General features: G+C 37.4%; 6 protein-coding genes, 2 long non-coding RNA genes and 2 other non-coding genes across 13 annotated transcripts; 5 read left to right on the forward strand and 5 right to left on the reverse strand.

The window, feature by feature from the left end:
- The first annotated feature begins 16,681 nt into the window (after window positions 1–16,681).
- LOC132155158 (CDK5 and ABL1 enzyme substrate 1-like) lies at window positions 16,682–48,173 on the forward strand. 2 transcript variants are annotated; one of them, XM_059564013.1, is made up of 10 exons: window positions 16,682–17,355; window positions 28,076–28,147; window positions 29,012–29,104; window positions 30,329–30,406; window positions 40,519–40,624; window positions 40,801–40,954; window positions 41,272–41,375; window positions 43,136–43,242; window positions 43,876–44,083; window positions 45,906–48,173. In XM_059564013.1, the coding sequence occupies exons 1-10, from the start codon at window positions 16,814–16,816 to the stop codon at window positions 46,044–46,046; spliced, it is 1,605 nt and encodes a 534-aa protein (XP_059419996.1). In that variant the 5' UTR covers window positions 16,682–16,813; the 3' UTR covers window positions 46,047–48,173. The 2 variants fall into 2 exon arrangements, with proteins under 2 accessions (XP_059419996.1, XP_059419997.1); XM_059564014.1 differs by lacking the exon at window positions 30,329–30,406.
- On the reverse strand, window positions 41,510–41,629 carry LOC132155453 (U6atac minor spliceosomal RNA). The gene has a single exon (XR_009437247.1). It is a non-coding gene; the product is annotated as a U6atac minor spliceosomal RNA (small nuclear RNA).
- On the forward strand, window positions 41,745–41,864 carry LOC132155452 (U6atac minor spliceosomal RNA). Its single transcript, XR_009437246.1, has one exon. It is a non-coding gene; the product is annotated as a U6atac minor spliceosomal RNA (small nuclear RNA).
- Window positions 48,174–75,349: 27,176 nt separating the features above from the next.
- LOC132155160 (epidermal growth factor receptor-like) lies at window positions 75,350–136,625 on the reverse strand. The gene is made up of 28 exons (XM_059564015.1): window positions 136,325–136,625; window positions 103,663–103,814; window positions 103,273–103,459; window positions 102,910–103,041; window positions 102,743–102,811; window positions 101,605–101,723; window positions 101,072–101,213; window positions 100,412–100,528; window positions 99,268–99,394; window positions 98,995–99,068; window positions 98,779–98,869; window positions 98,479–98,675; window positions 97,690–97,822; window positions 97,039–97,129; window positions 96,670–96,827; window positions 96,492–96,533; window positions 95,426–95,567; window positions 94,907–95,029; window positions 94,484–94,582; window positions 87,832–88,017; window positions 86,417–86,572; window positions 86,001–86,076; window positions 85,604–85,750; window positions 84,667–84,764; window positions 82,546–82,710; window positions 80,933–80,974; window positions 76,914–77,007; window positions 75,350–76,067 (listed from the first exon to the last, which is right to left on the reverse strand). The coding sequence occupies exons 1-28, from the start codon at window positions 136,401–136,403 to the stop codon at window positions 75,706–75,708; spliced, it is 3,600 nt and encodes a 1,199-aa protein (XP_059419998.1). The 5' UTR covers window positions 136,404–136,625; the 3' UTR covers window positions 75,350–75,705.
- A 15,241-nt stretch (window positions 136,626–151,866) lies between these two features.
- On the forward strand, window positions 151,867–184,000 carry LOC132155163 (matrix metalloproteinase-16-like). Of its 2 annotated transcripts, none has more exons than XM_059564019.1 (10): window positions 151,867–152,253; window positions 163,611–163,759; window positions 165,527–165,646; window positions 168,812–169,131; window positions 178,365–178,526; window positions 179,666–179,883; window positions 179,963–180,101; window positions 180,887–181,037; window positions 181,148–181,263; window positions 182,753–184,000. In XM_059564019.1, exons 1-10 carry the CDS (start codon window positions 152,134–152,136, stop codon window positions 183,115–183,117), a joined length of 1,860 nt encoding a protein of 619 aa, XP_059420002.1. In that variant the 5' UTR covers window positions 151,867–152,133; the 3' UTR covers window positions 183,118–184,000. The 2 variants fall into 2 exon arrangements, with proteins under 2 accessions (XP_059420002.1, XP_059420003.1); XM_059564020.1 differs by having other exon boundaries at window positions 168,812–169,116.
- A 659-nt stretch (window positions 184,001–184,659) lies between these two features.
- On the forward strand, window positions 184,660–186,167 carry LOC132154279 (uncharacterized). Its single transcript, XR_009437140.1, has 2 exons — window positions 184,660–185,133; window positions 185,552–186,167. It is a non-coding gene; the product is annotated as an uncharacterized LOC132154279 (long non-coding RNA).
- A 9,347-nt stretch (window positions 186,168–195,514) lies between these two features.
- LOC132154280 (uncharacterized) lies at window positions 195,515–196,307 on the reverse strand. Its single transcript, XR_009437141.1, has 3 exons — window positions 196,182–196,307; window positions 195,755–195,843; window positions 195,515–195,674 (listed from the first exon to the last, which is right to left on the reverse strand). It is a non-coding gene; the product is annotated as an uncharacterized LOC132154280 (long non-coding RNA).
- A 6,696-nt stretch (window positions 196,308–203,003) lies between these two features.
- LOC132154281 (phosphotriesterase-related protein-like) lies at window positions 203,004–206,883 on the forward strand. Its single transcript, XM_059562839.1, has 5 exons — window positions 203,004–203,106; window positions 204,396–204,839; window positions 205,529–205,794; window positions 206,040–206,180; window positions 206,387–206,883. The coding sequence occupies exons 2-5, from the start codon at window positions 204,408–204,410 to the stop codon at window positions 206,595–206,597; spliced, it is 1,050 nt and encodes a 349-aa protein (XP_059418822.1). The 5' UTR covers window positions 203,004–203,106; window positions 204,396–204,407; the 3' UTR covers window positions 206,598–206,883.
- Window positions 206,884–207,968: 1,085 nt separating this feature from the next.
- On the reverse strand, window positions 207,969–210,317 carry LOC132155164 (complement C1q-like protein 3). The gene is made up of 2 exons (XM_059564021.1): window positions 209,351–210,317; window positions 207,969–208,714 (listed from the first exon to the last, which is right to left on the reverse strand). Exons 1-2 carry the CDS (start codon window positions 209,915–209,917, stop codon window positions 208,535–208,537), a joined length of 747 nt encoding a protein of 248 aa, XP_059420004.1. The 5' UTR covers window positions 209,918–210,317; the 3' UTR covers window positions 207,969–208,534.
- Window positions 210,318–233,076: 22,759 nt separating this feature from the next.
- On the reverse strand, window positions 233,077–254,485 carry LOC132155166 (alanine aminotransferase 2-like). 2 transcript variants are annotated; one of them, XM_059564023.1, is made up of 12 exons: window positions 254,353–254,485; window positions 253,736–253,925; window positions 244,995–245,084; window positions 242,856–242,964; window positions 241,900–242,033; window positions 241,346–241,589; window positions 240,857–240,936; window positions 240,550–240,686; window positions 240,257–240,431; window positions 239,101–239,256; window positions 238,908–239,020; window positions 233,077–233,443 (listed from the first exon to the last, which is right to left on the reverse strand). In XM_059564023.1, exons 2-12 carry the CDS (start codon window positions 253,874–253,876, stop codon window positions 233,344–233,346), a joined length of 1,479 nt encoding a protein of 492 aa, XP_059420006.1. In that variant the 5' UTR covers window positions 253,877–253,925; window positions 254,353–254,485; the 3' UTR covers window positions 233,077–233,343. The 2 variants fall into 2 exon arrangements, with proteins under 2 accessions (XP_059420006.1, XP_059420005.1); XM_059564022.1 differs by having other exon boundaries at window positions 254,320–254,462.
- Between the last annotated feature and the right edge of the window lie 11,647 nt (window positions 254,486–266,132).

Here is a 266,132-nt window from a genome sequence, read left to right on the forward strand (position 1 = left end):
CTTAGTGTATCACTTAGTTTGTGTTGCCATGTTATCAGCTATCTTGTTTATTTAGCAGTATTTCATGAGTCAATGAAGGTCTCTTTGATTTAACTGTTAAAAAGTTTCATCTTCGGAGCATAGCATGCTGAAATAATACCTCCTGAATTAGGGTTCTTTCCATATCCATTCCGTTTTCTCCCTTCCCACGGAAGCTAATACATCTCACATGTCACCTGTTGCTGACCTTTTACCTGTAGTTGCCCTCTAACTCTCATTCATCTAACAAGACTGTGTGTGTACAGCAGAGGTCACATTCACAGACACACACACCCTCACACCTTTCTGTGTGAAGTAGTGTGGCATACAATAGTCTATTTACCTGTGTTGTCTGAGACTTAAGGGATTAAACATTAAAGTTCAGCAAGTGTGAGGTAAACACATTCAGGCTGTATTTGAACACTTCCAAGCTGCAGATATTAGTGTCAATACTGGCCTTTTTCAGCCTGCCATAGAATGTTTGCCCTTTTCTAAGAAATGGGTGAAGTGGGAGGTTAGACAGACTCACTATAATGTTTTCAGTAATGTCAGGAGCAGGGCACCAGAGTAGGTGGAAAAAAATGAGAATAGTGCTAATTTTATTCAAGTGAGTTGCTTTGAGATGGTGTCATCATCATATAGATTGGTATGGTTGGGTTAATATTTACGGAGCCCTGCAGTTGACATGCAAGAAAAAATAAATACATTATGTGCAATGTACTAAAACGTGCACACGATTACTATTGCGTTCCCTCGATTTATAAATTGTGCGAATGATTTATTAATTCGTTTCCTCATTGTACTAAATTGTGCACACGATTACTATTGCGTTCCCTCGATTTGCTAAATCGTGCGCACGATTTAACAAATCGAGGGAACGAATTAGTAAATCGTGCGCACAATTTATAAATCGAGGGAACGCAATAGTAATCGTGTGCACGTTTTAGTACATTGAGGGAACGAATTAGTAAATCGTGCACACAATTTAGCCTAATATTTTTTCCTGCATATCATGTGCGGGGCTCCGTAAATATTACTCTAAAACTATGAAAATACTTTCAAAAGGGACAACCTTTTAATAGGATTTTCTCTAGGCACATATTTGATGTGTAATCTGTTGTTATTTATCTTGTGCAAAAAATATCTATTTATGTTTTGCATTGATGCTAATACTAATAACCGATCTTAACAGAAACTACTGATCATTTAAAAGTGTTTATTATGTAATATTAAAACTATTTAGTATAATGTAAGAAATTACAGTGTCTTGATCTAAAATGTGATTCCACTTGATTTGATCTCATTAGAATAACCGCATCAACCCAAAGTGCTTGATTTCTCATTTTGGCGTTTTAAACCTTTGCTTCACCATGTATGTGCATTACAATTTTGGCATGTTGACTATATGCATAACATGTCCTTATAGGAAAAATAGCCAGGAATGCTTCTCTGAACAGGCTTGGGAAAGGAGGCACACATCTTGATTTTAATTTTTCTCTTAATAATAGCCTCTAGTATTATAAAGTCAGTTTTGTTCCAAAGGATTTTGTTTCAAAATGTCCATGTTGGGTTTTACGAATTGAGTTTCTGGTGTGCTACTAATGTAGTGTACACTTCAACAGAACACCCTCACAGGAGCTTTGCAATTCATTATCAAAATTGGAGATGAAACATGAGTTTGCTCAGATGCTGAAAAATCTATTTTTAAAAGCACCCATTTGTCACAGCGGTAATTATAAAAAATAAAGCAGTTGTGTCACATTGAAGTAGAAAAAAACTAATTCAAAATATATGTATCCTCACAGAGCCTACTACTGTCTGTTTCTTCTAAAGCATAAGTCTGGTACAAATCTATCAGGGGAGCTCTATAAATTGTTTATTCTGGTCCATGTTGCATCTGACCTTGGCGTAGTAATTAGTAGCATTTGTGAGAGACACAGGTTTGAGTCTGGTCTGCATCTTGTTTTCATGCATCCCCTTGCTTCTTGATTTCCTGAGATATTTTTATTGTCTCCATAAAATAAAGAGTGGCAGAAGGGCAAAAATAAAAGGTGTATTAATAAAAGCAATTATTTAGGAATGGAAGTAAATTTTCCAAGCAGTGACTGAGGTACTTTTGAATTTTGGAATATGCATTGTACAGAGGGCAAATAATGATAAGGTCTTGCTGTAGCCTCTACACTTGTACAAACATACAGATATAGGGCAAACATATATAGATTTTTACAGATTTGATATCTGCACTGAGGGCAGATTACAAGATGCAGAGTTCTTGCTCACTCAAATATATTTTCGCTGCCTGTTTCAGGAAGGTAGCACGGGATAAATGAATGTGTTGATGGTGTTAAACAATGGTAGGTTTACTTTTGGGGACTCTAAACACTTTAGAGTTGTGTATCATTTGTCAGTAGCACGGGGAATTTTCTGCAGCAACACCAGGACCATGAGGTGGGGGGACTAAACGGGTGCAAAATATAATTTGTCTAAACATATCACATTCACTAGTTTTCATGGTTAAATAATTAGCAGAGAGGAGAGGAGAAAGTAAAAAAAAAAAATATATATATATATATATATATATGTGTGTGTGTGTGTGATGTGCAGCCTGTGATGGAGGACAGGGTCCAGATCCAGCTTGGCTTTGAGACCCTCCCTCCTCCCGCCTCCCAGGGCAACAGTAAGTGTGGATTTTGGATGCTGGAGGAATTATTAGTAGTGAGGTAAGCTGCTGTTATGCATCTATTGTGTTGCTATTGGCTAGAATTTTCTGAACATGCTTCTTCAATGGCTCCACAGTTTTTAGTATCACATTAACATCATAAGATCCTGTGTTTTTGGGTTCGTCACGTACTAGGAACATGTTTTGATAAGTTGAGTTAAAGGCTAACCAAGCCAAATTTTTATCAAATTATAACAAATGTTTTTCCAAATGACACCAGCGTGAAAAATGACAGGAAGGAATGGACAAGTAAATAGTGAGGTAGTGGTTTTTACTGTGCATGACTAATGTGCATATAAGAGTAAATCAACCATTAGAACCTCTTTATTTTCGATTCAATGTGAGTTTCCAGATAAGTCTGACAACTGCAGAAAGTAAAAATGTTCCAAAATCATAACAAAGATGACTAACAAATAAAATTCTTGAAAAGTCATGTGGAAAAAAAAGTCAAAAGCAAAAAACAAAAATACAATTCAGGAAATTAGTCCAACTTGTTCCTCCCTTGTTCCATGTAGTAACGGTAAGTAGCTACAAGTAATTGTTTCAAATGATAAATAAATACGATAAAATATGATAAATATTACACCAGAAATGTATACAAATTCAAACGAAAAAACCGTAGGCCTACATGAAAAGTTCAGGAAAAAGCAAAGCAACTCCACACTTATACAACTTATATATAGTTAAACCAAAATGATTTAATATTGAATAACTTATGTTTAAGAACAAATTTGAGATTTTGTTTTTTTTGCTCATGTTTTTTACCCACAGATGAATAAACTATGTACATTATGGCCAACCCATCACACCAAGAAATGCTCACAGACTGAAAGCTTGTACTAAACACCCAAAGTCAAGAATAAACTGTGTATTATAGCAAATCTATTATAGCAAGGTTTGACACATTCCTAACTCAACACCATTGGGTTACTAGCATATACCATGTAATATTAAAATAGGTACCCCTTAGTTTCAATACTTTTAGTATAAATAATTAGCAATTTTCAAGGTTATTATCTCTTTATTCCATAAATGTTGCAGATTATTCCCTTATACCAACACGAAGGTACTGTTTAGGTAAATTATCATTACGAAAAGGTACTCTGTAAATTTGTTTTACGTACACTGTAAATTGCGTGCGGTAATCTAAAGCATTATCCGAAGTGTTAATGGCAATGATAACTGTGCATTATCATTTCAGTGTTGCTTTAGAAATGTTGTTGGACTTGTGCACAGGTCTTAAAATTACTACTCACACACCAGTACTGTGAGTGCACACAGTACAACATAAAACCTGTCACATTGCCAAATGGAGATTTGTTCTGTTTTGACTTCTTTCCTTATTTTCGTCATTTAATTTCAGGTTGTTAATTTTCCACATTTTTCAAAATACTCTGCAAACGTTAGGGACAAATCAATAACTTCCCCCCAAAAATAGTTCAGCTCACATACAACATTAGAAAATAAAATATTACTAGACTCCTTTGTCTTGTTATCACTTGTTCAATAGTATTTTATTCTAGGTGGTCAAAAGAGCACATGAAATACAGCCACCTCTGATAAAGCTACTATATTAGTCCCACTGTTTTCTTGGAATGTACTTTTTTTTTTTGGCTTCAAGGTGAACTCCCTTTGGTGTTAAATCCCTTTTGAAAGGCAAGGTAAGAAACAGTCCAGTCAGTAGAGCTCCACTGCATTGTTACTAATCAGGCTACAGTGCTTTAAATAAAGATCTAACTGCTGAAAGCCCAATTTAGTTCACTTCAAAGTGTTTTCAGTACTTCCTGTTGGCATTTCAAGTTGTGCCAGTGCTTTCATCTTGTCCTGTGTCCCAACTGGTCTCAGTTCATTGACAGTGTCAGGAAGTCATCGGGAACGCCTGCAACATCATGGACAGTGTGACTCTGCCAATATCTTAGTAGGCTGGGAAGACGATCCAAAGACCCTAAAATCTCTTATAATACCCCAAAATTCCAACCCACTATCATGATACAGTGATTCTGTGTTTTCGTACGATATGATTAATACAAAAAACATGTGATTTTTAGAAAAAAATATACATGTAGGCCCAACTCTAATGGTGCAAACATTGTACATTTAATGCTTCTGTGAATTTTTCACAGGTAAAATGCTGTAATTTCAGTTGGAATCCATGCAACTGGGAGTTTCTCATTGAGGAGAAAGATTTCCCCGTGCATATTTTGCAGCAGTTCAAAGTTCGTCATGCACATTCACTAAAGTGAAAGCTGTTCAATTTAAAATTTACTTCTATATGAGCTGTGCTTCACGAAATAGACAATGGACTTTTTTTGTGCACAAAATGGACTAATGTGACTGCAAATAAAATTAAAACATTTTTTTAAGCGCAAATAGATATTTATTTTATTTTATTTTATATACACCAGCACAAAATGAAAAAAAAAATAGATAAATATAGAAAATACTAGTAAATAAATACATTTTCAGTTTTCAAGTGGAAACCCCCTTTCCCAGGTTATGGTTTTGGATGTAAAAAAAAAAAAAACTGTCTCTGTGTACTGTTGTATTGTTGCAGCTTTGAAGAAAGCGCACATTTGAAATGTTACGATTTTGCTTCTCTTTCCAGCCACGTCTCAAAACTCAACTGCAAGCATAAGCTTTCTTATGTAACTCTAAGCTACAGCCATGAGAAACTGCTGATGGAGTGTTTTCGAAAGCACTCCGGCGTCGCTGTCACACGTCTCCATCCATTAGTCCGGCAGGGAGAGGGGAAATGATGCAGGCCATCATTGTGTGTCGGCAGAGCCTGACAGAGATTGTGGGGTCGGAGGAGGTGTTAGGGAGCCTTGCGGTGCTGCCGTAGAGGAAAGCGCCGGCTCCAGAGGGCTTCCCTCCTCCCCGCGGGGCCACGATAGGCTGGATGGCAGGAGGACTGGTTAGAGGATGAGGCCGCAGCTGTGGGGGAGGGTAATGGCTGTGCCGGGCTCCCTTCTGCCCTCTTGCTGACAGGATCTGGTCAGTGTCCTGCTGCTGAGGGTCACGGCCCAGCTTACGAACACAAACTTATCTTCCGTACATCTGCCAGGCCGCCTGCGCAGTCAGTCAGTCTCCACGGCAGGCTGCGCTCTCTTTCCTGCAGGGGGAGGTTGGGTGATACTATGGTTGAGGAGAGTGACAGAGAGAGGGAGAGGGCCAGCGGGAAGGGGGACAGATTGGGAAACCAAGTGATCTAGACCCTGCCAAATGGAAAACACGAGCTGCCTCCAGGGTAACAGGCCCACTTCTGAATTTCGACAAACAAAAATAACTCCGGCGACTGGATACATCCATTCCTCAAGCGGCGTCAGCCAGAATTCTCAGAAGCTGAGCAAATTCGTTCTGGAACCTGGACTGTCTTTGAGGACTGCTAATTTGCTCTACTGTTACAAGCAAGGAAGAAACTTAATAATACTGTTTTGCCTCAGTTATTTATCATTCCTCTCTCCACAGATGGAGATGACCTTTGAGTGACCAATGGTGAAGCTCAACCCTGGCCCTTTCGGTGACTTATTTCATCATGTAAATGGGCGTCTGATTCAATTCTCATGACCTAATGCATTGTAGAATGCCTTGGAACTGAAGTTAATGTTTTTTTCTTTCTTTCTCTTTCTATTTTTTTTTTCATTCTACTCCCACCCTTTTCCTCAGCAGAGCAAGGAAATGCTGGCTGCGTCTGCCCAAGAGAAAATGACAACTTCATTAGAAGAGCTTGGATAGAGCAGAGAGTGGGAAAACAAATGATTGTAAGCGGTGTTGATGGAGTGCAGTGAGGCTAACTCAGAGCAGTTGTACCTGCCAAAACCTTGTCTGCCTAACCTTAACCCAGACGAGAGAATCAGGAGATGATGTATGGCTGAGAGCATGCTATCTGATGACAGGAGCACTGTGAAAGGCGTGATTCGGGTCTCTTCTTTTTTTATTAGGAAGCAGTTTTGGTTCAGATTATTGGTTTTTGTGGTGAACCTTTGACACATGACATGGTGCTCATTGTTTTTGTCCTATGTCTTGTGAAAGAAATATGCCTCTGCTGTGAAGAGCATGTTTTTAATTTCTAAAAGAATTTTTATTTTAAATTTTTTTTTATTAAGATTTGAAAAACTTTTGTCCACCAAAGTTTTGCAATATGCACAAAAATCCAGAAAAAAATCAATAAAACAGGTAAATATATCACACAGAGGACTCCTGCAGACCCTTAAAACAATGTGTCAAGGTCTCTTAAAATAATTCATAATGTTCGTTAAAAGATAGATCTTTCTTTGTTCCACATTATAAGAACAAATATTGTATTCCCTTTTACTTGTTGGTGATACCATCAGATTATGAAAAACTGACATTTCTTTATATTTATAGAGAGAGAGAGAGAGAGAGAGAGAGAGAGAGAGAGAGAGAGAGAGAGTGAGGGCATGCGTTATGAATTACATTTTTAAAAGATTGTTCCTTAAATAACATCAGCTTTCTTCTTCTTCTTTCCTTCTTACTTTTTTTCTTTCTACATGCCACAATCTAGAGATGCCCCAAAACTTGAGTTGAGCTTAGTTGTGATATATGAAAATGCAAAGTTGTGACCAATTATAAATTATCCAGTGGACGATTTTATTTCATAATTATTAATTGCCAATAATAAAGAGTTACAAGTGTTTCTTAAATCATCACCTTTTTATGTTATGTGTGCTCACTGAATGGGATAAGTTAATGTCAGAGGTGAATAATGATTTGTTAGAGCAAAATCCCCCCCCCCCCCCCCCCCCCCCAAAAGAAAGAATTATGCTGGTACAACCAGGAAACACTGAAAAAAAAATTTAAATGGGAAACCTTTCATAAAAGTGTAAAATGGCAAACCTCTTCTTTGGAAGCAATTTTTCAGTCTTTGCAACTAGGGGTGTGTTATCAGAATTTATAATGAATATGAATTAGATTACATTCAATTCCACCCCCCCCCCCCCCCCCCCCAAAATACAAGAACTTGTAAACTGAAAAAAAGTAGCAACAGGCGAGTCTTACCTTAAGAACTAGTTCTACATCATTTAACCCTCAAGTTGTTTCAGAGATTAATTGAATTTAAACGTTATCACATTCAAAACATTTTCAGGTTACCTGCCCTTATCGTTAATCTTTTCTGTGGTTGAAAATGGATTATTGTCCATTAATCCGTTGGAATTTTTGTTGCATTTTAATTTTTTACTCCTATTCCCCATTAGGCTTGCTCTTGTACTTTTAACATTATTGTCTAATTCTACAAAATTACACTTCTTTTTTTCACATTTTATAATATGATCATTTTATGATATATGACACTGATCAAACATTTGGAGGTTGATTAGTCTGGATTTCAGTCTATGGGGCTCAGGAATGCCACAGACACGGTAGAAAAGGTCATTTGTTTCATGTTTCATGATGTGAAATACAAGTTGGATAAGGCAGAGGATCAAACTATGTCAAAAAAGACCACTAACCACAAACCGCCCTGCATTTCCTAAAGCCCCTCTGACAAGACACTGTAGGCCGAGCCATAAAACCTAGCCCATCACTCACTGCTCATCCACTGTGCCCTATTAAAACATCTGCTCTCTGTTGTTTTGACTTCAGTAGGTCTCACTAGAATGTCTAAGCATGTCTAAAGTTTAACTGTTAGTCTGTGCGCTCTAGACTGCTAAAAATCTTTATGATGCACCATATGATCAGATGTCAGATGATGAGGATGATGCACTGCACGTGATGCTGAAAATGTTTGAATATTTTTCCTCCATGTAATGTAAACTGCTACATTTTATGATGTTCCAGAGAAACAGCCACAATGAAAGGTACTTTTACAATAACATAAAAAAAGTCAGATTTCATGAACAAATTTCATGTTGTTTGCTCTCTACATCAGTGTGTTTTATGAATTCTTGTGGCTGTAAATACGGCTTTATTTAATATGGGGAAGCTAAAATAAAACGTCAGACCACTTCAAAATGTATGTGTAATTATAACCTATAACTCACAATTTGGATGGGTTAAATGCAGAGCACGAATTCTGAGTATGGGTCACCATACTTGACTGTATGTCACTTTCACTTAAAATTCAATTAACACATATAAAGACTTGAGTGCATCTCTTAAGCAAAGTATTTTTAATTTAAGTAAAATGTATAAAGAGGGCATAAACTAAAACTGCAACACTTCCTACAAGACATTTTGTAAGTTTTAAGTAATTGCTGAACTTGTATGAATTCGTACTCTGTTCATAGTCCACTCATTTCATCTGCTTAGGTTAGTTTTTTTAGCAGGGGGGGGGGGGGTAACATTATACCTACATATTGTTGGTTTTTTAATAAAATTCATAAGAAATGGTAAACTCGCATTATATTATGAATTCCTGTAAGGGAAAGGACAAGGTACAACTGATACTATAATGATGACAAAGTAGATGATTAAGTGGTTTGGCATAATCTTTTAATATTTCTGTAAAAAAATGTTCACTAGTCATGCATGTGACTAACAAAGTTATGTAAAATTACTGAAACCAGCATGCAAGAAATAAAGCCATAGGGGGTACGAAGTTACCAGTCAAGGTAACATTAGTTCAGGTTGTAAAATGTCATGAGGTGCAAATGTAATGATATTTATAAATTAATAATTAATTTGTTAAAAACTTTCAATTATATTTAATAATAATAATAATAATAATAATAATTAAATACTGATTAAAATGTGTACACTCAGTGTGTAAGTAAAATATGTTGTTACCATTTACCTGATGGTTACACCACATTATATTTTTACTGATGTTGTATTTAAACATTTCTTGAACCTTTGAACGAATATTAGTCTGTTTCACTCTTATTCTGAGGTCACCGTAGCCACCAGATCCAGTCTGTATCCAGATCAGAGGGTCACTGCAGTCACCCGTATCCAGTCTGTATCCAGATCAGATGGTGGATCAGCACCTAGAAAGGACCTCTACATCTCTGAAAGACAGCGGAGACCAGGACAACTAGAGCCCCAGATACAGATCCCCTGTAAAGACCTTGTCTCAGAGGAGCCCCAGGACAAGACCACAGGAAACAGATGATTCTTCTGCACAGTCTGACTTTGCTGCAGCCTGGAATTGAACTACTGGTTTCGTCTGGTCAGAGGAGAACTGGCCCCCCAACTGAGCCTGGTTTCTCCCAAGGTTTTTTTTCTCCATTCTGTCACCGATGGAGTTTCGGTTCCTTGCCGCTGTCGCCTCTGGCTTGCTTAGCTGGGGTCACTTCATCTACAGCGATATCGTTGACTTGATTGCAAATGAATGCACAGATACTATTTAAACTGAACAGAGATGACATAACTGAATCCAATGATGAACTGCCTTTAACTATCATTTTGCATTATTGACACACTGTTTTCCTAATGAATGTTGTTCAGTTGCTTTGATGCAATGTTTTTTGTTTAAAGCGCTATATAAATAAAGGTGACTTGACTTGACTTGACGTTATATAATAGAGGATTGTTGCTAAGAAAAGGCTTTATTGTAAGGCAATGTTACAGTGTAATAAATACATACATGTTCTTATATGGTTAGGGTGAGCTGCATGTACTGTAATTATGCATAATTTTTATAATTTATCATTTATAATTATTATAGTAACTACATGTGTAACTAAGTGTTACCTAGAAAGGTAATAGCAAAGATACAATTTATTCCTATTGCATAAGCATGACAAATTATCATTCAAAGTTTGAAATGATTCTTATGATAATGATCTCAAATCAGTGTAAAATGACAGGCAAAGAATATGTTAAGATCAAACAGCTTTCAACACAGACTGGAATGAAAAAATCATTGATCATTGACAGCTTGTACTTCAGGGAAAAAGGTAATTGCGGCATAAAAGTCAATAAGTTGCATTACATGGATTTCTATGGAGCACATATTTTCAGACACTAAACCAATATATTTGACACAGTTCTTTGAACACACACAGTACAGTCATCCCTATGGCTGTGGAATGCACAGGTCTTTTTCCTGTCTACATGCTGACTCACAATATATTCCTTCCTCTTGTGTTTTTGCTCACTCACTTGTGTGGGCTTTTCCTCGCAGTTATAGGTTGCTGTTACAGTAAACTTAGAGTCTATATACTGACCTTCCCAATGAACCAGCTGCTACTCTTTTCACCTCAGACTTCCCTCATTAATCCTACACCATGTTTCCTCTCAGCCAACCAAATGTGGCTCCATCCGTGGCCCTTCATTGTTTCATCCAGTGTCCCCATCCTGCAATGCTTCATTTTACCTGAAATCAAAATAATCTCAGAGGCTGGGTTGTACACTTTTACCTAAGAAGGGGTTTCTATCAAATGAGAGGTGATTTTGTTGTCTGTATGTGTTCACGTGTCAAGTAAATGGGTGCTGTGTGTTGTTTTCTTGACCGCAAAGTGAAAGCGGATGCTTTATTACAGGTGTGATATTACAGGTGCTTCTAAATAAATTACAACGTCGAGGGAAAAGTTCATTTATTTCAGTAATTCAACTCAAATTGTGAAACTCGTGTATTAAATAAATTCAGTGCACAGACTGAAGTAGTTTAAGTCTTTGGTTCTTTTAATTGTGTTGATTTTGGCTCACATTTAACAAAAACCCACCAATTCACTATCTCAACCAAAAAATATATGGTCTTTTAGTGTTATAGACAATATGAAAAATTTATGAGAGTATTAATTTTAATTTGGCAGTTTGTTACCTTTTTTTTACCTTACCTTTTTTTTTATCAGGCGATTCATTGGAAGAGGAATGCAGACACTTAATTGGTCACTTAAGACAAGGGTTGTCACATTTTTTTTATAGGCCAGAGATGCCCAAATATGAGTAAGGCAAATTATTCCCTTTATGAAGATCTCATTTATAGGCTACTGTGAAAATTTAATATTATATATCTATTTAGTTAAATCTGGTTTTGTATTATTTATAGCAGTGTTGTGTTGTTTATCCCAGACGAGCCCCCAATTTATGTTACTTCCCTGACCTAGAGCAGGGAACGTAACACTTTACACTTGTTTCCTTGTTTTTGTCTAAACATTTCCACAGACCCCTTAGGACTCGCTTGCAGCCACAGTTTTATTAGCTCCCATGATGGTCAGGATGCTGCCTAAGAAGAAAGCTGCCTACATAGGCAATAGTCAACAAGGCACCTCACTAGGTTTTGGAAAATAGCTCATGTGTGCCTTCTTTCCGCTTGCTTATTCTCTTCAAATTAATACAAATTTTGTTTTCTTTTGAGTTGAACAGTAAAGTATGTTTTCACAGGCCAGCTTTCCTCCATGCAAGAGAAGAGAAAACAAATACAGATTCAATCCGTTTTCAAAAGTGCTATCCCATTATGCTGAATTTTTTTAATGTTGTAGTTGTGCGCAAGAGTGATAGTGTGATTAATATGGACAGCTTTATGAAGTGCCTCAGTTACCACCATTTCAAGAGGTCCTGGCCTCATGTAACACATGATCATTAGATTAATATCTTCCAACATGTAGACATTAAGTATTGTTTTAATTTTGTTCTGATAAATGATAAATATTTTATATAACAAATATATTATTATGGAATTTAATTCCAGAAGTTTTTTGTTTTCAGATTTCACAAGCTGTTTGCTGTCACACAAACTATTTTTATTATTTTGTTATAAGATAATAATGATTTTTACCCAATTTTAAAATCAAATAAAAATACTAATGCTGAATTAAAATATATTTGTAGTAAAATATGAACTTTTGGGAGAAACTGGTCAGTTAGAGTTTTTTAAATGATCTGATAATCTCATTTTCAAGGAATTCAGACTCATGCCAGGAATATGTCAGACTAAAACATGTTGTGTATGTTTTTGAGGAGCTTATATTGGAGGGAGGGCTTAAATGTTTCCCTAAACGTTTGACAATCACATTGCAATGGCAATGGCAATATCACTAACATGATGCTATAACTGCTGCTTGAGCTGTGTGTATGGTGAACAGTGAATTTGGTTCCATAAAATGTGTCCACGATTAAGTAAGAAAGGCAAAATCTTTTAAAGGGGCCATGACCTTTTATTATTATTATTTATATTATTATTATGCAAGTAGGGTAAGGTAAGTAGATCAAATTATATGTAATTTCATGATAATATTTTCACACATTGTCATGCTGGTCTGTATGATTCCTCCATGATTTAAATTCTTTATTATTTGAATTATAATCATTTAAGCCTGATTTATAGAATATTAGGAAGGAAAAATCTAATTTTTGGTTGAAACAGTTTATTGAAGACAATATATAACAAAACAAATATGATACGAGTATCATATTTGATACCGTTATAGCTTAGTATGATATACAAGAATGGACCTAATGCTCAGGGAGGAAAACACACCTGACCTAATATATAGTGTACAAGAGGTTTTTCAGCTAATTTTTTTTTCAGCAATTTAGGACTTAGAAATCATGTAATAAATATGATACAGTAGGTGTAATGAGTGGGGTGATTGGAGATGAGCGACACCTGCTCGACCCACCGGTCTCGAGTCCCACGGAGGAGATGGAGGGATATAAAACTGGAGCGACGACAGTGAAGGACGAGAGAGGACCAGGCCTGGGTTTTAGTTGTGTTCGGTTTTTATTTGTGCGCGTCAGTCGTCCGTGAGGGGCTGACGCGCTGTTTTGTCTTTATTTTGTCATTAAAGTTTCTATTTTTATTGTCTGCCGGTTCCTGCCTCCTTCTTCCCAGATGATTATGAAGTTTGTACATTGTTACAGTAGGCTTTACAGAGTAAAAGTCATTGTATAAATGAATTGCATTTTCATGTGTAGAATGGTTCACATCACTGACCCATTTATACTAAAAGACACATTTCAATTCTATCAATATTTTTTTTTCCAGTATTGGTATACACTCTACTCATCTCAGCCCAAAATGTGTCTTCAGCTGAAGTGCACTAATAAAAATCTCTCCAGTTTGAGGGCCAGGCCTGACCTGCACTGTTGGCCCCCATGAGCCTTTGTTTGGCAGATGCCTCTGCTTCTCCTTTCATCCTTCCTTGAGATAAATCCCTTGATGGACCTTCTCAGCTCTGGTTGAAAGTGCAGCGCAGACGCCATACATCACAGTGGAGCTGGTCCGTTTGATGTGGGGCTGCTGTGGCCCACGGGTGGGCAGGAGATGGACTTCCTCACAGTTCCCCCTTGAAACTTGCTCATCAATCCTGTGATCTGACCGCAGATCTCCCTCTGCCCAGCCACCTCTGCCCTCTTGACCACAGAGAAGCAACAACAAGAACGCTCAGCGTCAGACTGTGTGACGTTAGGGCAGAAGCAGCTATCCATCACTCCGATTAGGCTCCTGAAAGTATATAAATCACCACTTAAATTGGTATCTGATTAAAAACAACATACATATATTTCTCATAATACTGGCTGATATCATGTGGCTCCTAATTTTCTTAGTCACTCCCAAAACAAATGTATTTATGAAAATAAACTTTAGTCACATTACATGAGTCACATTTTACTCCCTGAACTCAACTGATAAGAACAGACATAGTTTGGATAAATCACTTTCACTTTCAAATCCACAAGATTCAAGATATATTCCAGCTTCATATTCTCAACCATCTCCTGTCAGAAAACCATCAGCAATATTTGTATTCTTTTTCCTCCAATCAGCGTGAAGCAGTTGCCACACCATGTGCATCATGACTCACAATGAGGTGCCAAAATCACTTGAGGGGGAGGAAACCCCACACAAACACAGGAAGTGCTGCATTTCACACACAGGGACAGAGAGTCTGAGGTCTGTGCTCTGCTCCGCTGGCCGAGACTTACATTAGTGTTGCTTGTGACAGCGTAGCTTCAAAAACCGCTGTGCAAAGTTATTATTTTGGTGCATTACGAGACTGAGGAAGTAATAAAACATCACAGAATGTCCAGCCAATTGAGGATCTGTCAAATTAGGAGTGGAAATTGAAACTATGTCTTGTTTATTGGTGTTTAATGTTAATGTTTGACTTTGTCTGTCCAACACAATAGTCTTTCCAACTTTTTTTGTCCCCTGAAAACTATGGCTGATATACAAAGATTCTGGTCAGAAAGAGTGAGAAAGAGAGAGAAAAGAAAAGCATTACTAAACGGCTTCCGTAGTGAAGGAATTGCTCTCGTATTTCTTTTCTTGAGTATCTGTCATTACCATAACGTGGTTAACTCAGCATGTTAGAATAATGTCATTGACCTGAGTGCTTCTGACCGAGGAAGGTTATCAGTGGGGAAGAATTCTGAGCAGATGACAGCAAAGGGACCACCCACTGTTACTGGAGCATGGATGTTGTAGTCCACATTCACAAGAATCTCCTTGATTTAGTTGGCCAAATCAGTGGAAAATATTATTAATGTCAATATCATATATATATATAATGTGAAAATAAAAGTGTATATTTTAGGTGCTATCATTTATATATTGTTTTTTTCTCTCTACCGTTTTAAATCAGCTTTTGCCCTTACTTAAGCTGTCGTGCATTATGACAAATTAATTTTTTAAAGTACAAATATTTCATGCAGTACGTTGATGAGAGTAACTATCCGACCATGTAACTAACGTTAGCTGTGCACATGACAGTCTTCCCAATTTGCATCACTCTTTTCACCTCATTTCTTTAATAAACGCCTCCTGTGAGATAGAAAACTGATTGCGAAAGAATTCCAGAGTATCTGTTACAAACGACAAATGAACTTGAATCTCGACTATTTCACCACTGGTTTATATCATCTCCCTTATTCATTTCATCACGGGAATCTGTCTCACTCACGGGCGTAGATTTGGTTTTGAACATTGGGGGGGTTGAAGTTTGGGTATGCCTCCTGATATTGTGATCATGGTATAAATATGGGGGGGGGGGGTTGTAATGCTTAGATTTAAATATTGGGGGGGGGGGGGTTATCTCCCCCCATCCCCCTCACAAACTTCGCCCCTGGTCTCACTCGTAGTATTTAGGGGGGCGGGGGGGGTCACACACATGTACATTTAGGCTACACTCTGTCGCCCTCTAGTGAACATCTCGAAGAAACCATTCTTTAATCGCCACATAACTTCCAGACATATGCACATACCTTTATTAACCACTAGATGGCGTTACGACTTTAAAAATTACTGCAATCACACGTTTGTGAGTCTTTAAACACACACACACACACACACACACACACAAACAGACAGTCTTTTGTGCAACTAGGAAGTCAGTGAACGTTTGTTAATGTCATAAATTGTGCCATCAAGTGGAGTTTTGTCATTTCAGATTAGGTACTTAAGTTGGGTTGAAGTGGAATCCATTAACACTCATACAGTGTTTTTATACTCATGTCACGTTCAGTGACTACACAATCCATCTTAAAGCTGCAATCCGTAACTTTCGGGCCTTTTTTTAATAAAGATAGCCTATTACTAGTATATTTATTTATTGGTATTTGGCTATATTATTTAACCAAGTAAAATTCGTACATATTAAACGTTTAAAAGTCTTAAGAAGTTTATTTTTAAATGTTTGAAGACACAATAACGACATCTAAAAGGAAATCAATATCTCGTGCTAACTTGTAGGCTACTGTTCGTACCTAAACATTTTAATGTCCTGTCCATGTAGCCCGAAGGGCGGAACAAAAACGAAGGCAGAGGGTAAAAACACGCAGGCTGTGTTACAAACCGTAGCGAGCCGCCTAACGTAGACAGCATTTTAGCATCGAGGGCGTGCTCAGAACCCGACGTTCAGCTAAAAGAAATATACCACTCTTAGAAATGCTGCCTAGAATTTTGAACTCAATTCCAAAAGCGCAAAACATGCTGTCTAGTTAGGCGACTCACTAAGTTTTGGAACACGGCCCCATTCTCATGACTGCCCAATTGGTCAGACTGCTGCCACAATACTGCACACACGTGACCCAGCTTTTCTGTACACACACAGTGAAACACAGCAGCCACTTAAAAGCCAACGCCATGGCTCTTTGACCAGCAATTTCACCCCACATCCAAACATCACTATGAACCCTCTCCGTTGACAAACACGCACTATCCCACGCGTAATGGCGAGCGCGCTGCAGTTGAAGCCCTCCAGTCTGGAGCACACACGGAAGCGCGTAATAGATCCACGACGGAGACAAGCTGCACTCTCATTCCTCAGCAACATCTCTCTGGACGGACGACCCGTGCAGGATGACGGGGAGAATCAGACCGAGGATGAGGATAGCCCTAGGACTAGACAGAGCCTGGTTTCTGCAGTGGGCCAGCAGGCATTTGCCGCAGCAGCGAGCCAGGCTCTCGGCAGTGCCCGAGCTGCTGGTTTACTGGTAGGGATCACGGGTCCCAGCGCGGCGGCCGCTGCTGCTGCTGTTGCTCCTCCTCCAGCTTGCGGAGCGGATGCGGAGGAGGATGTGTGCGGCTCTGAGGTGCTCCAGTCCGTGTTCAGCTCCCCCTTTTCAGCAGTGCCACCGGCTACGAGAGGGAGACTTCAGACGTACACTCAGGGAGTCCTGCCTGTGTCCTACACCAGGCAGTCCAGCCAGAACTACTGCGGTCTAGATGGAGGGCAGATAGCCAACTCTGCCCTGGAACTGCAGAGATCCAGGTAACTGTATGCACTGAGATGAGGGTGATTTTTAGAGGATGTTTGAAATCACTTGCCAAGTTCACTTACATGATAGCAGAGTAACCACAATAAACAAGTACTGTCTTTCTTTAAAATAAATGCAATTTGGATTGATATTTACTTGTATATTTAATAGAATTACCTTAATGTATTTTGTGGTATAAGTGTTTTTGTATTACACACAATTCTTTAATAATGTTAAATTATAATTTAAAGTAGTAATACACCAACAAAGTAGTACTAACGTTTGCATTTACACTGTAAAATTAATACTCTAATGTAAAGACACTTATGGCAATTTTTAAACTTAATAAATCCAGATAGAGTACACAGGTCCCACTTTATATTAGGTGTCTTTATGGACTTATAGGTCAGTTTTTTGGATTAATTTTTTGATACAGTATACTGTTTGTGTTCATGATGCATCGCAATTATAGAAGCTGTGAAGTGAGGGATTACCTAGACTTTATTGAAATGGGGGATTATCTGACATTGAACTAATGGCCCCATTAGACACAATAAACACTATCCCTGAAAAAAAAATACTAATCAATAAACTCCATTCAGACTTTTCTACAGTACATCATTCATTAATATCCTAAGTGACCTGCATTCTGAGAATACTGCCGATGACAGTTTGCATGGGTGAATTTCTCAGTTCATCTAATGTTTGTGCTAACCAAACATTTTAACTAGAATTTAAACATCTTAACATTTAATGTCAGACAACTTTATTTAATCACTAATGGTTTTGATTAATCCCGTTCCTCTTTGGCAGCATTTAAAGGAATATTTTCTCATATTCAGAACTGTTAAGATGTAAAAAATCTACTAATATGGCCCTTAAAACTTCAATGCATATTCATCTTCTAAGTGTGCCCTCTGAAGGAAAACACACAGCAGCCAGTATCTCTGAAGTACCAGGATAATATGTTTAGCATGGTCATAGTGACAACTGTGTCATATCAGAGATGAGCAGGTGGCAACACTGAAGTGTCTGCCAGGCACATTAGTTTCAATTCCATCCAACATAACCATAACATTTCAATCTCAGCAAAACAACCATAGCACTGGTGTCTGTTGCTCTAACTGTTGCTTTAGATGCATGCAAAGCACAACCAAATCTGCAGTCATGAATGTTCGGGTTACAGTATCTTTTGCTTTTTCTTTCTAGAATGCATCACACACACACATATCTTATGCACCTGTTTTGTGTGCTTTAATGTGAACATATAAACATGCTGTAATATGAGACAGACACCGTGCATGCAAGTTGAGTGTCCTTTGTTCAGTTACTTTGTTTTGGAGCCAGAGAGACAGCAGGGAATATTTTTGTGAATATAGATACTGTGCAGTATTGCACTTTGGTGCACTTTTGTGCAATGTTTTCTTTTGTGTTTGTAAATGAAAGAGTGAATCAAAAATGGACCTACAACATATTACAGAAAAATTATATTATGCACAACTGTTTTCTCATGACAGTCATTGTTTTTCATTGTGGTACTAACAGGCACTGGACTAAAACAAATTCTTGCTTCATTTCACAGTAATTCTTGTGTCTCCTGTTGGTTTATTTGTGCAAGGTACTAAGGTACTAAGAGATGGGTCAAAAAGGAAAAAAATACACCTTTTCATTTAACTTTGAGATGATTTGCCATGTGTCAGTAAGCCATATTTTTTTGTGATGACAACTGTATTGTTGCTGATTTTGATAAATCACACACTGTGTTCTTAAAGGCAAAGTGTGTCATTTTTGAGCTACCAAAAAAGAATGGTAAAAATAATGATTGTTTTTAAACAGGTTTTCCAAAATTCTCCCGTTGTTTACCATTGGTTGATCTAAATGGGTTGTCCCACCGCCATACTCACTTCATTACTTGAGTGTGTTTACACAGGAATCAACCTACATATAGCTGAAATCCACTGTAAAAAAAATAATAATAATTTTTAAAGGGGTCATGAACTGCCCTTTTTTGTTATAATTATTTGGCACTGTTCTTTGTCCAGTGATGTTGGTGCAGTCATTGATGATCATCTGTGGAGGTGGGATTTAGCAACACATCATTAAAGGGTTAGTTCACCCAAAAATGAAAATTCTGTCATTAATTACTCTCCCTCATGTCTGTTCCAAGCCCATAAGACCTCCATTCATCTTCAGAACACAAATTAAGTAGAGTTGGGCTCCAGACTGTAGCTGAATATATATACTAGTGTCTGTGAATATTAAACTGCAAAATACTATTTAAATATTACTCCTGCAAATTCTACATGTCTGTGGGTTATGGGCGCAGATGCGCGGGAGCTCGCTGTTTTGTAGTCCCTGCCGTGTGTCACTATATGAGGACACGAACGCATAAATCGTCACTTCATGAGAATTTACCGTTTCATTTGAGAAAACTGTCATATCATAAACACAGACACTCAAAGATCTTCATGGCAACTCATCAAAATAAATGTTCGGTTTAACATGAGTAAGTTGACAATAGATTAAGCTAATGTTGTAGCCTACAGTAGATTTAGCTATGTCTCTATGTAGTAATAATAATACGTCTCTATTAATAATAATAATTATGCCTAGACGGTTGCTTGTTTTTTACTTGTTTTGTTGTAAAGAGATTATCTGATTAATATATAATTTTTTATATTCCTAGACTTATTTGTTGCAGTTTTTTATACAGTTATATTGTAAAACTAAAATACCTTTTTTAGTTTGCGGTGTGAGATTTTTGGCTGTGAATTAATGAATAACGGATCAACTACGACAGCCTACATCGCACATCCTGCAATGTGACTATCGTGGATTCGTACATCGCGATATTGATGCTTAAACGACACATCGTGCAGCCCTAGTCAGAGGGCTCTCAGATTCCATTAAAATTATCTTAATTTGTGTTCCAAAGTTAATCGAAGGTCTTATGGGTTTGGAACACATGTGGGTGGGTAATTAATGATAGAATTAAAATTTTTGGGTGAACTATCCCTTTAAGTGGCACATTCCACAACCTGTCATTTTTGGCAGATTGGCTTCAATATAAGCTGTTTTTAGACTAACGAGAAAGTTTTGAGTTCTGACACTTACAAGTACAATGATTTCTTATATGGAATTTAGGTTTCTTAGTTCATGACCCCTTTAATAGACAAAAATGAAATGCTAAAATGCTATGTTCCTTTATATGTGATGATAAACTGTAATTAATAGGTCATTTTACAGTGAAGTAAATGTACAGTTTTTTAATGAAAAAAGTCATCTTAAAATTTACAGTGGAAAACATTTACATTTGGCAGAAAATCCTGAAGTAACGGTTTATTGTCTTTATCAGTTAATTAAATTAGGTTTTTATGTTGCAACTTATGTTGTTAAATCAATGTTTATTGTATTCATTAAGTGTCATATGTATTACCATGATGGTGGTTTTGTATTTTTGTACATGACCCTGTGCAACTTATATTATTTACCTCAATTTGTGGAAAAGCTAATTGTGATGAGCTTTGATTATACATTGTAACTGTAAATTCAATCTGTGAAAGCTAAAATGTTGCTAACTTATTTTTAAAGTTGAAGTTCTGGCAAGTACAGCTGCCATTTTTTCCCATCAATTTCATAGATTTTTTTTTTAATAGTCAAGAAAGTATTTTAACATTACATATTTGAGCTTTAAACAGTGTACTTGTACTAAATGGGCAGTTGATAAAAACAAAAAAGGCAGGATGCCCAGTTTCTGCCCTGACTTCCTTACCCCCTTCTTCCTCCGCTCCCTGCATTCTTCCACTTCCTCTCCCAGACCCTCCTCATGCATGGTCTGCCACTTTCCACCAGGAAGACCAAAACCTTTAGATGCTCTGCCAAGAGCAGCCTGTGAAGGGAGATTTTGCATAGTAGTTCTGTCTTTCATGTGCTGACATTTACGCAAACACACCCTATATGATCCTGTTCTTCAGGGCCTTTTGTTAAGCTACAGTCTGAATCAATTGGGTGGCCCAGACAAAAGCTTTATTGCAGCACTGTCAGGTCTAACTATGTGAAGAGTGTAGTGTTTTATAATTCCTTAATTCTAATGGGAGCCTTTACATCTGTGCAAATAGCCTGTTTCTTTCTAGTGTTGGCTTTAATCTTACCTCACAATTGCCTCAGAGACAACTAAGTAGAGGTTTATAAAAATTGCATCGGTTTAGCTGTAATCTATTATATAATGCTGCATTCCATATTAATGTGGAAAAAAGTAACTGTAACACACTATGTTATGTAAAATAAGTGTTAAATAGTTTTCATTATGGGGATTAGTGTTCAATAGCCTTTGGTTTCGAATGTGGACCTAATTGACTTTTAATTAGTTTGATCCCAAGTAGTGTAACTGTGTTACAGAGCACATTATGTTACAAGGCTTGGAGAAATGGTTTAAGTCATTATTCAAAATCAACAGGCATTATTTTAAACTTTGACAGCAAAATGGCACCAAATAATATAATAAAAGCACATGGCATATTTTTTTAATTATTTAAAAGATTACTTTAAAGTAGGGCATAACTAATCGTGTTCATATTATTTTTTGGTCCTGTTCATTAAGAAAGTGAAAGTGAATTGACATACAGCCAAGTATGGTGACCCATACTCGGAATTCGTGCACTGCCATTTAACCCATCCAAAGTGCACCCACACAGCAGTGAAAACACACACACCGTGAACGCACACCCGGAGCAGTGGGCAGCCATTTATGCTGCGGCGCCCGGGGAGCAGTTGTGGGTTCAGTGCCTTGCTCAAGGGCACCTCAGTCATGGTATTGAAGGTGGAGAGACCACTGTACATTCACTCCCCCCACCTACAATTCCTGCAGGCCCAAGATTCAAACTCGCAACCTTTGGATTACAAGTCCAAATCTCTTAGACCACGAAGTAAATTGTAGAACTACTATTGCAAAAGTTACTGTTAAAGTAGGCAACTAATAGTCAGAAAGACACTGTCAATTCATTTTAAAGTACATGAATGGGACAGAGTAGGGCTGGGCGATATGACTGTTTCACTGTTTCAACATTCAAAAGCTTATATATGCGAACACTTGACTGAGCTCTCTTTCTCACATTCTTACACATTCGAATGGACAAATACACACAGAAATATATCAAAATATCTTATAAATACAATATGTTATGTCTTAAGTGAACGTAAAGAGTTGAGAAAGAAAACAAGGGTGTATTGAATCCGTGCATTGACAGCAACCGCTGTCAACCAACAGTCATTGTAATGTTAATCAAGAACAAAATAAATGAAAATCACTCAATGTTCTTGACTGAAACACTTTTTTAACCTCAGTTTACATGTTATTTGCCTGTTGTTAAGCGCTGTCTTCTGTAATGGCAATGTGCATTTGTCTATGTGATTATTTTGGAGATGCGTTCCAATATAATTTATCCATATTTAGGGTATAGGCCATTTCTTAACAGAAAGTTAAACAGAAAAAAGACAAAAAGTAGCACTGCATGCGTTTCTGAATATTTATTGAACCAGATTGTATAATGATGAAAATCCACAAGCTTGACAGGTATAATTAAAAGACGCAAATTCCTTCAGCGCACATTTCTGTTTAATGTTTATACAGATTTTTTAAAACCGTGTTATACAATAGAATTTTGTTTAATTAAACTGTGATATAGCACTATAAATTCTTAATTCATTGCAACAAAACTATAAAGTTTTTTTGCCAACGGATGAAGACTTAAGCATCGAATCTTGCCCTTGCACGCGTTCAGAGTTTTAGCAGCCCAACACTGAATATTACAGTATATTGTGGACATTGTATTTTGATTAATAAAATAAAAATTATAAAAATGAAATTTAAATGACCATGCTCCTAAATAAATAAATAAAGCAGTTATTTTTATTCAAGTTTTTGCTCAAAATTAGTTTTTAATCCCTGCATGATTTTAGTCATGGGCCTATAAAATAAATATCAAATACGTTATAGCTTGACTACAAGTTTAAAAACAACGCTGCAATTGTTATAATTAAAGAAATTAAACTTACCATCATGAAATGTGTCTAATTTTCTGTCTACACAGGAGATAATGCCAAAAAGAAAGACAAACATCTGAAAATATGCGTATTTTATTTAATACATTATTATATGACATCAACATGCATTTATCATTATTACAATCACCGCCAGAATGTACAACTTCACCATGTTGAACTAAAAATTGGGTTTTATTATTTTCCCTCAACAGTTCTGAAATTCATTTCAAGCACAAATTTGATAAGAACCAAGGAGAAATTATTAGCAACACCAAAACAACAGCAAAGTGAATGTTTTCTGTTAATTTAAGCACAAAATAAGAAAAGTAAAAAAAACTTTCTGGCAATAATTAAGACCAAACTGAACATGGTGTGTATTTATGGTACATGTCGGCAATGTTGTCTCGGTGGGGGCGGGACGTGGTGGAGATGGGGCTTAGGTAGACATATTATCGGATATCACAATATTTTTAAAGGCGATTATCGATACAATATTTTTGACCTATCGCCCAGCCCTAGGACAGAAAGAAAAAGCAAGAACCGTGAACATTATTTATATGATGTACATTGTCCTAGATATCCTTTTCCCACATATTGTGATATGATTTTTAAGTTTTGCACCTTATTTATTCTTAACTAAACATTGACATTTCCTCCAGACTCATTATTGGATATGTTCCATAACCATTGAAACAAGCCATGTTTTGGATAGACCATATGCTTTTCCTTTTTATTGTGTGGTTAGCTGCTATTGCTGAGAGATTACACTGATATTTTATCTATTCAAGTGAAACAAATTAAGCCAGGAGAAGGTTTTAAACCAAACCTTAAAACCTGGTTTGGATGTGGCAGGAATTGCAACCAGCAAATTCTTGCCAAGATGTGATTTAAAAAAAAAAGGCTGCTGTGGCTTGTTGTTCTATTTTTATCCTGAGAGTTTTCAGGAACAAAGGACTTTTAGGGGATTAGATCCCACCGGTTACTTAAAACAATGAAAGGTGGTATTTTAAGGATTGAGAATGGCAGGCAGATGTGGCAGGAATAGAGTATGGCATGTATGAGGATACAGTGGAAAATGGCATAATGTGAGATTTAGCTGCTCTTACGATTCAAGTTCATAAACTAGTAACCCTCTCATGTTTAGAAAGCTGCTCTATGCATGGTAAGGGCCCAATGCAAGAACTTCTTGGCTTTTACTATTAGTGGATGACTCTTGTAATTCCTGCTGTAGATAAACTGAGAATTAAGTCTTTGCTATAGCCTTGTACATTGAAAAGCCTTTCATAAACATTAGACGTGTTGTGTATTGATGTTTTGACTGAGGTAATTTAATTTGGTCTGGTCATGACCAGTGTTTTGTTACCATTCCAGTAGTTTAAACCGCAATCACCCAGAACACACAGTTTTTCATTCACTTCTGTTAGATCAAAGTATCAGACAGCTTTTGAAATTGAGATGTCCTTAAAAGAATTTAAAAGGGGTCATGAATTTCTGATGTTTTTGAAATTCCTCCCTGTAAGAGTAAAATTCAACAAAGTAGTTTTGTGATGTTTTTGTAATGGAAAAACACAAAGAGCAGAAAAACATGCAAAGTACTTAGATAAGTAGCTTAACTTGTTGATTATTTACTGACTTGACACTAGTTGAACTGAAAAGGAAAACTAGTTTTGTCCAAAATGATGTACTAGACACTGTGCACTAACCAATAACAACATGTAAATATACAACATGTACTCTGTTGTACTGTATGTATGAGTATATACATTTTACTAGTATCAGTAGTGTAATATTAAAATTTATGTTTTGGTTACACTGAAGCATTTGCCATTTTCCATTTTAGAAGAAAATGACATTTAAAATGCACCTCATAGCTGCTGCTATCTTTAATACATTTATCTTCCATTTCGTCAGGGAAGATGTGACTTTGAGCTTTCATAGCTTGAAGCATCACATTCTAGTATTAACATAGAGTATGTTTTGGGCCATGCAATGCATCCCTTTAACCTGCACTATATGGAAATTTGTCTTTTTTAGTGCCAATTATTCAGTTTATCTACATAAACTATATGCAGTTTGAAAGCAGAAAAACCTTGAGATTCAGGGCCCTATAATACACCCGGCGCAATGCGACGCAAGGCGCAGCGCAAGTGTGTTTGCTAGTTTTAGTCCAGCGCTGTTCGCATTTTCCCGTCCAGCGCCACGTCGTTTAATTAGCAAATGCATTTGCGCTCATTTGTGTGCCCATGGGCGTGCTGGTCAAAAAAAGAGGTGTGTTCTGGCGCAATGATATTTTAAGGAGCTGAAAATAGACTGCACCATAGACCAACTCAAACCTGGTCTAAAGTGTGGCGCAATGTTTTTTCTTTGTTATATAAAGAGCGTGTTAGTATAGGCAGGTCCGCAACGCACATACATGCTGCTTATTAAACACAGGGACGCACAGCAGCACACAAACATGCCAAATATTACAAATTAAAGGACTGCAATGCATAAGAATTTTTTGTAAGCTAATTAAATATATATATATATATATATATATATATATATATATATATATATATATATATATATATATATATGCCTTTATGTCATAATGGATAGTCATCACATGTATCAGAATTACGCTATCTATTTGCTCGCACACGAACAGCTCCGTTTCATCTCGGAGACTCGTTCTTTCTTTGTGCTTGCCAAATTCCGCCGTGTAAATAGCAAATTCATCATGGCACGAGCGCAACTGGCTCTTAAAGGGAATGGAAGATGGCACGTTACGCCCAAAAAACACCCATTACTCATAGAATAGGGACAACCCATTTAGACCATGCGCCTGGGCGCACCAACCGTTTTTCCGTCGTTAAAATAGCAAAAGTTTATTTGGACACGCCCTCAGTTTACCTGCGCTGTGCGCTTTACACTTTGCGTTTAGATCGTTAAAATAGGGCCCTATATCTCTGAAATCCATTTTCCAATCAATAAATTAACCCTACAGTGGAAAAATACTTTGAAAAAGTAAAAGAAGCAGATTTTTGGCCAAGAGATAAACCTTCTAGAAAGTTTTCAGTGCAAGGATCCAGTAAGTGAATACATTCAGGCAGTCAGTTTATAACAGCACTAATGCAAAGAAAACCTGGTCGATTACATCAGAGATGGCGGAGAGAATAGTGACTCAAGTCCAGATTTCAGTAAATTATTCATTTCGGTGTGTATTTGGCTTTAAAGCTCAACCTCCCTCATTTTCTGTATTTATTTCGGCGCAGCCCAAGCTGTTTCTGATTCTGCTGTGTGAAATGCGATCTGAACGGCAGCTCAAATCACCCAACTGATGCATGAGCATATTATACGCAAACTACATCACTTGTATAAAGAAAACCAGGGTCGCGCTAGTGGTAGTATTTGTTTTGATGGATTATGATTGTAATCAAAGTTAAGACAATGACACAAGAGTTGTACATTAGGCATGCATGAGTCTGTTATTATTGATGTATGAACAAACCACTTAACCACTATCACTTAAGATTTGGCAGTATGCTGTATTTTTGTGACTTGACTGCACGGACACTATTGGATGAGAACTGAACTCCGCTTCATGATGACACCATCCAGTTTTATCCAGAGCTGCTTTATAGATTACTTAAACTCATTCCATAATTGATGGACAAAATTACTGAATTGAACTGAATTAATAATTAACTTATCACTGTAAAACTGTTTTGAAACAACCTGTATTGTATATAGCGCTATATAAATAATAGTTACTTGACTTAAATGGAAAGAAGAATGAGCTTGAATGAACACTACAGACAGTGTATATTTGCAGTGGTCACACTCTTATCTGGTGTCTGTTATTGGTCTGATTTCAGAGCTTATTTGGCAGGAACACAAGCATTCAGGTCTTTGTAACAAGGCCATGCTTGACCTGCTTTTCAGTGCTGCTCTCTGCTCTTTAAAAGCATATATGAAGAACTTGAGCTTAGGGTGTGTGAACGTAGAGGAAGAAAATCTTATGATAATGTCTTGAAATGGAAACAAGTGTTACTTAATGAGGCTTTTTCTCAATCTTCCTGGTGTTTGGTACCTTATCAGAAATCTAATAGATGTTCATCCTTACCTCAGTTTGTGTGAAGGAATGTGTTATGTGAAAGTGTATCTGATATCTGTATTGGAGCCGTGACTTGTTTCTGGAACATTCTGTGTGTGATATAATAGTACATCAGGAAAATAACAAAGTCAAACACTTGTGCTGCAACAGGTTTGGTATTAATGTGAAACTTTAACCTGAATTTAAAATAATTATTTAAAGCTCACAATGTTGTGCGCTAATTCAAGCTTTGTTTGGTAATGTACTAAATCATAAGTTGCTTACATGTTTGACACAATTGATGGTGTGCGAAATGCTGCAGTTGCTATTTTTGTACATAAGCCTATTGTGTGGTAAAAAAAAAAAAAAAACTAGTGAACTGATTAATTGAGTAAGTGTGCTGGTCATGGCACATGTAAGATTGACATTCAGACTGACATTCTGGTTTGAGTCTTGGTTGCAACATTCCCATTTCTCATTCCCTTACAAGTAGCTAAATTTGCACACATTTATGGTCTTCGAGGAATAAAACAAATTCGAATTTACTAAAAGTTTACGACTGTAATTTTAATAAATGGAGCACCACAACATCTTACCTTATTGTTCATTTGCAGGCGAAGACTAATATCCCAGCGTTCCTCACTGGAGACTCTGGAGGATATTGAGGAGAACGCCCCTCTACGCAGGTATTACCAGTAGGACCATAATTGTTCTCTGCAGAAACTTTTCAATGGCCAGAGGCGTTACTTCGTACATGGGTGATTCTGACAGATTGTGATAAATGATTGCTTGGGTAGCCCATCTAATTGTTCATTCAGATAACATTGTGTAAACTTTTTTACTTTAAAAGTGATTTATTAAAAGTAGGGATCCACGATGAATATCAGCCGATATTTAAAGTGCATCTTTACAGAATTGCCGGTTCTGTAATCAGCTGTAAATCTCTACATGTGTGATTTCATTTGGAGTAGCATTTACTACTAGCCGTTGTTCACTAACAAGCTGCGCCAAGCCACGATCATATTTTGCAATGTACTGCTGATTACAGAACCGCCTTAAGTGACAAGATAAGCATTAAATATCGGCCGACATTTATTGTGCATCCCTAATTATAAGTAATTTTAGTGCTGTTCGGTATGATTTCGCACGTATTTTATGTTTAAAATTTTTTTATTTACTCTTTAACAAGACTGGTCTCTTCAGACATATTCTGGTTTACTAGAAGTACTTGAAGTTTGTTACACTAGGATAAAGACTAGGATTTTTTTAAGAGAGTAGAACAACCGCAAGTGTAAGAAAACACATTAAGTCAGAAGTCAAGTTAAATTAATTTTTGATAGCACTTTTCACAATACACATTGTTTCAAAACAGCTTTACAGCTTAACATTTTTTACAGTGAAATGTATAGAATGTCTTAGTTTCTTCATGCTTTCTAGTCATATAGTTTTACATTTAGCAGATATTCACAATATAGTGTGTATATGTTGGCAATAGAATATCAGTATTGTTTTTTAAACGAACAGTGTTGACTCTGCTTTGTTTCATTTAGATGCCGAACTTTATCTGGTTCACCCCGACCAAAGAGTTTCAAGAAGGTCCACTTCATCAAAAACCTAAGACAACATGATATGCGCAATGGAAGGTATGCTCACATCTACCCAACAGCCCACACACAGAAATCCTGTAGAGAACAGCACCCACACGTCAAGTGTTTCTGCAAAAGACTCCCCCTGAATTTATTCCAGTAGTTCTGCTGAATTTATTATAGATTTTCCTGCTTTTCAGGTATTTATTTTTTAAATGAATAAATGAATGAATGAATGAATGAATTAATTAATTAATTAATGTATTTATTTATAACTTTTGAAATTCAATTTGCAAAATGATTTCCCTTTTTGATGGAATCTTTCCAGTATAAATGTGAATATTGCAACCACCATATTTCTTCCAGTTCTATAAGGTCATTACATTTGAATAAGTCATACATTTTCTTTTCATTTCTTTTTAAAAACATGGCCAGTTGAGGTTGTAGAAACTGGAAAAGGCCAATATGTTTTTGTTACTTTCATGCAGATGTTCATCAGTGTGTGTTTGGGATAGTTTTATACCTAAATGACCCTCTAGTCTTTTAAATTGATAGTAGGAGACAGAGCAGACACTCTCTGAAACCAAAAACATATTTGAGGCATGTTATTAGTGTTTTTTTTATTATTAATATTATTTTTATATTTATGTATATGTATATATATAATTGATTATAGATTGCTAGCCAGATGCTGTCTTTTATCTGAATGGTAATGAGTGTGTTGGAAAACAAGAGGTTGTGACCAGAATTGTTTTTCCTTTAGGCTTTTGAGAAAATCCATAAAATACACACATTTGCAGTCTTCCAGTGAAATCGCTGACCTTTGTTTTGTAAAGCTAACTGCAGTGTTTGATGTGCCAGAAAGGAGGAAAACGTTTTTTTGGGGGTCTGTACTTTGATCCAACATTTTGTTTATTTTGTGCTTTAGATCATTTATTAGCGGTCCATGAACTTCTGAAGAAAATAGGACTTGAAAAGCCTTGGCAGAATATTTCATTTTTAAATCCTTTGTTTGTAAACATGGTTGCTTCTCAGTGGTCTCAGTCAGGTTTGAATTTACTTCAAAGATTGTTTTTACAGGCAATTTGCCTTTCTTTTTTGATTTCTGCTTCTATTCTTTCAGATACATTCCCACATTATATTTATATATATATTTATGACATAGGCCTACTATTTCATATCAGTTATTTACTGTGTATCTCTTCATCTTTGCCTGTGGTCCTGACCTCTATATTGACAGAGTTCACTTCAATTAGTTTATGTATCATTTTGTCTTTATAGGATAGTCCTTATCAGTGGCAGAAGATCCTTCTATAGTGTTTTTTCTGTCCTGCCCTATCGAGATTGTAGCCAAACAGGGTATGTATTCTTCAGCATGTAAATGTTCTCTTCATCATCCTCATTTTTATCCCATCACTTTTCCCATCCTCCCATTTCTTTCTATTATAATATTTTTCCTGGCCATAAGGAATAGGAATGGGTCCAAAAATACACATTTAGTGTCCTAAAGTAATTTCATTTTATTTTTTTAAATCTATTATTTGGATGTTTTATCAAAGAGTCCTTGATTATTCACTAGTTTTTAGACCCTGTGCACAGATCATTTGTAAAAAAATTTGTATCATGCATAGCTGTCCAGATTTTTCTGCTAATTGTAATTTCAATTCACTAAGACTGACCAACAAGCTTGAGCATGCTTTATATAGACCTCACACTTGACTGTACAGTTTTTTTTGTTTAGTTTTTTTTAGAACAGGCTTTTTTATTATCCTGGATCTGCAGCTGTACAGCTATTTTTTTAATATATATTTAAGTCAAGTCAAGTCACCTTTATTTATATAGCGCTTTAAACAAAATACATTGCGTCAAAGCAACTGAACAACATTCATTAGGAAAACAGTGTGTCAATAATGCAAAATGACAGTTAAAGGCAGTTCATCATTGAATTCAGTGATGTCATCTCTGTTCAGTTAAATAGTGTCTGTGCATTTATTTGCAATCAAGTCAACGATATCGCTGTAGATGAAGTGACCCCAACTAAGCAAGCCAGAGGCGACAGCGGCAAGGAACCGAAACTCCATCGGTGACAGAATGGAGAAAAAAACCTTGGGAGAAACCAGGCTCAGTTGGGGGGCCAGTTCTCCTCTGACCAGACGAAACAAGTAGTTCAATTCCAGGCTGCAGCAAAGTCAGACTGTGCAGAAGAATCATCTGTTTCCTGTGGTCTTGTCCTGGTGCTCCTCCGAGACAAGGTCTTTACAGGGGATTTGTATCTGGGGCTCTAGTTGTCCTGGTCTCCGCTGTCTTTCAGGGCAGTAGAGGTCCTTTCTAGGTGCTAATCCACCATCTGGTCTGGATATGTACTGGATCCGGGTGACTGCAGTGACCCTCTGATCTGGATACAGACTGGATCTGGTGGCTACGGTGACCTCGGAATAAGAGAGAAACAGACAAATATTAGCGTAGAAGCCATTCTTCTAATGATGTAGCAAGTACATATGGTGTTATGGGAAGTATTCCCGGTTTCCGGTTTACCTAATTAAAGCAGCCTAAAAATCCTTTAACGGATTTGGATATTAAAAGCATATTAGTATGTTATGTGTAAGCCAGGTTAAAGAGATGGGTCTTTAATCTAGATTTAAACTGCAAGAGTGTGTCTGCCTCCCGAACAATGTTAGGTAGGTTATTCCAGAGTTTAGGCGCCAAATAGGAAAAGGATCTGCCGCCCGCAGTTGATTTTGATATTCTAGGTATTATCAAATTGCCTGAGTTTTGAGAACGTAGCGGGCGTAGAGGATTATAATGTAAAAGAAGCTCATTCAAATACTGAGGTGCTAAATTATTCAGGGCTTTATAAGTAATAAGCAATATTTTAAAATCTATACAATGTTTGATAGGGAGCCAGTGCAGTGTTGACAGGACCGGGCTAATATGGTCATACTTCCTGCTGCTGCATTTTGGACTAGCTGTAGTTTTTTTACTAAGCGTGCAGAACAACCACCCAATAAAGCATTACAATAATCTAACCTTGAGGTCATAAATGCATGGATTAACATTTCTGCATTTGACATTGAGAGCATAGGCCGTAATTTAGATATATTTTTGAGATGGAAAAATGCAGTTTTACAAATGCTAGAAACGTGGCTTTCTAAGGAAAGATTGCGATCAAATAGCACACCTAGGTTCCTAACTGATGACGAAGAATTGACAGAACAAGTCTTAGACAGTGTCCTAGGTTATTACAAGCAGAGTTTTTAGGTCCTATAATTAACACCTGTTTTTTCAGAATTTAGCAGTAAGAAATTACTCGTCATCCAGTTTTTTATATCGACTATGCATTCCATTAGTTTTTCAAATTGGTGTGTTTCACCGGGCCGTGAAGAAATATAGAGCTGAGTATCATCAGCATAACAGTAAAAGCTAACACCATGTTCCCTGATGAGATCTCCCAAGGGTAACATATAAAGCGTGAAGAGTAGCGGCCCTAGTACTGAGCCTTGAGGTACTCCATACTGCACTTGTGATCGATATGATACATCTTCATTCACTACTACGAACTGATGTCGGTCATATAAGTACGATTTAAACCATGCTAATGCACTTCCATTAATGCCAACAAAGTGTTCAAGTCTATGCAAAAGAACGTTGTGGTCAACTGTGTCAAACACAGCACTAAGATCCAATAAAACTAATAGAGAGATACACCCACGATCAGATGATAAGAGCAGATCATTTGTAACTCTAAGGAGAGCAGTCTCAGTACTATGATACGGTCTAAATCCTGACTGGAAATCCTCACATATACCATTTTTCTCTAAGAAGGAATATAATTGTGAGGATACCACCTTTTCTAGTATCTTGGACAGAAAAGGGAGATTCGAGATTGGTCTATAATTAACTAGTTCTTTGGGGTCAAGTTGTGGTTTTTTGATGAGAGGCTTAATAACAGCCAGTTTGAAGGTTTTGGGGACATATCCTAATGACAATGAGGAATTTATAATAGTCAGAAGAGGATCTATGACTCCTGGAAGCACCTCTTTTAGGAGCTTAGATGGTATAGGGTCTAACATACATGTTGTTGGTTTAGATGATTTAACAAGTTTATACAATTCTTCCTCTCCTATAGTAGAGAATGAGTGGAACTATTCCTCAGGGGGTCTATAGTGCACTGTCTGATGCGATACTGTAGCTGACGGCTGAATGGTTGCAATTTTATCTCTAATAGTATCGATTTTAGAAGTAAAGTAGTTCATAAAGTCATTACTGCTGTAGTGTTGGGAAATGTCAACACTTGTTGAGGCTTTATTTTTCGTTAATTTAGCCACTGTATTGAATAAATACCTGGGGTTATGTTTGTTTTCTTCTAAAAGAGAAGAAAAGTAATCGGATCTAGCAGTTTTTAATGCTTTTCTGTAGGATAGGTTACTTTCCCGCCAAGCAATACGAAATACCTCTAGTTTTGTTTTCCTCCAGCTGCGCTACATTTTTCGGGCTGCTCTCTTTAGGGTGCGAGTATGCTCATTGTTCCATGTTGTCAAACTGTTTTCCTTAACCTTCCTTAAGCGTAAAGCAGCAACTATATTTAAAGTGCTAGAAAAGAGAGAGTCCATAGTTTTTGTTACATCATCAAGTTGTTCTGAGGTTTTGGATATGCTAAGGAATTTGGATACATCAGGAAGATAACTTAAAAAGCAGTCTTTTGTGGTAGAAGTGGTGGTTCTTCCATACTTGTAACAAGAAGTAGAATTTACAATTTTGGCTGTATGAAGTTTGCACAAACTAAATAATGATCTGAGATCACTTGGCTGCATAATTTCAACACTATCAACATCAATTCCATGTGACAGTATTAAATCTAGAGTATGATTTCGACAATGAGTAGGTCCTGAAACGTGTTGTCTAACCCCAATAGAGTTCAGAATGTCTATAAATGCTGATCCCAATGCATCTTTTTCATTACCAACATGGATATTAAAATCACCAACTATTAAAACTTTATCTGCAGCCAGAACTAACTCGGATGTAAAATCACCAAACTCTTTAATAAAGTCTGTATGGTGCCCTGGTGGCCTGTATACAGTAGCCAGTACAAACATAACAGGGGATGTATCATTAACATTTGTTTCTCTGGATAATGTTATATGAAGCACCATTACTTCAAATGAGTTATACTTGAAGCCTGCCCTCTGAGAAATCCTGAAAACGTTGTTATAAATTGAAGCAACACCTCCCCTTTGCCTTTTAGACGCGGCTCATGTTTATAACAGTAATCTTGGGGGGTGGACTCATTTAAAATAATGTAATCATCAGGTTTTAGCCAGGTTTTAGTCAAACAGAGCACATCTATATTATGATCAGGGATCATATTATTTACAAAAAGTGTTTTCGTAGAAAGGGATCTGATATTCATAAGCCAAGCTTTTTCATTTGTTTATCCATATTGCATCTGTTTTTTATTTGTTGAACCTCAATTAAATTGTTAATCTTAACTTGGTTTGGACGTTTTTTGTATTTTCTAGTTCAGGGAACAGACACAGTCTCTATAGTGTGATATCTAGGTGAAGAAGTCTCTATGTGCTGAGAATTAGCTGACCTCTGTGACGTGAGGCAGCTAGCAGATGGTCGGTTTAGCCAGTCTGTCTGCTTCCTGACCTGGGCCCCAGTTAGTCAAGTTAGTCAACCCCAGGAGGGATGAAGACCATCTCTTTTCAACAGGTCAGTTCTGCCCCAAAAGCTCGTCCAATTGTCTATGAAACCTATGTTATTCTGTGGGCACCACTTAGACATCCAGCCATTGAGTGATGACAATCTGCTATGCATCTCGTCACCACAGTAAGCAGGCAGGGGACCAGAGCATATTACAGTGTCTGACATCGTGCTTGCAAGTTCACACACCTCTTTAATGTTATTTTTAGTGATCTCCGACTGGCGAAGTCGAACATCATTAGCGCCGGCATGAATAACAATCTTACTGTATTTAGGTTTAGCATTAGCCAGCACTTTTAAATTTGCCAAGATGTCAGGCGCTCTGGCTCCCTGTAAACATTTGACTATGGTGGCTGGTGTCTCTATATTCACGTTCCGTACAATAGAATCACCAATAACTAGAGCACTTTCATCAGGTTTCTCAGTGGGTGCATCACTGAGTGGGGAGAACCTGTTTAATGTTTTGATCGGAACAGAAGAGCGGTGTTTTGACCCACGACTACGCTGCCTCACTGTCACCCAGTTGCCCTGCTGCAGGGGCTCTGTTTCCGGAACCGAACAATGTACAGGAATCCCTGAGCTAGACGCATCTAAAGCGGTATCTAGAGCCCTAACATTCTTACTGTCCTCAATTAAAGTTTGGATGCGTGTCTCTAATTCTGAAATCTTCTCTCTCAGCCTAACTATTTCCCTGCATTTATCACATGTGAATCCCTCATCTGCGACAGAGATAGATAAACTGTACATGTGGCAAGAGGTGCAAATAACAATAGCAGGAGAAGCCATTACTCACTGTGCTTGATGAAATATTCTTACGCAGGGCTGCCAACTTTTGAGTTCAGCTTAGAGTGAGATTCTGGGGGCGTGGCTTTGTTATGGGGGAGGGGCTTATGGAGGGGCGTGCCTTGGTATGGAAAAAAATACAAACACAAAATCCTTGCATTACCAGAAGTGTGGACGGTTGATACAAGCGTTCTTTTCTTGCCTGTCCCTGACACTTTAGATAACATCCTATAACAGAAAATTCAAATTTATCCATACTGACACCACCAAATATCAAATATCATGATTGATGAGTTGTGATTGATTTAAATAAAATCATTTTAATATGGGATGTCGTTGACTTGACATTCTTTTCTTATAAAACAATAATTAACATTTACTACATTAGGGCTGTCAAAATGGCTGAAAAACTAAATTCGAATAATTGTATATTATCAAAATTCTAATTATATTCGAATTTAAAATGCATAATTTCAGTTAGGGTAAAGAGAAGCTTTTTGCTTCTATCCTGATGCCACAAGAGGGCGCATCGAGCAAAATATTACTAATGCACGTTTAATAAATGCATTAGAATACATGACTATTAAGTGAATAATATTTAAAAAAATGTTTATAAACCAATTATAATTAAGTTGCTTAAACAACTATAAACAAAACAGCATCATGTATACATGCATAGTTTAATACAGAGCGCGAAAAGCCAATCACAGAGTCCATTTTACATTTAAAAACATGAGATGCAGTGGGATGGAAAAAACCCACCATAAATTTCTCGAGATAAGTTTTTTAAAAGTTCATTTTAATTTTACATGGCTTTCTAAACATCCGGCTCTCTTGTGAGAGATGCGAGTGTGCGAAATGCATTCTATGTGAACAGCTTGATTTAGGTTTTGATGTAAACAACGTCTTCTCCACATTGTTGTTCTTTTTTTCCGCAATATCTTGAAAGAACGTCGCTGCAGCACTGCATCTAGTGGCTTTAACTGGAAAGGCTAAAAATGAAAATTATAATGCAATGAAACTTACATTGTCATCGCATCTCGAGCTGCACTGATAAAGGCCAAAATATACTTGGGCCGTCCGCATCCACGCTGCAATATGTCATTTTCATCATCAAGAGGGCTCGCGGACAGCTGCACCCCCCGCCCGCGTGCAGGCAATTTATGAGACGTACAACAGTGCATGCACGAGGTGAATGATGAGACAGAAGTGGTACTGCGTGTCGAGCTCATCCGCCTTTGGAAAGCTTGGAATGTGAAGTATACCCAGGCAGGGCCTTAAAGCAGCCTCCTTAATGCACACCTAAAAATGTGGATTTTTATTTTAAATTTGACGAATATTCGAAAATCTCTTCTTTTTTTTTTTTGATAGCCCTAACGTACTAGGCATGTCCAGATACTGTTTTTATGATAAAGTTATGTAAAATAACTGCTCAGTGCTGCTGCAACAAACAACTCTGCTAATTCTAACTTAATTCTATATAAACTACAGTATGTAACCACATAGGCCTATTAGTTACTAGCCTAAACTGGACGGAGACAAGAAGAACCCTGTAACTCACTGACGTGCCAGCGTTCACAATTCACACGGTTCAGATGGGAGGGAGAACGGCTGACTACACAGTTTATGGGAATAAATTGTGTATTTCCCTCACAATTGTCACAAAAAAAAATAACTAAACTGTCTGTCTGGTCTCTCAGCGAGTTGCTTTGCGAGATCATGCGGCGCAATTTTTTTTCTCACTGCTGCACGAGTCTGCGTGAGAATATGGGGGTGTGGCGTGAGAGCGTGAGAATTGGGTCAGTTGCGTGAGTCTCACGCTGAATGCGTGAGAGTTGGCAGCTATGATTACTGTGGTTGTTTGATGAACTTGTGAAAAACTGGAGCAAGAGAGAGGAGAGGAGAAAAGAAAACAATGATAGGTTCCAATGAAAACGCTAATGACAAACTAACGAGTGCTAACACTTTGCAGGTGTACTGCACTCATGGATATAAAATAAAAGTGAACGATCAAAATTAATCTAATAAGATTGATCGATAATATCAGAAATATGGTTTGAATTAAGTTATATTTTATCAATTTAAAAAACAGAGAGTGATAGTAAGATAAAGATTCTAGAGAAAAAATAAATAAATAAAAACAGCTACACGGAGCTACGATTAGCAACAGAAGGCCAACAGAAAGTAGAGAAAACACTGACCCACAGCGACACCCACAGTCAGGGAGTGGGAATGACACTTTGTTTAACAAACCTTTCATCTAACTTCTAATGGGACATTTTTCTTACCTGTGCATTGGATTTGCCTGCTTTCCCATTGTTTAAGGCTGAAGCTTGCAATTTATTTCTGTAATATATAAAATGGGTTCTCCTGTCACAGTTTAATATGCAGAGACAGCTGTAAATAAGCATTTTGTAGGTCTGTAGTGAGAGCTACAATTGTATGTTTGTTTAAATATATTGGAGAACCACAGCTCAGCTAATGGTGTAAATTTAAGACAGAAACTTGTTAGAAAACAGCTACTTCCATTTAATGATTCCAATTTAGCTTTAAAGTTTAAAATTGAGGCCTACTTAAATTTATGTTTACGGAGCATATGAGTGGAACTGCTTGGGTCGTTGGCTTGTTTTTAATGATAGTAACTTGAGGGAATCTGAATCATTGGATTTGTTACTATCTGGGATTTGGCTCCATGGGGGAAGGTGTAGACCTTGAGTCCCGCTGTATCTGCATCCATATACTTTTATTAATAATGAATTACTGCAGAATGTTTTCTTTTCATAATTCTATTCACTACAAAAAAGATTTTTAATATTAATGCTTTAACAGAAACAGCATGCAAATAATTTGTGATACAAATTGTGATTAACTGGACAAAGGGCATTCCATTCAAACGTCCTTTTTATGGCTACACTTGCATTTATTGAGGTTCTTTGGAAAGTTGATAAAATCCTTGTAGAGAAAAAAGCCTCTCTGTATTATGGTATATGGATCAATTCAATGGAGTCCAAAAGTTTTAGATCCCAAGTGAAAATGCATTAGTTTGCATTATTCTAATTAAATATGAATGTCTTCCTTACAAAGTGTATCGCTGGCATGACGATTTTTAAGTTGCATATTTTTAGTCCATATTTTGTTTCATATTTATACTTTTTGATTAGAATGTAGGCAGATTTGCTTAATTGATTGATTAAATTTGACCTTGAAATGCTGAATGCTTCTTTGTTTTCAATGGGGTCTCCAACATTTGGACCCCCTTTATATATGGTATTATATAACTGAGGCTGCTTAGTTATGCATTCAGTATGATGAATAGCCCATGGCAATATTCAGCATGATTTATTCCATTGATGTTTTGGCTTGGCTGATTGGAAGTAAAGTGCACAGAATTGACAGAACAATCTAAGTGGGGTTGTCCTGGATACAGTGCCAATTTTATGGACATGTTCTGCTTGCATCAGCACCACCAGTGGCCGAGGAGTGTTAGATGCATGTGTATTCCAGATTTAGTGCTAAAAAACTAAAACAAACACAAGTTTTATGTCAGCAGACTGAAGGAATGAGTCTGGTTAACTGATAATTAGCTATGGGACAGCAGAGAATGTGTCTCATCCACAATGGACCTAGGAGTTGCCATGGACTCCTCCTGAAAAAGGGCACCTGTTCTTGTTAGTTCTTGCCTAATGCTTTTCCATTCACCAAGCTGTTTGAAAGGCTCCTGCACTTATTACCTACAACTACTGTCTATCCTCAGGGGATCTGAGATTATTGATGCATCACTAAACATCTCACGAATACTCTGTGCTAATGTGAAGTTCTGTCTGTTACCTACTAAGAAGACTCTGCTTCTAAGTCTGCACATGAATATGTTAGCTATGCTTTTTATTATTATTATTTTTGAGGTTTAAAAGGTTCCAAATTAAAATGGCCACTGTGCCTGGCAAGTTGGTCTTTCACGTCAGTGTTTAATTTTGTGTTTTGTTTCTCCTCTGTAGTGATCCTTTATGCATTGACAAAATGTCAACATTATTTACAGATGCTCTAGATAATATTGTTTGTACTTCTGCTTCATATCATCACATATCATCAAATAATCCTTAAATCCTCTAGAATACTGCAAACAAATCATGATGATAGTAGAATTACTTTAGATAAATAAGTTGCAGCAACGAGCAAAACTTGTTGAATGACTAAAACACTTTTTTTTTAACATAACTGTGACTTCTGGGTGCTATTAACAGCTTTATAGACACTTGTTTGTTTTTTGAGGCCCTTGTTTTTGACCTATGTGAAGATAACAGGCTAAATAGTGTTAAATAATAAAGTTCCTTAAATAATAAAGTAACCAGGGTTCTTTTAGTACAGTGTTATTGAATTTTTAAATAATTTTTGTTAATATTTTAAATTAGATTTTATTTTCTGATTTCATTTTAATTGTAAAGTTTTCGTAATTTTAATAATAATAATCCACATGTCATGAATGGAACATAATGGTTTGAAATTTAACACAGCTGTAATGCAATCTTAAAAACAGCATCTTAACTTACCTAAAAGATTTCCCTAAATTCTTTATTTGATTACTCCTGGACCCTGGAAATAACCTATATATGCTATATTAGCCATCCATCCATTCACCTTGAGTCTTAGGGCATGAGACAATAATATTGCAATTAATTTTTTAACTCATTTCTTTGTTGTTGTACCAGTTTGATTTTATGATGCACTTAATTAAATTATAATTTTAGTGTATAAACACTGTTGTGTATAGGATTTGGTTTAAAAACAACACCAATAACACCAATTTTCTTCCTCTTTAAACCAAACATTTAAAATGTTACATGCAATTTTGAATGCTTCTAAAGCTGAATTAAAAATAATATAGCCAAGCGGTGAGCACAGCTGGTTATTGTGGCATGAAGCATGTTTGCCACTGCAGACTGCTGTCTATGGAGGGGCTCTGAGATGTTCCCTTGCCCCAGCAGGGATGTGAAGGCAGAAAGCGGACGTCAACGACACCCCTCGGGTGGCGTGAGTGCCAAGGAGATGGTGATCGGCCTGGAGGGTGTTGAACTGGGTGCTGATGGCAAGGTGAGAATACAAATAATTTATTTTTAGTGTTGTTAATTACAGATATTTAACTTTTTTATTACAATGTCTGTACAATCTCTGTTTTCACCTTCTTTTCTCTTGCATGTACATGCATTTTATGACCATCTTTAACCTTGATGAGTATTTGACCACAGTTTCTGTAAATCTCCTCATAGACAGTGTCATACACACAGTTCCTGTATCCAACCAATGTCCTGGGTCGTCGAAACACCATCGACTCCACGTCATCTTTCTCTCAGTCTCGCAATGCAAGCCACCGCAGCCTCAGCCTGGCACGTGCCAACAGTAACCAGAGTAGCCTTGATACCGGTGTGTGTGCCAATAGCTTGTCATGGCTCTTTCATTTTCCCTCAATCTCCCTAATATGTCCCGACAAGGGGCCGTTTGTTTGGTTTTAATGAGCATTTTGGTAAGACCTCTGTTTAATAATGTGCTATTTTTTAAGCTGCCTTGAGCAAGGTCATAAACTTCTTGATACAAAATGCTTATCATACAATTGTTACATAATGTTGTTCTAAATGTAGAACTACATATTTATTAAGTAGTGTATTTGTTTTGAGTACTACGTGATATCAGGACATAAAAATCTGTTTATTTGTCCTCTCTCGCCCTCTCTTTTCTCATAGGGAATGAAGTGGGAGATTTTAGGGAGTATGACCCAAATCTTTTGGATGACCCGCAATGGCCATGTGGAAAGCACAAAAGAGTGCTTATCTTTCCTTCATACATGGTGAGTTATCACGTAGCACAATGCCAGTCTTGACTGATTCACAGGTGAATTGTTTCAAATCTGTATGTATTTAGTGGCAAATAGCTATTTTTATAGCTTAGGACAAGGGTTTTCTAAAGTTGCAATTAAATATGATAATATAAATATGATGATCCCCAAATATGATGATTCCCTATTTAGTGTGTTGAAGGTCACTAGGACCTCCTCCATCCTTGTCAAGGGGAGTGCTAACCTTCTCTCCTTTCATACAACACATACAACTTTCATATATATATATATATATATATATATATATATATATATATATATATATATACACACACATATATATATATATATATGTTTGTGTGTGTGTGTGTGTGTGTGTGTGTGTTGTATGAAAGGAGAGAAGGTTAGCACTCCCCTTGACAAGGATGGAAGAGGTCCTAGTGACCTTCAACACACTAAATATATATATATATATATATATATATATATATATATATATATATATATATATATATATATATATATATATATATATATATATATATATATATATATATATATATTGTATTTATAGATTAAAAAATATTTTTATTTTACTTCTTCATTTCAGATTTTTCTAATCAGGATACATGACAAATAGAAACAAATGTTAATATAAATTAAGAGTATAGAAATGTTAGATGAATATAGATAACATAGCTGAGAAAAGATGGTCTTTTAATGTGAATTTGGTGTAAATAGTACGTTTATTTTGGGATGGCTGACTTTTGATCGCGGCATTCTGTATCTTAACAGATCTGAGTACAGTTTGAGACAGGTGAGATCTTATCTGAAACTAATATTTTTCTCAAGAGAAAAACATTTGAGAAGAAAGAGACTAAGAAATAATTGAGATATAAAGTTACTTTATGAGATTTTTATTTTCTGTGGAGTTCGTTTTAAAAAAAGACAGGTCATGTTACTTATCACTCAGTGATTTGACTTTAATTGTTCACTGTTTCAGGCACATTTACAGGGTGAACTTAGTCCCTAGATGTCAGTTAATTAGTAACGAACATTGTGTAGCAGCAATACCAGACTTGTGACCTTGAAAAATGCTTGTCTTGCTTCCAAACACTGGAAGAAACACTATGCCTTTGTATATCTTCATCATTTATTATTTATTTGTTATCTATTCTCTCTTTTTTGTTTATGGCAACTGTAATTACTGTATTACTGTAATTTCAAATAGCAGCTAGTTTCTGAAAGTGATTTTACATGCTTACAAAACAGAACACTATGTTAATTTCTTATTCAGCTTTGTTTTTGTTTTTACATTGTGTAGTAGACAGGGATTTGAACTCAAAAACTCAGACGGTTCAGGAGACAGCCTTCCTCTTCCTTCTGTTGGTTATTTAATGCTTGTAACAATCGCTATTGTATTTTTTGAAGGAAAGTTACCAGCAAGAATGTATAAAGGAATTGCCTTGCAGTTCCCATGCACATTATTTCTGGATAAAAGAACAAGGCCCCGAACATTTGTATCATTATCTCATACAGTATATGCACGCAACAGTGAACATTCATAATTTCTATTCCATGATTGTTTTTGAAAAATTGGAAGTTATGATTATTATAAGAATTAAAGTGTAACTTTAGAAGCATGATTGAGCATGGAAATCTGCAAACCGTTCCCAGAACAAAATACATTTCCCATGCTTTGTAACCCTTGAAAACTGTGATATGTGTGTACTCATATGTATGTCTCAATTAATATTTACTCTTTATTCCAGACCACAGTCATCGAGTATGTCAAACCCTCTGATCTCAAGAAAGGCATGAATGAGACTTTTAAGGAGAAGTTTCCTCATATTCGTCTAACACTGAGCAAGATCAGAAGGTAAGGATGTTGGTATCTGGTACTTCTTATGTTGGTTTTATGTTGGTAAAGCAGTCTACATGCTAACATTTAATGCCAAGTATTAAAATTTGGCAGTGATGTACACAAAACCCGTGCATCACAACAGCAGGTTTTTTTTTTTTTAATCTAGATAATATTATTGTGACATATTGTTTTGAGATGGCTGTTGTGAAGAGCCATTTATTGAGAAACATGTTTTTTACACAAACTAATTTTATATAATTTTTTTTCATGACAATATTATATCTGGAAATGCAAAAAAATAAAAAAAAGTTAGGAAGTTAATATTATATATATATAATATTTATAGTCATCAATAAAATATTTATCCTTTTTTTAATGTGTGAATAAACCTGTCAAATAATGTCTTTATTGTACTACAATATCTGAAACAACCAAATGTTATTTCCTGACATTCAATCAGGATTTAATCCTTAACACAGGTCGTAATAATTTTCAGAGTTAAGATTGGTTGTAATTTGGAATCAAACCAAACCAATGGCAAAGTTTTTCACATACTGCAAGTGTGAAGACCAAGAGTTGTTGCCAGAAAAACAAAGCAGGTTGTGGTTTTATAAACCAGCTCTGGATTTCTTATGTAATGTGTTCTAGCCTGAAGAGAGAGATCCGTAAACTAGCTCAAGAGGAGTGCGGCTATGAGGAGTCCACGGTAGCCATGGCCTTCGTTTACTTTGAGAAGCTGGTGCTCCAGGGTAAACTCAACAAACAGAACCGCAAACTCTGCGCGGGTGCCTGCGTCCTCCTCGCGGCCAAGATCGGAGGAGACCTAAAGAAACATGAAGTCAAGCATCTGATTGATGTGAGATTATCTTTGCACACTGACACACTCCTTGCTTGAAGATCCCAAATTGTGGGCTTGCAACCACAGCTACTAAATAGATGTTATTTACTCAACTGTCTCTGAATAACAAACGTAGCTAAAATGACACATCTGGGAATGAAAATAGACAAGAGGTGTGTTTCCATTACCCTTCAAATTGCGTGAATTGAAATTGCGAATTGAAAATACACCTGAAGGAAATGCGTAAATTTAGCAAAAACACCTATATATCGCTCGTTTGAGGTGGTTTTTCATGCAATGTAAAAAAGGAATAATTCTCAAAATTGCAATGGAAACGTTTTTTCCGCATTGACAGGTCACGCGTACGTAAAAAGTCATATCATCATTCCTTAGTGTACTATAACCTCCAAGAAACACTTCAACACTTCACTTGAAACCCGCAGTGACGGATTGATTGACAGCTGCTGTCAGAGTCGCTAAAATGGAGAGTGACTGTAGTGACGCATGTAGCTTTGCAACAGAGCGTTCATTTGAAGTAGAGGACTTTTCTCCCCCACCTTCACCTGAAGTGGAGGATGTCGAGGTGTCTGTGGACACAGGGCCTGAGCCATATTAATTCGAGCCGCTGGCTCAAACTGCAGTCTTAACTCCCACATCGTGATCGGCACTGCATCGCTTTTCAGCGCGTGGAGAAGCCCATTTCCACCTCCATTGCGTTGGAGAAGCAATCCCGCATAAAATGCAGTTTGCACACTCCAGCTCTAGGTGGGAACTCGCGGTCTTCCAGGCCAAGTGAATGCAACCACTTGTGCCTAATTTTCAAGTCTGCTGGAAAACTATGCAGTCAAGCAGTGCTGTTGCAACCAGCAGCACTACACCTACGTACCATCCTGACCACTGTAAATAAATCTACGCTAACTTGAAGCTATCCGAACTGATGCAATACTATGCTACTAATTAACTATGCTTCTAACAATACTAACGTTACAATAACAACTATGCTAATTAACTACATAAGCTACACAAAATAATCTAAATAACTATATAAATGCTATGCTAAATAGATGCTAAAATACTCTATCCTGATCGTTTTCAATACTCACAATTCCAACTCCTGACTCACTGCAGTGATTTTGACATAACAAGATGGTTTTATACTGCCAAGGGCGTGGTAGCTCGTACCGAGGGCGTGGTGAGCTGGAAACTGCTTACTTCACGTATCACCGCAAACATCCAATAGCAAAAATCAACTGCAGTTGCCACCGTTCAACTTAAAGAGGGCAGCACTCAGATGTTTTTACACCATATATTGTAGAATTAAAACACTTTATACTCAAATGTCAAAAAAGTTACTCGAATCAATGAACAGCACTAATAAGGCTTTATTACAGATCATTAACTAAAAAAAGTTGGTTTAGGGTTTAATTACTCTTTAATGCTTGTGTTACCAGTCGCACCACAGCACGTCCCAGAAGCTGCTCTCCGTGCTGCTTCTTTCAAGATACACGCATACGCCTCCTTCGATTAAATATAATAACTAGTGTAGCCAAAATCCCAACAAAATCAGTTATCATGACTTATTGTGAGAGGAAAAGATTATGTTTCAGTCGCATAACATCAGTTAATGGAAACACCATCATTTCGCAATACTTTTTTGTCGACATTTATAAAATATTGCTAAAAACATTTGTGCAAATTTGTAATGTGAACGCGCCTAATGTAACAAATATTAGCATTCTTTAAATCTCATTACTCTGTATTTTTTAGATGTGTCTGCAATGTGTAATAATTTCCTTCGATTGCTGTTATATAAGAAGAACTCTGATCTCTTTCCTTTTAGAAACTGGAGGAGAGGTTTAGGGTGAACCGTCGAGAGCTGATCGCCTTTGAGTTCCCTGTTCTGGTGGCTCTAGAGTTCAACCTACATCTCCCAGAGCATGAAGTCATGCCCCATTATAGACGCCTTCTGCAAAACTCCTAGCGACAGCCCCCATCAGGGGAGACGTCCTTCTCTTCCTGATCTTCTCACCCCAGAAACCCTCTATGCACATCGCCAACGTCCACTATCATCTCCAGATATTGGAATGAAGACACTATTTCACTGTTCTCCTTTCAGCCAAAGTGATACCTCTATATTGAACGTTTGTTTCAACTGTAAGAAGCTACATTCTAAAGGGAATACCTTTTCCTTGACTGATGATTTCTCAGTTTACTGAGGACGTTTTAAACCGTTTATTTGTTCTCCTACTTCCAGGGTGTAAGTGTTAATGCTCAAGTGTTAAAAGGAATAGTGAAAATTCTGTCATCATTTGCTGATCCCCATTTTATTCTAAACTATTATGCTGATATTTTTTCCATGAAACACAAAAGGAAAACATTTGAACAACCTTCATGCTTGCTCTTTTACGTACATTGACAGTTCATATTGATGATTATCAAGCTCCAAAAACAAACCATAAGATTACAAAATTGGTCCTATCAACTTGCTCTACATTAGAAGACTTCTGAAGCCATATAATAACTTTTTGCAGGATAATACTATTATTTCAAAGGGATGGTTTACCAAAAAGGAAAATCATTCCAAACCTGTATGACTTTCTGTCTTCTGCAGAACACAACAGAAGATTTTGTCCATACATTGAAAGCCAGTGGGGTCCAAGAAATTATATTTTTCTTTCAGTATTAACTTTTGTGTTCCAAAGAGAAAGGAAATTCATCCAGGTTTGAAATGACAAGAGGGTCAGTGGATGATCCCCTTAATCATTATTTACAGAAAATTTCCTTCACCAAAAAATTGAATTATTCATGGTGTTCCATGAAAAAAAAAAGAACAGTATGGATGTCGTAACAACGTTGAGTGAAATGAGTCGAGGGTGAGCAAATCATGACATAAAGTTTATTGTTTGACTTATTACAAAAACTGGCCATTTCTTTTGAGTTTGGACTGTTTCATTTTGCATTCTTTCCAGAGGTTACAGTATTCCTGTATTTTTCCATTCTTCTTCACATCTTCCTTAATTCCAAAGTTCTGCCAAATTTCTCTGCACTCGATCACTCTCGGTTGAAAGCATTAAAAAATAGTCAAATGCTCCTGAACACTCGCAAGTATGTGACTGTTTCTCGATGACATTCTCTTTATGTACTACAAGTGCACTTTTCAGGTCTCATGTATGGCAGACCTTTATGGCATCTGCAGAAGCTGTAGTTGGAGGGGTTTTCATCTCATTTCCCATTTCATTTCATTGTATTTCAGTAGTCAGCAGTCCCTTTGTTAGTGTAAGCAAAAATATGATGCGGACCGTAACAGCGACATCTCTAGTGGGACTTTTATACACATTTTATTGTACATCAATGTACCCCTGTAAAATTATTATTTTTTTTTTTTACCTTATCTTTCTGTGTTGACTTTGACAGTGGTGTGGCTTGCTGCACTCATGGTTACTGTGTTCGTGCTCTATGTTAGAGTGGATTCTGAGCACATTTGTAGTGCTACACTGTATGAAGCAACATCAGGTCATACCGCTGATAATCAACAGCATATACTTAACTAGGCTCAAAAATCTGTATGACTTATATGCTAAGGTGTTGACTAATGCATGTACACCAAAGCAGTGTTAAACTTTTGAACGTTTCAAATGTAAACGCTTCTTTTGGAAAATGTTTGATTTGAAATGTTCCATTTCTTCTGAACCAGATATTTTCTATCACCATTGGTGGTATAGAATTGTGTGTAAGCTGAATTTTCTCTCACAGCACACAGACTGTGTTACTACATTCATAATCCAGTTTTTAAATCTGTAAAGTGTATATCGTTCACTATGCACTACTCGGTTCCATAAATAAGTTAGAGATTTATGCAAAAAAGAATCAGTTGAGAAGTATCTAATAGCAGAATGAGTTAAACACTTTTAGAAGAGTAATGGCAAACCTGCATTTAACCATTAAATTCTAAAATGAATAATGAATGTAAAGAGATTGGCCTTGTGAAATGCACTTTAGGTTTTGTTAGCAAGTGACTGGGATGCCCAGATGAAACATTTGTACAATGCAGATACATTTGTGTAAATATGCTGCTTTGCTTGTTCAATAAAAAGCTAAATTTAGAAAATGTTTGCCTTCAGATATTTGATTTTATATAAGGTCTGAAGAATTATTCAGTGTAATTAATAACCTTCTTATTTGCTCAGTTAGTCATTTTAAATATTTAAACCTGCTTAATTATGAGAAATTTTAGAGTACATGTCTGTAGCCTTTAAATTATTATTATCATTATTATTATTTTGTAATTCTGAGATTTCATTTAAAAAGTTTTTGTCCTCAACAAATAGGTAAATTTACTGTGAGCTTTTTTTTGGTTTGTAACATTGTGAATGCATTTTTGCTTCTGCATTTTATGTTTATATGATATATGTGTGTAATTGAATTCTTTGGTTGTAATCACAAGATAATTTAAAGAAATTATGTAATTTATTTTTAGAATATGTCTTAATTAAAAATAGTGTGTGAACAATAATGTGTTGTATTGTAAAATACAGACCTTAAACCATATATATATATAATAGAAGTTATATATATATATATATATATAAGAAGTTTGCCCATAACACCCCTCTTGGTGATTTTACCATTCAGACACCCTCAGCTATCTCACATCCTTTAGATGTGCTCGCTCCCCCACAACTTACAGAGAACACTCAAGCCTCTGTTTACAGCACTCTGTAGTCCATTATCTTACTGTTTATCTTGATACACTGTCAAACAGTCAATACCACAACCTCTTACCCACCAGCTCCTCTTGTTCCTTCTTACCAGGGACCACAAACCTCATTGTATTTTTATGACATTTACACATTTATTGGGCAGTTGCTTTTGACCAAATGGCTCATTTGGAACAACATAATCAGTTTGTCAGGTACATGTTTTTACCAGATGTGCAGTCACAACAGGTGTTTTCTTTAGTATGACTTGAAAGCCTACTTTACTTAATAAAGCTAGTTTTTACACTTTTGATACTTGCCAAATCTTAATTTTGGTCCCTGCTTCTAACTTCATAAGTATGTTCTACTATTTCAGCAAAGTTTTTAACCTCAATATCTGCAGATAACTTAACATCTACCCTGAACTCCACTTCCTCAATACAACTTCTCAAAGCCGAAGCTGTAGTTTTCAGACACTCTCTGTGTACACTGAGCAAGACACTGTACAGTGCAGTAGAAGAAACCTGTTGGATTCTGCTCATTCATGCTCCACAAAGTAAGGAGATTCAGTCAACTGACCCTGTTTACAAGCTCCATTCCCTCTTGATGTGTATGTGCCACATTCCCTTAATGCCTCAAAACAACTTGTGTTTGACCACTGCAAATTCTCAATCGCTCTGACTGCCAGAATCAACTTCAAGACAATGGCAATGGCATTAGTACTTTCAATCCTGTTGAGGTCAAATAGTACACTCAAGCCAATAAATGTACTCGGTTATTCTGAATCAACATGCCACTCTCTCCCATCTGTCCACATGACTTTTATCTATGCTATAATTAGAGCACAGATGACTCACCAGTTATATATTTCACACTCAAACTAAAATCTTAAAACACTGTACACAAGTATGCGACATCAGTCATGAAGGCTTGGCCAGTGCATTGCAAGTGTGTGGTTTTGTTACATATGTTGTTGTGTTAGTGTTGCAGTAACAAACTCCAGCATTCGATGGAAAGATAAAACTGCCGTCAGAAGTCAAAGCTATAGTGTCAGGTAACTAAATGCCTTTCGAAAATTTAACTTGCTCAGCAATATTCTCCTGAATCTTGCCATGGGGGTAGTTGTCCTAAAAAACTGACTGCATTATAAGATGCATGCACACTAGTGGATTCTTTATTTGAGGATTCTTCAAGTTTACTCAGCTAGATGGTCTGCATGGACATTAACAGACTATGATGATGCCAAAAATTGTCAGGCACACCATGCGTGAGAGGCCTACACTTTTGTATATTAACATGCACTGTTCTAAATGAGCAACAGCATGTTTTGCGAAGTTGAGCTACAATCATCTGCCTAGGTCAGGGGTGTCCAATCTTGGTCCTGGAGGGACAGAGTTTATGTCCTGCAGAGTTTAGCTCTAACTAGCCACAACATACTTGCCTGGAAGCTTCTAGTAATCCCGGAGACCTTGATAAGCTGGTTCAGGTGTGTTGATTTAAGACTGGAGCAAAACTCTGCAGAATAGTGTCAAGTCAACTCAAGTCACCTTTATTTCTATTGCACTTTTAACAATATAGATTGTAACAAAGCAACTGAACAGCATTAAAATAGTAGAAAATAGTGAATTAAATTATGTCATCATCCAGCTCAGTTCAGTTTAAATAGTTTCTGTGCAATCAAGTCAACAAAATCGCTAGTAATTAAGTGTTCCCAACTAAGCACGAAGAGGTGACACTGGCAAGGAACCAAAACTCCATTGGTGACAGAATGGAGAAAAACCTTGGGAGAAACCAGGCGCAGTTGGGGGGTCAGTTCTCCTCTGGCCAGATGAAATCAGCAGTTCAATTCCAGGCTGCAGCAAAGTCAGATTGTGCAGAAGAATCATCTGTTTCCTGTGGTCTTGTCCCGTTGGCCGTCTAGAAGACAAGGTCTTGACTGTGGATCTGTCTCTGGGGCTCATCTAGTTGTCCTGGTCTCTGCTGACATTCAGGGTTGTAGAGGTCCTTTCTAGGTACTGATCCACCATCTGATCTGGATACAGACTGGATCTGGTGGCTACGGTGACCTCGGAATAAGAGAGAAACAGACTAATATTAGAGTAGATGCCATTCTTCTTATGATGTAGCAAGTACATTGTGTGTTATGGGAAGTGTTCCCAGTTCCGGTTTTCCTAATTAATGCATCCTAAAAATCCTTCAATGGATTTGAATATTAGAAATGTTTTTCCTATATATATATAGGAAAGCTGTCAGCAGACATTTAGTGCTGATGAAATCAGCCCATTACACTAAACAATGCTGTGTTTGCCCACCTGTCAAATAACAGACTTATTCTCTACAATATATGTCAACATCAGCTGGTCACTCGTGGTAAACAGACGTTAGGATCAAAGATTCTTATCTATTCTTTTGTGTGTATATATATAGGTCCTTCTCAAAAAATTAGCATATTGTGATAAAGTTCATTATTTTCCATAATGTAATGATAAAAATTAAACTTTCATATATTTTAGATTCATTGCACACCAACTGAAATATTTCAGATCTTTTATTGTTTTAATACTGATAATTTTGGCATACAGCTCATGAAAACCCAAAATTCCTATCTCAAAAAATTAGCATATAATGAAAAGGTTCTCTAAACGAGCTATTAACCTAATCATCTGAATCAACTAATTAACTCTAAACACCTGCAAAAGATTCCTGAGGCTTTTAAAAACTCCCAGCCTGGTTCATTACTCAAAACCGCAATCATGGGTAAGACTGCCGACCTGACTGCTGTCCAGAAGGCCATCATTGACACCCTCAAGCCAGAGGGTAAGACACAGAAAGAAATTTCTGAACGAACAGGCTGTTCCCAGAGTGCTGTATCAAGGCACCTCAGTGGGAAGTCTGTGGGAAGGAAAAAGTGTGGCAAAAAACGCTGCACAACGAGAAGAGGTGACCGGACCCTGAGGAAGATTGTGGAGAAGGACCGATTCCAGACCTTGGGGGACCTGCGGAAGCAGTGGACTGAGTCTGGAGTAGAAACATCCAGACAGTGTTGTTCATGAACGCGTTCATATTTTCGCCAAACGCTGAACTGAACGAATCACTTTTCATACAATGAACGTGAACGAGAGCGGCGCTCACTCTGGCAGGAATGAACAGCACGCGCAGTTCACGTTCACGCTCATTTGAAAAGTCAGGTTTTACCAGGGCTTAATTTGAGCCGGAACATGTTCCGTCACCTCCGACATTGGATCCGGCACCTCATGTGTCACTAAAATTAATTGCCTAAATGAAAAAAAAATTACTGTTTGTTTAGTGTTCAATGTTTGTGACACATGACTTGCGCGCTTGTTGTACTAGTTGAGATTGCTGTTAGCCTCGATCGTTTCACGCAGGGGAAAAATGTCAAAAAGACAGGAAAGTTTGCTTAACTTTTTCAAATACGCTGGACAGTCAGATCCCAAACAAGCAAAAATCGTTTTGCTGATCAAAAAGGAGACCACGGTGGACACAGTAGCCTAGTATCGATATCTCGTTATTTCGACATAATAAGGGGACATTCTAATCTGCATTAAGCCACATTAAGCGTTCTTATAATGGTTTTCTATGGGAGGAAAATGCTTAACCGTTCATATTATGGGCTCATCTGATTTTTTGTACATAGCACAGCCTATTTGTTAGGATTTTAGTATCATAATGATTAGGCTAATAAATGCACGCACAATTATCCGTGAACTTGATTTGAACAAATGCCTTTCTGTGTGCAAAATTCAGAATTAAATTAATGTGCAGAAATTTGTACAAACAGAGAGTAGGCTATGTAGGCATACTATACTGTTGTAGCCATTAAAAAAAGCGAACGTGAACTAGTTCGTTTTTAGATATGTGAACTTAGTTCATTTTTAAAAAAAAATGAACTATGAACATGAACTAGTTCATTATCATCTGTGTGAACTGAACTTTGAGCTAGTTCTTTTTAAGTATGAACTGGCACAACACTGCATCCAGAGCCACCGTGCACAGGCGTGTGCAGGAAATGGGCTACAGAGAAGCAGCACTGGACTGTTGCTCAGTGGTCCAAAGTACTTTTTTCGGATGAAAGCAAATTTTGTATGTCATTCAGAAATCAAGGTGCCAGAGTCTGGAGGAAGACTGGGGAGAAGGAAATGCAAAATGCCTGAAGTCCAGTGTCAAGTACCCACAGTCAGTGATGGTTTGGGGTGCCATGTTAGCTGCTGGTGTTGGTCCACTGTGTTTTATCAAGGGCAGGGTCAATGCAGCTAGTTATCAGGAGATTTTGGAGCACTTCATGCTTCCATCTGCTAAAAAGCTTTATGGAGATGAAGATTTCGTTTTTCAGCACGACCTGGCACCTGCTCACAGTGCCAAAACCACTGGTAAATGGTTTACTGACCATGGTATTACTGTGCTCAATTGGCCTGCCAACTCTCCTGACCTGAACCCCATAGAGAATCTGTGGGATATTGTGAAGAGAAAGTTGAGAGACGCAAGACCCAACACTCTGGATGAGCTTAAGGCCGCTATCGAAGCATCCTGGGCCTCCATAACACCTCAGCAGTGCCACAGGCTGATTGCCTCCATGCCACACCGCATTGAAGCAGTAATTTCTGCAAAAGGATTCCCGACCAAGTATTGAGTGCATAACTGAACATAATCATTTGAAGGTTGACTTTCTTTGTATTAAAAACACTTTTCTTTTATTGTTTGGATGAAATATGCTAATTTTTTGAGATAGGATTTTTGGGTTTTCATGAGCTGTATGCCAAAATCATCAGTATTAAAACAATAAAAGACCTGAAATATTTCAGTTGGTGTGCAATGAATCTAAAATATATGAAAGTTTAATTTTTATCATTACATTATGGAAAATAATATGCTAATTTTTTTAGAAGGACCTGTATATATATATATATATACAACCCGAATTCCGGAAAAGTTGGGACGTTTTTTAAATTTTAATAAAATGAAAACTAAAGGAATTTCAAATCACATGAGCCAATATTTTATTCACAATAGAACATAGATAACGTAGCAAATGTTTAAACTGAGAAATTTTACACTTTTATCCACTTAATTAGCTCATTTAAAATTTAATGCCTGCTACAGGTCTCAAAAAAGTTGGCATGGGGGCAACAAATGGCTAAAAAAGCAAGCAGTTTTGAAAAGATTCAGCTGGGAGAACATCTAGTGATTAATTAAGTTAATTGATATCAGGTCTGTAACATGATTAGCTATAAAAGCTTTGTCTTAGAGAAGCAGAGTCTCTCAGAAGTAAAGATGGGCAGAGGCTCTCCAATCTGTGAAAGATGTGCATAACATCATCAAAAGATTCAGAGAAACTGGAGAAATCTCTGTGCGTAAGGGACAAGGCCGGAGACCTTTATTGGATGCCCGTGGTCTTCGGGCTCTCAGACGACACTGCATCACTCATCGGCATGATTGTGTCAATGACATTACTAAATGGGCCCAGGAATACTTTCAGAAACCACTGTCGGTAAACACAATCCGCCGTGCCATCAGCAGATGCCAACTAAAGCTCTATCATGCAAAAAGGAAGCCATATGTGAACATGGTCCAGAAGCGCCGTCGTGTCCTGTGGGCCAAGGCTCATTTAAAATGGACTATTTCAAAGTGGAATAGTGTTTTATGGTCAGACGAGTCCAAATTTGACATTCTTGTTGGAAATCACGGACGCCGTGTCCTCCGGGCTAAAGAGGAGGGAGACCTTCCAGCATGTTATCAGCGTTCAGTTCAAAAGCCAGCATCTCTGATGGTATGGGGGTGCATAAATGCATACGGTATGGGCAGCTTGCATGTTTTGGAAGGCTCTGTGAATGCTGAAAGGTATATAAAGGTTTTAGAGCAACATATGCTTCCCTCCAAACAACGTCTATTTCAGGGAAGGCCTTGTTTATTTCAGCAGGAGAATGCAAAACCACATACTGCAGCTATAACAACAGCATGGCTTCGTCGTAGAAGAGTCCGGGTGCTAACCTGGCCTGCCTGCAGTGCAGATCTTTCACCTATAGAGAACATTTGGCGCATCATTAAACGAAAAATACGTCAAAGACGACCACGAACTCTTCAGCAGCTGGAAATCTATATAAGGCAAGAATGGGACCAAATTCCAACAGCAAAACTCCAGCAACTCATAGCCTCAATGCCCAGACGTCTTCGAACTGTTTTGAAAAGAAAAGGAGATGCTACACCATGGTAAACATGCCCCGTCCCAACTATTTTGAGACCTGTAGCAGAAATCAAAATTGAAATGAGCTCATTTTGTGCATAAAATTGTAAACTTTCTCAGTTTAAACATTTGCTATGTTATCTATGTTCTATTGTGAATAAAATATTGGCTCATGTGATTTGAAAGTCTTTTAGTTTTCATTTTATTAAAATTTTAAAAACGTCCCAACTTTTCCGGAATTCGGGTTGTATATATATGGGGAAACCGTGGCCTAATGGTTAGAGTCGGACTCGCAATCGAAGGGTTGTGAGTTCGAGTCTCGGGCTGGCAGGAATTGTGGGTGGGGGGAGTGCATGTACAGTGCTCTCTCCACCCTCAATACCACGACTTAGGTGCCCTTGAGCAAGGCATCGAACCCCCAACTGCTCCCCGGGCGCCGCAGCATAAATGGCTGCCCACTGCTCCGGGTGTGTGTTCCCAATGTGTGTGTGTGTGTTCACTGCTCTGTGTGTGTGCACTTCGGATGGGTTAAATGCAGAGCATGAATTGTGAGTATGGGTCACCATACTTGGCTGAATGTCACGTCACTTTCATATATATATATATATATATATGTGTGTGTAAATATACTGTGTGTGTGTGTGTGTGTGTGTGTGTCTGTCAGAATTTGAAGCAAAATACAGTTCTTAGTCAAATGGGTTTAAATATCAAATCACTAATAGTTTATAATAAGAACTTTAGAGCAGCAGCCAAAACATCAGATGAGCTCTGGAAATGTTCCCATAGCTCTGATGCAATCAAGAGAAGGGGTTTCAAGCAGGGAATGAATTCTGACACAGTTCCAAAGTAAACAAGGCCCCAGTCTCATGCAGCGATAAAAACAAGCACTCGGGCCTAACTGCGGACACGGCGTATGTAGCTTAGCCCTCCCCATTCACCAACTAATTCCCCCTTCATCCCGCAATAAAAGCCCTTTCCTGATTTGAAATTCCTAAATCTTTCCTGGACACGCATTGGTCACCCTCATTGTGGAGAAATATGTGTAATTCGTCAAAGTATGCATGCGTCCGTTCGCTTCCTTTTCAAATGGTTGGAATTTTGGCTGAGGTGGCAATTTATCTTTTTCCTCTGGCTGCATTGACTCAGTTTTACCCTCTTGGTTCCGCTCCATGTGCCTTTATAAGGCAGTTTGTAAACAAGGAAGTGCTTGAAAGCATTTTTAATAGGCCTAATTGAATGTGGCCTTGTGACGTTTGGCCAGAGGTGGCTCTAAATGAAACGACACACATTTGCTTCCCGGGATAGCACTGCAGATCGGCGGACGAATCTGATCCCGGCATCCTGGACTTGAGATGGCTATCTTATTGGCTATCCAGTTCCTTTCACTCCACTTGTGGCCTGTTCTTCTATCAAATGACCCCAGTAACTGTGAGCCAGTGACGCAAAAAAGAAGACACTGAATTCCAGACGCTTATTTATTAATGGCGCTGTGAAATCTTTTGGGCCCCACATCACAGGTGCCTATTTCTGGTCCATTTTATTTAGAAGGAAAAGGTACTTGAATATGTTTGTCATTTGGTTTTGAATTACTGCTAAAAAAAAAAAAAAGATTAGGAAAAATGGGAGGAATATTAAAATATTAAAAATATTAAAAAGTTAGCTAATTGTGGTGCCAAATTGGGTTATTTCTTAAGATGATGGGTGTGATTGGTGAACATTGCCAGTGCAAGTGAACATTTATATAATCAGCTTACGCAGAGGTGAAGTTTATGACTGTGTGTTGCCCTTTAACCCCTAATGAACCACCAATACAAATAACAACGTTCAGAGTGACACAGAAAGTCCCTTGCCCCTTTAGTGGCTCTTCAATGTATAAATATAGAAAAAGAAAAGAAGAATCTGTTCATTGTTCTTACATTCATGGCATAATTCCAGGCATTTTTGGAAAGCATACAAGAATGAATAAAGGCGAAAAAGACGAGCTGGCTTGAAACTGCAAGGTTCAAAATTTGCCATGGCCAGAAAGTGGGAGGCAGAAGTAAGACTCCTACATCCTTCGGAACAAAACGTAGCACTTTTGTCATGTGAACTGATTTTGTTGTCTTGTAGAAATGTTATTTTATACAGAGCAAAACACCTCCTGCTGTTGGCTAGCTGGGGTCTCAAAAGGGACAGTTTAAATGCTTACATAAAAAATGAGAACTCTGTCTTTACTGCAAGCCTAAACCAGAGGAAATCAATATTTCATTGTCTCTCCATCACATGGGGCAAGATAGAAACATATTAATAAATCATGACTTGGGCAGCTAGTATGACAACAACTCTTTGGAGACAGTCAGCTCAGGTCAGACACTGCCGTAGCTTTTGTAGTGTAGGATGTCTAGTATGACTTTATCAGTATTATCATGTTTGTGTTTTAACATAAATCTTTTTTTTCAAAGCCCTTTGATGCTCTTGACTGTGTGCACAACAAATGATCATCTCAAATGTTAAGACACATTTACTTTTTAATAAAAGAATGCAGAATGGTTGCAATATAATTCGTAATCACAGATCTGAGATAAGGATGCATGTAGAGATCAGGGTTGCCAGGTTTTCACAACAAAACCCTCCCAATTTCTACTCCAAACTATCCCAATCACGCTTTGAGGGGGATTCCCCGGTAAAAATCGCACTCTTGCTGGGTAAAATACACGATTGTGATGGAATTCCCCTGGAAAAATTCGCATTTTTGGGGGCAAATCACGTTATTGGGGTGGTTTAAACCTTGGCAACACTGAGAGACGCTGCTAAAAAAAATTCTCAGTTTGGTAGTTCAGATGAAAGAGTATGTGGCGTCGCCGTTCGGTTAAAATAAAAACAGCAATTTGCAGTCGTTTAGCTAAACGGCCCTAATCCGTTTCCCATTCATTCTCAATGGTAGTGCTAAACCACTACGGATGCAATATACTTTCAGCCGCTAGCGCTCTCGTGGCGCTCTTCCGTGTTTCGGCACCCCGGGAAGTTTGAATTCGCACTTTCGCAGAAGAAGAAAACACACAACAGCGATCGTCTCCGTTGTTAAATTCAACTCATTCTCAAGCGTCTATCAAAGGTAAGATACTTTACGTGACATCAGTTGACGTTTTGTTACCGTTAATGATGAAATCACATTGGTAAACTTTGTTCTTTTCTAAACTGTTTACTATAGTTCAGCCTAGTCTGATTTGTTTGCAAATTATGAATGAACATAGCCGTTATTTACGTTTCTGTGTACTGTTTGTCGTCATTAACACGTCATCTGTTGATTACAAGCTGAATTATGAATGAAGTAAACATTATTTTCACTTTTCTAATGAGATTACATGTATTCCACAGTTCCAAAATGTTTTCTGACCATGGTTTTACTATAGTAACCATAATTTAGCCATGGTATTTTAGTAGAATCACAACAATAAATTTACTATTGTTGTTATTGCATTGGCATTATATTTACAGTACAGTCATGAAACTTTAAATGAATACCAGTCTGCCAAGAACAGCAAGATTACTATAGTTTTACAATAGTAACATCATGATTTACACACACACACACACACACACACACACACATATATATATATATATATATATATATGTGTATGTATTCATGTATTATGTGTATGTATGTGTGTGAGTGTGTTTGTGTCTGTAATATAGTTATAATTATTCCTTTTTTATATATTGCTATATTGTTGTTCTTGTAGAGAGTTTGTTCACTCATTGTGCCTTGCTGTCATCTTTTCCTGGGACCCAAGCAGATCCTCAGTCAGAGACAGGTGAATATTTAACACATTAACAACACACCACTCACAAGAGTTCCTGCAGGTTTTAAAGTATTAAAATGTCTTAATTTACCCTTAAACAAATTAATGCCTTAAGAAAGTTTTAAAGGAATGAATCACTTCCTCTGTGTCTTGTTTTCCAGTGCAAATATCTTTCAATCAAGATATGTTTATTTATGATGCAAAATTGCAAATGTAAAATGAAGTCTTGAAAAATGTAATACAAATTAAATAAGTTTACACTTAAAACAATAACAAATATTTGTTGATGAGTTATTAAAACTTCTCTTTGAATTAAGGTGACTTTTTTGCCAAATGGCAGATATTACTTCTTGTTTTAATCACAAAATTCTTTCAAACAAGTCTTTGTATTTCATGTAATTTTGTATCTCCAGTAAATGTATCTTTATTTAATAATATTTATGCATTTTCACTGGAAAACAAGACAAAAATACTGAGGAAGAACAGCATTTTTTGCAGCATGATCTTAACGTACAGTAAAATATAAAATATTGTAGTGTCTGGGAGCAGAGGCTTTAAGTGCGTTTCTGTCAAATTCATTTAATTATGAATATCCAGAAATTTCCATTTACAGAACATATTTGTGTATTTCCTCATTTGTTCCTAAAATTTGATTTGGTTGTTTTTAAAAAGGTCTTAACTTCACCTTCATAAACCTGCAGAAACTCGGTTTCCTTACACATTAAACTCAATATTCAGCTTGTTGTAGACACCACTGGTTCTCTGTCTGTGCCCTCGCTGTCCTCATCTCATGGGTCTCAAGTGGAGCCTCAATCTGAAGGTTCATGGTGCAAAAACACTGAGCCTATCGACAACTTACTTAATAAACACCACAGGAAGACATCCAAACAGCACGCTCCATCTGATCACAAAACTACACATCACAGTATGTCAAGCACCTGGCCAAACTGCTGAACACCAGTTCTTCATTAAACACAACTGCAGAGAAGCAAACCCCAGAATGTCATTTCAAGACTTTATGGAAATGGAGCACTTTACAGTGAACTCGAGGACACAAAGAAACGGGACTGCAAAAACACGAAAGGCCTGAAGATGAACATGTTGTTCACTTGTGCAGATTTTGTGAAATGGAACTGAAGAAGGATCCAAACAGTCCTCACGTACACACATGCTTTCCTGAAATATGGTCAGTGCCCTGCTAAAGTCTTCTCTATTTACCTTTGGCAGACTCTGCAGGGCGCACATAGTGATGACATCATAAACTTTGATTGGCTGAGGCAGTAGTTGTCCCAGGGTCATCAAAAAAAAATATTGGTCTCAGGACAACGAGGACTTGGCAAAATCTGGATGTGCATTTAGCAACATCAGGGCATTGGGAAAGAGATGACCTGGAAAGAGTCTAAAGAGTCTGCATTTTGCAAGAAAAAACACGCAGAAAATGTGATATTTGCTGCTTAGCAATATTTAACTCATGTATACACTGTATATTTAAATTTTTCAGTGTGAGATTGTAACATCTATATATATTGTCAGAATTCTACTTTTATTTCTATTTTATCACTTTGGCATGATCTTAAAAAGTGCTTAAAGCATTTAATAAAAACAACTGAAAATTACAAATTGCTTCGTATTCCACTTCGCAGGACTAATATTTTACAGTGTCTATGGTTTTGAAAACACTTACTTGATCATTTATCTTAAGTGTGACTTAAATTATTCCATCAATCAATTTTCATTCAGTACTTGAATATTACTCAGTTAAATTTAATTTACTCTAATTTACATTTCAAAAGCCATTTAATATAACCATTCGTGTTTTTAATATAATCATGTAATGTATACTATCATTATTTTACTGTATTTATTTTAATACTAATCATTTATTCATAATCCTTTGCTTTGTAATCCAAAAAGGCAAGACATAAATTTCAAAAACTTTGCAGCTGTAATGTGTTGTTAAATGTTATAAATTTGTTTTATTAAAAAGCATATAGCTGAGTGAAATAATGGTTTGGACCTGCGTGAGTGGGATTCGAACCCCCGTCCAAATAAAGGCATGAAAAAATCTGATCTGGCTGTGACGTAATTTCCGCTCTTTTGCTAGCTGCTGCAGTCTGATTGGCTGTCAGTGCATGACAACTATTCACAGCTGGCCCCCGTGGGAGGTGATTGCAAAATATTGCTGATAAATTATTGTCTGACAATGATAATATTTAGGCAATTATGTCATTTGTGCTTTCTATTCTATGTTTACAATCAAAACTAGCGATGCTAACTGGTCAAACGGGTTTGCAAAAAGGTCTAAAATGATGGTTCAGTTTGATTCATAAGCATTCTAAGCGTCTACATTGGAAAATCATAGCATACCTACAGTCCACATCAATCCCAACTTATCTTTGTAAAAAATAACCATTTATTTATATGCAAACACATTTTTGCCTCAGACACACGTTGATTCAACAGTTTACCCCCACCACATTTATGAGGTACAGAAACATTTTTAGCAACCTTTCTGAAGCTACATCATGTTAGTAAAGAAAATAAGCAGGCACCTCCTGAGGAATGTGAGTTTAAACTGAACTGCAGTGCAAAGGTGCTTTGGTTAATTAAACCTAAAATTAGCGTAGTAGTTCAACTCCCCACATATAGGCTATATTAGTGCTCCCTTTCTTAGCATGTCAATGCTAATTAATGCAGCACAGCACATTTGTACCCCATTTTCCCAACTTAGTTAATTAGCTGACTAAAGTGGTTTTACTGTCTGAAAACCAGATAGTAGCTAACTGTAAACTGATGTGTGTAATGTCATTCTTGTCATAGCATCACAATAAATCAAGAGTTTGTCCATGGCTTATTATTGACAGTTCTTTCATTATTTGTAAAGTTCTTAAATGAAACACGCTTTCCAAAAAAAAAAGAATTTCACACAAATAAATATAAAGGATTAGTGACACATTTCTTACATTATTTCTCATCTTTTGTCTTGGTTGGTTTATCAGTGACTTCTGCGTTGCATGTGGTTTTAACATGTTTTTGATGTTTTCACACATTTGAGGAAATTACTGTCATCTTTTCCACTCTCCTTACTATATCATTTCAATCCAGCTGTAAAAAATCTAGAAATATCATTGCCTATAATGCCTTTATTGTTTTTATATACAGTACTGAATCCATATTTTATATACTGTACCTACTAAAATGTATTCAACTGACACCGTTTAAGATAAAGGTATCAAACCAATTGTACAAATTTATAAATATTATTCCTTATAATGCACACAGCTTGGTTTTTCATATTTATAGGCAATTATAGGCAATAATATTTATAGATTTTAACAGTTGGTTACCTTGATCTTAAACGGTGTCTGAGTTTAATTAATTTCAGTGGATAAACATGAACAATATGGATTCAGTATACAAAAACAATTAAGGCAAAATCTGAAAAACTGAACCTTGTACATTATAGGGAATAATATTCTGAATATTTTACGGTTGGTTTGATACCTCTAGATCAAATAGTTTAATTTACATGGGTACAGTATATAAAACATAATGAAAAATATGGTTTCAGTACTGTATAAAAACAATGAGTGCATAGTCTGAAAAACAACAAGCCTTGTGCATTATAAGGAATAATATTTATAGATTTTTACAGTTGGTTTGATACCTTTATCTTAAATGGTGTCAGAGTTTAATAAATTTTAGTGGGTGCAGTATATAAAACATATGAAAAATAAAAACAATGAAGGGATAATCTGAAAAACCGAGCCTTGTTCAATAACAGGGATGTTTTTTCAGAACATTTTAGTATTGGGTTTATATTATAATATCACGTAGTTAAATTGTTCAATTAATTGAAATGTAAATTTTTTTACTGAATGAGAAGCTCTTGTTTAATGTAGCGGTGACATCTAGAGGTTGAATCTGAGAACTGCACCTAATATGTCGACACTCGACATGATTTACTGGCGTGATTGACTATATTAATATTCGTGAGCCATGCCTGTTCCTTTGAACACATCGTGTTTTGAAACTTTGTGATTTTTATTAGACAAATTCATGGTCCATGCAGCAATTTTTTTCCCTTACTTATAAAGTAAAAGAAATGTCTTTGAAATTACTCCATAACATTTATGATGCCAAAACATTTCTGAAGAAAATAATTGGATCTGGTTTTGACACAAAATGTTCATAATTAGCCATGACACTCTTCTTTATTTGTTTTTCATGTAATTTTACTTATCAGCTCTGGAAGAATTTGAGTTTATCTCAAATAATATCTCACAAGACTTTTCAATGAATCCCAAATGTACTATTTTTGGATATATATATATATATATATATATATATATATATATATATATATATATATATATTAAGAGGATCCCAATGCCTGTTTTGTAATAAGTAAATTTTCATCTTAATTCTTCTTATGATTATGTATTCATGTTTGTTTGATGTAATGTTTCAATTGTAAACTTGTTTTTGTAGTATTTTTACAAGAGGTAAAAAAGTATTTACTTATTTCAGTTTCACTTAACAATAAAGCTCTCAGAACATGTAAGATTTTCACGGCCTACATAATTTTCTACTGTATTTAATGATTAATCTTTAAACCTGCCCTCTTCTTTCTTTTTTCCTTTACTGTATATTGTGCCACTATTGGTTGTTCATGTTTTGTTTCTTTCTCTTTATTTCTATTATTTGTAATTATTGTGTTCTAATTTTGTTGTAATATAGTGTAAACTGAAGGTTCAAACAAAGCATTAAATAATAATAAAAAGTATTAGGCAAATTAAGTTCAAGCACAGTCCACAATTAAAATTGAAACTTTAATAATTTAATTAAACTATTATCTAATGTTATATTACTTTTGCTGCTGTTGTTGTAGTTTTAATTACCATGATAAATTATGTTTTCTGAAGTTACTATTGATTTTTTTCCCCTATTTGTACAAGGGCACCTCTTTGGTGATTAACTTGTTTCCTGTAAATCCTTCCCAGCTAACAGGGAATGTTCTCAAAACTTTAGATAATGTTCTGGAAAGGTTCTCCCAAAGTGAACGAGTCATTATCTGGCTCGGCTCTATCTTCAGTTCTCTCTTCACTGCAGTTCAGTCAGTGTACTGTTTAAATGAATTACTCCGGGATATTGTTTTGTTTGAACTCAGAGGGAGTGTCAGCCACATTAAAAAAAGTTGACAGCTTAAGTCATTTGTGGATTAATGTGTATTGGAGACGGGAACCGTTTAAAACGATTCAGTTCGATTTGGTGAACTGGTTCAAAAAGATCCGGTTACATCTAATGATTCGTTCGCGAACCGGACATCACAAACTGCTTTGTTTTGAACTCTCTCACAACAGACACGGAAGAGAAGACAATGATGAATAAAGTCGTAGGTTTTGCTATTTTTGGACCAAAATGTATTTTCGATGCTTCAAAATATTCTAACTGACCCTCTGGTGTCACATGGACTACTTTGATGATGTTTTTCTTACCTTTCTGGACATGGACAGTATACCGTACACACAGTTTCAATGGAGGGACTGAGAGCTCTCAGACTAAATCTAAAATATCTTAAACTGTGTTCCGAAGATAAATTGAGGTCTTACAGGTTTGGAACGACATGAGGGTGAGTTATTAATGACATAATTTTTATTTTTGGGTCCCTTTAAATGGGACTGTTAGCAGAGCATTTTTTGGTAGGAAGATGCCCGGAAGCAAAAGGGGCACCTGCTGAACACATCAGCAATTTTTCTTGTCTTCAGGATCCGTCTGTTTGAAGTATGTGTGAGAGACCAAGGCAGGTGAGCGGTGTAGAAAGTGTGTGCCTCATGCCTGAGGACTATCTATGCGTCATGTGTCTTGGTAAGGGGCTTGTGCATTTAGTGATTGAGGGCTCTGAATGCACTCATTGTGAGTGTTTCAAGTGAGAAAGCTCAGTTTGCATTTACCCCTCTTCTCGAGAGATGAATGACAAGTGTCTGCGTCTTGCAGTTTAGGTCCCACTGCTGGCGAGCAAAACTGCCAGTCCCACTGCTGGAGTGGACTCCCTCCCCAGGCTTCTGGGTATTTTTAAGTGGGCGATCCCTCTGAATGCTAGAATGCTCCCCCCTTTTCAGGGCTTTAAGTAAACAGCATCTGCTCAGAGTGTAGCTGTCTGTGGATGCTTATGCTCCAGCTCAAGCTTGCTTTGCGGTCTAATATAGCGATCTGAGGGCAGCCATGTTCTAGGCTGGGTTCTATAACTAGGTTGGGCTCCCCCTTGGCACAAGCTCTCTCAAGTAAGCGTTGATGTCTTGTCTAAGAATATGCTATTCAAGGATAGCTTTGTTCCAGCTCGGAGACTGCTCCCCTTTTGGGGTTTTTAAGTAGTGTTCTCCTTGAGCACATTGCCTAGACTGTGCTGTCTCCCCTTCTGGGTCTTAAGTAGATGGCCCATTCCATGGTCTGGGCAAACGTCAGCCTTATCTGAGGAAACTGCTATTTTAGGATAGCTGTGTCACCAGCCCTCTAGTGTTATGGCCACTGCTTACATCAGGCTTTGATCTTGGATTTATAATGTTTATTGTTTGCACTTTAGCGAATCACCCTCCTGTGAGCTCCTGGTCGATAACACAATGCTTCACTAACCTACTGTGGGATTGACACTGACTGGGGCCCTGAGGATAACTATGTGCTAGCTGTTCCCTTTTCTTCGATCTGAGGATAGCTCAGTGATTGTTCCCCTGCTTTGGGGAGAAATGTAATTTTATTAATAAGATTCGGGAGGAGCGCGTCAGATACTTAGCCTAATCAACACAGGTGGACCATAATCAAGTAATCAATCCCATAGTATAAATATCGCTGACTTACCTCTATCCATTGACGGTTTATCAGCATGATGGTTCGCTTCGTTCCTCACCTTACCACAGACCCAATTTTCGCACCAACGAAGAGAGCTACACAGGGGATTTATAAGACCTGCTGCTTTTGCCGGACCCGAGATCATTTCTACCCAGCCAAACACGGCCGTTGAGCAGCATTAAGCGTCATCGTGACAGCTGCTCTCCTCGCCAAGCCACACGTCGTGGCCAATAGACCGTGCAAGCTCCGAGCTCGCCATGCTCGACACAACAATCGTGCCGCCCGAGACCGAGCCCTCCCCGAGCGCTGGATTGCAGCAGAAAGAACCCAACCAGCACGGGTCGAACCCCAGTTCTCACCGCGGCTCAGCCTTTCACCCCGGTGTACCGGCCGAGTGGCAGTTTGAGGCCGCTTCCTCTAGCGGCGCAGACCGCGCGACGTTAACCAATACATTTTCAGGCGAAGACGCTAAAAACAGGTTCTTCTTTTTCTTCATTGGATTTTTACGGCAGTTGGCATCCAAAGTGTTGCATCTAAAAGCAGGTTCGCGGCAAAAGTTTGTTAAACGACGTCATGACGCAGTTCCGTCTTCTTCTGCTAGTGTTTTATGGCGGTTTTGGCAAACCAGCGTAAAGGTGCATTACCACCACCTGCTGATCTGGAGTGTTGATTGCGCATAGACTTGGACTACAGATACAAACGTTCCGTCGGACGAAGGTGCCACTTAACCACGAAGCAAAGGCATTACATTCGCCTTACCGCGCACGTTTAAACCTCACGGAAATGATACAGACATAAGTTCCATGAAGGAGAAAAAAAAAAAAAAAAAGCTCGTAAGTCTCTGGATAAAAGAGTCTCTGCTAAATGCTTAATTTAATTTTAAATTTTAATTTCTATGCAAGTTTTCTGGTAGGACCAAATCATTTAGGGACCTATTTCACCATTCACAGGTGTGATCACTCAAAATTCATCTAAAACGTATCCGCTATAGTGTTTCAACGCAGGATAGCAAGTGTGAGTAAAATAACTGTCGCCTTTTAAAGTCCACATGAGATCAAAAATGACTATATTTACTTTGTTTGCCTAAATTGATCGTTTTGTGCTGAACAATTCATCCATGCGAGCCAATCCACACACAAAAAAAAAAAATTCTGCCTTCATAATCTTTAATCAAAATCTGAAAATGCCCCCCCCCCCCTGCATTGGAGGACCTTCACTGATGATGTAGGCTTGAGGAATTTGGTGTCTGCTTAATCCATAACCACGCCCCTCAAACTGACACTGACAGGCTGCCTGTGTGTAGCGAGCATTGACAGCGTGTGAAAGGAGAGATGGCAAGGAGGTGCATTTTTGTAAATAATCCTCGGTGTGTTCCTGTTCTCATCTTCCTTTTCCTGCTGAAACTAAATTGTGGTGATTCAGGTGGCGAGTAATCCTCAACAACCGATTGTAAACTTGCATTTAGATCTGCCTCTATTTTTCGAATTAAACACCTACTTATCTAGATCCAATCAGGTGCTAGTTGGAAAATAAGCCACGCCCACTACTTTCCTCATTTATTATTCCGTTTCTCTCGGAAATACGTCACAACACTGGAGAAAAGTCGTTTGCAACTTCCGTTTCACGGGGACTTTAAGGACCGTAATACGAAAAAACTGGCAAATAAACATCTTTAGAAACCACTTGGAAGCGAATAGCACATAACTGCCATTAACCCATTTGCTTGCAAGCATCGCCAACCGCCCCAGTTTATTATCGTTCATTTTCACAGCACGTTAAACATCACTCCCTTACTTGATCTGGATAAACCCGGCATCAATTGAAAGCCAATTGACCAATATTTCGATAAAACATAATTTCAGTGACAGTTATTAAGTAATTATGTCAGGAAAAAGATTCCTATTCCTGAACGGTAAACGTCGAAGTGTTAGCTCGTGGACAAATGTTGATCATGGATCTAGTCAGAAAGAATCATGAGCAGAAACATCTTTATTTTGGGTATGTAATTTCTGTCTCCATGTCAAAAATGGGGGGTGACTGGTAAGGGGTTAATGTTATTGCTGTAATCATGTCTTTCGGTACAACGTCTTACAAGACTAAACATGCTTCATCGTTTCCAAAAGCCTCTGTTTCCACAGTCCATACTACAACGTGAAAACAGCGTTCCAAACGTATCCGCTCGGGAAACAGTCTAAAGAGCCCGGAGGCCAAACGAGAGGAAAGATGCTTTTCCAACAGGAACCTAATAATGTGGACAAGGCTTGAGGAATTGTCAAATCAGGCAACCAATTGCTGAGCTGGTGACACAGTAGGCTACCCATTCATTTTTAGCTTGCCCCATCAAATGTTACTAACCTTTTTTTTTACTCTTCCCACAGCCAACATCTACAGCAGCCGAAGCAAGTAGCCTTGCACGTACCTCCTCACTGCCGCAGCAGTGTCTGCTCCCGCAGGGGCCTTTCCTATACCTCCTCACTGCCGCAGCAGTTACTGCTCCCGCAGGAGCCTTACCTGTACCTCATCACTGCCGCAGCAGCGTCTGCTCCCGCAGGAGCCTTTCCCGTATCTCCCCACTGCCGCAGCAGTGTCTGCTCCCGCAGGAGCCTTTCCTATACCTCCTCACTGCCGCAGCAGTGTCTGCTCCCGCAGGAGCCTTTCCCGTATCTCTCCACTGCCGCAGCAGTGTCTGCTCCCGCAGGAGCCTTTCCTATACCTCCTCACTGCCGCAGCAGTGTCTGCTCCCGCAGGAGCCTTTCCCGTATCTCCCCACTGCCGCAGCAGTGTCTGCTCCCGCAGGAGCCTTACCTGTACCTCATCACTGCCGCAGCAGCGTCTGCTCCCGCAGGAGCCTTTCCCGTATCTCCCCACTGCCGCAGCAGTGTCTGCTCCCGCAGGAGCCTTTCCTATACCTCCTCACTGCCGCAGCAGTGCCTGCTCCCGCAGGAGCTTTTCCCGTATCTCTCCACTGCCGCAGCAGTGTCTGCTCCCGCAGGAGCCTTTCCTATACCTCCTCACTGCCGCAGCAGTGTCTGCTCCCGCAGAAGCCTTCCCTATACCTCCCCACTGCCGCAGCAGCGTCTGCTCCCGCAGGAGCCTTTCCCGTATCTCCCCACTGCCGCAGCAGTGTCTGCTCCCGCAGGAGCCTTTCCTATACCTCCTCACTGCTGCAGCAGTGTCTGCTCCCGCAGGAGCCTTTCCTGTACCTCCCCACTGCCGCAGTAGTGTCTGCTCCCGCAGGAGCCTTTCCAGTACCTCCTCACTGCCGCAGCAGTGTCTGCTCCCGCAGGAGCCTTTCCTATACCTCCTCACTGCCGCAGCAGTGTCTGCTCCCGCAGGAGCCTTTCCTATACCTCCCCACTGCCGCAGCAGTGTCTGCTCCCGCAGGAGCCTTTCCTATACCTCCTCACTGCCGCAGCAGTATCTGCTCCTGCAGGAGCCTTTCCCGTATCTCCCCACTGCCACAGCAGCGTCTGTTCACACGCAAAAAAAATAAAAATAAAAATAAAAAAGTAATAATAATAATTTCCGCTTCTAGGTATGCCAGGCATCCTAGGTTGCGGTGACAGCATCATGTATCGACAATAGCCAAGACGATATTAGGCCCATTCTCCAATCAACGTTTTTTTTTTTTTAAATTATTATTTTTTTTAATTATAATTATCAGGCGGCCTACCATAATTCGGCTATCAAACCGCTCCGTTATCCCATCTCAGCACTGCACTTCACGCTCGCCCGTGCTCTCAAAGGATGACGTGAGCCTGCAGGTGGCAAAGAAGTCTCCATCCACAAATAGACATGCATCGTTTGCAGATATAAGGTATTCCATCGTACTTTACCAGGTAAATCCGATACGTGCCACATTTTAAAGGAGCTCTCACTAACGGAGTTTAATGCCACAGTTACATTAGAATGCATCTCATTCTGGTCTCAGGGGCGGCGTGTCGGTCCCATCATGAGGCATGTGGTCCAGAGCGCGTATGACCAAGGCATCATTTCAACCGAACTCACTCCAAAAATATGAACTTACCGGTTTTTGAATACCTTATATTTAAGGCATTTGTTTACGTCCATATTAGGGTTAAATCGTTGGACTTTAAATGGAATCTACTATAGTTTAAAAAAAAAAAAAAAAACTTATGAAAAATAATTTCACTGGACAAGCGAGATGACAATAGTGCCGACTACATGAACTAGCAGTTTTAAATATAGTATTTTATATTTAATGCCAGTTTATTAGTACGTCCAAAAAATATATATATTTTTTTCGATTATTGGTGATTCCATAGGCTTTTTCGTGCATCTGCATGGTTAAAATTGCAAATAGTAAGCTCAGACAAGTATAAAGAATCTTTCTCTTACTCCACCCATGCACGATTACATCGTCGATATGTACCATCGATCTCATGTGCTGACAATATGACAATACGACAACGACCACATTGCTGATACACGGCACCTATTTGGGGTACACTGGCACAGGAAATCCTATTTATTTTTGCACGCTTAATTTCGAATACAATGACTGCAACAAGATTTTTCGGACTCATTATCGGAAGCAGCTTATTGGATTTGCTAAACAATTATTCAAGTAAGCCTCACAGCGTCTACCCTCGTAGACAACCAAATCCTCCTCAGTATCGAACTCCCTGTCAGGCGCTGCAAGAGTGCTCCCGGTTGAGCCAACCTTTGCCTTCTTCGTTCAACTATCAGCAAAGCTTACTCGTATGACATCGTGAGTATTAAACTCCTGTCAGACGCTTTCCCGCTTAAGCAATCTTGGACTTTCCATCCGACCACCAGCGAAGCTTACCCGATTAAAAAGCTAGATTAAAAAAAAAAGAAAAAAAAAAAAAAAAACAAAAAAAAAAACACCGGATGCCGGCCATAGCCTCCTGGCCAGATAACCTTACCTTTTCGATCCTATGACCAGCGAGGCTTCTCTCTTTGATGACAGGAGCTCGAGCTCCCATCGGATGCCGACGAGAGCCTCCCGGCCAGACAACCTCACCTTTTCCATTCTGCGGCCAACAAGGCTTACCCGTTCGTTGCCTGGAGCTCACACTCCCTTCGGACGTAGGTAAAAGCCCCTGGCTACCTGTTTTGACATTCTGTCTTACGTACGGAGAGGTTTACCCATCCAATGCACGGAGTCAGGGCTCCCATTGAATGTAGGTGAGAGCTTCCCGGCTAGACAACCTTACCTTTTCGTCCTTTGGCCAGCGAGGCTTAACCGTTCGATTCCGGGAGCTAAGCTCCTGTCAGCCGAAGGTAAGAGCCTCCCGGCCGGACAACCTTTTCCGTCCTTCAGCCAGAGAGGTTTACCCGTTCGATTCCTGGAGCTAAGCTCCTATCGGACGTCGGTCAGAGCCTCCTGGCTAGACAACCTGACCTTTTCCATCCTTGGCCAGCGAGGCTCACCCGTTCGATGAGAGTGCTCCCATCGGACTCTGGCGAGAGCCTCCTGGCCAGCCAATCACGACCATTCCGCGTGGTCTAGGTTACAAAACCTACAAGCAAGCCGTTCAATGCCGCAGGCACCAAACACACAAATAAACCCTCCCTCCTTCCTACGGTCGCCAAGGCTTACCCTTCTCTTGCCGTGAGTATCAAACTCCCATAAGACGCTGACGACAGCCTAACGACCACACAAACTTACCTTTTCCATCCTACGGCCTGCGAGGCTCACCCAGTTGTTTTTGGGGAACAGGAAGTCCCCGTTGGATGCGGACAAATGCCTCCTGGCCACCTATCGTTACCTTTTCTGTCACACATCCGGAGAGGCTTACCAGTTCGATGCGTGTGCTCCCTTCGGACGCCGGCGAGAGCCTCCCGGTTAGACAACCTTACCTTTTCCTTTTCTATGGTCAGCGAGGCTTACCCGTTCGATGCGCGTGCTCCCTTCGGACGCTGGCGAGAGCCTCCTGGACAGACTTGCTTTACGTTTCCACTCTACGGTCGACGAGGCTTACCCGTTCGATGCGTGTGCTCCCTTCGGACGTCGGTAACAGTCTCTCGGCCACGCAACTTCCCTTTCCATTTGACGGTAGGCGAGGCTTAACCGTCCGACGCTACGAGTCTCGTCCTCTCGCCAAATCCTGCAAAAAAAAAAATAAATAAAAAAAATAATAATAATAACTCAGCTACCCTCAGCTACCCTCACATCTTTTAACCCCGCCTGGCGAGGCTTACCCATTCGATGTTCTGAGTCTAATGCCCCATCGGATGCTGCGAGAGACCTCCCAGTCGGGTTTTCCTTTCCACTCTCCCCGTCCGGCGAGGCTTACCCGTCTGATGCGTGCGCTCCCTTCAGACGTCTGGCGAGAGTTCTCCCGGGCGGGCCTATGCTTGCCGGCCGCAAGTGAGTCTCAATCCATCTAATGCCGTGAGTCGGGATCTCCCATCAGATGTCGCCAGAGTCCTCCTTGTCGGCCAGCCCAAAGCTTTTTATCTGCCAAACCGAGAGGACCCAGACGTCCGTCATTCTGAGTCTCAATCTCCTGTCGGAGGCTTCATGGGCCCTCTCGGTCAGCACTAGGCCCTTCACCCACTGAATAGCAGGGGCTATCAGCCAGTAGGGCCCGTACGCCGACACCGTGACCTATTCCGGTCGAGGCAACTCGGGTCCTCCCGGTCGGGCACCACAACCACGCTGCTCCTCCTCATCGGCCGGAAGGGCTCACCGTTCCAACGCCAAAAAGCTCCAGTTGAGCATCGGCTCGAGCCCTACCGACCGGGCGCCAACAACCACGTAGTTCACTAGCTGCAGCCGGTAGGGCCTACTCTCCCAACGCCCAAGTCGCTCCCTCCGGAGTACGTAGGCCCTTCCAACCTGCCAACGAGACGACTTCTCAGAAACCAAATCAGCCCCCGCCAGTACTCTATGCTTTTGGGGGGGCATTCTCTAAACTGGCGGCTGTCCTTCTGTATATTTGCTTTTTGGGGGGTACTCTAGGTTCGGGCCATTCCCGAGCTCGGAGCCCTTCCCCGGACAGCACGCCAAATACGCATTCCATACCTCAGCTAATTATATGTAAGCGTGAACTATTGAAATGTAATTTTATTAATAAGATTCGTGAGGAGCGCGTCAGATACTTAGCCTAATCAACACAGGTGGACCATAATCAAGTAATCAATCCCATAGTATAAATATCGCTGACTTACCTCTATCCATTGACGGTTTATCAGCATCCCTCCTCCACCCCATCTCCTCACTTCAAGTTCACTTTATAAATAGACGGGGAAGGGGGGGGTACTCTAGGTTCGGGCCATTCCCGAGCTCGGAGCCCTTCCCCGGACAGCACGCCAAATACGCGTTCCATACCTCAGCTAATTATATGTAAGCGTGAACTATTGAAGTGGTCTTCTTGAGCCCTTACCTAGACAGTGCTGTCTCCCCTCCTTGGGTTGTAAGTAGACAGCTCACTCTCTGTAGTCTGGTAAGTCTCAGTCGGCCCCCATTTTGGTAGCCCCTTCCTAGGTACAAAGCTATCTGAGGATATCTATGTGCTAGCTCAGTGACTGCTTCACTTCTTAGGGTCTTTAAGTAGCCGTCTCCTAGAACCCTTGCCTAGACAGTGCTATCTCCCCTGGTAGGGTTGTGAATAGATAGCCCATTCTCTGTGGTCTGGGCAGCTTTGTGGGAAGGGCTTACCTGGGTATCTGAGCTAGCTGTGTATTGTTCATTCTAAAATGATCTACAAGTCTTCATTAGACCGTTAGGATATAGCTGTCTGAGGATTGCTGTGTTCTAGCTCAGCAGGTACTCTCCTTAATTTAAATAGTGATCTCTTTGAGCTCCCCCAGAGGCTTTATAGTTTAGCCTCTTCAGTGGTCTTGTGTATCCAGGCTAGTATTACTCATATAGCATAGCTATCTGAGGATAGGTGTGTTCTTAACTTGGGTCAGATGTTACCCTTTATCTGAATTGGGTTCCCCGATTCTGCCAGGTTAGTGAGCGGCCCGAGGTGTCAGTGGCTTGGCCCTTTTCTGAGGAAAAACCTCTGATTAGGTAGCAGGTAAAACACAACTGATGTTATCACACACAATTAACAAGTACAGACCAACTCTCATAAAAACAAGACTTTATTGAATTTACTTAACAAAAGACAAGAAAGGACATTGTCACCCTATTCTGAGGGCAAATGCAAATTTTCAAAGGAATGATCAAAGCAAGAAGGATAGTGAATTTAAGATATTCAACCACATTACTTTGTTTTATGTAACATAGCCATCATAGAGATCAAGCAAGTGAGATATGTGTCAGATTCATTGAGTTACCATTACAAAATACAAGAAAGGTACAGGAGGGTGAAGACACATGGACAAACAAACAGACATGAAATATATCAGTGACCCCATATTTGGTTTTTATGACAATGGATAAAATACTCTGTTAGATACAATAATGCAAATACCAGCCATATATTACAGTTCTGTACAAGTACCAGTCATATGTTGGCCTTTGGAAGAAGCTGAGTCTATCCATACACAGTTCATTGTCACAGCCCTGTCCAAAACAGCCAACATTTCCAGCAAAAACATAGCAGTTAAATCTTGAATTTAACTCAAATTTTACTTTCATTCACAGCAGAGAGGAATTAAACAACCTCTGAGTTCAGTTTACAGTGTGGACCCAAAAAGAATTTGGATGCTTGAGCCACTATTAAAGTCTATAAATGGCTTTGCATTAGCCTATAATATCAAAACCAAGGGCACATTTTAGTCCAGTTTATTAGGTTTTTCAAAATAGGAAGTAGTCATACACTACTGTTCAAATGTTTGGGGTATGTAAAATATTTGTTTCCAATGTTTTCGAAAGAAATCTTTTATGCTCACCAAAGTCTACATTTATTTGATCAAAAATACAGTAATTGTGTAAAATATTGTTATAATTTCAAATAACTATTTTCTATTTTACCGTATTTTAAAATGTAATTTATTTCTGATGACGGTTTTATCAGCCATCACTCCAGTCATCAGTGTCACATGATCCTTCAGAAATCATACTAATATTCTGATTTGGAGATTTAAAAAACATTCGAATTATTTCTTATTAATGTTGAGAACAGTTTTTGCTGCTTAATATTTTTTTTTGTGGGACAGATTATTTTTAGAATTTGTTAATGAAAATTCAAACTAATGTTGATTTGAAATGTACTTTTTTTGTAAGATGCTACAGTCTAACTGTCACTTCTGATCAGTTTACTAGTTGCTGAATAAAAATATGAATTTCAAAAAAATATATATTAGAAGTCTGTTTGTAGTGTTATTCAAAATGAAGACAAACTGTGGAACATGTTCATGTATTAATATGATGAACTACACTGTTTTTGTTGGGAGATGTCACTTAGCTTAATATTTTGTAATGCAATGGAATTCGCACATTTTTATATGCGACTTCAGTGTTCAAATACTTTTTGGTGCAACTGTATCTTTAAAACTAAGTTTTAAGGTTACAGACACTATTGAGCACAGTGCAATTGTGTAATCTTTTGCTCATTTAAAACATTATTAATGGGATAGCTCATCAAAAAATATACTCACCCACATGTCGTTCCAAACCTGTATTAGTTTCTTTCTTATGTTGAACATAAAATAAGATATTTTGAAGAATGCTGCTAATCAAACAGCTGATGGTCCCCACTGACTTCCATAGTATTTCCATAGTATTCAGCAACAGTTTGGTTCTTCAAAATTCTTCAAAATATATTCTTTTGTGTTCAACATAAGAAAGAAACTTATACAGGTTCGGAAAGAAACTTATACAGGTTCGGAAAGACATGATGATGAGTAAATGATGACAACATTTTAATTTTGGGGTGAACTATTCCTTTAACCTGACTGCAATCAGATCTCTTAAAAAACTTTACATGCATGTTGACGAGCTTGTTTCATGATGTGCCATTTCAGCACACCAGCATATTTCTACTGGCATTGACGTGGGATTACTATCCTGTTGTCATTCATAGTCATTTGGAGAGAGCCACAGTTGTCATTGACGGCAGGCATACCTGTCTGACAACTTGGCAAAATGTTTGCTATGAATAGATGTCCTTCCATCTTTTACCAACTGTAAAGTGGCTCATTTGAACAGTTGCTTTTCTCTGTAATGTGCTAGTGCACTTCCAGCCCCATGTATTCTGCGTTTTCTGCAGCCGGCAAGTGGCCATTGGTGTGTGTTTTGAGCTCCAGGGGGCAGAAGTCCTGCTGGTAGTCTGGGTTGTCCATGCTGTTCTGGGGGTTGAAGGCCTGAACGCTGAAGAACGGTTGACTGGAGAGAAGCTGCGTGTGGGACGTGTTCAGATACTCAGGTAGGGCGCCAGCAGCAGCAGTGGGGCTCTTAAAGCAGTTCAGGTATTCTTCCTCCGTTTCGTCCAGCGCAGATGAATTGTGCGGAAGTTTGCGAGGGGGTCCAGGGTGTTGGTATATTGGGTTGGTCATGCTGGACATCAGTGATTCATTCTGGTTGATGTATTCTGAGAAAGAGGACAATATGGGGTTAAAAAAACAATTTATTCCATCAATTATTTTAATTAGCAGTTCGTTAAGATGTACTAACTCTACATATAAAAAAAAATCCCCTGAGGATGTTAACATCTATTTCAGTTAATGCCACCTAAAATCATTTAATTTCCCTCACGACATTCCAAACCTATGCAGGCCCTTTAGGGACGTACGTAGTATTAAAAAAGAATGAGATAGAAGGTCTCTTGCAAAACCTTAACGATCCCAAGAACATTTGTGTGTGCATGCAAAAGTTTTACAGGTGCCTGAAAACTTTCTGTCTGCTTGAGAAAGATTTGTGATTGGCTGAGAAACTTTGAGTTTGCATGCAAAACCTTTGCATCCCCCCCCAAGAAATATTGTGTTTCCCCTCCCATCTCATATATATATATATATATACATGTATGTGTGTGTATATATATATATATATGTATGTGTGTGTATATATATATATATGTATGTGTGTGTATATATATATATATATATGTATGTGTGTGTATATATATATATATATATATATATATATATATATATATAAATTTTATTTTATTTTTTTTCATCACCATATTCTTTTAGGGGCTCCAGACGACCCTATATGACTTCATTATATATTTTGAAAAACTTAACCTTTTCACAATGGGCAAGATTTTCATATTCTGAGATTTGTGTTTTTAGTGAAAACTTAAATTACAATTACAGGCTGTTCCTAATTAAAAAACATATAGCCTACAAGTAGTGTGCACTTGCTAGCCTGTCATCCCTGATGATTTAGTTTTATGTAAAAAAAAAAGCAGTGTAAAAATGTGTACTATTCCAACCTGGAATGGGCTGGAAGTCTCCCTCGTGGGAGCGTTCTGTCGGGTCTGGGATGTAACGCAGAACCAAGCTGTTCTCCCTTCCTGGGAAACCATTCTGACAAGAATGAAAAACATATTAAAGCAAGCGTCATCATGGTTAAACTGGTTAAATTAACAATAGGTGACTGTCTAGAAGATTATAAAAGCACAGCTGGGTACAGCTGCATAACAAGTAGAACTTTGTCTTACATTTCATATTTATATTGTAGGTGTTTTTCTTCAACTATGCAAACTTTTATTAACCAGGGGTTTTCATCCAAAATATGAAAATACATTGTCAGGGTTCGGGTAGTGAATGATGCAGAGAGAACCAGACTGCAAACACAAGGACAATAAATAGGGATCTAATGAGGAGGGTAACGAGGGAACACATGTGGGGAAAATTACATCAATAATTAGGTAACAAGATGGGTGGGGTCAAGACAATTGACAAGAGCACATGGCACATCGGAACTAAGACAAAAGCCATGTGCTCACACAAAACAAAAACACATGGCCAGCAAACCAATCGCAAGCCATGTGCTTGAATTAGACAAAAACACGCATAAACACAAACACGCAACAACTCATAAGCTGCGTGTTCACACAAGACAACACACAGCCAGCCAAAACTAAGCTGCGTGTAACAGCACAAGACAAAATAGAACAAGAAAGCACTGTAACGGATATGCAGTTCATCGATTCATGGGTTCTGAACTAATGAATCACAGTTCGTTGAATCTAAAACAATGCAAAACCAAAGCTTGTAGATTTTGAATTCAGGCTTATGAACCCAACTTTTTCTAAGCTAAATGCCTGGCCTGGCGCCAGCCTGGCTGGATTTAAATTATTTACGACACTGGACGAAACATTCCAAAGTCTCGTGAGCAGCCTCAAAGGAGAAACGAAACACCCACATTCCTAAACACACACACACACAAACTTTTCTTTACGCTCTTTATGTAAGTCCTTAATAATATGTATTTTGAATATGTTTGTGCGTTGCATAAAATGGTTAATCCTTGTTATGCGAGGATTATAAATTGCTGATTTGTAAATGGGAAATGTTTCTCCTAATTTTAATGTTCTCAAATAGAATCATGTGTTGTAACCCTACCCCCTTAGCAGGTCGTCAAACTTTATGACCAAACAAACAGGACAGGAAAAAGCCAGCTCACTGGCACCTTTTCTCAATGTCTCTTTTTGGTGCATTAGATGTTTTCCATAATCAAAAATTGGAGTATCTACAATTTTATCGTGTGTTAATCTTTAAATGTGTGTAATTCTGCATATGAATGTAACGTTGTGTTTCTATCAGTTATACATGTAATTTTTGGTATCTTTGGAATTGTCATGTTGTGACCCAACTATCCACCTATGAAAGGTGTGTAAAATGTATTAATCTGGAATTCCGAACTTGCTAGAATATCACTGCTGAAATCTGATAAGCCAGAACTTATTAGAGTGGGTTTTTCCCCAGAGACAAAGGAACATTTTCCCACTTCAGATCGCGGACGTTCATTGGACGTTCATAAGGACTGACCCAAGTTCCTCTCTCTCTTACATACTCTTGGCTCTTACGCTCTTCTTGTCTCCTCTTGTCCCTGTCTGGTCCCTCTCAGCACGGCGGCTGAGAGAACAGCCGTTCCCATGGCTCCTTCGGGAGCTTTCATCTCCGTTGTTTTCGTTTATTTTCATTACTAAGTTTATTCACCTATTAGCCTCTCCACACGAGGAAGACGAATTCTGAAACATTGCTTTGTTGAACCTTTTAAATATACCGCGCGATTCCGCAGCAGCACTGAAAGACACGAGAGAACACGCCTAGCTACAAAGGACCAGCTCACACGCACGCTTGTCTGGCGAGTCACAAAGAGACACATGCAAGTATCATTTTCTATGGAGATTTAAATGCTGCTTAAAGTTTGTCTGTGATTTGATTCGTTGTTGTCTTTCAAGGGTTACTGTCTGTGAGTTTGCATAACTGAGCTTATTCTGTAATCACGCTAAAATCTCTCATCCTCTCTCACTCATTCTCTCTCTCTCTCTCTTTCTCTCTCTCTCCTTCATTTGGATTCTGTTATGTCTTGTACAAAGTTTACTGTCTGTATTGTCGTACGCGTATTTACTCTGTGTGATTTGTAGTTTGATGTATTAGTTCAATTATTAAAGACCAATATATATTCATGATTGCCTCTGCGCTCACATTACGAGTCAATGAAATGTCTGATCTTTAGCTACAAGCTTTTACTTTTAGTAACGAAATTTCATAATGATAGGATAATGTTTTCATGGCCAGAGAATATTTTTCTTTGAATTATAAGAAGTGATAACTTTATTGAAAATTGATAAGTTAATCTTACGGCCGTTTGCTGGACAAACCATTGTTTGATTTGCGGTAATTTACAGTAAGAGATATCACTATTATTGATATGAAGAATGGAATATTGACATATTAATGAGTAAATTACAGTGCCTTGTAATGAGTTATTGATATATGCAATTGAGCTATTTTTCATCTTCAATAATTTCAATGTAACTGTCATATGAGATATATATATTAATCATATTCCTGATTAATTATTCAAATTCCCAATATATCATTTGAGTTAATTATTATGTACAACCCAGTGTGGCTACAGCACGCAGCCGATAACTCGAGCTGCGTGCAACAATACAAGACAACACTTGAGGATCGCACGCTACCACAACAAGACAGAACATGGAGCGTGAGTGTCCAGTCCCCGACACAAAACCGAAACTCAGCAAGACATGAGTGCCAGGATCCGAACACCATGCTCAAACATGAAACAGGACACGCAGACAAGAGCGCACGGCTCGAGCAGTCTCAAAGTCACGCGCTCACATGAAAACAATAACATAAGGAGAGTGTCAGGACTCTGTCACAAAACCATGAATAAGACTGAAGTGACAGAACCCTGACATACATAATAGAAAATATTATTATATAATTATTTATTTAATATTACTAACATAGTTAAATACTATTTAACTTTTTATTAAAAGAAACAATAAATACATGATGACTTTTTAAATTGGTGTTGATGGTTTTTCTTCATTTAATTCTGTTTTGAATTATGGAGTACATCAGGGCTCCATTTTTGGACCCTGTTCCTTTCTCATTTTTATGAAGCATGGGGTGTCCTTTCATTTTAATGTTGGAGACACTCAAACTTATTTGCCCTTGAAGCACAATAAAAAAGGCTTAAGGTCCTTTGGCAGTGTGTCTGTCTGATATCAAGTTTTCTTAATAAGAGCAAAGCAGATGTTATTGTGTTTGGGCCTTCAACTACTTCAGGTATCTCTGATTGTGACTTGGGAGATTTGGTCTCTTATACGTAAAACCTTCTGTGGAAAACTTGGGTGTTACTATTCTATACTTAGTTAAATCACTTCCCCTGCCCAATTAAAATGAAGTTAATCTAATATAAAATGTATTCAAGTGGTTCAAAATGCTGCTGCCAGATTTCTGAAATTTTATCATATCTCCCCTATATTATGCTCTCTGAAGTGGCTGCCATTCCATTACAGAACTTAAAATGGTACTTTTTGTGTTTAAAGCTCTGACCGGATCAGTACCTACCTGTCTCTCTGACCTTTTGAATGGAAATATATCTATTAGATCTCTGAGGTGATCTTGAGCAAAGATTTTTGATGGTCCCGAGATTCAGACTAAAGTAGTGGCATGAATTGTTGTTTCCATTGCTGGGCCAAAACTGTGGAATAGTCTTCTGGTTTCCCCCAGATTAGTTTAATCTGAATTTACTTATAAACCCAAATTTTTAAATGCTCCTACAGTCTAAGGTGAATAACTTATTAGTGTTTTGTTGTCTCCTCCCTTTATTGCATTGCAGTCTATAATATAATATTTTTGATGTTTATTTTAGTATGGTTTGTACAGAACAGTAGTCAACTCTTGTTGTTTTATTGTGCTCTTTAAATAAAAATGAAATTCATTTGATTTGATATGAGTAACTTACCCCGTTTCTGCTATGACAGTTCCCAATGCTACTGTTGAGACTCTGAAACAAAACATAGTAACCATGTTTATTATTAAATCTTTAAAAACAAGTATATATTTGTAACGTAAAGCAAATACTGTTCTGAAATAAGCTATCTTTCAATAGTTTTTTAATAAATAGTGCAAATGGGTGTTGAAAGATGATGACTGAGGACTGGATATATCTTTGAATTCAACACCACATGCACAAAACAGGCCCGTACCTGTTTCGAGGAGAACAGAACCCAGCCTTATTGAGGCTACTGGACCATTACAAAACGCGTTCATAAAACACAAGGAACTAGGGGGAAAACACAAGCTAAATAAGCTACCATCTGCCAGAGAAACTACAGCCTTAAATGGCTATGCCTCAATGGCTGTGTTATATAAGACTCCGTCTGAGCTCAAGGTCTTCGTTCTGCCAAAAAAAATGTAACAAGTGTTGCCCGTGAAAGCAATCAGACTTGAAAGGCTGAAGGAGCTTTGCACGCACATAGCGACAGGCTTGAGGCCAGGAAACACTCAGAATGCGGAGGCCTGGCCAGTCGTCTTGGACAGACATGCTTTGCTTTTCTGCTGCGGAACGGTCATTAATCAGGAGGCAGCTGGGAGGAAGCGGGGCAGAAGTCGCAGAGACAGAAGGACAGCGGAACAGAAAGTGGGTGAAGAAGGCCAGGCAAGAAGAAGACGAAAATCAGGCCAGGTACATACGCCTCTGCAATATAAACTTTCTGTCCTTTTGAGCGAAAGCACACAACACTGTCATCAGATTTGATATCACATCCAGTCACTGTTTAGCTGGGACAGATGTTTTAAGACAGGCTGTCCATAGGGCTATTGCATTCATTTAGTATATAATTTAGTACAGAATATAGAACTCTAAATTTTATTTTTGCTCGCCTACTTTGATCTACACTCATTCATACAGTATCACATTATACAGTATCGTTATAGGCTAATATTAAAGATTTCTTCACTTATCGGCATTGTGTAATATTGGATGTATATTGGCCGATATTCATGTATGCCCTTAAATCTAAAATGGAAAACTGTTTCAAACTGAAACTTAATATTATTTTTTTTTATATTGTAATTAAGATGCTGTGATGCCTACATTAACTTAAAATGTTAACTATTGAGTTTATATTTATTTATAATTTTTTAGTTTTTTTACTTTGAATTTATTTAAACAAAATAGTATACATTTTAATATTGGTAATTTAAGTAGCAAGGCTGCATTTACATGATCAAAAAACAATAAAAATAGTAATGTGACATTTTTAATAACTGGTTCCTATTTTAAAAATTTTTGAAAAGTAAATAAGTCTTCAGCGTCAGATGATCAAGAAACATTTCTTATTATCAGTGTTGAAAACATTGTGCTTCTCAATATTTTTTGTTGTATATTTTCATTTTTTTTTCAGGATTTTTTATAAATAGAAAGTTCAAAAGAACAGCATGTTATATTTGAAATAAGTTTTTGTAACAATGTAAAATACTTTACTGTCACTTGTTTAAAGCTGGCTTTCCCTGCTGAAAAAAAAGAAGAAAAAAAAACCTTTTAATGCAAACAAAAGTGTGTGTGTGTATTACCAGAGAGTGCAGCAGCTGCGTGCGGGAGATGCTGGGGCTGCTGAAGAAGCTGTGATTGGGCACTAAATACTCATCTGCATCCACAGCTTCATCCAGCTCTCCGCTCATCAGACTGCGGTAGAACTTGGAGTCAGAAGGACTGGGTAAATGCATCCGATCATCACCCTGTTTAACAGGAAAACATTATTACATTTATTCATTTAGCAGACGCTTTTATCCAAAGCGACTTACAAATGAGAACAGTGGAATCAATCAAAAACAGCAAAAAGAGCAATGATATATAAGTGCTATAACAAGTCTCAGTTAGCTTAACACAGTACACATAGCAAGGGCTTTTAAATAATATAATAAATAAAAAGAAAACAGATAGAATAGAAAAAGAATAGAGCAAGCTAGTGTTAGAGGTCTATATATATATATATATACATACACACACACACACACACACATAATTGCATAATAAATGAAAATAAAATAGAATACAAAAAGATTAGAAAGGTAGTTACATTTTTTTTAAAGAATAGAAATAGAATTAGTATAGTGAGTGTTAAAGTTAGAGGGTCAAATAAGGATGGAAGAGATGTGTTTTAAGCCGATTCTTGTAGATGGCTAAGGACTCAGCTGCTCGGATTGAGTTGGGGAGGTCATTCCACCAGGAGGGAACATTTAATTTAAAAGTCAGTAAAAGTGACTTTGTGCTTCTTTGGGATGGCCCAATCAAGCGATGTTCACTTGCAGAACGCAAGCTTCTAGAGGGCACATAAGTCTGAAGTAACAAATTTAGGTAAATGGGTGCAGAGCCAGTGGTAGTTTTGTAGGCAAACATCAATGCCTTGAATTTTATGCGAGCATCTATTGGAAGCCAGTGCAAATTGATAAACGGAGGTGTGACGTGTATTCTTTTTGGTTCATTAAAAATTAATCTTGCTGCCACGTTCTGGATTAATTGTAAAGGTTTGATAGAATTGGCTGGAAGACCTGCCAAGAGAGCATTGCAATAGTCCAGCCTGGACAGAACAAGAGCTTGAACAAGGAGTTGTGCAGCATGTTCTGAAAAAAAGGGCCTGATCTTCTTGATGTTGAATAAAGCAAATCTGCAGGATCTGACAGTTTTAGCAATGTGGTCTGAGAAAGTCAGCTGATCATCAATCATAACTCCAAGGCTTCTAGCTGTTTTTGAAGGAGTTATGGTTGATGTGCCTAACTTGATGGTGAAATTGTGATGAAACGATGGGTTTGCTGGAATCACAAGCAGTTCTGTCTTGGCAAGGTTGAGTTGAAGGTGATGGTCCATCATCCAGCAAGAAATGTCTATTAGACAAGCTGAGATGAGGGTAGCTACCGTCGGATCATCAGGATGGAATGAGAGGTAGAGTTGGGTGTCGTCAGCATAGCAGTGGTATGAAAAGCCATGTTTCTGAATAACAGAACCTAATGATGCCATGTAGACAGAGAAGAGAAGTGGTCCAAGTACTGAGCCCTGAGGCACCCCAGTAGTTAGATGTTGTGACTTGGACATCTCACCTCTCCAAGATACTTGGAAGGACCTATCTGATAGGTAAGACTCAAACCATTGAAGTGTGGTTCCTGAGATGCCCTTTGCCAGTAGGGTTGATAGGAGGATCTGGTGGTTAACCAGTGGTGTCAAAAGCAGCGGACAGATCAAGCAGGATAAGTACTGAAGATTTGTATTCAGCCCTTGCCAGTCTAAGTGCTTCAACAACTGAGACCCAGGCAGTCTCAGTTGAATGTCCACTTCTGAAGCCAGATTGGTCAAGGAGGTTGTTCTCTGTGAGAAATGCAGAAACTTTGTTGAACACAGCTCGTTCAAGTGTTTTTGCAGTGAAAGGAAGAAGGAAAACTGGTCTGTAGTTCTCTAAAAGAGATGGGTTGAGGGTGGGTTTCTTAAGTAGTGGAGTTATACAAGCCTGTCTAAATGATAAGGAAAAAAAACACCAGTGTGGAGGGATGTGTTAATGCTGGCAAGTAGTAGGATGATTAGAAAGGATGAGTTTGGAGACTTCTGCCTCAGAGAGTGAAGAGAAATAAATTGATCACATTTATCAGTGATCAGACGTGAGCAATGCTCCAATGAAGAAATCTGATTTGTGATTCTCTTACCTGAATGACGAGATAGCGGGATGGGTCACGTGCCATTTTAGTAAACTCAGCGATGAGCTCCCTGAAGCGAGGCCTGCTCTCTGCATCAATCATCCAACCTGGATGATAAAGGAGATGATGAAAAACTTTACATTTAAGAATTCTAAATGTATCATCTCTAAACTACTCTAATGTTGCTTTTTTTTCAGATGCAATTAAATTAGCGATGCACAATATATCAGTATCATATTGGATATTGGTCAATATTTTTTATATGGACTTTTTAATTTATAGGTATCATTTGATATAGGATATTGGCCGATATTGGATATTTGAGTAAATCCTTGAAAATACTAATAATTTAAAGTAACCTCGGAATTAATTTTTATTTTTGATTTCACACACTATAGTGTTGCTATGCCTAAAATTTCTTTCAGGAATTAAAATTATAGTTGTAGCGTTTCATTTTGAATTTAATTAAACAAAATAATTTGAAGAATCTGCCATTTGAAGTTAGTCAACTATAACTTGACAATCTTATTGATTTAATAATATGAAATAACAACAACAACAACAACAATAATAATAATAATAATCATCAGTATTGAATGATCTATACATCCCTAAAAAAAGAAGAAGTCATCACTACTACAGCTATATAAAGAATGATGAGTTACTAAGCAGTTAAAAAATGCTTTTTCTTGCTATGGTCATATCTTATCTTTCAGAGGGAAGTAATTCTATCACTGGTTCCACCTCATAACAATTGTTTTATGGACAATATGTATAAAACACACAAAGCCATTGCTTTTCCATATAGATGGGATACCTTTACTGGAAAAATAGATTTAACAATTGTATGGCACATTAATGGGTTTCATTTGTGAAAACCATTTATTAAACTGGAAGAAAGAACTATATATGTCTACTTCACAATACAGCAATGAATTACACTTACATTTGACCATTATCATGTACACATCAATGGTGCAGATAGGAGGCTGTGGAAGCCTCTCTCCTTTCTCTAGAACTTCGGCAATTTCACGTGCAGGAATTCCATCATAGGGCTTTGTTCCAAATGTCATCAGTTCCCAGACTGTCACACCTAGTAGCATATCATTCAGTGAAGAACTGATAAATTCATTCAATACTGAGAAAGCTATTAAAGTCAACATGAATCAAAATCAAACCTATCCACTTCCTACAATTTCAAAGAAAACTTTTTTTTCTTAATGAGTTTTCTTTTGTACTCTGAAGTGTACTAAAGTTAAATGGACCAAAACTTTTTAATGTTAACTTTAATGTCTGAAAAAAGCAATGGCAAATATTTCTGATATTATCAAACTGTTAGTCACCATAACTCCAGACATCACTCTGGTGGGTGTATGTCCTTTGCAGGATGGATTCCAGTGCCATCCATTTTATTGGCACCTGTTGAAGGATACAGACAGACATAGAAACATGCAATCTCTATTTCAAATGTTATAATTGAAAGTGAACACATTGGATGCTTTCTAAAGATGAACATCTGATTGTTAGTAGTTCTAGTCTTATACTGTTGAGACACTAATGAGGCCACATTCATCACTTCATTAGTGTTTATGACAGTTTACGGTAAAGCACTAAGGCATTATAAACAGTATGAATTTCTGTAATTACGTGTATTGTGAAAAGCGCTATACAAATAAATTGGTCTTGACAAGAAATGAAATGAAAAAATGCTCAAATTCTGCAATTGATATCCACTTTCTCACAAAAAGAAATACCAGACCTTTCCGCCCTCTGCGTGATATTCCTTCTCATCAGCATTCAACAGCTTGGCCAGGCCAAAATCAGTGATCTTTACATGTTGAGGGGTCTTCACCAGCACATTACGAGCAGCCAAGTCTCTGTGCACAAGATGGCGCTCTTCTAGGTAACTCATTCCCTAATAAAAGTCAGAGAAATTCAAAAGATTTGTTGACATGAGCTAATATGATGATGTGCTCCTTCAAGCTGGAATGAAAATTCAATGGTAACAAAATCAAATTTTTTAATGTGGCCTTCATGTCTGCATATCATCCCAAAAGCTTCTAAATGTTTAATGATAAACATATATATATATATATATATATATATATATATATATATATATATATATATATATAAAAATCACAGAAGTGAATTAATTCCTATTATTATTAGATTTTTATGGAACTTTTCTGAACAATTCTGATTGCAAACTGACTAATCATGACAATGAAGTGACTACAGAAAACGTAAATGGGCTCTAAGAAGTGCCCGGATAAAACTGGGGTGGCCCGTCAATTAAAATTAATCAAATTAATTGTTGATAATTGTTATAAATAATATTATATAAAAAAACATTAATTGTACTGAAAATTTTAAATTGACATCTCAAAAACAAAAAAAAAACCTGTTTATCATCAAATCAAATGTCATTCAGTGACTGATCGAGTAAAATAAGTGTAAATAGGCTCTAAGAAGTCCATAGATTAGGGAAAACATTAAATGGATCATTAGGGGATAGTTGGAAACACAACAGTTACATAAATTACTGTGCAAACTGATGCTATTCAAAAAAGTCAGGCAGTATTTGAGAACATGAAAGTATATTTGATCAAGGTTTCCTCGAAATGTTAAATCATCATATCAATCATATCACTACATTTTCTAGTCATACTCTGATCAAAAAAGAAATGTTATTCCATCAGCAGTGAGGACCAAAGAGGCCTGTCTCCTAAAATAATCTTCACAGCTACTGATTTGCACTTCAGAAATGAGAAATGAGTAAAAAAATAATATTTCTGAGTTATGAGTGATATTACCTATTTTAAGTTTTATATCACCAGCAATAAACCTGGATAGGCACATCAGTTCATTCTAAATCTAAAACTATATTCGTATATCTTCTAGTTTTACTTTAAACATTATGTATTAAACTGCATTTTCAGCCTTTCAAACAGGACAAATTGAGAAATGGGAGAAAATACTGTGGTGTAAATTAAACTAGAGAAGCATATCAATTAATAATGAATCAAATGAATTGTTAATAATTGTAATTCATAATTTTATTTAAAATAATACATTTAAATACTAAAATAAATGTTAAAAAGGAAACAAATTAAATTGACATCTCAAGACATGTTCATCATCAAATGAAATGACTCATGACAATCCGTTTACCTTAGCAATCTGCACACACCAGTTGAGCAGGGGTTGAGAGCCAATGCTCTCCTTATTTTCTCTGACGTAGTCCAGCAAACAGCCATAGGGCATCAACTGGGTGATAAGCTGGACGGTGGAGGTCAAGCAGATGCCAAGCAGACGACACACGTGAGGATGCTCAATGCTCGCCATCACATAGGCCTCCTGTAGATACAAACAAATGAGCTCAGCACAAATGCTACATATACAGTATATACTATACAGTCACTGTATATAGTCCCTACAGACTTAAAACTAACAAATGAGGTGCCTAGAGCGCATTACAAATATTTACAGAGATGGAGGCCTGGCGTTCTGAAGAAAAAGTAAACTTAGCAGGAACACAATAATTAAACCCCTGGTCAATAATCCAGAGCCAATACCAACAACCCCCTTTCAATTCTTTTATTTTCTTTTTTATGTTCAAAGGACTGTGCAGATCTGTTAGATTTCAGTTTCTGCAGACTCAGAAGGTTATACTGTTCTGGGCGAGTTATCTTCAAAGTGACCTCGAGAAGCAGCCTGCGCAGCCACATCCTGAAAATCAAACAGAATACTTGAGGAAATGACATTCTTTAGAAAGAGTTAGAAAGATCTTGTTTGCTGTTGCAGTGATGGAACGCATGCAGAAAGCAGGAAGTTTTCTGTTCTACATCAACTCCACACAACATCCAGCGGGAACTGGTCAGGTTACCCTTTAACTCGAGGTTATGTAGTAAAGAATTTACTGGAAAATAAGGCCTTTTCTGCACAGTCATCATCATCATCTTAAGATGCGTCTTAAAGGCAAAGGGGGAGGTGTTGCTTCAATTTATAACAAGGTTTTCAGGATTTCTCAGAGGGCAGGCTTCAAGTATAAGTCGTTTGAAGTAATGGTGCTTCATATAACATTATCCAGAGAAACAAATGTTAATGATAAATCCCCTGTTATTTTTGTTCTGGCTACTGTATACAGGCCACCAGGGCACCATACAGACTTTATTAAAGAGTTTGGTGATTTTACATCCGAGTTAGTTCTGGCTGCAGATAAAGTTTTAATAGTTATTAATAGTTTAATAGTTGTTGATAATGAAAAAGATGCATTGGGATCAGCATTTATAGACATTCTGAACTCTATTGGGGTTAGACAACACGTTTCAGGACCTACTCATTGTCGAAATCATACTCTAGATTTAATACTGTCACATGGAATTAATGTTGATAGTGTTGAAATTATGCAGCCAAGTGATGATATCTCAGATCATTATTTAGTTTTGTGCAAACTTCATATAGCCAAAATTGTAAATTCTACTTCTTGTTACAAGTATGGAAGAACCATCACTTCTACCACAAAAGACTGCTTTTTAAGTTATCTTCCTGATGTATCCAAATTCCTTAGCATATCCAAAACCTCAGAACAACTTGATGATGTAACAGAAACTATGGACTCTCTCTTTTCTAGCACTTTAAATACAGTTGCTCCTCTACGCTTAAGGAAGGTTAAGGAAAACAGTTTGACACCATGGTATAATGAGCATACTCGCACCCTAAAGAGAGCAGCCCGAAAAATGGAGCGCAGCTGGAGGAAAATAAAATAGAGGTATTTCGTATTGGCGGGAAAGTAACCTATCATACAGAAAAGCATTAAAAACTGCTAGATCCGATTACTTTTCTTCTCTTTTAGAAGACAACAAACATAACCCCAGGTATTTATTCAATACAGTGGCTAAATTAACGAAAAATAAAGCCTCAACAAGTGTTGACATTTCCCAACACCAAAGCAGTAATGACTTTATGAACTACTTTACTTCTAAAATCGATACTATTAGAGATAAAATTGCAACCATTCAGCCGTCAGCTACAGTATCGCATCAGACAGTGCACTATAGACCCCCTGAGGAACATTTCCACTCATTCTCTACTATAGGAGAGGAAGAATTGTATAAACTTGTTAAATCATCTAAACCAACAACATGAATGTTAGACCCTATACCATCTAAGCTCCTAAAAGAGGTGCTTCCTGAAGTCATAGATCCTCTTCTGACTATTATTAATTCCTTATTGTCATTAGGATATGTCCCCAAAACCTTCAAACTGGCTGTTATTAAGCCTCTCATCAAAAAACCACAACTTGACCCCAAAGAACTAGTTAATTAGACCAATCTCAAATCTCCTTTTTCTGTCCAAGATACTAGAAAAGGTGGTATCCTCACAATTATATTCCTTCTTAGAGAAAAATGGTATATGTGAGGATTTCCAGTCAGGACTTAGACCGTATCATAGTACTGAGACTGCTCTCCTTAGAGTTACAAATGATCTACTCTTATCATCTGATCGTGGGTGTATTTCTCTATTAGTTTTATTGGATCTTAGTGCTGCGTTTGACACAATTGACCACAACATTCTTTTGCATAGACTTGAACACCTTGTTGGCATTAATGGAAGTGCATTAGCATGGTTTAAATCGTACTTATATGACCGCCATCAGTTCGTAGCAGTGAATGAAGATATATCATATCAAATCACAAGTGCAGTATGGAGTACCTCAAGGCTCAGTACTAGGGCCGCTACTCTTCACGCTTTATATGTTACCCTTGGGAGATATCATCAGGAAACATGGTGTTAGCTTTCACTGTTTAAATGTCTAAATTTCTTCATGACCCGGTGAAACACACCAATTTGAAAAACTAATGGAATGCATAGTCGATATAAAAAACTGGATGACGAGTAATTTCTTACTGCTAAATTCTGAAAAAACAGAGGTGTTAATTATAGGACCTAAAAACTTTGCTTGTAATAACGTAGAACACTGTCTTAGACTTGATGGTTGCTCTGTCAATTCTTCGTCATCAGTTAGGAACCTAGGTGTGCTATTTGATCGCATTCTTTCCTTAGAAAGCCATGTTTCTAGCATTTGTAAAACTGCATTTTTCCATCTCAAAAATATATCTAAATTACGGCCTATTCTCTCAATGTCAAATGCAGAAATGTTAATCCATGCATTTATGACCTCAAGGTTAGATTATTGTAATGCTTTATTGGGTGGTTGCTCTGCACGCTTAGTAAACAAACTACAGCTAGTCCAAAATGCAGCAGCAAGAGTTCTTACTAGAACCAGGAAGTATGACCATATTAGCCCAGTCCTGTCAACACTGCACTGGCTCCCTATCAAACATCGTATAGATTTTAAAATATTGCTTATTACTTATAAAGCCCTGAATGAATTAGCACCTCAGTATTTGAATGAGCTCCTTTTACATCATAATCCTCTACGTCTGCTACGTTCTCAAAACTCAGGCAATTTGATAATACCTAGAATATCAAAATCAACTGCGGGCGGCAGATCCTTTTCCTATTTGGCGCCTAAACTCTGGAATAATCTACCTAACATTGTTTGGGAGGCAGACACACTCTTGCAGTTTAAATCTAGATTAAAGACCCATCTCTTTAACCTGGCTTACACATAACATACTAATATGCTTTTAATATCCAAATCCGTTAAAGGATTTTTAGGCTGCATTAGTTAGGTAAACCGGAACCGGGAACACTTCACATAACACCCTATGTACTTGCTACATCATTAGAAGAATGGCATCTACGCTAATATTTGTCTGTTTCTCTCTTATTCCGAGGTCACCGTAATAACCAGATCCAGTCTGTATCCAGATCAGAGGGTCACTGCAGTCACCCGGATCCAGTACGTATCCAGACCAGATGGTGGATCAGCACCTAGAAAGGACCTCTACTGCCCTGAAAGACAGCGGAGACCAGGACAACTAGAGCCCCAGATACAGATCCCCTGTAAAGACCTTGTCTCAGAGGACCACCAGGACAAGACCACAGGAAACAGATGATTCTTCTGCACAATCTGACTTTGCTGCAGCCTGGAATTGAACTACTGGTTTCGTCTGGTCAGAGGAGAACTGGCCCCCCAACTGAGCCTGGTTTCTCCCAAGGTTTTTTTCTCCATTCTCTCACCGATGGAGTTTCGGTTCCTTGCCGCTGTCGCCTCTGGCTTGCTTAGTTGGGGTCACTTCATCTACAGCGATATCGTTGACTTGATTGCAAATAAATGCACAGACACTATTTAACTGAACAGAGATGACATCACTGAATTCAATGATGAACTGCCTTTAACTATCATTTTGCATTATTGACACACTGTTTTCCCAATGAATGTTGTTCAGTTGCTTTGACGCAATGTATTTTGTTTAAAGCGCTATATAAATACAACCCGAATTCCGGAAAAGTTGGGACGTTTTTTAAATTTTAATAAAATGAAAACTAAAGGAATTTCAAATCACATGAGCCAATATTTTATTCACAATAGAACATAGATAACGTAGCAAATGTTTAAACTGAGAAATTTTACACTTTTATCCACTTAATTAGCTCATTTAAAATTTAATGCCTGCTACAGGTCTCAAAAAAGTTGGCACGGGGGCAACAAAAAGCAAGCAGTTTTGAAAAGATTCAGCTGGGAGAACATCTAGTGATTAATTAAGTTAATTGATATCAGGTCTGTAACATGATTAGCTATAAAAGCTTTGTCTTAGAGAAGCAGAGTCTCTCAGAAGTAAAGATGGGCAGAGGCTCTCCAATCTGTGAAAGACTGCGTAAAAAAATTGTGGAAAACTTTAAAAACAATGTTCCTCAACGTCAAATTGCAAAGGCTTTGCAAATCTCATCAACTACAGTGCATAACATCATCAAAAGATTCAGAGAAACTGGAGAAATCTCTGTGCATAAGGGACAAGGCCGGAGACCTTTATTGGATGCCCGTGGTCTTCGGGCTCTCAGACGACACTGCATCACTCATCGGAATGATTGTGTCAATGACATTACTAAATGGGCCCAGGAATACTTTCAGAAACCACTGTCGGTAAACACAATCCGCCGTGCCATCAGCAGATGCCAACTAAAGCTCTATCATGCAAAAAGGAAGCCATATGTGAACATGGTCCAGAAGCGCCGTCGTGTCCTGTGGGCCAAGGCTCATTTAAAATGGACTATTTCAAAGTGGAATAGTGTTTTATGGTCAGACGAGTCCAAATTTGACATTCTTGTTGGAAATCACGGACGCCGTGTCCTCCGGGCTAAAGAGGAGGGAGACCTTCCAGCATGTTATCAGCGTTCAGTTCAAAAGCCAGCATCTCTGATAGTATGGGGGTGCATAAGTGCATACGGTATGGGCAGCTTGCATGTTTTGGAAGGCTCTGTGAATGCTGAAAGGTATATAAAGGTTTTAGAGCAACATATGCTTCACTCCAAACAACGTCTATTTCAGGGAAGGCCTTGTTTATTTCAGCAGGACAATGCAAAACCACATACTGCAGCTATAACAACAGCATGGCTTCGTCGTAGAAGAGTCCGGGTGCTAACCTGGCCTGCCTGCAGTCCAGATCTTTCACCTATAGAGAACATTTGGCGCATCATTAAACGAAAAATACGTCAAAGACGACCACGAACTCTTCAGCAGCTGTAAATCTATATAAGGCAAGAATGGGACCAAATTCCAACAGCAAAACTCCAGCAACTCATAGCCTCAATGCCCAGACGTCTTCAAACTGTTTTGAAAAGAAAAGGAGATGCTACACCATGGTAAACATGCCCCGTCCCAACTATTTTGAGACCTGTAGCAGAAATCAAAATTGAAATGAGCTCATTTTGTGCATAAAGTTGTAAACTTTCTCAGTTTAAACATTTGCTATGTTATCTATGTTCTATTGTGAATAAAATATTGGCTCATGTGATTTGAAAGTCTTTTAGTTTTCATTTTATTAAAATTTTAAAAACGTCCCAACTTTTCCGGAATTCAGGTTGTAAAGGTGACTTAACTAGAATGACGAAATGTTGATTTTACTGTCTGTGTTTACTGAAATAATTGACATGTTAACTGGATCACACAGATACAGCACAGATGCATGAATAATCAAATTATAGGCAAAGAATGCAGAGAAAAGTGCTTGATTTTGGTGAAATACAAAGCCAACTTTCTAATTTTGTTTTTGATTGAGTCAAGATTATAGTGCCCCAAAAAGTATTTGGAAATTTAAGCCACACTTCTATGGATCCCCGCACATGACATGCAGGAAAAAATATTAGGCTAAATTGTGTGAGCGATTTACTAATTCGTTCCCTAAATGTACTAAAACGTGCACACGATTACTATTGCGTTCCCTCGATTTACTATTGCGTTCCCTCGATTTACTATTGTGTTCCCTCGATTTACTATTTCATTCACTCGATTTATAAATTGTGCGCATGATTTCCTAATTCGTTTGCTCAATTTGCTAAATCGTACTCACGATTTAGCAAATTGAGGGAACGCAATTGTAAATCGAGGGAATGCAATAGTAATCGTCTGCATGTTTTAGTACATTGAGGGAACGAATTAGTAAATCGTGCGCACAATTTATTTATTTTTTCTTGCATGTCATATGCGGGGCTCCGTAAACTTCACTGCATTAGATGCAAAATATCTAACCAAGTGGCATCTGCAAACAACTTGTCACTTGTTAAACCCTTTTTTAATTGTCTATGCAGCATTTTCAGCAGTAAACTGAAAACAAGATCTTGAATCACAATCTAAATAGTGACTAAGGTCAAATGTGACAGGACGAAAAACTGAGATTCAGACTCTAATACTCACATCCAAGATCTCGTTGTTTGCTTTGGGAGACGTGGCTTCTCGTAAGACCTTAATGGCGACAGGGATCTTCACATTCTCTCCCTCTGGAACCCACAAGCCCTGCAGGAATAGACACATAACTGTCTTAATATTTCATGTCGCAAACAAAGCAACACCCAGTGTTTTGTAACCGATGAGGTTTCACAGCTGAAATCATCCTGACATAAAAAGATAATATTTATGTCTACAGATCTAGAGAAAAGGGAAATGAAAGAAGAAAAGTACGTAGCAACAAGTATTTAAACAAGCAACCTTAAAGCGACAGTTCACCCAAAAATCATTTACTCACCGTTAAGTTGCTCCAAACCTGTATGAAGGGTGAGTAAATGATAACAGAATGTTCTTTTTTTGAGTGAACTATCCCTTTAAAGGGAGGTCAGTCACCTTATACACAGTGCCGAAAGCTCCGGACCCAAGCACTTTGATCTTCTTGAACTCCGTCTCTTTGAGGATGCGCAGCAAGGCCTGGTTGGGGGCTTCGCCGCTGGGGGTCAGAGGCTCCACTAGCTTTAGAGACAGATAGAGTCAGGAAAGCTCCCCTCCACACACAAACACACATCCTGTCTGGATGACATTTATATGTATTCATGGAAGCTATTGCCACAATGACTGATTTCCATCAGCATTCATAATATTTAATGTTGACACTACAACAGTAAGCAGGCTTCACTGAATTGATCTTACATGGTTTCACCAAGCTCTGCAGCTCTCTTCCAGCAAATGTAATTATTTGCGTGAGTAGATTACATTCAAAGTCAAAGCAAAGATGTTTGTCACATGCTGCAAGCAATCTAGAGCAATGCAAATATTCACTTTGCTTTTGGTGTGTACACACCATAAGCGTTTGGTTGTTTAACAATAGATCCTCAAAATATTCAGAATACGGTTGTCTTGAGATCTTACCTCTCTTTCTTGCAGGAGTCTTCGTAGGGTTCTCTTCTTTTTGATGTGCTGTCTGCGCAGTAGAACAGCAACTCCTAGACTCAGGATAACAAAAGCCAGCAGACTTCCAACCACACCAGCGGCAATCATGGGCAAACCTGAACTACAGGAACATTACCGGGTTAAACTTTTTACATGTAGTGGAAGACAGTCCTCTCTCGACCGCAGATGTCACTAAATCTCAAAACTGATTGAGTAGTTGTGCTCTAATTAATGTTGAATTCATCTGAACATCAACATTTGTGAGAATTATTCCTTTCGAACTGCTTTGAGTTTAATTTATTTTTATTTATTAATTTTTTTAGGGTAAAAGATTGAAACCCTAAATTAAGAATACGTTAAACCCTAGGCATAAGAGTTGGAGGTTCTCAGTGGCATGTTGATGTTTTTATTGTTTAATTTAACAATTTACTCATGAATTATTAAAAATATATAGATTTATTATAATTCATGGATTTAATATTTAATTATTCCATGAATTACATGTAATTATATATATATATATATATATATATGTGTGTGTATATATACATTTATAATTTTGGTAATTTAAGAAATATTTAACAAACATACTATATTAAATATTACTAAATAGATTTTATTACTAAAGACAGACTGTCAAATGATGGATGGATGGATTTTGCATACTCAAAATAAAAAAACAGATGACAGCTCAGATAAATAAGCATTTTCTGCAGAGCTTTTTTCATCCCACTTTTCATGATTTTCAATTTCCTGATCATGAAAACTAAATTAGTTTTCTATTTCTTACAATTCAGCAAAAAGGCACACTGCTCTTAAGAATGATATCTTCCTTTATTTCTCACCATATGCATCATTTTCATTTATGCAAATGATTAAGGCTTGTGCATTTGGTATCATTTTCTAAAAATATGTTCTAATTCACAGCCTCTTTATTACTTTTTTTTTTTCCAAGGAAACTACGGTGATTTATGAGGATGAAAATTTTTAGTGATTCTTGGGATATTCTGGAAAAGTAATGTATACAACAAGATTCGCTTCTTACACTTTGAAATCTTTGCAGTCGTTCAGATCAGGCCCAGTACATCTGCAAACAAAACACCAAATTATTAAATCACAATTAGTGCACGCTGCAATCCCTGATGAACCTGGTCAAATTGCACAAATGACCGTTTCATGTCATCACATTCAAATAAAAGCATCACATACGACGCCTCTCTCACCCCTGGGTGCAGTTCTCATGACAGGGCTGGCACACTCGCATGCTGTCAGCGTATTTCCAAATGAGTATGTCTTTCTCTCCAGGTATGCCTTGCGGGCAGCGTGGTACACAGTGTGGCCCATCTTTGTAGTTTGCACAAAATGTACATTTGTTGGGTCCCTGGACAAAAGCTGGTGATTAGATGCAAAAAGCAACTTTTCTACAGTCTTCAAGTGATGTGAATTTAATGATGTGTCTCCAGGACACAACTGGGACAGTAAACATTGGCTTGAGAGACTGGTGTGCTGCCATCAGCTTTTTTTAAATTAAGAATAAACACTGTTTACTGACAGCAGAACATGTGGTACTGTAGGACTGGTTTGATACTTACAGGGCCAGTGCAGGTCAGGTTTTCATTCATAAGCAGACATTCAGGGTCGCATTCGACACACGTTTTATTGACCTCATATTCACGTGGCTCCCTGTATGGACAGAAATCCATTCTGGTCAATATCAACATCATTGTAAAAACCAATGGTAATACTTTAGTTTAGGGACCAGTTTTCACAATTAAGTAGTTGCTTATTAGCATGCATATTACTAACATATTGGCTGTTTATTAGTATTTATAAAGCACATACTAATGCCTTACTCTACATGACCATGATCCCACCTAAACCTAACAACTACCTTACTTATAATTAATATGCAGCAATTAGGAGTTTATTGAAGCAAAAGTCAGTTAATAGTTAAATAGTGAGAATTGATCCCTAAATTGATCCCTTGAGTCCCACCCCAAAAAAAAAATCACCAAAATTACAGCTAAAGGAGCAAATTCACTTCATCGTTGTGCCACTTTTACAGACATTTGCATACACTGTATCTGTATGTATTTTTTATTTTTTTTTACCTGCATTAAATGTGTTTTACATTTAAGATAAGGATTTAAATGTTTGCAATCAGAGACATGGCAAACTGTATAGCCGTTATTTTGAGTTTAAACATGGATAAATTGAGAAGGCATAACAGAGCTCTCACTCACCCTGCCAGCAGGTTGCAGGAAGCTACACAGTGTTTTTTACGGGTGTAATGCTTACAAGTGAAGCACATAGTGGGACCAGGACCCCAGCAGCCATCATTTGTGCACATCTCATCACATGTGCTGTTCTGAATCGCTGTAACACAGACATTCAGATAAGATTTCAACACAAAAGATAGAACATGTCTTTTAAATCAAGCTTGAGTCAAATGTCTGTAAAAGCAAAAATGTGAAACATTCCATTACAAATGGATGCTTGTATTTGAAGGAATACTGAAGGAATTCTGGGACTATTTACACATGCAACAAACCCATTATTTATGTTATTAATGTTATTTATAAGTTACACTTTAGTATAGGGTCCAGTGGACACTAATAACTAGTTGCTTATTAGCATGTCTATTATTAACATATTGGCTTTTTATTAGTGCTTATAAAGTACATATAATGCATGACATCTATAATCCTACCCAATACCCTAAACTTAACAACTACCTTATAAACTATTAATAAGCTGCAAATAAGAAGTTAATTGAGGCAAAAGTTATAGTTAATGGTTAGTTAATAGTAAGAATTGGACCCTAAAATAAAGTGTGACCGAGCTGTGTTTAGAAAAGGACTGTGTGAAAAATTCTCCTTTTGTGCTTTACAGAAAAAAGAAAAAAAAACGCCACATACAGTGCAGGTTTGGAATGACACAAGGGTTATAATGTTGTAGGTGAGTAACCTATAACAGAACTCTCATTTTTGGGTGAACTAAATTGAAATTTTTTGACAGGTGTTATTCATTACCACAGGTGACAGCATTAGCATTTGATGACATTTTGACAGTCTGGTGTTCAGATCTGAAGAGTCGTCTCCAGTGGTCAGGGCTGGTGTAGCAGAGATGCTCATTCTGACGGATGGCCACATCACCGTCACTGATCTCCCTCAGAGAACGCAGGCCTAAATGTGTGATTACAGTATTGGTAACGGCAAAGCTGAATGTTCTGCGGGAGCAAGAATGAAATGATTCATTTAGGAGCAGCAATATGTCAGAATTTTCTGAGATTGCTGACATATTTGAGATTGCAGTATTTTTTATTAACTTACTGCTTTTTTGTACGTCCACGGATGACCTCAAGGTTTTCGAAGGCACTGAGGGATGGCATGTCTGTCGGCCACTGCTGAATCACCAGGTAGCCTTTGAGTTGGGAGAGGAATGAGATCTTCAGGAAGGTTTACGAACACTGAGGGGCCAAAGTTCCCCTACATGACACATCATTTCAATCATTACAAAGGTCCAATATTAAACCACTGCATTCTCACCAGTGATTTCTTTTACAGTTTTAAATACATTGAGCTTGGCCGGGTCCAGTCCTGGAGTATTAGTATGCGGGTCACTGTAAATAATAATAATAATAATAATAATAAAAAGGATATCAAAGAGATTTTATTTTTGGCTCAATCACACAAATATAAATAATTTAAAAATATATAATATTATATAACAGTATAATTGTCTTTAAGCAACATGGAATGGTACTAATTAATGTGTAATCGTTTCTTGGTTATTCAGAGAATGTGAAACATCCTTCTCACCCCTTAAATGTTGTGGTGAGAATTGCAACATCTCCGCTGATTTTTGTGCAGTTCTCAAAGGAATCGATGTTGCTGGCATTGATTGACAGGACATTGGCCAGAGGCCCCATTTCCAGCCCATTGCAAACTAGAGGGATGGTAGCAAGCATATTAAATATCAACTGCTTCTTGGTTAGGTAAAGAATTAGCCGTGAAGGCAATAATAAATTCAAAACTTATGCTACCAGTAATACGTTTAGACACACTTGACCAATCTTTAGTGCAAACCTTAAATGGCATTACTTTTGTTAACACTAAATTAAAACTAAAATGTGTGTTTCTCAACTATCCTGAAAAGGCAGACATAAAATAAACCACACATTTTTTATATTAAAAATTATTTTCAGTAATATTATATATATATATATATGACCGTGGACCAAAAAAACAGTCATAAGGGTCAATTGAAAGTTTTGCAAATGAAGTCCTTAGCAATGCATATTACTAATGATAATACACTATATATATATATATATATATATATATATATATATATATATACACACACAGTAGGAAATCTACAAAATATCTTCATGGAACATGATCTTTACTTAATATGCTAATGATTTTTGGCATAAAAGAAAAATCAATCATTTTGACACATTCAATGTATTTTTGGCTATTGTTACAAATATACACGTGCTACTTATGGTTTTGTGGTCCAGGGTCACAGATATATATACACAGTAGTCAACATTTGAAGTGGATCAAAACCTTTGATCAAAGCTGTCCTAAAACATTCTTTTTAGGATAACTTAGTCCTTAGGACAACTTTGTCAAACTTTTTTGATCCACTTCAAATGCTGACTACTGTATATATATATATATATATATATATATATATATATATATATGTTGGCTACATAGTTATAAAAGCTTTAAAAGTAATTTATATTTGCAGTTTTGTAGTAGGACAGATCACTACTAGACAATAATAAATTACAGTTTATGGCTTTTTTAAAAATACATTTTACATACGGTTTAAATGTGTGTTTTTTAATAAATCCAATTAAAATATAGTACAGCAAATAAAACAAGACTTGTTTGTTGAACTACGAAAAAAAAGGAATAATCTGTGTGTTTTTTTTTAAGGAAAAGATCGTACCTTTTGGACAAAGGCCATCACACTTCTTACATTTCCGAACTCCACCCTCATCCACCTCATAGGTGCCAGGGCTGCATGTTCTTACACATGCCCCATGGTCTGTCACGACATAGTTGTCTGAGTAAAAAAGAAAAAACACATTATACAAGCAGTCACTCCAGACAGAATCATTAACCACAACCAACCAAAGCAACACAACAGAAACTGATTAATGCATCAAATCATTCTGTCATGGTTATCCTGTTTTCCGAGATGTTTTTCAGAAACCAAAGTTGAGCAACAGTTGAAGACTGTAATGGAACTGGATTGTGTCATGAAAGTATTGTCAACAGAAGATATTTTGAAGGATGCTGGTAACCAAATTGCTGCTGGTAGCTATTGACTTCCATAGAATGAAAAAAAAAAAACACCATGGAAGTCAATGGGTAACAGCAACTGTTTGGTTATAAACATTCTTTAAAATACCTTTATTTTGTGTTCAACAGAAAATTAGAAGAAAAGTTTGGAACAACATGACGGTGAGTAAATGATGACAAAACTTTCATTTTGAGATGAACTACCCTTCTAACAGCTTGGATTCACATAAAAGATGTAATTAGAATCTGGTTGTGTGTTCAAGTTGGAAGACAAGATGAGGAATCACATCTTGACTGGCCTTACGTGGGCATATCTTGATGCACGTTGCCCCAAAGCTGTACTTCCCATTAGGGTTGGGAGCGAGCTGGTGGGTGTTGGGGTCGTAGAGCATGAGCCGTGGACATGCGTCTTTACATGTCCCCTCATCCTGGAAGTCCTTACAGGCCTGCAGAACACACAAACAACATTTCCCATGAGCGCACCAGTCTGAAAGTACTTTCATTGCCCTTGAGGTTACTTTTACTGCACTTCATTGGTAATGAATGTTTCACTATAATACTGCAGACAAGCCTTGTACTGTTATTTAATCAAAATACTGTAAATAAGTGCTATAGTTTTTAACACATTCAAGCTGCTGTGAATTTCTCACATTTTGAGTCGTCCTGTTGTCATTATTCATCCTGAACTAGTTGAGTTCATAATCATCTCTAAACGCTACTTCTATAATCACAGATGACTTAAACTGCATTTAAGCTTACCATTTATAGCATTCAGTCTGTATTGAAAGATGAATGAGCAAACAAGTGAATGGTTATATGTATACGTGCGGTTCTCACCAAGCAGTCGGTTGGTCTGGGTCCAGTGCAGCCAGCAGCACAATGTTCATTACAGCAGTCAATGGGTTTGGGTCCCTTACACCTCCCTGAACACTGCTCCGCACAGATCACCTTAGTCACTAGATACAGAGCCAGAAGAAACTTCACAGATCCTAAAAGTACTATCTGTGTTCACTTGAGCACAGCAACAACAATTCAATATTCTTCTGAAGAGTTTTCAAATCATTTCTCCAGGGGTCAAGTAGTGTTTTTATAACAGTTGTGAAATATAAGCCAAGGATCAAATAAACAAACTTCTCATAATGCAGAAATCCAAAATTGTTACTCCAGTTCATTTTGCAGAGGGACTATGCTTTACTATCTCAAGGTTAGAATTGTGGAAAAAAGATGAATAAATAAAAACCACAAAACACCCCAGATAACCTAAGTTTATGATAACTTAGGGTTACATATTAGAATGGATCAAAAATTTTAAGTGTAAATGCCACAAATCGTTTTCAGTCACTAAATATTAAAAGTTATAAAAGACTCTTTCTTATTTTTCGTATATTTCAAAGGTTTCTATATAGTACACTACCATTCAAAATTGTAGGTGTTAAAGAAAAAAAAGATCTAAGTATTTATAAAGATTTCTATCTTAAATAAATGTTATTCTTTTGTAATTTCTATTCATCAAAGAATCCTGAAAAAAGTATCATGCTTTTCACAAAAATATTTAGCAGAATTTTTTAACTTTGATGATAATAAAAAATGTGGTCACACTTTATTTTAGGGTCCAATTCACACTATTAACTAACCATTAACTATAACTTTTGCCTCAATTAACTCCTTATTTGATGCTTACTTATAGTTTATAAGGTAGTTGTTAAGTTTAAGGAATTGGGTAGGATTATGGATGTCATGCATCATATGTACTTCATAAGCACTAATAAACAGCCAATATAATATGTTTATAATAGACATGCTAATAAGCAACTAATTATCAGTGTGAATTGGACCCTATACTAAAGTGTTACCAAAAATGTTTCTTAAAGCCTCTTGAACAGCAGTGTACTGTATACAGTACTAATTCAGTAAAAATTTAAAGGTTTAAAAAAAAAAAAATGCTTAATCACTTGAGTAGTTTAAAACGACTTACTTTTTTGGCAGTTTTGGGGGCCAGGGCCCCAACAGGAACCATTGTAACAGCTTGGATCACACTTCTCACCTGTTGGGAGGTAAAGTAGAACATTTTTATTCAAAATGCAAAATGAATTAGAACCATTTAATATATATGTATTGAAAACAGACTCCTGAGGGACATACATTGTCTTGCTAAGCTTTCTGGCTCTGTGATGTCAGGCTGACTCTTCTTGTTCAGAATATCAGTCCACTGGATGGTCTCCACATTACATAAATGATTGTTATTGGCGAATTTTATTCCACCCTTCAGTATTTCTAGGAATGGAAAACAACAATGCTTTCACATATGACAAACCTCACATTTGAAATACATGTACAGCTCTATTAATATTTAATAAGAGCTGGGCATATGAATTCATTAATTTAATTCCCTTTACAAAACAAATATGCAAAACACACGAATGCAGGACAGTTAGGAGCTTTTGTTATTCCCATTCAGCCGGAAAAACAAACACACACAAAGAACAGTTTTATATAACCACATACCAGTTAAGCTAGTCAGTGGTAACTGGTTCACGCCTTGTCCGATGCTGTTGTTGGAGTTCAGGAGGACAGCCAAAGCATATTTGTCTTCATAAAGAGAGTGGCCGCGGATGATACGCAGGTTCTCAAGGGGGATACTGGGGGCTGAGTTGATCCCAATGAGAACATAGCCGCCAACTTCTTGGATGCTCTAAAAATCAGGAGCAACAACACAAAATACCATTAAACACAAACCTCATTACACCTACGACACTATAAAGATATAAAGAGTTTTTAACATATAGTTATGATTTTAAACATCTGTCATAAAATACAAACTATACACAAGTGTACACCAAGGTAAGTGAAACAGCATTGATCATAGTGTTTGTAAATGGATATACAGTATCATACCCGGAGAAACGACAAGTCATGCTTTTCTGTCATATATGTGATTTCCAGGTTTTCCAGAACCACGGTGCAGTTGCTGTACATTTTTACCAGAATCTGATAATGGTCATCCACTGATCCCAGAAGAGCCAGTTTGTTGTTCGCTCCCTGACACACTTAAACACAGAGAGAAAGAATGCACAATTCAATCCATCTGAGGCCTTTGTGGTGAAAGGTACACAAATGGGCAAACCGACAGAAGAAAATGTGTTATTTGGTTGTAATTAAGTTTAGCCATTAAACCTGCCAACGTACATTTAGACATACTTTTTCATTACAATTAAATATTTTTTATTCATTCAATAATAAAGACTTATGAAAAAGAATACTTTTATTCAAGGATGCATTGAATTAAAGGTGACAGTAATGACTTTATGTTACAAAAGATCAAATAAATGTGTTTTGTACTTTCTGTTCATCAAAGAATCCTTAAATTCTTAAAAAGATAGAATATCCTTATGAAAAAAATTATAAGGCAACCTCATAAAAAAATCCAAATCATGCCTTCCACAAAAATATTAAGCAGCACAAGCATTTTCAGCATTGATAATAATAAGAAATCACAAGCACAAAATCAGCATATTAGCATGATTTCTGAATGATCATCTGACACTTGGAGTAATAACTGCTGGAAACACAGATTTGCCATAACAGAAATTAATTACTTATTCCACTTATTTTAAATTGTAATAATATGTCACAATATATTTTACTGTATTTTGACCAAATAAATGCACATAAGAGAGTTTATCAAAATAATAAATGAAAAATAATAAAACATTACTGTGCATTAGTAATTAATCAAAGCATTATACACAGTTTAGCAACAATTACAGTCTTGAGCCTTCTAGTATATTTTACATTTGTGGAATTTTAGCCCATTTTGCAATGCAAATTAGACTGAGAGAGATTGTAGACTGCAATTGCCAAGTCAAACCACAGGTTTTCACTTGAACTGAGATCATTAAATACAAACACAAAACTAAAATGATTATAATAAATCAAACCAGGCTGTTAGTAGGAGTCTTTTGCAGCTAATGAACCAGCCTCTGAGCGGCAACGGAAAGACTCTGCGCTGGGCCAAAATAAACAGTGCTCGTGGAAGAGAATGGTCGGAGCACTGGCTCTTTCTCATACTCATTTGGGAAAAAAACTACATTTATTCAGTCTGCCCATAGGCTATTGCTGCAGAGACCATTCTAAACTGAAATAGAATTAAAACATCTAAAACTGTGAGGTCTCATTGAAAAGTGAAAGAACTGGTCATCATCAACAGCTCCTATTTTGCACCACCAGATATCCCCAATTAGACAACCAGCAGTTTCCACTATCCAATGTATCGACTGTAAAATTGTGAATAATTACATTATTGTGTAAGAGAAGACAGACCCAGTTATTTCACAAGTGACTTCCTAAGACATCACTTGATTATCAGCAGAAGGTTGATGGGAATTCCCACTGATTTGAAAGAAATTAGCATTGGAAAAAGGGGACAGACCTAACCTCAGTACAAATACAAATCAATGAATCAACAATTATGTGTTCAGGGGTCATGGTGGTCTCGGTCTGGCATTTCAACTAAAGCTTTTTTTGATTTGTGATTTTTAGACTCACATTGATTTTGAGACAATGAGACCAGGTCTTGAATAATGGCGCTTTATTGTCACACAAGTACATTAAGTGTCTCTCTATGAACAATGAATTGATGAACTGTACAACACAATTACAGAATTCACTCCTCCAAGTCTTCTTAGGAAAACTCACAGAACTGTAGCTTTGATGAGTTGTTGACATGGAGTAGGGGCAATACTGGCTGTCGTGAGGTTGTTGGGTCACATTCTTTAACGTGTCTGGTCTTGAAGGAAATGCTTATGCTTGTAAACAACTGAGCAACAGAAGTCTCAAAAAGGTGCTTACAAGTTTGTTGATTCACTGAGAATCACTGGGGTCCGAATTTGAATAGTATGGACAAAATAGAAAGTTTTCAAAATATCTACTTCTGTGCTCCACAAAAAAGAAAAGAAAAAAATCTGCCATTTTAGTGCATTTGGTTTGCTGCTTTGAAAAAATTTTTTTAGAAAAGATTATTATTATTTTAGACAATAAAGTTTATCTCTTGTGTGATATGCAGTACCAACAAATTGCAAATACCAACATATTCTCACTCCCAAATTGTCACATATGAGTGCTTAGACAGGACTCCTTACTAATGGGTTTCCTTTAAGCATAATTTTTCAACATGCAGGGTACAGCATTACTTTTATTGAGAAACTTCTGGGGTCAATACAAAGATGCAAAAGGCATGGGAAATTTATCATCATTGAATTATATATGAGGGTTTAATAGTATCATTATGAAAAATCTAATGTAAAACAATCCAAGTGTTCTGAGGGCAAATTATTAATTTGTGTGAGAAAAAACCCCCAAAAGTGCTCATCGTCTCCAGCCATTTTAGAAGGACATTAAAAACTTGCAGCTTGGAGAAGCCTTACATCTGGATTGATTGTGAAATATCATTGCATCTCGTGTGATTTTGACTGATTGTGTTATGCGAATGTTCAGATTTATCTTTGAATGAGACATGACTGCGTTAATGGAGTGGGAACAGTTTTGGCAAGGAAGTTTGATGAAGGGTTTCCTCTGAAGGGCTTACACTTGAAAACTCCTGTCACAGCCTTGAAATAAAATATCATATGTAAACTTAATTTTAGGTCTTAGATACTGTGGAAATGATTTTCCAGAGGGAGTTTTGATATATAATCTCATTTGTTCCCAACAGTTAGAGCAACTTGGCAAACGTCATAAGTAGTTCTGAAGAACAGAAGAGTGCTTCTGTTATCAGGAACAGCTTAAGAGGAAGAACTGATGATGAGAAAACAGGTTCCCTGTGTTCTGCTGGGTGGGTTTCACAGCCTAGATTCAAGCCATCAGACCACCGCCTACACACAGGAAAAGATAAATTCATAAACAGAGCCTTAATGGCGTAATTTGTGACGGCCGATATGGAGTTACTAATTTCCTGCGTCTGTCACTGGCAGAATTAGGACAGGTTGCATAAAACATATGACGTCCTGAGACAGTAGGATGTTTTCCATTCATACAGATGATATTGAAGCATGTGATGAAGAAATCATGGCCAGAGGTAAGTTACACCACTTTATTCGTTAAAGCTTGAGTTGGCTCACTTCCTTTTAGCAATGCTTCTGGCCCAGTGTCATGATGGCAAAGATAAGGTGTGGCTTTACCTAGGCTGGCTCAACTTCATTAAGTATACTGTTCTTTTCCAGATATGACGTAACTGAGAGTGTTACTTCTTGCCGCTGGCTGTAGGTGTGCTGAAGGCTCTTCATAATGTGCGTTCCCATGCACTCACACTACAGGTTTAACACAAAGTACCTGAGTCATGTAAAACTTGTTGCAATAAAGGGAAGAAAAATGGATTTACTGTCCGTTCACGCATTTTAAATGATCTTTCTTGATAAGGGTGTGAGCATATTTGGATTCTTTAGCATGTTATTACAAAAGTCTTCAGAAAAAGGCTTGAAAAAAAGGTTTGGGTGGTTACCATGACCAGCTAGTTCCTGCTGTGAGATTCTATCCTTCTTCATTCTTAACATGGGTGTAGACCCCCCCCCCCCCTTTAATAAAAGGTAAATTAGCACTTTTTTCAGGCAAGTTTGTTCACATAGAGGTTTTCAAGGGTCAGTGTGAATAGATCTAAATTTTAATTAAAAGAGACAAGATAGTCTATGCATGATCTGATGTTTTATTTGAATCCAAAATGACATGCCAGGAAATCCCTAATATGGGCAAAGGAGCTGAATAAAAAGCAGAAATGTTTGACTGATGAAACGTGAAAACAATAAACACACATTTGCTACAATGTATGTTTTATGTGTGTTTTTCAAAGTAATCTCCAGGTAATAAATAAAAAAAGTATATGAATAATGCAGTGCTACTTGAGATAGCATTTATTACAGTATAGGAATTATAAAATATATGTTATGCCCTATTCTGTGATAAAAATTGAACAATGTGTTTGTAGTATATAAACCAATCATACTCTCCCCTACCATAGCAACATGTGTTTATCATAGCACTAAATAATGGCCACCCATAAAAATAATACTACTTTCGAAAGAAATTTGAAGTAGACATATAATAATTAATGTTTTTCTAATTAAAGTTCACTATAGTATTTTATAATAGGATTTTAAATATCAAATTTCAAAGCCATCATAACTGAACCGAAAACTTTGTTAATTAAAAAAACCAAGGTATTGAACCGTGGGCTATTGTTCCATCCCTAAAGGCAATGCCACTGCTCTTAAAAATAAAAGTTCAGAAAAGGACTTTTAGTGAACAGTTCAAAAAGAATAATTATTTTAAAGAGTTTTCCTCCAATAACTGATATTAAACGATGTGTGTTATTGAGATATTTAGTTTTAGCTAATCAAAAGCGCTATTTCTTAACCAGTTAACACTATACTAGACTAGCAGGCTAAGCCGTTAGCTTGCTAAAGCTAATTGAAAACACAAAGAAAGACAATTGTTAATTTGTCTATTTCAGCTATCCAGATTAATTAATATAATGTAATTTAAAAGTTATTAACTTCTTTTTTCTTTTAAACTGAAGGGCAATTCAGTAGTTTTTTTTTTTTGTGTTATTTTTTTAGCTGAAATTAGTGAGATATAGATATATATACCAGTGGTTCCCAGACACGTTCCACTGCGCATTGGCAAAGGATTTGGTTCAGAACTACAAACATGAATAAAAAGCTTTAAAAAAAAACATTGTGGATGCGTGCGGTTAAGTAGAGAGTTTAAGATAAAGGGTTTGAGTTACTAATAATCAACATTTAACCTGGTAAAATAATATTTATTTAATCTTATCTGTTATATTTAATCTACAGTTATGTAAACTTTTATAAACTTCCCATTTGGTCGTTAACTTTTAAATGCGTCCTTATGCAGAAAATATGAGCAGGGTTGTCTGCATGAAGACCCGCGGCTTGCAGATCAACGTGCTACTTCTTTTCCTCTCCGATATGGTAGGAAGTTAAATTAAATGAAATGTGGATGATATAACTGTGACAAGATGATTGCAGGCCAGTTTACAGTGACAGGGTGCATGTAACTATGCGACAGAGAGGACCATTAAAGTCGTAACTGTAAGATGATATAGTATGTCCCAAAGCTTGTCCACTCTTGTGCGTACTTTTTCTTCACCAATAAAGTACATACCTTAAGGGCGTAGTATAATTAGGCACATTGGGACCAGCATAGATTGGTTGTACACTCGAAATCAGAGAGGATTGTGGGTAAAAAGAAGTGAATGCTTGTAGGGAATGAATTTGTTTACTCATAATTCGGACAGCACTACAAAATGGCCGACACCCAATACAGTACATTATATAGGGCATAGGGAGCAGATTCGGACACAGCTTTGGAGTCTCTACTAATGAGCTGATGATCTGAATCAGTTGTGTTTGATTAAAGAGATTTCAAAATACCCCCCCCCCCCCCCACCAAAAAAAATCCATCCAATCCGTTAAAGGATTTTTAGGCTGCGTTAATGAGGTAAACCGGAACCGTGAACACTTTCTATAGCACTTGAATGTACTTGCTACATCATTAGAAGAATGGCATCTACGCTAATATTAGTCTGTTTCTCTCTTATTCCGAGGTCACCATAGCCACCAGATCCAGTCTGTATCCAGATCAGAGGGTCACTGCAGTCACCCGGATCCAGTATGTATCCAGATCAGATGGTGGATCAGCAGCTAGAAAGGACCTCTACTGCCCTGAAAGACAGCGGAGACCAGGACAACTAGAGCCCCAGATACAGATCCCCTGTAAAGACCTTGTCTCAGATTACCACCAGGACAAGACCTTAGGAAACCGATGATTCTTCTGCACAATCTGACTTTGCTTGAATTGAACTGCTGGTTTCGTCTGGTCAGAGGAGAACTGGCCCCCCAACTGAGCCTGGTTTCTCCCAAGGTTTTTTTCTCCATTCTGTCACCGATGTCACCTCTGGCTTGCTTAGTTGGGGTCACTTCATCTACAGCGATATCACTGACTTGATTGCAAATAAATGCACAGACACTATTTAAACTGAACAGAGATGACATCACTGAATTCAATGATGAATTGCCTTTAACTGTCATTTTGCATTATTGACACACTGTTTTCTTAATGAATGTTGTTCAGTTGCTTTGACGCAATGCATTTTGTTTAAAGCGCTATATAAATAAAGGTGACTTGACTTGACTACTGATCCTACCATTGTCTCCATTGGAAAAACAAGATAATAAGTGTGTAACATTTTCGCTTCTCGCATAACTAAACAACACTTTGCTACTAGCATATGAGCCAGTAACCTACAGTACGAGCCAGATAAATATTTCAGACATTTAGCGAAACATCACAGGTCACGTCATTTCAGCATCTCGAAACACACCAAGGGGTGTCCCACACTATACATAATTCAAACACTTTTTTTATAGAAAATACGCCATTCCTGTCTCTTTACAAAAGTTAGTTACTGTAAATTTATCTCCACTTTGGCTGAAAGGCTTTTCTCGAAGACTGATAGAACAAAAGAGAGCATTTTTTTTTTCAGTTACACAATATTTGAAGGTTTATATAAAGTAATTGTGATGTCTCTGAATTATCCATCTTGGATTTAGAGCTCAAGGCTTTAGGTTTACGGAGCAGTTTAAACCCCTCAGGACCACTATCAGTTTTAATGAGGAAAATAAAGCTTTTCCTCATGTTTTCCTGTGCGTTAAGCCCGTACTTCCCTCTCCTGGTAGGACTGAATTGTTTGCAGCACAGCAGAGGAGGTGTATTCCGCTACATATGGTGCAATGTAAACAAAGATAGCATCACAACACAATGAGGGATTCTCAGGGTGTGTATGACAATAATGTATTCTGGGTCTTTGAAGCCTAAGTCTGAGATTCCAACTGGGATTGGTTCCAATGAGTGGGATAAAGACTCCAAACTGTGGAGATGTGGGGGTGTTCCAGATCAGGGACTTGAGGAGCACACAGGAAGAAGATGGAACAAACAGAGACACACATCTACACAAAAACACCAACACTATACCATTTGAAAAAGTGGATGGCAATAAAACAGAGAAAAAAAAGCCCTTCTGACATTTCAGGAAGTTCCTTGTATGGGGTCAGTCATTGCGTTACTTCAAACCCAGATGCTATAGTGGCCTCTTGGGAGGGCTGAGGGAGCTAGAAAGGATGGATTTGAGAGAAATGGGAAGGAAGACATGTGTTTGAACCAAGCCAGATGCAAAACACCCACAGAAAAGCCATGTATTTTATTTAACAGAATGCACTTTAAATGCATTAATGGCTTTACTAGCAGAAAGTGATATGGTGTTGACTTTATTACACCCACTGTAAAGCTTCTTCCTCTGTTGCGCATGAGTATGTAGGCTTCAGTGAGGAGTAGCAATAATACTAGTTTAACATTTCCAGTTGCATAACACTTGCACAGGGTTTTGACAATAGCACAGATTTTCCATTCAACAAACTACTTTTTCTAAGTGTGAGAAAGTGCTGAAAGGCTGTTTGTCATGGCATTTAATTTTTGGTTACGACTGACGTGATTTTGGAGAGATGTAATCATTGACCAAAATAGTGATGTTTCATTAGTGTATCTTGCCGATGGCATGTTATGACTGTTTTCATTACAGCCACCATTTTAATGTTTACATTTTCAACAATGAACTGGAGTGGAAACACTGTTATATCATGAAGAAGTTAAAGTACATAATGTGCCAATTAAATGTTTGTTCACAAATCAGTTATTATTTTAGTGTTCATAATTACATAACTCTGATTAACTTTATGATTTTTGGCTAAATAAAAACTTTAATTTCCGTTTCAGTGTTTGTTAAAAGAAAATCAGTAACAATTTAGTTTAGGGACCAATTAACACAATTAACCAGTTGCGTATTAGCATGCATATTACTAGCATAATGGCTGTTTATTAGTACTCAAAAAGCACATATTAAATGGCTTATACTGCATGACCATAATTTATATCCTACCAAATTCCTAAACTTAACAACTACTTTACAAACTATTATTAAGCAGCAAATTAGGGGTTTATTGAGTCAAAATTTGTAGTTAATAGTTAATAATGAGAATTAGTCTCCAAACTAAAGTGTGACCAAAAATTTATTTTGGTGCATCACTCCTAAAAATATAACCCATTATCCTAAACTTGTCTTTCATTTTCCCTTTCATATTCACTGTTGGAAAGTCCTATTCAACCCGATCTCAGAAGAAAACATTTGTGTTTTACAAAATTGGAATTTACTATGATTTGAAAACACACAATTTGAAAAATTAAGTATGCATGGACCTGAACACTTAAACCTAACCTACTGTGGGGCATGAGCAGGCTGTACAAAAACATACAAATGAGACTATGGGCCCTATTTTAACTATCTAAACGCAAAGTGTAAAGCGCATGGTGCAGGTGCACTCAGGGCGTGTCCAAATCCACTTTTGCTATTTTAATGATGGCAAAACGGTCCGTACGCTGGGGTGCTTTTTTGGAATGGGTTGTCCCTATTCCCTATTAATTAGTAAATGGTGTAACGTTCAATAAACCAACCAGAGTGTCATCTCCCATTCCCTTTAAGAGCGAGTACGCTCGCGCCAGGGCGGATCGCTATTTATATGGCGGAATTTATTGGCGGAAAAGTGAAGAAACCAATTTGCTCGTGCGCGAAGTTAACTGTAAACCTTTTGTTTTTAATATTTGGCATCTCTGTGGGATGAGCATCCCTGTGTGTATTAAGCAAAGTCAACTCACACTGTGGACCTGGCCAGAAGTGCATTTTCTACCAACGCGCTCTTTAAATAACAAAAAAATATTGCGCCATTGACTTTAGACTGTAGACCAGCTTTGAGTTGGTCTATGGCGCAGTCTATTTTCAGCTCCTTAAAATAGCAATGCGCCTGAACACACCTTGTTTTTAGACCAGCACGCCCATGGGCGCACAAATGGGCGCAAATGCATTTGCTAATTAAACGACGTGGCGCTGGACGGGAAAATGCGAAAGGCACCGGACTGAAACTAGCAAACACACTTGCACTGCGCTTTGCGTCGCATTGCGCCGGTGTATGATAGAGCACTATGAATTACCGTATTTTTGGACTATAAGTCGCACCTGAGTATAAGTCGCATCAGCCCAAAAATACGTCATGATGAGGAAAAAAACATATACAAGTCGCACTGGACTATAAGTCGCATTTATTTAGAACCAAGAACCAAGAGAAAACATTACCGTCTACAGCCGCGAGAGGGCGCTCTTTGCTGCTCAGTGTAGACTACAGGAGCACTGAGCAGCATAGAGCGCCCTCTCGTGGCTGTAGATGGTAATGTTTTCTCTTAGTTCATTTCTCTTGGTTCATGTCAAATTAATGTTGATATATAAGTCGCACCTGACTATAAGTCGCAGGACCAGCCGAACTATGAAAAAAAGTGCAACTTATAGTCTGGAAAATACGGTAAAAGAAATTGCAAAACATAATTTTGAGTGTTTAATGTAAATTTATCTGTTTAAGTCACTCAAATTGTTCTTTAATTAAATAATCAGACCGTTCTCATCCCAAGGCGTCATGTACTGACCCTTTTGACATTTCGTCAACATCCTACGCACATGGCACCCTCTAGCGTCAATATTAGAAGCAGATAAAAATGGGCCAGAAGGCGCCTCCTAGCGGTCTAACCCTAACCCTAACCCTAACCTTAACCCATAATCTGTTTCTCATATTGACGCTAGAGGGTGCCATATGCGTAGGATGTTGACGAAATGTCAAGAGGCTCAGTATATGACGCCTTGGGATGAGAATGCGTTACAATAACCCATGTGGCTTTGTGCCAGAGACATTCTCATTTCTGATTTAAATTATTAATTGAAATATTAGCCCATTAACTAGCTTTAATGTAGTTATTTTAGTGAAGCTAACTACTTATTTTCTTCAAAAAATAAGCTTAAAGTGAAGTTAATTATAAGTAGCTTTAAGCTTGGAAAGCTATAGTTTCAATGTAGCTTCACTGAAGTTTCTTCATGTTTTAAGTAGCTTTTCTGCATTGGACAACCTGATGGACACTTTACTTAGATAATGTTTTTTCTTTTTTTTTTTTTGAAAAAAGTTTAATAGAGAGAATGTCATTCATCTTACAAAGCATCACACTTATTTTCTTCAAAAACTCTGGAGAGACAAATAAGGACCTAAACTGAGGCAAATGTTTATCTCTCTTGGAAAGCACTCCTAACAACTCAGTGTACATCTCCAGTTACACTTTGCAAATCTTTGACTTTGTTTATCCTGAGGCCCAGGGTTGGAATGCTAGAGAAAAGGACCTTTTGAGCACCTAGTCTTAACATTAGCTAAACATTAGCACGCTAGCATTTCACATTTTACTTTGTGGACTGATCAAGTTGCGATGAGATCACGTCTGCAGGATTTCATGCAACTATGTCATTACTAACTTGGTGGCTTTTGGGCTTTGACACACACAAAAAAACGAAACCTAATATTTATGTCTTTATGTTTAATACTAAAAAATATATGTTAATAAGTTTTAAAATTTCATAATGCTCAATGCCCTAAGTTCTATTATTTACAAAAACAATTTAAACAATATAACATGCCATGGACAAATAAACACCCCATTAGAGGAACCGAAAATGCACCAAACTGTCAGAATGACTCTGAAAATCTACAAAGCTGGTGAACATTCATCTTCTGCTGAACGTGTGAACAAAACTTGCCCATTCATGATACTCAGATGCCTTACCCATTGAGTTGCTAATGTGATCACTGGTGTGCCTACATAATCATAGACTTTATTCATCATTTTAGAAGAAACAGAGGGAGCCTAGAGGTGATGCGTTTCACTAGTTATCTTCTTTCTGTCCTCAGATTGATTTCTGACATTTTCTGTGATATATTCTTCTCCAAAAGTAAACAATGTGTCTGTTTATTGTAACAAAGAAGCACTGTTATCATTAGCGTTAATATTATGCACAACCTTATTTGTTGCTGTATATATGGCTGGTTATGAGTTGAGTTCTATCGTAATCCAGCCAGTAGTTATTTCCTAATGGCATATGAAACTTAACAGTAGTGTTGGCAGGGCCATAATTATGCCATCAAGCCTGTCATAACAACCCTATACCATCAGATGACTAGACAAAGTTGAGAAGGACATTATATTTTAATACAGCAAGCAGCTAGCCAGTGAGGTCAGCATGTGTTTGACTTCAAAGTGAACTTCCAGGAAATGTGTCATGTCAGTTAAGTGAAGAAAACTAATTTATGCGGTTGAGTAAAACTCCTTGGCTAGTTTTTGTCCTTATTTCTTGAGGGTGCAGTAATGCTCGATAATGAATGTGCTAAAACTTAATCTTAGATGTTCAAATATTATTCCAACTATAAACCAGAAATATACTCAATGCAAGTACCGTATTTTCCGGACTATAAGTCACACTTTTTTTCATAGTTTGGCTGGTCCTGCGACTTATAGTCAGGTGTGACTTATTTATCAAAATTAATTTGACATGAACCGAGAGAAATGAACCAAGAGAAAACATTACCGTCTACAGCCACCAGAGGGCGCTCTATGCTGCCAGAGATGCTGCTCAGTGCTCCTGTAGCCTACACTGAGCAGTATATAGCGCCCTCCCGCGGCTGTAGACGGTAATGTTTTCTCTTGGTTCTTGGTTCTAAATAAATGCGACTTATAGTCCAGTGCGACTTATATATGTTTTTTTCCTCGTCATGACGTATTTTTGGACTGATGCGACTTATACTCAGGTGTGACTTATAGTCCGAAAAATACGGTACAAAAAATAAGTTGAGCACTTAATTTGCAGTTCTTGTGTTATTGTGGTGGTAACAAACTAAGTGTTAACCAAGGGTTGAGTTATCTTCAAATATCTATGCCACTGAACCAAATGTGCTATTATTCAAGTAACTAAATGTAAACAAGTCAACAGTAACTAACTTTAAGTAACTTTCTTAGCAATATTCTTATCAAACTGTTGCTCCGGCTTGATAGAAATTGAAAAACAACTGCAGAAACATTGAAAATGAAACACATACTGAACATTTTCCAAATGCAATGTGAAATTGTATATATATTTTTTTTGTGGTCTAATTATCTCAACACAAAGTCATGAGGATCTGCATGGGTCTTCTAATATATACCTTTTAAATGTTAGGGATTTGTAAGATTGATTAATGGTTTTGAAAAAAGCCGCATTTATTTGATTAAATTATAGTTAAAAACAAATATTGTGAAATATAATATAATAACAATTTTACAAAAAAATAGTACATAGAAAGAGAGAGGGGGGGGGGGTATAGAAAAGAACCACCCCCTTTAAAATAATCCCATTTTGTTGCTTTGCAGCCTGAAATGAAGACTGTATTTAATCACTGCAACTTACAACATCCAAATGAAAGAACAAGTACCAGTATGTCAGAAAAATTTTTATAAAATAAAAACATATTCACTGAGTTCGAAAAAGGATCACACCTTGTGGCAGTATTTTGTTGAACCACCCTTTGCTTTAATTATAGCCTTAAGGGACAGATTTATTAAACAGGGCAAATTAGCGTGAGAGCGCAATTCCAAAAAAATGCTAATGGGAGTGAAAATTTCTGTGGTTGATTTACTGACAATGCACAAATTAAAGAACACAGACAAAGCCAGATTAGTTCCTAAATGACCAACACAAGCTTGCAAGAGCAGTGCAAATTAGCGTCTGCTTTAAGAAATGCTTTTTGAACTGCATGAGGCCTTTCTTAAGGAGTGTCTTTTTTTTTCTTGCAACCCTCCCATACAAGTCACATTTGTGGAGAATTTGTGATATTTTTGTTGCAAGCACACAATGACTACTCTTTGTCTAAACTCTTGCAGCTGGTTCAGATTTGCTCTCGGCATCTTGGTCGCTTCTCTGACCAGTTTCCTCCTGGCTCTTTCATCCAGTTTGGTGTGACATCGTGATCCAAGGAGGGTCTGTGTTGTACCAAATACCTTCCACTTCTTATTAATAGATTCACTGTGCTTCTAGGTATTGTTTTTATTTATTTATTTTTATTTTTTGCATCCATCTCCTGACTTGTGCTTGTCCACAACTTTATCCTGGAGATCTTCTGACAGTGCCTTGCCTCCCAAAGTTGATTGTTTTCAGACATGTTGGTGTTCACTTGAATGTTATAAGTCGCACCGAGTAAATAAATCTGGATAAAACAAAACCTTTCAGGTCTTCATTGCCCAATGCAAAGCAACAAAATGTGTTAATTTTAAAAGTGGGGAGATTATTTTCTATTCCCGCTTTATGTGTGTGTGTGAGAACTGTTTTCTATTTTAATATATTTGAACATGTAACATTACTACAGTCTTCACTGCCATGTGATCTTTCAGACATTTTGGATAATTTGGTTGCAGATTTGGTGCTCAAGAAACATTTCTTATTAATTAAATATCAATGTTGAAAACAGTTAATTAACAGTTAACAGCTTCATATTTTTGTGGAATCTGTGAAACAAGATTATTTAAGTTTAATGAATAGAAAGTTCTAAAGAACACAATTTCTTTTAAATAGAATGCTTTTGTCTAATACTACATTATTCTTACTGCCTTACTGTAACTTTTGATCAAATTAATGCATCCTTGCTGAATAGAAGTATTAATTGTAAAGAAATAAAATAATGTGTGTGCACATTAATGCGCGCTCACACACATACACACACACACACACACACACACACACACACACACATATATATATATATATATATATATATATATATATATATATATATATATATATTAATTTTAATTCAGAAATTAAAAACATGTTCATCACAAAAGAAATGTTTTATTGTGTGAATTGCATTGTTACGTATTTTTCATTCTATTAAATTAAATCAAAACATTTTGTTATGCCAGTTACATCCTGTAAACTTAAGAAAAAAACCACTTAATATAAAATTGAATCCTGACATAAACTATTGTGTCAGCTTTAGGCATTCAGCAACTTACACACACACACATCCCTTTTATAATTACAACAGGAAAGGTTGGTTTTAAGAGAGTTGTGAAAATGAGTGTGCAACATGGGCAAAACTGTGGTCACATTCCCATTTTCCACTAGCCCTACTCTGCAATACAAGGGTCTAATGCACCATTTCCTGGATAACCCACACATTTCACACATCATTCCAACCGGAAAGAGGCAGCTGCATTTCGGGAATCCCCTGTTGCCCTGAACATTCCAAAAATTTTCTTTTTCCACAAACTACAGAGCAGCACACAATGAATCTCAGAGGTTAACACAGCTAACCACCAACTTCAGATGTTTCTTTAGGGCGCAAATACGAAACAACACGCTTTTCAAGAGTATTTGTGAACACCAATATGTATTTGTATGAATATATTCATTCCTCTGCTCTAACAACCTATATTTTGTTTCATTATAACAGTAAGGCATACAGAAAGAGTGGTGATGTTTTTGATTATGTATGTGAGTGATTGTGAGGACGAAGCTATGATTTAAAGAATGAGTGCGTTGGAGCACAGGGATGAGCTTCCTGTGTGCTGCTCCCAATCTTTATTCATCATTTACTATTAAAACATTCTGCGTTTCACATTATGGCACACATGGTTTTGTTCATGCAGATGAAGAATGACTTCTTTCCAGAGACTGACGCATAAGATGAACTAGTCGCACTAACTGTAAAGATTCCTGAGGTATGCACTGTTTCACAACAGCAAAAAGCGTCTTGGTTGTATTTTTGACAAGATTTCACTAGAACTGTGACCAATCAGTATTTTACTCTGAAATCCAAAGGGGTTTAGATGACACATTAAGGAGTCACATTTAAAATGCAGATTATGTGCCAAAATCCAAAAAAAAGCATGACAAATCTAAGGAAATATATACGGAAATCAGTCAAAATATTAATGACTACTACTTTATCATTTCACATATTTTGGCTGATAATGAAATCTTCTTTTAGTACTGAATCTCATCTAGAGTTCACAAGTGCCTTCACAACAGTCATCTTTTCCATAGAAAACAAATCATGTGCCAAGGCAATACTCTCAAAACAATGGCACTATTTGTTTAAAACTACAATCACATCCTCAAGCCAGTTGTTTTAAGCCCACCCTCTCACTCTAAACAAAAAGGGGTTGAGCGACCTGCCCCATATCACTTTGAAACGGCTGGGCTATGGAGCAATGCAACATGAGATGATGTGTGAGCAATCCAATATGGCCAAAATCTTTCTGGTTTGAAGAGCGTTCCTCTGTGTAATCTAATCTAAGACTACGCGCAATAACTGATGATGAATATTATATGAGATCAATGCTGTAAGGTTTAATGGATTTTGATTTGTAAGTTCCAATGCCTCGTGGTACCTTCAGAAAAAGGCACAGGAAATCTCTTTCCAGAACATTTTTGTTCACTGTTCCTTGCTGGTGGAATGATTTTCCCAACCCTATCCGGAATGCCTGACTATATTCCAGAAACAATATAAATATATAAAAAAACTAATTTCTTCTGTCAGCACTTAACTGCATCCGGCTGAGAAAAAGTCTTTCTCTATGATTTCTTAATCCCTCCTTGTTCTAGCTTGTATTATTTTAAACAATGTCTGAAATTTTGTATTAATAGCACTTCATTTCCTCTTTATGATTAATTGCCTATTTTTGTATTGCTCATTTGTTAGTCACTTTGGACAAAAATATCTGGTGAATAAGTGAATAAATGTAAATATAAGGTGGTTATCAAACGAACGTTCCGGTTTCAGTAGATATTCAGCATCTGTGATATGTTAAAATATTTATCTGTAATAATACAATAAAATATAATAATACAACATTTGTACGTGAGTCATAAATAAAGACTTTCAAATTTCAGAAATTCCACATCAATGCTTTTAAACTATATCTTTTTTTTTCTTTTTCTTTTTTGTGGACCAATATTTATTATATTTATGGCTGAATATCCAATCACAAATAAGAACTGATTTGATTTCTTGATGAGTGATGAGTTCAGATAACTTTCTGCTGAAATCAACAGTGAGCAACAGATGCTGTTCGATGAATTCAAAGCATTCCTCTTCTGGTTACTTTAAAAAGTCTCCAAAATATCATTCACACTTGAAAGAGAAAACAAACTGTTTTTATTAGTTTATTATTTCTCTAAATATAATTAATCTCTAATTGAATTTCTAAGTCACTTGCAACATAAAATCAATTGAATAATTTCTTGTTTATTTAAATTGATGGTTTTCAGCACCACAAGCAAAGAATGCTCACGTGTCATAACCGGATTACATCAGTGAAGAGATCAGAACAGATGTTGGATCGGCTGCATACGCAGTAATATTTCCTGTGAAGAATGCTCCAAGTTTCCACTTCAGTTACAAAATCTCAGTCACCAAAATCCAGCAGTGCATTGGGACCCTTCTTTCTCTCCAGAGCACTGACGCAGACATGTGCCCAACATATGCTAAAAGACTAGGCTGGATGGTTTGTTTTCAGATGTGTCAGGTGTAAAACCAGATGATAAAGCACCTTGCAGGTTTACATCAAAGAACATGAATCTACTTTGCATCCATACACAGCTGGAGGACACATGGCAAATCCACAGGTAACAAGAAATTGAATTTATGACTAAACCACATTTACTACAAGCTAGAAGATTTGGGAACAAAGGGTCATTTTATGAAGGTTCTGACTGCTCTGTGAAGGTTATATGCAAAATGCATTATCTTAAAATAAAAATAAAATAAACATCATAAGGGCTATAGCCTTGCCTGAATTTTGTAAATAACAAAATAGTATAACACAAACCTGTATGGAGTTCATACAGTTTAGAATAGAATAGAATAGAATAGAATAGAATAGAATAGAATAGAATAATTGTCACTAGTGGTCTCAGACTTTGAACCTTGCTGTATTTTGGTCAGATGGCTTTAAAATCCTAATACAGCTCAGTGTTCTGCTGGTGTTGTAAGGGGCCTTGGAATATGTTCCTCTGCTGCCTCAAATTCCTCTCATAGCTTTGGCTAGCTACTACGAAAACAGCCTCTCTCGCATACATGACCTCTTGACCCATTAACCATTATGAGTCCTATAATCCGGGAGTTACAAGCATATGATTAGATTTGCCAGTGAATAAAAATTGCTATAAAACTAAAACAAGCTCTTCAAATGAAAGACTGAGTTATTCCTTTTGAGAATTAGTCTGATGAGAGAAATGAAATGCATAAAACATTGTCCCTGAACCAGGCAGGAAGTTAATCTGTGCCCGGACCCATTCTAAGTTTATCTCTAAGGAGATTTTATCAGTGTTCTGAAAGAGCCTTTACACTTATCATTAAAATGATATAGATGGATTGCTTTGGTCTGAGGCGTACAACATCCCTCTGAGCTGTTCTGATGTCTTCACTTTCTTAGCACTGGAATTAGCCCTGAGCAGCTACAGTAGACTGGATTCATTCAATTAAAGTGAATCGAAATTACAGTATGAAGCATCACTAGCTTATGACTAAACTGCTCCACTTGTGACGATCTGCTCTAAAACCTAGTGAGCAGCCTATCTAGCCTATCTTCCAAAAGGTAGACAATACTGGAAGTTATCATGTTTTTGTCACTGTATGTTAGCATTAGCTGTCACAGCCACTAAAATCGCCTCAAATCACCAGCTGTCACTGACAATAAATGATGCTTTATTACCACATTCAAGCATCACATGTACATTTTGTGGAGAACAAATTCTCTAATTGAGTGAAATTTTGTGAAATTTGATTATAAATAAATACATTTCATATTCTAAAGTATTGATAAAAATAGATTCACTGGACTATTTTTATCCAGTATAACTGTTATGCTTATTAAAGTATCACATTTTTAGTTTTACAACATGCTTATGACAAAGTATTAGAATCCATTCTAATTTAGGCCTAAAAAAAAAAAAAGTTTGGTTCCGGTTGGTTGTCAGTTGAGGTCATTGGTCGGTAGGGATTTATTTATTTATTTATTTATTTTTTTCTCCAGTGGCAGTTTTACACACAAACACACACACGTGCGCTGATTTTAAATGTGTGTACCGGTACTTTTACGACAGTGATTCTGTATTCCCGTTTAAAGTCTGTTGTTGCCATAGACACGCAAAACGCACACACACACACAAAAAGCCTTAGCGGGAGTTTGACAGGCGATCTCATAGTAGATTAACATGGAGGATTTGAACTTGAAAAACGGAGTGTACAGACATCTTTTTGTAGTCAAACAACATTCTTTATGATGTTCATTTATGTGGTTTATTTGATTTTGATGCTATAAATTAACTAGAAGCAAGAGACGATCAGTTAGTTTTAACTGATGATCTAACTTACAGCGATCTGTTAGACACATTCAAGAGCCACAAAACGGTATTTATTGTTTACATTTCTTTAAAAAATGACCACATTTGAAAGGTGAAATAACCAAATGAGACTTTGTTTCATATTAAAAGTAAGCTGGTAATGTTAATGTCCTGTCTGTCAGCATGTTGTCAGTGCCCTCTCTGTTCCGCGATATATTGTTGACTCCCCCCCCCCCCCCCCCCCCCCCCGTTTCTCTTAATGTTACGATTTCCAAACCTTAAGTTATAGCTCACTTTAGGAATTGACAGTTAAAGGGTTTTGATGCAATACTTAATGGTTTTTAATGGATTACTTAAGTGTAAAACAGCATTTAAAGGAAATTGTAATTTAATTAACGATGTGTGAAAGACCGTTCTTCCCCAGTCTCATAAAATAAATTTGGGTCGCACATAAATTGACAGGGTCGGTCGGAAACCGGAACCAAACAAATTTTTTTTTTAGGCCTTATAACCTTGAACTTAACTGAAGTGTGCACAAACTGTTAGCTTAGCAAAAAGCTAACATTAAACATTATTGGAATCAACTTTGAGCCATATCTTCTGTACAATTAGCATAAGGAGAGTTTATGTGCTTTTGCCACCTCTAAAGATTGCTCCAAATTAGTCACTCAAAGGGTTTCATTTCTGTTAAACTGATCCCTTAGAAGGCAGGTGTCTATATAGGGAACAGACAGCATGACAGTTTGGAACAGAGCTTAAGTTTGAGAGACATTGTTCTTACAATTCATTAGCTTCCTGCATTATTTCACAGCTTAATTCAACTTAATTTTTCACATATGGAGTAGATATGTCTTATGAGGAAATGTAGTAAAACTCCTCACCAACAGAATTGCACCTTAGGGCCTGTCAGTTTTGAGAAACAGTCTGTGTGTCAACCTACCGTACAATACAATGTTCTAATACACAATCCTCTCAACACTTAGCAAATACCTCTTTCTTTTTGTGAAATTTCACTAAATGTAACTTCTATTATGGTTACTGGAGTGTTGCTTTAGTTAGGAAATCAACTTTCAAGAAAAAGGCTTAATACCTTTTCAGGTCTGTTAACAGGTTCTGTCTTGTTGGTTAGCACACCTGCAGTTTACCAGCATCCGAATTAGACTATGGAATATCAAGGAGGATTTTTTTTTTTTTTTTTTTTTTTTAAATCTAAGTACTATAAAGGCCTAGTTTATTGTCATAAAGAAACTACACAAGAAGACCTGATCATTCATACATCATTGAAAATACCGGGCCTATTATACTTCTGAAATGAGAACAGGATGTTTTTCTTGGCAGCTTGCCACTATTCAACTGTTAACCTGCATTATTCTGAACACTCAAATATTTGCCTCATTGTGAGCCACCTGACTTTTCTAAAGGCAAATTATAAAATAACAAGGAATAGCAGCCAATAGAGGTGGTCAGGAAATTAAACATCATGCCAAACAGGAAAAACTCTACTCTCTAGTCCGCTTTCACAGCTTCATTGTGTTTATAAGTTCACTCTTGAAAACTATTATGACTTAAACTTCAGGGAATTTTATTTAAAAAATTTTCACAATGATCGAAAGAGCTGTTGGTGATGCTAAAGTCACGTGACCATGAGGAATTTCGTATATATAGCCTACGTTCAAGCTTTTTACTTCTTCTCGAGAATATATTTTTATGGTCAAAGAGCGTTTTTGTTTTTAGTTTTTTTTTTTTTTTTTAATAATCCAAAAGGCCAATAGAAATGTCCAGAGTTTTATTCAAAGAAACCAAGGTGATGGTAACTTAAATGTTGGCCTACAACAAAACAAAACAAAACCACATTCATAATCGCAGATGATATAATCGTCCGTGATAATGACAGCTGTATGGGTATCTTCATAAATGCTGCTCCATCTGAGAGCACGTGAAAATACCACATATAATAACATGTTTGTACTCCAAACTCACTTCAGTCGAGTGTTTGAAATAAATCCTTCTTTGAGATGATGTGGCTTCTACAACAGGATAATTAAGGAACACAATATTTCATTGTATTCTTAGTAGTGATAATGGCTATGTTGACTAGCATTTCATTATAGATATACTTTATTATGATGAAAATTAAAATAATAATAATAATAATAACTCAGATAAACCATATATTGCTGCAGTCGTGTGTTTATTAGTCAAGCTTAAATCACTGAAAGCAGTTAAATCTTCTGTTTATTCAGCTGCACTGATTTCTTCTTCGGGGCATATTTGGATTTTCAGCGCGAGAGCGACCTTTGGCCTTTGGATGGATATTTACTGCTAATCACAGAACTGTGCTTTACTGAAAGATATGCATGACAATCACAAATTCTGCCTAATCGTGATTTATTGCCTTTGCGATTTAATTTCGTTTAACTTTGCAGACCTAAATGAAATTACCTCAGTTAAATCAACTGATGATAAAGAATTGCACAAACTCACATATTTTCATCCGAACATGACGTTTGTTATCGTAATCACTGTATATGTCTCTGTAAGACTCAGAAAATCCACAGAATGATTCAGCTTCCTGCTGAAGGAGGCCTCAGCAACACAGGTGACTTACTCTGACTCTGTGCATGACTCTTATTGCTTAACTCATGGTTTGTTAATTTAGTGGATTATTGTGTTTTAAAGAGGTTAGTGAGACAGGACAATAATCTTCCTGTCCCGCATTATTTACTGTAAAAGATAGTAATATTGTAAGCAAAATCATGTGTATACAAAGCATTATGCTTTCAATAATGTCAGTAAATCCTGTTTCAAAGTCGACGCTAAATCATCAAATAAAGGTTCTTTTGTGTTACATACACTTGTCCCCATGGAAACGACAATGTACTCAGACTTGTTCCTGGCCTCAATGGTGAGGGCAAATGTTTCTCTTTCAGCACTTTTCTTTATCCGAGTACATTTTCGGATGCCAAAACCACGTCTTCACGATTCAGGGGAAGTCTTTCTACATCTTAAGAAGGAAATGTATTCGTTTGCCACTTTAAAGAATTTGAACACACAAGATTCTAATTTTTTCAGCCCTGAAGTGGTACTTCACAAGAATCTCATCTAATGTAATGGTTATTGGTTATATAATTACATTTGCAGGCACTAATGTTTCCCCACACACTATGGCACATATTGCCTCAGAAGTCATTAGGAAGAGTTGCTGTTCTGCTTTCAGGATTTTGCCCAAATTAACCAAATAAATACCTAAAGGAGTAAAAGTGAGACGTCTGGAATAAGATCCAATTTGCAAATCAACAGGCCTTGTAGGCGAGACATGCAGTCTCGCTTTGGCACTACCATAACACAACTCTAGACCAAACAAAGACAGTCTGACTAAAACCACTTGTCCTCGTGATATAAAAGAAATCAGAAGATAAGGTTTGCACATACCAAGGCTAACAATTAAGCTATCACAATGTAAGGCGAACATGTCCAAGTGTAAGGTGGAGATGGTCCAACATGACAGATCCTGATAAACACTTCGGGCCCTATCATATCCCTGGCGCAATGCGGCACAAGTGTTTTTGCTAGTTTCAGCTGGACACAATACACATTTTCCCGTCCTGCGCCGCGTTGTTTAAACAGCAAATGCATTTGTGCCCATTTTTGCGCCCATGGGTGTGCTGGTCTAAAAAAGAGCGCATTGTTGGCACGTTGCTATTTTGAGGAACTGAAAAATAGACTGCGCCATAGACCAACTCATACCTGGTCTAAAGTCTGGTGCATTATTTTTTCTTTGTTATTTAAAGAAAGCATTAGTAATATGTGTCAGGTACAAAAGGTGTGTACACTTTGCTTATTACACATACAGGGACACGCAGCAGCACACGAACATTTAAAATAAAATTAAAATTGCCTTCCGCCATGTAAATAGTGAACCCACATGGCACGAGTGCAACTGGCTTTTAAAGGGGATGGGAGATGAGTCTCTTATTGGTTTATTGCACGTTATGCCCCCAAAAAACAACCATTACTCATTAGGAGAATAGAGACAATCCTTTTAGACCATGCGTCTGGGCACGCCGACCATTCTCCTGTTTTTAAACTGGCAAAATTGGATTCGGACATGACCCCGAGTGCACCTGCGCTGGCGCTTTATACCATTTGCTTAGATTGTTAAAATAGGGCCCTAAATGAGCCATATGCTTTTGTTACAATAATACCTGAATATCTTTAGTTTCAAGAGCGTTCATGTGAAAACATGCCTGTGTCAGGTTTGTCTGAGCTTCTAACATCCGCTCATTTGAGGAGATTTAGCCAAATAGCCTTAGGGCAAAGTAAGCAAACATCATAAATATCACAGATATGGATATGTCAACATGGAGATGTGCTGTACAGTGATGAATTAGATAAGTTATACTAAACAGTAGGAGACTTCAGTGAACTAAAAAAGATTAAACAGGAAAGAACGAAAAAGAGGAAAAAGTTCAGCTGTTTTCAAAAGCATCAGATGCAGAAAGCCTAGGGCTGGGAAACCACATCCAGCAGGGCTTACGTCCTAGATGCATATCACTGCAGTTCCTATGAGATGTTCAGTTTCAGCAAGTTCACTAAAATAGGATGCATTTGTGTCAAAGAGATTTTGAGGACATTTTCTTGATGTTTGAGATACATGACAGTCAGTTATGACTGGGATGCTAAATCAATATCAATTAGCACAAAAGTTTTACCATTGATTGTTTGGAAACGCATTGATTTCAAGAAATTTTCCAAGTTAAACACCACAAGTCAATATAATAAACACAAGCACATCTGTGGAATGCTATCCATTACCACAAAAAATTTTTTTTTTCTATTTTGATGCACAGTTTTCACACACATGCACAAAAAAAAAAAGTTTATAGAACAGTACTGTATATTCAAAGAAGTTCAAAGGGGCAAAATTGGTGTTAAAACGTTTACTATCACTTTAATTAAAAATGTTAGTAAATTACATTGTATGGATAATTACTAGTAAGAATAAACCAAACCCTAACACTAAACCTATAGTAATTATGTTGTTAATTAATATTGCTCAATATTTCTCCATTCTATCACCGATTACGTTTTTGGTTCCTTGCTGCTGTCGCCTCTGGCTCGCTTGGTTGGGGACACTTAATTACCAGAAGTTTCGTTGACTTGACAGCAGAGATACTATTTAAAATGAACTGAGTTGGATGGTGACATCATCGGATTCTGTGATGAACTGCCTTTTTGCTTTGTTGACACACTATTTTCCTATTTAATGCTGTTCAGTTGCTTTGTTATAATCTGTATTGTTAAAAGCGCTATATAAATAAAGTTGAGTTGACAACACTTACATGTGAAATAACACTGCAAAGAGGAAACATAGCATATTTAATAGTGTGACCAATTTGTTTTGTTTTACGTACAACTTTGCAATGAAGACTAAAACATATTTTCCATTTCAACATATTTTTAAATAAAAAAAGATGCTGCAAAAGGTGCTGGAAAAAATATTGAATAATTCGCCAGGAGAACACTTAAAATAGACTAAGTCTTAAAAAGACTCACAGTGGGGTCCTGAGTTTAAATTTAGCCTGGGTCATGGTCTGACCCTCTCTTACTCCATCCACTTTCCTGTCAGTTTTCCACTGTCCTACATAATAAAAACAAACTTACAATAAATAAAAGAATGTCTTTGTCTTCGAAGGTGTTTGCATTCTGCCTCAGTAGTCATACACCTGAGAACAACAATACAATAAACAAAGCATGTGAACAAAGATATCCATTACAATTAACTTCACACACGTCTATATTTTCACATCATGCCCTATACACTGTGTTTTCACAATAGACGTGTGTAGAGGGAGTGTCACTGATGTATCACCTATCCCAGGACATCTGCGGCCTGATCAAGTGCTATTTTGAAACATGATCACCCAAGAAGACACAGAAGGTTATTGAGAGTTGAATGTTTCACTTTGGCTCACTTCCTTACTAGGCTCTGCCGTAGATGAATTGTTTTGTTAATGCAAGCTATAAATTATGGTTTGAAAAGTGAGTTAGATGTGGTTGTGTTTGGGAAGAGAGGAGTCAAAATGGTTCCCTTTGCTTAAAATGCAAAAATGTCTTATTTGACGTCTTAAAAGTTTAGTCATTAATACACTCACTAAACACAACAGAGCTGACATAATGAGTTTTCAATTGGACATTTTGAGAAAAAAAATATTTTGGTATTCTAGGACAAAGGCCCATTCAGACTTCAAAATGGGCCACTGTCAACCACAAAATATGGTACAGACTCAATAAACGGAACTTTTTATGTACATGCTTGTGTTCGTGCACATTTTAGCACACATGCATCAGTAGCTGGTGGCCTAGAAATGTCATCCTGTTTCTCAATGTCTTGCTTTATGTCCACCCCCTCTCCTCCTTTAAGTTTTACTAAATATACACCCCATGGGATAATAAATGGAAACAGCACCTTCCAATTCAAAGGGTCTGACAAGCAGCACCTGAAAATCTAGGCATAATTCTAAAATAAAAAAAACCTATTCCACATCCTCCCAGATCGTCTGTCTAATATGCAAAACGGTAGTGACTGCATACCAGATATAAGGGGTCCATCATCAGTGGTGTTATACTGTGATTGGATAACTGGCACTGTTTGATCAAACACTAAAGTCAAATATTTGACAGTTAAACAGGACAGACTCTGTTTTGCCATGCTTTTGCATCTGTCAAAATCTTGTAAAATGTGTTCCCTGCAATATTACATCTCAGTGATTTCCAAAAGCAGATTAAATAGCCACCAATGAAGGTCATTGTGATGTACCATACAATCAATTTTGTCATGCTGTTTCTTTGTCTGACTATATTAATGTACTCAAAACTACCTTTAAAGTGCCCCATTACGGCATTTTTAAGATTCCAAATATTGCTTTGGGAGTCTCCTACAACAGGTTTACATGCATGCAAGGTAAAAAATCACTGCATTTCTCAAGAATTGGTAAACGATTCATACAAAGCAGTTCTAAGATTCAGTCTCAGTATCTCTCTGCTCTAATTTGGTCAGATGGCCCAGTCCTTTTTTTATAGAGTGGGGGAACTATGGCATCAGAATCCAGAAGTGTAATTCGCAGCAGGTTCCTTCGAGATTTTCCTGTGGGGTTTTATAATGGGGTTTTTCAATGAATGAGTAAAATAAAGCTTGAGGTAATCATAACTTGATGATACGTTTATGTTTTGTTCTATAATGTAAAGTGCACACACTCATGGCCCAAATGATCTTATTTAGTTACTTATTAAAAACATACATTTTCAAAAAAAAAAAATTCTGTTATGGGCATGGATGCGTGTAATTTACGTTGTAGAAACAAATTTACAAGTATAATCAAGTTATGATTACCTCAATCTTTATTTTACTCATTTATTGAAAAACCCCATTATAAAACCCCACAGGAAAATCTTGAAGGAACCCGCAGCGAATTACACTTCCAGATTCTGATGTCATGGTTCCCCCACTCTATTGGTCTACTGAGTACAGTGTGTGTCAGAAACGAAATGCCATTGCCATAAATGAATGACAGTTTCAGAGACAATGTATAGAGAGATGGTAAAAGATAGTATAGATTTAAGGTTATATCTAGGTCAGTCTGATGATTAAATGCTTAATTTATCAATCAGACACTGATTCACAAACATGACTGGAGCAGGATGTTTCTAAGTGGTAAGAGTGAGAATTGGCATGTGTGATAACATACAGACGTGGTTTCTTATTAAGAAAGAAATAAAGAAAGAAAATAAGAAAGAACATTTTGTCACAGGTAATTAGAGCGTATAGATCTAAACAAATTCTGGAGCTCAACCACTGTCACTGCAATCAGCATACAATCAAACTGTCAGAGCTTCTACACGACTGTGAACGACAAAGGAACTTGAAGAACATGACACTTCTGTCACATACAGTAGCTCTTTCCTTTACAGCAGTCATATGGAGAAACATTCAAAAACTTCAGTTTGCTTGAAGAAAACCCTCATTGTTTTCTGCCAAAGAGAGAGAGAGTCACTCCAGCAAATGAGGCACTGACTACTCTGCCAGTTTTAGGTAACTGCTCAACAGTTTATCAAAGCAGGAGGTCCATTTTTTTTTCCGGCAAACTCATTTGACTTTCTCTGCAGCTCTTGAAAATCCAACTGCTTCACCAGATGTGATTCTGGGAAAACCAATCACCGGTTAGAGGCATCAAGACCCAGAAACAACCAGACTTCACATGCTGATAGCCCCTTAGTAACAGAGTTTTATTTATTTTTTTACAATTGCCCTCCCGGGAACTCAATATGGAGCCATGAGTGGGCTCTGGTAACTCGTCTTGAAAGAGCATTCAGAACGGATCATGAAAACTAAGTAGCGGTGGAGGAGGAAGTATGCAGGTATTAAAGGCAGGAAATTAATACCGGGCATTAGGTTTTGCTGAGAGAAATCACAGCCGGCCGTCTGCAAAACCAATTACAGGGTCATGCAAAGCGTGTGCAAACAGTGTGGGAGCTCAATGACAGATGAGGACAATGAGAGAACAAATCAAGATGGCGAAGAAATCGTGAGGTTTCTAGGTGTTTTGCATTTCATCACCTCACTTTATAGTGTAAACAATGTCGTGAAATTGAAGAAATGTAAGCAATATTTAAACAGAAACTCATGGTGTCAAGCATGTTTGTTCAGTGGGTGGAGACTTGTGTCAATGGGATTTGCAAAAATAATCATTTGTAGGCAGCAAGCAAAGCTCTTCCAAATAAATCAAGAAAGCACAGATTTCACACGTAAGAGATTGAGATTGTAATTTTGTTTGTTGGATCTAAATTGACCTTAATCCAAATCAACATTGTGTCACCATACAGTAACTAAAATAATCACACTACATCTTTACTTCATATAGAAAGTAGCACATTAGCTACTTATGTGTAAGAAAGTCTTGATTTTTAACAGTCACTTGGCTGAGAGTGATCACTCAATTCATGTGCGAAGTTAAAATTATACTTTTTCTTGTTCTTTTCTGTCAAAATGACGGAAAGCATTTTGAATTAGTCAAAGCTCATGCAAATGGAGGAAAGTTTCCAGTTAACTCAACCTCTGATGTCACAAGCACCATGCTCTGTATGCAAAACTGTATGCTCAAAGCATTCCTTTGCAATGATTTTTATTTGGTGAGAAGTTGTTTTTTAGCCCTCAGAGAGTATGAGACAAGCAAACTGTCATCACTTTTGAAGTGAAGTGACATTCAGCCAAGTATGGTGACCCGTACTCAGAATTTGTGCTCTGCATTTAACCCAACCGAAGTGCACACACAGAGCAGTGAACACACACACACACACTGTGAGCACACACTGTGAGCACACACCCGGATCAGTGGGCAGCCATTTATGCTGCAGCGCCCGGGGAGCAGTTGGGGGTTCGATGCCTTGCTCAAGGGCACCTAAGTCGTGGTATTGAAGGTGGAGAGAGAACTGTACATGCACTCCCCCCACCCACAATTCCTGCCGGCCCAGGACTCGAACTCACAACCTTTCGATTGGGAGTCCGACTCTCTAACCATTAGGCCACGACTTCCCACTTAAAGCTGCATGACAAACCAGTGCCAAACACTGTTCCCATGTCAATTAACTGACCAAGATGTTCCAGTCATTCCAACTGCACGTTATTTACATTTATCCTTATCTGGCAGAAGACTCAATGAAATTATGCCTGACAGTTTAACGTAACAGTCCTTCATCTTGAAAGGTCCTGAGGCGGGGGAGGAAGGCAATGGGAAAGCAGAGCAGTATCATATATCAAATTTAACTTACAATTATAGGGGAAAATACATGGCTGATGTATTTCCCAAGATCACTGGCTAAACAGTCCATAATCCCAATGGAGGACATTGATGGTCTCCGACCATTACTGACAGAAGAACTAACAATGATGGCTTTTTGAAGGAGGATATGTGACTGCAAATGAGGACAATTGGATTATGGTGCACTTTTTATCTGCTGTATGCCAAATCAAAAAGACTATTAATCATAAAAAGTTAAATTGGCAGACCTGTGGAACATGAAGTGATGTACAATCTGTGTTTTGAAAATTAGGTGAGCCTATAATTATGAAAATGGTCTGTCTTTGTTCAGTTTTATGAGGTATCGGTGTTGGCAATGATATCAGGGTGTTTTCAAGAGAAAATCTGAATGGTATGATACCTGGGGCTGAACAAGCAAAACAAATCCATCTTCGACCTTCATCGTTAACAAGAGCAGTAAATGAGAGAGCTGACATACATATATAATATAAATACTGGATCTATCAAGCTTACACACACACACACACACACACACACACAAAAACATTTTATTTCAAGTCTTCTGAAACACAATAGTTAAAACGTAGTTTTGTTTGATTACTCAAGTTGATTCAATCAAAAACCAATCTAAACGATTCGTTCATGACTCACTGACTCATTGATCTAACTGCAGTGCTTCACCTCTCATTGGAGAGGAAGATTACAAGTGAATAATCCCTTAAATCTCAGCCTGTAACTTACAAAACTATCATATGGATTAATTAAGAAGACCAGGAATATAGCGCACAGGTCATATGGACTTATTTTAATGGTGCTTTTGTATCCTGCTGAACTTTGAAAGCTTCAGTTCCCATTTATTGTAAGTGAATAACGTCCAGTGCAATGGTTTTAAAGTCCTTCTTTTTTTTTAGGTCCACAAAAGAAAGATAATTCATATGATTCATTTTTTCTGTGTGTTAAATATCCCTTTAAAGGAAATTCTTGATCATTGCTCTTATCCACTGTTAACTCACAGAAGTTCCTAAGCATGTCTTATACGAGCGTCTCAATAAGGAATGGTACAACACGTGATGACGGTTTTGTTTAGAGGTTTTAAAATATATTTTGGAGATCTGTCTTTTGGCTCATAAACACAAGCAAGTTGCAAAATGATTAGATGAAGCCTGACTCAAGCTCCTCTGGACTGTTAAAGACTGGACTGGTCTTGGTCCTCTGGACTGTTAAAGAGTTACACCATCTCAAAAAATACAATACAAGGAAATACAAGGTTAACCTAACGAGACAGTGGCTTTACTCTCAGTGGCTTTACTCTCTAAAAAGCATCAGACTTTAATTTTCTAGACGTACTGTACACAAATATGCAGACAAACCCTATTCCAACAACTTTACTACCTCAAACAGTCAAAGCCCCAGACCCAGAAAACACAACTAAAGCTCATCTGACACGTTTTTGTAAGTTTTGACTCTGAGTCACCTGTGAGCCATTTATCTGGATGTGTCTAGAAGACCTGAGCACAACTTTCTCAGACGGACTAGTTTAAATCCCCCAGCCTACAGACAAAGCTAAATTAAACATACAATGAAAACAAATTATGTGGGACATTTCTCATTTGAAGGCCAAAAAATCTGGAATAACACACAAGAAACTTGAGTTTAAAGAATATGATCTTATCTGCTTTTGATAGAACAAGCTTTGATTTACGGCCCATCCCTTTATCAGAAGAAAGGAGGAGCTTTGTCTGTTCTAGTCTGGTGATGTCTGCTTTGAAACTACTTTTATTTTTTAGATGGCAAAGTAAAATAAAAGATATACACTACAAAATTTCAGAATAATGAAGATTTTTTAATGTTTTTGAAAGAATCTTCACAGAGGGCCCCATTTATTTGATCAAAAATACAGTAAAAAAGTGAAATATTAATGTATTTTACGCTATATTAAACAGTTTTCAACATTAATGATAATAATAATATTAATAATAATAATAACAAAATGTTTCATTATATGCACTGATTTAGCATATTAGAATGATTACTGAGGGATGATGTGACACCGAAGACTCGAGTAATGGCTTATGGAAAATCTGTTTTGCATCACAGGAATAAATTACATTTTAAAATATATTAAAATAGAAAACAGAATAATATTTCACAATAGTTCTGTTTTAATATATTTTTGATTAAATAAATGCAGCCTTAGTGAGCAACAAAGACTTCTTTCAACAACATAAATAAATAAATAAATAAAACACTTTAATTTTTTTGACCTGTAGTGTATACACTGTACCCAAAAGAGTGTTAAACAGCTTCCAGCATCCATACCCACATATGGCTCTCACTGCACTGGAGATTTAGGTGACAGCCTGAGAGACATTGTTCTAGGTCACAATAAGGCTGGACAGTATCCAGAGGTCAGTGACACACTAATGAAAGGAAATGTGGCTGGACCGATGGCCAAATGTAGGACATTTTACTCAAAATTCAAATATGTGAAGGTGCACCTTCAAAACAGCTTCGGTACTTGAAATCTGGGCAAGCAAAAGCATTTATCTAGTATATAACCTGGGCAGTCTATGAAGACTAAACAGCTGTCTAAAATATAAAAGATTGCTGCAGCATTTCTCTGACCTTGAGCAAGGCACAACAGGGAGCCCGAACACATTATAGGACGTCACAAATGTCTTCACTGGACGAGAAAACTGGCAATCAGTGCAATTAACAATGACAATGAATGACTAAAACACCAAATAAACCCATTTGTTTAATATTCTTCATACTTCAGCCTCTTTCTCAATATAATTTCCATATGTAGAAAGCAAAATGTACCAAACTGTAACAAACAGTTGGGTACCGTCAGCATGAAAACGTAACATCATTGATGATTGTCAAAACAGAACTTATATTAAAAGAAGATGATTCCTCTCTTTGCACCGTGACTGTAAACCTGAATGAGTCCAAACGAGGAAGCAGAATGTAATAAAGTGATTTGTGTGTGCCCCATCTGTCAATATTGGCACAGTCATGTGTTTACACATAGAACCCCCCCCTGAGATGATCTTAATATGGAGAGTGGCATATAAACACTTTAACTAATCTAATAAATGTAACAAACTCTAACACTAACATCATAGATTAAACAACGCTTTGGTTAACTGAATTAATTTCAAAGAAATTGTTCATCATTACAACAACCACTGGACCTACCTATTAAAAAGTAATGTAGATAACTGAAAGAAATATGTGCTTCATGTGAAAAACAAATCCAAAAATTAAGTCAAAATGAAATGTTAAAGTTAAAAGTTAAAATTAAAAGTTAATATGACCATATTAACTTGACTACATTTGGTTAAACCAACAAAAGTCATTTTCAGGATCAGATCAGGTTAAAATAACAAAATAGTTTTCACTTAAAAAAGAAAAAATTTCAGCATACAAAAATTGAAATTAACGTGAAGTTTACTGCACTTTTTCAACCACTTTTAATTAAATGAATCATTTAAAAATTCAAGCTGAAACATAAAGATGGAGTAAAATTGGTAAAAATAATTGTGAAAAGTTAAATGATATAAACATGTTGTTAAAATGATAAAAATCATTTTTTGGTAGCCTGACACAAAAAAAAGTCAAACTGCGTAATAAATACAATTTTACATAAGGATGTAAAACAATAATATTTATATATGTGCAGAAGTTATTTCTACCTGATCTGACCCATATAATAGTAATAACTATAACCAGCTATATTCTACTATATTCATATACTATAAACTATATTCATATTTTGACTGAATAAAACCTGTCAACTCTAATGTTACCACATGAAACACGTTTTAGGTAACCTGACAAAACATTTTTATAATGCAGGAATATTTCCAGCCAATATTATTCTCTTCTCTCAGCCTTTGCAACACAATGCAACACAGCTGTAACGCTCAGTAATGCACTATATAGCTATTAAAAAAAACATAATATATAATCACAACATAATTAAAAGTATGAGGTGGGACCATATAACCTAAAATGTGGGCTGGTAAAGTGAAAAGTTGAACGTTCAAACCCAATGATTCATGAACTACAGACACTCACCCCAGGTTGTACCACAAGGAGTAACGTTAAGATATTATCTATGTCTAATCAAGTTCGAAAAAAAAGAAAAGAAAACTAATTAAAAAACTATATAGAATCCAAGTGGAAGTTCTCTGTGGGACTGTGAGCACAGACTTCTACTGTTCCCACGCTGACTGAGGTTCCTCTAAGCGCACGTCTCTGAAGGTATGTGCGACGTTCCCATCAAGCTCTGTAGGAGCTCGTTCTCCATCAAAACAACTCTAAGTTTAAGGATTAACCTTATAAGCAGGCAGTTTCACAATACTCTTACCTTTCTTTTCCGGCGTCGCACAGAAGCTCCATGAGAGCAATAAGGTAAAAAACAATCCGATCTCATTTGGTCCTGCCATTTCTTGTTTTTAAAACCTCTCAGACTTCACTCCATAGTTAGAAGGGCTCTTCTTTCAAGAGTTTCTAAATGTTCAGAGATCTTGCCTTCTCGACTTCTTGAGAAAACTCGCCCGACTTGGCTGTAAACTTTGACAGCTCCTCCTCCGCGCTCGCGAACCTTGGCAGTGATAGAAGCGCGTTCTGCTGGAGAGAGCTGCGCTCGCTCGTGACGTCAGAACAGGGAGGTACGTGCGCGTTCAGAAAGGTGGGACGTTGAACGTCAGGTACTTTTTGATCTCGGAGTTCGTGATTTCATTCCGATGCCAAATGAAATCTTTGACCTGCTGTCAATCAACAACGAGGACCCGTAGGGCCGACAAATCACAAATTAACACGGGAACGCAATTTGCTTCTGTGCTGTTCTGTCACAAATATTCCCATATTTGTCTACTACAAATTATCAAATTATGTAAAGAGTGCTGTTGTTACAGCTTACTGTACGGATGACTTGTAAAATAAATAAATAAACAAAAATATAAATTTATTGTGATAATATGATTTACTTTTTTTAAAGTAAGAGAGTAAGAGAAAGAGAGTCAAATTTTTAAAATGTATGTAACAAGTTCTGTAACAAAAACTTTACTCTCACTTTTAATTCATCCTTGCTGAATAAAAGTAGGCCTATTAATTATATAAACTTAGTTGGAAAGTCTTACAACCATCACCCTTCTGATAGACTGTTTTATTTTTATTTATTATTTTTTCAAGTTGGTAAAAAACTTGAAAACATTTTATAATTTAAACAAGAAAACCTGCTAATTCAAATGATACCAGATCTGTTAATAATATGATAACAAATCAAATTTTAAACAATATCACTTTTTTGCAACCTCTACTCAGGATGGTGTAATTTCACATATTTAGGTAATTTCTAGTTGGTTAAAGTGATAGTGTTACTTGTGGTGCAACACTCCCACATCTCAACTGTTTCTCAGATTTTCCTCCAGATGAAAAGACCCCAGTAAGCTCATGTGTCTCAGTTTCAGACGAGAACAGTTTCACAAATTGCACTCAGATTTACCAAAATATAAGTCTGTAATTATTTATTTGGTACTCAAATTTTTGTCAAATACTTCCAAGACCAAATGATCTGAACTTCACCCTCAGTTGTTCCAAACTTGTGTAAATGTCTTTCAAATGAAAGAGTATATTTTAAAGAATGTGGGGTTTTGTGGGTAAAAAGACAGAATTTTTATTTTGTATGTTTTTCTGGAGATTAAAGGGATAGTTGACCCACAAATTCTGTCATTAATTACTCCCACCTCCAAAACCCGTAAGATCTTTGTTCATCTTCGGAACACAAATGAACATATTTTTGATGAAATCCGAGAGCTTTCTGACCCTCTACAGACAGCCATGTACCATGTTTAAGGCCTAGAAAGTTGGTAAGGACATCGTAAAAATAGTCCATGTCAAATCAGTGGTTCAAATGTTATTTTATGAAGCTACGAGAAAACTTTTCATGCACAAAGAAAACAAAAAATAATGACTATTTTAACAATGTCCTTATTACAATTCTAGGCCATGAACGTGGTAGTTCCATTGCTGTCTATGCAGGGTCAGAAAACTGCCAGATTTCATCAAAGATATCTGAGAAATTGAAAGGATACCTGAGAATTATTCTGATCTGTGAGGAAGCATCATCTGAGCAATTAAACTTGTGTAGATGTGCCAAATATTTGCTATACAACATTTTCAACGAGGATGACAGAGATTAAGAAATTGAAAGTCATGATAAACATACAGGTTGTAGAAGAGACGGTGTAATCTTCAAATTGTCCTTTGACGTAATTCTTGGGGTCTCTTTATCTGTCTGGAAACCTCCCTTGTCTGTTGTGAATCGTCCATTGAGTCCTTTGAGAAATTACCACATGGCTGTGTGGGATTACAAATTTATAAAATGTTATATATAGGTTCCAATATAATAGTAGGTAATAAAGCTGACATATCCAAGAAGATCAAATCAAGAAAATCAAGAGTCTGAGATAATGACCTTTTGTCTTTGTGCTCTTCCTCACCAGTCTTGCCAGTCTGATTGAATTAGCACCTATGCATTTGAATGACACTGTTATGCTGATGAGATCTAGGCTGGGAAAATTACAGTGTCTGACATTTTTTTCCTGATTCAATTTGCATGCTTTGTTTATGGTATGGATCCCTCCCACTTGAATGTATAAAAACTACAATGTCTTATGGACAAGTTAGACTTTTGATGACTGCAGCGCCACGCAGAGCGTTCTCAATAAAGAATCCTGCTGAAGATTACCCAAGAGTCTCCTGGTCTTCGTTTCTGAGTTCCCAACAGCTGCATTCATTTGGGTTGCCACAGTAGCCAGACAGTGGTTTGGAGATGGGAAGCATCCATGAAGTTTGTGTTCCCAAAGGTCAACAAAGATCAACTGACCATGAAGAATCCTGTGTTTCCCACTCAAACTCAAGTCTGTCTTGAGTAAACTGACCTTTTACATCTATTTATTTAATACATTTGTGTCTAAAGTTATATAAAAAGATTTAACCTTTATATATTGACATCTATAACAACAACAACAATTTTTTTATAATAATAATAATAATAATAAAGAAATCAGACTTTTACAAAAGTGTGAATCTTACATTTCACATCTGCAGTATAACCTGAATGCATATATCAGTCTGTTGGAATGGATTTAATAAATTGTTTTAATCCTGTATTTAGTTTGTTCAGGTTATGTCACAATAACATTACCTGGGAAACAATTATGACTGACATCAATAAGAGATTCAAAGTGGTCATTTCAGCAAACCGAGAAGGCCACAAATCTTAATAATGTCGCTAGCTAGACTGAATGGGGACAGATGTGAAAGACCTCATATGTCTCCGGTCATTTTAATGAGCTAATATTGCATTATAGTAAGATAATCCCTTGTTAAGTGGTTTTCACGCAGGATGTAAGGGGTGTGGTTGAGTTTTGATTGATAATGGATGACAAGGACAGGTCATCAAAATAAAAAAGAGAACCCTTATTAGCATCAGGTGGGCTGGCGGTGGTTTGAGATCTATATTCTGTGGTAGCAAGGCTGTAGTGATCACCACCAATATGTTGCTGGAAAGTTCCAGTGTTTTTGTCAGCCAACCCAGACAAAGGAAAACATTTAGACATCACGAGAAGAAAGAATTAAAGTCAAGAAAGTCAAGATAGGCTAAAAACACTATGTCCTATATGGAAAATGCAGGGGTACTAGTATCTAGAGTTTAAAAAGTATATAATGTAGTGTTTAAAAAGAGTGTTGTTTTTAACAATGATGGATATGTTTGACTATAAAAGGATAATCAAAACCACTCCAATACAAATAATAAAAGTTTCCAGTGAAATGAAATATCAGTACTCTACACAAGTAGGAACACTGCTTGTCCAAAAATGTTACTGGACTGGAACTAACTATTACATAACGTGGCAATCTGTACACACACCTTCGAGACACCAAGACAATAAAATATATATTAATAGATCAAATATATCATATTACTCAGTGGTGTCATGGGCATCGGTGGCAGTCCTAACCTTGCCCAGGTAAGATCTAAACATAAAAAGGAAAAATTATTTATTTCAGTGAACATAATTTGTGGCATAATGTTGATTACAACAAAAATGCTTACATTAATTCCCTTAATAAAACTGAGATGTTAAGAGAACTGACATTAATTGTCATAACATTACACAGAAAACTTTTATACAAGTTTTTTTTTCACTCATTTGTTTAAAAGCATATTGTTCACATTTTATGGCTATGTAACTGAGTATTTTAACAATTTCCAATTGTTTAACGTAATTGTTAACTTTTTAAAGAAAAAGAGAGATATGTATAAATTTATTTTATGGTAAGCAACTGACATAAAGTGTTGTTGACTGATATTGGGTACATTCCTTCAAATAACAGAGATGGTATCATCAGGATCAGCATTTATTTTGAAATATAGCATTTACTCAAAACTGCTAAGTCTGAGTAGACAGGGAAGGTTTTAACACTAATTTCCTCATTTGCTTAATGTTTCCAGAAACCAACATTTGACTTGTTCAACATTTGAACTGTAAACATGAATAACATCAATTTAAATATTTTAATAAAATGGGGAGAGTGTGAATAGGTTTATGGGTATTGGTATGAAAAAAGTTTATTTGGTCAACAAAAATAAGAACATGTACAAAATAAAAAGTGTTGCAACCACCGGTTTCCCCTATATCTATTTTGATGAATTAAGTAAAATTTTTAACTGAAATTGAAATCAATGTTTACCTTTTTTTTTTTTATTATTGAAAAGAGCAGCTTTAACATTTTGATAAAAAGTCAATTTGTTTTTATTGGGTAAAAAGTCAAATAGGTTTCAAAAAAATGTCTCTTGACATAAAGTCACTTTTAGCACATCAGATAGCAATGGATCCTTCAGCAACCAACACTGAAACATGTAGTGACAAAAAAATGGTGCAATTTATAATAAACGTCTCAGTTATGTATGGTAACCCTCGTTCCCTGAAGGAGGGAATGGAGACGTTACGTATAAGAAGGCAGCAGATGTAATGCATAACAGGTTTTCACTGAGAAGCCGACCCAGTGACCCAGCTGCTAAGCGGTGGTACATCAGCCAAGGTAATGGAACGAGGGTTACCATAAGTAACTGAGATGTTCCCTTCCAAATCAATCAATGTCGATGTCACGTCGGTGACCAATTGGGATTCCCTACCAAAGCGCCATGGATGCTGCCCCTTCCAGTGCCCTGTGTGAGCCACCTGCACCAATTTTTGGTGTAGGCCGGGACTCACAACAAGTAGTTCCATTAACCATTCTCGAATCACTACCCACTCAGTTAGATTGGATAACACTGGGAAAACGTTCATGTTGGAAAAGGGACGACACGGAAGCTCCATCCTTCCTGAAGGAGGTCTTGGGAGCAAATACACAAATGAACATCCATTTAGGTGCTTATGGAAAATTGGAGGTGATTGAAACCCTCTTGGAAAATGGCAGAAGTCTGCCGGTGAAATACAGGCTCCAAAGCTATACTGTGGACTTTACACATATGGGATCCAATTAGGTCTCTCATATGGAACCCAGCCTTCAGTTCTAAAGAATTCAGGGAGTGAAGGCCTGGTGCCGGATATTCTGCCACATCTGCCGAGGGGACAGAGGAGCTCGACAGGGTCTACAGTATGGACACTCTGGAGTAGTTTTAGCAAGCTGGCACTAACCGGGGCCTCTCGGTGCAACTACCCATTTGAGGTGAGAACACAGGAGGATAATGGCTCCACACAAAGGCTATAGAGCCTAGCGAACATGTTGGGGGTCGGCCAGTCTGCAGCTCTACAGATATCTGTCACCAAGACGCCAAAAACATATTCATCGACCAAATATGTGTGCAGGTACCCTACCCTCTTGATGGAGGCCAATGCCAATGCCAAAGCAGAGCTTTTGATGAAAGAAACTTTAGCTCAACTGAGTACAAATGCTCAAATGGGCTCTGCTGTAGTGATTTAAGCACTAGAGACAGGTCCCAAGGGGGTATGGAGGAGGACTGGGAAGGATTTAACCTCCTGGCCACTCTAAGGAACCTGATGACCATATCATGCTTACCACCGACTTCCCTTCTACAGGGTCATTGTACACAGCAATCGCAGCAATTGCTGAAGAGCCCAGTCCAAGGTTCGCAGGTCCAAGATTGGCCATAACCCACCCCCTTTCTGGCTACAATGAAGTAAGGGCTTTAAGACCCTATCCTCATATCCCGTCCTCATATCTTCACCAGTAGGACTGTGATCTCTGCACGCAAGACAGGAGCATCGGCCTCCTTCACTGTAATGAAGCGGTTGCCACTGAACTTGAGGGGACGCTGGGCAAACCGAATCGCATAGCCAAGGCTGATGGTACGCAGAAGGTTCTCGAACGCGTCGCTGAAGAGACCAGTCTGGGACACAAGGGCATTAAGAAACTGAATTTTGTTGTCGTCCCTCATATCGACCACACAAAGCCACTTTTGGTGCACCTTGACCACCATAGTGAATGTCGCACAGCCCAGAGAGCTTGTAGCGCGAGGTCAGTAGTGGTACAGAGTTCTGAGAACTTCTGGGTCATGACCAACCATGTGCAGATCCTTCAGTGCCTTAGCCTGGTGCACCTGCAGTAACGCCGTAGCATGAAAGGCAGAGGTAGCTTTTCCACAGGCCATATAAGCATGGCCGAACAGGCCAGACGAGTACCTACAGACCTGGGAGGGAAAGCAGGGTTCGTATTAGGACGCAACTGCATCACAACTGACCGCTCCACCACAGGTACCCCCATGCACTGAGGTGCAGTGCTGAGAACCAGCGCGGGCCACCCCAAGAAACCAATCATCCAGCCTGGTAGGCTCGGGATGCGGTGTTGTCGCTTAGCTCCAAAGTGAAAAGCTGGTATGCAATGCGCCAGCTGCCTTCTTATACTCACGCTGTGATCAGCTGCAGCTAGATGCAGTAATTGGATTCAAATGTGCATTGGCACGTTTAGTTATTCTCTAAGTAGATTGGTCTATCGAAGCGATTTCCCAATTCGTCGGCCACCAACATAATGTCAAGAGTGACCAACTCGAAGGGAACTAATTTTATAATAAACAAACATCTAGCAGACATTACTAAACAAAGACTTTTTACCTCCAGATGTGCAACTTTAAATAAGAATTGTACAAAAGAGTAACACAGGCATGATACTTCTGATATTATGTCACGCTGCCTTGTCTCTGTTTCCCTGGGTGTCCACTAGTGGGCTCACTTCCCCTTAGGCACCTCACCATAGGCACTACAATTCCCACTTGTCTTGTCCCTTCATCACAGTAATTGCACTCCTGTTAATTGCACCAGGTGCCTTCACTTATTAGTCATAAGCCTCCCTATATTAACCAGTCTTTTCCTGTTTTCTGGATGGAGTCCTTTCCTTACGTTACCTTACGTTTCCTGCCGTACCCAGTCTTCTCGTCTCCCGAGTTCCTCGCATTCCGAGTTCCTGTTCCTCTTTCCGTTCCTGTTCTCTTCCTGTTCCTTCCTTGTTTGTTTATTTGGATTGTTTCTGGTTTTGACCCTGGCTTGTTTGGATTCCGATTTGGATTACCCCAATAAAGGACATACCTGCAATTGGATCTCTCTCTCCCTGTATTTCACTGGGTCATGATCGTCACTGAAGGACTCCATCCAGTAAGATCCAGCGGTATGTTTTTTGATGTTTCCTCCCCAGCCACCGAGCGGGATAGAAGGAGTGGTTTTGAGGGAACCCGCCTGGTCGTTTTTCGTGGGAACAGGGGAGGTCGCAGAGGAGTTAGTGGTCGAGAGGAGGTCCGGCATCGCTCTCCACCATGGCCCCCCTTCGACCCTGGGCTCGTGTGGGACGGATCGGAGCCGCCGTCTCACCATGGCGGACGGAGAGGGGAGAGGAAGCGCACCTTGGCCGAGCCAGCGCCACTGCACAAGATGGCCGCCAGCCCAGCTCTGCTGCACAAGATGGCCGCCAGCCCAGCGCCGCTGCGCAGAATGGCCGCCAGCCCAGCGCCACTGCCCAGGATGGCCGCAAGTCCAGCGCCACTACACAAGATGGCCACCAACCCAGCGCCACGAGGCAAGATGGACGCCAGCCCAACACCACAGCACAAGGTGGTCGCCAGCCCAGTGTCACGACGCAAGCGGGCCGCCAGCCCAGCGCCACAGCACAAGATGGCCACTAGCCCAGCGCCACTGCCCAGGATGGCCACCGGCCCAGCGCCACTGCCCAAAATGGCCACCGGTCCAATGCCACGGCCCAAGATGGCCGCCGGTCCAGAGTTATGGCACAAGATGGCTGCTTGTCCAGTGCCTCGGCACAGAATGACAGCCACAGTTGACCTTCCAAAGTCGAGTCAGGTTCCCGTTGACCCTCCAGAGTCGAGTCAGGTTCCCGTTGACCCTCCAGAGTCGAGTCAGGTTCCCGTTGACCCTCCAGAGTCGAGTCAGGTGCTTGTGGACCCCCCAGAGTCGAGTCAGGTGCTCGTGGACCCTCCAGAGTCGAGTCGAGTCAGGTGCTCGTGGACCCTCCAGAGCTGAGTCAGGTGCTCGTGGACCTTCCAGAGTCGAGTCAGGTGCTCATGGACCCTCCAGAGTCAGGGCTAGTCACCGTTGACCTTCCAGGGTCAGGGCTAGTCACCGTTGACCTTCCAGGGTCAGGGCTAGTCACCGTTGACCTTCCAGGGTCTGGGCTAGTCACCGTTGACCATCCAGAGTCAGGACTAGTCACCGTTGACCCTCCAGAGTCAGCACGGATGCGGTGGTCTTCTGCGCCGCCCTGGTGGGCTTCTGTCTCGACCGCATGGATGTGGTGGTCTTCTGCTCCGCCCTGGTGGGCTTCTGTCTCGACCACACGGATGTGGTGGTCTTCTGCTCCGCCCTGGTGGGCTTCAAGTTATGTCCTTCCTGGACTTGTGTTTGTTGTTGTTTTGTTTTCATTTTTGTTTCTCTTCTGTCTGTTTCCATCCATGGACCTGGCCCTCCGTCCCTCCCCCTTATCCTCCACCAGTCCACCTCCCTCCTGGGTTGCTTGTCTTTGTCTTTCTCTCTGTTTCCCTTTAAGGACCTGGTCCTCAGTCCCTCCCCCTGATCCTTCGCCGGTCCACCTCCCCCCTGGGCTCCTTGTTTTTGTGTTTGCACTTCTTGTCTCTGTTTCCCCATTTTACCTGGTCCTCTTGTCTCTGTTTCCCTATTTTACCTGGTCCTCTTGTCTCTGTTTCCCCATTGGTTTGGGTGGAGCATCTGGTAGCTGCTCCGTGGAGGAGGGGGTAATGTCACGCTGCCTGGTCTCTGTTTCCCTGGGTGTCCACTAGTGGGCTCACTTCCCCTTAGGCACCTCACCGTAGGCACTACAATTCCCACTAGCCTTGTCCCTTCATCACAGTAATTGCACCAGGTGCCTTCACTTATTAGTCATTAGCCTCCCTATATTAACCAGTCTTTTCTTGTTTTCTGGATGGAGTCCTTTCCTTACTTTACCTTACGTTTCCTGCCGTACCCAGTCTTCTCGTCTACCGAGTTCCTCGCATTCCGAGTTCCTGTTCCTGTTCCTCTTTCCGTTCCTGTTCCCTTCCTGTTCCTTCCTTGTTTGTTTATTTGGATTGTTTCTGGTTTTGACCCTGGCTTGTTTGGATTATGATTTGGATTACCCCAATAAAGGACATACCTGCAATTGGATCTCTCTCTCCCTGTGTTTCACTGGGTCGATCGTCACATATAAGCCATTTAAAATAGCACTTAATGTGCTTAAAAAATATAAAATAAATAAATCTTCACAGTGTATAGCAGTGTAATACGATGCCTACTATGCTACTGCCAATAACTGGAAGAACAACAGACTGAACTGTTAGAGAATCTTTATTTTTGTCTAATGCTCAAAAAGTCAAATATTTATAGTTCTCTGTAATCATATAATCAGAAGACTGTTTTTCATTATCGTGAGAGTCAAATAGATGTTGGAAACGCAAATTTAATCAGAGACATATGTGCCTTCTCGAACTGAAAAGATTAAAGTGGTAAATCAATCTATCTATCTATCTATCTATCTGTCTGTCTGTCTGTCTGTCTGTCTGTCTGTCTGTCGACATAAATTTATAATTAATGTTTTTGAATTGCATATTAAATTGCATATTTCTATCCATTTGGATTATACAGATTTGACAAACTTAATGTGATACAAATCTGTCATACATAAATGAAACGGGAAATAAACTGGTAAACATTTCTGCAGTTGTAATAAACTGATGTGTTTTAAATACATGATAACTATTTATAATCATCATTAAATTTGGTTTGCTTCAATCTAACATTTAAAAATAATTAACTAACTGAATATGCTTGTTCCACAGGTAGTAACCACTTGTATTTATTTATTTATTTATTTATTTATTTATTTTTTGCCAATTTTCCTTTTACCTTTTGGTTTTTGTCACGGCAGGGATCCAATGAGGCACGGAGATAGAACCAATTGCAGGTAAGTCATTTATTAAAGGGTAATCCAAAGGGGTAAACAGTCCAGGCAGGGTCAAAACCAGAATATCAAACATAAACAAGACACGAAGACAAGGCAAAGCAAGGCAAGAAGCGACGGACATGAATAACTATAGGACATTAAACAAGGACTCCGTAACACAGACTCAGACAGACCGGGTATAAATACACAGAAGGATAATGAGGGAACAGGAGACAGGTGGGGAACAATCAATTACTAAACAGCAGGAAGGTGACCAAATAAGGGAACAGGAAGTGATAAGGAGACAGACACCGTGAGAAAGGAGGACACCTAGTGGAAACCCAGGGAACACAACCCAGATACTGTGACAGGACCCCCCCTCTACGGAGCGGCTCCCAGACGCTCCACGACAAGACACAACACAGACCAGGAGGGAGGCGGACAGGTGGAGGCTCAGGGGGAGGGACGGAGGGCCAGACTCACTGAGGGGAACAGACAGAAACATAACAGAAACCAAGAAACACAAAACAGAAATCCATAAGGACATCATGTGGCACCCCCCAGGGCGGAGCAGAAGACCGCCACAGCCGTGTGGTCAAGGCGGAAGCCCCCCAGGGCGGAGCAGAAGACCACCACAACTGTGTGGTCAGGACGGAAGCCCCCCAGGGCGGAGCAGAAGACCACCACAACCGTGTGGTCAGGACGGAAGCCCAATTTAAGATATTTTGGATAAAAACTGGGATGCTTGAGACTGTCCCATAGACTGCCAAATAAATAACACTGTATGCTGCTTACACTCTTCTGTGTCAGCCACGCCATAAGGATGCACTGTTTCTATGTGTATTTATGCTTTTATTTGAAAGAAAACAGCGCATCCTTTTGGTGCAGTTGACACAGAAGAGCGTATGCAGCATACTACAGTGATATGGAGAGACACAGAGGAGACAAAGGAATTGTTGAATAAAGTCTCAAGCCTACCAGTTTACATCCAAAATATCTTAAATTGTGCTCCAAAGATGAATGAAGCTTTTGCGGGTTTGGAACAACATGGGGGTAAGTAATTAATGACAAAATATTCATTTTGGGGTGGAGTATCCCTTTAAGTATCTTTGAACATGGAATGGTTGTTGGTGCCAGACGGGCTGGTCTGAGTGTTTCAAGAACTGCTGATCTACTGGGATTTTCACGGACAACCATCTCTAGGGTTTCAGTAACTCAAATAACCACTGTTTTCAACCAAGAAATATCATCTCTGAATGCACAACATGTCTGAAGCAGATGGGCTACAGCAGCAGAAGACCACACTGGATGCTCCTGTCCTAAGAACAGGAAACGGAGGATACAATTCACACAGGCTCACCAAAATTGGACAATAGAAGATTGGAAAAACATTGACTGGTCTGATGAGTCCCAATTTCTACTGCGACATTCAGGTGTTATGGTCAGAATCTGGCATAAAGAACATGAAAGCATGGATCCATCCTGCCTTGTTCAAGGGTTCAGACTGCTGGTGGTGGTGTAATGGTGTGGAGGACATTTTCTTTTTTCTTAGCACACTTTTGGCCCCTCAGTACAAACTGAGCATTGTTTAAACACCACAGCCTACCTGAGTATTGTTGCTGACCATGTCAATCCCTTTATGACTACAGTGTCCCCATATTCTGATGGCTACTTCCAGCAGGATAATGCACCATGTCACAAAGCTCAGATCATCTCAGACTGGTTTCTTTAACATGACAATGAGTTCAGTTTACTCAAATGGCCCCCAAAGTCACCAGATCTCAAGCTTTGGGATGTGATGGAACAGGAGATTTGCATTATGGATGTGCAGCCGACAAATCTGCAGCAACTGCGTCATGCTATCATGTCAATATGGACCAAAATCTCTGAGGAATGTTTCCATCACATTGTTGAATCTTTGCCACGAAGAATAAAGGCCGTTCTGAAGACAAAAGTGCAACCCGGTACTAGCAAGGTGTACATAATAAAGTGGCCAGTGAGTCTATATATAGGCACACACAGGTTGCCAGATTGACGACACCAACAGGAACAAGCTCACTTGATGGTGAATTATAAGAAATATGCTGTGTTTCCCGTCCACTGGCAACCTGGGTTGCTGAAATACAACTGAAATAAACTGGCAGTGGGCAGGTTTCACAAACCAAATCAGAGGCAGATATCCTGGCCCAGAATGCACATGTTCAAAGGAGAATAACTGACTGTAGCATTGTTTTTCAGAGAACCAAGTATGTTAATTTAGCATGTTTCGTAAATATCTGCAAACATATTATGGTATTTTTATGCTTTAGTATAGTCAAAAACATACAGCACCTTTAAATTAACAAAAATAAGCCCCATTTACTTCACTGGAATCTCTCTCTCTCTCTTTATTTAAAAATCATTTTTTAGGTTGACTGTATACTGTCACAGTGCAGGGTGTCCTCTCAGCTTCCCCTGCGGTCTGTGTTTTCCTGTCATGTTCGGTAGATCATGGTCTGGGCAATCAGTGCTGATCTCGCGACGGGGGTCTGCAGATCACGAGCTGACTCTCACCCACCTGTCGCTTATTCCCCCACTGCCTTTCTGTCCGTCATCATGAGTAGATTGTTTTGTCCTTACCCGTGTTTTGTGCATATATGCAAGCATCAGTGTCTGACCCTCTGTTTCTCCCGTGTATAAGGACGTGTAGTACAGAGATCCGGAAGCTCGAGTGGTCCACAGTGTGCTGGCCAGCTCTGGAATCTCTGTTCACCTGAGCAGCATTTAACTATTTTTTATGTTATTTTGTGTTTTGTGATGAGAATAAAGAGTCTCCTTTTTACTACTCTGCATCTGAGTACTCTATCTATCATAGACCCTGAAATATATGTGACCCTGGACCACAAAACCAGACTTAAGTTGCTTATTTTTAGCAATAGCCCAAAAAAAAAAAAAAAAACATTGTATGGGCCAAAATGATTGCTTTTTCTTTTATGCCAAAAATCATTAGGATATTAAATAAAGATCATGTTCCATGAAGATATTTTGTAAATTTTCTACTGTTAATATATCAAAACGTAATTTGTGTTTAGTAATATGCATTGCTAAGTTTTCCTTTGGACATCGCAAAGGCAATTTTCTTAGTATTTAGATTTTTTTGCACACTCAGATTCCAGATTTTCAAATAATTGTATCTCAGGGAAATATTGTGCAATCCTAATAAACCATACATCAATGGAAAGCTTAAAGCTTATTTATTCAGCTTTCAGATGATGTATAAAAATCAGTTTCGAAAAATTGACACTTAAGACTGGTTTTGCAGTCCAGGGTCACATATACATAAGTAGCTTTTTCATATTCTAGCAATCTAAAACTATTTTGTTTTTAGATGACTTTTCATTGGAGCTACAACTTACAAATAAGAAACTTCCTCAAAATTCCTCAGCACTGTTTTTACCGCTGAATATAATTTGTGTAAACTAATTTCACCGGACTTTGAATCTCAAGTACAGCTCTGGGCAAATGACACATAATTTGTTATAAATAATGCCTTTATATCAGATGAATTAAACAAACACAATAGTATACAACAAAAACTTTTTGTTTGCTTGAAATAATAAACATGGGTTGAACAGCTTCTTATAGTTAATAACTTTCATAAACACTAGCAGTTAAGTTTAGAATACAAACATAAACGTGGTGGAAGGATCTTTTGCATGTTATTTAGATGCGTATAATTCAAATGCCAGTTTATATCTTTCTTTTTTTTCTTTCAGTTGAAAAGCAATAAGCAGAATTATTGTCATTCATTTCACAGCACATTTCAAGTGGCTGAGTGCAGCAGAGAGAAGAAACATCATAATTGGTTTGTTTTTCGGATCAGATGATCAGACTAAATTGCAATGCTCATCGCCGCCTCTTCACCAGCATAACCTCTGTGAGAAAATTAAAACCTTGATCTAATTTTTAATTGAGCGCTATTAATATCCACAAAACCAGAGGCCACCGTAGATGCCTCTTTATCTTCACTCCTTAAAGTGCGAAGCAGATGAATTCATTTTCCCATGACTGAGCTTTCAAAGATCTCCCCGACATTATTGGTCTCTGCTCTAATGCTGTAATTTGCCATGCTGTTATATTGTATTAAAAACACTACATGTCCAAATGTTCGAACGCTTTATTTTGTTGAAAAGGCATTCTGTATGATTTATAAACTTGTTTCCCCGTGAGAACCTCAATTTAGGTCCTCATGCTGACATGAGTCCCCATGAGTCGGTGCGTATTCAAGTCCCCACCAGGACAGAAAAACACACACACGTTTGTTTTTGTGAAAAGTGGGGACATCCCATGGGCATAATGTTTTTTATACTGTACAAACTGTATATTCTATTGCCCTACACCAACCATACACCTAACCCTCACAGGAAACTTTGTGCATTTTTACTTTCTCAAAAAAAAAAATCATTCTGTATGGTTTATAAGCGTTTTCAAAAATGTGGACATGGGTTATGTCCACATAAGTCACCCTCTCCTTCTAATACCTGTGTCATACCCATACCCAACAAAGTTGTGTCCTGATATGTCACAAAACAAGAGGACACACACACACACACACACACACACACACACGTATTATTTATTTATTTATTTCGAACATACTGTAAAGAATCTGTAAATCTGTACATTTCCTAGCATAGCAAACCACCCCCATCTTGTGGTGGGCATGAAATGTCTCACATTTTTCAATCTCGCATTCCCCATTATTATTATTATTATTTCTGTGATACAAAGAAAAATATAGGAAGATACGGAGAAATTACAATTTCTATATATATAATTTCTATATTTAATATATCATTTCTAATTAAATCTATATAAATCAAATTACATACAAAAAATGTTCTCTTGTGGTTTTGTAACAAGAATGATCTAATAGTTTTTTTTTTTTAGTTTTTTTTTTTAATATAATCAAATAATAATAATAATAGTAATCCCAGAATGTTCTGGGAGCTAAAAATTGTTAGCTGGGTGGAAACATTTCCATATTCGTGGAAATAATTATAAAAAATGTCTGATTATTATTATTATTATTATTATTATTATTATTATTATTATTTGTATTATTATTTGTATTTAAGGGATAAACCATTCTAAGAAAAAAATAATAATCATGATTAAATGAAAGCAGGAGGTTGCACCAAAACAAAGATAATAATGAATAAACAGAAAGATGTTTAATCGCTTGAAATACTAACGTTGACCCAATTAATGGCCGTTCGCCAGAGATGACCGTCAGTGTCAGCCGTTTCAACGTCCCGCCTACCTAGGACCCATTTTTACACCTTCATTGATCTGTGATTGACAGGAGAGAAAGAAGAATGAAGACAGAATGAATGGTGCCTACTAGTCAACAAGCATCACTGCCCAGTGAATCAGAGCGCATGCGCAGTGCTTACGCTCTGGATGCTGCTCAGTATAGAAAAGCAACCTGCCAGTTCGCCAAGGTAACGCTTTAAAGCAATTTAAGAAATGTCGCGAAATAGTGCATTTGTTATTCAAGATGGAATGTGTATTGCCAGCCAAATGACAAAATGTGCGGACGCCGATGCTTCTCCGCGCACCGATGTTTTCATCTTCGGTCCAAAATGCCACTTGCTTAACTGACATACGAGGATAGAGACATAAATAGTCATTGAAAAAGGAAAATCAAGCGAAACTACAAATATGAACGGTGTGTTGCTTAGAAAGCCAAGGCTGGACTGTGTGTACGCGGTGCTGCTGTGGCTCCATCACGCTGTGTGGATGTGCTGTTCAGCGGCCGAGGACCATCGTTTCAGCGTTGAGGTAAGACTGGCCCAACATCAGCATCAGCATCAGCATCTTCTGCTCGAGTCATCAACACAAAAACGTATGTTGAGAATATGCGTCCTGCTTATACCGAGACCTAAAAGAACGGGATATATTGCAGGTCATAAATCAGGACAGCACATTGAATCACCTGGTGGTTCTGCACCATGTGCCTTCTGAATGTGTGCTATGGTAGACCATATACAGCTATTCTGTTCCAGTCTAGACTAGTATAATCTGTACTCAGCAATGCAACCCTGTCCTGTTATTCAGTATACCTAGTAAACAGAAGTGCTATAGTCTGTTTACCCTACTCAGTAATGATGTGCAGTGAGTAGAGAAGAATGCAATTCTATACTGTTCTACTCTGTAATTCTGTATACAGAGTAAAATTAATAGAAGAACATAAAAATGCACTAGACTGGAATGGAAGAGAATATAATTTGTTTACTTTGTATTACAGAGCAGAACAGAATAATATACAATTCCTGTTTACCTTCTTTTACAAAAAAGAACAGAGTAGAATATCATTCCTGTCTACCTTCTGAAATACGGAAGAGAAAAGTATAGACTTTCATTCTTGTCTACTTATTACACCAATTTACAAAATAGAATAAAGTAGATTAGGCTTCACTTGCTCATGGAATAGAATGCTTCTGTAATAGGAATGCCATTATATTCTGCTATTCTTAGTAGTAAGTAGACAGGAATTCTATTCAATTCTATTGCGGCCTATTCTGTAATTGTATACTGAGTAAACATTAATTATATTCTATTCAATTCTATTCTCATTTATTTCTGTGTATTGATGGACAGCAATGAGATCGGAAGTATACCTTTAAACATGCTTAATACTTAATCGTACACTGTTGCGCAACAAGCTCTTATAGACCAGAGGCATTAGTGTGAGAGAGATGCGCAACAATCAGAGATATTGCTCCTTCCTCCAGTCCAAATCCATTCACTAAGAGATGACAATCATACGCCTCTGACTGGCCATGTGACGATCAGTGGGTTGATAGGGGAAGCAAGATCTTGATTCATTCAGTGGTACCCAACCGCAGGCTCTTGCAAATGTGAAGCACATAAAGATTATGTAAGATGCTTAGCAACTCTCCCCCAAACTCAAATGTGATGTTTAGTGACTCTTGTATGGTGGCCGAGACAGCTCAACATGCTGCAACTTAAGAAAACACATGCAAATTGAAAAAAACATCAGCAAATGAAGAAAACATCTTCATCAGTTTGACAACACAAGTGTTGCAAATCATCACAACACGTGCATATAACGAAACGCTGCAAATCATCACAACACCTGCATATAACGAAACGCTGCAAATCATCACAACACATGCATAAAGCAAACGCGCTACAAATCCTTCACAACACATGCATATATCGAAACGCGCTGCAAATCCTTCACAACACATGCATATATCGAAACGCGCTGCAAATCCTTCACAACACATGCATATATCAAAAAGCGCTGCAAATCCTTCACAACACATGCATTAATGAAATGCCTGGAAAATCCTCACAACACATACAATTAACAAACGCGCTGCAAATAGCACTGATCACAATGGAAATGTTTCAAGGAGACCTCGTAAAGTTGTTGTGATGTATTTGCAGCGCGTTTCGTTGTATGCAAGTGCTGTGAGGATTTGTAGCGCGTTTGCTATATGCATGTGTTGTGATGATTTGCAGCTCGTTTCGTTGTATGCATGTGTTGTGAAGTATTTGCAGCGTGTTTCGCTATATGCATGTGTTGTGATGATTTGCAACACTTGTGTTGTCAAACTGATGAAGATGTTTTCTTCACTTGCTGATGTTTTTTCAATTTGCATGTGTTTTCTTAAGTTGCAGCATGTTGAGCTGTCTGGGCCACCGTACTCTTGCAACGCTGGTTGACATTGAGAGGATTTGTCACTTACCCGGTTCTGTTTGGCTGGTAGGCGAGAGTTGTAGAGAACGCTGTGCCAGTGGATCAGCCAGTGGACATGGTATTGTCGTGATAATATTGAGGCTCTTTTATAGCAGGCTGTATTGATGAAACTGTCTTTCACAAAATTACAATAACATCAGTGTGACAGAACCACCTGAATGCTAAATTAGTAGTCTTCTCTTTTTTCTGGTAACTAGAATCTCTTTCTTCTTTTTAGCTCTCTGCCACCCATGTACGTAGCTCCTGTGTGGGTTTTTTGCTGGCAGGGCTGCAGTGTTGGGCAGCAGTTGTTAGTTGAGTGCACAGGTCAGTGGTCTTTGGGGAAGAGAGAGATTGTGTGTGTGTGTGTGTGTGTGTGTGTGTGTGTGTGAGATGAGTAATGACTGCTCAGAGGGGGACCTCTGATCCTGAACTAGGAATAGACTAGAGAGTGCAAGGTTCAAGGATTCAGTGGTGAAATCAAGATTGGGCCCCCCGAGGCTTTAATTATGCACTTCTTTCAGATACAGCTACAAATGTGCTTAGCTCGGTGCTAAGTTGGTAATAACATTTCATGTTGCTCTTGCTCTATATGAGATAAATAATGAGTCAGGGGTTGTTGCTATGTAATATTGACCACTGAGATGTCAAGAAATATGATGAAATAGTCATACATCTTATTAATGGTTTGGATAAAATGTTGTGGGTTTTGTAGTTGATAGAGGTGGACATGAATGTACTGTACAGTACGGTACCTTAATCGATTTAAATTAAGTTTTAAATGCATTTGAATCTGTCATGATGTCATAAAGGGAGGAGGAGTAAAGCAGGCTCTGATAATTATTAAACATTTGTGCTATGGATATGAATTTTGACTTGTCCACCAACAACACACTCTCAGGGCAGTTCTTTTTTTTTTAGGGAATTGGTAGCAAATGCATATGCATTCATATCATCTCTTTTGTACATTTGCATATGATTTGCTTACCTCCCACTGAGAGTTAGGTTTAAGGGTAGACCTTCATGACCTTCAAAATCATGTTTTCATATAAATACAATTTTACTAATTCACCACTAATAAACCAAGATCGGGTCCAAAGCACTTACAATGGCAGTACATTGGACACAATTGGTAAATATTAAAATACTCATTACTATTTCAGTAAAGCCACATAAACAATATGTTTTAAAATCATACCAATTTAAAAAAAAATTGTACAAATTAATATACATTCATGACCAAACATTTTCTCTGCACGTGAAATGGAAGTGAATGGGGGGGATCTGTAAATGTTAAAATACACTGTTTCAGTACTATAGCATCGTAAAAAAAATGCATTCAAATTGTACAAACTCATACAAAATCATACAAATTAACACAACAATTCTATTAGGCAAAACATTACATACTGTAGTTATATTTTCTCATGAGATTGGATTATAAGCACTAAAGTTACAGTTTCTGTAAACAATATGCATTAAAGTAAAAAAAAGTTTCCTAAGTTTTCCTGTAATTTTTCCTTATCTTCCTATATTTCCTAAGTTTACCTTTGCTAATAGAGATTGCAAATAAATCAATTTTCACAATATCGTTGACTCATGGGCCTGAAACCTGTTTCAGCTCATGATGCACACCATACACACACTCATGTGCTTACAGCTGATTAAAGGCATAGAAAGTGGATAAAAGGGGTTGTTAGTCAACAGGAACTTGCAGAAAGAAAAGGGAAGGAGGGCGAGATAGAAACAAGCAATTCCTGGCTGCTGGTTAGTAGGCAGACTATGTATGATAGCAGTACTTGAGGTTTTACCTCTATCATTTGTTAGTTCTGCCACTGACCCCAAGGAAACTGATGGCGTTGCACTCATGGGAAAATATGGCAGCTTATTTTCACAAATTGTTTGCCTGGAAACAGTAGCACATTTTTGGATGCAACTGCATTTCAAAATACTGACTCCTCTAATTGATTTCATTGATTGGCTTTTGCTGCAAGATGCACATGAGAGAAGTGTGTGTGTGTGTGTGTGTATGAGAGAGAGAGAGAGAGAGAGAGAGAGAGAGAGAGAGAGAGAGAGAGAAAGAGAGAGAGATTGAGAGAGAGAGAGAGAGAGAGAGAGAGAGAGAGATTTAGCTACAGAGAAAGAACAAGTGAGAAAATTCTGCAGTGGATATAAAAGAAAGACTTGCTCCTTTAAGTTGTACCATGACCAGTTTATGTTCATGCAAAAAATATAGTATAGAGTAAAATCTCTAAATTTTATTTGATAATTTTTTGACATACAACTAAGAACAATATATTGTACAGTCAAAAATACCACTCTATGGTATCTCGTCATGCCCCTTTTCTGTCTGTTTCTGCCATCTGGTATATGTGGCAGCAGCTTCTGGGTAATGATTATTTTCATGTTGTCATGGGTGAGATTGTGACAGGATGCACACCACCACCTAATGACTAAGCACTTTGAACATCAAGAAAACCTGTCTTAGCTGGTTGCTTTTAAAATCAAACCCCATGTTTTAAAAGTTCTTCTTGCACATGTGTTATGGACTTTCACAAAGAATCAAATCATTCCTTTGTTTTGCAACTTATCTTTCTGTAGGTAATATAGACTGTTTCAGATTCTGTCAAACAGAGATAATTCAGGTCTTTTTAAAAATGTAATCATGTAATTAAGAAAGTCTGTATTATTGTTAATACTGTAGACACATTTTGTAGTGATCATTTGGCCAGTATTCGGATGAAATTTGTATTTCTGTCTAAATTCCCCCCCCCCCAGAAAAGTATTAATGGTCCCTCAACTTGCAGTGTTGAGTGTATAAAGCCAATTAGTGAAGTGGGTGATATACAAAAGAGTAAATAATATGAAAAAGCATTCTTCCTAACAAAGCTTCGAAAAAGCTGGTTTTACCAGTACCGGAATGATTTGGAAAGTATGAAAAGGAATATTATTTTTACTGCAGTTAAGTATAAGCAGCTTTTCTATTAAACATTGTAAAACAAAAACATACATTCACCCACTGAATAATATATAATACATTTTGACAACCAGAGACATTTGGAAAGATACAGAAATATGGTTATTTCAAGTGATGTTACAGTATGTTATGTTTAAGAAGTTATAGAATAAATTATTAAAAACTTTTTATTATTATTATTATTTTTTTATTATTAAAGAAATTTATGTTTTTATTCAGCAACAGTAAAGACATTTATACTGTTACAAAAGATTTATGCGAAATGCTGTTCTTTTGAAATATCTATTTCTCAAATAATCCCGAAAAAATGTAGCATCATTTCCAAAAACATATTAAGCAACACAACTGTTTTCAACTTTGATAAAAAAGAAAAAAATGCTTCTTAAGCAGCAAATCGGTATATAAGATTTCCAAAAGATCATGTGACACTAAAGACAGGAGTAATGGCTGCTGAAAACCATCACAAGTATAAATTACATTTTCAAGTATATTAAAATAGAAAACAATAATTTTACATGTGTAATAATAATATCTGTTTTTTTTCCTTTTCTTTCAAAAACATTAAAAAAAACTATAATTTGAAAGGTAGAGTACCTTGTTTTGTATACAATTTGAACAGGACTTTATTATTTTTCTGTTTTTCTATATTTCTTTGTTTACTTTGTTGGCTCAATAAATAGTTACACATGAGAAAAATCTGATAATTTGGCTTATTTGGATGAAATTATTTTGGTTGAGGATGTTGGAACACTTTCGGACCGCAGAGAAGATGTTAATTATACAATAATGTTTGCTAGATGCTTCATTTTTCAACTATTAAGCCTTTTTTTCATCGCATTGCTTTATTTGTGCATAATATGAGTGTGTTTTTACCCGCAGGGCAAACACACTGAGTATATTAGAAATTTTCTTTCATTGACATTTTTAATGTGCATCAGTTTGGCTGAGCTCTGTATTTATGGCTTCAAAAGAGAGTGATTACAACACCCGGAGGATGATAAAGTTGCTTCTATCTATGACTCTTTATCACCATGGTTACACCCTGCCATACTAGACCCCTGCGGCTCTATAGCACATCTGTGTTTTCATCATATAAATTAGTAATCAGCCCTTATGTTGGTTAGAGACGCAGGGTCTGATTAGTGCTAGAGAATCAATTTGGCTCTCAACTGTTTTCACTTTCTCATAAGGAGAACTGTAGGCCTAGAATATAAATTAATGTCATTTTACAAGAAATATGTAAAACACTAATATTGTAATAAAGGTTTTTCTTATATATCTGACACGTGTATATATTTATACATAATACAAGTTCAATTATACAGACATTTCTATTGAATTATTGATTTATGTGGCAGCAGAGCACCAAAACGTTCAGTTTCCTTTTTGTTAATGGATTGTTTCGAAGTATGTTTGACCTCAAGTACATTATCTTAAAAGCTCTTTCCAGCATAATGTTGTTTGGGATGAAATGATCTTAACATGCACCTTAGGAACACTCACCTCGATGCACAGCTCTAATAGGATGCATTAGAACATTATAGTTCATTGTAACAACAAAGAGAGTTCATAAAATGTTATTTTGCTCACATATACAGTAGCACTCTCCAGGTATGACTTTTGATTAATTCAGAACTACGTTCTAACATACAGTACTACTTTTACTATTTCTGCCATTTGGTAAAAATGCTAGTATGCTGTTCCAAATTCAGCCATTTAAATCATGAGGCTAACAAAGCTAGCATCTCTGGAAGGTCAGTGTGTTACATGTTAAAATTGCTGTCCATTTTTTAACACGACTCATTTAAAAAAAAAGTGTTTTGCAACTAAATGACCTAAAATTGGCAACAGCTCTGTTGTGATACAGTTATGGAGAGCAAAAAAAGAAACAATCCTAAGAGTTAATATAATGTGTACAGTTTGTGTAGCAACCTAAGCAAAAGAGAGTATGTTAATACATATTTTGTTGTTGATGACAAATGTCATGTGGCACTGTGAAACTCGACAGCACTTTGCCAGAAATTTTTCAGTCATTTAGTGCACTTTTAGCATACTTTTGAAAAATAGTACATATTACGGAAATAATATGCTTTAAAACAACATATGCAAGTGTAAACTGATGTTTTCTGTGTGAATGTTATCTGACACCTAATTCAATTCAATTCAAGTTTATTTGTATAGCCTAAAATAGTTTTGTATTAGGGTCCTCTGAGGGGTCAGCATCATCTCTTCTCAGGTGTTCTGTTTGTGTAAATCCTAGCGTGGCAAAACATAGAAACAAATAGAGACATCATTAGCATAGCTGCTGTTCCAACAAAGTAAAATTAATTAGTTTAACCCAAGCTAAAGAATAAAAATGCGCATTTGATCAGACACAACTACACTCACAATTTAAGACATACATTATTTGAATGCTTGGCGAAAGAGATGCGTTTTTAATCTAGATTTAAACAGAGAGAGTGTGTCTGTACCCCGAACATTATCAGGAAGGCTATTCCAGAGTTTGGGAGCCAAATGTGAAAAAGCTCTACCTCCTTTAGTGGACTTTGCTATCCTAGGAACTACCAAAAGTCCAGCGTTTTGTGACCTTAGGGAGCATGATGGATTGTAACGTGGTAGAAGGCTGGTTAGGTACGCAGGAGCTAAACCATTTAGTGCCTTATAAGTAAGTAATGATAATTTGTAACTGAAACAGAAATTAATAGGTAGCCAATGTAGAGACTGTAAAATTGGGGTAATATGATCATATTTTCTTGACCTGGTAAGGACTCTAGCTGCTGCATTTTGGACTACCTGTAGCTTGTTTATTGAAGATGCAGGACAACCACCTAGAAGTGCATTACAATAGTCCAGTCTAGAGGTCATGAATGCATGAACTAGCTTTTCTGCATCAGAAACAGATAACATGTTTCGTAGCTTGGCAATGTTTCTAAGATGGAAGAATGCAGTTTTTGTAACATGGGAAATATGATTTTCAAAAGACAGGTTGCTGTCTAATATAACACCCAGATTTTTGACTGTAGAGGAAGTAACAGTACATCCGTCTAGTTGCAAATTGTAATCTACAAGATTCTGTGTACTGTTTTTTGGTCCAATAATTAATATCTCTGTCTTATCCTAATTTAATAGGAGAAAATTATTGGTCATCCAATCTTTTATATTTTTAACACACACTGTTAGCTCAGATAATTTAGAAGTTGAATCTGGTCTCTTTGAGATATATAGCTGAGTATCATCAGCATAACAGTGGAAGCTAATTCCGTATTTTCATGTATATTGTATATTGTATATTGTATCATGTATATGTATACATGTATATTGAAAATAGAAGGGGACCTAAGACGGATCCTTGTGGCACTCCATATTTTACTGGTGATAAATGAGATGCCTCCCCATTTAAATAAACAAAATGGTAGCGATCGGACAGGTAGGATCTAAACCATCTTAGAGCCTGCCCTTGAATACCTGTATAGTTTTGTAATCGATCTATGAGTATGTCATGATCTATGGCGTCGAACGCAGCCCTACGATCAAGTAAAACTAGCAATGAGATGCAGCCTTGATCTGAGGCAAGAAGCAGGTAATTTGTAATTTTAACAAATGCAGTTTCTGTGCTATGGTGGGGCCTGAAACCTGACTGAAATTCTTCATATAGATAATTTTTTTGCAGGAAGGAGCTCAATTGAGCAGACACAACTTTTTCTAAAATTTTTGACATAAATGGAAGATTTGAAATTGGCCTATAATTTGCCAGTTCACTAGGATCTAGTTTTGGTTTCTTAATAAGAGGCTTAATAACCGCCAGCTTGAATGGTTTTGGGACGTGACCTAAAGATAACGTCGAGGTAATGATATTGAGAAGCGGTTCTTCGGCTACAGGTAACAACTCTTTCAGTAATTTAGTGGGTACAGGATCTACAGTAATAAACATGTTGTTGGTTTATATACAGTGATAAGTTTATTTAGCTCTTCCTGTCCTACAGTATAGTTGTAAAACACTGCAGTTTATTTTTGGGTGCGATGGATGAAACTGAAGTGTTAGACGCTGTAGAAACTACATTCGCTATTGTATTTGTAATGTTATCTATTTTATCAGTGAAGAAATTCATAAAGTCATTACTATTAAATGTTGATGGAATATTTGAATCAGGTGGCATCTGGTTATTTGTTAATTTAGCCACTGTGCTAAATAAAAACCGTGGATTGTTTTGGTTATTTTCTATGAGTTTGTGGATATGCTCTTCCCTAGCAGTTTTTAGAGCCTGTCTATAGCTGGACATACTGTTTTTCCATGCAATTCTAAAAACTTCCAAGTTAGTTTTTCTCCATTTGCGTTCGAGATTATTCGAGAGTTTCTTTCTTGAGAGAGTATTACTGTTATACCATGGCACAGTACGTTTTTCTGTAACCTTTTTCAATTTGATGGGGGCAACAGCTTCTAATGTATTAGAGAAAATAGATCCCATGTTGCCAGTCATTTCGTCTAGTTCATGTGTATTTTTGGGTACAAATAACAGTTGAGATAGATCAGGTAGGTTATTTGTGAATCTGTCTTTGGTGACTGGAACAATAGTTCTGCCCAGACGGTAACACTGAGACATATAGTTAATATCAGTGATACGCAGCATGCACGATACAAGGAAATGGTCTGTAATATCATCACATTGAGGTACGATATCTATAGCAGTAAGATCGATTCCATGCGATATAATTAGATCTAGTGTATGATTAAAACGATGAGTGGGCCCGGTGACATTTTGCTTGACTCCAAAAGAGATTATTAGGTCAGTAAACGCAAGTCCTAATGCATCATTTGAATTATCAACGTGAATATTAAAATCTCCCATGATTAGCACCTTATCAGCTGTAACCAGAAGGTCTGAGAGGAAATCTGCAAATTCTTTTAGGAATTCTGTATATGGCCCTGGTGGTCTATACACAGTAGCCAGAGCAAGAGATACATTAGATTTCTTTTGCATATCTGACAATGTAACATTAAGCAGAAGTATTTCAAAAGAGTTAAACCTGTATCCTGTTTCCTGGGTAGCATTGAGAATATCACTATATATTGTTGCAACACCTCCGCCACGACCAGTCTGACGGGGCTCATGCTTATAACAGTATGTAATAATAAAAACTCCATAATCATAGGGAAGAAGGAGGCGGGAACCGGCGGACAATCAAATGAAGACTTTAATAACAAAATAAACACAAAACAGCGCATCAGCCCCTCGCGGACGACTGATGCGCACAAATAAAAACCAAAACATAAAATAAAGCCCAGGCCTGGTCCTCTCTCGTCCTTCACTGTCGTCGCTCCAGTTTTATATCCTTCCATCTCCTCTGTGGGACTCAAGACCAGTGGTGGGTCGCAGGTGTCGCTGATTTCCCAATCACTCCACCGGCCTCGCTCGTGTTCCCACATCCCTCGGCCCCACCCCACTCGTCACACAGTAGTTTGGTGGAGTAGACTCATTTAGACCAAACTAATCATTTGGTTTTAGCCAGGTTTCAGTCAAGCAGAGTACATCAAAACTATTATCTGTGATCATTTCATGTACAATAACTGCTTTGGTTGTGAGTGATCTAATATTTATGAGCCCAAACTTTAAAAATGGTTTTTGTTCATTTACTTTACATGTTTCTGGTTCAATCACAATAAGATTTTTCTAGATCCTACATTAAATGTATATTTTGACCTCACTATTCAAGGTCGAGGAACAAACACAGTCTTAATAGATTGTACAGCGCAAGTACTTTTATCATTTAAGCGGGTGGAACAAAAGTCATCATAATAGTTATTTGAGAGTTGTCTTACTATCATTGCATGTGATTTATGACAAAACAAAAAGCTATTACATTTTGATTAAATTCAGTTAACTTACCCATTTATGTAGGACTTAAGTCTTTAAATGTAATTTCATAATTACTTCTATTTTCTTTAAAATATGGCTAAAGTGTTTTCAAGCATTTATGGTAAAATATCATTTCTAAAATTTCTAAAATAAAATCATTTCTACTGAAAAAAATGTCATATATATACATATATTTGTAATTACACATATATTAATTTTAAATGTAACAAAACATAGTTATAAAAGTGTACTCGCTCTCTCTTAGTACACTTAAGTGGCCTTTTATTTCATTAATATTGCATTTGTTTTTTAAGAAAATATTTTTAAGGTTTGAGGTACACAAGGAGTGCAAATTTTTTTTCACACGGGTATGGCTAATACAAATATAATATTTAGTCCAGTGTCTGACCTATTTGTTTGCATGGTAAATTGCACTTCTGCTGCTGTTTATGCATATACAGTACAGTTAGTATCTACAGTTAATAGCTTCTTTCTAAGCCTTGTTTAGCTTCTTATTCATTGTTTGGTTGTTCAGGCTACAGCTGAGCCTTGGGCTTTAGCTGAGGACATATTGTCAGGTTTGTTCTGTCTTTTGCAGGTGTGGTTACAGAGGTATGGCTACCTCCACCAGACACAACCTAACATGGCCTTCCTGCGATCAGCCCAAACCATGCATTCTGCTATTGCTGCCATGCAGCACAAGTATGGACTAAACATCACAGGGACTCTAGACAAGGCGACTATAGAGTAAGTACTCCTAAGCACACATACATACAGTAAAGTCACACATAAAATGCACAAATATACTGACTACAGCATACCAGGCCCATTCTCATAAAACTGTGCTGCTTGTGTATGAAAATGTCCCTGCAAAATGCCAGTTGCTATTTATTGTTACTAAACCTAACCTTAAAGTGCTAATATTTGAACTTGCAATAATTCTAGAATATATGCTTCTTATGATTTTAATACACAACTGAGTAGATTCTGTTAGTTTAGTATACAGTTAATATACCTTGTAATAAATCATACTTTAAAATGTAGAACAAACTACACATTTCTCTTACAAAACATGTTTTGTGCAATAACTATTTGGTACATTCCAAATGTTGCAGGTTTGAGCGTTACTGAGAAGAAGGTAAATGCTAAAACGTCTAGAAACGGTCTTATCTAGGGAATATCATCACACCACACGAGTGAACATAATTATATAACATAATTATGACATTTAGTCAAAAAAACCTAAAAACTAAAAAAAAACAACTTTGACGTCACACCCCTCTGAAATTATGCCAGAAACCAAGAATTAAACATTGAAACCATGTTATGTGGACTAAATGCTTCCAAGGCACTCATGTGATAAAAGGAGCGTATGAATCCAAAACATCTCTCATTGTAGGAGCTGTTTCTGTCTATTTAAAGACTTTCACACATTGAAGTCTTCTTCTGGTATTGAAACCATGTTATTTTAATTACAGTATAATAAAAATTCTGTATAACCCATTAAACTGTAATGTTTATGAACAAGGACGGTTTTCCAAATTTCAATAAAACACTAAACATTAGCTCTGTCAAACAATATAAGTCCAGTATCTATTTTCCATGGTTATTATATCAGTAGTAAGTATTGAGCACAAAAAAATGATACACAAATGAAACAGTTTTCTAGAAATGAGTCATCAATTAAAGAATGTTATGTCTGATTCAAATGAATCACCTTTTCTTTGGACTGAATGTTTCAACCCTGGTCTCTGGTGTTTAGCTTGGACACTATAAGCCATTTTCCAATTTAAAATGTTTTGAGAACATTTTCTACTGCTTGTGTAAGTCATTCGAGGAGGACTGCACCGTGTTAGGAAGCATGAGCGCTCTCTGTTTGACCTTGCAGTCAATTTTATTCTGCCTTTAAACAGTTCTTTTTATGCTGTTTGTGCCTTTATGTTTTATTGAATGCAAGTTAAGACGAAGCACTGATTTTCACATTCAGTGATGTAAATAAATACATTATCTTTTTAACTAAACTTGTGTTAGTGAGTTTGTAAATGCTAATTAACATACAGTAAGCTATACTTTACTTGCAATAAAATAGAACAGTGGGTTCTAAGAACGGTTTTTCATGACACTAGGGATTCTGTGATTTTGATTAATATAATTTGGTGCTGAATGTATGTAATATATGTGTTTTTTGGCATTAAATGTGTGTATGTGTGTGTGTGTGTATGTGTGTGTGTGTGTGTGTGTGTGTGTGTGTTTTTATGTGTTTCCAGAACTGTAATGCATTGACTTCAAGTATTTCAGAACTACAACAATGGACTAAACACAAGAACACTGATTCATTTTAAAAGTCTGATGAGTATTCTGACGAATGAACACAGAAGCAGTTATTTTAAAATCCAATCAAACACTTTTATAGTTATGCCTTAAAGGAGCAACATTAGCCAACCTAGTTTTATAATGTGATGGAGGTCAAAAATAACCTCTCGCCTCCTCCCTTTGCTCTTTTTTCTCCTCTAGCTGGATGAAGAAACCCAGATGTGGAGTACCAGACCTGCCTGACGGCATATCTGGATCCCGAAGGAAGAAGCGCTATGCACTAACTGGACAGAAGTGGCAGCGCGCACACATCACATACAGGTTAGACAGAGACAGGATGCCTCTGTCAGTGTTAATGATTTAACAATTTGGTCTATAAATATAGCAGAGACATTAAAAGACTGTGAAATGAAATCCTCGCTCAAATCATCCTGTCACTGCCATGACATATGCTGCTCTGCAATGAAGACACAGCCAAGCATATAATAACCTCCAGCATTCACTCTTTAACCTTCAAGAAACATATTTGAATTCCCAGAAGATTACCTTCTAAAGGGCTCAGTGGAAATAGAGTGTTCTCTCACCTCAATTTAAAATCTCCCGGTTACAGCGGGCGATAACGGAATCCAGCTTTTTTTTTTAATTGATGGGCCACCTATGCAAATGGTATGTAAATGAAGATAAGCTTGGCAGTGAGTGACTGGCCTCTATAGAGAAAAGTCAGCTGAGATTTTCTGAGATTTTTCTCTCGGTCTGTTAGAGGAAGATAAAGACTTCAATGTGTGAAATTCAGCAGAGATGCCAGTCACTTTAGAATTGAAAATGCTTCTCTTCTCTGTGATATTAACACATCATAATAGTGAGGGTTTTTACTATGACATTTGATTGTGGTAGTTTTTGATAATAGTGAAGGTTTTGATGTTAATATCTTACTAAATCTCACATAGACACAATCTCAAAACATGGAACAACAAGAACACTGTTTATATACCAAATAAATAAAAAAGGCAACCAGCTTTAAGGCTTTTTAAAAGTTTACTCAACTTGTAACCTGTGTGTTTGAAGTGAACATAATACAATAAGCTATTCAAACAAGCTTTAATTTGCATATTGTGCATAAAATTTTAAACGTTATTTTTGCAGACTTTACATTAAGAAACTTAAATTTGTCTAATTCATGTATCAGCTATCAGAGCAAACATCTAAGCTTGTACAGAGTTTTATAATGCACTGATTGTGTAACAAAATTAATCACAAATAGAGTTATGGGTGAATTTTCTAAGATAGTCTTAAAACAGAGTTTGTCTGACAAAATGGAAGTGGGAATTTTTACAGTGTATTAATTGTAAATTACATCTCTTAGATCCCTGATATTACAGTTACAGAAATAAAAAAAAATACAGAATTTATGGTTGCACTTTATTTTACAGTACTGTACATACATGTACTTATAGTGTACTTACAGTGTATTTATCTAAGAAAGTTATGGTAACACAAGGTAAATACATGGGGTAGGGTTAGGTTTAGGGGTAGGTTAGTACCTAGTTATTACATAGTTATTGTAATTAATATAATAAGTACATAGTATGTACATGGGCAACAGGACTGTAAAATAAAGTGCTACCGAATTTATATACAACCCGAATTCCGGAAAAGTTGGGACGTTTTTTAAATTTTAATAAAATGAAAACTAAAAGACTTTCAAATCACATGAGCCAATATTTTATTCACAATATAACATAGATAACATAGCAAATGTTTAAACTGAGAAAGTTTACAATTTTATGCACAAAATGAGCTCATTTCAATTTTGATTTCTGCTACAGGTCTCAAAATAGTTGGGACGGGGCATGTTTACCATGGTGTAGCATCTCCTTTTCTTTTCAAAACAGTTCGAAGACGTCTGGGCATTGAGGCTATGAGTTGCTGGAGTTTTGCTGTTGGAATTTGGTCCCATTCTTGCCTTATATAGATTTCCAGCTGCTGAAGAATTTGTGGTCATCTCTGACGTATTTTTCGTTTAATGATGCGCCAAATGTTCTCTATAGGTGAAAGATCTGGACTGCAGGCAGGCCAGGTTAGCACCCGGACTCTTCTACGACGAAGCCACGCTGTTGTTATAGCTGCAGTATGTGGTTTTGCATTGTCCTGCTGAAATAAACAAGGCCTTCCCTGAAATAGACGTTGTTTGGAGGGAAGCATATGTTGCTCTAAAACCTTTATATACCTTTCAGCATTCACAGAGCCTTCCAAAACATGCAAGCTGCCCATACCGTATGCACTTATGCACCCCCATACCATCAGAGATGCTGGCTTTTGAACTGAACGCTGATAACATGCTGGAAGGTCTCCCTCCTCTTTAGCCCGTAGGACACGGCGTCCGTGATTTCCAACAAGAATGTCAAATTTGGACTCGTCTGACCATAAAACACTATTCCACTTTGAAATAGTCCATTTTAAATGAGCCTTGGCCCACAGGACACGACGGCGCTTCTGGACCATGTTCACATATGGCTTCCTTTTTGCATGATAGAGCTTTAGTTGGCATCTGCTGATGGCACGGCGGATTGTGTTTACCGACAGTAGTTTCTGAAAGTATTCCTGGGCCCATTTAGTAATGTCATTGACACAATCATGCCGATGAGTGATGCAGTGTCGTCTGAGAGCCCGAAGACCACGGGCATCCAATAAAGGTCTCCGGCCTTGTCCCTTACGCACAGAGATTTCTCCAGTTTCTCTGAATCTTTTGATGATGTTATGCACTGTAGATGATGAGATTTGCAAAGCCTTTGCAATTTGACGTTGAGGAACATTGTTTTTAAAGTTTTCCACAATTTTTTTACGCAGTCTTTCACAGATTGGAGAGCCTCTGCCCATCTTTATTTCTGAGAGACTCTGCTTCTCTAAGACAAAGCTTTTATAGCTAATCATGTTACAGACCTGATATCAATTAACTTAATTAATCACTAGATGTTCTCCCAGCTGAATCTTTTCAAAACTGCTTGCTTTTTTAGCCATTTGTTGCCCCCGTGCCAACTTTTTTGAAACCTGTAGCAGGCATAAAATTTTAAATGAGCTAATTAAGTGGATAAAAGTGTAAAATTTCTCAGTTTAAACATTTGCTACGTTATCTATGTTCTATTGTGAATAAAATATTGGCTCATGTGATTTGAAATTCCTTTAGTTTTCATTTTATTAAAATTTAAAAAACGTCCCAACTTTTCCGGAATTCGGGTTGTAACAGAGCCCATCTACAGTGGCTTGGTTATTGATCACTTCTCTTATCCAGTTGTGAGAATTAAATTAAAGAAATGGGGTATTCGTGTACACTCTGTGCCTGTCAAATTCAAGTCCTGAAATACAAAGTTTTAAGGCATTGAGGAGCGATAAAAAACAAAATCAAGCCTAAATCAAACCATAAATTGGACTGTGCCATGGCTTGGTGTTTATATTTACTAGTAAATATTTTTTTATTTCTGTGTTTAGTATTAAAAATGTCACTCCGAAAGTGGGAGCACGAGAAACGCATGAGGCCATTCGCCGGGCGTTTGACGTATGGCAAGGTGTCACACCGCTACGTTTTGAGGCCGTGCCCTACAGCGCTCTGGAGAGCGGCAAACGGGACGTCGATATCACCATCATCTTTGCCTCTGGTTTCCACGGTGATAGCTCTCCTTTTGATGGAGAAGGAGGCTTCCTGGCACACGCTTATTTCCCAGGGCCAGGCATAGGGGGCGACACACACTTTGACTCAGATGAACCCTGGACGCTGGGCAACCCAAACCATGATGGTGAGAGAATGGCAGGTTAGGCCACATTTTCCATTTCAACAACTGACAAAGAAATAAAGCTGCTGTTTCAGCAGGAATGTTAAAGTAACAAAGCAGCTAAATCATTAATGACATCTGGAGACTTTCACAAGCACCCCTTAAAAATAAATTACTTCACAATGTGTAATAGCCAAAGCTAAGAGCAATTCTGCAAAACAAGACTCACTTAAAGTAATTAGTGCTATAATTCACATGCTGAAATGAGTGCTGAAAAACGATCTGTGTAGTTTGTAGCTTTGTAAATACTAAGGGGAGAATTCACTAAACTGCTGCACCACCTGCTCGTGGTATTTAAGTACAAACTCAGCACTGTATTCTTCTTTAAACAGCTTGACAGCCACTAAATGTGCTGGAGTCATTAGTACCAGATGTCATTTTTTAACACTTTTCAGTTACGTTCAATGTGTTAACATACTTTTACAACCATATTTATGATCAGTGGGCCAGAGTAATGATGCTGGATACTGTACAAATTTTATTTTACAGAACTCAAGATCACAGATGTTACCGAATCTAACATTCACAGAAATATAGTTTATTCTTAATCCACAATCCATCAATATATATATATATATATATATATATATATAATAGATCATTTGATTGTATATATACAGTATATATATATCTGCATACAGTATATATGCACTCAGTGACTATACTCAGAGTCTATAAGTATACAAAGATGATTTGTGGATAATTACATATACATTACCATTCAAAAGTTTGGGGTCAGGGATTTTTTTTAAGTATCTTATGCTCACCAAGGCTGCATTTATTTGATAAAAAATGAAGTAAAACAGTAATATTGTGAAATAATATTTAAATAATTATAAAATTATAAAATTTATTAAAATAAAAACTATTTTCTATTTGAATATATTTGGAAATGTTATTTATTCCTGTGATGGCAAATCAGAATTTTCAGCAACAGTCTTCAGTTTCATGATCCTTCAGAAATCATTCTAAAATGCTGATTTGATGTTCAAGAAACACTTTTTATTCTTACCAAGATTAAAAACAGGTAAAAAATAAATAAATAAATAAAATTGTGGAAACCATGATTCATTTAGTCTTCACTTTGATTAACAGAAAGCTCAAAGTACCGCATTTTTTTTTAAATATTAAAAAATATTTTATATTATAAACATTGTTTTTGTTTTTATAAACAAAATTTTTATCAGTAGTGCATGTTGTTCCGGTTGCTCAGTGGTAGATCATTGCATTAGAAGTGCAAAAGGTTGTTCAATTCCCAGGGAACACACATACTGGTAAAAACAAAAAAACAATTGTATAGCCTGAATGCACTGTAAGTTGCTTTGGATAAAAGCATCTGCTAAATGTGTAAATGTAATGAAAATGTATATATAAATTGTTCTGAAAATATAGAATTTGAAGGCTGATGGATCCTTTACATGCAATCTGTTAGTGATCACACAATTTACTACATGGCATAAGCTGATTGGCTTCTGCAGCCAGTAAGGTTGCTTGGTCATCATTGGTTGAACACTGATTCATTGTTTGCTGTAAGCTGGTTCTGCAGCAGGTTCCTCTGAAATCCTCCACCTCCCCCAGCTCCACCTGTCTTGTTCTGCTATAGGATTTATTTATACCCATTATAGTATATATTATATAGTCCGCCAAGACCAAATACATTAACAGTTTCATATTAACATTAACATGCTAAGATTTATTCATAGTTATCATAATTTAAATATCCTTAAATGTTAGCTTTATTAATATCTGTTCTAATTAGCTGAAAAAATGTTTTCTGCAACCTGATATGGATCAAATCCAGTGATCAATGTTTTTTCTTGGTGTCACTTCCCTTATTTTGCCATTTTCATTAATTGAACTGCAGACATTTCACCTTTTTATTATTGATAATGGAAAGCATGTAGTAAACTGGATTCTACTGTAAAAATATGTTTTGTGAAAATATCTGTTGATCATGGCAGTAAATGCTGGTTGTATATCCAGACATGGGGTGTAGTCAAGCGCACTGTTGACATTTAAAGAGTCCGTTCTAGATTGCATTGGTGGAGTGAAGTTGTCATACACTCCCAATAATGTCTGTCAGATTTCTGTAATCTTCTGCATCCTCCGCATATGACTGCTTAAATCCACGTGTGTTATATAAGTGCAAACTCAACACTGTATTCTTTAACCAGCTTAAGTAGCCACTAAATGTATGTAATTTATTAAGACATTACAATAAAGTTCTAAATGTGTTAACAAGAGTTTAATGATACTTTTACAGCCATATTTATGGCCAGCTGGGCAGAGTAATGATGCTGATCAGGTTCTAAACCAATGCAAATATTCAACGCTATTGTTAGTCGCATTTGTTTCTTAGGGAATTTTTCCCTGAATATATCTTTTTGTGCACATGTCTGTGCATGTTAGGTGTCAGCTTTGTTTGATATGTAGAATTTGCATCACAGTTGCACCCATTAAATGAGAGGTAATCAGATCCATCTCTTCACTGCGAGCTGCACTTAGAGGCACTCAGCTTTAATTACCTGGGCCCTATTCGATGCAGAGAGCTTTAAAGATACTCATCTCCTTTCACAAAATGTCTCAACAGAGACAGCAATGAATGGCTGCGACTACATTCACTTCTTTTTCTTTTCTTTTTTATACTGCCACCTGCACTCATGACCCTCAGCTGTTTGTTTTGCTGCCGTCTCTGATCTTACACGTGCCTGGGATAATAGCTTCCTGTGGTTTCAGGCTTCATTAGAGTCACCATGGACCACACACTGTGTGGTTTTCTTTCTTTACGTTAAGGCTGATTGGCTTCAACATGTAATAAAATAAAAAAAATTTAATAGGTCATTTAGAAGTGAATGCCTCCCACAGCATTTACAAACTGTTACCAGATCAGATTGTACCAAGCTCCAAAAATGTCCCAAAGCACCATAACAATAGTCCATATGACTCATGTGCCATATTCGAAGTGTTTTGAGACTTACAATAGCTTTGAGTGAGGAACATACCCAAAATTATGCAATTAAATGAAAATTATAGTATTATATATTATAGTTATAAACCTGTGTATTATAGTTTAAATTTAAATTTAATTGAGCATCGTGTTAGTTCAGTCAGGCCACGTTAGTCACGCTTGCATCAGCCGACAGTCAGCTGTTCCTGACGTGTACCAATCCAGTCTTGACACCTATCACCTGCGGCCTATTTAAATCCCCATTATTCAGTGTCTCTTCCATTGCATCCCTGCTTGCAATTAACTCCCTCCTTCAACCCCAACTCCACCAACTGAACCTGTAATCTGATCTAACTTTGTTCTTTCTTTACAGTGTCTTCATTGGAAGCAGTCTCTATCACATTTTGTTTACAACTCATGTAATTGTGAATTGTAATTATCAGAGGTGGAAAGAGTACAAAAATATTCTACTCAAGTAAAAGTACCATTACATTAATGAAATTTTACTCAAGTACAAGTAAAAGTACCAGTCTAAAAATCTACTCAAGTAAAAGTAAAAAGTAGCTCATTTAAAATTTACTCAGAGTAAAAATTACTTAGTTACATTTTAACAGTGGGAGGGAGTCAAAAATGGGACAGCCCAAGGGTGTCAAACTCAGTTCCTGGAGGGCCACAGTCCTGCACAGTTTAGATATAACCCTAATTAAACACACCTGATCCAGCTAATCTAATCATTAAGGTTTTTTTGAAAACTACATGATATGTGTGCTGGAGCAGGGTTAGAACTAAACTCTGCAGGGCTACGGCCCTCCAGGAACTGAGTTTGACACCCCTGGGATAGGTCTATTAATCTCAAACTAGTTGTTTTTAATTAAAGGAATCAGTTATTTAGAATAATAAAACATTTGGGCTGTTACCAGGCAAATCAGTATCAACAAACTCATCTTTTAATGCAGAGGAAATGCAGAAGATTCATTGGAAGTGGCATTTAGATGTATTACACTGTTTAAGGCAGGACAAGAATGCATTTAACCTGCAGTTACAAATGCATGAATAATGTTTTGATATACAAGACATAAAATGTTGAATACTCATTTGAAATGATAAGAAATTAATTATTTTTAAAAAATCAAAAGATACTTTAAATGTGAAATTAAAATGGCCAGTATGTGTCAGCAAGTCACTGTTAATAAGTGAGTCATTGCGATTGAACCGAATCATTTAAACGGTTGATTCATTCAGGAACGAAACACTGTCACGTTGCTCAGAGACGCAAAACTGTGCTTTGGTGGCTGTGTTTGGAATTATTTTCTGTTGTAGAAATAGAGCTAAAAAGGCAATATGGTGTCTAAAACGCAAGTCTCTTAAGGTGAGACAGTGCAGGCCAAAAAAACACTGTTTTTTCAAGCACCTGTCAATTTTGAGATTTTGTGCTTTTTGGTTTTTCATAAAGCGCTTTTTCAAACTAGTGCAAGGAAAACATCCAAAAGACACTGTTAAGTGTTTCTTTTATAGCACGTTATCTGTTTGTGTCAATAGATTTCAATTACAATACATATTTTTAAAGGCGTTTTCTCAAAATACGTTTTTTCTTCAACACTGAGCCATAAATCTCCACTTCAGTAGCACTTACACACACCAAACTTGACATTTTTATTCCTGTCTATATTCTGAAGGTTTTTACAGAGGGATTTGTTCATATATATTTTCCTTGATTATATACAACATTTTATTCCGCCCAAAATTGTGAAAATATATTGTTTTCTGGCTGTTCAAAGTATTTTCTGAATTATGGAGTGACAAAAAAAGATAACCAGAATTCCCTCTGTAAAAACATTTGACTCTAATATGTCAAAAAAATTAAACAAAAAATTTGAAACTGACTTCATCTAGTGTTCAGATTTTTGTACTAGACATTTATGCAAATTAGCACATATTTCATTAAATAATGCCTCATTTGCATATTTAAACATAACATTTTTGAAAACTTGTAATACAAAAAATGTTTGCAATAATCAATGTAATCAATCAACTGGGTAAGTAAGGTGTTAACTATTAGTTATTTTTTTTGCCCTATTCACCTGCAGTGTCTCTCCTTAATTAACTTGTTTACTGAACTGTTATATGTATGTATGTATATATTCACAGTGTTGGGAAGGTTACTTTGGAAATGTAATAGGTTACAGATTACAAGTTACCCTATTTAAAATGTAATAGTAGTGTAACTTTTTTAATTACTTTAATAAAGTAATGTAACTAATTACTTTTGAGTACATTTTGATTACTTTTATAAATTTCTAATGAATGTTCATTTGCAACTGTTAATCATCTTCAACCATTTTACACCATGCAGGTTTAACCTTAAAGTAGTGATCAATACTGTCAGACTTTCATCATTCTTCATCACCTGAATTAAGATGATCACATTTGAACACATCCACCACACAATCAGACTTTAGTACTGCCTTTTACTTAGAGATTGATCTGAAGTTCAATGCAGGTTTAAAATCTAAAGAAATAGTTTATAGATACTGTTTTTGAAACCAAATCTTTGCATAACTACAGGCATCTAACTGCATCTAACAATGGTTTGGGGAAAAATAGTTAATAAAAAAATAAAAGCATATACATCAACTCAAATACGGTTATCTAATAAGCATGTGTCCTATTTTGTGTACTAAACTCCTGAAACATTGGTGTTTTTTTGAAACACTGCTGTCTCTTTGTATATGATATGATGATAGTTTCTCAAAATAAGTAAAAAATGCTCATGAAGTGACTTTTCTAGAGATTAATTTCCATGAGGGGCGGACTGGGAAAAAAAATAGGCTGGAAAATCTCACACTGATACACCCACAACCCATTCTGAAACATGGACAACCCTATTTTTTTTTTTGGACCGGAAAAAAGATTTGAGTTCTCTCCTGAACTGCACCTTCACTGCCATTATCCATCCATCTCTCTCATGACTTTAATACTGAAGATTTTTATTTGACTTTTACCATGTTTTGTAAGTGCAATTTTGTTTTTTTGGCAAATGAATTACCACTTGTATTTATTTTTACTACAAATTCCATAATTAAACCACGGTTAGTGCCATACCATAGGCTATATTAATTTTCCTAAGGGTTGTGTTTTTGTATGCACTAGCTCCCCCTAAACCTATGATAAAATATGATGATTTGTCTGCTAAATTACTACTGTAACATTACAAAAGATAATAATGACGTCGTTTATACAGTATTTTGAGTGATTGCGAGCAATGTGCTGCTGCTGCTTGACTAAGTAAACAAAGACAAAACTACATTAGCATATTTACAGATGAAACTGACCTGCACCTGAAACCCTGAACAGAAGTGTCGCTTCTCTGCTCCAGCTGTGCGCTTACAGTTCACTCCGGTCTCTCTCTCTCGCATTGATTACTCGGAGTCTGATCCAAACCGCTCGGCGGAGGTGCGGAGAGCGCGCGAGCCCAACCATTGCCAGTCACGACTAACCGATTCATGATTTATTAGAGATTTAATTATCGAATGGCGGATTCGGAAATAATCGCTTTAGTATAGGCTATTCGGCCTGCAATTATACAATAACAATATTAAAATATAGGGCCAAATCGTCTGCCAGGCCACTGGTTCTCCCGATGTCCAGTCAGCGCCTGATTTCCACAGACACGCAGAACGTGCAGGATTCATATTCAGTCTTTTTGCGGCTTAATATTCACAGACATCAGTCCATATCGGGTTTTAATTCAAGTGTACTGACCTACTTTTGATTTATTCGTCCAAAATGTGGCATATTGCGTCCGCGTTATAGGCTGAATTCCATTTTTATGACTGGATTCTACAAATGTGTTTTCCGCGTCTCGGAGATTATGGGCCATATGTCTTAGTGCAATTTGGGAAAGAAATAAGCTGTATGTGGATGCGTGTAAATATTCAAATGTAATCCTCTTTGTAATCGTTACAATTTTCATAAGTAACTGTAATTTAATTACTCATTTTTTCTTAGTAACTGTAACTGATTACTGTTACATTTATTTTGTAATTAAATTACGTAACGCCGTTACATGTAACTAGTTACTCCCCAACACTGTATATTCATGATGATTTTTGGAGGAAAAGACGGCCTTCTTTGTGTGATTTTGATTTAATATATGAAATTATATAAATATGTGAATTTTCTGCCCCTATATCTTCAATTTTGTGATCATTCTAAATGCATTTTAGGAGACTGAATCACACAGTGAAAGAACGCACTATAAATGCGCGCGCACATCATTAAAACAAAAAACATGATATTATCGCAGATGATATATATAGCACACTCCTCACCACTGTCTTTTTGGCTAATTTGTGCAAAACCTCTTGCTAAAATGTCAAAGCTTCATTTTAACCACCAATGCAACGATGCAATTATTTAGCTTACCTCTACATTCTTGCGAAGGGTTGATGTCTTGTCGAGATTTTATAAGCTGCTAGTTTGGTCTTCCTAGGCAAGTACAGCTTACACTGCATAATAGAGCATACATATGGCCAGGGGTTCACTTCATTCCCTTCGAGTTCAACTTCAGAATATGAGGGGGTTTTGTTTTCACTTCAGCGGTGTCTGCACCACTAACGCCTGTTTTGTCCGTCTGCATCTTTCTTGTGATTTTAGCGCCAGTTTGCCCTCCTGCCCATTATTTACTGACGTAGTTTCCAGGGAGAATTTTTTTTTTTTTTTTTTTTTTTTTTTTTACTCAGTAATTATTGTGTTTTAAAATGTAGCGAAGTACAATACTTTAAACAAAATATACTTAAGTAAAAGTAAAATTACAGATTAAAAAAATTACTTTAAAAAGTATTAGTACACAAAAAAGCTACTCAATTACAGTAACGCGAGTAAATGTAATTCGTTACTTTCCACCTCTGGTAATTATGTATGCTTATAATGGTTCTGTTCTGTACCCCAGGGGGGGTTGTCTTGCTGCTCTTCCCGCTCTGTCCAAGCATGGCTGCATGGACAGGCGTGTGGAGTGTTGCCCAGAACATAACCATACCGCCAACACTAACTGTATGCAATATAATTGTCATAAATATACTTGACGGAAGTGGTCCTGATTGAAATGCAGTTAGTTGAACTACTAATGCAATCTTTATATGTAATTACCTAATTACATCTATTATCTTTGAAATATGGTTAAGTGCACTTTCGAATGTAATGACAAGCATTTATGTTAAAAATACTTTAATGTAACTTCTATTAAACCTTGTACAGTATGTCATGTATTTAAATAAATATGGAATTACAGATTTTGTAAAGTTTTGTACATTTTAACATACAGGTGTTCAGTAAATTAGAATGTCGTGGAAAAGTTCATTTATTTCAGTAATTCAACTCAAATTGTAAGTGCACACAGACTGAAGTAGTTTAAGTCTTTGGTTCTTTTAATTTTGATGATTTTGGCTCACATTTAATGAAAACCCACCAGTTCACTTAGAATATTAGAATATGATGACATGCCAATCAGCTAATCAACTCAAAACACCTGCAAATGTTTCCTGAGTTTCCTGAGCCTTCAAAATGGTTCACTAGGCTACACAATCATGGGAAAGACTGCTGATTTGACAGTTTTACTGAAATAAATGAACTTTTTCACAAGATTCTAATTTATTGAGATGCACCTGTATATTAACTTTTAATGTTACATCAAATAACACTGGAGTTCAAATTATATAGTTATACATATAGTTGAACATATAGTTCAAATTATATATATATATATATATATATATATATATATATACTTTAAATATAATCATCATGTGTCCTTCTTTAATGCATGAAAAAGGTTATTCAATCTTTTAATTTGACATTACAAAGTGCTCTTGTTAAAATTGTGTCTGTATACGTAGACTTGAATAGCCTTTTATTTCATCATTTCATCACTCACACACACACACACACACACACACACACACACACATACACAGATTTTGAATTTAATAAAATACATTTACTGACAAGGATATCAAGGATAGGTCATGATGGAAGATATTTCCAGTTACCTGTTGTTGTATAATATAAAGCAATGTGGGATCTGTTTTGCATTCTGTTTCCAACTGTTTCTGTCATGCCTACACACTGTATTAAGATGGTTCTCAGATCAGGCACTTGAGTGGTGAGTCATAATGCCAGATGCTTCTCATAGACAAGAGTACAAGCACAACAAAAAAACAAAGCAAATCTTGTGTTTGTATTTTCACTGTTGTTTTATACTCCTTAGGTAATGACTTGTTCCTTGTGGCGGTCCATGAGCTTGGTCATGCTTTGGGACTTGAGCATTCTAATGACCCTACAGCTATAATGGCTCCGTTCTATCAGTATATGGACACTGAGAGCTTCAAACTGCCTCATGATGATCTACAGGGCATCCAGAAAATATACGGTGTGTTTAAACCTCCCATAATCCACTGGCTTCTACATAACTGTTCAAAGTAGTAATATTAATACAAATCAAACAAAAGCTGAGCCATATCATATTGACCAAGTTATTAAAGAAACATGTTGGTGGAATTATTTGACTTATTTGGCCAGTAAGCAACTACATTTAAACCAGAACTACAGCAAACCCCCAGAACTCTCTAAAATATGCATACGAATGATAATATTTATTATAATTTTAATTTACATGTTTTAATTAGTAAAATATGCATACGAATGATAATATTTATTATAATTTTAATTTACATGTTTTAATTAGTAACCAAACTTTTAATGGTTTCGTCTGTAAGAGAAACAAATGTATCCTTGTAATAATTTACAAAAACGTTAAATAAGGGGTAATGATGCTCTATTTTTTATTTTAATAATAAAAACTAAAAAATAGAATATTATTGAAAAGAAAACCATATGTATTTTGGCACAATCTCTTATTATTTTTCTTTGGGAAAACATTATGCACTGTTTGATATTATTTGAAAAAAAAAACTCAAATCATATTTGGTGTGATCAAATAAATACATATATACATAAATACATGCATACCCCTGCAGACCCTCATAACTGTGTCGAGATCAATAAGTTCCTTAAAATATCAGAAATGTTTAACTTTTTATTAAAAAAAAAAAAAGTTACCTCACTTTGATGGTGAAGTAACTCTGTATAATTACATGTAGTAATTTTTTTTTAAAACATTTACTAATACAATAAAATCAAATGGTATATCTGTTTTTAAGGCATTCTACGAAAATATTGCATGTAGCCCCAATGTTATATGTCAAGGTCCTTTTGATATCCAAGCAGACAGATCCCATATAATCTGCAGATGAATGCAGCCAAATGTAACTCAATAATGATCGATAAGCCAGTCATCTCACAATATCCCAAAATTTGTTATTAAACCTGAACTGTACCAAAACTTTTTTTTTTTTTTTTTACATGATTTTGTCCAAAATATGATATTACTTTCATCTCATGACATTTTTTAGAGTCAGTACATTTCTTGAAAATCGAATAAAAGTTTTGAACAAATCACATGAATTACAAAGTGTACATTTATTTGAACTTGGCACATTGATTCTGCAGGTCCTCCAGACAGAAGTCCTCAGCCTACAAGATTGCTCACAACCGCTACGCCTCCTCGCTTGCACCTACCAACTGACCCTCGAAAGCATGAGCGGCAGGGTCGCCCTCATCGCCCTCCACAGAGGTCAAAACCAGCCCATCCCAACTCCAAACCCAACATCTGTGACGGAGGTTTCAACACTTTGGCAATCCTTCGACAGGAGCTGTTCGTCTTCAAGGTCTGAATAATGAACAGCTTCACTGAGAATTAGTGCAGCATAAATTGTGTGTTTCCTAAGACCAGTACACTCTTACTAGGATCAGTGGTTCTGGAGAGTGCGAGATAATTCTGTGGTGCCTGGATACCCGATGCAAATTAGCTACTTCTGGAGAGGTCTGCCTCCCAAGATCGATGCTGTCTACGAAAACAGCGAGGGGAAGTTTGTCTTCTTCAAAGGTAACATGTTTTTCCTTCTGACTTTTAAATCTTACAGGCTAAATATATCTGTGAATATCTGAAGGAAAGTGCTCAGCTTTCAGGATCTACTGATGGCTTTTTTTTACACCTGGTTTGTTTGGAGTTTGCTTCAGAACTTGGCATGTTTTCTTTCTTAATTCAGTCCATTTACGCATACAGTATATGAACACAGCAATCACCCATAACTGGTCCAAGATCATCTGAACGAGGTGGACTTGACCAGATTGAACACAAACTCTGGAACTGTTCGTATGTGTTGAGAAAGCAATCTGACCCAGCGGACCAATGAACTAAGCTGTATTATCATTCATAATGGGAAATTTGTTATGTAAAAAGCAGTAGCGTTTGATTCTGTGGGGGAGCACATTAGTTATAATCACACAGTTGAAAGAGCACCTCTTCATCTTAAACTGATGTGTTGATATGAATCTGGCCATCATTCCCGCTCTGATTTACCAGTTAGAGCAGGAATGATGGTTACATTCACAATAAACCTTTGAAGCTAACTTCTCGATGGATGATGCTATGAGGAATATAAACAGGTGTACACAGGACAGATTTTGGCATGCTCTCAAATGTTGCCATGTGAAAGCCAACTGAACCAAGAAGCAAATAATCTACAGATCTTAAAACGTCTAAAAAAGTCATAATTGTCATAATTACAATCAATAATACCAATACTATCAATATTATTTTTAGAAGAAGAACATGCATTTTTTAAAAACACTAAAGGCAATCTTTTTCATTTCTTTGAATTTCTGAAGGCAACCGGTTCTGGGTGTTTAAGGATACAACCCTGCAGCCCACATATCCTCAGGACATTTCTCTTTTTGGCAATGGAATGCCCACGCAGAGCATTGAAACAGCTGTTTGGTGGGAAGATGTGGCCAAAACCTACTTCTTCAAAGGGGACAGGTCAGTTTTATAGCGTAAACTACAGTGTACAATAGGACCCAGGGGATACCGCATTCACTGGACTTTTTCGTAATGTCTGAGACGTTTTTTTTCTCTTTCTACTCTTACAGATACTGGAGGTACAATGAGGATATGAGAACCATGGACCCTGGATATCCAAAACCTATTACTGTGTGGAAAGGCATCCCAGACTCTCCACAGGGAGCTTTTGTGGACAAAGAAAATGGTGAGACATTGAAATTATCTAAATTATCACCAATGCCTTGCAAAAGACCCCAAACTAATTTGCACTCTACAAACCTAGTTTTGAAAAATTTTAACCTAGTTTTGAAATGTAGCCATTGAGCTTTACAATGCTGGAACTCAGAATTAATGATTGCCATATTTGCATTTGTACAGTGGTGTAATGTAAAAAATTAAAAATACTTTGTTACAGTACTTAAGTATTTTTTGGGAGTATCTGTACTTTACATGAGTTTTAATATTTCAGGCAACTTTTAATTTTACTCCACTACATTTTCTAAATAAAATGTAAAATTTTACTCTGATACATTTCCCCAAAGTGTATTCGTTACTTACTACAAAATAAACAGATCAACACAGACTGCAGGAAAGCAGGTTTGAAGAGTCAGTGGTCTGGTGTTTGCTAGACTCATAAAAACACCTTTGCTCAAGTGCAAACAAGTGCGTGCCGCACACAACCACGAATGATTTCATTTCCCACTGAAGTAGAGTCAGGGGTGTGTGATACAGCATTGTCTGTGATGATATGGTAAGTGTTGTTGTAATGATGTGCCACCAAATATCACCAACCACACAGAGTACATGCACATTGATTTATTAGGCTATTAAAACTCAAAATTCCAAGCATTCTAAATTGTAGACAGCAAAAATCATTCTGTATGCTTTTTATATTTATATAATTTCATGTAGGCTTAGTTAACTTAATCTATATCATACAAAAAGAGTACTGTTTTTCTGCGGATGCATGAACACATTCAATAATCATTTTATGCAGGTTCAGTGAAGGAATAAATTACTTACATTTTAGACATAATATTGCTTGTTTTGTTTTTGTTTTTTTACATTTTGCTAATGAACATAGTTCCAAACAGATCACAGCACTGTTTTGCGTCTCTGGGCAAGGACAGTGTTGACTTATTGAATGATTCAGCTTTTTCAATGAATTGGTTGAATAAATGATTCAGTGATTCACTCATTAACACATGCTTTGTTTCTGAATGAATCAGCCGTTTGATTGAATCGGCTGAATCTCAATGACTTACTCTTTAACAATCACTTGCCATCACCTACTGGCGGTTTTAATTTCACATTTCAACCATTTATTTCATGTTTCAATTATTTCAAATATCAGTTTTCAACGTTTTATGTTAAAAACAAAACATGAGGCCTATTAATACATCTGTATCTGCAGTTTAAATGCATCCATGTCCCCTCTGAGATACATAACCTGTGTAAATACATGCTATTTCACATGCAGATTCCAAAAATGTTTTCTTATGCTGGAATGAAAGACACTAAGTATCGGAAGAAGTGTTTCTCATTCGTACCCAAAAATATAAAATGGAAGAAATAGTTGAAACTGAACACATTCTTGCTTAGACTTAAAATGTCTAATTTTGAACTAAGATTAACACTATGTATGTTTTCCAGTATGCACTGTTCAACATGAGCTGTCTTCCTTCTCTCCTAAGGATTTACATACTTCTACAAGGGGAAGGAGTATTGGAAGTTCAACAACCAGCGGCTGAGAGTGGAGACAGGGTACCCAAGGTCTATCCTGCGTGATTTTATGGGCTGCGATGGCTTACCCACCGACCCTGACTGGGATTGGATCCCCCCACAGGAAGAGGAACCTCCACAATATGACACTGATGACGTTGACATCGTACTCAAGCTAGAGAGCAACGGTGGAGCAGAGAAAGCGGTGGCCATCGCCATCCCCTGTGTCCTGGCTTTGTGCATGATGGTGTTGCTTTACACCGTGTTCCGCTTCAAGAGGAAGGATACACAGCGGCACATACTGTACTGCAAGCGATCCATGCAGGAGTGGGTCTGAGAATTAAAGCTCCCACTCTTTATGCTAAAACTATTTCCATCTTTAAAATCCTGTCGAAGGTCAAAAAATGTGCTTATCTTGAGACACTGACTTTGTGTCAGTATTTGTGGGCAGAAACGAAGGACGACATAAATTAACAGCATGCCAACTTCCTGTTCCCACTGTCAGCTTTCGAAGACGGCAATGTGTTGTTTTTTGATGGTTTTGGAACTCTGTGTGGCTTTGGGCGGCCATTTTGGTTCCTAGAGTCATATGGGGGAGTAAACTTTTACTCTACAAACCATAATTATCAACTTTTCAATTGATTTGAGAATTATTTATCATTGGACTGCTGAACTAGATACTTTATAAGGTTTGAACTCATCTGTGTCACTCCGAAATACTTGCTTGTGTTGAAAAACTGTAACCCAAACCAAATATGCCCTTGTGTCCAAAGAGGATTGCTTTATTCTCATGGGATATTGTGAGATGACTGGCTTATCGATCATTATTGAGTTACATTTGGCTGCATTCATCTGCAGATTATATGGGATCTGTCTGCTTGGATATCAAAAGGACCTTGACATATAACATTGGGGCTACATGCAATATTTTCGTAGAATGCCTTAATCACATATTGAGTTAAATTTTCTGTGCGTTATTGTACATATACCTGTGTGAATGTGACCCCTTTCCATTTCCTCATTTGCTTATCATGTTTTTTTTTTTTGCACACTACTGACTGATGGAAACTTGCAGTAAGATTTAAAGTGCCACTTACTGTTTAAAAGTTTAATTTAATATGTTTGTATGGCTGCTGTCCACATTCTGTACTGTTGCATTTTATAAAGACTCCAAAGCTGCAGCATAGAAAATGCGACTTTTGGTTAATCGCTTCCAATCAAATCATATTCAGTTTATTAAACGATAGATTGCCATTAAGCAGAAATGCCTAATGAAACTTCAGTAAGAATCAATAAATTATCAACCATAAAAATAACATGAAAATGTTAAAGGTATATAAAAAAACACTGATATTGGAAGATTGCAATGATATGAAGACTAGATTTGCATTTCCTCAACAAAATGCTTGTGCTTTCAAGGACGCAAGAGAACTGTGATAAAGTTTTGGGTAAATTTAGCTTTTGAGATTTGGTTTAGCGTATGAAGCTACATTATCAGCACCATCATGCATCTTCTTTTGACAGTGTTGGAGAACCAACCCAAAATATAAGATCGTCTTTGAAGTGTAAAGTCATTTTTTACAATGAAAGCTTAGCGTATGTGTACAGCTGAACACATTGCCATATTCCATTCATTATTGTGCATAAATACAAGTGATTGACACATGCACACTAATAAGTTTCACTAGTGAATTTCTAAACATGATAAATGAGCATCAAATACCACTTCGAAGTGCACATGCTCTCAAGTGGTCAAGACTGTGAGTGTGGGTATTTGGACAGGCCCAAGGTTAGAAAAATCAGACTGAATGCATACAGTATGTGCATAATGAATGCTAATAAAATTATGACATGTGCACTCTACACATATCCAAGTATATGATAAAAACGGAAGTATACATTAAGCAATAATTTAGCTAAAATTCATTTGACACTAATCAAAAAGAAGCAGTGGGGCATAAAAACAGTCTCTTCAGTGGGTTGTACCTCACTGTCAATCATTCAGCTGTCAAAACAGAGAAAATTTTCCAAAACATTTCAAGTGGAAATAAAACGTATAAAATTGTATCACGTATTGCATGTCTATCTTTCACATCATTATTTTAAAATTTGAATATAAAAAGTTTTCAAATTATTTTATATCACTGGTGAAAGTGATTTCACCAAGTAGCAATGTTCCTTGATCCTGAAAAAACAAATCAAAACAAACAAACAACAACAAAACGTTCCAATCAACCAATCAGAATTGAGTAAGTTTCAGGAACTGTCAGTTTTAGGCTTACAACCAGGGTTAGGTGCATCATTTGCCTCTGATTTTAGGAATAAATTATGGTTAGGGTTAGGTTTAGAGGAAGTGATGGGGTTAGGTCTATGTTTATGGACAGTAATGTTGATCCAGGATCAACAAAATATGTTCATCTAGGAACATGTCTTACTTGGCGACACATTTTCATTATAGCTGATAACTGAGATGCAAGATGGCACAGGTTGTGTTTGTATGAAACGAGAATGTGTGTTTGTGGTGTGATACAAGAGACATGAAAGTAGTGCCATTTCCAGTTACCTTGAAGAGTGGAATGATATACAGCTTGGCTGTAAATGGTGAATATAAGGAAATATAGGAGGCTTAATGCAATGATTTAACAGTCAGAAAAGAAAAAAAAAAGAGTTGTTTTATCATAGTGCTGCCTTGTAAGCACTCAGTGTTTACCTGATAAAGTCCATGACATTGAGGGTCATAAAAAAAAAAAAAAATAGCATTTGATGCACAGCTAAAGGGAGCAATATTGAGCTATATTGCATACTGCAATCAGAGAATTACTTTACTGCTTATTTATGTTGAAAATAATGCTTTCCATGCAAAAATGTGTGTTAGTACGATCATCACTAAACACATCAAATGTTGTCATCGAGTGTTTTTTGGAAGTGGAGTGATGTATATTGTCATATGCCTTGTTTTATTTTTCATTTTATAAACTGATCTATGATGAACTATGGTGTTTCTCACCTTGCCATCAGCATCAGCCTTCCAGTTGCACAATCATGATACGTGCACATGAATTTCCATGCGTGAACTGTTGTTTTCATTTTTAACAGAAGATTATCTCAAGAATATGCCCCATTCTACCTTTGAGTATTGGATCTGTATCTGAACATGCTGTATATATATCTCATGTAGTGTCTTTATTATGGATACGAAAGGCAAATTATACAGTACATAAATAATAAGATATTATCAGATGTGCCGTGTGAATCATTCTTGTGAACTCTAACGGAGAAGTTAACAAAATGTACCAGGCAACCATAAGACATTAACATGTAATTTATCACTGAGATTCATGAAAGGTTGTTTGGATGATATAATAAAACAGTTATATATTTAATCATTTTGCTGACTCATGAAAATATTGTCTATGTAATATCACTTTATGTTGTAAGGGGGAACATAATAGACCAGTAAGATCCTAGGGAAAGTAAGATATTTTTTATGTTTTTGAAAGAAGTCTGTTATTATTTCATTTTAAAATAACTCTTTATTATACTAACATATTTTGTGTCACGTGATTCAGAAATCATTCTAATATGCTGATTTGCTGCTCAAGAAACAATTCTTAGCTGTGATATTAATAGCTTTCAAAAAAGTTTGGCCCCAAACTTTTAAATATTAGTCTATATGAATATATACTTTTGAGTATGAATTTTAAATTCTTCCTGTTGCACTGCAATATTGTGCAGATACTACACTGCCTATTTATGTATCTATTTATTTTTAAAGGCAGTGTAATATCTGCACAGTATTGTAGTTCAACAGGGAAAATTCATTCATTCCAAAATAATAACTACCTACACTGATTGTTTATGTTCCTGCTTCACCCTGAAATTCAGTGACTGTAAAATAGGTCACACTCATGCCTTCCATTTAGTGTGAAGTTCTCTTCAAGTCTGTCGTAGAGAGCAGATTGTAGTTGCTGGGTCACTGCATCTCAGAAGAAATGACAGCATTGGGGTTCACTCATGTCATTGAGTTGAAAAGTTTTGCAAACTCTGGAAAGAAAACCAATGGAACTGTGCTGGTGGTTGTGGTGGGATCATTTATCTAGGTCAGTGACCCTGCAATACTGGTCTCACTTGCCAGACACAAATTCTAAAAGCCATTTCACACCGCACCGACATCTGCAGACCAACACCGACAGCCGACAAAGTGATGAGCTGTACATCCACTACTGGATAATGTTATGGGCTGCCATTTAGGATAATACTGAACATCCATAAAATTAAAACCATGCACTGACAGGTGAAGTGAATAACATCAATTATATTGTTAAAACAGCACCTGTCAAGGGGCTGGGATATATTAGGCAGACAATGAACAGTGAATTCGTAAATGTAATTTGTTGGAAGCAGGAAAAATGGGCAAGGGAAACATCTAAGTGACTCTGACAGGGGTCAAATAGTGATGGCTAGATAACTAGAACAACTGGTGAACCGTCATCAGGGTCATGGGCCCCAAGGCTCAGTGATACATGTGAGGAGTGAAGACTAGCCCATCTGCTCCTATCAGACATAAGAGCTACTGTAGCTCAAATTACTGAAAAACTTAATGCTGGCCATGATAGAAATGTGTCAGAATACACACATTGGAGTTTGTGCAATAATATATAATCAGTGGTCGAGGTAACAAATTACAACTGCTTATGTTACTGTAATTTATGCTGGGTACACACCACAAGAAAATAAGGCAGATTTTTGGCTGATTTCTCCTCTTCTGACAATCCTAGGTAATGTACCGATTGTCTTGGTGCTTCTAAAGATTATCTTATCAGATTTTCCTTTGGTGTGAGTTGTGTTAAGAGTGACTGAATCTGCTCAGAAGAATGTTAGACGGTGCCCCGGCCAATCGCGAACATTGAATATTTACAATCAGAAATCCTGATGTGTGGGGGTAATCCAGCACGTATGATCTGGAAATGAAACAGATCACGTGAAACAAAACAATATCCAATGAGAAAGCGAGCTGACAGAAGACGGAAGCATAACAAACGCAGTCATTATTCTAAAGTCTCGAGAGATTTTGCAAGATTTCCCTTGTTCACTGTCGGGACTCAGTGGTTGAAAATCTGTTGTGCTACATCCCAATGTGCCTACATATATGTATGAACTTTTGTTTGGTGAAGAAAAAGTACACACTTTTGAGTGTGTAGTAGAGGAGTAGGCAAGCTTTGGGACATATCATAACATCATACAGTTGCGTCTTTAACAGACCACTCTGTTGCATACAGTAGGCACGCACCCTGTTACTCTGAACTAGCCTGTCAATCATCTTGTCACAGTTACATCATCAACATTTCATTTCATTTAATTTCCTACCATATCGGAGAGAAAGAAAGTAGCACGTTGATCTGCGAGCAGTGGGTCTTCATAGAACTCTGCTCACAGGCATATTGATGCATTTAAAGAGTCATATGAAACGATTTCAACTTTTTCTTTCTCCTCAGAGTGTTAATTAAGTCTCAAATCCAAAGAGATATTTTTTATAAAAGTTAAGACTTGTCCACACCCACCTAAAATGGCTCATTATAACATGCCCCCACATGTCTACATCACAATGTGGGAAGATTTGCATAACGCCGCCCAAATATTCACGCAAAGAAAGAAGGCGTAACTTTATTCTCGTTGTTGCCGCCGCCACCATGTTATGGAGACGCTGGGTTTCATTGTGAAAGCCAAGCCACTTTGTTTTGCCTTCCAAAAGAGGACATAAATCAGTGGTCAACTTGTATTTACAACACTGTTTTATGCAACGCAAATATTCAGATGTGTGCAGCAAATTTTACTGAGGACGAGAACTGTTTCCCGTGAAAGTAGCAAAGTTTTTTATAAAGTGGGGCAGTTACAACTTTGCAAGGGCAATCGGGTGCTTCTGACTCTCTGTAAGTACGAAGTAAGTATACATATGTAAAGAATTTGCCACAGTTTTAAGCAGTGTAGAGTAGCGTTTATTGTTTGTCATTTCTCCGATCACAAATGCAGACGTGGTTTTATGTTTACACGGCATGATACGCAACATGTAAAAACACAGTATACATTATTATAATCAGTAATTATGGCTCCACTGGATGCAACAATTGCCTCGTTTATAATGGGTTATATTGTTTTTGTCGTGTTACACAGAATTTCAGTATGGTTCCAGTGTTCCGTACTAGCCCTGCGAAGTTGACATCACCGGATATATCGCCATGATTCCAGTTCGAAAAGAGTGTATATGTTCCATTCAAAGGGCATTCAAGTGTGCGAGACGTGAATTTAAATTGTATTTACTTACAAAGGTATAAGATGTCAAACTCGTCTGTGTGTGAAGATGCTGCAGGCAGCAGTGCAGCGCAAATCCATGAATGAATGTTTGGAAGTGAAGTAAACTTCAATGGATTTCCAATGAACATGGTGCAGGGATCATATAAATTGGAATGCAGTTCATTCACGAAACTCTTTTCTAATGAGCTGGTTATTTGAATCAGGTGTGGAATGAGGACTGGGATTGGGAACTGCCATGGTAAGGGGCATAACATTTCTGTCACATGCTTGAGGCATTCAGCCAATCACAACGCATTGGATAGCTGGCCAATCAGTGTTCACCTCGTTTTTCAGACCGATGACTTTGTAATACTCGAAGAACTTCAGAAATGCGGGGCATAGAGGAGAAACAATAATGTACATTATGTGGAAAATAATGTATTTTTTAAACCCTAAACATCATAAACACATTGCATTACACCAAATACAAAAAATAAAGTTATTTTTAGCAACATCATATGACCCTTTAAAAGTTAACGAACAAACAGATGTTTATAAAAGTTTACATTGCTGTTGAAGGTGAAATATAACACAGAATACATTTGTTTTTTGTATTTCTCAACCGAATCATTCGTCAAAACGCAATGGATTGTGTTAGAGTGTGCATGGATCCACAAAAAAAAAAAAAGAAACGACCTGAAATACAGTAGTAGATCATCCGGGGACTTTTGGCACAGGGCTACTCTTTTCAACATACTGTACTATGCTTTGGGACACACTGATTCTAATCTCACAAAACTATTTAGAAGGGATATTATGAACATTGGGATGGAGGGTTGGTCCATGAAAAAATCCTACTGTTTTGATCCTGTATTGTGTGCTGTGCCGCGATGTGACAAAGACAACACACCACACACTACAGGAGCAAAATGGTTAAATCTAGTTTTTTTTGTGTGTGTGTGTCCTCAAGTTTGTGGTCTCTTTTGAAAATCTTATTTTATAAGATTTTAAAAATTGTTTAGTGTGTAGCCTTATTTTTTTTGGGGGGGGGGGGGGGGGGGGGGGGGTACTTGTACTTTTTTAGTAGGCTATATTTTTTTAAAGCTGTACTTAAATTTACTTTTAAATCATAGCTTGTTACTGAGTAGGCCAACAAATTTGAACTGATATTCAAATCTTTGATGGAACTTCAGTAGCCAATAAAAATAAAATAAAGACATCCAATCGTAAAGGGACCAATAAAAGTGCTGATATCTGAACTGGGAAAAGCCACCACTGCAGCAGGTTTTGAAGAGCTGATCAGGCAGTGCGGGAGCTCAACGTAATTTATGGACTCAAAGTTTGGAGAAATAAACTACATGGAAGTGTTATCATAATTATCTATATTTTGATGCCAGTACTTAAAGGGGTCATATTATGCTTTTTTAAAGATCATTATTTTGTGTATTTGGTGTAACAGAATATGTTGACATGCTTTAATGTTCAGAAAACACATTATTTTTCAAATGCTGTACATTATTGTAGGTCCTTTATGCCCCACCTCTCTGTCGTTTTCTACAAAGTTCCTCCTTCTGACAAGCACAGTCTGCTCTGATTGGCCAACTGACCCAGTGCATTGTGATTGGCCAAACACCACAAGCACTCATCAGAAATGTAATGCCCCTTTCCATAATCGCGAGCTTCATCTTTCAAAATAAATGTAAAGACAGTTAATAATGTCCTTAGTTTTACCATCAGTTCAAACCCAAAAGGGGAACAGAGTGGCGTGACAGACACAGTGATGAAGCTCATATGTGTTTCAGTACACAAGCCACGGACGGTTAAGACAGCTGACTCCACTGTGTGACTGTCTCTCTCTTTCTCTCTTTCTCTCTCTCGCTCTCTCTCTCTCTCTCTCTCTCTCTCTCACAGACACACACACACACACACACATAACATCGTAGCAAAGTCAGAATTACCTCCTCTCCTAGGTTCAAGAAATGGTCGTCCATAAAATGCGTTGCTGTTCTGTTGTAAATAATCTTAAAAATGCATCTACTTTCGAAAGGCCAAATAAAGTGCTTTTGCTTCCGCCTAGATACTTCAAGATTTACTGTGGTTACTGAAATCATGCCTTCTTTCTTTGCGTGAACATTTGGGCAGAAATCCGCAAATATTTCCACATTGTGACGTAGACATTTGAGGGCATGTGAAGAACAAGCCATTTTAGGGAGGCGTAGCAGAGTCTTAACTTTGATAAAGAATATCTCTTTGGATTTGAGACTTTAGTCTTTGCAACTTTACAGAACTTTTTCATGCACCAAGAGCTTGTAACACTCAAAAGAGAAAGGAAAATTGAAATCGCATCATATGACCCCTCTATATAAAGGATAAAGGATAAAGGATAACTAACTTTGTCAAATCTGTCACTTTTTCTTTTTTTTTTTTCTTTTTTTTACATTTTTACTAAACTCTACCATAAATTTGTCCTATGGTGTGACATAGCAAAATAAATAAATAAATAAATACCCTTATTAATACATAAATAGCATTAGAGAGATTTATCTTCTTTGTTAGACACTTCTTTGCATATAATGCTATTTATTTCAAATAAAATTATAATTAGCGTAATTTTTTACCCCATGACTTGCTGGGAATTTCAAGACAAACTTTTGACAAGAATACAAACTTTGCTGTCCAAAACTGCTGAAAATTATACCAAAGTGATATTTTTGTGTCCCCTTTTGAAATACTCAACTTTTTTATTTTTATTTTTATTTTTTTCCTTTTATATATTTTGAGATAAAAAATCTGCAGTTCTTTTTTGTGTGTCACAACATATTGATCATTACATTGATCTTGTTGACAGTTGTTTGAACGATAGTGTAGAAGTTGAAAAGAGTATCTTCATAGAATAAAAATAAAAACAAATAATAATAACATTAAAATAAACCTGGACTGGCAGTGTTCTCCTCGTGGCTAGAATCATTTCAGTAATCGTCTTGATAACTCAGGAGAGAATGTTGACGAGCACAAGGCTGGAGATCATTATGTCAGGCTGATTGGGTTAGAATGGCAGACATGACATGTTAAAAGGAGGGTGATGCTTGAAATCATTGTTCTTCCATTGTTAACCATGGTGACCTGCAAAGAAACGCGTGCAGCCATCATTGCGTTGCATAAAAATGGCTTCACAGGCAAGGATATTGTGGATACTAAGATGGCACCTAAATCAACAATTTATAGGATCATCAAGAACTTCAAGGAAAGAGGTTCAATTCTTGTAAAGAAGGCTTCAGGGCATCCAAGAAAGTCCAGCAAGCGCCAGGATCGTCTCCTAAAGAGGATTCAGCTGCGGGATCGGAGTGCCACCAGTGCAGAGCTTGCTAAGGAATGGCAGCAGGCAGGTGTGAGAGCATCTGCATGCACAGTGAGGCCAAGACTTTTGGAAGATGGCCTGGTGTCAAGAAGGGCAGCAAAGAAGCCACTTCTCTCCAAAAACATCAGGGACAGATTGATCTTCTGCAGAAAGTATAGTGAATGGACTGCTGAGGACTGGGGCAAAGTCATATTCTCCGATGAAGCCCCTTTCCGATTGTTTGGGGCATCTGGAAAAAGGCTTGTCCGGAGAAGAAAAGGTGAGCGCTACCATCAGTCTTGTGTTATGCCAACAGTAAAGCATCCTGACACCATTCATGTGTGGGGTTGCTTCTCATCCAAGGGAGTGGGCTCACTCACAATTCTGCCCAAAAACACAGCCATGAATAAAGAATGGTACCAAAACACCCTCCAACAGCAACTTCTTCCAACAATCCAACAACAGTTTGGTGAAGAACAATGCATTTTCCAGCACGATGGAGCACTGTGCCATAAGGCAAAAGTGATAACTAAGTGGCTCGGGGACCAGAATGTTGAAATTTTGGGTCCATGGCCTGGAAACTCCCCAGATCTTAATCCCATTGAGAACTTGTGGTCAATCCTCAAGAGGCGGGTGGACAAACAAAAACCCACTAATTCTGACAAACTCCAAGAAGTGATTATGAAAGAATGGGTTGCTATCAGTCAGGATTTGGCCCAGAAGTTGATTGAGAGCATTCCCAGTCGAATTGCAGAGGTCCTGAAAAAGAAGGGCCAACACTGCAAATACTGTCTCTTTGCATAAATCTCATGTAATTGTTGATAAAAGCCTTTGAAATGTATGAAGTGCTTGTAATTATATTTCAGTATAATTGTAGTAACTGAGTAGAACCAGCAGATGACGCCATTCTATCATTTTCTCTCCCACTTTTTACTGCACGATCAATCACGTTTGGCATAAAAAATAAACACAAACTAAATAGATTAAAAATTAAAATTGAATAAGTATTAATTCCAATTTGAAACATTTAAATGATCTCTGTAGTCTGTCCTCGCTAATTCTCATGTTAATTTGATTATATTCCACATGTTTTCCGCTGGTGATACAAATGAAGCAACAGGCAATTTGCATATCACCAAACCTTACAAAAGTAAATATCTTAATATAAAAGCATATATCAGAATTAGTTCCCTGAGTATTTGTTCAAGCCCTTTTTGTTCATAAAACGTCAACAGGAAAAATCAGAACAACTCTGCATTTCATAAATGGGTGCTAGATGAAAGCTTATGCTGCATAAATGTCAAATCACATCCCAGCGGGAGTTTGCATGTGAGCGATTCCACAATTTGGAGGAGAATTCGGCTATTTGATAGGACTGAAATGGACTTTGAAACTGAGCCTCTCAAAGCATCTTTATTATTTTGTGTGTATGCAGATTGCATTATTATAGTATAATTGTCAAAAGTACTGTATTAACCTGTATTACTGCACAGCAAAAAGTCCAGTGTTAAATTAACTCTCACAGAGTTGATTTCAACACTTTTTCAGAGTTTATATAGCTCCACACTCTCCGGAGTTAAAATAACACTTTCAAAATAGTTAAATATTTAACACAATGCCGGAGTTCCTAATTTGACTCCAAAAAAAGTGTTAAAATAACACTGTTCAGAGTTGCATGTTTTAGGTGGTTAAATCTGTACAGTCTCAAAAGATCTACAAAATAATGTTAAATAAACAACAGCACACAAAATATTTGCCAATGACTTGTTTATTTGTTATTCTCACCTCTTAAAAGTGAAATCAGCTGTTGACTGTCTGGGTGGTCTTTTTGACAAATAAAACAGATTAGCATTCTGTCAACATCATACTGCCCGACTAAGTTAAGGTTACTTTCTGGTTGAGCAGTCTGGCTCTCAAATCTCTAACCCTGGGAGACTACTTCATTTTACCTTCATCAATGTTATACACTGTTGTCTGCAGGAATGTGTAAAAGTTCACAAGTGCACCATCATAGGACAAATTGAACACAAAATGTGCCTTGAAAAGTTCATCAAATGCTCCAAGGGAACAGTTTGCCTGGCATGGGATGAGATGCTTATCCAAGATGATGTAGAAGCACTCAGTCTTGCTTTTCTGGCGTCCAACAGCAAGGAGGTACGGATGCTGATGCTGGATGTTGTTGAGGGGCTCCTCCAAACTGCAGCATGACTAAACTTAAAATGAACATTGAATATTAGACACAAACATAATGTCCAGTAAGAGAAAACAACAGTATAAAAGTGACTGTTCAAACAACTCAACGGCTGGTGCAATATGATAATGCATATGAATGATTTTAAATCTCCATGTTAGAGCAACCCAAAACACAATATTAAAATGTCAATACCTTATGAAAGATTACAAGTCTTTCAGCAGCATCACATGGACTGATTTTTGGAGACTTCAGTCCTCCTGGTGATGGTGGAAGGAGATGTATCAGTTAAAGAAGGGATGCCATTTCCCGGTCGTAAACTAGAGATGAAATTCACATGAAAACAAAAAACAACACATGAATTAATTATTCTAAACCTTCTAATTAAATATTTTAAGTTGAAGAATAGAAAGCATTTTAAACATTCACCTGGTTAATGTAGTCTTTTTAAAGATTTTATGTAGTGCAAGTTATTTATTTGCTATTAATACGGAAAACAACTGAAGTTCCTGAATTTTAATATTTTTTTGTCATCAAAGCAAAATATATTGTAACTGTAACTGCAAATATAGCAGATGTGTAAAAACAAGCAAATCAAATACAACTTACTTGTCTCATGAAGGTCACTTCCTTCAGGACATTCTGCTGAGAGCAAAAACTGACTCATCTCTGCTGTTGAAGTAAGTTGCTTGGTGTCTTTAATGACATTTGGCCTGAAGAATGTGTCCCTCTTCTGAAGCAGCCTGGAGGATGTCTCAGTGTCAAACAGGAAGGAGTGAAGTCTTGACCAACCTTTAAGAAGATATTAAACTATAAACAATATTCTCAAATTGCATTCTTGTGAAAACATGTTATTCCAAACCTCTGTGGTATGGCTGAGCAAAGAAATGGCCTCTTTGCAAGCACTCCCATCAAGTTGCCCTCCAAAATTAGTAGCCCTTTGGCATTTTGGGCCTCCTGGAGAAACATCATGAGGGCTGTCTAGTGGCAAAGATCCTCGTCTAATCTTCCTGTGGACTGTTTTCATATGCTAAGCATTGTATCCTATGTTGCTTGCAGCATCATAAAAGTGTTCCTTAAAAGAATCACATTTCTATGTCAGATATCATAACATTGCAATTATAACATGAAAGGGTCATGCAGACGATGACTTACGTAGCCTTTCTTGGAATATGGATCTCTGAGGGAACAGTATCACTATGCCAAGAGCATACTGTTCTCTGATAGCTTTAATAGGGAGTTGCCTAAGAGAAGATATCAAATTGGTCTTAATTTATACAATGGTCATGCAGCTTTTTTTTTTTATAAAATAAATTAAAATACCCATGTGTATCAATCACGTGAGCCACCAGTGTGTTGATCATTTGTCTTCTTGTGGCATCTGTTAGAGTTTCTATTTCTTGATACTCCTTCACCACCTTAATTTTAGAACATCCTCGACCAACTAAAAATTAAAAATGACCTTGGTGATTCATTAATTACCACAGACTCAGAGGGGTTAAAAAATTATATATTTTGGATAATTTTCATTTCTGTGTGAACAGAACCTTTAGGACACTGACATAAAAAGCTCTGTTCTAACCTGTTTTGCAGACAGTGCAGATGTGTCCTCTTTTCTTTGTCTCTTGTTAGGGACCTCATGTAAGATTACAGTCGATGCACTTGAACTGTTGCTTTTGTCAGACTTCTCAGAAGACAAAGAGTCTGAAAATTCTAAATAATTAAAGTATTAAAATATTACAAATATTGTGATGACCAGTACAAGAATCAGAAATAGCCAATTTATCATATTTATCCTGAGTTGCTTGATAACACAACTTAAACGTTCAATAAAGCTCACCATCATTTGAGAAAACAGTCAGCACCACAGCCTTGCCCAATGAGGTCACTGAATATTTCTGCATCGACTTCTGTCCCTGTTGCATTAGGTGGCAAGCAAAATTTCTCAATAAGTGAAAAAAAATTAGAAAAAAATATTTAAGTTGACGCCCTTTCTTGCTTCACAACAAATGTCTGATTTGAAAACGTATCTTTATGATGCAAGCAAAATGTAAATATGAATTATTTTTTCCAATGTATCCCCTTCTACAGAACATTATATGATAAAGGCAAATACAGAAATGAGGCAACAACACAATACACAGAATTTATCAGATTTTAATCAAATTCTTAGTTATTTTAAAGGAGTAAGAAAAAAAACATCCTTTGACGTGAAATTGCATAAAGTTAAACCTCTCTTCAATGCAGTCCAGCTTCACATACTTCTGCTGTTCATACAGTAACTTAGCTAGCTAACGAAGCTAATCACGTCGACGATGGCAATAAACGAGGCTTTGTAAAAGATGGTTCGTTTTATTAATTTCGGTAAATCATTTTAATTAATTTGAGGCCAAGCTGTTATAATTTGATTCCTTGTTTTAGTTAAATCGAAAAGCGCGAGCGTAGTAAACCGCTGCCACGATGTACGTTAACTTAAAACGTGGAAGCGAACGCACACACACAGCCTAATATACGTTTATGCACAGTGCTCCATAGCATGTTATGTTGTACATTCTCTACTGAATAAGCACCAATCATAAATGTAAAAGTATGATTCAATTTAACTTACCTTTAAAAGCCACACGAGGATAATGGCGACGTCTTCATGGATTTCACCAGGGACGATTGGAAATGCATGGGCGGAGTCTAATTACGTCTCTATGGAGTTTGTTTAACACTGATGATCAACTCTGTGAAATAACTCCAACACCAAACACCATTTTACTCTGAATGTGTTAAAATTACTCTTTGGGTGTTGAAATCAACTCGGAAATGTTTAACACAGAAATTTCAACTCTCCAATTTTTGCTGTGTGTGTTTGGGGTTGAAAAAAACAGTAATTCTGTGAAATATTATTACAGTTTAGAATAAACGTTTTCTATTTTAAATATATTTTAAAATGTAATTTATTCCTTTTGATAGCAAATTCTCTGCAGCCATTACTCCAGTTTTCAGTGTCACATGATCCTTCAGAAATCATTCTAATATGCTACTTTGGTGCTCAAGAAACATTTCTTATTTTCTTAATTTGTTTTATTAAATTTGAAACCAGTTGTTCTGCTTCATATTAATGAGCAAACAGTGATAATCTTTATTAAATAGCAAGTTCAAAAGAACAGCATTTATTTGAAACAGATAATATTTCAGATATATTATACTCTAAATGTCTACTGTCACTGTGGACCACTGTAATAAGATATAATATTTTCCATAATATCTTTTTATGTTCCACAGAAAAAAAATCAGTCAGGTTTGGAATGAAATGAGGCAGAGTACACTATCCCTTTAAGTTCTATATAGCTTTATATGAAGATAGTCAATGAAAATCAACAAAAGTAACAAAAGTTAACAGCAGAACTGAAAATGTAGCTTTTGCCTGAGGCTGCATGTTTTTACTTTATATTTGATCAAAAGAATAAAACAAGTCATTGACATTTATCTCTCCGAAGACTCAAGATGTTAACATCTGTCATCAACACAGTGGGTGCTTTATTCTTCTGAGGTTTGAAATTGAGATGCAAAGCACCATTTCTCATCCCTATCCTTCAAAGCCACGAGCCCACACTGAGAGAGCAGGGTTCTCCATAAATTAATCAGAGGTCTTGCTGGGAGATTGCGATGGCGAATGAGGTGCATTCAGTTCTTTTTCATACTTCTTTGCCTCCACAGCATACAGCGGAGTGAATTATCACATCAGCAGCAGTAATGAGAGCCCTAATGCAGATGAGCTGCACTTTTTCAGAAAGACTGCAGTCAGGTGACTTCTAAAATGGTGAGTGAAACACGTTTTGGGGTGCGTATACAAAAAGCATAGTTAGCTATGCTCGTTGGTTCCATTGAACTCTATTGGTAATGACGGACTTACAACCATAGTTGCTTTTGGGAAACAAACCCCTGTTTAATATGACTTCCTTACTTTTATATAGTATATCCACCTTTCTTTTGTTCATTAGAGTGGGGAAATTATTTCACACCCATGTTTATTATAGTCAAGATTTATCAAACCACTGAAAATAACCATTAAACAGTTGGCTGATAAAGTCAACTGAACAAAACAATATGTATTTTTGTTTATGCAATTAACTGCTTTTGATTATGGCATTGTGAGTGTTGCTATGTGGTTGCTGAGGTGTTCTGCCCCAATTCTCTAGTCCTCCACCACAAAATTTTGGTATATGTGGTTTACAGAGACTCTCCATAGGTCTAATGGTTTTTATATTGTACAAACTGTATTTTCTATCCCATTACCCTAACCCTAAACCTACCCATCCCAGAACACTTTCTGCATTTTTATATTTTTAAAAAGAGTGTCCTCATAAACCATGTTCACAGTGTTACACCTGTCATTATACTTTGTGTCTTTATAAACCATTTAAACTTGTACACCCCCCCCACACACACAGAAAAAACAAGGTATTTTTATTAACAATAAATTAACAATTTCACCGTATCAAGCGTATCAACCGTATCAAGTTAATTCTACTTTTTTTCTCTCAGATAAGATAAATGGAAAATGTTTCTTTGTTCCTATAACTTTATTCTATCGTTTTTTTAATTCACAATAAGCCATTTAATTGTTCAGTTTTAGTGATTATTGTTTTTGTTTTTAAAATAATTATGTCTATATAATATACCATGGTCTGTCTGAATACTTGATTGGCAGTGAGATAGAAAATGATATTTCAATGATATTTTTTATATGCATCAATGAGTATATATAACATAAAACAAAAATAATAATTAATAATAAATAAATAACTCATCCAAACAACTCATCCAACTATCTAACCAGCTGACCTTTACATTTATGATAGTCAACCACAATAATTTTATTTATTTATTTATTTATTTTTAAATGGTATTATTATTATTATTATTATTATTATTATTATTATTATTATTATTATTGTGATGTTTTAATTAGCTGCTTGGACTCTCATACTGACGGCACCCATTCACTGCAGAGGATCCATCGGTGAGCAAGTTATGTAATGGTAAATTTCTCCAAATCTGTTCCAAAGAAGAAATAAACCCTGACATTCTGAAAGGCCCGAAGGTGAGTAAATTTTTATTTTAGGGTCGATAATTCCTGTTTTTGTCCTTTAACATCTGAACAACTAAAGTATTGTTGTTTCAGTCAGTTGATGTGTAGCATTCAAACAGGTGTCTGTTTCCCAGAAGCGAGGGCAGGTTTTTTTTTATTGCCTTGAAAACATCACACAGGTTTTTACTGAAATGGAATGATTACTGGTATACAACATTTTCCCTCTTTTTGTATACACACACACACACAAAGTTAGGTGACCTTCATTTAAGGTTTAATTCATGTCTACAGCATAATAGCATGGGACAAAAGTACATGCTTAAACTGAATACTTACATTTAGTTTTGTTAATTATATAAAGACCTAAAAGGCCAAAAAAGTCTTTCTTCTGGCCTGTTTCTCTCACAAATGTACAAGGAAGCTTCTGCCTGAATGTATCCAGAGCATTTTTGGCACAGCACAAATTGAACTCCTCTCTCAACACTTCAGATGTGTTATGAGAGAACCACACGCTGATATGAATCTTGTGCCAAATAATCTCAGATTTGCATAAACTGTAATGGTTTACAGTCTATCAGGCAGAATAGAGAAATTATGTTGAACTAATTCACACCCAAGGCTGCAGATCCGTGTCAGCTTTGAATATTCTTCTGCCTGATGCTTCCACAGATGTGTCAAGATAAATTTTATCCACCAATCAAATTATTTATTTGTTCAGGTGAGATACAGGCATTGGTCAGAAAATATAAACAGGCCTCAAAGTGATGACTTATCTGCATGTAAATGTGAGTTTTAGGAGAGCTTTAAGAGATGTACAAAGGAGCTAATACTTTAAAGATAAAACTTTTGCTCGTTAAATCACATCATCTCATAGAAGGGTTATTCAGGTAGGGCCATTTAAGTTTGATTGTACTATGTTCAGTGTGTATGCACAGAATGTCAGAATATAAATTAAATGGTTATACTTTTTGAAAGTCCAATTTAGACATTCTAATAACTATAACGTGGAACAACTTGTCAACTAACTTTGTTCATTGAATGAATACAATTGATGTTAATAAATCCTTGCCTCAAGTAAGTCCTTTAACAATAATATTTTCATTTCTACATTATAAGGTTGTTTGCATTTTCATGCAGACAGATTTTTTCCCAAAAAAAATTTCAAGGAAGAACTCAATTGATAAAAAGATTTGTGTACGTGTGGACATGGCCTTAACCTGTGTATTTATACCCCTGTGATCAGTTGTCATTTGTTGGTCATTGTTCCTGCATGTGTTCTTGTTCCTGATGCCCTTCTATAGATTTACTCCTTGTTTCAGGTCTGAATTTTCTGTGTTTGTGCTTTTGTCAATTAAACTGTGCTTGCATATGAATTCTTGCTTCGTCTCATCCTTGATCATGTTACAAGTGCATGGCCTCAAAATATTTATTGGTATATAGGCCTACCTTCTAAATAACATATCATAATAACTGAATTTAAATTAAAATGTTACAACTGAACCTTAAAGATAACTAATGTGATAAAGAAAATAAAAGTTTCCTTCTGATTATCAAAATGACACATTTAATAAAACGTGGCCCACTTTACCGGAATTCACCCTAATTATGAGAGGATTTAAGCTTAAGCTTAACCTTCCCAGCCCTGTTGGGGTCCAACACTGAACCCCATGTAATGAATAAAAAATTAAACAGAAATATTTATAATAATACCTCCTTTTTTATATAAACAAAAGTATCATGAGTAAATGATGACAATTTAAATTTTTGGATGATCTATCCATTTATATATCCATTTGCTTTTGATAAGGTCTTGGGGTCTTCACACTGGACCAGATATATCAAGTGAATCTAGAATAGTCTGTGAATAAATTCACATCACAAGAGTCAGTGCATGACTCATCTGGCCCATTGTTCAGCTGAACAACATCTTCAAAAATAATATTATATATTTTTGTGGCTGTACACTGTCAGAAACAATATTTACAACAAGGTCTGTGGAGGTCATTTCATCATAAACGGTGTTATTGCTGTCTTGCTAATGGATTATAAAAGGTATAGAGAAAAAGCCAAATAAGACTAATAACAAGCCAAATCAAGATTAATAAAAATCAGATTACTGATTAATAATAAATATTTTTACTAACAGTGAGCACAGGCTTTTTATATTTCACAGGGGATAAATTAAAACTGTCATGAGAAGCCCACAGCTGTTTGGCAATGTGCAGTGGGTTGATACTTAATAGTCTTTCCTGCTCTCTCTCAGGACTAATTTTGTTCACAAATCCCGGTCAGATAACTCCCCGGGACCTGTCACTATTAGTTAGATCAGACTTGCACAGAGAAAATGTATCACAGCTCAACATGCCACTTTAAAATCATAGATCAATGGTTAGATCAGGCTTTGCATATACGTATGTTCATTTTGTTGCATAAATTGTTTTCTCAATATGGAATATTATCAGCCTTCATAAAGAATATTCTGTGAAAATGTAACCTTGATAGCTTGACTTAAGCCATATTAAAGATTGAAATCATAGTGAAATTACGGTTTTCTATCGTATCAGCACACATTTTTTCTTCTTCTGTTTAACACTGTGAAGCAGCTTTGACACAAGCGGTATTGTATGAAGCGCTATACAAATAAAGTTGACTTGATTTGACTTCACTTGCTGTGATTCTAATAACAAATAAAACTTACCAAGATTTATGATATCCCTACATCTGGTAAACCATTTTCATAAGGCGGTAAAAATAGCAGCAGTGTATATAACACTTACCAAATGTTTTTTTTGTATTGATTACGTTTTATAATATCACAGTAACCACAAATACCATGGTTAAACTATGATTAGCGCATGGCTAAATTATGGTAATCATTGTACACTATAGTAATCATGTTTCTTTTTTTTTCTTTTCTTTTCTTGCTGGATTAAGTTGGTTTTTTTTCACCATGCGGTTCTCATGGAAGCACAACATTTATTGTTTAAACATTCCATATATAACCTATCACAAAAGTAGTAGCCTACTGGATTTTCAGCTTCGTAATAATAAATAGTTTCACAATAACAGGCTTTATTTGCTTAAGGCACTCACTTGAGTGAGGGTGTATTTTTCGAGTCCAGATTTCCACACAGAGCCCTTATATAATGTAGTACACTTCTCACAAATGCCAGTGAACAGAAAGGGGGCGTGGCTTAACAGATTCAAAGGTTAAACACAGGCGAACGAGTCACATCTTCGAATTAGAGGTACTGCATTCATTCTTAATAATCTAATTGTTTATCAATTTAATTGTTTCGCTGTTAACACTTCAGTATCCTTCAGTTTAAAGATGTTATTATCAAGTCTCGCGATGTATACATAAAATCGCGAGACCTTGTTGCTCCGCTATCAGTGCTAAATTGGAAGTTGAACTTGCCTGCAGGTCTTGTTTCTCACTTTATCCTTCATTGTTTATTTAGAATCACTAACTGCGTAACGTTGTTTGATTGAAAAATAGCAGCTAGTTACATTGCATGCTGTAAATCTGTTGCCACGAACGTTTTAAACGAGGAAGTCTCGCAGTCTGTGTAGTAGTTCTGTATAATTTCAGAATTTTTTCAGTCTCTTGTTGCTTGATGTGAATACGTCTACATGGTTATATTGAACTGTTAACAATCTCGACGGCACGTGCATTTGTTTGAATGCATTGCAAGTTAAATTTACTTGTGTATTCCGTATTTGGTGAACTGCATTAAATGCAGTCTGTAACGTTATTCTTCAATCAACTCAAAGTCCAAACCTCTCTGTTCAAAAATCTTTATTTTTGGACCTTGTTACTTCTAATTCTAAGCCCACTTCATATTGGAACAACCTTTTTTTATTATATTAATTGGGCATATGTTTGGCAACTCCCTCAGAAATTTTTCTTAACAAAAAAAGTTGAAGAAATATCTTTAAATATATATATATATTATATAAATATATATATTATGATTTCTCTTTATGTTATAAACACATTCTTTTGGATAAACTTATGTTATTTCTTGGAAAGTTTTGTCCATAAATGTAAATATACTAAATTTAAACCCCACTTTAACATCTTCAAACAAGAACTGAAGTTGTATTTAAATACAATTTTAACATCTGTTAACAAGAAAGCTATAAAAACATCTATAATTTGTGTCGTGTTTAAGACTTTTCCTTAATATCCTTGTAACTTTATTTGTTTGCCCTCTTTTTTCATTATTTATAAATTTTTTTGACTACTTTCTGTCCAAGAATTTTTATATTATATTGCTTTTTCTGATATCTATTAAGCCCTAAGTAGTTTATTATTGAAAGGTGTTTTGTATGTATTTTTTTCTGTTTGTTTTATACATACTGTAATCTTTGTTGTTTATTATTAATAAATAAATAAATAATAATAATAGTAATAGTCAAAAAAAGCTCAAAGTCCAAACCACTAAGCTGTGGCGTACCCATTACATCCCTTATGATTGAATTTTTTTTTTTCTTTTCTTCACCAGCCAAGCATGCACTTTGTCTTCTTCAAGCATGCAACTATTTCTTTCTTGGTAGAAATGGAGAGATAAGTTGAAAGAAAAATAATATATTTAAATATATATATATATAAAACATAGACTGCAAAATATACATCTGTGTTGCATAACCAACATAAAAAATGCTTGGCAATCCGATTTATTTTAGTGAATGTAAATGTTTATTGGACAGGGTTGCCGAACCATGCCTGAACAGAGCGGTAAGGTCCAGACAGTGTTGGGTCTGATAGAGCCCGATCAGCTGGGCCGCACCATGACCCACGAACACCTTACGATGACGTTTGAGTGCAGCCATGTTCCCCCGGCACCCGGAGATGAGGGTCTTGCTGCAGCTCCCATTGAGATGAAGCATCTTCACTGGTTGCAGCAGAATCCTTACTGCCACAATGAGAACCTGCTGTTGAATCAAGAGATCGAAACAGTGAAGGAAGAGCTGTTGTCTTACCGTAAAGCAGGAGGAGGATCCATAGTGGAGAACACCACCACGGGCATCACCCGAAACCTGCCTGCTCTGAGGCAGCTGGCTAAAGAGACGGGTGTGCATATCATAGCCGGAGCAGGGTACTACGTGGACGTGACCCACTCTGATGAGACAAGAAAGATGACGGTTGAGAAGGTGTGTGTGTCTGTGTGTATGGGCTTGTAACTACACTGTCAATCAAAAGTTTGGAATAATTTGTGTGTGTGTGTGTAGTGTTTTTGAAAGAAGTCTCTTATGCTCACCAAGGCTGCCTTTTTTTTTTTTTTTTAAACTGTAAAATGGTAACATTGTGAAATATTATTACAACTACTAAAAAATAACTGTGTTCTGTCGTAATTTGTTTTAAAATGTACTTTATTCTTGTGATATCAAATTTAAATGTTCAGTCATTCCGAAATGCCGATTTGGTGCTTAATTATCATAATTTATAATTGGTGCTGCTTATTTGTGGAAAACATTACAAACATTTAACATTAATTTGAATTTTTGAAATTTGAAATTTGAAATTTGAAATATTTTTAAATATAATTTATTCTGATGATGCAACACTGGATTTTTAATATATATAAATATATATATATATATATATATATATATATATATATATATATATATATATATTAAAAATCCAGTGTTGCATCATCAGAATAAATTATATTTAAAAATATTTCAATAGAAAAATGTTCTTTTAAATTCTAATAATGCAAAAAAAAAAAATTCCAGTGGTCTACATTGTAAACCTGTTGATGCTTTTTTCTATTTTCAAAGTGATGGAAATGATTTATTCCCATTTCTCAAGTGAGTCGTCTTTTTTTCCCCACAAGCTTACTGATATCATTGTCAGTGAGGTCCTTCATGGAGCAGACGGTACTGATATCCGCTGTGGTGTGATTGGAGAGATCGGTACTAGCTGGCCAATCACAGAGAGTGAGAAGAAGGTCCTGCGAGCCACCGCTCACGCTCAGACTCAACTCGGCTGCCCGGTCATCATCCACCCCGGACGGAACGAAGCCGCTCCTGGGGAGGTCATCCGCATTCTGCAAGAAGCAGGTGGAGATATCTCCAAAACAGTCATGTCTCATCTTGACAGGTATGGAGAAATGAGAAAACACCTGCATACTGCGTCCTTACACAATTTGTTCATCATGATAATCATAAATTCACACAACTTTTATGTGTTTTGAAGCCTGAAAACAATCAGCAGAAGTAGCTAAATGTAGGCTATAAACAAATACTACACCATGGTCACATGACATGAAGCTTCCAACAACTCTTTCAGTCTTTATTCAGAAAAGCATTGTATCTGAATGTGCACTCAGCACTAATGTCTTATAGGACCATATTTGATCAGCAAAAATTACTGGAGTTTGCAAAGATGGGGAGCTACCTTGAATATGACCTCTTTGGCACAGAGTTGCTGAATTACCCATTCAACCTGTATGTTGACATGCCCAGCGACAGCCAGAGAGTTCAGAAGTGAGTATCTGTGTCCAGCAGACACAGCAGGTATTACATTAAAGTAGATAGGTCATAAAGATCTGCATCATTTTCTGTTTTTTTGCTAATCAGTACATAATTATATTCTATAAACATGCCAATTTGATTAATGCACCAATTTAATGAGACTATCCATTTTTATATAATGTCAACGGATCATTGAGAGTCATTTTTGTCTCCACTAGCTTGGCTTTCCTGATCAGGGAAGGGTATGAAGACAGAATCCTCATTGCCCATGATATTCACACCAAGCACCGACTGACCAAGTATGGCGGCCATGGCTTCTCCCACATCCTGAAGAATATTGTTCCCAAAATGCTGTCTCGAGGTATCGCTCAGAACCAGGTGGACAAAATACTGATAGAGAATCCCAAACAATGGCTGAGATTTAAATAAACCAGCTGCCTTAAAAATCATCAAGTAAACATACCAAAAATAATTTCAAATTTGTATTGCTAGGAACACTGTTGTCCAGTTGATTTTGGTGCTAAATTCCTTACTTTGGTGAACATTAATACATGTACACTCTTAAAAATAGGTTCAAAAGGGGTTTTCATAGCTACGCATTTTGGGTTCCCCAAATAAACTTTTAGCAGCTCTTAAAAGAACCATTAGTTTGTTATTATTAAGAATATTTTAATAATCTAAGAACCTTTTATAAAGAACCTTTTGTGCAGTGCAATAGTTGAGTGTTTCTTCATGGAACCATTGATGCCATGAAAAAACTATTTCTAATCTTTGTGTAAGATCCGTATCTCACTAACCCTAAGTTAAACACTAACCAGACTCTTCTTAAAAAAAAAATTCTTCAAATTTATAAATCAAATATTCACCAGTCTTCAGTGATCAAAGTTCTCTCACCAAAAAAAAAATTAAAATTGGTTAAATAAAAACATGGCTCTCTGAGTCATTGAAAATAGGTGCTTTTTACTTAAATTGGGATGAACTAACAAAGAAAATGTTATTAATCAGACTAATAATTCTACTCAGGGAAACACAATTAAGCCAAAGATAATGGGAAAAAAGTGGAACAGTACTATTTAAACATCTGATGAAATATCCTGACTACATTAAGTACTAATTAGCCCATGCAAAATATTTTTAAATCTACCACATATTGTAATAGTTTGCAAAATTAGCTTTCTTATGTTATGTAGCTGCAAACATCTCAAGCAATTAATGCGGAACATATAGCAATATACCAATAGCAATATAATGCTGAACATACAGTTCCTCTTAACAACAACAGCTTGCTGTACACGTTAGCTTTGACAAGCCTGATGTTTCACAGAACATCTATTAATTTGAAGGCATGCGCTCTGACAGGTTATTGTGTAGGACAGAGGAGTGAGTTTCTCTGGAGCAGGTGGCCGCTCACAGCGACTCCTGGTAAAATAATGACACTGTCAGGTGCTCTGTCCCCTTGTGACAGCAAGGTAATGTTAAAAGAACATGCAGAGTCATCTATACTGTAAGTTGCTTATAAGATGATGGCATGTTGATTTATCTCATCCAATTTCCAATTTTTTTTTTTTTTCTTCTCCAGTATGAGCATTTTGCTTACAAAACTGATGTCCTTTTTTAACATATAGATATAGGTAAGGACTACTAATTTACAGGTGTGTATTGTTTAGTGCTTTTAAATGAATAGCAAAGTATATAAATTATGACAATGCTTAAAGTAATCATGTCATAGTTGTATTTGTCGATTGCTGTACTGCACTATATATGTAGAGCTTTTAGTTTTATAGCAAATGTATACACGCATGCAAATCATACAATATATTTTATTCACAATCTTTTGATGACACTGCACATACCAGGCAGTGATAATATTTTTAAATGAAGACATTTATGTAAAACGGTACAGAGTTGTGGCTAGAATGTGACATTTTGTGTATGAAGAATGAGCAATTGTTATACTATGCTGAACTATATTTCCGGGCTAATGGCGGGTGCTCTGTAACAATCTCTTCTGGTCAGCCATGTGTCAGCGTAAAGGTAGGCACATATGGAATGGAATGATGTAAAATGATTTTCTGCTTTCACACCAGTTAATCTCTCAATAAATATACTACAATCATCAGTGTTACACTGTAAGATTTTATTTTATGTTTTTCTAAATCACAGTGATTTTTCTAAAAACTAATTTGTGTGTAGAGTATGTGTTCACATGCTTTGAGAGGTATGATCGTTCAGTAATTCAGTAAGACATTCGGTTGTTCTTGAGTTATCACACGCTTGATGGTCAAACATCTTGTGACCTCAGTCTCATTACGTTGTGACTTCTTCAAAATGAGGTACATCTGAAAGTGCAGTCTATGCCACAGGGGTTAATCAGCATAGACCATGAAGCCTGAAAATGTGCTGTATTTGTTGTTGTTTCCTCCATGCGCTTTGCCTCCATCCAGTTTAATGTAGATCTCATCTCCAGGCTCCAGGTGTAAAATCACACTGTTGCTGGCGTAGTCATAGTTCTGATCCGCATCCTGCGCTATTGCACTTGCACGCACCTGCAAGAAAATGATTATGACTCATATTATATAAATACTTTGTTAATCTCCTGCAATATTTTCACATTACGTTATTAATTACAACACCTTAAAACTAAATTCTCCCTATGGAAGTTTCTTGAGACAATATTAAGATTTCTTTCCACTGAAGTGGGTGTGTTTTTAAAATAAAATATTGCTGATTTCTAAACGTTGTTATCCGATTATAACATAAAGAGGATATGCTAGCTTTTTATGCAACATCAGAATGTTATAATATGTGGTATAGGCCTTTTATAATAATGAAAATATAATTTAATTGTGGTAATGCAATAAAAACAAAATACAAGTTAAAAATGTAATAAATATAAATGATAATATTCAAATTTTATTAAAATGTTTCATATATATATATATATATATATATATATATATAACAAATTAATCATTCTAGTTGGTGCATTTTTTTCTTTTTAGAAATATTTTTCAAATAAACATTTTATATACAAGTATTCTACACGTATTTAAACAAACGTGAAATAATAATAATTTATTATTTTAGAAATATTACAAATATAAGAAAAGCAATATCAATTGATGCGTAGATTGATGAATAAATAAATCAATTGTGACAGCTGATTTTATGACCTACTGTACCTGGTTATTTTTGCACAGATCAGCCCACATGCTGGTCCCGTCACCACCTCTCATTAATACGTGATACACGAAAAAGTAGATCCCCGGGATGGAGCAGGTGAATTTGCCGCTCGAGGGGTCATAGTGATTGCCCAAGTTAGTGACCACATCATCAAACTTCAGCACCTCGTAACCCTCGTGTTGCTTCTTGAGTCCCGCGTAGAATGCAATTTTGGGAACAGTGCTGTACGTCGCTGCGCTTATGACACCGGTGACTCCGTGCGGACCAGGTAATCCTGGTGGCCCCGGTTCTCCTATGACCCCGGGGGGACCTGGAGGTCCGGGTGGACCCGGTGGACCCGGCTGGCCTCTTGTACCGATCCGTCCTGAGCGACCTGGCTCTCCTTTCGGACCGCGAATGAAAGTTGGTGGGGACTGAACCAAGCGGTTGTCTGTCGGTGCTGATGATGGAGATTTCGTTCCGTGCGGATCGCACACCATGCGGCACGCGCCGAGCATCTCCAAGCGCGGGTCGGATCCTGCCGCGCTGACCAGCACCGGGATGAGAATGACCAGCACCAGCACCATGACAACACCCAGCACGCCCGTGGCGATCACCCGAGCTCTGACACCCAATCTAGACAGCTCCGGGCGCGCCTCGCGCTGCGATTTACGCGAAATCTTGCTCGACGCCAAAAACAAAAAATAAACTTCCCCGTATAGCACTAGAGAAAGTCAATTAAGTTTGCAACGAAGACGTTATATAATTCCCTGAGCTGATGTAAATGTCATCTGAATAAATCTTTGTTTGTTTAATTAGAAAACGAAGTTAAAGGTTGGAAACGCAAACAGAAATGAGAGAGAGATGCTTTACATTCTTGCTTTCTCACCTGAGGGTGGGCAGACGGTGGGTGGGTATGTCGTGAGAAAGAAAGAGAGAGAGTGCTCGCGCACGTGAGCTGTATCTTTAGAAAGATGCAAAGACACAGAATGATCCGAAGTGGCGCACAATCAAAAACTGATTTTTGTTAGCTTACTTTATAGCTTTTTAAGAGATCAGTGTGAATTTTTATTAAATGTCAATTCAGAGTGTCACATGTGTTTGTGACAAACTTATAATTTATTACATTTATACAATTGTTTTAAATAATAGTTGGTGTGTATGTACAATGTGGGGTCAGTTTTAAGAATTTATACTTTTATTCAGCATTCAGGATGCATTAAATTGCTAAAGTCAAGTCACCTTTATTTATACAGCGCTTTAAACAAAAAAGATTGTGTCAAAGCAACTGAACAGCATTAATTAGGAAAACAGATCACAAATCACAGATGTCAAAGTCACAGTAAAAATAATAATAATAATAACCTGTTAAAAGAAAGATAGCTGTTTAAAATAAATTTTATTTTGAACTTTGTATTGCTTAAAGAATCGACACAAATATATCATGGTATCCATAATATTGTTATACAGTAACTGGTTTCATCATGTAAAACAATTATTTTAAATGGTAATAATGTTTCACAATATTAGTGTTTTACTGTATTTTAGATCAAATAAATTCAGCGTTGATGAGGTTACGAGAATACAACTATTATGAAAAGTGCAAACATTCATTGATGCCCAAGAAAGCAACCCACTATACATTGTGTCAAAACTGTAATTAGTGTAAATTGTTATTCTGCTCATCCTACAGAAATAAAGCCTCTTTTTACCCATAACTCATCTAGAGAAATATAATCAGTTGCACCAGTTCAGGGTGATAAACATTGTCATCTTAGACACTAATATCAATATGACTCAAAATTAAGTTCTCAGCAGCTCGTCAAACTGAAGGACATCAGTGAGGCTATTTGCATAAACAGTCACTATATTAAAGGTATAGTCCACCCACAAATGAAAATGCTATCATCATTTACTCACCCTTCACTTGTTTCAAACCTCTTTCTTCTTTTATTTTTTCAGAGAGGCCTACTGATTAATGAAAATTATTACACTTCATGAGGAAACCCTATGAAATTCCTTAAAAAGATGAATTAAAACAGTATGATCATCATTCTATCACCTTTAATTTTGCCCGAGAGCATTTATGTTACAAAGAGCATAGATGAAGACAATAAACCATGATATTCACCCATACATGACATATCTCATATAAAGAAACATCATCATGCATTTGCATAAGAAGCTCACTGCTTCAGTCACACCTCCTGTACTGTATGTACACAGACAGACACAGATGCACCAGTGCACACACCCTCTCTGAGTCAATGAGCACTTGTGTCCTGTCTTGTCCTCTCCAGCTGGCTATCTCAGTGGCTTACTCAGCGTGATTGGACCGTCACTGATAATCATGAGTCACACGCCATCTTCATGTGCACAGCAGTGCTCCAACAGACCAAAAAAAACATTAAACAACTTTTGTTGCCATAATATGTTTCACATTACCATTGTGTAATACAGTGCTGCTTGAAAGTTTCTGAACACTTTAGAATGTTCTATACTTCTGCATTCATGCAGCAAAACAGGCCCAAACCATGATATACCACCACCATGTTTCACAGAGTGGATACGTTTCTTAAGCTGGAGAGCAGTGGCCTTCTCCTTTCAACCCTGTCATGCACAACGTGGTGTTTCAGTGTTCTCCTGAGTGTGGATTAATGAACTTTAACAGCAACTCTTTTTCTGAGGCCCTCAGTGATCTACTTTCTTTGTGCCATAATTCACTTCCACAAACATGACCAAACTTTGATAGATCCCAGTTCTTTAAATAAAACAGGGCACACAAATGACACCTGATCTCACTGATTCAAAACACATTTGAACAGATGGACAATACCTTCAAATGAACTGCTAATTTTAGAGATTCACATACTTTTGCCACTCGGATATGTAATATTAGATAATCTTCCTGAATAAATTAATGAACAAAATGTATATATTTTCATCTCATTTGTTTGATTGGGTTCTCTTTGTCAACTTTCAGGACATCTGTAAGAATCCACTGATCTTCTGGGTTATATTTTATAAAGAAACATAGAAACTTCTAAAGGGCTCACACACTTTCAAGCAGATGATGCTATTCATTGTGTTATTTGTTGTTTCTTTGTAATTCTTTGAGATCTTTATCAGCAATTTCGAAGTGGAAATACTCCAAAATGCAGAACAATCTGCATTAAAAATCACAAGAAAATAAACTGATATCAGATTGCGCCTGATTTGAGGCAATAACAGATCACTAAAATCCAGACGATGAGATGAAGTCAAAAAAAAGGAAAAGGAAAAATCTGTTCTTATATACAGTACAAGACACCGACTTGGAATATAGTGCAATAGTAATTACATGAAAAAAATGGCCTGAATATTCTGCTTGAAAGAACTTTTGAGTTCCACAAAAAAGAAAAATCACATGGGTTTATGCCTGTAAATGGGGTGTATTACTGCTTCTGCTGTACAATATTTTTTTTCCTCCATCATGTTTCCAAATGACCTCAAACAATGTGGTTCGCAAGCCATGATCTCTGTCTCTTTTTACTCTGACTAATTGTTTCTATTGTGGTCTTTGTTAAGTTTGTCACTCGGCAGGTCTGTGGCACCAGGCCTGAGCCAGAATGGAGAGAGCAGATGAACAGAAAGGAAGAGTAGGTGCGACCACACCATCACCCCCTCAAAGCATGGCCTCTTACTGCGCTGCCACTCACTCCTGCTGAGGGATGATTAACTATAGTTATGTAACCAGCCCGTTCTTAACTTACTTTAGAACATTCACACACCCCGTGATAGTTTGTAAGCACTGGACACGTGCACAGGGTACGTTTACACGACAAAGATGGACTAAAAGCTGAAGTTTTTCCTTTGCATTTTTGAAAAGTCTCGCGTGTAGACAGCGAAATTGTCAAAACGATCCCCATTCTCATGGATCTGCAAAAATTACTAAAAGGCTGTATTATGAATCCCAACTGGCAATTTCATGTTGTGAAGAAACACTACATGCCTGTGCGCATACATAAAGACCGAACAAGTAAAACACTTGAACATGATGTTACCGTTTACACAAATTTAAATTTACGTGGAGATGATAATGATAATTTTGCATTCTCAGGCTACTGAAACACTGTTGCCATGTAAATAAATGGCCAATAAGTATAATAGATCTTCCAGTTTTAGTTGAAAATGTTTTTTTGTGTGTGTATGTGTAAACGCCCCCTCTACAAACATGTAATTACTGGTTCTCTATATAACTACTTGTTTTGACAATGAAAAACAGTTGAGAGATATGTTATATTTATATGTTATATTTATTTTAATATAATTAACTACACCTTTGGTTACTCATTTTGAACATTCTGAAATATTTTTGGGGGGGCATGGTAGCCTATATATCATTAATCAGCCACAAAATTTAATCCACCTGCCTAATATAGGCTAGGTTCCCCTTTATGCTGCCAAAAAAGCTCTGATGCATTGAGGTTTGGACTCCACAAGACCTCTGAACGTGTCCTGTGGTATTTGGTACTGAGACATTAGCAGCAGATCATTTAAGTTCTGAGGTTGGCACCTCCATGGATCAGATCTGTTGGTCCAGCACACCCCATAAAAGCTTAATCACACTGAAATCTGGGTAATTTGGAGAATACAGCAACACCTTGAACCATTCCTAAATACTTTGTTGTAGTGTGGCAGGTGCATTATCCTGCTGAACAAGACCACTGGCATAATAAGTACATAATGAGTAGATCATTTTTAGTTTAATGCAAGTCAACTCAAATTGACTGCTTTTAAGAAGTCATTTTATGATTCACAGAGCGCTTAGTTGCTCTGAACCTCATTTGCCCTGTTGCTTTGTAAAGTATTCAAAAGGGCTTAACAATTATTCTCTCCACCTTTTAATTACTCCTGAAACTGAAGCAAACATTTGTGTGTAAAGGTTAATAAAGATTTATCACCGTCAACATGGCAACTCATCATTTTCTATTTCATTAATATTTCTTAGCATCTACATATTCAACCATCCACGTTCTTTCACAAGTGGGCATGTTACTGAAGACCAGGCTTTGGTGAATTGTGATTGGCCTCAATGTATTTGTAAATTTTAGATCCACAACTTTTTAAAAATTTCTTAATTTATTTTTTTACAATGGCTTTTATCCAACTCAAGGTTATTTTTAGTGGATGTATAAAGTCAGTTCTTTTATGTGTTTAAGCAACTACATGGTGAAGTTAATCACATTAACTATAGGGTGACCAAATGTGCCATTTGGCCAGTATTTCTATATTGCCTAAAATATCTAAGTTTTGGCTTTATTTGCATTGTGCAGACCAGTTGTTGTACTCTACCCAAGTACTTTGATGTCGTACACCGATCGTTATGCTCAGTGCTGCTTCAAGTCGAACACTAATATATACACGTATTTGCATTGCTTTGACCATTCTCTGTAGATCCCACCTTCTCACGCACCACAATTGGTCGATTACGTACAATGTCTGCATGTTATTGATCAAACGATCATTACCTTCATTAAGTATGAATGCAGTAAACCAAAGCCAAAACCTGGATATTTTAGGCAATATAGAAATCCGGACCAGGACGTGTCCTGGGAAAATGGCACGTTTGGACACCCTAATTAACTATGAACATGATGCACGAACATTTGAATATCAAAAACACCACAATAGATTTTTAACATCAATTGATTAACTTACTTTCTTTTTTTGCAACATTTTAAAGATGCCTTTTAAGTGCAGCAAAAACAGTTAAAGTTAGCATTATCAACATCTTGTTCCAAGATGCAGTCAGCATTGTATCTATAGCCTCTGGAGTTGTTTGTGCTTATGTGATGGGTGAACATGCTCAGAGACCCCACTGGGTGTTAGCTGCTCAGGACTGGCACACATTCGCACCATGTCTTTCTCCTTCTGCCGTCCGTGACAGAGGGGAAGCATTACTAATCTGCCACAAACTGAGCAACAGAGGCTCTCAGAGATGAAGGCAAGAGGAGATATAGAAAAACACGTTTGGAGACAGAGCATGGAGGAGGACAGAGAAAACAAACTAGCATATAAATGAGCATGTAAAGCTTTTTTTACTTTTGTTTTCCTGTGACAATGAGTGGGTCTTCTCCATACTATCGTGCCTTGCATGGATGAAATTTCCATGACAAAGTCTAAATCCCAAGCTTTGACTAAATGCAGTACAAATTTATTTGCACCCAGGACCTAAAATAAATTCTGGAAACCAATCCACGATATTCATGAGAATTCAAAATTCATGCAGTGCGTTATTTGGAGCACAGCCTTCCTCATATTTAGGCGCTGAAGATCAATGGGAAACTTATGAGAAGCTTGCCTCAAATTGTAATGAGTTTGAAAGGGTAAAATAGTCATGCGTTTGGATGAAGTACCAGTTTTGAAACCCACTGAACAATAGAGCTACTGATTGCCATTTTGCTTTTCGTGACTGCATATTGGAGGATTTGTTCTTATAATGGCAAGAGTCTGACTAAATGCATGTCTTAATTGTAATGTTTTAAGGAATCATGCTGAGAATGGGAATGAAAGCAAAGAGAGTGACAAAAGGTGAGAAAGCAGCAATGGAGGTTGAGGCAGCGTCTGGAATATAAAACAAAATCTTTGCAGTGTTTTTACATTATTCCACTGGTTTGAAATGATAGTGGTTAGTCACACTTACAACCATGCATGTAAGTGCTACACATTTCCTCTCTTATACAATTTAGAATGAAAAATGGAGTATATGATGCAATTACTAATAATTGTGCTGGTAAAGACTATTTTATATTTCAATACACATATGTGATTATGAAATAGGCTTGTGTCAGGGACTCCTTACAGAGAAGAACATTTTCTTAAGGACCCTTGCATAATAATTATAACAGTGATTTAGCAAATGCTTGCTACAATTCTTTACTCTAAAAATCCATTTTCATTTAGCTATACTCTGTTTTAATAGTTACATGAAATTGTATTAATAAATAAAAAAGTATGTGTTTAAATCATATTTGAATGTCTATTTTAATCATACAATATATGCAATATAACAATTTATTAAAATGGTATTTAATGCAAATGTATTATCTAAGACTGGTAATGAAATTAAGGTATAATACATTAATAATTTAATCTTTTAAAATGTAATTGTAATGATAAAAACTCCATAATCTTCGGCAAGAAGGAGGCGGGAACCGGCGGACAATCAAAATGAAACCTTAATAATTCAAAATAAACACAAAACAGCGCCTCGCGGACAACTGTTGCGGACAAATAAAAAGCAAAACACAAACTAAAACCCAGGCCTGGTCCTCTCGTCCTTCACTGTCGTCGCTCCAGTTTTATATCCTTCCATCTCCTCCGTGGGCCTCGAGACCGGCGGGACGAACAGGTGTAGCTCATCTCCAATCACTCCATCGGCAAAAGTTTTGAGAATTACATAAATATTGGAAATTGGAAAAGTTGCTGCTTAAGTTTTTATAATAGCAATTTGCATATACTCCAGAATGTTATGAAGAGTGATCAAGATGAATTGCATAGTCCTTCTTTGCCATGAAAATTAACTTAATCCCAAAAAAACCTTTCCACTGCATTTCATTGCTGTCATTAAAGGACCTGCTGAGATCATTTCAGTAATCGTCTTGTTAACTCAGGAGAGAATGTTGACGAGCACAAGGCTGGAGATCATTATGTCAGGCTGATTGGGTTAGAATGGCAGACTTGACATGTTAAAAGGAGGGTGATGCTTGAAATCATTGTTCTTCCATTGTTAACCATGGTGACCTGCAAAGAAATGCGTGCAGCCATCATTGCGTTGCATAAAAATGGCTTCACAGGCAAGGATATTGTGGCTACCAAGATTGTACCTAAATCAACAATTTATAGGATCATCAAGAACTTCAAGGAAAGAGGTTCAATTCTTGTAAAGAAGGCTTCAGGGCATCCAAGAAAGTCCAGCAAGCGTCAGGATCGTCTCCTAAAGAGGATTCAGCTGCGGGATCAGAGTGCCACCAGTGCAGAGCTTGCTCAGGAATGGCAGCAGGCAGGTGTGAGCGCATCTGCACGCACAGTGAGGCGAAGACTTTTGGAAGATGACCTGGTGTCAAGAAGGGCAGCAAAGAAGCCACTTCTCTCCAAAAAACATCAGGGACAGATTGATCTTCTGCAGAAAGTATAGTAAATGGACTGCTGAGGACTGGGGCAAAGTCATATTCTCCGATGAAGCCCCTTTTCAATTGTTTGGGGCATCTGGAAAAAGGCTTGTCTGGAGAAGAAAAGGTGAGCGCTACCATCAGTCCTGTGTCATGCCAACAGTAAAGCATCCTGACACCATTCATGTGTGGGGTTGCTTCTCATCCAAGGGAGTGGGCTCACTCACAATTCTGCCCAAAAACACAGCCATGAATAAAGAATGGTACCAAAACACCCTCCAACAGCAACTTCTTCCAACAATCCAACAACAGTTTGGTGAAGAACAATGCATTTTCCAGCACGATGGAGCACCGTGCCATAAGGCAAAAGTGATAACTAAGTGGCTCAGGGACCAGAATGTTGAAATTTTGGGTCCATGGCCTGGAAACTCCCCAGATCTTAATCCCATTGAGAACTTGTGGTCAATCCTCAAGAGGCGGGTGGACAAACAAAAACCCACTAATTCTGACAAACTCCAAGAAGTGATTATGAAAGAATGGGTTGCTATCAGTCAGGATTTGGCCCAGAAGTTGATTGAGAGCATGCCCAGTCGAATTGCAGAGGTCCTGAAAAAGAAGGGCCAACACTGCAAATACTCTTTGCATAAATGTCATGTGATTGTCGATAAAAGCCTTTGAAACGTATGAAGTGCTTGTAATTATATTTCAGTACATCACAGAAACAACTGAAACAAAGATCTAAAAGCAGTTTAGCAGCAAACTTTTTGAAAACTAATATTTATGTAATTCTCAAAACTTTTGGCCACGAATGTATATGGTCATCTTTGGTTCTGTTTTTTTGTTTCCTTGTTCTGTGTTTTAATTTACCTAGTTTCCTTTGTTTCCATAGCTCCTTATTAGCTCACACCTGTTCTCTATTTCTTTAATTACTCCAATCATGTACAGTTGCAATCAAAATTATTCAACCCCTCAGAGACTGTAGTACTTTACAAATACAAGCTTTTCTGAAGAACCAGGATTTTATAAAATTGCATCTATAACATTTTACATATTAATAGTGATAATGTAAATATGTAATGTTTTATTATTATTTTTTTTATTATAATTATTTTTTTATTCAACCTCTATTTAACATTGCTTTTTTAAGTCACTTTTTTTGTATGTTGGGAAACAAAAATGTCTTAAAACACAATTAAGCCTTTAGAAACTATTAAAAAACAGAATTAGCCTGAGTATAAGAAGAACACTAGACAAGCATGGCTTTCATGTTGAGGTATCGCTGAATGCCACTCTTGACCAAGAAGAACATAAAAGGCCAACTTGAACATGTTAAAATTAATTTGGGTAGACCTGTGGAGTTCTGGAATTTCACGAGTTCACACTTACATATAATTAGCTGAAGTATTATAATGCATATTTGGCGTGTTGTCCAGGCTCCGAGCTCGGGAAAGGACAGCCGCCAGACTAAGGACCCCCCCCCCCCACCAACGAACACATATTTTAATTACACGTATTTAAATATACTTAATTTAATCATACGTACTTTATACATACACTACTGTGCAAAAGTCTTAGGCACGCTAGTATTATCACTTAAAAGAATGGTGTTCGGGCAGTTATTTATATATTTTGCTGTAGTGTGACAGTATAAAATATCAGTTTACATTTCCAAACATTAATTTTGCCATTGTCAGACTGCTTGTGCATTTAAAATCGATTATCGATTATTATTCGAATTAATGGCAAACTGATATTTCCTACTGACACACTACAGCAAAAGATATAATAACTGGCTAAAAACCCTTTTTTGGGGTGAAAATACTAATGTGCCTAAGACTTCTGCACAGTACTGTATTTTAAAAATGACATTGTTGCTACTTTATAAAGAATGAGCATACAGTAATTCACAGAACTGATTAAAGACAGCAGACAGACAGCACTCATCTTAACTAAATATCAGAGTGATTGACAGAGATACAGAAACATTATGTGTGGTTTTGTATTAAATAATTACCCAGATTGTAAAATACATTTATTAGCCTTAGAGTAAAGGAAGCACAACTTGAGAAATGAGATCATCCAAGGTGAGAGCTATGGATTTATTTTAAATATTTGTCATGTTCTTTAATGTAATCCAGTTTTTTGTAGATCTTTTTTTTAAGTATCGGTTCAGGCACCATTTAGGCGCCGGTACCGTTTTAAAATTATCGAAATGGCACCGGACCCTACTTAAAAGTTATTATTTCTCACTACTGGCTCATTTACCAAATGGGTGCTTTCTCTTCGTCCTCCGCAAATTAAGCTGCTGTAGGTAGTTCGGTAGCGAGACGTTTTAATAAATTATCGTTTGCGATTGATGACGCGATTGACAATGTTGTGATAAGTAGGCTATACCAACTTTGTAACTCTTTACCCTCCCATTACTGGACATAGCAGACGTATGTAGCGAATACAGGAAGGTATCAATCAAGAAGGTATCAGGATATGTAGTCATTTTTAGTTTTTGATTAATCACTTGGATTAATCATTCATATTGACAGCACTAATGTTTATTGTAAATAGACAACCATACAAGGGTAATTGGTACTAAGCCTGCACCAATGTTCTTGTCTATTGCCCTCGCAGATTCCTGCAGCTAAGCTTGGATGTACATTTACATTCCATTAAAGGTTATTGATGACATGCCTCTGAAGTTTGACTTTTTGCACCATAACAATACTTATAGGCAACTAGTCATCATATCTCTAGTCCTTTAATGTATTTGCATTGTACTAAAGTGCGTTCATTTTCAATGGGCATATATGCGGCTGAAACAGGTAGCCTAGTGCATCCCAAATTTTCAACATGAACATTTTAATATAACATTATAGTCATTATGGCCTATGGCCTTTAGAAAAATGTTTTTTTGAGGAGGTGGGGTAGTGCACAATAGGCCCTAGTGGCGCGGCCTAAGCTTTTGTTCTTAATGGCATTTTTTCCCCCTTACATTACTTTTTACTTTTATACTTTAAGTAGTTTTTACACTTTAACTTGAGTAAAAAGCTTGAGTTGATACTTCAACTTCTATTGCGCTCTGCAAGTGAACGACGCCTTGTGGTACCATCCCAAAGAAGTTCAAAATCACTCTCACGGACCTTTTCCTGGACTGTGCCCAGCTGGTGGAATGACCTCCCAATCTCAACTCTTTAATGATCTCAAATGAGTCTTTACTCATTTTCAAGAAACATCTAAAGACTCATCTTTTTCGCCTGCACTTAACCAACTAACACTAGCACTTTTCCTTTTCTTGTCTTTTAATTTTATAATTAAAAAAAAAAAAAAACACCTACCTATGCGTTCTATACTAGACTAACTGAGACTTGTCATGGCACTTGTATACTGTTGTTGTTCTCTTGTTGACCTGACTGCTTCTATGTTCTCATTTGTAAGTCGCTTTGGATAAAAGCGTCTGCTAAATGATTAAATGTAAATGTAATGTAAATGTACAAAAGTCTTTTTAAACCCTAGTATCTATACTTCTACTTGAGTAATGAATGCCAATACTTTTGACACCACTGCCTGACAGGGAGTTCAATACTAAGAACAATTTGGTTGTGTAAAAGGGTAGACGCTATGAGGATTACTTGCAAAATTGTTTAACAAATCCAATGAGCTGCTTCCGATAACAGTCAGAAAATCTTGATGCAGTCATTGTATTCGAAAATTATGCGTGAGATCAACGATACAATCGTGCATGGGTGGAGTAAGAGAGTGCCTCTTTATTCTTGTCATAACATAACTATTTGCTGTTTAAAACCATGCAGGTGCATGAAAGAGAGCCTATGGAATCACCAATAATCGAAAAAAGATATACTTTCAGACGTACTGATAAACTGGCGTTAAATATTAAAAATACTATATTTAATACTCGGGCACGACTGTCATCTGGCTTGTCCTGTGACATATTTGCCGCATCTGCGCACAGATGGTGAAATGGTGAAAAACAATAGTAGATTTCATTTAAAGTCCAACAATTTAACCCTAATATGGACGTAAACGAACACATTAAATATAAAGTATTCAAAACAGGTAAGTTCATATATTTGGAGTAAAGTTAAGTTGAACTGATGCATTGGTCATACATCGCTCCGGACCACGTGCCTCATGATGAGACCGACTCACCACCAGAGAAAACAAGAATGAGATGCATTCTAACGTAACTGTGGCATTAGACTCAGTGAGAGCTCGTTTAAAGTATTGCACATATATAGGCCGTTTGGATTACCTGTTAAAGTGCAATGAAATACATTATATCTGCAGACGATGTACGTCTGTGTGGCGAGTGGGGCGGGGCCAGTGAAGGACGAGAGAGGACCAGGCCTGGACTTTTGGTTGTGTTTTGGTTTTTATTTGAGCGCACCAGTCGTCCGTGAGGGCTCAAATAAAAACCAAAACACAACTAAAAGTCCAGGCATGGTCCTCTCTCGTCCTTCACTGTCGTCGCTCCAGTTTTATATCCTTCCATCTCCTACGTGGAACTCGAGACCGGCGGTGGGCCGCAGGTGTCACTGATTTGCCCAATCATTGCCGGCCTCACTCCTTGTTCCTACGTCCCTCGGCCCCGCCCCACTCGCCACAGTATGTTTGTGGATGGAGACTTCTTCACCAATTACAGGCTCAAATCATCCTTTGTGAGCACGGGCGAGCGTGAAATGCAGTGCTGAAATGGAATAACGGAGCAGTTTGATAGCGGAATTATAGTAGGCAACCTAATAATGATAATCAATTTTTTTTATTTTTTTTTAATATAATGAGCATGTACATTAGATTGTTAGCGATGCATTACGTTAAATTTGTTCCACGGAACAGTATAATTAATTGCTTTTCGAGAGTAGTGTCGAGCGGGTTATTTTATTTGTTTATTTTAGATTTTTTTTTTATTTATTATTATTTTATTTTATTTTTTTATGGGCTCCTGCAGGGCGAGAACTGCTGCAATAGTGGGGAAAGGCAGAAAAGGCTCCTGCGGGAGCAGACGCTGCTGCGGCAGTGGGGAGATACAGAAAAGGCTCCTGCGGGAGCAGACGCTGCTGCGGCAGTGGGGAGATACAGAAAAGGCTCCTGCGGGAGCAGACGCTGCTGGGGCAGTGGGGAGATACAGAAAAGGCTCCTGCGGGAGCACACGCTGCTGCGGCAGTGGGGAGATACAGAAAAGGCTCCTGTGGGAGCAAACGCTGCTGCGGCAGTGGGGAGATACCGAAAAGTCTCCTGCGGGAGCAGACACTGCTGCGGCAGTGAGGAGATACAGAAGAGGCTCCTGCGGGAGCAGACACTGCTGCGGCAGTGGGGAGATACGGAAAACAGAGAAGTAAAGGGGAGCATGAGAGGAGGAGAGATAGCTGCTTGAGCTGCCTGCAGAGCTTGCTTCGGCTGCTGTAGTTGTTGGCTGCGGGAAGAGTAGAAGGGATAGTAACATTTGATCGGGCAAACTAATAATGCCTGGGTAGCCTACTGTGTTGCCAGCTTAGCAATTGGTTGCCTGACTTGACAATTCCCCAAGCCTTTACGTTCCTGTTGGAAAAACATCTTTTCCTCTCGTTTTGGCTTTCCGGCATTTTTCAACAGCCATCAGAGCCGAAAAATATGGAACGCTGTTTTCACGTTGTAGTATGGACTGTGGAAACGATGAGGCATGTTTAGTCTTGTAAAACATTGCATTAATTGCAGTTATGTGCTATTCACTTCCAAGCGGTTTCTAAATATATTAACTTTGCATGCTTTTCGGATTACAGCCCTAAAAAGACAACAGAAATTTTACTCACACTTGCTGTCCTGCGGCAAAACACGAGGGTATTTGTGTTTTAGATCAATTCTGAGTGATCATGCCAGTAAATGTTGAAATATGTCCCTAAATAAATTGGTCCTGCCAGAATAATTGCATGAAACTTATGTTTGTATCATCTCAGTGAGGTTTAAACATGCACAGTAACGCAAATGTAATGTCTTTGGACATTTCAGTGTGGATGATGACTCTGGAAAAAATGCCTTGGCTTTGTGGTTTAAAAAAAATGCCATCGTCATTCTACAGAATTACTCAGCCTTTCACCGCGGTGGGAAGCGAGAGAGGCTTGCTGCTGCTGCTGCTGCGATCCAGCACTCGAGGAGAGCCAGGTCTTGGGCGGGACGATCGTGGTATAGAGCGAGGCGAGCTCGGGGCTTTGCACGGTCTATTGGCCACAACGAGTGGCTTGGCGAGAAGAGCAGCTGTCGTGATGACGCTTAATGGTGCTCAGTGGCTGTGTTTGGCGGGGTAGGAATGATCATGGGTCCGGCAAAAGCGGCAGATCTGAAAAATCCCCGGAATAGATCTCTTCGTTGGAAGGAAAATTGGGTCTGTGATAAGATGACAGACAGAGCGAACCGAATGCTGATAAACCGTCAATGGAGATAGGTAAGTCAGCTGTATTTATACCCTAGTGTTGATTATCTTAAGTGTGCTCCACCTGTGCTAATTAATCTGACGTGCTCCTCCCAAATCTTGTTGATGAAACTTCATAATGTTTTATGGAGTGATGTGACCAAACTGGAACTTTTGGACCCATGGATCAGCAGTATGGTCTGGTGCAAAAAAGGCAAAGCTTATAAACAGAAGAACACCATCTCCATGATCAAACTTGGAGGTGGACCAGTCCTTTTATAGGGGTGTTTTACTGTTGCAGGAAGTGGAAATTATGACTGTATGAAGGATATAATCGATTCTTTGAAGTATCAAGCTATTTTGGCTAGAATTGTGATGCCTGTGATGCAAAGACTATCGTGGAGGGCAATCCCAAATTATACATCCAATTCTTCTTGTGCATGGTTCAGGGATCAGTCATAGGATGTACTTGAGTGGCCTGTACAGTCTCCAGATTTAATTTTCATTGAAAATATTTGGTTGAATTTGAAGAAAGCAGAGGCAATGTGAAAACCAAAGATTATCAGTGATCTAAAAGCTTTTTCTGACGAGGAATGATCCAAGCTTCTATGCACTTATAGGCAGCATTTATAGGTGGATTTAAAAATTTGACTTTTGGGGGTTGAATAATTTTAAACATGAATGTTTAGAGCCAATTTGATTTTTATCATGTGTAATCAATGTTACATTCTCAGAATCACTCAAATGTGTATTAAAGGTCCCATATTGTCAAAGTTGAAATTCCCTTGCCTATTGCTACTCAAAACGTACCCAAAACTAGCCAAATCAAGTTCCGAGGGTGGTCCCCCATTAAAAAAAGTTCAAAAGTTTTAGACCTGTACTATTTTTTTACGTTTTTAAAAAGTCCCTTCTGCTCACCAGAATACAGCAAAAACAGTAATGTTGTGTAATATTACTGATTCTTTGATCAGTTGAAAGTTCAAGAGTTAACTTCCAATAACATACAATGTACTTGTTACATCACACAAAGAATGGCATCTACACTAATATTAGTCTGTCTCTTTGAGGTCACTGTAGCCACCAGATCCAGTTCGTATCCATCCCAGATAGTGGATCGGCACCTAGAGACGACCTCTACAGACCTGAATTTCAGTGGAGACCAGGACAACTAGATGAGCAACAGAGACAGATCCCCAGTGAAGACATTATCTCCTAGACAGTCATCAGAACAAGACCACAGAATCAGTCCAGAGTCCTCTGTACAATATAACTTTGCTGCAGCATGGATCAACCTGCTGGTTCATCTGGCCAGAAAAGAATTGTGCCTCCGACTGAGCCTTCTCCATTTTGTCACCAATGGAGTTTTGGTTCCTTGCCACTGTCGCGTCTGGCTTGCTTAGTTGGGGACACTTAATTTCCAGCGATATCGTCGACTTGATTGCACAGATACTATTTAAACTGAACTGAGCTGGATGATGGCTGTAGTAAGTTCGTGAGAGGAAAGGAAGAAGTCAGAGGGGTCGGCTGGACTGCTAACGAATTTATTAACTCAAATTCAAACTCAAACTTTATAAACACCAATGGTGACTTTTACTCTGACATCAACACAGACACGATTGCACAACACTTCCAGGTTACTCGTTCCAGGTTCCGTTTCTGGTTTGCGTCAGCAGTCCGTCTCTCTCTCGACTGCTTCTGTCTCTCCTGGCATTTTATACTCTCTCCGGGCCAATTACTGAAACAAGAGACAGGTGTTGATAGTTTTTGCCCAAACCACTCACTTACCGCTCGTCTCCTGATTCTCTCTCCCGCTGCAGACTTCACTAAACCACGCCCACCTTGCCACATACATTCCACCGCCCATCTCAGGCCGGGGAGCCATCCGGTCTGCAGCCCCTCCCCCCCATTTCTGGAGAGGAAGTAGGTCACCGCCATCCTTTTTAGTAAGGTCAGTCAAAGGGCTGGTGAGGTCCGAATAATTAGGAATAAACCGTCTATAATATCCCACCAGCCCCAAGAACTGCCTTACCTCCTTTTTGGTCTTGGGACGTGGGCAGGTCGCAATAGCGGCTGTCTTTTCAATTTGGGGACGCACCTGTCCATGCCCCAAGTGGAAGCCCAGATACCTTACTTCCACACGCCCAATCGCACACTTCTTTGGGTTGGCCGTGAGTCCCGTCCCCCTCAGCGATCTCAGGACAGCCCTCAGATGCTGCATATGCCGCTGCCAATCATTACTAAATATAATGATGTCATCCAGGTAGGCAGCCGCATATGCAGCATGGGGCCGCATAATCTTATCCAGGAGGTGCTGAAAGGTAGCTGGTGCCCCGAACAACCCAAATGGAAGTGTAACAAACTGGTGTAATCCAAACGGCGTTGTGAAAGCTGTCTTTTCTTTGGATAATGGAGACAAGGGGATCTGCCAATAACCCTTTGTTAAGTCCAATGTCGAATAAAAACGAGCCGTGCCTAGCCGATCAAGCAATTCGTCAACCCGTGGCATTGGATACGCGTCGAATTTCGACACAGCATTCACCTTGTGGTAATCCACACAGAACCGGACTGAGCTGTCCGTTTTCGGAACTAAAACTATCGGGCTCGCCCAGTTACTATTGGATTCTTCTATTACCCCCATGTCAAGCATTGCGCCTAATTCAGCCTGAACTACCTTTTTCTTGTGCTCAGGTAAGCGATATGGCCAACTGCGAACTACCACGCCCGGCACGCACGTCTCGATATGGTGCTGAATCAGGTTAGTATGGCCAGGTAGGGGCGAGAAGACGTCGGCAAACTCTGCCTGTAATTTCGTTAAATCAGTGAGTTGGGATGGCGAGAGGTGATCTCCCCCTGGGGCCAGGGCGAGGGATTGTGGTTTGACATTCGCCTCTGGTCCGAGATCATCCTCCCCACCAATCACCGTTGCCAACAAAACTGATTCCGCCTCATTCCATTTTTTAGGAGGTTGAGGTGATAGATCTGACGCGCCCCGTTCCTATCGGACCGTATTACCTCATAATCGAGATCTCCGACTTGTCGTGCGACCTCAAATGGTCCCTGCCACTTAGCCATTAATTTAGAGCTCGACGTTGGGAGAAATACAAGTACTTTCTCTCCCGGTGAAAATTTGCGTAATCTAGTTCCCCTGTTACACAGCTGGCTCTGGCGGTCCTGGGCTTTTTAACAAATTCTCCATTGATAGCCGTCCCAACGTGTGGAGTTTTGTTCTCAAGTCCAGCACATACTGAATTTCTTTTTTGCCCTGAGATGGCCCCTCCTCCCAAGTTTCTCTCAGTACATCCAGCACCCCTCGGGGCTGGCGTCCATAGAGAAGCTCAAAGGGGGAAAACCCCGTGGAGGCTTGTGGGACCTCTCGCACAGCGAATAACAAGGGCTCTAGCCACCTATCCCAATTCTTGGCGTCTTCTTGAACGAATTTACGGATCATGGATTTAAGTGTGCGATTAAACCGTTCTACCAGGCCGTCGGTCTGTGGGTGATAGACGCTAGTTCGAAACGATTTAATGGTCAATTATCCGTACAGTTCACATAGCGTACGTGACATAAACGCCGTGCCCTGATCGGTGAGGATGTCTTTCGGAACCCCCACCCGGGAGATAAGACGAAACAGGGCATCCGCAACACTCTTAGCGGAAATGTTGCGGAGGGCCACTGCTTCAGGATATCGTGTTGCATAGTCAACTATGACTAATGCAAAGCGATGTCCCCATGCAGATCGCTTTAATGGCCCGATGAGGTCCATACCAATTCTCTCGAAGGGGACCTGCATTAAGGGAAGAGGGCGCAAAGGCACTTTTGGGGTGGCCGGTGGGTTCACCAACTGACATTCCGGACAAGACGCGCACCACCTGCGCACGTTGTCGTGAATGCCCGGCCAAAAGAAACGGGTCATGAGGCGATTCAGTGTTGCTGCCTGTCCAAAATGGCCCACCATAGGATTAGAATGAGCCGCATGGAAAAGCATTTCCCTGCAGCTCTTCGGAATCAACAACTGGGTTGTATTCACTTTTGTCCGAGCGTCTTGGATCACTCGATACAACCAATCTCTTAAAATGGCAAAATACGGATAGGTGAGTGGGTGGGCAGGTTGGAGAGGCTGGCCGTCGATGGAGCGGACCTGTTGAAACGCGTGTTTTAATGTCTCATCCTGAGATTCCTCCAGAGGAAAGTCATCACGCTCCGAGAGAATAAGTCTCCCGATTTCGCTCGGTTCCCCTGAAGCAGAACCCAGCGGTCCTGGCTCAGTTTCACCCACCTGCACCCGCGCGGCCTCCTTCCGTGCCTTATTTCCCCAAGAGGCATCCGCACATAATGACCCCAATAAAAACGTAAACACGTGCCAATTCATTCCCAAAATTATCGGATGCCGGAGGTGGGGACTAACCGCCACCTCCACACTATGCTTTTGTCCCCGGAATTGAATAACAATCGGGACCACCGGATACTCCACTACATTCCCGTGTACCTTAACCACGCGGCTTGTATTCAATGCCCCCGGTTGAATCAGGCTTTGATGGATTGAGGTTTGGTTACATCCTGAATCCACCTAGGCCGGATATGTACCCCCCTTGATCCTCACAGGTATTTGAGAATTGGCGCGGAGAGAGCGGAGAAACAGAAGCGCTGTCCCCTCTGGTGATGCTGCTCCCGACCCGCTGAATGATGGCCCTCTTTAGGTCGTCGAAGACTAGGAGGTTTGCCACCGGTAGCTGTTGTGCGGCCACCTGGGACTCGCCCAAGAGCAGGGGGATCAGACATACTGGCCATTGGTGGCGGGGCCAGCCGCACGCTTCCGCTGATTTTTCAAACAGTTCTAGGAATACTTCTGGGTCGTCTTGTGGTCCCATCTTGTGGAGGGGTAAGTGAGCGGGAACCGCGGCGTTCCCGTGGCCTCGGCGCGAACCTCCCGGTCGATCCAGCTCCGGAACCTCTCGCGGTCTTCCTGCTGGGCTTGAAGGATGGCGTGGAATTGCCGCTCCTGATCCGTTCTCAAGTTCAGCAGGGCCTGGTGTTGCTCCTGATGTAGGGCCGCGAGGGATGAAATGACGTCCGCAAATGGCATAGAGGAGGCATAGCGGCGGCATTCCTTCTTCCTTTCCCGGGTTTCGACACCAGTGTAGTAAGTTCGTGAGACAAAAGGAAGAGGACAAAGGGGTCGGCTGGACTGCTGATGAATTTATTAACTCAAATTCAAACTCAAACTTTATAAACACCAATGGTGACTTTTACTCTGACTAGGGTTGGACGATTAATCGAAAAATAATCAAAACCGAAATTCATAATCTCTAACCTACGTATTTTTCCCCTGTCGTTATTTCGTTTTTTTAATCCTGTTAACACTTCCCCCTTAAAAGCACACTAGCGCGTGTGTAGCCACATGACTCTGCTCTCCAGTCAGTGGCATAAAAGCAAAAAACAGAGGTGAACGCCGGTTCAACACATACTTATTGCGCGTGAGTGGTGAGCCTTGTGTCTTCACTAAACTTTGTCAGTTGTATTTGTTTTATGGTTTGGACATTCAAGCTATTATATGAACGGATGTGTATTCTTATATCGAGCTACCATGTTTGCGCAGCTGCATTGTGGCACGAACACTCATATAAAAAGTAAATGTGAAGATCGCGCGCACAGAGGAACACAGAAATTAGTTGTCAGCGCTGTCCTGTGATTTATCACTAAAGTAGCTTAGAATCTCAAAACTTATTATAGCATGTTTGTGTGCAGCGCACATGAAGCACAAGCGCATGCATAGAGAGCAGCGGTCGGCGGTCACGCTGCGGGTTCCCGGTTTGTGTCCGTTCTCGGACTGTTCTGTGTATTTTGTTCTGTGTGTTCATGTGCAGTATTTTTGCTTAAAGAGACAACAGCCTAATAAACGCGCTGCCTGTCATTAATGTTAATCAAAGAACAAAAGAAAATCATTCACTGATCTTGCCTGAATATATTTAATAACTTTACTTGATTAATCTTTATTTTATTTATAAAAATAAAACTATGCAGTGTTTTTAAACTTTTAATTACAGTTTCTGTACCTGAAATTTAGTTTAGTTGTATTTATTTATGATATTGCTTATTGATTTGTTTGTTCCTTTCTTATTACTGACCTATCTTATTACTCGTCTTTAACACTTTAATATTTGAAATTTATATTAATCTAGTTGTTTTTGCTATGGTATTTTTTTTAATCACAGGCAAAATTCCTCTTACAGTGTTTTGTAAGCTGCTTATTTTTGCTCATGTTATACAGCTACAACAGAATGCTTTGTAAAAATGTTTGACATCTAAATGTTTGACTTAATTTTTTTTTTATATTGGATTTTTTATCTTATTGGCATCGAAACTAGGAATTGATAAGAATCGGAATCGATAAAATTCAAACGATACCCCACCCTAGTAAGAAATGTTAAGAACATAGATAAAATAACTGCTGATAGTCAATCATCAATCATACATAATTTACAGTTCAAACCTTGTCAGTGAACTATGACGGCAAAAAAAAAAAAACGGAAACAAAATAATCGTTCATTAATCGTAATCGAGGTAAAATGTTCAATTAATCGAGGTTTTGATTCTAGGCCATAATCGTCCAGCCCTAACACATCAACACAGACCAGGCAGGAAGGAAGTCGAACGGAAGTTTAAGTCAGCCGCGTGCCGCCATCTGGTAGCAGAACTTCACTTGCGTTAGCATCCCATTGACTCCCATTCATATAACTAATAACTTTACATCTGAGGCGTTTAAAGACTCCATTTGTCCATTATTTATTTCTAAAGATACACGACAATGTATAAAGGGCTCCATTACCTTCTGTTACATTATGGCCCCGTTGAAACAGTTTTTGTAAAAATAGGCTAACGATTGCGTCATAACCACTCGACTCTCTGTCACACAGTAGAGAAATTACCGTACAGACAGGAGGAGAAGCTCGCAGGCAATCGGGGAGACGTCAAGAGAGAAGCCCATAGATATAGAGTCCATAAAAGCAACGGGACAAAATATTTCAGAATACTTACTCCTGCTCACTCACGCCAAAGAACTCCCCGCTCAAGCTCGCCGTCTCTGCAAGATTAATGATGGCAGTTTGCACGCACAGCTACTAGAAGATTTACATCTGTCAGACAGGTTGCTGACGTCATCAAGCTTAGTTTGAGTCTGCGCGTCAGAAACGGAAGTGTTAAAAATCACTAAAAATGGGCTTCACTTGTCTCAATTGAGTTCCAATGGGGTCGCTGTGTCCATTTCTTTTACTGTCTATGACACAGACACGATCGCACAACACTTCCGGGTTACTTGTTCCGTTTCCGGTTCGCGTCAGCAGTCCATCTCTCTCTCGACTGCTTCTGTCTCTCCTGGCGTTTTATACTCTCTCCACGCCAATTACAGAAACAAGAGACAGGTGTTGATAGTTTTTGCCCAAACCGCTCACTTACCGCTCCTCTCCTGATTCTCTCTCCCGCTGCAGACTTTGCTAAACCACGCCCCCCTTCCACAATGACATCATTGAATTCAATGATGAACTGCCTTTAACTGAAAATTGAGTGTTTACTATTGTCCTATTGTATTGACACACTGTTTTCCTACTGTAAAGCTGCTTTGACAAAATCTGTATTGTTTAAAGTGCTATAAAAAAAGAATGAAGCTAAAAAAAGAAAGCTATATTGTTATAATGTATTATTTATATATAATGTTTCTAAAGTATTTCTTTGGTCAAAAGCTTGATTGAAAAATTTAAAGATTAAATCATATTCAGTGTGTTTTCAGACTTTTGGACCCCATGCTCCATATAGGTCTGTGGTTGGATGATGGTGGGATTTATTGCTTTGGTAAGAAATGTGTGTTGAGAGCAAAGATGTAAACATGTTCATTAAAGAACTGTGATGTGCAAAACATTGTGGAAGCATGATTGTTTCATGCCACATTCATCTTTGAGCAGCTAGTAGATTAGATTTCTGCCTCTGCTGTTGCTGTCACTCCCTGTTAAGACAAGCACATCAAGATCAAACAAAGGCAGCATTTAGAGGTAGTCGTTAGGTGCAAAGACAAAGGCAGTGGGCGGTACGAACAAAATGCTGCTTAATTAAAAAGTCAACTCTGCCTCACCACTGCTAATATGGGCTGACAGAGGTCAGGGACAGTACTGTTTAGTTTGGATAGACTTATTAGAGGATAACCTCCTTTGTCATCTTAAAATCTGCTTTTATTCTTCTGAGGAAACTAAGACTAGAAATTCCTTTAACAGATAGAATGTTTTCACATGACAAACAAAGGTCTTGTAACGATTACTTGGCAATGCAGCATCTATATCCCACAAATTTGTCTTCTGAAAAGAAAATGATTTTGTTTTTTTATTTTTACTTCCAGAACATAATGTTGTGCTCTATTGAGAATAGCAGTTTCTTCTACTCCTATTGTTTGGAAGGTTAAATGTTTGGAACTTTTTTTCTTTCTTTCTTTCTTTCTTTCTTTCTTTCTTTCTTTCTTTCTTTCTTTCTTTCTTTTTCTTTTATATATATATATATATATATATATATATATATATATGTGTGTGTGTGTGTGTGTGTGTGTTGCAAAAATTGGATGAAAATGGCTGTGGAATGTCAGTGTAGCAGTAAAAATCAAAGCATTTCTCACAGAGTGCTGACGAGAGACATTAGCTTTTAAAAGTTCTGATATATAAAGTTCTCAAAGTTCATCTCATCCCATTATATCTCTTAGCTCATTAACAAAATGACACCATCAAAAAATGAAGCAGTTTGGCTTCTCAGTAGTGTGTCTGTGTGTGGGAGAGAGACAGAGGTGTTACAAAACAAGGCTTCAATTCAAAAACATGATCAAGTGTGATTTCTGTGGTGGTGTGTCCTCTAGTGGTGAGGAGTTTGCACGAGAAAATAAAAGTTTCTACCCTTTAAAACGGCACATGGCACAAAAATGTTAATCTATATTGCATTATATCTGCTATATAGTACATCTGTTATTTACATATTTATCTAAATGGATTCATGAATCTATTTAGAATTACAATGACCACAAAGCACTGATGGGAATACTTCAAAATCAGGTCAATGCCCGTTATTTTCATTTTATTATTCAGGCTCCACACCATACATACATTAGACATCACACCACATCAAGAAGATGTTCAGGATGTCATATTGTTAAACATTACATTTTGTTAAAATGTTTGTTAAAAATGAGTAATCAAGTCATGCTATGTCTACCTGTTGGATATTAAAACAGTCCTATCAAGTCCATAATGATAGTTTTAAAGTATATTAATTCCTCTTTAGCACAAGGCATAAAAGTATCCAGTGGTAAAGGTGAAGATTATTGTCCATCAAGGCCCAAGTGATTGTTTGGCCACATTCTGATCAAAAATTAAGATGTGAACAATGGAATGCTTTTAGTCAGTAAGTTGTAGTAGAAGGGCTGTAATTGGTCGAGCTAAACTGGGTCAAGAAACTGCTGGGTGAATTTCTGATGGAATTCCTTCAGTTTGTTGAGCAAAATCTTGAGCTTGTCTGTTGGAGGAAGGATGGTCATCCTGGTGAAACAAAAAACCACAGAAGAGGAATGGAAAGGATATAAATAGAGAAGTTATATTTTATGTAAGAATATATATACAGTACCTGTCGAAAGTTTGTAAACATTAGGATTTTTAAATGTTTCTTATGCTCACCAAGGCTGCATTTAATGTTTTCAGTATATACATAAATATATAAATTATATATGAAATGCAGTTTATACATAAATATATAAATTATAAAGGAGAGAATTTACAAGAGAACACAAATGTTGAATGTTTGTAGCATGTTTTGTAAAACGTTCACTATTATACTGAATGACTTAGCATAGACTTCTTCAGGGCTAGTGTTTGTGTATTTCAATTCATTCTGTAACCTACTTATTTTACAGATCTCTGCACTAGTGTTAATTTCTTCTATTTCTGACAGAGTTGATCATGTTTGACAGATAATATAATATTTTATGCATGTCCCTTAATAAGCTATCCTGTAAGCAATAACCTGTTTAAGTGTCAACGATGCAGTGTTGCCAAATATTGCTATTTAAACAAACAAAAACAGAAAAATAAATATAGAAATAAACCAAAATTACTTCAAATCACTTCTGCAAATATGATAAAGCTATCACTGACCCCAAACTGAATCTTCCTACTTTATTAACTTTCTTAAGGGTCAAATTAAGTGAAAAACACAGGTTTAATAACGGCTTATAATAGCTGGATTTGGCAACACAGAGCCCTCACTCACAACTCTCTGAAGACTTGTTCACTCCAGCAGAGTCTCACAGAGATCATTTTCATACCATGGACGCTAAACATTTTTGCAAACTGTCTAAAGTGAATTATAAATGTCATGCAGACATTCATATGAGTAGTTTAACAGCAAATTAATCATTCAGAGAACAAATTTTATTTCTGAACATGAAAAATGTATGTGACCTCATTGCTGGCTACGGGCCTGATTCCAACAGAGGAGACCTGATTCAAACATCAAACAAACAGATGCAAAGACTAGATCCATGGAAGCTATTCATTTTTTTTTTATCTTTCCATCTTATTTTTAATGTAAGAGCTGGCTTGAACTTGAGTGTGTGAGGCGATGTCAGCAGTCTGTTCATTGTGCTGCTGGGTGTTGTGAACTAGTATTAGTATTCCAAATATTTAAAATGTATTAATGTACCAATAAACACACTATATTTCTTCCGCATACATACAATTTTTTTTAAATAATAAAATAATAATAATAAAAACTAGGGCTGTGTATTGCCAAGAATCTGGCGATACGAGACTTATCACGATACAGGGGTTGCGATACAATTTGTTGCGATACATTGTGATACTGTAAGCAAGGCGATAGTGGAATCTGCATTTGCAATAATCAGTCCCTGTAACATTCAACGTTGTTGAACCAATCTTTGTGCAGTATGAGTAAAGGGTAATCAATGAAAGTGCTTGCAGGATCTTTTAGTTAAATGTATAATACATATGAAATGTATTTTTTATAAAAAAGACCATATATATATATATATATATATATATATAAATAGCTATTAGGGGTGTAACGGTACATGTATTCGTACCGGACCGTTTCGGTACAGGGCTTTTGGTACGGTGCACGTGTGTATCAAATGACCAAATGCAATATTTTGTGTGCGGAACATATTTATTTTCGTGTTTCCAAACGAACATATTAAGTGGCGTAAGTCTCCGCATTCAGCGCAAATCCCGCCCTGCAGCTGATTCTAAGGCCGGTGACACACTGGCTGCATGGCGTGAGCGTGGCGTTTCTGCTGCGTGTCAGTTGCGTGATGGCTGCTTCGCGTTTTCTGTGTCTTTAAACACCAGAATCGTGCCTGATGCGGCGCTGGCGTGCTGCTCCTGTTGTAGGTGACATAGTGGGAGACCGCTGACAGACCAGGATCTTGTCTTCACGACAACACTATCTATACTTAATGTTGAGCATAAATATAAAGCCTACTGATAAAGGACACCGTCAACAGTATTGACGGCAAAATAGACTATGTTTGACAGGTGCAATATGCCAGTGTGTCACCGGCCTAAGGTTTTCAAAAGGCATCACGCGAGTGTGAACATCACTACAACTAGGAAAAAAACGATTGTAATTCAAACGCAGCTCCCGTCAGCATTTAAACAGACCTTTGCTCTTAATTCCGATCGGTCCAATGCAATAACGAAATCTGAGCAGGTCTAAAAACTTAAACTGTTGATGCTGCACTTTATACTTTGGAAAAGTTATATTTTTTAAATATGAGCAGGGCTACAAGCTGGGTTTGGTAATGCTGCACCATAATCATAGTTATTTATTTATATTTTTCATTATATTTTATTATATGATATTGGTTTGAGACTGAGAGTATTTTATTTAGTGGAGAACTTTGCAGCAGTATTTTATTTCCTATTCTTTTTTTATTTTATATATATTTTATTAAAAAGTATTTAAAAAAAGTGTAAACAAATTGTTAAAAAAAGTTTATAGTAATAAACAACCTGCAGTTTAATGTTTGCATTTCTTTCCCGTACTGTACCGAAAATGAACCGAACCGTGACTTTTAAACCGAGGTACGTACCGAACCATGATTTTTGCGTACCGTTACACCCCTAATAGCTATATATATATATATATATATATATATATATATATATATTTTAGACCCTGCTTTAAAGGTTCACAGTTTCAGTTTACAATTGTGTCACAAAATTAATACAGATATTGAACCTTTCCACTTGGATTTGACAGGTTTTTAAATTTATTCATTTAGCAGACATTTTTATCCAAAGTGACTTACAAATGAGGACAATGGAAGAAATCAAAAACAACAAAAGAGTAGTGATATATAAGTGCTATCAGGGCTTGGAAACGAAAAAAAAAAAAATTGTGAGAATAAAAAAAAAAAAAAAAAACTTAAGTCGCGGCTCACATCGCATTTTATTAGCCCTATTATTTTCCGAAATAATTAAGGCTTAAATGCATGTAGTCTAAAGCAAAATGTTTCCAAACATAATAAAAACAGTTATTAGTTTCTCTCCAAAACAAATCCTCTAAAGTTTAGGCTATGAAAACGTCAATCCATAAACAAATTAATAAGGTGAAGCTGATGCCTACCACTCTCATTCAGCACGAATCCAAATGTTTCCATGTTCCCGACGTATCTGGATGCTAAAATGTTATTTATTATATAGTGTTTGTACTTTCAATTATTATTATTTAAAAAATAATATTGTCTGTAAATGGTTAATAATCAGTTAAGGAGTGTCGGTTAGGAAAAATAACCGAAATTAACATCAGTAACGTCACAGTGCAAAAAAATATATAATAATAGTTACTGTATAATAAGTAACGCTGTATATGCGTCTGAAAGTCGGACTCCAAATTTCATTCTAAGAATTATTTTGAAGTTAATATAGCAAATGAAAACTGTTCAGCTTCCTGGAAATTTGAGAAGCTCTGCTAGGCTATATTAGTTCCCCTTACTCTACAACAAATCATTTCAATTAACAGTATTTAGAAAAGAACAAGAATTACAAATATAAGAAGCTACTGTATAGCAATATTAACGACAAACCAAAACTAATTAATTTAGGCTAAAACGAAACTGAAACCAACGTTGGGTCTCTCATTCGACACAAAATCAAATGTTTCCATATTCGTGATGTATTTGAATGTTTACAGTGTTTATTATAGCCTAATGTTTGTAAACATTTTGTGTCTGCATTGTCTATTTCTGAATAAAATACTCTTTTTTTCTTTCTCTAAAAAACTTATAAGTTTCTCTGTCTCTCTCTCTCTCTCTTTATAAATATATATAGAATCAGCAGAGCTTTTACAAGCTTTTGTCATCGTTGAATCTTTCTCAGACGTTTCCAAATGTCGAAATTGGTTAGCGCATCTATCTGTGCATGATGGTGTCCAATGCCCCCGGTGAGCGGAGCTTCTCAAAGTTGGGAATAATCAAAGGAGAGCTGCAGTCCTCAGTTGGGCAGGAAAGGCTAAGCATGCTGGCGCTTGAGTGTTGAATACACATGCACCAATGCCGAGAAAAAAATAGGCCCTTTTTGCGCTGCAGCATGAGCCCCAATTTTGTCTAAATCCGGCCCTGATGGCAGTGCATTGCCATTAGACTTGCCTATGATGAGTTCACAGCTGAGCGGACATTTCACTCATTGGATTCAGCAACAGAGATTAAGGCGATTCTTGAAGATGGCTAAGGACTCAACAGCTCGGATTGAGTTGGGCAGGTCATTCCACAAGGAGGGAACATTTAATTTAAAAGTCCGTAAAAGTGACTTTGTGCTTCTTTGGGATGGCACAATCAGGTGATGTTCATGTGCAGAACGCAAGCTTCTAGAGGGCACATAAGTCTAAAGTATTTGCGTTTGTATTTATTTTCTGCGTGGAATCGCCAAAAAACGCAACGCGAGCGCCGCACGAGCTGCACAAAACGCCCCCAAAATCACAGAAGGGTGCAGTCGCGGGGCGACCCTCCCACCTGCTGCGCCCCACGCGAGCCTCACGGGTTCACACGGGTCGCGGCAAGTGCTGAAATCGAGGCGGAGCGTGCGCATCAGTTCCGCAGTGGACGTTACCACAAAAGCACAACTGACGGCATACTTCAGCTTTGTACACCTAAACATGAACCGGGACAATTCTTTCACCCTCCATTACTAACAGCGAATTACATTAACGATAACATTAGTGGCGTTCTCTAATGCTAGTATTTCCTGTCACTCAGGATTTGTACAGAGATGAAGACTGCCATCTAGCGGTCGGGAAATAAACTCAAAACGAAACTGCCATGAATCTTGTATGATTTTTTATTTTTATTTTTTAATATCGATATTCCGTTTTTGAGAATCGATACAATATCAGCAAACAAAATATCGTGATACTCACAAGTATCGATATTTTCTTACACCCCTTATAAAAACTACACGGCCCTGAAACGGTAGCCTCTGGTATTGCAGGAATACATGGCTTATTGAAAATGCACATTCATTCTCTGCCAGCAAGAGGCGCTTTCGGAACGGCAAAAATATAAGTTTCCCTGGTAATGGCAGAACACAATGTAGCAATCTTGCAGCACTCATATTTATTAAATGAAAACACAGCCTTTTGAGGTTTAATCGTTACATTAAGCCATATCACAATTCTGGCCTTTCCATCCCCAAATTTAAAACCTCCTGAAATTATAATTAAGATTTTCTTATACAGTTTAAGACTTTTTATGGCTTTAACAAATTAAATGTAAGGACCTACTGAAACCCTGTAATGAAGTCAGCATGAAAAGAAAATCCAACCTATCTATTTTCTAAATGCATGTTATGGGTATTATAGTGACCACTTCATTGTGCTTGTTTCATTTAAAAAAAAAAAATTCTCACCCTAAATCTTTTTCTTTTTCTTAATCCATTTCACCCCAAAACAAATACTTTTAAAAAGCATCAAAACTCTTGAGGACACACACACCTGAAGTGATAAGTGCCTTCTCGTTGACCAAAACCACTGCCAGGAACGAGACAGATCCCAGTCTCCTCCAGAAGTTTCAAGCAGTAGAACATGTCTGGAGCCTGACCCTTCGCCTGTATTCACACACACAACAAGCCATGAACCAAGTGAACTAGACCAAGCTGAAGACAAAGAACATGTGACACAAACCAACCTTGGCTGCGTTGATGGCGCCATCAGATAGAGTGATACAGGGGAAAGAGTACATGGCTCCCTGCACAGGGTTAGAGCTCATGCCTGGCACTGTATTCAGAATCTCCTCTGTCAATTTGGCTTTTTCAGCCATGGCACTCAGAATGGCTGTTCGTTCCTACACAAGACAGAGGAAGAGGACTGACAAAAGGAAGAAGACTGGGATACTAGCCAATGCAGTTAACTGGATTATACATACAGCTAACTGGGAACGAAACCCAGGTTTTCTTGCAGAAACATGTGAAACAGTGTACAGCAGTTGAAAACTATGTCTAGGTCTGTCCTATCTACCATCTTTTCTTTCATATTTAAATCACTAAAAATGAAAATTATGTCATCATCTACTCATCCTCATGTCATTCCTAACCTGAATAATTTCATTTCTTCTGCAGAACACAAAATATTCAGAAAATTGTCTCTGTTTTTGCCCATACTACAATCAGTGAGATTTTGGATTTTGGTCTCTATTATCACGAAAACACTTGAATATATATATATATATATATATATATATATATATATATATATATATATATATATATGACTGGTCAAATGTTTGGAATAATTAAGATGTTTTAACATCTTTTGAAAGAAGTCTCTTATGCTCAACAAAGCTAAATTTATTTGACCAAAAATGCATTAATGATGTGAGATATAATTATGTTTTCTACTGTAATGCACTTTAAAATGTAATGTATTCCTGTAATGGCAATACATGGAATTATGCATAAAAATGCTAAGGAATCATTTCTTAGGATTATCAATTTTTAAATCTGCTTAAAATTTTGGGGAACTGCGATACACTGCCGTTCAAAAGCTTGACCAGTTCCTGTGATTTTGGCGTGTTTTATGAAAAACCTCAGGCATGTGGTCGCTCATTTGAAATACTCCAAAATTCATTAACATCAGACGTTAAGAATAGATTCACATGTGGATGCACATGTTGTGAATTAGGTGGAATTTTTCTCATGTGCTCATTAATACAGCAATTACTAATGAATGAGACCCAATGTCTTGAAAATAATTTTTCCTATAACCAGAGTCGTACACCACCATGTTAGTTTGTCTGCTTGCTGTGGTAAAAAATCTACAATATGGAAAGATTAACCTTAAGGCACCTTAATGAAGGTTTGGTAGGAAGGTTCTCCAGGCTGAGGGGAGTTGACAACCAGATCCATGAGGGCTTGTCCAGGTGCAGGCGGGCACAGACGCACTGAGACCAGCTTGGAGAGCTGAGCCTTCACCTCTGGGTCCATGTTGATGACCTCCATGTATCCTCCTCGAAAACCACATCTGAAAGTGTGTGTGTGTGTGTTTATTTATGAATGTGAGAAAAGAAAGTACATTGAATGGATTGGATGAACTCGCAAGTATTCCTATCTGAAATGAAAAGTGATAAACCTGTCCTCACTCTCCCATGTAGCACTTCGAGGTGGAGTGGAATGATGCTAGCTCTACTTTGCTTGAATACTCTGGACCCATCTCAAACAGCACTTTCTTGAAGGAGTGAAACTCACAGCCCTCTGCATACACATTATCCTGATACACCTATGAAGGAGACGAGTAGTAAGAGAAATGTTTAGTGCTTGTACAGAAAACAATGTATGAGTATTTAAGTGTGCACTTCTCTGCCTGTAGATGCTGATGCTAGGGGTGCACTTGATGTTAATACAGAGTTTATAGAATTATATAATATGGTGTAAACAGCATCAACTTACTTCATCAGCCATTAGGAAGAGGTTTTCTTCGGCTGCAAATTTGATTACATCTTCAATACATTGTTTGCTTTGTACCTGACCTATTGAAAGAAAGAATGTAAAAAAAATATTTATAAAATGGAAAGAAAACTAATAAATCATTTTAAAAAGATAAGAAAAAAATGTGCAGATGTAATTAATCTTGCATAGTTATTAAACAATGCTTTGGATTATTATAGCATGCAAAAAGTTTTGCTCACCAAAGCTGCAAAATTATAGTGAAAATTTTACTGCAATTCAAAACACCAGCTTTATATTTGAAAATATTTTTGTGTAATTCATTCATATCATACTGTCATTACACCGGTCTTCAGTCACATGATCCTTCAGAAATCAATCTAATATGCTAATTTGGTGCTCAAGAAACTTTATTATCATTATTATCTGTATTCTATACATAATAAATAAAATTAAAAAAACTTTATCAAGGAAAAGAACTTGATGGCTCACCAGTGGGGTTGCCAGGGTTGATGATGCACAGTACACGGGGGATGCAATGCTCCCTGGCTGCCTGTAGAGAGCGCTGTAGCTCACTAATGTCTAGACTCCAGCACTTCTCCTCATTCAAGTAGTAATTGACCTGAACAGCACCCAGCTCTGTTATAGATGCAGAGTAAAGAGGGTACTGAGGAATAGAGATCATGACCCCTGTCCGTGTACGACCTTCCCCAGAGGTCAACAGCTTCAGTATGGTCTAAAAGACAACAAGTTAACAAAAAATAAAACTACATTTCCTCGGTTGTTGGGGTCTTGTCATGTGGTTTCTAAATGGTTGTTTACATCTAGAAGGCTCAATGTAAGCTTATAGGAATTGTTTTTAATGTAAAAAATCTTAAGTCTGATATATTGAATAATGAATTAAAATAAAAGCTGTACTTATATGAAATAAGTATACTGGATATAGCAGAGCTGAAAACTGGTGGACTGTTGCTTTAATTGGCATACTGGAGCAGAGTACACAAGTTCAGTGTACAGAGAACCGTGTTTGCGTTTGCCTGACGCACCATAATGCCGTCACTGGCTCCTGTCGTGAGGTAGATGTTATCAGGATCAGACGGAATACCACCGTCACGACGCTGTATGTAGTTTGCAACATCATGTCTCACACAGTCAATGCCCTGACTGGATGTGTACGCACCTGAGAGAAGGAGCAGACCAAAGGGAGGTTTGAATATGGAATAGTTTCCTTACAACATATAATATAGCATCAAAACCTCAGAGGACTTTTGGATAGTAACATATTGACTGCACACTGGGTAACATCAATGGTTTCAGTAGTTTACAATTAGTACACTTAGAGTTTAGTTTGTTATTAAGTGTTTTGATTAAAATTTACATATAAAAGTATATGTAAGTCCTGTAACTGGTCACCACTTTTTTTCTTCTTCTGTGGAACACAAAAAGATTATATTTTGAAGAATGTGTCAGCTGTTTTAATAAATATAATGAACATCATAGAGTCAAAATAAAACTGGACCCCACTGGTTCTTTTTGTATGAACAACAAAAACACAAAAAACTGAGACTGAGAAAAATGGTGACAATTGTATTTTTTGGGTGAACTATCCCTTTTAAGATTTTCAGCATTTTTTATTTAGCTTAAAATGAACATTAAATTAAAACTGACCATATTTAGTTTCTTAGTAAATATATTTAATAGCCTTACTGTAAATGATACATCAGTGCACAATATTCCAAAGGAAAAAATGTAACAACTTGCCGTCTCAAAAAAACATTTTTTCATATTTTTTCACATATTTCTCTCATAAATGTATCATATTAGGTTGTCATTTGTCATATACATGTACATTTAAACAAGATGAGTATCTAAAGGTATATATTTCACATAGTCTTTCACATTGTATGAGATCATACATCTGAATGTGTAATAATTATAAACATTTGGAGATTCTTGGCATTTGATATTTCATGCCAACTCTCATTATACACACATCACATACCGATGCTGTTTCCTCCACATGATTGTAAAATACGCCTCGCTCGACTTTTGGTATCTTCTGGAAACTTGTTGTCATCAAGTAGTTGTGGATAAGTACACAATGCCATCACCTAGAGAAAAAAGTAGCTTATGAGGCTACATAAAACATCTAGAAAAAAAAAGGTAAAACTATGTACAAATCTAAAACTGTTGACTTTGGTTAATGTATGGAAGAGTTGAAAAGCGCAGTGGACCTGAAAATGACTGGAAACGTCTACAGTAGATAATTCATTGACATTCTTAGTCAGCAAAAGGAGAGGAGTCAAGTACCCAGGGCCGCTGCTGGCCAAATGGGTGCCCTAAGCAGGACTGTATTATTGTGCCCCCCTTCCTCAAATATGATGATGGGAAAAAAACACATACTATAGGGGTGAAAATAGAACTTTAAATCAAATAAAAAAGTAAATGTATAAATTGTATTATTTACAAATTACAATTGTAGCTCTCGACATTTACCTATGGCTATAACTTTATTATGACTCTAATTTATTTTATAGTCTCAAGCATTCAGAAAACATGCAAAAGGGAAATTAAGCAGTTTTACTATGATAAAACCATGTTTTCTTTTGTAAGGGGTGTGATATGCACGTTTTTTGTTGAAGAAATTATAAAGGCTGTGTTATCTATAGCAAAAAGGTGGCCAAAAATGAAATATTAAGGGAAGTCGTGGCCTAATGGTTAGTGAGTCGGACTCGCAATCGAAAGGTTGTGAGTTCGAGTCTCGGGTCGGCAGGAATTGTAGGTGGGGGGAGTGCATGTACAGTACTCTCTCCACCTGCAATACCACGACTTAGGTGCCCTTGAGCAAGGCACCGAACCCCCAACTGCTCCCTGGGCACTGCAGCATAAATGGCTGCCCACTGCTCCTAGGTGTGTATTTGCTGCTGTGTGTGTGCACTTTGGATGGATTAAAAGCAGAGCACGAATTCTGAGTATGGGTCACCATACTTAGCCGTCTTTCACTTCACTTAAATATTAAGTGAATATTTGAATGAAATATTTGGTCAGTAGCCTAAACAAGGATTTGATTGTCCTGTAAGTGTAACAGCAGCAATTACATGGCATTTGGCTCCCTTTGCAGGCATTTGTAATAACATGTACATAAATTGTTTATTTTGTATTTGCCTACATTATGTATTTTAACAGTGCTATTATTAACCAATCATTATTGCCTCATTTTATATATATATATATATATATATATATATATATATATATATATAATGGATTTTAAGTCATTTTAAGTCATTTATTGATGCTTAGGTCTGTTTTTATAGCAACAACAACAACAAAAAATATTACAGTATATTAATACTTGTTTTTAAATTATTATTTGAAGTAACAAAACCATGGTTTATTTGCAGTTAACATGGCTACAAGAACGATGATTTGTGTTGTTATTGTTAAAACCATGGGTAATTTTCGTAAGGGAACCTGAAAACAAAAAAAACTTTCACAGGATTGTGCCTGAAAGTGATAAACGGGCCTCGTTTTTACCTAAATGATTTATAATTTATTTTAATATATATTAAAAATGTATAAGGTGTGCATTGTAGCTGACACCTAAATGAACACATTACAATTGTTTTATGACTGCAAGTCTTTCTCCTCAAATGCTATTGAGCTTCAAATTTGCGTTTGAGCCCATGTGAAAAAGTAGCATAATTTACATATGATTTACAGTTTATTTTAATAAATATCAAACATTCAATTCAATTGTGCTTTATAGCTGACACCTAGATGAACAATTACAGTTGTTTTTATGACTGTAAGTCATTCTCCTCAAATGCTTCTGACGTTAGAAAAGTGTACACCTATATCGCATGTAACTTTAGAGACGGTCCCTAAATTTGAGACTCTCGAACGTCCAATGTCAAGCCAACTTTATGCCTGTTTTTTTTTTTTTTTTTTTTTTACTTTCTTTTATTCTATTTATTTTATTTATTCTTTTATTACTGATGTCCTTTACCCGGGCATAAATGTCCATCCATCAATTGTGAACATTCACCCGCAAACATGATGGGAGAATGGCGGATGGGAGGTGCCCTACGCAGACTGCGTACTCTGCATATAGGGAGCGGCGGTACTGCAGGTACTGTACCTGTCGAAAAAAGGTGATTGGCTGTTGCCCCATAGCATGAGCATCTCCGATGTTTGCTTTAATGACCTCTTCAAAAGGTTTCTTGACCCCCTGTAATAGAATAAAAAAAAACATAAATTCAAGTCATTCCATACACAAAAAACTCGGACAAAACTCATGCACCTCAGTGTAAGAAGACAGGTGACAAATGAAAGCAATGTGTTATAAAATTGGCTCAAAAACCAAACATGTTTGAAATCCTCCAAAAAAATAATATATATATATAGAAATAAATAAATTCTAAAATCAAAGTCTGTGTCCATCACACGCTAAATGATTTTCTGTTAAACCTGCCATCAGCAGCTGTCCAAAATCTGCAGACTATGGCTATGACTTTTTGCCATGATGCAAAGTTGAGGGAATGCCAAGTCATTGCTAAGCAGTTGCGAATGTGTTTGTTGTGGTTGCCAGGGTATTCAGGGAGGTTGGTAAGTGGATGGTAAAGTGTTCTGGGTGGCCAAGTCAAAAGTGCCCACCAACAAGTCTCGATAAGTATGTTTAACTTAATGCGGCACTGAAGAGACAGACTGGCATCTGATTTGAAGTAGTGCATGCCAGGTAGAAATTTGCGCACTTGGGATGTTGCTAACACCACATCACTGTGACGTATGCCATCAAAGTACAGTAAGAGCGATTCATGGCTCATTCCACATACAGTAGTATCTCTGATAACAACACAGCTGTTTTATAACTTGCTGAATTGGCTGTTGACAACATTGACGTGTTTCATGCTTATTCTGACACCTCAAGTTCCACCAATGCTCACATTATGCATTTTCAGGCACAGGCAAAGTCGACTACACCTTATGATATGGCCCGGTTGTGAACTGAAATTTTGGAACATTAATATTCATGGTTGGTGAAAATTAATATGGATTTTTTAATAAAAAAAAATTTAGGCATAGGGTCTAATAAGCTAGCAGCTTTCTTCTACCATCCAACATTTCTGACATTTGCAACTCAAGCTTCGTCTTCTATGTGATTCTAAGGAAATGTTTTATTTTTCACCATGCAGGAAAATCCTTCACCCAGTCCCCTTCTGTGTCCCATTCTTTCTGTTTGCTCATTTCAAAAGCACTTTAACAGACTGTGCAGCTGAAGCCTCACTAACAACATCCTTGTCACTCTCGCTGCATGCTGATTGCAACACACAGGCACCTTGTTTTTCCAAAATATGTTGTTCTCTCGTGAGTGGAACACACCATGCGGACAGAACAAGATAATAAAACTGTTGTTTTACTGTGATCTGAGGATTTTTCCACTAAATAAATTAGCTGCTTAAGAAAATTATAAAAGAAATCAGCGATCAGACAGAGGGAGTGAAAGCCTAATCAAACAATGAATGTGTGGGATAAAGACATTGCATTTGTGAAGTCTAGTTGTAACAAATGTGTAAATTTCTCACTAGAGAGAGAGAATATCACACACCTTATAAACTATATAGGTTGTTCTACAAATGATAGAAATAATGTTTGTTTTATAAAAATCGTTATAGTCAGTGTTGCAATGAATGTGAACTCTTGCAGCTAGAGCAGGTCCTTACATGATCAGCAAAAATGTGTTCCTGGATTCCAATCTCATATCACGCTATCCAATGAGACTTCTAGGTGTCATGCGGGAAATTGCCAGAGCGAGAGTTGGATGCAAATACAGTATTTTAACTAGATAGTAAAGTTTGTGGTCAAACTTTAAGTTGGCTTGAAAAAGCCTGGCCAGAAAGTTTGAAAAAATTAGAAAGTTTGAAAAGTTTGAAGAGTTTAAAAAGTTTAAAAAGATTTAAAAGTTTGAAAAGTTAAGAAGTTTAAAAAAGAAAGTTATCAACATATTGCTAGCATTAAAAGCAAGTGACTACCATGTCTTAGCATGATTAGCAAAGTTATTGGCATGTTGCTAGCATGATTAGCAAGTGACTAGCATGCACTTAACATGATTAGTAAGGTATCTAGCATGTCACAAGCATGATAAGCAAGTGACTAGCATGTCGCTAGCATGATTAGCAAGTGACTAGCATGTCGCTAGCATGTTACTAGCATTTTCGTAGCATGATTAGCATGTTGCTAAAATGTTTCTAGCATGATTAGCATGTCGCTAGCATGTCTCTAGCATGATTAGCAAGTTGCTAGCATTATTAGCATGTTGCTAGGATGTTTTCTAGTATGTTGGTAGCATGTTTCTAGCATGATTAGCATGTTGCTAGTATGTTGCTAACATGTTTATAGCATGATTATTATGCGACTATCATGTTGCTGGCATGCTTAGCATGTCTCTAGCATGATTAGCATGCGGCTAGCATGTCTCTAGCATGATTAGCAAGTGACTAGCATGTTTGTAGCATGTTTCTAGCATGATAGGCAAGTGACTAGCATGTCACTATCATGTTACTAGCATTTTCCTAGCATGATTAGCATGTTTCTAACATGATTAGCATGTTGCTAGCATGTTGCTAGCATGTCCCTAGCATGTTGCCAGCATGATTAGCATTTTGCCAACATGTTTTTAGCATGATTAGCATGTTGCTAGTATGTCGCTAACATGTTGTTAGCATGATTAGCATGTTTCTAGCATGAGGCTATCATGTCTCTAGCATGATTAGCATGTTGCTAGCATGTTTCTAGCATTATTAGAAAGTGACTAGCATGTTGCTAGCATGTTTGTAGCATGATTAGCAAGTGACTAGCATGTCGTTAACATGTTACTAGCATGTCTCTAGCATGATTAGCATGTTGCTAGCATGTTTCTAGCATGATTAGCATGTTGCTAGCATTTCGCTAGCATGTTGCTAACATGATTAGCATGTTGCTAGTGTGTCGCTAGTATTTTTCTAGCATGATTAACATGCTGGTAGCATGTTCCTAGCATGTTTCTAGCATGATTAGCAAGTTACTCGCATTTTGTTAGCACGACTAGCATATCGCTACCATGTTTCTAGCATGTTTCTAGAATGATTAGCAAGTTACTAGCATGTTGTTAGCATGACTAACATGTTGTTAGCATGTTTCTAGCATTACTAGCATGCGACTAGCATGTTGCTAGCATGTTTCTAGCATGATTAGCATGCGAATAGCATGTTGCTAACATATTGTTATCATGACTACCATGTTGCTAGTATATTTCTAGCATGATTAGCATTCGACTAGCATGTTGCTAGCATGTTTCTAGCATGATTAGCATGTGACTAGCATGTAGTTAGCATGATTAGCATGTTGCTAGCATGTTTCTAGCATGATTAGCATGTTGCTATCATGTTTCTAGCATGATTAGCATGTCGCTAGCATGTTTCTAGAATGATTAGCATGCGACTAGCATGTTGTTAGCATGATTCTAGCATCATTAGCATGCGACTAGTATGTTTCTAGCATGTTGTTACCATGACTAGCATGTTGCTTGTATATTTCTAGCATGATTAGCATTCGACTAGCATGTCTCTAGCATGATTAGCATGTTGCTAGCATGTTGCTAGCATGATTATCATGTGACTAGCATGTTTCTAGCATGACTAACATGCGACTAGCATGTCGTTAACATGTTTTCTAGCATGATTAGCATTCGACTAGATACATAGATAGATAGATAGATAGATAGATAGATTGATAGATCGATCGATCGATAGATAGAAACAGTCAGATAAATGGATATAGCACACCGAGTCAAAACAGTCTGAAAGTCTGACCCGAGTTTGGAGTTTGTAGAGTTAAAGCTCTAGGAGGAGTTACAGTTGCAAAATTTTGGGTCAGAAGAATAAGAAAAAGAAGAAGAAGAAGAAGTTTAAATAGGATTTCAGTAAGTTGGCTTTCTCAAGCCAACTTAATAAATATATAATAATAACAAAAGTACTAATGAAACCAGAATCGTACAAATGAGATTACACAAATTCATAAAAATTCGTCACCAATTTGCAACATAGTAACAAACACATAATGGTAGCAAACTGCCTGAGAGTATATTGGGGAAACAGGAACAGAACAAAGAAACTCAACACACCAAGAAACTCAACCATAACATTTGAATTTAAGAAGTGCAATAGGTTAGCGCAATCAAACTGTCATAAAAGAATATATTTCCAATGCCAGATTGTAGCTGATATTACTTGTAAATATTAGTTGTAAAAAAAAATTTTTTTTTTAAACTATATAAGATATAGAAGATATTTTGAGAAATGGTCACTAAAACTGTTTGATTACCAGCTTTCCAAAAAAATTATTTTATCTTGTATTCCTCAGTAGAAAGAGAGTCATACAGATTTTAAGTTTTCATTTTTAATTTTTAAAACTCCCTAAATAAACGATTTAAAACATCCTAATAACCGTTTGAAATTCCCTGAACATGTTTACTCTGCTGGCTAACACATTTATACATTGTTTGTAAATTTCTTTTATTTTTCATTTGTTCTTTGAATTTGAGTTGGCTGCAGGAAATCTTTTAGTATTTGACTAAATCTTCTCAATATCAAAAATCTAATGTTTTCTGTCACTATACCTGGTTGCTCTGACAGTGTAGTCTATTCTTCACACTGTTCTACACTTAATGTCCTGTTTTCTTCAAGGTGTTACTGAAATGAACTGAAATGAACTTTGTCTATTCAGCTATAATTAAGCATTTCTGGAGTGAATGTCTAAAATGACACTCAACCTATGTGTATAATTTGGAACAAAAGCTGTGTAATTAAAGTAGAACAGCAATGAGAGCTAAAAAAGAGTTAAAAAGAGAGATTGTCACTGTTGTTTAATTTGAATCACACCTGACAGGCATCTTCTAAACAAAAGCCATGTAGTACACGCCAATATTTTTGTTATTTCACAATAGGCATTCTTGCAAAAGAGTTCAGCATGCTATATGTGTGTTATACAATATAGGCTTAGTGCTGAAATTGTACTCGCACTTGATTATGGCTCTTTCATTCTCTCACATGTCATCCTGTCCCTCAGGCTCCAGCTGCCTTGAATTCAACAAACAACAGCGGCGTTCCCAGAAGTTGATACGGGTGGGACTAGATTGCAAGCAGCACATCTGTGTCTCATTATGGCGAAACTGAGTCTCTGTCCAACAGAACCAGCTGAATCTACCAGAAACTCTCACCTCCCCAAAAAAGACTGAAAGCATTATTTCCCATCTCTTTAGCTATTGGCCACAATGTACAAATGGCAGCCAATCATATGTAGCTGTGTGTCTACCGCCCATGAAGGAATGACACCCTTTAATCCTGTTTGAGCAGAAGGTAAAGATTTGTGTTGGAAAGAGGTATTCAGACTTGTAAATGTGAGTCACGCAGACTTCCGCAGTATGAAGTATGAAGGGACAGTGGGTCAGATTTCACTAAGCATTTCTGTAGTTATTACAGCTGGCTTTGCCCTACGTTATCAAATAACTGCCATTCGTTTAGTCAACATATGACTGATGATCTGCATTTTTATGGCAGCATATCCATTAAAGATATAGTGCAGCATATAAAGTGCAGGGTAAAAAAATAACATGATAACTATAATTGGTGCAAAAGGTGTTAAACAAACTTCAAGATTAAAAGGCTGTTTCAAATTAAATGTAAAAAATAAATAAAAATAAAAATAATTGAGCACAACAGTATGCTGACTTTACACGTTTTTACGCACCTGTTTTTGTTATTTTTTTGTGTACACCACTTCACTCCAGAGAAATATTACTCTAATTTTTCCCCTATATTTTTCTTATAATAATAATTATGTAATACATTCCGGGAGTGACTTTTTACTGTTGTGTTTTTAAAGAAGTCACCAGTTTCAGTTCCAGCTCCAGCAAAAACCAGCAGTGGACATTATATTAGAAAGGCTCTACTACTGAGTCCTAGGCCTAGACTAAAAGCAACAAAACTTTAATTCTGATATATTCTGTATGAGTTATGCAAAAAAAAAAGTCAGTTTTTGTCTATCAATGTCTGGAACAAATTCTAAATAGCCATTTTATGAATAAATGCTATTTGTTTACAGTAAGGTGTCCACTGAATGTGAATAAGCATATGCTTACTGTGCACTGAGCATTTCAATGATACACTCACTCTCCTGTTCCTGAGCCCCTAACTCCTTTATGAAACCTCATCTTTGGACTTTCTGTACTTCAGAAAATACCCTGGGCATCGAAGTCTACTTTCCTGCAGAGTTTAGCTCCAATTGAATCAAACAGATCAGACTTTAATTGTCCAGCATAGTCCTGAAGACTTTGGTTAGATTTTTTCAGGTGCATTTGATTAGGGTTGCAGCTAAACTCTGCAGGACAGAGGACTATAAAGGCCAGAGTTGCTCACCTCTGATATATCTTCATGTACTTTGTAACTACATGGATACTATGTAGTATACTTGCTTTTGCAGTATTGTAATCTTTTACATACCAATAAAACTTTGCTGAAAGACGAAGACAAACAAAAAGCCAAAGAAATGCAGAGTGAAAGAGACTGCATCAAAGAGTCTTTAAGAAAAATATAGGAGTGAGACGAGGTACGTAAATCAGAGAAAGCAAGCAGGAAGCCAAAAATATATTTGCCCAGTATTAGGTGAAGGCCACCTTTGTCATGCATGTCTTTGCCAGAAACCTTAAACCAATGGACCTGCAGGTGCCAAAAACTAAAACCCAGTGCATATTCTTTGCTAGATCAAGAAATCCCCCAACAGATTGTGCTGAAACATCTTGGTTTCATTATTATAACATGTGATTCCTGGAAAACAGTTTTTATGACAGCAATGACAGTAGGATGTGATTGAACTCTTTCACAATTTAACTACCATGGACTTCAATAGAGTGTGTTGACTCATTGTTCTTGCAGCACTTGTTCCTGCAGTGTCTAACCATGTGTGTTTGGATTTGTCACTGTGCCTGCTGGTATCTTAGCAAAAGCCTTTTTGCATGTGGCTCAGGGGCAAATTTATTGTGATTTGAAATTATTGTGTGCGAGTTGTAATTTGTATAAAAACTACATGAAATCATTGTCACACAATACTGAAATGGTTTATTTCATGCATTGTTTAGATTATCATAGGTTTAAAAATTATTATTATTAGTAATTATTATTTTTATATTGCATTTTCATTGCTTATGAAAACAAACATAACCCAAGGTTTTTATTCAATACAGTGACTAAATTAACGATAAATCATCTAAACCAACAACATGTATGTTAGACCCTATTCCATCTAAGCTCCTAAAAGAGGTGCTTCCAGAAGTCATAAGTCCTCTTCTGACTATTATTAATTCCTCATTGTTATAAGGATATGTCCCCAAAACCTTCAAACTGGCTGTTATTAAGCCTCTCATCAAAAAAACACAACTTGACCCCAAAGAACTAGTTAATTATAGACCAATCTCGAATCTCCCTTTTCTGTCCAAGATACTAGAAAAGGTGATATCCTCACAATTATATTCCTTCTTAGAGACAAAATGGTATATGTGAGGATTTCCAGTCAGGATTTAGACTGTATCATAGTACTGAGACTGCTCTCCTTAGAGTTACAAATGACCTGCTCTTATCATCTGATCGTGGTTGTATCTCTCTATTAGTGCTATTGGACTTTAAACGTAACCTAAAGTTTTAATGTAAGCTTCGTATGGCAACAGGTTGTGAAAAAAAATCAACCTCTGGGAAATAAAAGCGTATATATAAAGCTGATATTATTAGATCATGTTTTTGTAAATAGAGTAAATATTGTAAATGTGATTTAAGAGTGATGAATATGATTTAAAAACAAAATATCTAACACAAAATGTTCTGGTGCGAATGTGTGTTAAATGTTAGATCTGGAAGGAATAATCCAGATTCAGATGTTGTTTTGCAACTGTGTGGCAACAGATGTTTGACATCTAATATAATTTCCATGTGTGTTAGTTCTTGGAAGGTGCTGTAGTTTACTTAGATACAGCCACCAATTTAAAGAGTGAAGTAAAGACTTGACAAACAGATGCTCTCTGTTCCTATGACAATCAGTGCTTACTCCAGACTGTGATCTTATGAAGGGCATGACCTCAGAGTTCACTACTACTCCCAGCACCACTCATATGGCCAGCAGAAATGATAATTGTTATGAGATGTCTGTAGCCAAACTAATTATGAATGAGTAACAAAGAGTGGACTTATTCACTAATGACCGATGGCAGTCTGCTTCACAAACACTGACCTAATAAATGTTCCAAAAAATGGAGGAAAAAAGGTGACGGAGAGACATACTTTTTGTTGTTGGATTACCTAATCAAAGCTTTTGAATTGCAACCCACTTTCAAAAGTGTCTTTGTGATGAGCCTCAAGCACAACAGTAAAGATGTTTACTAGAAGAATGAAATTGCATCTTTTTCCAGTAAGAAGAGTAGAAACAGCCAGTTTATGATCAAAGGGGTTAAGTGAACATGCACATGAGAACTTTTGTCAAGTAACCTAAAATGTGCTTTAGTAAAATGGTTCTATTCAAAAACAGTATTTAATACTAGCCTGCCTAGACTGCTACCCCAAAAGTAGCCTAATTTGTAATTCAAATCACACATACACCAAAAAAAAAAAAAAAGCTATATATTTTCACTTCAGAGCGAAGGTTAGGGTGATAGTCACATATAGACACATTATTATTATTCCAGATATGCTTTCTTCCAGACTGTGCGCAAGAGAATTACAGGATGCTTCCAGAATTTACAGCCTGCTTAAACTTTTGCGTAATGTAATGCAACTTTGTTTGAGAGGATGTAATCAATACCTCTTTCAGCTCCTTCTCGATCTGCACCGCACGCTGAAGGATTGGACCGCGGACTGCGTAGTCAACTTTCTTCACGTTGGGGTTCATGGTGTCAACGGTAAGCACTTTCCCCAGACGGGGTAATGCTCCGTTTTCGGACATCTTCCGGTGTAGATGTTCTCTTTGGGCCGCCGGGAACGCAGAAAGATTCCTATGAGGAGAAAAAAAAGGGAAGGCAGCGGAGAAAAGTTCAAGAACCTGTCTGGAACCTCGGAGTACCCCGCCGTGTAGGCTAAGCCTCACATCTCCCCCATTTCAAAACGCTCACGGTTCTGTTAGATAACATTTTTATAAACAGTTACAAGCGGAGCAGGTTTCTGATGTAGAGCTTAAATTTGGGTTCTTAAACTTTGGTGCAAGATTTCATAAGAAGCACAAGCAACTGCTGACCCCCACTAAATCCCCACGCCTCTTTTTATCTACTGGGCTCACAAACAGTACATACAGAGTTTCTCTAGTTACTTTTCCATGACTGCCAACCCCTTCTTAAATGGGGAGTTTTAAAGCCCGTACCTTGTCCCGATAGTAGAGTGTAGATACTACACCAGAAGTGTAGAAAGGGGAGACTCCTCGTTTACCGAGATTAGAGATAGCAACGATCGACCCGTGTCAGGCGTGTGAAGCGTCTAATGCGGATCCAAACTTTGACCGGTTAAAACTTCCCTTCACATTGAACCTCCTCCCATTGATCCCATAACTGAGAACAAAGCGCGCCAGCTCCTCCCATGTTGACTGAGGCTCTGTATGTCCTGCAGTAGAGATGAACAAATAGTGCGATCACATTACAGGGTTATGTGTTTTTTGAAAGAACTTTTAGGCAAAAGGCCTATTGGCAAACTTCAGGAAATATAAAGCAATTGGAGAAAAATGGCAGACTTGACAAGAATTTCTGCTAAATCTAATTGTTATCAGAGACTGTGATGTTCCAGACATCATGCTCTTCTTTATTCAACCACGTTGGTCTTATTGGAACATAGGCTGGTTGGTTGTTAAGAGGAGATATTACGGAATATATTGTTAAAACGTTCTTCACATTGAAAAAAAATAAAAAATAAATAAATGTTTTTTTTTAAGAACTGTTCACAGAAAGTTTCTTTAGGTAGCCCAGAATGGTTCTTCTATGCCACTGCAGTGAGAACCCACCTTTGGAAACTTTATTTTTAAAAGCAGGCTAAACAATTGAATTCATCTGGGATACTTTTAGGCAAAATTTTTAAACAAGAACTTTAACTGTGTGGTAAGTATTTTTATTATTATTATTAATGTCATCTAAGTCTTATATCACTTATATCAAGACTATTTGTCATATGTTTGTTGTTGTTGTTTAGTTTAGTTTATAACTTTACTGAAACAGATATGTTGTGGAACCTGTTTTATTTTTCATTTAAAGGGATAGTTCACTCAAAAATTAAGCTTTTGTCATCATCATGTCATCAAACCAGTTCTGATTTTAGTTTTTCATTTCCTTATCACGCACTCACCAACAGCCTGAGGTTTTGTGCATATAGGGACATACTTTATGCACAACTGATAAAGATTAATTCTTTATCAGAAAGTCTCCTCTGTGGTGTTGTGCATTCACGTCAGTGATAAACACACATTACATTACACACACACACACACACACACACACACGCACACACACACACAAACGAGCATTCACAATTACTCATTCTAACTCTTTCAAGATACGCTCAGAGCGAGCGTTTTTCTTTTGTTCCTGTTTTGTACGATTATTTTTTGACGATTTTTCATATGAGTGTGATATCTTGATTTAAACTTTGCAAATCATGGACTATTGATTACTGCGAGCCTACAACACTCGACCTACAAAGTCATTGTGATTCGTTATTGTAACCTCTGTTGTGAGAAATGTTTTTTTTTGTTGTTGTTTTGTAAAATAATATAAATATTTACACTAAATCTTTCTTGTGGGATGTTTTGTGAAGAAGATTAATACAATTTGTTTTTGTGTAACTGGTGGCTTACGAGCTATCCCGGTATAAATTATTATGTGTGGTAGACCTTAATTCTACCTGGTGCCCGAATTAATTAAAAAAAATCCTTTTGCAAGGGCGTGCCACCGTTACATAAGTGGCGCCCGAACAGGGACCCTTACTGACTTAAATGTATAATACTATATTTTTTTTTGTACCTTCAGATATTCTTATAATTGTGAGTCTATTATTTGATTTTGTGAATATAAATTTGAATGTTTTTGGGAAGATTGTATGACTTCTGTGAATAGTGTTAATGAATCGATAAGCTGAAATTTAATCCAATCAAAAAAAAAATGTTGTTATTGTTATCACTTCTTATAATTTTCATGTAAAGAAATCATTTTTTATTGCTATAACTGTGTGGTGCTGATTTTGGAACCAACTGTTATTTTTTAGGCCTATGATAAGTGTTTTTGATAAGTGGTGAAATGACAGACATAAGGGTGTGGCTTCTAAGCTAATGGACAATTGAATTGAGTGTGTAGGCCTATTGGTAATTGCGGTGGGGAATCATTTGAAAATTGTGACCTTTTGTGTGAGGGTGTATGTTAATTTTAGTATTATTATTATTTTTATTTACATACTCACCACACACACATTGATAAACAATACCTTTATTGAACTTTTATACATTGACTGATACACACAATACATATGGCCACAAAACCACCCTCCCCGTCCACTTTGGTGGATATTGATCCTCCTCCAGACATCCCTACGCCAAGTGGGCAACCGGGGCAACTGCAGGATGCACAACTTTACACTCACCCACTGCCAAGCCCTTCCATTTTCTACTCCTCACCCACACTGCCCCGCACACTTCCACACGGATGGAATGTCCGTTTTGCTTCTACACCACGACCACCTGCTGACAACCTCCTTGACCAAGGCCAACCCTGGGAGCAGGTACTAGATCTCATGCATCGGTGCACCTAATCTGAAACCACTTCTCCAGAAATACAACATGGCTTACCTGGTTCCCTACCTGGTTTCTTGCCCACGCCTGGAAAAGTAATGCAACATCTTACTAAACAACTACAAGGGAATTGGGATCGTCTATTTGAAAGTCAAACAAATCAAGAAAAGATTGTAAGTGAACTTACCTATGAACTAAAACAACTGACTTCTCACACTGGTGGGCAACTGGATGCTTTGACTATAAAAATGGAGTCCAACCATCAGCAACTCTTCACCACCTTAACTGCAACAAAACAACAAGAAGAAACCGAGACTGATCAATTAGTTAAAGCCATGAGAATAATACTAACAGAGAAACTACAAAAAACTGAAGCTACCATGGGTACTGAATTTCGCTTTCTGGTGGAACAACTACAACTGGAGTTACAGCAGGACATAAAGACCACCCAGCGAATTTTTCAAAAAGAGCATGAGCAACTCACTGCAGAAGTTACCAAAGGTAACATCAAGATGAATGAACTAGACAAGAAGATAACTGAACAGCCTCAAAACAATCAAGGTGGATATAGAAAGGCAAAGTGAGTCCTCCTCTACGATCCCACCTAACATACCTGCTGCACCAGTAGTAAGTCCAGCACATCTACTAACTCCTGCCATCAAAAGTGACCATTTAAGACTGACTTTTCCTACTTTTGGAAGATCATCTGATATCACTGACCCACTGCTATATCTAGCACGATGTCAAGACTTCCAAGCATTACACTCTCTTGCCAACATTGACATTTTAGCAACTTTTCGCACAGTCCTACATGGCACAGCACGAGACTGGTGGGAGGTCGCTAGATCTTCCATAAACACGTGGGATGAGTTTAAAACTGCATTTCTTTCTGCTTTTCTATCAGAAAATTATCAAGATGAGTTGGCGGAACGAGTTCGTAGCCGAACACAAGGAGAAAAGGAGACAATTCGAGATTTTGCTTTCACATACAGAGACCTCTGCAAACGGTGGAAACCAACCTGGACCGAAACGGAGGTGGTTAAATTGATTCTCAAGAACATAAAACCTCACCTGGCCAGTCAGTTACGTATTTGTGTCACCACAGTGAAGAACTCGTAAAGTTGGGTCATCAACTGGAGAAGGACTACGAGCAACAACAGCAGTTTGAAACTTGTGTGAGTAAACCATCATTCCCAGATGGCCCACAACCAGAACTGCTGACAAACCATCTTCTGTACGATGCTGGAGATGTAAAGGATATCACGCACCTGGAAACTGTCCACATTATTCATCCACTCCTGAGAAACCACAGCACCCACCTGGTAACAGAAGAGCATTTCAACCTCACAAACATGGCAGCCAACCAACCAGTAATGCTGTAACTGCTACAACCATACCTAAAATGAAAACAGTAGTTGGGGTGAACTATTAATTTACATGTAATAAATAACCTAATGTCCTGATTATGTAGTTAGATGTATTGACGGGCACCCCAAGTGCTATTAAAGATGGATAATAACAGCTGAAGTTGGGTGCTATATCTTAAGATAGAGGCACAAAGCAATGCCTGCTGCTGTTCTGTGGTAAAATGATCTTATACTCAGACTAGTTTTTTGGTGAGACAAGGGATAGGCGGTTATGTTCCTACAGTCAAGAGGCCACATAGACTTTCATTGTGAGCGCCTTTCTATCAACACATTGTCTTTGCAAACTGAGGCATGTCACAGATCTCAATTGGTATTTACCCTGGATTAATCCTTTATAGCAAAGATAACAAGACTTGGTGTGGATGAACAGTTTGATATAAAACATGCCTTATTTAAATTTTATTTTAGCATTTTATTAGGGTTGTGCAAAAAATCGAATGCGATTTTCATGCGCATCTCATCAGTAAAGATGCTCCTGTGATTAGAAGTATATCTCCAGCACGTACGTTCAGATCAGGGTTGCCAGGTTTTCACAACAAATCCTGCCCAGTTGCTTCTTAAAGTCTAGTCTTAGTAAATTTAGTCCAATCGCTCTTCCAGGAGGTTCCCCGATAAAAATTGCTTCCCGGGGTTAATATATACATTTTTGGAAGGGTTGCCTTGGTAAAATTCGCATTTTAGGGGCTAAATATCACGTTATTTGTATTGGGGTTGCTTCAAACCGCGGACATGAAAAACAACCGCAGACTTGGCAACACTGGTTCATCGATTTTGTGTAGATTGTCAGTGAATTACTGCTTGTTGTAGTAAATGCCAACCAGTGTTGCCAAGTCTATGGTTGTTTTTCATGTCCGCGGATTGAAGCAACCCCAATACAAATAACGTGATATTTAGCCCCTAAAATGCGAATTGTACCAAGGCAACCCTTCCAAAAAATGTATATTTTAACCCGGGGAAGCAATTTTTTATCGGGGAACCTACTGAAAAAGCGATTGGGCTAGTTTTGGACTAGTTTTGAGAAGCAACTGGGCAGGATTTGTTGGGAAAACCTGGCAACCCTGATCCGAACGCACGTGCTTGAGATATACTTGAAAATGAAAACAACCCCGAAAATACCTTCATCTCCATCTCCAATTATTCCGCCACAGTTAGTAGTGCCTGTCTGCATTGGTGTTTGGGCAGGAAAAGCTATTGTGGACACAGGAGCAAGTTATACTATGGTGCAGGAGGAGGTGTGGAAAAAATTTACCCCACATGAGAAACTGCAACCTTGGACTTTGGGACCTTTGTATCTGGCAAATGGAGAAGCTGAAGTTCCTTTAGGATGGATACATCAACAAATTAATATACATGATCATTCTTTTACTTTACCCACTGCTGTCCTTTCTTCCAAGGCCCTCGACTATTCAGTAGTTTTGGGTTTGGACTTCATATTCTTTAGTGGCATGCAAATCAACGTCATTGACCGACAATACTTTTTCAAGTCAAATACAGGAGAACAACATTCGTTTCAACCTGGAATTGCTAATGTGCCTTGCTAATGGCACTTCTAGAGAGGAACACTCAAGTATGCACACTTCAACTTGGTCATACTGATGTTCTGAAACATTACATCTACACAAGTCAGCAAGTACCCATTAAACAAAAACCTTACCGCATGTGTCCTCTCAAGCAAGCTCTGGTAAACGAACAACTGGAAGAGATGCTTAAGACAGGAATTGTGGAACCATCATACTCTGGTTGGGCTTCTCCAGTCGTTCTTGTCCCCAAGAAAGATGGCAGCATGAGATTCTGCGTGGATTACAGGAAGTTAAATGCCATAACCGAAACAGATGCTTACCCGTTGCCGAACATTACAGAGATTCTCGAATCACTTTCAGGGGAAGCAATTTTTTCCACAATAGATCTCAACAGTGGTTATTGGCAAGTGGCCATAGACCCCTCAAGTAAACCAAAAACTGCCTTCATCACTCACATCAATCAGGAGACAGACAAAGGATGACGCAGAGGGTATGAAAAGGAAGCAGTAAGGAAATGGAGAGGAGGGATGGTAAACGTAAAGCGGGGGACTGACAGCAGACAGTCATAGCTCACAGTTCTCTTCATTTCACTGCATCAATCTTTCGTCTGCTACCAGCAGCCATATCACCCTGGAGCCCAAGACTGGTTTCCCACTGAAGCTAAGCAGGGCTGAGCCTGGTCAGTACCTGGATGGGAGACCTCCTGAGAAAACTAGGTTGCTGTTGGAAGAGGTGCTAGTGAGGCCAGTAGGGGGCGCTCACCCTGTGGTCTGTGTGGGTCCTAGCGCCCCAGTGTAGTGATGGGGACACTATACTGTCAACAAGCACCGTCCTTCGGATGAGATGTTAAACCGAGGTCCTGACTCTCTGTGGTCATTAAAAAATCCCAGGATGTCTTTCGAAAAGAGTAGAGGTGTGACCTTGGCATCCTGGCTAAATTCGCCCGTTGGCCTCTGACCATCATGGCCTCCTAACAGTCCCCATATCTGCTGATTGGCTTCATCACTCTGTCTCCTCTCCACCAGTAAGCTGGTGTGTGGTGGGCGTTCTGGCGCACTATGGCTGCCGTCGCATCATCCAGGTGGATGCTGCACACTGGTGGTGGATGAGGAGATACCCCCTGACAATGTAAGCGCTTTGAGTGCCTAGAAAAGCGCTATATAAATGTAATGAATTATTATTAAATTATTACTAAAGATCTGCGTGGAAGTGAACATTACTAGTAACGCTAATGAGTCAAGTCAAGTCCAAACATGGAACTTTACCAAACGCACAATGTTTCGAGTTGGTAGCCTACAGTCAACAGAAGGAACGAGCCAAAAGGGATTTAATCGCCGCATTTTGGAACCTTCAGACACCAGCTGCCGAGCGTTGCCGGTTTTAAAGCCTTACCTCAGGTACTCACTCCAAATCCATTCCATTCAAGCCCAAAAAGTCTCCTCTGTGGTGTTGTGTATTCATGTCAGTGATAAACACACATTACGTTACACACACACACACACAAACGAACATTCACAATTACTCATTCTAACTCTTTCAAGATACGCTCAGAGCGAGCGTTTTTCTTTTGTTCCTGTTTTGTACGATTATTTTTTGACGATTTTGCATATGAGTGTGATATCTTGAGTTAAACTTTGCAAATCATGGACTATTGATTACTGCGAGCCTACAACACTCGACCTACATCAAAGTCATTGTTATTCGTTATTGTAACCTCTGTTGTGAGAATTTTTTTTGTTTGTTTGTTTTGAAAAAAAATAATATATTTACACTAAATCTTTCTTGTGGGATATTTTGTGAAGAAGATCAATTTGTTTTTGTGTAACTGGTGGCTTACGAGCTATCCCGGTATAAATTATTATGTGTGGTAGACCTTAATTCTACCTGGTGCCCGAATTAATAAAAAAAATCCTTTTGCAAGGGCGTGCCACCATTACACCACATTCTGTACTTTTCACATCAGTTATTTTTTTCATTTTTATTATTCGCTAATTCCACAAAGTCTTAGCTGCATTCTGCTTTAAGTCACAACAAAAGAAAAAGTAAAAGATGTTCTTTAGAAAATGTGTGGCTTGACGTTTCAAAAAGTATAAGAAGGTAAACAGTAGCAGCTAATAATTGTACTTGTACAGACCATGATGACATCACATTTAGAGGTAAGATTTTGGGGTGAACTATTAATTTACATGTAATAAATAACCTAATGTCCTGATTATGTAGTTAGATGTATTGACGGGCACCCCAAGTGCTATTAAAGATGGATAATAACAGCTGAAGTTGGGTGCTATATCTTAAGATAGAGGCACAAAGCAATGCCTGCTGCTGTTCTGTGGTAAAATGATCTTATACTCAGACTAGTTTTTTGGTGAGACAAGGGATAGGCGGTTATGTTCCTACAGTCAAGAGGCCACATAGACTTTCATTGTGAGCGCCTTTCTATCAACACATTGTCTTTGCAAACTGAGGCATGTCACAGATCTCAATTGGTATTTACCCTGGATTAATCCTTTATAGCAAAGATAACAAGACTTGGTGTGGATGAACAGTTTGATATAAAACATGCCTTATTTAAATTTTATTTTAGCATTTTATTAGGGTTGTGCAAAAAATCGAATGCGATTTTCATGCGCATCTCATCAGTAAAGATGCTCCTGTGATTAGAAGTATATCTCCAGCACGTGCGTTCAGATCAGGGTTGCCAGGTTTTCACAACAAATCCTGCCCAGTTGCTTCTTAAAGTCTAGTCTTAGTAAATTTAGTCCAATCGCTCTTCCAGAAGGTTCCCCGATAAAAATTGCTTCCCGGGGTTAATATATACATTTTTGGAAGGGTTGCCTTGGTAAAATTCGCATTTTAGGGGCTAAATCAGGCGCGGAGTTTGCGGGGGGGGGGGGGGGGGGGTGGGGGGCAGGGGGAGCATTGCCCCCCCTGGTGGCTGAAACGGGAAAGTAACTGAAGTAGTTCAGCCCAGTGACACGAGATAGGCATGCAAGTGGAGATGTGTGAAATCAGTGAAAAGTCACTACTCTGCGATTATGGAGTGTTTGAGAGAAATTAGTGAAGAGGGAGAGAAGTGGTCATGTGTAGAGAATTGTGTGACTGTTCATTTTTCCCTCTTAAAATGTTTTATATGTTTCATGAAGTAGGCTACAACAAAATGCGAAATAACTTGTTTTTAATCACTCTCATTGCCACAATGTGTTTCAAAAGTGGAGAGTATTGTGTGACTGTTCATTTTTCCCTCTCAAAATGTTTTAAATGTTTCATGAATTACAACAAAATGCGAAATAACTTGTTTTTTAATCACTCTCATTGCCACAGTGTGTTTTGAAAAAAGGAAAGAAAAATGTTAAAAATCTTTTCGTTTTGGTTGAAGATAATATTTTAACAGTGCAAAAGTGGTCCACATTTCATTGATTAATTGTGTTCGAACGAAGATGCGATGCGAAGTCAAGTGGCTGCTTATGCGAAGTAGCCTACCTGTTTACAAATATGATTGTATTGTTGTAGTGTTTTTTCTTGGGTTAAAAATAAATATGTGTTTATTTAGCATGTTTGTTTTGTCCATATGTGCTAGTGCTGAGTTCCCCAATTGATAGGCCATGCAAGTCCCAGCTGCTACAATGATTTTTTTTTTTGCCCCCCCTGGCTCGAATGTCAAACTCCGCCTATGGGCTAAATATCACGTTATTTGTATTGGGGTTGCTTCAAACCGCGGACATGAAAAACAACCGCAGACTTGGCAACACTGGTTCATGTGGAGCGGCAGTTACTACACAGAGCCGTAGTCTACCGACAACTAACACAAAATCGTTTTCAAAATCGACAAAGAATCGCCTGCGATTTAAATCGATTTTGTGTAGATTGTCAGTGAATTACTGCTTGTTGTAGTAAATGCCAACCAGTGTTGCCAAGTCTATGGTTATTTTACCCCAATACAAATAACGTGATATTTAGCCCCTAAAATGCGAATTTTACCAAGGCAACCCTTCCAAAAAATGTATATTTTAACCCCGGGAAGCAATTTTTTATCGGGGAACCTACTGAAAACGCGATTGGGCTAGTTTTGGACTAGTTTTGAAAACCTGGCAACCCTGATCCAAACGCACGTGCTTGAGATATACTTCTAATTACAGGAGCGTCTTTACTGATGAGATGTGCATGAAAATCGCATTCGATTTTTTGCAGAGCCCTACATTTTATACAGTTTATTAACTTTACTCCAACAATATTTCAGCTTTGTGATAAGACATTATGAAGTGAAGACATTATAAGTTTAATTTGTTGATGGATAATTATATATAAGGACTATAGCACTATTATATATATAACTATTATATATATATATAGCACTAAAATTATATATATATATATATATATATGTATATGTATATATATATATATATATATATATATATATATATATATGTGTGTGTGTGTGTTGTTTAAAAATAATAAGAGCAGGTTTATTGCTAGAATGCAGAATGATTTTATTTTTCTGGTTGGTGCCTATAACATGAAAATATAACAGAAATATATAAGGGAACATAAAGATGTATAAGAAATTATTCACACCACAAATTCAAACACATTATTAATCTAATTTGTTCACCCGTGTGTAAATATTAACGTACATAGCTTTCAAAAATATATTATTATGTTGGTCCTCAATGCCATTTTTTTTTATCATTCAGTAACAACACACCAAAGGTAGCATGTGGAATCACAGTGTGAACGCTACACATATACAGTCATACAGAAGTCATCAAGTGCTTTTAAGTCTAGATTTTGACTCACTTTTTAGAATCCCATTTCTTTATATCCTGTATTTTTAGTGTAGGGCTTCCTGAATCAATGAATGGGAGGGAAGCAAACAGTCGCCACACTGCGTCAGATCTCCCATAAAGCCCTGATTGTCATTGACACGTTCATGTCGATCAGACGATAACAAGAGCGCAACTCCGGTTTTACTCGCTCCACGTTGCGTATGTTTGCCAGGACCGTACGGTTCCACACTTCTCCAGCAGGCGGCGCAACTGATGGCAGAGCCCCCACCGCCACTCACTGTAATCAGCATCAGGCTCTCTGAAAGACCCCTCGAACCACAAGACTCCCTCGATCCGTCTCACTCGTGGCCGGCTCCAAACATATGGACACCATTTAGGGAGACACAAAGACAAAATAAATCAACACATGAGAAATTCAACACTGAACATACTGCAAAAAAAAAACTACACTAACAAGACACCTGTGTACGGTAAAATGGGGTAAGATGCCTCCCTTAAGTAACATTAATCATTTAAATTGTAACATTAATCATTTACAGTTAATCATTTAGCAGATGCTTTTATCTAAAGCAACTTAAAATGAGGACAACAGAAGCAATCAAACCAACAAAAGAGCAACAAAATGTAAGTGTTGTGACAAGTCCCGTATAGTCTGCCGCAAATCATTGATAAAAAGTAGATAGAATAGAAATAGAATAAAGGAAGCTAGAGTTAGAGTGTCAGGTTATTATTACTTTTTAATAATAATAAAAACAAGTAGACCATATCAAAAAGATAATAAAAAGTGTTAGTGTTAGAGGGTTAAGGTTTTTTATTTAAAAAATAAAATAGATTGAATAGAAATAAAATAGTGTTAGTATTGGTTTTATTAATATTTATGTATTAATAAGAACACTTTTTCATATATTAATAGAATGTTATTGAAATTAATCTTCATTAATAATCTTGTTACGTTTATATTACATATGATATAATGTTATATTATATAACATAAAAGTCTCTTTTTTTAATGCTATGAAAACATACTGTATGGTGAATACTCTATGGTAAATCATGTGTAAAAGAGTTATAAAGCACAGTTTAAACAGAGAAATGGACAAAGAACAGTTTAATTCCCTATATTAAAAATGGAAATAATGATGAAGCTAGTAAAAAAAAAACACAAACTCAGTGTTAACAGATTAGAGGACTGTTCTGCAGGAACACGCACATTCACTCATAATTACATTTCTTTACGTTCAGTGAAGTCTGAAGTGTAATGCAGACTGTCAGGACGAGCCGTCATGCAAAATAGAAACATTCACGTGAATATGTAACATTTATATGAAAGTATATGATCGTAAAATGTCGTTTATGGGCTGAGGAAACAAATCTCACATTAAACAGCACGTGTATCTGTCAAATCGTCTGTCAGGATCACATTAATGCATTAGCTTAAAGTTTAGATAAAGCATTCTCATGTTTCGGGCAGCTTGGATCACGCATCTTTCCGCAACGGCTCAATCTGTTTCATCCGCTATTTTTATGTTATTTAATGTTTTTTCGTCCATAGAAATGCGTTTATCACTGCTGTAATTTAACGTGACTGGAGGAAGTTTTCCGTGCTCTGTGGACAGACCCGACTAATCGATATGATATTCGTTTCGATTATTTTCATTATCGATTAGTTGTTGCAGCCCTAGAGTATTCTATGACGTTAACTGCCCAT

The sequence above is a fragment of the Carassius carassius genome, chromosome 12, assembly GCF_963082965.1.
Source record: "Carassius carassius chromosome 12, fCarCar2.1, whole genome shotgun sequence".
Classification (NCBI taxonomy): Eukaryota; Metazoa; Chordata; class Actinopteri; order Cypriniformes; family Cyprinidae; genus Carassius; species Carassius carassius.

What these genes read in the sequence shown, in the direction of transcription:
- LOC132155158 (XM_059564013.1), top strand. Translation starts at nt 16,814, where the DNA reads ATGGCGAGCGCGCTGCAGTTGAAGCCCTCCAGTCTGGAGCACACACGG. An exon ending in GAGAACGCCCCTCTACGCAG is followed by an intron (nt 28,148 to 29,011) that starts GTATTACCAGTA and finishes TGTTTCATTTAG; the next exon opens with ATGCCGAACTTTATCTGGTT. An exon ending in CCAGAGTAGCCTTGATACCG is followed by an intron (nt 40,955 to 41,271) that starts GTGTGTGTGCCA and finishes CTTTTCTCATAG; the next exon opens with GGAATGAAGTGGGAGATTTT.
- LOC132155160 (XM_059564015.1), bottom strand. Translation starts at nt 136,403, where the DNA reads ATGGCAGGACCAAATGAGATCGGATTGTTTTTTACCTTATTGCTCTCA. An exon ending in AGAAAGCTTAGCAAGACAAT is followed by an intron (nt 102,812 to 102,909) that starts GTATGTCCCTCA and finishes ACCTCCCAACAG; the next exon opens with GTGAGAAGTGTGATCCAAGC. An exon ending in CGCAGCTGCTGCACTCTCTG is followed by an intron (nt 80,975 to 82,545) that starts GTAATACACACA and finishes GTTTTGTTTCAG; the next exon opens with AGTCTCAACAGTAGCATTGG.
- LOC132155163 (XM_059564019.1), top strand. Translation starts at nt 152,134, where the DNA reads ATGAACGGTGTGTTGCTTAGAAAGCCAAGGCTGGACTGTGTGTACGCG. An exon ending in ACCATCGTTTCAGCGTTGAG is followed by an intron (nt 152,254 to 163,610) that starts GTAAGACTGGCC and finishes TGTCTTTTGCAG; the next exon opens with GTGTGGTTACAGAGGTATGG. An exon ending in AGGAGCTGTTCGTCTTCAAG is followed by an intron (nt 179,884 to 179,962) that starts GTCTGAATAATG and finishes CACTCTTACTAG; the next exon opens with GATCAGTGGTTCTGGAGAGT.
- LOC132154281 (XM_059562839.1), top strand. Translation starts at nt 204,408, where the DNA reads ATGCCTGAACAGAGCGGTAAGGTCCAGACAGTGTTGGGTCTGATAGAG. An exon ending in GAAAGATGACGGTTGAGAAG is followed by an intron (nt 204,840 to 205,528) that starts GTGTGTGTGTCT and finishes TTTCCCCACAAG; the next exon opens with CTTACTGATATCATTGTCAG. An exon ending in GTCATGTCTCATCTTGACAG is followed by an intron (nt 205,795 to 206,039) that starts GTATGGAGAAAT and finishes AATGTCTTATAG; the next exon opens with GACCATATTTGATCAGCAAA.
- LOC132155164 (XM_059564021.1), bottom strand. Translation starts at nt 209,917, where the DNA reads ATGGTGCTGGTGCTGGTCATTCTCATCCCGGTGCTGGTCAGCGCGGCA. An exon ending in ATCTGTGCAAAAATAACCAG is followed by an intron (nt 208,715 to 209,350) that starts GTACAGTAGGTC and finishes ATTTTCTTGCAG; the next exon opens with GTGCGTGCAAGTGCAATAGC.
- LOC132155166 (XM_059564023.1), bottom strand. Translation starts at nt 253,876, where the DNA reads ATGTCCGAAAACGGAGCATTACCCCGTCTGGGGAAAGTGCTTACCGTT. An exon ending in GAGCCAGTGACGGCATTATG is followed by an intron (nt 241,590 to 241,899) that starts GTGCGTCAGGCA and finishes GTTGTCTTTTAG; the next exon opens with ACCATACTGAAGCTGTTGAC. An exon ending in GCGCCATCAACGCAGCCAAG is followed by an intron (nt 239,021 to 239,100) that starts GTTGGTTTGTGT and finishes GTGTGAATACAG; the next exon opens with GCGAAGGGTCAGGCTCCAGA.